The following is a 271720-nucleotide window of genomic DNA, read 5'->3' as shown; positions in this document are numbered from 1 at the left end:
GAACTCGTTTTGTTTAACCTTTTACTTACATCTTGTCTTCAAGCTGGCTTCAATAATGACTCTTTAAAATATTCTTCTAGTCTAATAGGAAGAGAGAGGCTTTATCACCTATCCTGTCTCTTCATCCTTCAACAAGAAACAAACAAACAAAAAAAATGTGTCAGTTCCTCTACTAAGCACTTTACATACAAAGGACCATTTAATCCGTGACACCCTCTGAGATAGGAAGTGCTATTATTGTCCTCATTGGGAGGCTCAGAAGGGTTATCAGTGTCCCTAGTAAGAATCAGGAAACCACACAACAATTTGAACAGGGAAAATTAAAAGAATTGTTAACCATAACGGGGATTAGCTATAAGGAAGTATAGAGAACTCCCGAGACTGTCCTATGGCTGAGGTAAAATGTTCTGTGTGATTAGTTGGTCAGTCGTATCTGACTCTTTGCGACCCCAAGGACTGTAGCCTGCCAGCCTCCTCTGTCCATGGGATTCTCCAGGCAAGAATACTGGAGTGGGTTGCCATGCTCTCCTCCAAGGGATCTTCCCAACCCAGGGATCAAACCCCAGTCTCCCACATTGCAGGTGGATTCTTTACCATCTGAGCTACCAAGGAAGCTCAAGAAATACTGGAGTGGGTAACCTATCCCTTCTCCAGGGGAACTTCTCAATCCAGGAATCCAACCGGGGTCTCCTGCATTGCAGGCATATTCTTTATCTATCTGAGCCACCAGGCAAACACAAGTATAAAACTTGGAAGATGGTTCCTCCCCAAGGAAAGGTTTAGTTGTGGCTCGACTGATCCCGTGAGGAAGTTCACTGTCCCTGGACCAGGGCTATTCCACACCTGCTGAGCAAGCAGGAATTACCGCTCCCAGTACAGGCAGCTGAGGCTGGCCAACAGGAACCATGGCTAGATCTGGCAAGCAGGAAACTCTCCTCTGGGTTGTTGGCAGGCTGGTGCTAAGAAGGGTAACCTCCGTGAATCGCTGGGAATTCACACTTAATACCATGGCTGGGGTGGGGTGGGGTGAGTGTCACGGAATGTCCTCCACATCCACTGCTGGCAGCGACAAGGTAAGAGCAAGAAGAATCTAAAAGAAAACACTTAATCATGAATAGAAGTCCCTCCTCCTGCAGTATTTCTCAGGCGCCCTCTCCTGTCAAACATAACCTGTCAATTCAAGAACCCAGATCTATTTGGCGCTTGAGAGGCAGTAAATTGATACCTGGCACAGCAGGAGAGAGACAGAGGATTTGCCCTCCAACAGTCAGAATTCAAAACCTATGATTCGCTACACTACACTGGAGCTGGGCATTCAGATGGGGTCAGCCAAGAGAAGCAAGCATGAGTGAAACGGGGGAGCAGGAGAAAGGTTTGGAGGTGGGGTGAACCCAATGCCTAGAGGGTCAGGGCATAGCTGAATGTGCGGAAGGTGGAGGGGTGAGCTGGGCTGGGCCATGCACTCTGGAGAAAGGGCCCCTTGGAGGCCTGTCCTGCACCCGCTGCACGATGTTGAGGACTAGGGTGCTTTGGGGTGGCAAACCGCGGGGGTTTTAGGACTTTGCGCCTGTGCCTTGCCTCTGGAAATTGCTTATTTAACCACCACAAAGCCAGGGGTGGCGGGGGACGGTCAGCGACAGACTCTCCTTAACCTTCCTGCCTTAAGCCACCGGTTCCGCTGAGGGTGACTTTGATGAGGGAGCGGGGAGCCCGCGAGTTACAAGATTGTGGGGTTGTTCAGGGGGGTCCAGAGGCGAGGAATCTGGAAGAAAAGCGAAAGGGTGCGGAGATAGGGCCTTCACGGTTTGGGCGGTATGCGAGAGACATTGGGGGGACAGGGTGCAGTGCTCAGAGGGGAGGAAGGGGAGGGCTGATGGGTGGTGGGGAGGTGGGCAGATCAAGGGCATCGCTCTCCGGCTGCGGGTCTGGACGAGCTGGGGTCTAGGGTGTGTGGGGGCTTGCGCTGGGAAGGAGCAGAGACAGTCCACACAGGTTCCTCCGATCAGCCGGGTCCTCAACGGGCAGTGGCAACGAGCCTGAGCCAGGGAGGTTGCAGAGGGCGTTGGGAGGAGGCACTGCGCAGATTCTACTTGCGCCCGGGTGTGGCAGAGACGCTTCTGAGGTCTGAGCGGTGAGTGCCCAGGACCTCTCTTTCTTTCCCTCTTCAAGTCCTGTCGCTTGGGCGAAGCTGTCCAAGTACCCACCCCCAACCCCCCGCCCAACAAAAACACGACAGACATGTACCCAAAGTAAAAGGCTTACTCATACCCCCAAACACACACTAGAGCTCACCAAAACAAATTAAACAAAAACATACTCTTAGGAATTTTCTTTTGGTTGTGCTAAGTATTTGAAAGAAAAGGCTTTGGAAGCAAATATTTTGGTGCCAATCTGGGTTAATCCAGAATTTATTTGCAGACTGTCTTAGTCAGTTGGTGCTGCTGTAATAGAATAGCATAGACTGGGGGACTTCTGAACAACAGAAATTTATTTATCACAGTTCTGAATGCTCAAGACTCTATGAAGATCCTTGTCTGATGAGCGCCCAGTTCCTAGACAAGGTGTCTGCTTGACAGTATCTTCACATGGTTTGAGGGGGCAAGGGAGCTCTCAGGGGCCTGTTTCATAAAAGCACTAATCCAGATTTCCCACCTCCTGATTGGATCACAGTGGGGTCAGGATTTCAACATAAGAGTGTTGGGAGTACACAAACATTCAATTTACATAATAACCTAAGAAAATTATTTGATTTTCCTAGGCATCAGTTTCCTCATCTATAGGAGAAAGGATACTACTTGTACCCATCTTAAATGGTTATTACAATAAATTGCCAGAACATACTTCAGTAAACAGCAGAAAGGAGAGTGGGAGTTAAATGTAGTGGGAATTCCTAATAATGTACTTTCACAGCCTTGAGAAATTTCACAGAAATTGCACCTGGAAAAGCAGCATATATTAAGAAACTGTGTTTTTCTTGAGAATAATCTCCTTGTTACAAACCCCAAGGCCAGACCCAGAAGGGAGTATGACTGGGATTATGAAATCATGTACCCTGGAACGCCGGGTCGGCGTCAGGAATGAATGCTGCCTACGCACTTGGTGATTGTCCCTAAGACTAGCTCAAAAGGGAATGGCCTGGGGTAAAAACAAGGAGATCTGGACTATGTCAGTGTAGTGTCTTGGGAAAGATAAGATCAAAAAAGTCTTGTAGTCTACAATCAGGAGTAACAGCTGGACTCAGAGTGGACTCTGCACCTCAGTCCTTTAGAGGCTGCAGGTCCCCTGACCCATTGCACCAGATTTCGTGTTCTGTCTTCATTCTAGTCGCTTGCTCCCAGATGATTAGGGCAACAGTTAATTGCTACAGGTAGTTCATTTATCTTAGTTTTCCTATATGAAATAAAAATTGCACAGAACAAAGTTAAAACAGGCAAGGAAGACTCTATGAAAAGTTACTGGAATAGGGATGTGAGGCCAGATCTCAATGTGAGCTTAACTCTGCTGAAAGGGTTGAAAAGGGCTGGAATGAAATAGTGGTAAAGGGCTTGAGGACTTCAGGGAGGAGATTTTCAAGAGAAAGTAGTTAGGCCATCTGTACCAACTGAAGCTGGCTCCCACCCTCTGGGAATAGGTGTGCTATCTTTCTTGACTGCACAGGTTCAATGCACAATACTGGATGCTTGGGGCTGGTGCACTGGGATGACCCAGAGGGATGGTATGGGGAGGGAGGAGGGTGGAGGGTTCAGGATGGGGAACACGTGTATACCTGTTGGAGATGCATGTTGGTATATGGCAAAACCAATACAATATTGTAAAGTTAAAAAATAAAATTAAAAAAAAGGATGACTCCTAGGTCCTTAAGAAAGACACTTTGGGGTTGTAAAATAGGAAAGAGTTTCATTTTTAAGAGTTACATATATCTTAAAGACACAGAAAGAATTCATAATTACAAGTTTTCTAAAGAAAATGCTTTTTTAAAAAAAAAAAGGAAGGTCAGGCTGTAGAACCAGGAGAGCCTGATTAAATATTAGTCAAGCTCACAGGCCACCTAATGCAAACACCTGACTCATTGGGAAAGACCCTGATGCTGGTAAAAATTGAAGGCAGAAGGAGAAGAGGGTGACAGAGGATGAGATGGTTGGATGGCATCACCAGTGCAACGGATATGAACTTGGGAAAACTCCAGAAGATGGTAAGGAACAGGGAAGCCTGGTGTGCTGCAGTCCATGGGGTCAGGAAGAGTCAGACATGACTTGGCTACTGAACAACAATAACAACAAGCTCACAGGCACACTGAGGCCATCTTGGTCACTTTATTTTATGCAGAGTGTGAAGAAGACTTTTATTTTTTAAAAATCTGTATTTTAGTGTAATTAAGAAAGATACTATGTTTCATTTAGAAGAGGAAATGAGATAAGATAGTTTAATGACTATCAAGACTGTATAAAATGTAATTGCTTAATTTTCAGTGATTTTTTTTTAAATAATTGTTCTTTTGGGCCCACACTTAGGTTGCATGAAAATTTTTCATACTCTTTGGTTTCATGCCCCTTCTACCTCCTCCCCCTTTCTCAATGCTCCAGGGTTGCATCCAAGTTTTTGGGAGCAGGAGCAAGAATGCATGCTGGAGTCCAGCTCCAGCAGCCAGGGAATCAGCCTGAAGGGGTGAGCGGTGTCGGTTGACAATGATGTAGTCTCTCACTCATGGTATGAAACTACATCAGTGGATGATGACATAGTCTCTGACTCATAATATGGAACTATGTGTTTATTTCAAGCTTCAGTTTCTCTTTTATACTTTGACAAAAGCATTAGGTCAGAGGTTTGACCTTTTTAGTTTCCCCCACACAGATTTACTGTACTTAACTTGTGATTACATTGTAACTCATGCTACATTCCTCAGTTTATTTCTTATTTTTCTAAATCCTGTTTGCCCCTAGCATCTTAAGATCACTATCTCCTAAAAAGGCTTCTAGCTATTCTTAATTATTCTTAAACCCTAAACTCAGCAATCATCTTTTGCCATAAATATTTCCCTCACAAACAAGTCTTAGATAACAATCCTTCCCATGGCCTCAAGCTGCGGCCTACATGCTCATCCTGGGACGTTCTTTGTAAAGATCCTTGAACAAATGTCAATAGTTATTTTATAGATTATTTTCTGGACACAACTGTAGAAGGCTTTGTGCTTTCTCATGCTTCTCTCAAGCACCTTAACATTCTTTCCAGCCAACTCAACTGAAGAAAGGAAAGAACAAGTCAGAATCACAAGGCCTAACTCTTTCATCCCAGGGCCGTGCCTGTGAGATGAGGAGAGGGGGTTGGGGCCGTGCCTCCATTTTGTCAGTAATGCCTAACACAGCTCCTGACAAATGCATTTAGTATTTAGGATGTCAAAAGCCCAAGAATAGTAGAAGTAAAACCATTGAATCACCAAAATCAGTCATCAACGAATTTGTAAAATTTATTGTGCACACACCAAAAAGACAGTTCATGAACAAGGAACACTCTATCCAAAACATGGAATGAATTGGAAGTATTGTTTTAAAGAAGCTTATATAGTGAGAGGGGCTTCCCAGGTAGTGCTAGCTGTAAAAAAAAAAAAAAAAAAAAAATACACTCACCTGCCAATGCAGGAAGATATAAGAGACTGCAGGTTCAATTCCTGGATCAGGAAGATCCCCTTGAGAAGGGCATAGCAACCCACTTCAGTATTCTTGCCTGGAGAATTCCATGGACAGAGGAGGCTTACAAGCTGTGGTCCACAGGGTCACACAGAGTTGGACACGACTGAAGTGACTGAGCACACACTCATGCATATAGTGAGAAGGCTTCCCAGGTGGCACACAATAAGGAATCTGCCTGCCAGTGCAGGAGAAGCAAGAGACATGGGTTCGATCCCCAGTTTGGGAAGATTCCCTGGAGTAGGAAATGGCAACCTGCTCTAGTATTCTGTAATGGAAAAATCCATGGACAGAGGAGCCTGGAAGGTTACAATCCATGGGGTCACAAAAAGTTGGACACAATTGAGCAACTGAGTACAGACACACAGGGAGTGAGAAGGCAGTAACTGATTACTTTTCACAGTGATTGGTTAGAATTTCCTAGAAAGATAGTGTGTGCATGCTCAGTCATGTCTGACTCTATGACCCTATTTATTGTAGCCCTTCAGGATCCTGTGGCCATGGGATTTTCCCAGCAAGAATATTGGAGTGGGTTGCCATAATGACACCTTGAGCTAACCAATGCATTTTTCTTATGGAAATGTTTGTCTTAAGCTATGTTAATGTGCTATGCATTTACCCTAGACTCTATCTTCAAGTTGGTTCCACCTAAAGGCTCAGATTTAGGCTCAGAACAGACTTGTTCTTGTATGGAAATACAGCTTTCTTCAAGATTCATGTCAATCATTTTATGGCCCAGGATGACTCACCTGGTGCCATTCTCTGAGTTTTGAGACATTTCCTTTCTTTAATTAGCAGACTGCTATTAGCTATATAACATCCAGCTAAAGACTAGCAGGGGGCACTCTTTCTGCCCCCTTCTGATGTTTATGTCAGAAGCTTTCTCTATCTCTTTTATACTTTAATAAAACTTAATTACACAAAAGCTATGAGTGATCAAGCCTTGTCTCTGGCACTGGAGTGAATTTTTCTCCTCCAGAGGCCAAGAATCCCAGCATCTTTCACAGTTCAGCAACAGAGGTTAGAAATCATTACAAGCAATTTTTCTGACCACAACAGAATGAAACTAGAAATTGACTACTGGGAAAATGGAAAAAACACACAAAGACTAAACAATATGCTACTAAAAAAAAAAACCCAGTGGATCAATGAATAAATCAAAGAAGAAATCAGAAGATATCTCAAGTCAAGTGAAAATAAAAACAACTTTCAAAGTTTCTATGGGAAGCAGGAAAAGCAATTCTTAGAGGGAAGTTTATAGCAACATAGGCATACCTCAAGAAATAAGAAAACTTCCAGATAATTAACTGAAATTTCCATCTAAAAAAATTAGAAAGATAAGGACAAAGCAGAAAGCAAAAGGAAGGAAAAATAAAGATCATCAAGGAAATAAATAAAATATTGTTGTTGTTCAATCACTAAGTCCTGTCTGACTCTTTGTGACCCCATGCACTGCAGCATGCAAGGTTCCAGCCTTCTTCATTATTTCCTAGAGTTCGTTCAGATTCATGTTCGAGTCAGTGATGCTAGCTAACCATCTCATCCTCTGCCACCCCCTTCTCCTTTTGCCTTCAATCTTTCCCAGCATCAGGATCTTCTCCAGTGAGTCAGTTCTTCACATCAGGTGGTGCATCAACTGTTAGAGCTTCAGCTTCAGCATCAGTCCTTCCAATGTATATTCAGGGTTGATTTCCTTTAGGATTGACTGGATGTCCCTGGACTCCAAGGGACTCTCAAGAGTCTTCCCCAGCACCACAATTCAAAGCATCAATTATTTGGCACTCAACCTTCTTTATGGTCCAAAACTCACAACCATACGTGACTACTGGAAAAAAACAGAGCTTTGACTATATGGAATTTTGTTAGCAAAGTGATGTCTCTGCTTTTTAATACATTGTATAGGTCTATCATAGCTTTGCTGATAAGGAACAAGCATCTTTTAATTTCACAGCTATAGTCACAGTCCCCTGTAGCTCAGTCGATAAAGAGTCCGCCTGCAATGCAGGAGACAGGTTGGATCCCTGGGCCAAGAAGATCCCTTGGAGAAGGAAATGGCAACCCACTCCAGTATTCTTGCCTGGAAAATCCCACGGACAAAGGAGCTTGGCAGGCTACAGTCCATGAGATCGCAAGAGTCGGACACAACTTAGCGACTAAACCACCACCACTAGAGTAATTTTGGAGCTCAAGAAAATAAAATCTGTCACTGCTTCCACTTTTCCTCCCTTCTATTTGCCATGAAGTTATGGGACCAGATGCTCTGATCTTAGTTGTTTGAATGTTGAGTTTTAAGCCAGTTTTTTTTTCACTTTCCTCTTTCACCCTATCAAGAGACTCTTTAGTTCTTCTTCAGTTTCTGCCATTGGAGAGGTATCATCTGCATATCTGAGGTTGTTGATATTTCTCCCAGCAATCTTGATTCCAGCTTGTGACTCATCCAGCCTGGTGTTTTGCATGATGTACTCTACACATAAGTTAAATAAGCAGAGTAACAATATACAACCTTGAAAGTGAAAGTCACTCAGTCGTGTCCGACTCTTCGCAATCCCACGGACTAGACAGTCCATGGAATTCTCCAGGCCACAGTAGTGGAGTGGGTAGCCTTTCCCTTGTCCAGAGGATCTTCCCAACCCAGGGATCAAAACCGGGTCTCCTGCATTGCAGGTGGATTCTTTACCAACTGAGCTATCAGGGACGTATTCCTTTCCCAATTTGGAACCAGTCCATTGTTCCATGTCCAGTTCTAATTGTTGGTTCTTGACCCACATACAAGTTTCTCAGGAGACAGATAACCATCTCTTTAAGAAGTTTCCACAATTTGTTGTGATCCACATGGTCAAAGGCTTTAGGGAAGTCAATGAATAGAAATAGATGTTTTTCTAGAATTCCCTTGCTTTCTTTATGATCCAACGAATGTTGGTAATTTGATCTCTAGTTCCTCTGCCTTTTTAAAATCCAGCTTGCATATCTGACAATTCTCTGTTCTTATATTGATGAAGCCTAACTTGAAGGATTTTGAGTATACCTTGCTAGCATGTGAAATAACAATGGTACAGTAGTTTGAACATTCTTTGGCTTTGCCCTTCTTTGGGATTGGAATGAAAACTGACCTTTTCCAGTCCTGTGGCCACTGCTGAATTTTAAAAATTGCTGACATATTGAGTAATAAAATAGAGATGAAGAAAATAATAGAAAAGACCAGCAAAACCAAGAGCTTTTTTGTTGAGAATATAAAAAAAATTAATACCTTTAATTTGGTTCATCAAATTAAAGGTTCATCAAGGTAAAGAGTAGACCAAATAAACAAAATAAGGAATTAAAATCACTGCCAACACTGTTAAAATAGAAACCATCATAAAAGAATATTATGAACAGTTTTACACCAAAAAATTGGGTACCCTAATAAAACTGGATAAATTCCTAGAAACATATGGCCTTCCAAAATGAACCAAGAAGAAATAGACTATCTGAATGAACAGATAACAATTCATGAAATTGAACTTATAATTAATCAAAATACTCCCAGAAAACAGAAGTACAGGACCATATAGTTTCACAGAGGATATCTACCAAACATAGAAAGAAGAGCAAAGACCTATTCTTCTCAAACTATTCTGAAAATTGAAGAGAAGCAACACTCACAAATTCATTCTACAAAACCACCATTACCCTGTGCTAAAACCAGACCAAGATACTCAAAAAAGAAAATTATAGATCATTATCTCTAATAAACATACATTCAAAATTCTCAACAAAATATAACAAAGCCAAGTTAAACAATATGCAAAAAGGATCATACAACATGATCATGTGAGATTTATTCCATGGATGCAAGAATACTTCAATATCCACAAATAAATCAACGTGATACATCATATTAACAAAGGAAGGATAAGTAATCACATGATTATCTCAATAGATTCAGAAAAAGCATTTGACAAAGTTCAACATCCATTCATGTTAAAAACTTTCATCAGAGTGGGTGTAGAGGAAACATATCTCAATATCATGAAAGCCATTTATGACAAACCCATAGCCTACATAATATACAATGGTTAGAAGATGATCCCTCTAAAATCTGAATAAGAAAAGGATGTCTACTTTTATCACATGTATTAAACAAATTATAAAGATCCCCACAATAATAATCAGAGAGGAAAAAGAAATAAAGGGTAACCAAATTGGAAGGAGAAAAGTATAACTCTCACTATTGGTAGATGATATGACACTGGGGCTTCCCCAGTGGCTCAGCAGTAAAGAGTCAGCCTTCAATGCAGGAGATGTAGGTTCGTTCCCTGGGTCAGAAAGGTCCACTGGAGAAGGGAATGGCAGCCCACTCCAGGATTCTTGCTTGGAGAATCCCATAGATACAGGAGCCTGGCAGGCTACAGTCCACAGGGTTTCAAAGAGTTAGACACAACTGAAGCAACTGAGTATGCACATATGCTACTGTATACATAGAAAACCCAAACTTCTCCACCAAATACCTGTCAGAACTAATATATGAATTGAATAAAGTTGCAGGATACAAGGTTAACACAGAAATCTGTCACTTTTTGATACAGTAATAATAAACTATCAGAAAGAGAATACAAGAAAAAATAACATTTGAAGTAGTATCAAATACAAAAAAATATCTAGGAATAAACATAACCAAGAAAATGAAAGATGTATATTCTAAAAACTATGAAACAATGATGAAAGAAATTAAATATGACACAAAGAAATGGAAAGGTAACCTATGTTCATGGATTGGAAGAATTAATATCTTTAAAATCTGGATTGCTCAAAGCAATCTACAAATTTAATGGAGTCTATCAACTTACTCCTGGCATTTTTCACTGGAACTGAAACAAATGATACAAAAATTTATAAGGAACTTAAAATGACCTGACAAGCCAAAGCAATCTTGAGAAAAAAAACCCACAAAGCTGGAGGAATTATACTCCTTGACTTCATACTATGCTATTATACAAAGCTACAGTTATCTAAAAAAAAAAAAAAAAAAAAGTATGGTACTTGCACAAAAAAAACAGACACATAGATTAATGGAACAAAATAGAGCCCAGAAATAATCCCATATACATATGGTTAATTAATCTATGACAACTGAAGCAAAAATATATGGGGAAAGTGGTGCTTTCTTCTATAAGTGGTGCTGGGAAAACTGGACACATTTATGTAAAGGATATGAAATTAGAACATTTCTTACATCCTATAAAAATTAACTCAAATGTGTATTAAAGACCTAAATTTATGACCCAAAACCATACAACTCCTACAAGAAAACATAGGCAGGACTTTCTTTGCCATAGTCCCAGCACTATTTTTGTGGATTTGTCTCCTCAGGTAAAGGGAAAAAAGCAAAATATATAAATTGAACCTAATTAAACTTAAAAAAAAAATTGCACAGCAAAGGAAACCATCAACAAAATTTAAAAATAATGTACTGAATGGGAAAAATGTTTTTAAATCATATGAGTGATAATTGGTTAATATTCAAACTATTTAAATAACTCCTACAACTTAATGGGCTTCCCTGGTGGCTCAGTTGGTAAAGAAGCCTCCTGCAATGTGGGAGACCTGGGTTCGATTCCTGGCTTGGGAAGATCCCCTGGAGAAGGGAAGGGCTACCCACTCCAGTATTCTGGCCTGGAGAATTCCATGGACTGCATGATGCATGGGGTCACAAACAGTCGGACACGACTGAGCAAATTTCATTCATTTCATTTCATAGAACTTAATAACTGAAAAATATTCAACTAGATAAAAAAAGGCACAAGACCTAAATAGACATTTTTACAAAACAGATAGACAGATCACCATCGAACACATTAAAAAATGCTTAACATCAAATGCAAATCAAAACCACAGTGAGATATCACGTTGCACATGTCAGAATGACTCTCATCAAAAAATCTAGAAATAATACATGTTGGTGAGGGTGTGCATAAAAGAGAATTGTAAGTACATTATTGGTGAGAATATAAATTGGTACTACCACTATAGGACACAGTACAGAGGTTCTCAACAAAACTAAAAATAAAATTATCATTAGTTCAGTTCAGTTGCTCAGTTGTGTCCAACTCTTTGCAACCACATGAACTGCAGCACACCAGGCTTCCCTGTCCATCACCAACTCCCAGAGCTTGCTCAAACTCATGTCCATTGAGTCATTGATGCCATTCAACCATCTCATCCTCTGTCATCCCCTTCACCTCCTGCCTTCAATCTTCCCCAGCATCAGAGTCTTTTCCAATGAGTCAGTTCTTCACATCAGGTGGCCAAAGTATTGGAGTTTCAGCTTCAGCATCAGTCCTTCCAACAAATATTCAGGACTGGTTTCCTTTAGGTTTGATCTCCTTACAGTCCAAGGGACTCTCAAGAGTCTTATCCAACACCACAGTTCAAAACCATCAATTCTTCAGTGCTCAGCTTTCTTTATAGTCCAACTCTCACATCCATACATGACTACTGGAAAAACCATAACTTTGACTAGACGCATCTTTGCCGGCAAACAAACGTCTCTGCTTTTTAATATGCTCTCTAGGTTGGTCACAGCTTTTCTTCCAAGGAGCAAGCTTCTTTTAATTTCATGGTTGCAGTCACCATCTGCAGTGATTTTGGAGCCCCCCAAAATAAAGTCTATCATTGTTTTCAGTTTCCCCATCTATCTGCCATGAAGCAATGGGACCAGATGCCGTGGTCTTCGTTTTTTTGAATGTTGAGTTTTAAGCCAGCTTTTTTACTTTCCTCTTTCACTTTCATCAAGAGGTTCTTTAGTTCTTCTTCACTTTCTGCCATAAAGGCGGTATTATCTACATATCTGAGGTTATTGATATTTCTCCCAGAAATCTTGATTCCAGCTTGCGCTTCATCCAGTCCAGCATTTCGCATGATGTACTCTGCATATAAGTTAAATAAACAGGGCAACAATATACAGCCTTGACGCACTCCTTTCCCAATTTGGAACAAGTCTGTTGCTTCATATCTGTTTCTAACTGTTGCTTCTTTACCTTCAGACAGATTTCTGAGGAGGTAGGTCAGGTGGTCTGGTATTCCCATCTCTTGAAGAATTTTCAACAGTTTGTTGTGATCTGCACAGTCAAAGGCTTTGGCGTAATCAATAAAGTAGAAGTAGATGTTTTTCTGGCATTCAAATACCATATGATTCAGCAATTCCTTTCCTGGTATGGAGCTGAAGAAAATGAAAACACTAATTTTGAAAAGATACATGCAATTTAATTATAAACATAATTTACAATTACTAAGATATGGAAGCAACCTATTAATAAGTGCTCATTGGCAGATGAATGGATAAAGAAGCTGCAATACATATGTATATATACATATGTATATGTATATATACACACAATGAAATATTACTCAGCATAGACAAGAATGAAATCTTGCCATTTGTAACAATATGGATGCACCTTGAGGGTATTATGCTACATGAAATACATTTGACACAGAAAGACAAATACTTTACTTATTTGTGGAATGTAAAAAAAGAAAGCACATGAACAAACATAACTGAACAGAAACAGAATCATAGATACAGAGAAAAAACAGGTAGTTGCCAGAGTGGAGGTGATGGGAAGCAGGAGAGAATAGTTAAGAGAGATTAAGAAGTACAAACTTTCAGTTACAAAATAAATGAGTCATGGGAATGAAATATACAGTGTGGGAAATATAGTCAATAACTAGTTAATATCTTTATACGGTGACATATGATAACTAGACTTATCATGGTGATCATTTTGAAATGTATAGAAATATCAAATCCCTATGTTGTGTGTCAAGAGATAACATAGTTTTGTATGACACTTATACTTTAAAATCAAACTTACAGAAAAAGAGATAAGATTTGTGGTTACCAGAGACAGATGATGTGGGGAGGGGGAACTGGGAGGTAGTCAAAAGGTACAACGTTCCAATTATAAGATAATAAGTACTAGGGATGTAAAGTATAACATGATTAATATACTTAACACTGCTGTATGTTATATACGAAAAAGAAAATTCAGAGTTCCCTTCACAAGAAAAAAAATTTTCTTTTTCTTTTCTTTTGTATCTATATGAGATGATGGATAGTCACTAAATTTATTGTGGTGATAGTTTTATGATGTCTAAGTAAAACTATAATTATGTACACTGCCGGGAGCCGGCATATTGCATATTGAGTGAGGATCTGTAATAGCTCAACTGGAATTCTATCACTGCCTGGAGCCAGCGTGAGGCACTCCGCCCATGACAAAGGTCATGAGGAAGGAGGCTCGGCATACGCAAAGGCGGGATCGAGCCTCAGGAGTCCCCCTGGAAATTCTCGAGCATCTACCCCCAAAACCAGAGTCTGCCTACTTTCTGCTTTGTGCTTTCACCTACACCTCTGACTTTACGGGGGGCTGTCTCCCACTACCTCTCTCTGAAAAAAGAGTTAGCTTACAGCTCCAGTTAATAATTCCTGGGTGTGACAGTGTTTAACCTACAAACTCCTTTGGAAATCCTCTAGCCTGCCTGAATAGGTTTGTCTGGCCACATGTGATTGCTCACAGCCTCCCAACTGTGAGAGGCACGAGATGCTTTAAACCTTCTAAAAACAGGTTCCTTAGAAAAGTTAGAAAATTATTAGTATAAGTATAATGGGCTGATTAGAAATCATATTGGTGAAGGGTTTTTCATTTGTTGAGCCAATGTTTACTGCTAAGTCTCCACATCCCCTGCCCTTATACACATTAATGAATATATAGAAGACATAAGTATTAACCTTTGATATTAATCACGTTAGACCTTAGGCTAAGTAAATTCTTTCCTTAACTAAAACCCACTACACCCTCACCCTATAGGAATGTAACTTTATTTGGGTGGCGTCTGTTTTAAGAATAATCACCCCTGGAGAAATAAGTGTCCTGGTTGACTGACCGCTGTCACAAGGAGAGGGTCGTAAATTGTCAGCAGGCCCCCTGGCCAGAAGATGATGTAACACCCCTAAGACCTCTGTATACATTTGTATGAAGCACCTGACTTTGATAAAAGTCAGGACTGCTGACCCCGCGTGACTTTTGCATAACATCTCAGTGTATAAAAGTAGACCATGGAAAATAAAGAATTGGGATCAGTTCCTCGAAAGACTGGTCTCCCCATGTCTCTCTCTCTCTCACTCTGGTTGAGTCTCCATCTGGAGCGCGGAACCCACCATGCTTACTAATTATGCCTGGGCTTCTAAGATCCGACCGGGGAGGCCTCAGCGTCTCCTCTCCTTCGGGAGAACGGAAGGACGCCTGCGGCCTACGTAAGTGGTGCAAGCTTCTTGTCTTGAAGTTTTATTGGTCCCCCGCGTAAACCAAGCTACTCAGCCTCTTTTCTCCACTGAATTTTCCTCACTGAGCTATCCTTATTCTATTCCTTAATTAACGTTTAATTAAGCAGTTGTTCCCCGACCCTCGCCTAGCCGTCTCTCCTTCGAATACCCTGGATCAGCTGGGGCTGGACCCCGGCAGTACACCTTAAAGTTATACAGTGCTATATGTCAATTATAAATTTTATTATCAATAAAACTGGGTAGGGGAAGAATAGTTCTGCTTCAGCATACTAAAATCATTAAGTGCTTCTCTGCCTACATGATACAATATCAGACACAGCAACTATCTTTTTCCATCCCTTACCTCCATTTCCTAAATGTAAAGCTGGACCTAGGCAAAGTTTTTAATAACTCTGGCTTTCATCTTAATTTTACTTTGCCAGGCTAACACAGTCTCACAGAAGTTCCCATTGTATGTCAGGCTGCAAAGTAGGAAGCTTACCTTACAATGGAAAGGTAGCATGGAATGGAAAATAGCATGGTTGATTACTCTGTAGGAATAAAAGTCAAAAATAGATAAGAAATGTATGATAGAGCAGATGTGAAGAATAGATGTATTGAGAAATAATTACCTCAATTACCTGTAATTGAAAATAATTACCTGGTGCTAGTCAAGCGCTTTTACTATGCCTATAACACATGCACATGTGTGCTAAATGCACACAGCAACTTGCTCTGCTTGAAGCAGGGACACTGAACTTCAGCCAGTGATCTATTCTAAAGGATGTGGACACAAGAGCTTTAATGGGAATGTGGGTTTGAGGCACATTCTCAACCATAACATGGTCGTTCCCCACTCCTTTCTCATATTACTCTTGAGAAAATAACTATTCAAATAGAATCAAAAAGGAATGGACATAGAATCTATAACTAAGTGTTGAGTTTTCAAAAGAATAAACATTACAAGCACAAATCATCTAGAATGTATATGTTCAAGAGGGCTTATCACAAGCAGAATACTCAGGTTAAATGATTCCACATCATCTCAAGGAAATTTAAGTGACCAAGTAATTTTTTTAATACACAAGTAAGATGATTCTAATTCTGCAACATGGACGATTATGTACTCTGAAAAGTGTTCCTAGTAATATAAAACTGAGAGTTGGTAAAAATTAAAATAAATACATCTTTAATGCAATAACTAAAACAAAAGTGATGTAACTCTCTCAATAACAACAAAAAGAAAACAGGAAAACAAAAGGAAAAATGAAAGAGTGGCTGAAAGAGTGAGCAGTAAGAAAATGCAAATCCTGGAAGCAAATTACTTTGCCAGCACTGGGATCGGGGATGAAGTTCTGGACACACTTCAGGGTTGAGACTGCTATATAGAGGGGGACTTCATAGTGGGTGGTCAGTAGCATCCTCTGATTCCAAACAGGAGCAAGCACAGATCTTCTCTGAAAGCATCCCTAATTTAGGCTTGGAGTAAGGAGAAAGCCACAGGAGACAGATACAAGAAAGGAACAGAGAAAGGTCTATGCTGAGAGGCCATATATTTTCATATATCCCAGAAGACTCTAAAGAAGAAACTGCAGCAGAGAACTCTAAAGCCAAGAAAGATATTCTGCCTACCTACATCCTACATAGGAAACATCCCTAAAACTACAAGAAAATTAACCTCATTTAAAGATGAGTGACTGAACCTCACAGAAAAATATCAAGTAAAAGAGATAAGAGAAAAACCTAGTTTATACTGAAAGAAAGAACAGTGGAGATATATGACTACTGTTGTTGTTGTTGCTAAGTCACTTCAGTTGTGTCCGACTCTGTGTGACCCCATGGATGGCAGCCCACCAGGCTCCCCCGTTCCTGGGATCCTCCAGGCAAGAACACCGGAGTGGGTTGCCATTTCCTTCTCCAATGCATGAAAGTGAAGAGTGAAAGTGAAGTCACTCAGTTGTGTCCGACTTAGTGACCCCATGGACTGCAGCCTACCAGGCGCCTCTGTCCATGGGATTTTCCAGGCAAGAGCACTGGAGTTAGGTTATTTCATCTGCTATTAGCAGATGAAAATTATTACCTAATATTTCATTATAAGCTTTAAAATTAAGAAGAGTATAGACACTACGTAAGAAAATTCTGAATCAAGATTGAAAGGACTAGTTTTGATTTACATTTCCCTACTAATTAGCAATGTTGGGCATCCTTTCATGTGCTTTTTGGCCATCTGTATGTTTTCAAGCACACAAGATGATTGCTTTTTGGCAGGAAAGCTATGACTAACCTAGACAGTACGTTAAAAAGCAAAGACATCACTCTGCCAACAAAGGTCCGTATAGTTAAGGCTATGTCTTTCCAATAGTCATGTACAGATGTGAACGCTGGACAATAAAGAAGGCAGAGCACCGAAGAACTGGTGCTTTCAAACTGTGGTGCTGGAAAAGATTCTTGAGAGTCCCTTGGAAGGCAAGGAGATCAAACCAGTCAATCTTAAAGGAAATCTACCCTGAATGATCTTTGGAAGGACTTGTGCTGAAGCTGAAGCTCCAATATTTTGGCCATCTGATGTGAACAGCTGACTCCTTGGAAAAGACCCTAATGCTGGGGAAGATTGAAGGCAGAAGGTTCAGAAGAGGGCAACAGAGGATGAGATGGTTGGATGGCATCATTGATTAAATGGACATGAATTTGAGCAAACTCAGGGAGATGGTGAGGGATAGGGAAGCCTGGCATGCTGCAGTCCATGGGGTCATAAAAAGTCAGATATGACTTGGTGACTGAACAACAACATGTCTTCCATGTCTATTTAGATCTTCTGACCATTTCTGATTGAGTGTTCTTTTTATATTGAGCTGCATGAATTGTTTGTATACATTTGGAAATTAATCCCGTATCAATCGCTTTGTTTGCAAATATTTTTTTTCCCATTCTTTCAGTTGTCTTTTCATTTTGTCAGACAGAGAAAGACAAATACTTGGAATCTAAAAAGATGATACAAATGAACTTATTTACAAAACAGAAACAGACTCACAGACTTTGGAAACATACTTATGGTTACTAAAGAAGAAAGATAGTAGGGAGGGATAAATTAGTTTGGGATTGACATATACACACTACTGTATATAAAATAGATAAACAAAGACCTACAATACAGCACAGGGAACTCTACTCCATATTCTGTAATAACTAATATGGGAAAGGGATCTGAAAAAGAATAGATATATGTATATGTATAACTGAATCACTTTGCTGTACACGCGAAACTAATACATTGTAAATCAACTATACCCCAATATAAAATAAAACTTTTTAAAAAAGAAAAAAATATGAGGAAGGAAAAAAAAAAAAGAAAGGGCTGAAAAATTAGATAAACTAGATGTGGGGAGAAAGCAAATTAGCCAAGATGGCATGTCCAGATTCTCTTGCCCCATGTTTTGTAAATAATGACCAACAGCTGAGATCGTTTGTAGTACTGCACAAGCACGTCACAAGGTGCTCACTTGGTCAAGGGTTGTGTGCAGTATGTATATGTGAGCACCACCTAAAGAAGTGGTAGCATTATTGCTGTGTCACAGCTGTGCCCTTTGGGTCAGCCACAAAAGGAGAGAATATAGCTGTCTACTGCTCTGGCTGCTGCATCAGCTGGGAGAGAATACTGTTATGGCTGCTGTGCCAAGCAGGAGAGACGCTGCGCTGTGTTAGGTTATGCTATAGCTGCTGCTACAGCTGCAGCATCAGCCAGGAGAGAATAAATGTGTCTACAGCTGCTACTATGGCTCCTTGAGTTTTCTTCCAGCCTCTTACTTTGTGCCTTGCCTACCCTGGGTTCTGTGAACAGTGTGGACAGTGAGATACAGCAAGACAACTGGGCTCTGAGCACAATCAGCAGTATAATTGGCATAGTTGGCAGGATACCCACTTGGTAGAGGAGCCTGAGGCTCCACAAAAGAAGAGGCAGCAGGATTCCCAGCAAGTAGAGGAGCTAGCAGAGAAGGCAATAGCACCCCACTCCAGTACTCTTGCCTGGAAAATCCCATGGACGGAGGATCCTGGTAGGCTGCAGTCCATGGGGTCGCTAAGAGTCTGACACGACTGAGAGACTTCACTTTCACTTTTCACTTTTATGCGTTGGAGAAGGAAATGGCAACCCACTCCAGTGTTCTTGCCTGGAGAATCCCAGGGACGGGGGAGCCTAGTGGGCTGCCTTCTATGAGGTGGCACAGAGTCAGACACGACTGAAGCGACTTAGCAGCAGCAGCAGCAGCAGAGGAGCTTGAGGCTCCACAGAAGAAGAGGTGGCAGGATCCCCAGCAGGTAAACGAATATGAGGCTGCACTGGCTGGAAGAAGCCAGTGGCCACCACATACCATGTGATACACTGTGGATGAACCTCCCATGTCGGTAGGTGCCCAATATGCTACTGGAGAAGAACAGGGAAATAGCTCCAGAATAAATGAAGAGGCTGAGGCAAAGTGGAAACCATGCCCAGTTGTGGATGTGTCGGGTGGTGAAAGTAAAGTCTGATGCTGTAAGAACAATATTGCATACGAACCTGGAATGTTAGGTCCACAAATCAAGGTAATATGAAAGTGGTCAAACAGGAGATGGCAAGAGTGAACATTGACATTTTAGTAATCAGTGAACTAAAGTGGACCAGAACGGGTGAATTTAATTCAAATGACCATTATATCTACTACCGTGGGTGAGAATTCCTTAGAAGAAATGGAGTAGACCTCATAATTAATGAAAGATTCCAAAATGCAGTACTTGGGTGCAATCTAAAAAAGGATGGAATGACCTCTGTTCTTTTCTAAGGCAAACCATTCACTATCACAGTAATCCAAGTCTATGCCCCAACCACAAATGTTGGAGAAGTTGAAATTGAACAGTTCTATGAGGACCTATAAGACATTCTAGAACCAACACTGAAAAAGATGTCCTTTTCATCAAAGGTGACTGGAATGCAAAAGTCGGAATTTAAGAGATACCTGGAGTAAAAGAAAGTTTGGCCTTGGAATGCAAAATGAAGCAGGGCAAAGGTTAACAGAGTTTTATCAAGAGAACACACTGGTCATAGCAAACACCTTCTTCCAACAACATGAGAGACAACTCTACACATGGACATCACCACATGGTCAATACCAAAATCAGATTGATATATTCCTTGCAACAGAAGATGGAGAAGCTCTATACAGTCAGCAAAAACAAGACCAGGAGCTGACTGTGGCTCAGATCATGAACTCCTTGTTGAAAAATTCAGACTTAAATTGAAGAAAGTAGGGAAAACCCCTAGGCCATTCAGGTATGATCAAAATTAAATTCTTTATGATTACACAGTGGATGTGACAAATAGATTCAAGGGATTATATCTGAAGGAAAGAGTGCCTGAAGAACTATGGACAGAGGTTCATAACATTGTACAGAAGCTGTGATTAAAACCATCCCCAAGAAAAAGAAATGAAACAAGGCAAAATGTTTGTCTGAGGAGGCCTTACAAATAGCTGAGAAAAGAGAAGTGAAAGGCAAAGGAGAAAAGGAAAGATATACCCATCTGAATGCAGAGGTCCAAAGAATAGCAAGGAGAGATAAGAAAGCCTTCCTCAGTGGTCAGAGCAGAGGAAAAACAATAGAATGGGAAAGACTACAGATCTCTTCAAGAAGGTTAGAGATACCAAGGGAAAATTTCATGCAAAGATGGGCATAATAAAGGACAGAAACAGTATGAACCTAACAGAAGCAGAAGATATTAAGAAAAGATGGCAAGAATACAAAGAACTATACAAAAAAGATCTTTATCACCCAGATAACCACGATGGTGTAATCACCCAACTAGAGCCACTCTTGGAATGCAAAGTCAAGTGGACCTTAGGAAGTATCACTACAAAGAAACCTAGCGGAGGTGATGGAATTCCAGTTGAGCTATTTCAAGTCCTAAAAGATGATGCTGTGAAAGCACTGCACTCAATATGCCAGCAAATTTGGAAAACTCAGCAGTGGCCACAGGACTGGAAAAGGTCAGTTTTCAATCCAATGCCAAAGAATGTTCAGACTACCACACAATTGCACTCATCTCACACACTAGCAGAGCAATTCTCAAAATTCTCCAAGCTAGGCTTCAACAGTATGTGAACCATGAACTTCCAGATGTTCAAGCTGGAATTGGAAAAGGTAGAGGAACCAGAGATCAAATTGTCAACATCCGTTGGATCATAGAAAAGGAAAGAGAATTCCAGGAAAACATCTACTTCTGCCTCATTGACTATGCTAAAGCCTTTGACTGTGTGGATCACAACCAACTGTGGAAAATTCTTAAAGAGATGGGAGGGGGTGGTCCCAAGATAGTAGAGGAATAGGACGGGGAGAGCACTTTCATCAAAAGATCATTTGGATACTGAGCAACTTCCACAAAACAACTTCTGAACCCTGGCAGAGGACACCAGGCACTCAGAAAGACAGCCCATTCTCTTGGAAAGGAGGTAGGACAAAATATAAAAGAGAGACAAAAGAGTTAAGGATGGAAACCTGTCCTGGGGAGGGAGTTGTGTAGGAGGAGAAGTTTACAAACAGTGGGAAACTCTCTCACAGATGGGTCTGTGGGGAGTTTTGAAATCTCAGAGGGCAACATAACTGGGAGGAAAAAGAAAACCCACAGAATAGGCACCTAACCACAACTGCCCATGGAGAAGTAGCCCAGATGCTCACATCCACCACCTGCAAGCAGAGGCTGGACAGGGAGGCACAGGGTGGCATCATCGGTCCTTAGGGTAAGGACAGGGCCTGAATGCCCTGAGGTCAATCTGAGGGAGCTAACGTGAGATAGCACCCAAACTGTGGGGTTACCAGAGAGGAGAAAAAAGAGAGAGAGAGAGAGAACTTTCCCGTGAAAGGCTGTAACGTCAGCCTGGCCCCCCTCATAGAACAAAGGATTGAGCGAACACCAAAGCAGTGCTGGTCACTGCATACAGGCCACTCCCCCCACCAGAGTCAGAGAGGCAGGCGAGCAATAGCCAGAGCTGGAAGGCAAGGCGCTGCTCCAATTTAGACCCAAGACTGGCATCCTTCACCAAACTGTGAGCAGGCTCCCTGTTGCTAACCACATCTTCCAGGGATCCTGGACAGTTGACATCTGCCAGGAAGGTCACAGCCTGAGAGCAGCTCCCCAGAGGAGACACACGACACACCTGAGATGGTGCTCTTGTGGTGCACCCAGGAAACTCAGCACCTGGGACCGGGGAGGTGAATAAGATGCACGGCCCACCTGGGACAGTGTGCTCACCAAGCACCTGGTCGTCTGAGTTGTTCAGACCTGGAAAGGGCACAAAACACGTGCCCAACCGAGTCTGTGCCCTTGTGGAGTACCCGAGAACCTGAACCTGAGCAGCTTAGGCCTGGGAAGTGCACAAAACACAGGGCCTGCTTTGGAACTTATTTTTAAAGCAAATTTATGTAAAATATATAAATATTTTATATAAAGGACAGAAATGGTATGGACCTAACAGAAGCAGGACACATATTAATCAAACTAATGAAGATCAAACACAAAGAACAAATGTTAAAAGCAGCAAGGGAAAAGCAACAAATAACACACAAGAGGATCCCCATAAGGATAATAGCTGATCTTTCAATAGAAACTCTTCAGGCCAGAAGGAAATAGCAGGACATATTTAAAGTGAAGAAAGAGGAAAATCTACAACCAAGATTACTATACCCAGCAAGGATCATGTTCAAATATGAAGGAGAAATCAAAAGCTTTACAGACAAGCAAAAGCTGAGAGAATTCAGCACCACCAAATCAGCTCTTCAACAAATGCTAAAGGATCTTCTCTAGATAGGAAACACAGAAAAGGTTGATAAACTCAAACCCAAAACAACAAGTAAATGGCAATGGGATCATACTTATCAATAATTACCTTAAAGGTAAATGGGTTGAATGCCCCAACCAAAAGACAAAGACTGGCTGAATGGCTACAAAAACAAGACCCCTATATATGCTGTCTACAAGACACCCACCTCAAACCAAGGGATGCATACAGACTGAAAATGAAGGGCTGGAAAGAGATATTTCATGCAAATGGAGACCAAAAGGAAGAAGGAGTAGCAATAATGATATCAGAGAAAATAGACTTTGAAATAAAGGCCATGAAAAGAGACAAAGAAGGACACTACATAATGATCAAAGGATCAATCCAAGAAGAAGATATAACAATTATAAATATACATGCACCCAACATAGGAGCACCTCAATACATAAGGCAAATGCTAACAAGTATGAAAGGGGAAATTAATAGTAACACAATAGTAGTGGGAGACTTTAATACCTCACTTACACCTATGGATAGATCAACTAAACAGAAAATTAGCAAGGAAACACAAACTTTAAATGATACAATGAACCAGTTGGACCTGATTGATATCTATAGGACATTTCACCCCAAAACAATGAATTTCACCTTTTTCTCAAGTGCACCCTGAACATTCTCCAGGATAGATCACATCCTGGGCCATAAATCTAGCTTTAGGAAATTCAAAAAAATTAAAATCATTTCAAGCATCTTTTCTGATCATAATGCAGTAAGATTAGATGTCAACTAGAGGGGAAAAAAACTATTAAAAATGCAAACATATGGAGGCTAAATGACATGCTTCTGAATAACCAAAAAATCATGGAAGAAATCAAAAAGGAAATCAAAATATGCATAGAAACAAATGAAAATGAAAACATGACAACCCAAAACCTATGGGATTCAGTAAAAGCAGTGCTAAGAGGAAGGTTCATAGCATTACAAACTTACCTCAAAAAAGAAGAGAAAAAAATAGATAAATAACCTAACTTTATACCTAAAGCAACTAGAAAAAGAAGAAATGAAGAACTCCAGAGTTAGGAGAAGGAAAGAAATCATAAAAATTAGGACAGAAATAAATGAAAAAGAAGCAAAGGAGACTATAGCAAAAATCAACAAAACTTAAAGCTGGTTCTTTGAGAAGCTAAATAAAGTAGACAAACCATTAGGCAGACTCATCAATTAAAAAAAGGGAGAAGAATCACATCAACAAAATTAGAAATGAAAATGGAGAAATCACAACAGACAACACAGAAATACAAAGGGTCATAAAAGACTACTATCAGCAATTATATGCCAATAAAATGGACAACTTGGAAGAAATGCATGAATTCTTAGAAAAGTATAATCTTCCAAAACTGAGCCAGGAAGAAATAGAAAATCTTAACAGACCCATCACAAGCATAGAAATAGAAACTGTAATCAAAAATCTTCCAACAAAATCCAAGGACCACATGGCTTCACAGGTGAATTCTACCAAAAATTTAGAGAAGAGCTAACACCTATTCTACTCAAACTCTTCCAGAAAATTTCAGAGGGGGGTAAACTCCCAAACTCATTCTATGAGGCCACCATCCCTCATACCAAAACCAGACAAAGATGCCATGAAAAAAGAAAACTACAGGCCAATATCACTGATAAATATAGATGCAAAAGTCCTCAATAAAATTCTAGCAAACAGAATCCAACAACATATTAAAAAGATCATACATCATGACCAAGTGGGTTTTATCCCAGGGATGCAAGGATTCTTCAATATTCACAAATCAATCAATGTGATACACCTCATTAACAAATTAAAGGATAAAAACCAAATGATTATCTCAATAGATGCAGAGAAAGCCTTTGACAAAATTGAACACCCATTTATGATAAAACTCTCCAGAAAGCAGGCACAGAAGGAACATACCTCAACATAATAAAAGCCATAGATGAAAAACCCACAGCAAACATTATCCTCAATGGTGAAAAATTGAAAGCATTTCCAATAAAGTCAGGAACAAGACAAGGGTGTCCACTCTCACCACTACTATTCAACATAGTTTTGAAAGTTTTAGCCACAGCAATCAGAGAACAAAAAGAAATAAAAGGAATCCAGATTGGAAAAGAAGTAAAACTCTCACTGTTTGCAGATGACATGATCCTCTACATAGAAAACCTTAAAGATACCACCAGAAAATTACTAGAGCTAATCAATGAATATAGTAAAGTTGCAGGATATAAAATCAACACACAGAAATCCCTTGCCTTTCTATACACTAACAATGAGAAAACAGAAAGAGAAATTAAAGAAACAATCCCATTCACCAATGTGATGAAAAGAATAAAATACTTAGGAATAAATCTACCTAAAGAAACAAAGACCTATAGATAGAAAACTATAAAACACTGATGAAAGAAATCAAAGGTGACACAAATAGATGGAGAAATATACCATGTTCATGGATCAGAAGAATCAATATAGTGAAAAATGAGTATACTGCCCAAAGCAATCTATAGATTCAATGCAACCCCTATCAAGCTACTAATGGCATTTTTCACAGAACTAGAACAAATAATTTCACAATTTGTATGGAAATACAAAAAAAAAAAATCTCGAATAGCCATGGCAATCTTGAGAAAGAAGAATGGAACTGGAAGAATCAACCTGCCTGACCTCAGACTATATTACAAAGCTACAGTTATCAAGACAGTATGGTACTGGCACAAAGACAGAATTATAGATCAGTGGAACAAAATAGAAAGCCCAGAGATAAATCCACGCACCTATGGACACCTTAACTTTGACAAAGGAGGCAAAAATACACAATGGAGAAAAGAGAATCTCTTTAACAAGTGGTGTTGGGAAATCTCGTCAACCACCTGAGAAAGAATGAAACTAGAACACTTTCTAACACCATACACAAAAGTAAACTCAAAATGGATTAAAGCTTAAAGTAAGACCAGAAACTACAAAACTCCTAGAGGAAAACATAGGCAAAACACTCTCTGACATAAATCACAGCAAGATCCTCTATGACCCACCTCCCTGAGTAATGGAAATAAAAGCAAAAATAAATGGGACCTAATTAAACTTAAAAGCTTTTGCACAATGAAGGAAACTATAAGCAAGATGAAAAGACAGCCTTCAGAATGGGAGAAAATAATATCAAACAAAGCAACTGACAAAGAATTAATCTCAAAAATATACAAACAGTTCAGGCAGCTCAATACCAGAAAAATAAATGACCCAATCAAAAATGGGCCAAAGAAAAAAACAGACATTCACCCAAAGAAGACATACAGATGGCTAACAAACACATAAAAGATGCTCAACATCACTCATTATCAGAGAAATGTAAATCAAAACCACAGTGAGGTACCATCTCACACCAGTCAGAATGGCTGCTATCCAAAAGTCTACAAACAATAAATGCTGGAGAGGGTGCAGACAAAAGGGAACCCTCTTACACTGTTGGTGGGAATGCAAACTAGTACAGCCACTATGGAGAACAGTGTGGAAGTCCTTAAAAAGTTGAAAATAGATCTGCCATACAACCCAGCAATGCCACTGCTGCACATGCACACTGAGGAAACCAGAATTGAAAGAGACACGTACACCCCAGTGTTCATCGCAGCACTGTTCACAATAGCTAGGACATGGAAGCAACCTAGATGTTCATTGGCAGACAAATGGATAAGGAAGTTGTGGTGGAAGGTGTCCAGTTGTGGTACATATACATAATGGAATATTCAGTTCAGTTCAGTCACTCAGTTGTGTCCGACTCTTTGCAACCCCATGAATCGCAGCACGCCAGGCCTCCCTGTCCATCACCAACTCCTGGAGTTCACTCAAACTCATGTCCATCAACTCGGTGATGCCACCCAGCCATCTCATCCTCTGTTGTCCCCTTCTCCTCCTGCCCCCAATCCCTCCCAGCATCAGGGTCTTTTCCAATGAGTCAACTCTTCACATGAGGTGGCCAAAGTATTGGAGTTTCAGCTTTAGCATCAGCCCTTCCAATAAACACCCAGGACTGATCTCCTTTAGGCTGGACTGGTTGGACTTCCTTGCAGTCCAAAGGAGCAGAATCAAGGGATCCTTACCTACTACATTCCCAGCAAGGACAATATGTGGGGAAAGGTGATTGCTGAAATCATGCCTTTTTAATGTTACATATTAAGAAAGCACTAATGATGGGAGAAGTATTTGGATAATCAGGCATGTACAATGGAATTCTGGCATTGTAGGAGAAGCAGAGAGGTTACTTTCAAATACCCCTAGATATTTGAAATTTGAAATGCTCCCTAAATCCTGTTAGTCCTGTTAGTCTAGGTCCATCAGGAGAATAAGGACAGAAAACTGCCTTCTTTTAGTTTCTCAATTATCTGTTTGTGCATTTTTTCATCTCCCTCTTCTGTACCTTTTGTCTTCCACCATTAACTTGGCAGTGGTTGAAAGAAGTGGAGAGGCTCATGTGGGTTGGAGGCTGGAAGGGAGGACTGCAGTGGTAACTGCACTTTTTGTTGTTGTTGTTGTTAAAAGTGTTGGGAATTTTGGAGGAAGCTAAAGATAAATTCAGTTTAGAAGACTATTCCATCAGTCAGATAACACTGGAACAAGTCCTCCCAACCTTTGCTAACCTACAGAATACACTTATTTTTAAAAGGTATCATGTGATTCAGTTCCAACCAGAGGTCATTATGTCTTCTTTAGACTACTCTATACTGTATCTGGATACATGGAGAGGCATTCCTATGTGTGTTTCTTAGTGTAAATATGTTTATGTAATAAAAAGCCCCCAAAAGAAAACACATGTCCCTTCTTTGTAGATTTACGTGGGCAGCCTGTGTATCCAGCATGTGGAAATCTAAAGACATTTGGTGAAATTTTTGTTTTCTCTCCTGGAAATATGAAAGAGCAGCATTTATCAGTGCAGGGCCAAGAACCTATTCCTGAGTATTCTGATTGTTTGAACAGAAACATCCAGAAATGATGAAACTAGGACAGCTTGAAGTGCTAGAGGTTTATGTTCTTACTAACAAAATATTTAAAAAACTGAGGTATTGATAAAAGGAGGATAAAGACTAGAGCAAATCATCTTTCCCACAAGTACACACACAGAGATATGTACATAAACATACATAAACACACACACACACACACACACCAATTGTTTACCAAAAATAATCTCATTAAAATAAATACCCAAAGTTTAAGGACTTCCCTGCGGCTCAGTAGTAGAAAATCCTCTCCTGCAGTGCAGGAGATGCAGGTTCAATCACTGGGTCAGGAAGATCCTCTGGAGAACAAAATGGCAGCCCACTCCAGTATCCTTGCCTGGGAAATTCCATGGACAGAGGAGCCAAGCAGGCTACAGTCCATTGGGTGGTAAAGTCGGACACGACTTAGTGGCTAAACCACCACAACCACCAACGTTTAAGGGGCAAATTGGGTTATTATTTCTAAAACTTAAGCCCAGATTCTACATTCATAAGAAAATCTTTTTACCAAGCACATTTGAAATTCAAGGATAGAAATAGTCTTTAAAAATAGTGTATTTTCTTTTCTATCCTTGCCTCACCTCTGACTAAGAAGGAATGAAGGAGAAATGAAGTGGAACAAGAAACAGGGAGCTCTTTTCATTCTTGTTTGGGCAGATGGAGTTCTTCCTTAAGCAGCATGAGAAATCTAAACACCTCCAGAATCATGGAGGTAAGCAGACAAGTAGGATGAGCCTTGTTGAATGGCAAAAATGTAAATAGTCCATGAAGCTGCTATTTTGGGATGGTTCCAGGTTTTTACATCCTCAGTTGGATATTGTGAGTAATAAAGTGATATCCAGAAGCTATTTTCTATTCTATTGTTTTGTTTTGTTTTTAGCTGTAATATAACTTCCTCTGGGTTCCATTACCATACCTGCCACAGATATTTGACAAATGATTTCAGTAATTGCAAATTTTGTCTCCCAGGTTGATCATCTTCAAAAAGGGGAGACAACTCATTTTATGAAGCTCACTCTTGTATCCAACCTCCCATCTGGCTTCGCTAATGACCCATTTTAACATTCCTTTAGCCTGGTTGTCTTTTTCACTGTCCCTCTCTCTCTCTTCATTTTCCAGCAAGCACCTTAACAACGAGGATTATCTATACAGAAGAAAAGAGAATGCTGAGGGAAAATTCTCAAGGCCAAAACAAACTTGGAAGAAGGATCCTCCCTAAGGCTGGGATTCAGATCTTCTTGCAGAAGGTTTAATTGTGGTTCATTTCATCGTGGGGAAATTCACTGTCCCTGGACCAGACCTGTCCCATACCTGCTGAGCAAGCAGGAATTATTCCTCTGTGCAGGCTGCCTTCCCTCGTAGCTCAGACAGTAAAGCATCTGCCTACAATGCAAAAGACCCGGGTTCAATCCCTAGGTCGGGAAGATCCTCTGGAGAAGGAAATGGCAACCCACTCCAGTACTCTTGCCTGGAAATTCCCAAGGACGGAGGAGCGTGGTAGGCTACAGTCCATGGGGCCGCAAAGAGTCGGACACGACTGAGCGACGTCACTCACTCACAGGCTGCCTATGCTAACCAACAATGGTTGGATCTGGCAAGCAGGAAACTCTTCTCTAGGGTTGTCGACAGGGTAGTGCTAAGAAGTGGTCACCTCCGTGAATCACTGGAAATTCACACTTAATGGCGGGGGAGGGGGGAGGGGGGAGGGGGGAGGGGGGAGGGGGGGAGGGGGAGGGGGGAGGGGGGGGGGGGGGGGGGGGGGGGGGGGGGAGGGGGGGGAGGGGGGGAGGGGGGAGGGGGGGCGGCGGGGCGGGAGTGGGGAGCCGCGGGGAGAAGGGGCGGCCAGTGTCACAAAAATGTGCTCCACATCTACTGCTGGCAGCAGCAAGGTAAGAGCAAAAGAATCTAAAGCACTCTTAACGAGTGCACTCTTAACGAGTGCTCCTTGTCCTGCAGTGTTCCCCCAGCGCCCTCTCCTGACAAAGATTAATCTGTCAGTCAGTTCAAGAACAAAAGTCTATTTGGCCCCTTGAGAGGCAACAAATTGATACTTGGCTTTCCTGGTGGCTCCGATGGTAAAGACTCTGCTTACAATGCAGGAGACCTAGGTTCGATCCGTGGCACGGGAAGATGCCCTGGAGAAGGGAATGGCAACCGACTCCATTATTTTTGCCTGGAGAAATCCATGGACAGAGGAGCCTGGAGGGCTACAATCCATGGATTCGCGAAGAGTCGGACACGACTGAACGACTAACACTTTCACAAAGCAGTGGAGAGAGGATTTGCCCTCAGACAGTCAGAATTCAAAACCTGTGATTCACTAAGTTACATTGGAATTGGGCAATCGGGTGGGGTCTGCCAAGAGGAGCAAGCATCAACGAAACTGGGGAGCAGGAGAAAGGTTTGCTGGTGGGTGAACCGGAAACCTGGTGGGATAGGGCAGAGCGCCACCTGCTGACGGGTGGTAGGGTTAGGGTAGGGGTAGGCTGATCAGGCTGGAGAAAAGGGCTGCGTGCCTTACGCCCGCGAGACGATGGGGTGGGGGGAAGCTTTTGTGTGGTCAGCCTCTGGGGGGTTGCAGGGCCCTGTACCTGCACCTTACCTCTGGAAGTTGTCTGTTTAACCTCCACAGACTCTCTCCTTAAACATCCTGAGATGACCTTGACATATAAAAGAGGGGGGCCCGCGAGTTGTGGAGGATTGTGGGGTCGTCCAGTAGCGTCCATTGGCGAGGAACCTGGAGAGCAAGCGACAGGGCGCCAAGGTAGGGCCTTGAGGACAGCGTGGTTGATGGGGTGAAGTAGGCTGAAAAGGGAGGAAGGAGAGGGTTGACTGGTGCTGAGGAGATAGGAAGAGCAGGCGTGGGCGCTGGGCTGGTTGAGGCTAGCGTGAGACCGGGATGGGTGTGCGCTTGCGCGGGGAAGGGGCGGAGGCGGTGCCGCTTTGCTGAAAGCGGCGCATGCACGCGCGGCAGGTGCCTCAAACCTGCGGGGGCGGGGGAAGAGGGCCGGTTGCTTGAGAGGAGGGCGTTGGGCGGAGCAACTTCTGAGGTAAAGGTGGAGGTGGTGGCGGTTGAGAGGCTTGAACGGTGAGTGTCAGAACCTCCCAGACCTTGGTCTTTCTTCCCAAGTTCCCCTGCTCAGGGGAATGCTCCCAAGACTCCCCGAGGGGCCGACCCCATTGCCAGCACTCAGAACTTCCACCCTGAAAGTGCATTCTCCCCCTTACCCCCATGTCCCCCCTCAAAAAAAAAAAAGAAAAACAAAAGCCGTCCACAACTCTCTCTGCTCCCCTCCAAAACAAAACTAAACCAGAAAAACAACTCCTAAATAGCCCATGTGTATTACTTTTTATATATTATATAAGAATTATATATATAATTAAGAATTATACAATATGTATTGTATTATATTAAATATGGAGAAGGCAATGGCAAACCCACTCCAGTACTCTTGCCTGGGAAATCCCATGGACGGAGGAGCCTGGTGGGCTGCAGTCCATGGGGTCGCGAAGAGTCGGACACGACTGAGCAACCTCACTTTCACTTTTCACTTTCATGCACTGGAGAAGGAAATGGCAACCCACTCCAGTATGCTTGCCTGGAGAATCCCAGGGAGGGGAGCCTAGTGGACCGCCATCTATGGGCTCACACAGAGTCGGACACGACTGACGTGACTTAGCAGTATATTAAATATATGTATATATTATACATATATATATATTATATGCTGGTCCAGTGTCATATTGCCTCCTCGTTCTGTGTTGACCCTTCTACCGTGAGGTATTGCTGTTACTCTTAGTTCAACTTTGTATGATTTCACATATATTTTTCTCTGCCTATGATTCTAATACATTCAGTACTATGTAAATTGATCATATATAGCCTTTATTATGTTGAGTTACATTCCTACTGTACCCAATTTGTTGAGAGTTTTTATAGTGAGAGAAGAATTTTGCAATGCCTTTTCTGCATCCATTGAGAATTTTGTCTTTCAGCCTATTAATAGTGTCACTTTTATTGATTTCCACATATTAAACCATTCTTGCATCCAGGGATAAATCTCAGTTGATCTTAGTCTGTAATCCTTTTAATATGCTATTCAGTTTGTTTTGCTAGTATTCAGTTGAAACTATTTGCATCTATAATTATCAGAGATGTTAACCTCTGGTTTCTTTTCTTGTAGTGTATCTATCAGTCTTTGATGTCCTTGTAAAAGGAGTTTAGGCATGTTCCCTCCTCTTTTTGGAAGACTTTGAAAATGATTGCTGTTAATTCTTCTTTAAATGTGTGGTGGCTGAAGGAGCTTGGTAGAATTCACCAGTGAAACCACATGATCTTGGACATTTTTGTTGTTTGGGAAATTTTTTTTTAATACTAATCTAATCTCCTTATTCATGGGAAATATATGGGGAAACAGTGGAAACAGTGTCAGACTTTATTTTTGGGGGCTCCAAAATCACTGCAGATGGTGACTGCAGCCATGAAATTAAAAGACGCTTACTCCTTGGAAGGAAAGTTATGACCAACCTAGATAGCATATTGAAAAGTAGAGACATTACTTTGCCAACAAAGGTCCATTTAGGTTTTTCCTGTGGTCATGTATGGATGTGAGAGTTGGACTGTGAAGAAGGCTGAGGGCCAAAGAATTGATGCTTTTGAACTGTGGTGTTGGAGAAGACTCCTGAGAGTCCCTTGGACTGCAAGGAGATCCAACCAGTCCATTCTGAAGGAGATCAGCCCTAGGATTTCTTTGGAAGGAATGATGCTAAAGCTGAAACTCCAGTACTTTGGCCACCTCATGCGAAGAGTTGACTCATTGGAAAAGACTCTGATGCTGGGAGGGATTGGGGGCAGGAGGAGAAGGGGATGACAGAGGATGAGATGGCTGAATGGCATCACTGACTCGATGGACATGAGTCTGAGTGAACTCCAGGAGTTGATGATGGACAGGGAGGCCTGGCATGCTACGATTCATGGGGTCACAAAGAGTCGGACACAACTGAGCGACTGAACTGAACTGAATCTCCTTATTCATTATTGATTTATACAAATTTTCTCTTTCTTTGTAGTTCCATTTTAGTAGGTTGCATGTTTCTAGAAACTTACCAATTTCTTCTAGGTTCATGGTATTCCCTTATCCTTTGTGTTACTGTGGTGTCAATTGTAAAGTCACCTATTTCGTTTTTTATTTAGTTTTCAGTCTTCTTTCCTTTTATTAGTGTAATAAAGCTTTGTCAGTTTATCTTTTTTTTTTAAAGTTCTTAATTTTGTTAACCTTTTCTGTGGTATTCATGGACCCTATTTCATTTATTTCTGCTTTTGACCTTTGTTATTTCCTTCCTTTTTCTAACTTTGGGCTTAGTTTGCTCTTTTTCTAATTTCTTGAGGTTTAAAGTTAGGTTGTCTGTTTGAGATCTTTTCTCTCAGTTTTTACATTGATATTATAACCTTCTCTGTTAGAACTGCTTTGGCTGCATCCCATAAGTTTTGATATGTTGTGTTTCCTTTTTTGTTTGTTTCAAGATATATTTTGAATTCCCTCTCTTCTTTGATTCATTGAATGTTCAGAAGTGTATTGTTTAATTATCACACATTTGTAAATTTTTCAGTTTACTTTCTCAGGGTATATGCCCAGTAGTGGGATTGCTGGGTCATATGGTAGCTTTTTGTTTTTTAAGGAATTTCCATACTGTTCTTCATAGTGGCTGTATCAATTAAATTCCCACCAACAGTGCGAGAGGGTTGCCTTGTCTCCATATCTTCTCCAGCATTTATTGTTTGTAGATTTTTTTGATGATGGTCATTCTGACTGGTGTGAAGTGATGCCTTACTGTATTTTGATTTGCATTTCTCTGCTTCCCTGGTGGCTCAGATGGTAAAGAATCCGCCTGCAATGTGGGAGACCTGGGTTCAATTCCCGGGTTGGGAAGATCCCCTGGAGGAGGGCATGGCAACCCACTCCAGTATTCTTGCCTGGATAATCTGCCTGGACAGAGTAACCTGGCAGGCTACAGTTCATGGGGTCGCAAAGAGTTGGACATGACTGAGCGACTGCACACACATGCACAATAATAAGTGAAACTGAGCATCTTTTCATGTGTTTATTGGCCATCTGTATGTCTTCACTGGAGAAATATCTATTTAGGATTTAGGTCTTCTGCCATTTTTTGATTGGGCTGTTTGTTTTTCTGATATTGAGCTCTGTGGTGAAATTAATAGATACTTACTCCTTGAAAGGAAAGTTATGACCAACCTAGACAGCATATTAAAAAGCAGACACATTACTTTGCCAACAAAGGTCCATCTAGTCAAGGCTATGGTTTTTCCAGTAGTCATGTATGGACGTGAGAGTTGGACTATAAAGAAAGCTGAGCGCTGAAGAATTGATGCTTTTGAACTGTGGTGTTGGAGAAGACTCTTGAGAGTCCCTTGGACTGCAAGGAGATCCAGCCAGTCCATCCTAATGGAGATCAGTCCTAGGTGTTCACTGGAAGGACTGATGTTGAAGCTGAAATTCCAATACTTTGGCCATCTGATGCGAAGAGACCCTGATACTGGGAAAGATTGAGGGCAGGAAGAGAAGGGGACGACAGAGGATGAGATGGTTGGATGGCATCACTGACTCAATGGACATGAATTTGGATAAACTCCGGGAGTTGGTGATGGACAGGGAAGCCTGGCATGCTGTGGTTCATGGGGTCACAGAGTCGGACACGACTGAGCAACTGAACTGAACTGAACTGAAGCTGCCTATATATTTTGGAGATTAGTCCTTTGTCAGTTATTTTGTTGTAATTATTTTCCCCCATTCTAAGGGTTATCTTTTAATCTTGTTTATTCTTTCCTTTTCTATGCAAAAGCTTTTAAGTTTAATTAGATCCCATTTTTTTATTTTTGTTTTTATTTCCATTACTCTAGAATGTGGGTCATAGAGGATCTTGCTGGATTTATGTCAAGAGTGTACTGACTTGTTTTCCTCTAAAAGCTTCATAGTTTCTGGTCTTAGGAGAAGGAGAGAAGAGTCCTCAGTCGTGTCCGACTCTTTGGGACCCCATGGACAGTAGCCCACCAGGCTCCATCATCCATGGGATTTTCCAGGCAAGAATACTGGAATGGGCTGCCATTTCCTTCTCCAGGGAATCTTCCCAACCCAGGGATCGAACCTGGGTCTCCTGCATTGCAAACAGATGCTTTTACCGTCTGAGCCACCAGGGAAGCCCTCTGGTCTTACATTTAAGTCTTTATTCCATTTTGAGTTTATTTTTGCATTTGGTGCTAGAAAGTGTTTGAGTTTCATTCTTTGTTCTTTTGCTTTGAATGAAAAGTGTTCTTTTCATTCAGAAGTGTCCAGTTTTCCCAGCACGACTTATTGAAGAGGCTGTCTTTTCTCCATTGTGTATTCTTGCCTCCTTTGTCAAAGATAAGGTATCCATAGGTGTGTGGGCTTGTCTCTGGCTTCCTATCTTGTTCCATTGGTCTATATTTCTGTTTTTTGTGCCAGAACCATACTGTCTTGATGACTTTAACTTTGGAGTATAGTCTGAAATCAGAAAGGTTGATTCTTCCAGCTTCATTTTTCTTTCTCAAGGTTGCTTTGGATAGTCAGTGTTTTTTGTGTGAACATACAAATTGTGTGTTTTTGTTCTGGTTCTGTGAAAAATACCATTGTTAGTTTGAAAGGGATTGCACTGAATGTGTAGATTGTTTTGGGTAGTATGGTCATTTTCACAATATTCTTTCAATCCAAGAACATGGTATATCTCTCAATCTGTTTGTGTCGTCTTTGATTTATTTCTAGTGTCTTATAGTTTTCTGCATACAGATCTTTTGTCTCTTTAGGTAGATTCATTTCTAGATATTTTATTTATTTATTTATTTTTTTGCAGTGGTGAATGGGATTGTTTTCTTAATTTCACTTTCTGATTTTTTTTGTTGTTAATGTATAGAAATACAAGTGATTTCTGTGTATTAATTTTATATCCTGAAGCTTTACAATATTTATTCATTGATTAGTCATAGTAATTTTCTGGTGGCATCTTTAGGGTTTTCTATGTATAGTATGTCATCTGTAAACAGTGAAAGTTTTACTTATTTTCTAGTTTGGATTCTTTAAATTTCTTTTTCTTCTCTTACTGCTATGGCTAGGACATCCAAAAATATATTAAATAATTGTGGCAAGAGTGGGCACCCCTATCTCATTCCTAATATTAGGGGAAACACCTTCAGTTTTTCACCACTGAGAATAATGTTTGCTGTGGGTTTGTCATATATGGCTTTTATTATGTTGGGGTATGTTCCTTCTATGCCTGCTTTCTGGAGAGTTTTTATAAATAGGTGTTGAATTTTGTCAAAAGCTTTCTCTGCATCTATTGAGATGATCATATGGTTTTTATCTTTCAATTTGTTAATATAGTATATCACATTGACTAATTTGCATATATTGGAACAATCCTTGCATCCTTGGGTTAAAGCCTACTTGATAATGATGTATGGTCCTATTAACGTGTTGGATTCTGTTTGCTAGAATTTTGTCAAGGATTTTTTCATCTATATTCATTAATGATATTGGCCTGTAATTTTCTTTTTTGATAGTACGTTGTCTGGTTTTGGTATCAGAATGATGGTGGCCACCTAGAATGAGTTTGGGAGTTTTCCTTCCTCTGAAATTTTCTGAAAGTTTGAGCAGGATAGGTGTTACCTCTTCAGTACACTTTTTTTTTTTTTTAAACTTTACAAAATTGTATTAGTTTTGCCAAATATCAAAATGAATCTGCCACAGGTAGAATTTGCATGTGAAGCCATCTGGCCATGGGCTTTTGTTTGTTGGAAGATTATTATTTTTTTAATCACAGTTTCAAATTTCCTGCTTGTGGTTGGTGTTAATGGCTTTTATTTCTTACTGGTTCTATTTTGGAAGGCTGTACTTGTCTTAGAATTTGTCCATTTCTTCGAGGTTGTCCATTTTATTGGCATACAGTTGCTCATAGTAGTCTTTTATGATCCTCTGTATTTCTGCATTTTCTGTTGTAAATTTTCCTTTCTCATTTTTAATTTTATTGATTTGCTTCATCTCCCTTGTTTTCTGGATGTTCTGGCTAATGGTTTGTCAATTTTGTTTATCTTATCAAAGAACCAGCTTTAGTTTTATGGTTTTTGCTCTTGTCTCTTTCATGTCTTTTTCACTTATTAACTGCTCTGATCTTTATGATTTCCTCCTACTAACTTTGTGGGGGTTTTGTTCTCTTTTAGTTGCTTTAGGTGTAGAGTTAGGTTGTTTATTTGATGTCTCTTTGTTTCTGAGATAGGCAGGTATTACCATAAACTACCCTCTTAGTACTACTTCTGTTGCATTTCATAGGTTTTGTATTGTGTTTTCATTGTCATTTGCTTTTAGGTATTTCTTGTTTTCTTCTTTAGTTTCTTTAGTGAACTTTGGGTTGATGAGAAGCATACTGTTTGGCCTCCATGTGTTTGTGTTTTGTACAGTTTTTTCCCCTGTAGTAGACATCTAATCTTACAATGCTGTGGTTAGAAAAGATGCTTGAAATAATCTCTTTTTTTTTAAATTTATCAAGGCTTGATTTGTGACCCAAGATGTGATCTGTCCTGGAGAATGTTCCATGTGCACTTATGGAGAAAGTGAAATCTATTGTTTTTGGATGAAATGCCCTGTAGATAGGGAGAAGGCAATGGCAACCCACTCCAGTACTCTTGCCTGGAAAATTGCATGGATGGAGGAGCCTGGTAGGGTACAGTCCATGGGGTTGTGAAGAGTAGGACACGACTGAGTGACTTCACTTTCACTTTTCACTTTCATGCATTGGAGAAGGAAATGGCAACCACTCCAGTGTTCTTGCCTGGAGAATCCCAGGGACGGGGGAGCCTGGTGGGCTGCCATCTATGGGGTCGCAGAGAGTCAGACACGACTGAAGCAACTTAGCAGCAGCTGCAGCCCTGTAGATATCAGTTAGGTCAAACTGGTCGAATGTATGATTTAAAGATTGTGTTTCCTTATTAATTTTCTATCTGAATGATTTGTCCTTTAGTTAAGGGGTATTAAAGTCTCCTACCCCTTAACCAATGGAAAAATCATTCAGATAGAAAATTAATAAGGAAACACGCTGGACTGTGAAGAAGGCTGAGCGCCGAAGAATTGATGCTTTTGAACTGTGGTGATGGAGAAGACTCTTGAGAGTCCCTTGGACTGCAAGGAGATCCAACCAGTCCATTCTGAAGGAGATCAGCCCTGGGATTTCTTTGGAGGGAATGATGCTAAAGCTGAAACTCCAGTACTTTGGCCACCTCATACGAAGAGTTGACTCATTGGAAAAGACTCTGATGCTGGGAGGGATTGGGGGCAGGAGGAGAAGGGGACAACAGAGGATGAGATGGCTGGATGGCATCACTGACTCGATGGACGTGAGTCTGGGTGAACTCCGGGAGTTGATGATGGACAGGAAGGCCTGGCGTGCTGTGATTCATGGGGTTGCAAAGAGTCGGACATGACTGAGCGACTGAACTGAACTGAACTGAAAATCACGGCAGATGGTGATTGAAGCCATGAAATTAAAAGACGCTTACTCCTTGGAAGGAAAGTTATGACCAACCTAGATAGTATATTCAAAAGCAGAGAGATTACTTTGCCAACAAAGGTCCATCTAGTCAAGACTATGGTTTTACCAGTAGTCATGTATGGATGTGAGAGTTGGATTGTGAAGAAAGCTGAGCACTGAAGAATTGATGCTTTTGAACTGTGATTTTGGACACTTGAGAGTCCCTTGGACTGCAAGGAGATCCAACCAGTCCATTCTAAAGAAGATCAGTCCTGGGTGTTCTTTGGAAGGAATGATGCTAAAGCTGAAACTCCAGTACTTTGGCCACCTCATGCAAAGAGTTGACTCATTGGAAAAGACTCTGATGCTGGGAGGGATTGGGGGCAGGAGGAGAAGGGGACAACAGAGGATGAGATGGCTGGATGGCATCACTGACTCGATGGACGTGAGTCTGAGTGAACTCTGGGAGTTGGTGATGGACAGGGGGGCCTGGCGTGCTGCGATTCATGGGGTTGCAAAGAGTCGGACAGGTCTGAGCCACTGAACTGAACTGAACTGAAAGGCCAGTTCTTGGGCAAGATACATTGTTGCACAAGGCTTAAGAAAAGCATCAGGAAGAATGCTCACCTCCTTCTTAAAGAGCCCTAAGCTTTAATTCCCTCAGAACATCTCTTACATAGAGTGGAAGAGGATTACATACATTGGACCAGTTCTTGAATGTTTTTCATAGGCCATATAGCATCTCTGTAAGGTAAGTAGAACTATGCCCATTTTTTTAAAAAATGAGGAAATAATGTTGAGCAGAGAACAAATAACCTTAAATAATCCTGTTACCTTAAGATGGATGCTGTGGGAGTGGGTCTTGTAAGACCTTTCTTATTACTAGTAACCAACGGAAAAAGTATATAAGGCCTAGATAAGACTAGCATGGTGGGCACTCTCCATACCCCTTCTGATGTCTGTGTCAGAAGCTTTCTCTGTCCCTTTTTCACTGTAATAAAACTTCTGCCACACAAGATCAGGCCTCGTCTCTGGCCCCTAAAGGAAATCAAACCTGAATTTTCACTGGAAGGACTGATGCTGAAGCTGAAGCTCCAATACCTTGGCCACCTGATGTGAAGAGCTGACTCATTGGAAAAGCCCCTGATACTGGGAAAGATTGAGGGCAGGAGATGAAGGAGGCGACAGAAGATGAGATGAATGAACGGTATCTCCAACTCAGTGGACATGAGTGTGAGGAACCCCTGGGAGACAGTGAAGGGCCGGAAAACCTGGCATGCTGCAGTCCATGGGGTTGCAAAGAACTGGACGCAACTTAGCAACTGAACAGCAAAAACCTTGTGGTGTGCAGAATTCTGCTGAAAAATCAGCTGATAACCTTATGGGATTTCCCTTGTGTGTTACTTGTTGCTTTCCGCTTGTTGCTTTTAATATTTTTTCATTGTATTTAATTTTTGTCAATTTGATTAGTATATGTCTTGGCATTTTCCTCCTTGGGTTTATCCTGTTTGGGACTCTCTGCACTTTATGGACTTGGGTGATGTTTCCTTTCCCATGCTATGGAAGATTCCAGTCCTTATATCTTTAAATTTTTGCTTAGGCCCTTTCTCTCTCTCTTCAACTTTTGGGACCCTTATAATGCAAGCGTCCCAAATGTTTAACATTGGGACTAATGTTGTGTTAATGTTGCCACAGAAGTTTCTTAAACTGTCCTCAGTTCTTTAATTCTTTTGTTTTATTCTGTTCTGTGGCAATGATTGCCACCATTCTGTCTTCAAGCCAACTTATCTGTTCTGTCTCGTTTCCTACTATTGACTCCTTTTAGTGTGTTTCATTTTAGCTTTGTATTCTCCAACTCTTTTTGTTGTTGTTGTTGTTGTTCTTTGTTTCTTTTAGCTGTTTGTTAAGATTTCTTGTATCTTTTTGGTCTGCTCCTCAATTCTTTTTCTGAGATTTTGGGTCATCTTTACTATCATTACTATGAGTTATTTTTTGGGTAGATTCTAGCCTATCTTCTCTTCACTTAGTTGTTCTTTTGGAGTTTTATTAATATCTTCTTCCTCCATCTACAACATATTCTTCTGCTACATCATTTTGTCTAACTTTCTGTGTTTGCAGTCTTCATTCCACCAAGTGCAAGATTGCAGTTACTCTTCTGTTGTCTCCCCTCTGTTGTGTGAGATTGGTCTGAGAATCTTGTGCAGGCTTCCTGGTGGGAGGGACTGGTTCCTGCCCACTGGCGGATAGAGCTGGGTCTTGTCCTTCCAGTGGACAGGGCTGTATTAGGGGTTTGTTTAGAGGTGACTCTCGCCTTGGGAAGACTTTAGGCAGCCTGTCTCCTGATTAGTGGGGCTGTGTTCCCACCCTATTGTTGTTGGCCTGAGACATCCCAGAGGCTGTATCTTGGTGTCCATGTGGTGGCCTACAAGAGAGCTCACACCAGTGAGTATGGCCTGGAGCCTCTGCCACCAGTGTCCTCGTTTCCTCAGGGAGCCACAGCTGTCCTCTGCCTCCCCAGGAGACCCTGTAAGAGCAGCATGTTGGTCTGCAGCAGGTTCCTATGAAGTTACTACTTTTTCCTTGGGTCCTGGCATACATACCTAAGACCCTGTGTGTGCTCTCCAAGAGTGGAGTTTCTGCTTCTCACAGTCCTGTGGAGTTCCCCCAATCATGCCCCACTGTTCTTCAAAGTCAGATGTTCTGGGGACTTCTGAAACCAGACCCTCAGTCTAGGGAGCCTCATATGGGGTTCTGTCTCAATCTTGTGAGACAGTCTCTGTAATATATTTTCCAGTTTGTGGGTTGCCCATCTGGGTGGTATGGGATTTTATTGTGAATGCATGCTTCATGTTGTCTTGTTGTGGCTTCTTTGTTTTTGGATGTAGAGTATCTTTTTTGGTAGGTTCTAGTCATTTTTGTTGATCATTGTTCAGCAGTTAAGTATGATTTAGGTGTTTTCATGAGAGGAAGCAAACTCATGTCCTTCGACTCTGGCATCCTGTTTTCAGCTTCCTAAGTATATTATTCTTCGATGCTAGTGTAGTGAGATTTGTTTCCTTAACTTCCTTTTTGGATGGCTTGTTATTAGTCTGTAGGAACATATCTGATTTTGTATGTTTATTTTTGTGTTCTGCAGCATTCCTGGATTCCTATAATTACTTTTATTAGTTTCATTGATCCAAAGGGTTTTTTGTGTGGAATCCTTTGGGTTTTCTCTGTATAAGATCATGCTATCAATGAATACAGACTGTTTCACTTCTTCCCTTATGATTTGGATATGTTTCATAATTGTCCTGGCTAAAACATCCATTACTGTGTTGAATAGAAGTGGCAATAATGGGTATCCTTGTCTTGCTCTAGATTTTAAGAGAAAACACTTTCAGTTTTTCAGTGTTAAGTATGATGTCAGTTGTGGACATTTCATATATGCCTTTATTATGTTAAAGTACCTTGTTTGTGTACATAATTTGTTGAGTGTTTCTATTATTGGAGAGTGTTGAATTTTGTTACTCTTTCTGTGTTGAGATTATTATATGATTTTTATCTTTTATTTTAGTAATTAGTGTATTACATTTATTGATTTGCATATACTGAACCATCCTTACCTTCCAAGGATAAATCCCCTTGATCATGATCAGTGGGGCTTTAATTATGCTATTGGATTTGGTTTGCTCAAGTGTTTTGAGGAGTTTTGCATCTTTATTTATCAGGAATATCTGCATGTAGTATTCTCATAGTGTCCTTGTGTGGCTTTGATATCAGCATAATTCTGGCCTCCTAAAATGAATTTGGACATGTTCCCCTACCCTTCTATTTTTTGAAAAGTTTGAGAAAGATTGGTGTTAGTAGAATTTACTTGTGAAGCCATCTGGTCTTGGAAAGTAGCATAAGAATATCAGATCCTCTTTGCTTATGCCATCTTGAAAAATGGAACCACATTTGTTTAGCTACTTCTTTGTTTTCTGACCACATTAGAACATTATTAGATATTAAGGAAATTATTGAACAGAAAAATAAAAGCAATTTAATTTTCTTTATTTCAAACACAAAATCATTTTTGCTATCAAACTTTGAGACTGATTAAGGAGAAAACTAGGAGAAAGAAGTAATACTGTTATTCGCTTGATGTTCACATTATTAGGTAACTTAACATTAAAAAAAACTTTTTGTCCATTGCTGGAATCGAACATACACTTTTTGTAGAAGAATGAATTTATTGACACTCAACCAGTTTGCAGTGCTCCTCTGGAAAAATTTTACCTTAAAGGTACGTAAAGGTATCCTTGGAAAATGTTCATAAATGCCCATGTGGTGCAGTTTGTATTTTGGGTGTAGGTGGGGGTGGGTTTATATACATGCACACACTTGAAAAATCAATTCCAGAGCTGAAAGTAGCTCTTCCAAATGTATGAAACTTCATTAATCAATAGTATAGTCTGACCTATAAGAAAACTGGTTAGGGGAGTTGGAGGGGTGATATGGAACTTTAGCTGTTTCAGGGTGAAATTGGCAGAAACTTAATATCATAGAACTATCTATTTGCTTTGAATGTGTACTCTTAAGTTAATTAACACAATGTTTTTGTTCCTCTTCTAGAGGAGGCAGTTCTTTAATTTAATATTGGAAGTCCTAACTGCATTGGTGTTTCCAATGATGCTTTTGCTCTTACGTGCTGTTATTCATATAACTGTTGCTGGACCTTACACTTTTACTTCTCAACCCATCAGTACTCTGCCTTCATTCCTCCAAAATGATGAAAGATGGGAATTGATTTATGTGCCTTCTAATATTGATGTGGTAAAAGAAATCACTGAGAATGTGAAGAGGAATCTAAACATCAGTATAAAAGGTTAGAAATTAAAGTTTTCTGTAAAGCTTATCATTAACGTTTTTGATGGAGCTGAAATAGTATAGGGAAAAGAATAAGAATAAAGTTGGATGAATCACACTGCCCAATTTTAACATTTCTCTCTGGCTGCTTTCAAGATATTTTCTGTCTTTATTTTTCAAAAGTTTGATTATGACGTGTCTGTGGATTTCTTTGGAGAAGGCAATGGCACCCCACTCCAGTACTCTTGCCTGAAAAATCTCATGGATGGAGGAGCCTGGTAGGCTGTGGTCCATGGGGTCACTAAGAGTCGGACACGACTGAGAGACTTCACTTTCACTTTTCACTTTTATGCATTGGAGAAGGAAATGGCAACCCACTCCAGTGTTCTTGCCTGGAGGATCCCAGGGATGGGGGAGCCTGGTGGGCTGCCATCTATGGGGTCGCAGAGAGTCAGACACGACTGAAGCGACAGCAGCAGCAGCAGTGGATTTCTTTTGGCGTTTTTCTTTGGGGTTCACTGAGCATTTTGAATCTATAAGTTGCACAAAGTTGGGGGACTTTACAATAATTATTTTTAGAATTGTTTTTTAACATGGCCGTCTTTCTTCTCCTCTAAGACTATGATGATACATTTTGTATTGTCCCACAGGTTGTTAAGGCTCTGTTCAACTTTTGTCTAATCTTTTTTTTCCTCTCTTGTTCAGATTAGAAAATTTCTATCTTGAATGACTCCTTCCTGTATTATAACTGTACAGGTGTTGAGCCAATCAAATGAGTTATGTTTTTTAAAGCACAAAGTGATCACCTCCTGATTTGTTTCTTTTAATTAAGTAACCTTTTTCAGATATAATGCACATTCCATACTTTCACCCATTTGAAGTGTGTAATTCAGTGGCTTCAATATATTCACAGAGGTGTGCAGCCACTGCCACAATTAATTTTAAAGCATTTTTATCACCAAAAATAAATTCCAAAATCTTTAGTCATAGCCCCACAATTATCCATCCCTATCAAGATAAGAAAAACAGTAATCTCTTTTACCTCTACAGATCTGCCTATTATAAATCCTTTATATAAATAAATGGTTTACATATGAACCTTTAACATAAATTGTTTACATATAAACCTTTTATATCAACTTTATAAAATGCAATATGTGGTCTTTCACAACTCTCTTCTTATACTTAAAATGTTTTCAGGGTTAACCCATGTTGTTGCATGCATCAGTTCTTTATTCCTTTTCATTGTCAGATAATATTCCATTGTATGGATACACTGCATTTAATTGGTACAATATATCTTTCATCAGTTGAAGGACATTTGAGTTGTTTCTACCTTTTGGCTACTATAAATAATACTGCTACAAACATTCATCTATAGGTTTTATGTAGACATATGTTTTCATTTCTGTTGGTTATATACCAAGAGGGGAATAAATGTGTCATATGTTTACTCTATTTTTAACTTTTCAAGGAAATGCCAGACTGTTATCTAAAGTCATTATACCATTTTACATTCTGATTAGCAGTGAATGAAGGTTCCACATCCTCTCCAGCACTTGTTATCTTCTGTCTTTTTGATTATAGTCATCTCAGTGGATGTAAAGTGATTTCATTGTGATTTCAATTTGCATTTCTCTCACCACTAGTGACTTATCTTTATATGTGCTTTATAATGATTATTTAAAATTGCAATAAAATTTTATAAAAGTTTTTATCAAAATAATTTGAACCCCAAATATCCATTAAGTTGTTGTGATACCAGTATTTAAGAAACAGTGTTTTCAAATTTGCATATTTGGATAGAAGGTTTTTGTCCATGTAAACTAATATATTTTCTCTCAGAAGGGATTATCATATGTTTTTATTTAAGTGAACAATTTTACTTCTCTGTAGTTCAAGGCTTTTCTTCAGAAATTGAGTTTGAGAAGTACGTTAAGTATGACTATCGAGCTCATAAAGTGCTGGCTGCCATTGTTTTTGACTGTGACTTCAAAAATAGGCATGATCCATTGCCACTTCAGGTGAGAAAGTTGTATTTAAAGTTTTCTAAATAAATAGTTTTCTTGGAATTGGATTTTTAGTTTCTATGATTTTAATGAATTTTTGTATTATCTACCCTATTTTATCAGTGAAGAAACTAATTTTCCCAAGATCAAACTACTTGTATAAAATAAAGCAAGAATATGAATCCAGATTTGAGTAGCTTTAAGGATGTCTGTGTTTGTAGCTTTTGAAATATGCTAATAAGGGAAGAATTGTATCTTTCATGCACAGGACTTCTGATTCATGGGACACTTGGACTACTCATACAGTGCTTCTAGTTTTGCAAAAGGTAGTGAAACACAAGCATGGATAGAGCCCTTTCTTTGAATGAGACATAGAATTTAAGTCCTTTCATAAATCTCTAGAGAAAACGCTAAGGCTTACCCACATTGATCCAGATTAGATGATAGCATAACCCAAGAGAAGGAAAGAAAAAGATAGTGCTTTGAACTTGGTGCCTCCTTGGCAGATCTTATAAACATTGTCTCCTGGTGGTGATGAAAATAGAGGGCAATCTATAACATCTCCACATGGAGCCAAATTCTATATTTAGAAAACAGATGCTTGTCAGCAGAAGGCAAGATTAATAAAACCACTAGTAGGACAATATATATTCTTTCTGTGTGTCCCATCCTTCCATGACTTTTCTTTTGTGCCAACTTCTATTTACTAAGTCAAAATTATCCATGTACTGATATAGGTTTAGGCTCAACAATATACATTGGCTCAAAGTGTCTTCAGTTCTATTTTAAGTTTCAGTCTTTGCTGAATAATAAGGCTTCCCTGGTGGCTCAGACAGTAAAGCGTCTGCCTGCAGTGCAGGAGACCTGGGTTCGATCCCTTGGTTGGAAAGATCCCCTGGAGAAGGAAATGACAACCCACTCCAGTACTCTTGCCTGGAAAATCCCATGGACGGAGGAGCCTGGTAGGCTACAGTCCATGGGATCGCAAAGAGTCGGTCAAGACTGAGCGACTTCACTTTCACTTTCTTTTCACATATAACACTGTTAAATTTAGGATATGCATTGTGTATATTGCATATGAATTGTGTATTTGAAATGTGTATATGGCAAAATGATTACCACAGCAAGATTAGCTGATATATTCCTCACCTCACAGAATTACCAGTTTTGTGTGTGGTTAGAATATTTAAGATGAGTAAGTTCTGAGGATCTAATAATGTATTGCATTCTGCTTGGTCTATTTTGATGATTTTTCTAAAACCTTTTGATCTCTATTGATGATTTTATGTATAGCATAGACCATCTAATATCTACCAGCTGTCCTACATCTTAGGTGACTTTCTCTTTTTTAATTTTATTTATTATTACTATTTTGACTATGCTGAGTCTTCATTACGGCATGAGGGCTCTTCCTTGCATTGTGAAGGCTTCTCTAGTTGTGGTATGTAGCCTGTGGGCTTAGTTGCCCTGCAGCATATAGGATCTTAGTTCCCTGACCAGGAATCAAACCCACATCCCCTGAATTGGAAGGTGGATTCTTTACCACTGGACCACCAGGGAAGTCCCTTATGTGACTTTCTTGACAGATCTTTTGTTCATTTACAAGGATCCACAAGGATCAAACTAAATCTCAGATATGATCAATCATGTCACTGTCCTGATTAAAAGACTTTGGTGACTTCCAGTGTCCAGAGTCCTTTGCACAAATATATGGCTATCAATATCCTAGTACTTGGCTATCTCTGATATTCCTTACCAAACTTTTTATGTTCCAACAGTACTTAACTTCCAGAAATTACCTGGAAACACTGTATTGCTTTTTGTTTCTGGGTCTTTGGTCACATTTTCTCTGCTGTGCAAATGCTACTGTGAATTCCCATTCAAACTCGCATTCAGCTTCCACACCTATCCCTTTCTTTTCTGTCTTCATCACAACCTGCACATATTTCTGTTAGTCAGAATTCATATGGGAACAGACACTACTGAATGCATTTCAACAAAAGGGTTTTTATATAAGGAAATATTTACACATTCACATTCTAGATTTTAGTCACTCTTGACAAACACTTCAGAGGATTTAGCTTACCTGTTTAGATGAACCATATCCTTCTTGAGCCTTTAGCTATCAGGTCATAGTTGCTGCAAATGGTCTTAACTGTTTTCTATGGAAAAGTAAGCACCAAGAGGTGCCCCCATGTACCTCACTGTTTTCATTATGTAAAGTGAAAGTGAAGTCGGTCAGTCATGACCGACTCTTTGCAATCCCACGGACTGTAGTCTACCAGGCTTCTCTGTCCATTGGATATTCCAGGCAAGAGTACTGGAGTGGGTTGCCATTTCCTTCTCCAGGGGATCTTCCTGACCCAGGGGTCGAACCCAGGTCTCCTGCATTGCAGGCAGACGCTTTACTCTCTGAGCCACCAGGGAACAACAGCAACCTTAATCATGATTAATTGGTTCCTCTCATATCGTAATTTATTTGCCAGTGTACCAGTGTGAGTAGCTCAGTAATACTAGGTGATAATCATACAGCTATTTGGTGGAAGCTTTACTGTATCTCCTCTTAAAAGTCTGCTACCCCAGAAAACAAGGCCTTTAATGCAGCAGATCTTGAGCTTGTAAGGATGGGATGTATAAATTCCACAAGTAGGCCTCTGGGAGTGATTAGAAGGGCCAGTTCTACTTCCAAGCCTTGGGTCCCCTGCCCTTATGTTTTACCAAGAACATAGAGCCATATACCAATTATTGTTACCTAGGCCACATCCTATAGAACAGTGTCCCAGATTAACAGAGTGTTATCCTTATCTGAAATTTAATAGGCATTTTCAGTTTCTTCTCTCAGGTCTGCTACTTCTGAGTCATAATGGCATATGGTAAGAACTATAAATCCAGTGGTTCGGGTGCCCATTATTGTATCTCCTTAACTATAAAACAGGTCCCCTGCTGGAGGCATATTGTGTGCCTTTACCCCTATTGCAGACCCATTTCTTTTTCTGGACTCCACTGAAAATTTTTACATCATAAATAGATCTGACCAGTTCTCTCAAATGTGGTATATGCCATCACCAAAATTTTGAAAAACAGGCTCATCAAAAAAAAAAGGCCCACCTCTTTTTGCAGTGTTTCTTTTGAGTGGTTAGGAGTACAGTGTACAGCAAACTACTCTTTGAGGATATATCCTGGCATACCTCAGAGACCATTGGACCCATAAAAAGCTCACCAGTTAGCAAGGTCCTAAATCTTTATAGGCTTTATCTCCCAACCTGTGGTAAGCAAATATCTTACTAGGGCATTTAGAATGCTTGTCACTTCCTGTTTATCTGGTCTAAATGTAAATGCAAATTCACAGGACTTAAAATATATAGAACCATTTTGTAAATAACAAAGTCGGAAGACATATATAAAACATATAAAACTACAGTAATCATTGAAGTGTAATACTGGCATATGATCAACAAATATATCTATGACACAGAACAGAAAGCCCATAGTCATTTGGGACTTCATTGTGGTTTTGTGGCTAGGACTCTATGATCCCAGTGCAAGGGCCTGGGTTCAATCCTTGGTCATGGAACTATGTCGTACATACCACAGCTAAGAGATCACATGCTGCAACTGAATATCCTGCATGCAGCAGCTAAAGATTCCACATGCCACAGCTAAAGATTCCTCATTTCACTAAAAGATCCTGCAGGCCACAACTGAAGGATAACACATACCACGACAAAGATCGAAGATACCGCATGCCATAACTAGGCCTGGTGCAGCCTAATTCATTCATTCATTCATTTTTAAAAATAGAAATACAAAGGCACCAAAGAAATCTTATGGGGAAAAAAAGATGTTTCAATAAATAGTGCTGTAATGATTGGATGTATATATGGAAAAAATGAACCTTGAACTGACCTCCTACTACACACAAAAAATTAGCTCATGAATTTTAGATTTAAATGTCAAAGCTAAACCCAGTGCTTTTAGAGTAAAGCAAAGACAAGTATCATCTTTAGTTGGGAGTAGCAGAAGTTTTTCAGATCACAGAAAGAGATAACCATTAAAGAAAAAATTAATAGATTAACTTTTATCAAACTTTTAGAAACTTAACATCAAAAGACACTGTTGACTTCTGGTCTGGACAAGATGGTGGGGACTCAGTTCTCTCTGTCATTCCTCACTAAGCACAGCTGGATGTAATGCAAAGGCAAAGCAAAACTCTGAAAAGTGATAAGAATGCTGCAAGTTGTTTTAAGACCTCATGCCTAGAGGAGCAGCACAAGGGCACACATCTTAATGTATCACAGCCAACGGATGACAGCCAAGACCCAGCATTATCTGACCTCCAACCTAGCAATAGAAGGCAGCAAGTAGGCTCATGCCATTCCACATCAAATGGAAGCATTTCTAACATTAGACAGTTCTGACATATCTAGCATGAGGAATGGATAGGGAGCCCTGATAACAATTAGTGGCCAGGAAAAACACTCTCCTTCCTTACCAAGCCCTTCCCCTGCTAATATATACTGAAACACATGAGCAAGAGGTACTCAGCCACAAGTATCCCAGTCTAGAAGCCTCTTCATCACCTCTAGCCTAAGACATCCCTTGATGCAAGACTCTGGAGTGGGTGGGACAGTGGAACCATCAAGAGGGTCCCAGCTACAAAAAAGTGGCAATGTCTATGGGCCACAGACTCTCTTTTCCTGTTCAGATACATGAGGCAGTCAAGGAACAGTGGTAGGGAAACTCCACTGCAAAAAGTCCCACATTCAGAAAGAATTGTCTGTCCCATACAAGCAGGTCCCTGCCACATGTGCCCAACCAGGAAAGCCTCTTCCTTCTTGTGGGCTGAATATCCTGTCTTATATAGGGAGCCCCCAAAGCAAAACAGGCAGAATTGGCATGAGGAACTCAGTCACAGAAGAGATCTAGCCTGGGAAGGTCTTTATGCCTTGTGCCTTCTCTGCCCCTAGAAGGAAAACTTGTGTTCCTTTAGGCAGAAATAACAGGAACCAGTGTGAGCCCCAATGAAACCACATTAACTGTGAGACCAAAGTTAATACTTAAAGAGCTCTGGAAATTAAATTGTCATTGAAATTAAGCCATTGCTGCATAAAATAGGCTTACTGCCTAATATAATAAAGTATTTAAATAGGATCCAGAGTCTCCTAAAATAATAGACAAAATTAACAAAATAAAATATAAAATCATCTGTCAAACCAAGAACCAATTTACTGATATGAGAACTGAGATGAATTAGAGGTTAGAATTATCTGAGAAAGATTTTAAAGCAACCATCATAAAACATGTTTCAACAGCAATTAAAAACTGTTTTGAAACTAATGAAACTATAGGAAATATAAGCAGAGAAATAAAAATTATAAACAAGAAGTTATAAACATTAAATTCAGTAACAAATAACAACCTAGTGGGAAAAAGTTGGCTTAAAGCTCAACATTCAGAAAACGAAGATCATGGCATCCAGTCCCAAAACTTCATGGCAAATAGATGGGGAAACAGTGGCAGACTTTATTTTGGGGGGCTCCAAAATCACTGCAGATGGTGACTGCAGCCATGAAATTAAAAGACGCTTACTCCTTGGAAGGAAAGTTATGACCAACCTAGATAGCATATTGAAAAGCAGAGATATTACTTTGCCAACAAGGGCCCATCTAGTCAAGGCTATGGTTTTTCCAGTAGTCATGTATGGATGTGAGAGTTGGACTATAAAGAAAGCTGACTGCTGAAGAATTGATGCTTTTGAACTGTGGTGTTGGAGAAGACTCTTGAGAGTCCCTTGGACTGCAAGCAGATCCAACCAGTCCATCCTAAAGGAAATCAGTTCTGAGTATTCATTGGAAGGACTGATGTTGAAGCTAAAAACTCCAATACTTTGGCCATCTGATGTGAAGAGCTGACTCATTGGAAAGATTCCCAGTATCAGGAGGATGAGAAGGCAGGAGGAGAAGGGGATAACAGAGGATGAGATGGTTGGATGGCATCACCAACTCAATGGACATGAGCTTGAGTAAACTTCGGGAATTGGTGATGGACAGGGAAGCCCGGTGTGCTGCAGTCCATGGGGTCGCTAAGAGTCGGACACGACTGAGAGACTGAATTGAACTGAACTGAACAGGGATGGGCTTAATAATAGAGTAGACAGAGGAGAGGATATAACACTGAGGAATAAATTTATCCAAGGAAGTGCAAAGAATATACACTGAAAACTAGAAAACATTGCTGAAAGAAATTAAGACCAAAATAAATGGAAAGACAGCCCTAGTTCATGGGTGTGCACTTGCATGCTAAATTGCTTCAGTCATGTCCGATTCTTTGCGACGCTATGCACCGTAGCCCACTAGGCTCCTAGGCTCCTCTGTCCATGCAGTTCTCCAGGCAAGAGTACTGGAGCGGGTTGCTGTGCCCTCCTCCAGGGGATCTTCCCAACCCAGGGATCAAACCTGCATCTCTTACGTCTCCTGCATTGTCTGGCAGATTCTTTATCACTAGTAACATCTGGGAAGCCCAAAGTTCGTGGGTAGGAAGACCTAATTTGTTAAATCATACTACTGATAGCTACCTAGATTCATCACAATCCTTATCAAAATTCCAGTGCCCTTTTTTATTGAGATATTTTTATTTACAATAGTAGTTTTAGGTATACAACATGGAGTTTCAAAATTTTTATAGATTATACACCATTTAAAGTTATAAAATTTGTTTATATTCCCTGTGCTGTAAAATATGTCCTTGTAGCTCATTATTTTAAAACTAATAGTTTGTATTCCTTAATTCTTACCCCTATATGCCCCTCCCTCTTTCCCTCTCTCCCACTGATAATTACTAGTTTGTTCTCTGTATCTGTGAGTCTGTGTCTGCTTTCTTATAGTCATTTGCTTTGTTTTTAGATCCCACAGTTGAGTGATAGCAAGCAGTATTTGTCTTTCTCTGTCTTTTCTCTAAGCAACATGTCCATCTATGATGTTGCAAATGTCAAATTTTCATTCTTTTGTGGCTTAGTAATATTCCCGTGTATGATATCTTCTTTATCTATTTAACTGTGGATAGACATTAATGTTGCTTCCACGTTGGCTATTGTAAATAATACGGCTGTGAAAACTGGGCACATGTATATTTTTAAAATGAGTATTTTGCTCTTTGAAAAATACTCAGGAATAGAACTGCTGGATCATATGGTAGCCCTATTTTAATTTTTTAAGGAATCTCCATACTGTTTTCCATGGTGGTGTTGGTGGTATTCAGTCACTCTGTCCTGTTCAGCTCTTTGCACCTCCATAGACTGCAGCATGCCAGACTTCCCTGTCCTTCACTGTCTCCCAGAGTTTGTTCTAACTCATGTCCACTGAGTCAATGATGCCATCCAACCATCTCATTCCCTGTCACCCTCTTCTCCTCCTGCCCTCAGTCTTTCCCAGGAACAGGATCTTTTCCAATGAATCAGCTCTTCACATCACATGACCAAAGTATTGGCGCTTCAGCTTCAGCATCAGTCTTTCCAGTGAATATTCAGGGTTGATTTCCTTTAGGATTGGCTGGTTTGATCTCCTTGCTGTTCAACGGACTTTTGAGAGTCTTCTCCAATACCACAGTTCAAAAGCATCAATTCTTTGGCACTCAGCTTTCTTTATGTTCCAGCTCTCACATCCATACGTGACTACAGGAAATACCATAGCTTTGACTCTGCAGAACTTTGTTGGCAAAGTGATGTCTCTGCTTTTTAATATGGAGTATAGGTTAACTGGTTCCAAATAGGAAAAGGAGTACGTCAAGGCTGTATATTGTCACCCTGCTTATTTAACTTAAATGCAGAGTACATCATGAGAAACGCTGGACTGGAAGAAACACAAGCTGGAATCAAGATTGCCGGGAGAAATATCAATCACCTCAGATATGCAGATGACACCACCCTTATGGCAGAAAGTGAAGAGGAACTAAAAAGCCTCTTGATGAAAGTGAAAGTGGAGAGTGAAAAAGTTGGCTTAAAGCTCAACATTCAGAAAACGAAGATCATGGCATCTGGTCCCACCACTTCATGGGAAATAGATGGGGAAACAGTGGAAACAGTGTCAGACTTTATTTTTGGGGGCTCCAAAATCACTGCAGATGGTGACTGCAGCCATGAAATTAAAAGAGGCTTACTCCTTGGAAGAAAAGTTATGACCAACCTAGATAGCATATTGAAAAGCAGAGACATTACTTTGCCAACAAAGGTCCATCTAGTCAAGGCTATGGTTTTCCCTGTGGTCATGTATGGATGTGAGAGTTGGACTGTGAAGAAGGCTGAGCACTGAAGAATTGATGCTTTTGAACTGTGGTGTTGGAGAAGACTCTTGAGCGTCCCTTGGACTGCAAGGAGATCCAACCCAGTCCATTCTGAAGGAGATCAGCCCTGGGATTTCTTTGGGAGGACTAATGCTAAAGCTGAAGCTCCAGTACTTTGGCCACCTCATGCGAAGAGTTGACTCATTGGAAAAGACTCTGATGCTGGGAGGGATTGGGGGCAGGAGGAGAAGGGGACGACAGAGGATGAGATGGCTGGATGGCATGACTGACTCGATGGACGTGGGTCTGAGTGAACTCCGGGAGATGGTGAGGACAGGCATGCTGTGATTCATGGGGTCACAAAGAGTCGGACACGACTGAGCGACTGAACTGAACTGAACTGATAGGTTTGTCACAGCTGTAAGTCCAAGGAGCAAGTGTCTTTTAATTTCATGGCTGCAGTTACCATCTGCAGTGATTTTGGAGCCCAAGAAAATAAAGTCTGTCACCATTTCCATTTTTTTCCCCCTATTTGTCATGAATGATGGGACCAGATGCCATGATCTTAGTTTTTTGAATGTTGAGTTTTAAGCCAATTTTTCAGCTTTTTAATCTCAACTAATGCAGAAAAAGTTTTGAGAAAATTCAGCACCCATTTATAATAAAATTAATGAGCTCTATTACAGTCATACTATGGAATATTACTCTATTTCTGCATGCTCAGTCATGTCTGACTCCTTGTGATCCGGTGGACTGTAGCCTGCCAGGCTCCTCTACCCATGGGATTCTCCAGGCAGAATACTGGAGTGAATTCAACCCTGTGATGGAACCCAAATCTCCTGCAACCCCTGAATTGGCAGGTGTATTCTTTACCACTGAGCATCAGGGAAGCCCCCTATGGAATACTGCTCAGTGATAAAAAAGAATTAACTACTGAAAATAGCAATTACATTAATGAATTTCAAAACATACGGAGTAAAAGAAGCCTTCTATGAAAGAGTACAATTCTATATTTAATTCTATTTATATGAAATTTTATATTGGCCAGAATTAATCTGTGGTGAAATTAGAAAAATTACATCTCTGACTGTGGTCAGGATCAATGGGGAAAGGGCATTACAAAAACTTTCTGGAATGAGGGTAATGTTTATCTTGATAGTAGTTGAGTTAGAATAGCTATGCATTTTTAAAACTTACATCAGATCAGATCAGATGTCACTCAGTCGTGTCCGACTCTGCCACCCCATGAATCGCAGCACGCCAGGCCTCCCTGTCCATCACCAACTCCCGGAGTTCACTCAGACTCACGTCCATCGAGTTCGTGATGCCATCCAGCCATCTCATCCTCTGTCATCCCCTCTCCTCCTGCCCCCAATCCCTCCCAGCATCAGAGTCTTTTCCATGTACAGTTAAGATTTGTACATTTTATTGTGTGTAAATTTTACCTCAAATAAAAACTATAGGCAAATATTAAAATCTAGTAAATGGTGAACTTTTGGTGAAACTGTGCTGAAGTCTAACTTTCTTTGCAGTGCATCCAAAACTTAAGTATATTGATAGATAAAGTATATAGATATTACATATATACAAGTTTATATAGATATATATATTTAAGCTTACATGATGTATAATATAAATTATATATGCACACCTAATTTTGCCTTTTTTATGAAAAAGGTAGCATACTTGTCAGTAATTTTTTTCTTTTTGAACCATAAATCCATTCTTCTACTTTGTTTTTTGATGCTACAGCTACATTTCCACTTTTTCAGCCAGCTATCAGACTCAGCTAATAAAAGGCACTAGAGGCAGACTAGAAGCAAGAGTTGGAGAAAAAGAAGTAACTTTAACTTTCTGTTGGCTTTCTGGCTGCTTGTAGTTGCTGTGAATGACAGCCCAGCAATATCTCTTCTTTTTTGTCAGTAGCATTTTCTTTCTCATAGTGGCAGATAAATGCAGTTTGAAGATTGCTCAACACTTTTCAACATCAGCTTTATCATGCCCTCTCAAAGATATCCAGCACTAGGCAACTGGAGCTCCTTTTCAGAAGTCAAGGTCCCCATCCAAAGTCCCCTCTTTCAGGCTCTGTAACCTAGTACTAGCTGACTTATGCCCCTGCTCAGAGGCTTGATTTTTCATCCTCACATGACCTTTCATTTAAGTTTACAAATTTTACTAATTGCAAACCCTTGTTTTTGTTTCCTTAGTCCTAGGGCCAATGACTGCTTCCTGCTGTCTCTATCTGATACCTTAAAGCTCTCCTATCCATTAGGTTATCTAGTATGGATAGTATAACCTATCCATTAGGTTATCTAGTTTCTATTCTCTGACTATACCTCGAGCAGATACAGAACTCTGTATTGTGTAATTTATGCAGTCTTTTATGTATGAGCAGTTAGGTTGATTCCAATATGCTGTATTTCCATGACAAATAATGTTACAACAAACAACCGTGTGCATGTGGGTTTTTTTCCCATACTGTTTGAGGTTTATATTCCAAGTCTGTTATTGAAAGTATGATGGCTGAATTAAACAATGCATGCATATATAGTTTTGTGGAACATTGTCAGATTCTGCATTATTATTGTGCCATTTTGCATACTACAAGCAGTGTATTAAAGTGCCTGTTGACTGCCTTGCCAACACAGTATGTTAACACAGTATGTTTTGACTTTTCCAGTGTGACAGGTAAGAAAGATATCAATGTAGTTTTAATTTGTACTTATTCCATTCTATGACATTGAGAAGGTTTTTATATGTTTGTGGGCCATGTGTATATCTTCTTTTTGTGAACTGTCTGCATTGGGAGAGAACTTAAAATATAAATATGATTGGATTATATTTGTTGTGCTTGGAGTCACTGTCACTTGCAGGCATTCAGAATCACTTTCATATCAGATGAGTCTCAATTTCAAATCACATGGTTTCCTATGTGGATTTAACTTTGCTTTATTTTCTAATATTTGCTTTTCAGTTTAGTTTGGTTTTTAAATATAGTTTGTTTTCTGCTGCTACTTCTAGGTAAAATACCATCTGCGTTTTGCTGCTATACAGAAGACTATCATATGGCCAGACGAGACGGGCTGGAAAACAACCTTACTTTTCCCTAATCAGCCCTCTGTAGGACCCAGGAATCCAGGTCATCAGGATGGAGGAGGTCCTGGTGAGCAGATCCTTATGCATATGCGTACTTAATTTTTATTACACTTGCATAATAATATATATGTTATTTATATTGTGTATATATATGTGTGTGTATGTGTATACATATATATATACATATATGTATTTATACAGATATATGAAATAAATCACTTTATTCTTAACTTGTAATTTTTAAATTAAATGCATATTATATAAAAACTACTAAATCTTATACATTTGGTAAACTAACATATATATAGAGAGAGAGAGAGAGAATATATTATATATATATATACATATATATATATATATAATGCTTTGTTGTTATTTAATCGCTAATTCATGTCAGAATCTTTTGTGACCCTATGGACAGTAGCCTGCAAGGCTCCTCTGTCCAGGGGATTTTCCAGGCAAGAATACTGGAGTAGGATGCCATTTCCTTCTCCAGAGGAACTTCCCAACCCAGGAATTGAACCCATGTCTCCTTTGGCAGGTGGATTCTTTATCACTGAGCCACCAGGGAAACTCTTTCAATTCTTATACCAATACGCTTATCTTTATTTAGTTGTGGTTTAGTGTTCTGCTTTCCAAATACATATATTTCAATTTGTTGGTATTGTTTGAATATTCATGTCTATGTATAATTCTATTGATTTGATCTAAAACTTTAAAAATTGTGATGACAATTTTTAATTCAAATTTTCATATTACATATTTTCTTGAAAAGCCCTTAATGTGTAATATGAGTTTACCAACTATACTTGAGATTTTTATGCAAAGTGAAAGTGAAAGTCGCTCAATCATGTCCGACTCTTTGTGACCCCATGGACTATACAGCCGTGGAATTCTCCAGGCCAGGATTCTGAAGTGGTGGCTGTTCCCTTCTCCAGGGGATCTTCCCAACACAGGAATCAAACCCAGGTCTTCCACACTGCAGGCAGATTCTATACCAGCTGAACTACCAGGGAAACCCAAGAATACTGGACTGGGTAGCCAGTGCCTTCTCCAGCAGATATTCCTGACCCAGGAATCGAACCAGGGTCTTCTGCATTGCAGGTGGATTCTTTACCAGCTGAGCTACCAGGGAAGCCCTTGAGCTTTTAATATTTAGCAGATATTCAGCAGAAGGAAAAAACCTATGTACATTTTAGCATAAGCAACAAAAATTGGAAACATCATAACCAGTAAGAGAATAGATGAACATATTAGACAGTCATTAAAAATAATATTTATGTAGTCTGTTAAGAAAGAATTTAAGCTGAGTCTACAAGTAACTGTATGAATTAGCTAGATGGAGATAAATGAGTACTATTCCACATAGTGCAAGTAAGATCATGAACACATCAAGATAGGATGCCACATTCAGGGGACTACATGGCATTTTGTTTGTTTTCTTTTTTATAGCTAGAATAGAGACTTATACAGGAGGCTATTCAAGGTGAAGCTAAGAGGCAAATAGATCATTAAGTACCTAATGTGTAAAGTGAAGGAATATGAAATCTCTTCCTGGAAGTTATGAGAGACAAAATCATAGCAATATTTAGTATGAATAGGAGAAATGATATGGTAGTGGATGTATCTCTTCAAGTAATGACACTCTCCGAGTAATGACACTCATGTTCATCTTTGGTATTTGTTTAGATCTGAACTCAAACTTTTGTTTCTATTGATGAATAAAGAAGACTGACCTATATTTCACAATTTATATAATTGATTGCAGTGTTTCAGAGAATGGCCCTTATTTTGCATTGGACATCTGAATTTTGTTTTATTTCACTTCTTGATTTTGAGTGTTATATTACTTGACACCAGGCAGTATGCCCTTGGGTTTCCTTAATACCATACTATTAGTGGGAAAATGTTATGAGAAGAAGGGTGGATGAAGCATGTTTGGTAACATTTAAATTAAGGAAGAGTAAATAAAAGACAAGGATCAGAGATTAAGAAGGATTGACAAGTAGGTGAGTAGAATATTAAGACAGCTACTGCTTCATGCTAATTCACTTAAGTTATATCTGACTCTTTGAGACTATATGGACTGCAAACTATCAGGCTCCTCTGTCCATAGGATTCTGCAGGCAGGAATACTGGAGTGGGTTGCCATGGCCTCCTCGGGGGCACCTTCCTTGGATAGGTACTAAATATATCAAAGAAGGAATGAGAAACCTCAATGCTTGATATTTCAATTTTATAACCACAAAAGAATCTCTTGAAGCCTAAAAACAGTAATTCCTTCATAAAAAAGAGTTTCTATTAAAAAAAAAAAACTATAGAACATTGATGAAGGAAATTAAAGATGACTCAAAGAAAGGGAAAGATGGTCCATGCTGCTGAATTAGCAAGTTAATATTGCTAAGATGGCCATACTGAAAGCCATCTACAGATTTAATACAATCTCATCCAAAATACCCATGGCATTTTTCACAGAACTAGAGCAAACAATCCTAAAATTTATATGGAACCAGAAGACTCCAAATTGCAGAAGCAAGCTTGATAAAAAAGAACAAAGCTGAAGCTCTCATATTCCCTGACTTCAGACTACACTACAAATATCCAGTAATCAAAACAGAATGATGCAGCACAAAAACAGATACATAGGCCAGTGGAACAGAGTAGAGATCCCAGAAATAAATCCACAGACCTATAGTCAGTTTATATAGGTAAGAATATACAATGAAGAAAAAACAGTCTTTTCAGTAAGTTACACTGAAAAAAAAAATGGGCGGTTACATGTAAAGCAATGAGATTAGAACATTGCCTCATAATGCCATGTACTAAAATAAACTTGAAAAAGACTAAGGACTAAATATAAAACTTGATACTGTGGAACTCCTAGAAGAGAACATAGGCAGGACATTCTTTGATGGAAATTGTAGCAAAGTCTTTTCTATCTGTCTCCTAAGACAAAAGTAAAAATTAAGAATTAAGCTTAAAAGCTTTTGCACAACAAACATCAACAAAATTCCATTTCTCATATGGAATGAGAAAAAATATTTGCAAATGGTATGGGAGACAAGGGGTTAATATCCAAAATACACTGACAGCTTATACAACTCAATATCAAAAAAACTAACAACCCAATCAAAAAATGGGCAGAAGACCTGAATACACATTTTTTCCAAAGAAGACGTATGGATGGCCAACAGACACATGGCAAGGTGCTCAGTATCACTAATTATTAGAAAAATGTAAATCAGATGAGTTAACACTTCATTTATATCAGAATGGCTGTCATCAAAAGTCTACAAATAACGAATGTTGACCAGAATATAGAGAAAAGAGGATGTCTTGTACACTATGAGTGGGAATAGAAAAGAGTATGGATACTTAAAAAACTACAATTAGAACTACTATATGATCCAGTAGTTCCATTCCTCAATATACCTCAAAGAAAATGAAAACCCTGAAATGAAAATGAGTTCCATCCTCAAAGAAAATGAAAACCCTGACTAGAAAAGATCAGATCAGATCAGTCCCTCAGTCGTGTCCGATTCTATGCGACCCCATGAATCGCAGCACGCCAGGCCTCCCTGTCCATCACCAACTCCCGGAGCTCACCCAGACCCACGTCCATCGAGTCAGTGATGCCATCCAGCCATCTCATCCTCTGTCATCCCCTTCTCCTCCTGCCCCCAGTCCCTCCCAGCTGATGCTGGGACTCTGATGAGTCTTCCAATGAGTCAAGTCTTCGCATGAGGTGGCCAAAGTACTGGAGTTTCAGCTTTAGCATCATTCCTTCCAAAGAAATCCCAGGGCTGATCTCCTTCAGAATGGACTGGGTTGGAACTCCTTGCAGTCCAAGGGACTCTCAAGAGTCTTCTCCAACACCACAGTTCAAAAGCATCAATTCTTCAGCGCTCAGCCTTCTTCACAGTCCAACTCTCACATCCATACATGACCACAGGAAAAACCAGAGCCTTGACTAGACGGAACTTTGTTGGCAAAGTAATGTCTCTGCTTTTGAACATGCTATCTAGGTTGGTTATAACTTTCCTTCCAAGGAGTAAGCGTCTTTTAATTTCATGGCTGCAGTCACCATCTGCAGTGATTTTGGAGCCCAGAATAATAAAGTCTGACACTGTTTCCACTGTTTCCCCATCTATTTCCCATGAAGTGGTGGGACCAGATGCCATGATCTTCGTTTTCTGAATGTTGAGCTTTAAGCCAACTTTTCACTCTCCACTTTCACTTTCACTTTCATCAAGAGGCTTTTTAGTTCCTCTTCACTTTCTGCCATAAGGGTGGTGTCATCTGCATATCTGAGGTTATTGATATTTCTCCCAGCAATCTTGATTCCAGCTTGTGTTTCTTCGAGTCCAGCATTTCTCATGATGTACTCTGCATACAAGTTAAATAAACAGGGTGACAATATACAGCCTTGACGAACTCCTTTTCCTATTTGCAACCAGTCTGTTGTTCCATGTCCAGTTCTAACTGTTGCTTCTTGACCTGCATACAAATTTCTCAAGAGGCAGATCAGGTGGTCTGGTATTCCCATCTCTTTCAGAATTTTCCACAGTTGATTGTGATCCACACAGTCAAAGGCTTTGGCATAGTCAATAAAGCAGAAATAGGTGCTTTTCTGGAACTCTCTTGCTTTTTCCATGATCCAGCGGATGTTGGCAATTTGATCTCTGGTTCCTCTGCCTTTTCTAAAACCAGCTTGAACTAGCTTGAACATCAGGAAGTTCACGGTTCCCATATTGCTGAAGCCTGGCTTGGAGAATTGTGAGCATGACTTTACTAGCGTGTGAGATGAGTGCAATTGTGTGGTAGTTTGAGCATTCTTTGGCATTGCCTTTCTTTGGGATTGGAATGAAAACTGACCTTTTCCAGTCCTGTGGCCACTGCTGAGTTTTCCAAATTTGCTGACATATTGAGTGCAGCACTTTCACAGCATCATCTTTCAGGATTTAGAATAGCTCAACTGGAATTCCATCACCTTCACTAGCTTTGTTCATAGTGATGCTTTCTAAGGCCCACTTGACTTCACATTCCAGAATGTCTGGCTCTAGGTCAGTGATCACACCATGTGATTATCTAGGTCGTGAAGATCTTTTTTGTACAGTTCTCTGTGTATTCTTGCCATCTCTTCTTAATATCTTCTGCTTCTGTTAGGTCCATACCATTTCTGTCCTTTATCGAGCTCATCTTTGCATGAAATGTTCCTTTGGTATCTCTGATTTTCTTGAAGAGATCCCTAGTCTTTCCCATTCTGTTGTTTTCCTCTATTTCTTTGCATTGATCACTGAAGAAGGCTTTGTTATCTCTCCTTGCTATTCTTTGGAACTCTGCATTCAGATGTTTTTATCTTTCCTTTTCTCCTTTGCTTTTCACTTCTCTTCTTTTCACAGCTATTTGTAAGGCCTCCCCAGACAGCCATTTTGCTTTTCTTTTCTATGGGAATGGTCTTGATCCCTGTCTCCTGTACAATGTCATGAACCTCATTCCATAGTTCATCAGGCACTCTATCTATCAGATCTAGGCCCTTAAATCTATTTCTCACTTCCACTGTATAATAAGAGATTTGATTTAGGTCATACCTGAACGGTCTAGTGGTTTTCCCTACTTTCTTCAATTTCAGTATGAATTTGGCAATAAGGAGTTCATGGTCTGAGCCACAGTCAGCTCCTGGTCTTGTTTTTGCTGACTGTATAGAGCTTCTCCATCTTTGGCTGCAAAGAATATAATCCATCTGATTTCGGTGTTGACCATCTGGTGATGTCCATGTATAGAGTCTTCTCTTGTGTTGTTGGAAGAGGGTGTTTGTTATGACCAGTGCATTTTCTTGGCAAAACTCTATTAGTCTTTGCCCTGCTTCATTCCATATTCCAAGGCCAAATTTGCCTGTTACTCCACGTGTTTCTTGACTTCCTACTTTTGCATTCCAGATACAATATATACATATATGTTTTGCTGTGCTTAGCCGCTCAATTGTGTCTGACTCTTTGCAACCCTATAGACTGTAGCCTGCCAGGCTCCTCTATCCTTGGGGATTCTCCAGGGGAGAATACTGCATTGGGTTGCCATGCCCTCCTCCAGGAGATCTTCCCATCCCAGGGATCAAACCCAGGTCTCTTGCAATACAGGTGGATTCTTTACCATCTGAGCCATCAGGAAAGCCCAAGAATATTGGAGTGGGTAGCCTATCCCTTCTCCAGGGGATCTTCCTGACCCAGATATTGAACTGGGTTCTCCTGCATTTCTGGTGGATTCTTTACCAGTTGAGCTTCTAGGGAAGCCCATGTACATATATAATGGGATAATATAAAATAGATATATAATGAAATATTACTCAGTCATAAAAAAGAACAGAATTCTGCCATTTGCTGCAATGTGAATAAACCTAAAAAATATTATGCTTAGTGAAATATCAGGCAGAAAAAGACAAATACTTGGTGATATCACTTATATGTGGAATCTAAAAAATAAAATTTACATACATGACAAACTAAAAAGACCAACTGATATAGAAAAGAAAACTAGTAGTTAGTTACCGGAGGGGAGAGGAAATTAAGATAGGATATGGGATTAAGAGATACAAGCTACAATGTACAAAATATATGAGTGACAAGGATATATTAATTGTACAACATAAGGAATTATAGCCATCACTTTTTTATAGCTATCATTTTTGATATCTTTTTTAATTGAGGTGTATTTGATTTATAATGTTGTGCTAATTTCTGGTATATAGCAAAGTGAACTCAACATATTTCACATATATATACATTATTTTTTTAAATATTATTTTCCATTATGACTTATCCCAGGAAATTGGATGTAGTTCCTTGAGCTATGGGTCCCCTGGTGGCTCCAACAGTAAAGAGTCTGCTTGCAATGCAGGAGACCCAGATTCAATCCCTGGGTCGGGAAGATCCCCTGGAAAAGGAAATGGCAACCTACTCCAGTACTATTGCCTGGAAAATCCCATGGACGGAGGAGCCTGGAAGGCTGCAGTCCATGAGATTGCAAAGAGTCGGACACGACAGTGACTTCACTTTTTTCTTTTCTTGTGCTATACAGTTGGACCTTATTGTTTATCCTTTCTTAATGTAATAATTTGCACCTAATAACCCCAAATTCCCAGTCCATCGTTCTCCCTCTCCTCCACCCCCTTGGCAACCACGAATCTGGTTTCTATGTTTGTGAATCTGCTTCTGTTTTGTAGATAGGTTCATTTTTGCCGTATTTTTTATTCCACACAGAAGTGATATATGGTATTTATCTTCCTTTTTCTGACTTACTTCACTTAGTATGATAATCTCTAGTTGCATCTGTGGTGCTCCAAATGGCATTATTTATGGCTGTGTAGTATTCTACTGTGTACATGTATGATATCTTGTATATACCTTCATCTGTTGATGAACATTTTGGCTGTTTCCACATTTTGGCTATTGTGAACACTGCTGCTATGAATCTAAGGATTCGTGTATCATTTTGAATTACAGTTTTGTCCAGGTATATGCTCAGGAGTACTACTTTTTAGTTTTCTGGGGAACCTCCATACTGCTTTCCATAGTGGCTATTTTGTAATAACTTTTAATGGAATATAACCTATAAAAATACCAAATCACTATTTTGTACACCTAAATCAAATATATCTCAATTCAAAAAGAAAATTTAAAAACAACAATCCTTCCACATGACAGAGTTTCAAATAACACAAAATTTATTTAAATATTTATTTTAAAACTTAAAACTATTCAGAAGTTCTTTGTATATTCTAGATATATTTATTGCTGGTACCAAATGTTATAAGTGTATTTTTCCAATTTGTGATCCTATTGTCCTTTATTGAAAGAAATATTTAATTTGATATATAATTCATCAGTTTTGTCACGTGGCTCTTCTTCTGAGGTCATTTGAGGAGCCCATCCTTGCTCCTAAGTTCAAAAATATTTTCCTAATATTTTTTATTTTTCCTTCTACAATTTGAATGTTAATCCATGCTGCTGCTACTGCTGCTAAGTCGCTTCAGTGGTGTCCGACTCTGTGCGACCCCATAGACGGCAGCCCACCAGGCTCCCCTGTCCCTGGGATTCTCCAGGCAAGAACACTGGAGTGGGTTGCCATTTCCTTCTCCAATGCATGAAAGTGAAAAGTGAAAGTGAAGTCGCTCAGTCATGTCCAACTCTTAGCGACCCCATGGACTGCAGCCTACCAGGCTCCTCCATCCATGGATTAATCCATGAGGAGTTCACATTTGTATGTGGTTTTGGCTAAGTGTTAAACATTATTTTTCTCCATGTGGAGTAAAGCATTTTCCCCAAAACTACTTAAAGTAATCTGTCCTGAAATTCTCTCTTTATTCCCTTTTAGTCTGTGTATTCTTATATATCAATTACATTATCTTATCAGTACAATATCATATTACTATTAAAATGTTTACCATTACTTAATACCAACTGAGATAGACTTCAAGAAAACCCAGATTATGAAATTAAGAAGACATGACTTTTAAGTGGCTGTATAACTATTGTCACTGAAATAAAAGAAAATAAACATACAGTGATAGGAAAAATAAATTTCAGCAGAGAAATATAAACAATAAAAAAGGAATAAAACACCAATTCTAAAATTGGAAAATACAAGACAAATTTAATATCTAAATGAAGATGACAGAAGAAAAAGTGAACTAGAAACAATAAAATATATAAGTGTTCTGTAAAACAAACAAAAAAAAAATTTAAAGTGGTGGTTCACTGAGATATGGGAAAATCCTAAATATTTTACATCTGTATAATTAAAGTATACATTCTGTATAATTAAAGTCCTTCAGAAATAAGAGAGAAGAGGGCAGAAAAAAATATGTGTAGCAAAATGGTGGGAAACAGGTCAGTACTCCCCCAGTTGCTGCTTTTAGCCCCTTCTTGGCTGGGCAAGAAGCAGACACTGTGGGTGAACCAAATACAGAGGTGCAGCCAAAACCAAAGCAGAGCCCTAGAGGCTGTGTGACTGAGGAAGAACTGAAATCTTTCCTTCAAGCTGCAAAAACCATAGATTAATCCCACACAGGGGGCTTGATAAACTTAGTGCCTAGAGAACATTTTAATGGAAAATTGCTCCTGCAACTGAGCCAGGTCTACCTTTAGCAGCTGTGGACTTGTGGCCACGTACACAGGGTAGGGAATGGGATGGGCCATGTCAAAGTTTGAGCTGACTCCACACTACCCATAGTGGGTCCAGTGACCTAACTAGAGGTCTTGGAGGATCTCCTGGGGAGGTGGGAGTTGGCTGTAGTTCACCGTGGGGACAAGGACACTGATAACAGAGGCCCCAGGGATTTTTATTGTTGTTGTTCCTGTTTTTTTTTTTTTTGTTTGTTTGTTTTAATTTTCATTTATTCTATTTTTATTCTCTTCGGGGAATATCTTTTTGGTTTTATGCTGGGTTTTTTTTTTTTTTTTCCTGTTTTGTTGTTATTTGTTTTGTTTTATTTTTTGTTTTGGTTTTTGTTTGGTTTGTTGTTTTCTTGTTTTTTTAATTTGTTTTGTTTTATTTTTTCTATTTGTTTTGATTTTTGTTTGTCTGTTTTCTTTATTCTGTTTTTGGACAGGCCACATGGCTTGCCAGGATCTTGGATCCTTGGCTGGGGGTTGAACCCAGACTCCCCACAGTGGGAGTGCTGAGTCCTCGCTGCTGGACCGCCAGGGAATTCCCAACCCCAGGGAGTTTTCCTGAAGGAAGAAAAAAAGAAGCAGATGGGACTCACACCCCTGGGTGGAAGCTGAAGGAGAGAAGTTGTCATATCCAGGGAAGCCCCCTCACTGTTCCTCAAGATCAGATGAAATAGGAGAGCTTTGAGGGCTATAAGAGAGGAGTGCAGCAGCTGGTCTGTGGCAAGCAGGGGAGAGCAAGATTTACAGGATGGTCCATGCTTCAATCTTAGATGGTGTCTACCAGTGCTGGCAGGGACTGGATGCTAAAGCATGGGGTTTGGAGAGTGCAACTAAGGAGAAGACTTCTGTCAGCTGCATGGAGACAACCTCAAGGGACAGAATTGAGGAGCTCTGCAGCCTGATTGCTCCTGAAGGAAACATTGTCTCCCCTCGAAGTGAGGCACCCTGAGTGGTACACAAAGGGTGGGGCCACCATCAAGGCCTCTGTACCCACACACCAGCCCCTTCCTCCACAGGAGCTGAGAGGTGGCTCTCGCCAAAGTGAGCTCACATGCCCCAGTTGTTGCCACCTCTTTCTCCCTCCCACCTAAGCAATCAAACATGCCCCAGTCAGTTGCTGCCCTCACCCCCATTTCATCTGAACAGGGAGCAGATGCCTGAGGGTGGCCCACATGCAAATTTTGTGGCTAAACTTAAGCTGAGTCTCAGAGGTTGTGTGAATAAGGAAGAACTGAAATTGCTTCTTGCAGCTGCACAAGGTGTGGGTTAAATCCCTGTGATGGACTTAGTAAACCCAGCACCTGTGGAACATCTAAATGGACAGTGACTGAGATAGGTTTGACTTTAGCAGCTGTGGACTTTGTGGACACAAACATGCAGAAGTTGGGCCACGTCAGAATCTGAGCTCCCCACCACAGTGCCCACAGGAGGTCTCATGACCTATCTGGAGGTCTTGGAGGGCCTCTTGAGGAGGTGGCGGTTGACTGTGGTTCACAAGGATGGCAATGACACTGATAGCAGAGGCCACAGGGAATTGTAATGTTATTTTTTTTTTGTTTTAAACATATTTTGTATTTTTCTTTTTTGTTTTACTTTTTTTGTTTTTCTGTTTTTTGTTTTTGTGTATTATTATCTTTGCTTTTCAGGGGCTTTGTCTTGTTTTTATTCTTTGTTTTGGTTTGGAATTTTTTTCTTTGGTTTTTTTCTTTCTTTTTTTTTTTTTTTTGGTTTTGTTTTTATGGTTTGTCTTGGTTTTGTCTGTCTGTTCATTTATCATTTGTTTCTTTTCTTTTCTTGCCCATGCCACATAACTTGTGGGTTTTGGTTTCCCAGCCAGGGGTGGAACCTGAGCTCTTACTGTGGGAGCACCAAGTCCTACCTACTGGACCACCAGAGAATTTCCAGTCCCAAAATATTAATCAGCATGAGCTTTGCCAGAGTTCCCCATCTTGGCATCAATATCGAACCCCACCCAACAGCCTGCAAGCTCCAGTGCTGGAATGACTTAGGCCAAACAACCAGAAAAACAGGAACACAGCCCCACCTATTAGTAGACAGGGGCCTAAAGTTGAACTAACCTCACAGACACCCCAAAACATGCCCATTGACACAGCCCTGCCTACCAGAAGGACAAGACTCATCTCCCTCCCACCAGAAAGGCTGCGCAAGCCCCTAGATTGAACCTTCCCACCAAGGGGCAGGCACCAGAAGCAAGAGGAAGTACAGTCCTGCAGCCTTCAGAGTGGGGACCACAAACACAGACAAAATGAGATAACAGGAATATGTTACAGAAAAGAGAAACGTAAAACCCTACAAGACCAGCTAAATAAAGAGGAGATAGGCAATCTACCTGAAAAATATCAGAGCAATGATAGTAAAGATGATGCAAGATCTTGGGAAAATAAAGGTACAGATAGAGAAAGTACAAGAAATAACAAAGATCTAGAAGAACTAAAGAACGGATGAACAGTGATGATGAACAATCTAATAACTGAAATGAAAAAGACAGTGGAAGGAATAAAGAACAGAATAGCTGAGGCAGTAGAATGGATAAGTGAGCTGGAAGACAGAATGGTGGAAATCACTGCTGCAGAACAGAATAAAGAAAAAAGAATGAAAAGAAATGCAGACAGTCTTAAGAGACCTTTGGGACAACATTAAACCCATCTGCAGTCAAATTATAGTGATCCCAGAAGAAGAAATAAAGAGACTGATAAAATACTTGAAGAGATTGTAGTAAAAAAAAAATTCCCTATCATGGGAAAGGAAATAGTCACCTGAATCTGGGAAGTGCAGAGGGTGTTTTTCTCCCAAAAATAACATGTTAAGGTTTGAGAGAAAAATTAGGAGGATACAGCTAAAGCAAAGCAATGCTTAGAAATAACCCTATAATGTTTATATGTTGATACGAGAAAAACTGAAAAGTATAAAATTAATTATCTGATTTCCAACCTTAAAAAATTAGTAACTACTAGACATAAAATGCAGTATGCAACTACAGCTGCTGCTGCTGCTAAGTCGCTTCAGTTGTATCTGACTCTGTGTGACCCCAAAGACAGCAGCCCACCAGGCTTCCCCGTCCCTGGGATTCTCCAGGCAAGAACACTGGAGTGCGTTGCCATTTCTTTCTCCAATGCATGAAAGTGAAAAGTGAAAGTGAAGTCACTTAGTCGTGTCCGACTCTAGGGACCCCATGGACTGCAGCCCACCAGGCTCCTCCGTCCATGGGCTTTTCCAGGCAAAAGTACTGGACTGGGATGCCAATAGCAGAAGGCATATGCAAGCAGCTTCTTATATCAAGGGCATCACAGAACAGGCAGGGCAGGCCAGGCTTGTGCCCCATAGCCTGGGGTGCTGCTTCAGCAATGAGAACCATAGCTCCGTTTCCAAAAGGTTCCATACTTGCGGGAGTGACTGTGGAAGCGCTAAACCAAGTGTCTTGGACTTGAGGATGTTTCTGAGGAGAAATCTCAGCATGAATTCAGAAGAAAGGGAGATGCTTTGAGTGGGATGTGAATATATTGTGGAAAAGAAGCCAATTCTGACTCCATGTCAGAAAGTGTTTCTTTGACTTGCTTTTCATTGCTTTTGTTATTATAATCATACAGAATGCTCTGCCTCGGAGAATCCTACCCACCTGCCTGACTGTTAAACTAAAGTGCCTTTGTTCAGAACTCTGTCCACATGTAGATGGCAGGAAGAAATTAACACATCCCCTGCCTGAGGCTTGCCATTCTAGGAGATGTTTGCAAGATTAATGGCCTTTTTACTTTGCTTCCTCACCTCCCCGCTCCACCACCCCCACCCCACCCCCCACCCCACCCCCGATCTCTAACCTATAAAAGAACCTGGCATCCAGACCCAGATAATATGGTTATTTTGAGACATTAGCCTTCCATTTTCTTGGTCAGCTGGCTCCCTGATTAAAGTCTTATGCTTGCCTTAGATTGATTACCTTCTAAGATACTGTAGTAGAAGGATGTGTGCTTATCTTCTCCTACAAGAATACCAAAATCACAAGTGAAGTCATTCAGTCATGTCCGACTCTTTGCGACTCCATGGACTGTAGCCCACCAGGCTCCTCCATCCATGGAATTTTCTAGGCAAGAGTACTGGAGTGGGTTGCCATTTCCTTCTCCAACCAAAATCACAACTAGTTACTAAACAACCATCAACAGGAGAATGTTGAATCCTAGCAGAAAAAGATAGCCCACATCCAAGGGCAAAGGAGAAACTCCAAGAAGACAGTAGGAGGGGTGCAATCATGTTTAAAATCAAATTTCAGACCCGCCAGATGCTGAGGGGATGCAAAAAAAAAAAAAAAAATTGTGCACACCAGGACCCAGGGAAAGGAACAGTGAGCTCAACAAGGGACTGAGCCAGACTTACCTTTGGGTGTCTGAGTGTCTCCTGCAGAGGCACGAGTCAGCAGTGACCTACCACGGGGACAGAGGCTCTGGCTGCATCAGACCTGGGTGGCGCAGTGTGAGGCCATAAGTCCTCTTGGAGGAGGTCACCATTAGCTCTACTGTAGAGCCACTGAGCAGATGACCCATGAACTGGAGAACGATTATACCAAACAAGTTCTTGCACTGTTGCAAAAGTTCTAGGGCCCACAAGAGATTTCCTAACCTGGGAAATCCAGGAAAGAGACTGAAAACCCCCGGGGAATTTGACTTTGAAAGCCAGTGGTATTTGATTGCAGAACTTCCACAGGACTGGGGGAAAAGACTTGGAGGGCACAAACAAAACCTTGTGCCCACCAAGACCCAGGGGAAAGGAGCAGTGGCCCCACAAGAGACTGAGCCAGACTTGCCTGTGAGTGTCCTTGAGTCTCCGGCGGAGGCGTGAGTCAACAGTGGCCTGCTGCGGGGTCAGGGGCACTGAGTGCAACACTCCTGAGAAGCCCCGTATGCTCCGTAAGTCCTTTTGAAGGAGGTCACCATTACCCCTACCACAGTTTGGCCTCTGGCCAAACTAAAGGGAGGGAACACAGACCCACCTATCAGCAGAAACTGGGATTAAAGATTTCCTCAGCATGGCCTTGCCCACCAGAGCAAGACCAAATTTTTCCCACAGCCAGTCCCTCCTATCAGGGAAGGTTCCACAAGCCTCTTATCCTAATACATCAGAGGGCACACAAAATGAAAACCACAGTCCCAGGAAACTAAACAAATGATCACATGGATCACAGCCTTGTCTAACTCGATGAAATTATGAGCCATGCCATGTAGAGTCCCCCAAAACGGACAGATATGGTGGAGAATTCTGACAAAACATGGTCCACTGGAGAAGGGAATGGCAAACCACTTCAGCATGCTTGCCTTGAGAACCCCATGAACAATATGAAAAGGCAAAAAGATGGGACACTGAAAGATGAACTCCCCAGGTCGGTAGGTGCCTAATATGCTCCTGGACAAGAGCAGAGAAATAGCTCCAGAAGAAATGAAGAGGTTGAGCCAAAGCAGAAACAGCGCCCACTTGGGTGTGTCTGGTGGTGAAAGTAAAGTTTGATGCTGTAAATAATATCGCATAGGAACCTGCGATAGAATATTAAGTCCATGAATCAAGGTAAATTGGAGTGGTCAAACAGGAGATGGCAGGAGTGAACATCAATATTTTAGAAATCAGTGAACTAAAATGGAACAAAAGGGTCGAATTTAATTCAGATGGCCATTATATCTACTACTGTGAGCAAGAATCCCTTAGAAGAAGAAATGAAGTAGCCCTTATAGTCAACAAAAGAGTCCAAAATGCAGTGCTTGGGTGCAGTCTCAAAAACAACAGAATGATCTCTGTTCGTTTCCAAGGCAAACCATTCAATATCGCAGTAATCCAAGTATATGCCCCAACCAGTAATACTAAAGAAGCTGAAGTTGAATGGTTGTAAGAAGACCTACAAGACCTTCTAAAACTAACACCAAAAAAGGATGTATTTTTCATCTTAGGGGATTGGAATGCAAAAGTATGGAAGGCAAGAGTTACCTGGAGTAACAGGCAAGTTTAGCCTTGGAGTACAAAATGAAGCAGGGAAAACCAAGAAAATGCACTAGTCATAGCAAACACCCTCCTGCAACAACACAAGAGATGACTCTACACATGGACATCACCAGATGGTCAATACCAAACTCAGATTGATTATATTTCTTGCAGCAAAGATGAAGAAGCTCTATACGGTCAGCAAAAACAAGACTGGGAGCTGACTGTGACCCAGATCATGAACTCCTTATTGCAAAATTCAGACTTTTGCAAAATTGAAGAAAGTAGGAAAAACCAGTAGACCATCCAGCTGTGACCTAAATCAAATCCCTTATATTATGACAGTGGAAGTGACAAATAGTTTCAAGGGATTAGATCTGATAGAGTGCCTGAAGAATTAAGGACAGAGTTTCGTGATATAGTACAGGAGGCAGTGATCAAGACCATCCCCAAGAAAAAGAAGTACAAAAAGGCAAAATGGTTGTCTGAGGAGGCCTTACAAATAGCTGAGAAAACAAGAGACGCTAAAGGCAAAGGAGAAAAGGAAAGATACACCCATTTGAACGCAGAGTTCCAAAGAAAGCAAGGAAAGATTAAAAAAAAAAAAAAAAAAAAAGCCTTCCTCAGTAATCAATGCAGACAAATAGAGGAAAACAATAGAATGAGAAAGACTAGAGATCTCTTCAAGAAAATTAGAGACACTAAGAGAACATTTCATGCAAAGATGGACACAATAAAGGACAGAAATTGTAGGGGCCTAACAGAAGCAGAAGATATTAAGAAAAGGTGGCAAGAACACACAGAAGAACTATTCAAAAAAGATCTTAATGACCTAGATAGCCACAATGGTGTGATCACTCACCTAGAGCCCATCTTGGAGTGTGAAGTCAAGTGGGCCTTAGGAAGCATCACTACGAACCAAGTTAGTGGAGGTGATGGAATTCCAGCTGAGCTATTTTGACTCCTAAAAGACGATGCTGTTACAGTGCTGCGCTTAATATGTCAGCAAATTTGGAAAACTCAGCAGTGGCCACAGGACTGGAAAAGGTCAGTTTTCATTCCAATCCCAAAGAAAGGCAATGCCAAAGAATGCTCAAACTACCACACAATTGCACTCATTTCAAATGCTGGCAAAGTAATGCTCAAAATTCTCCAAGCTAGAGATCAAATTGCCAACATCTTTTGGATCATAGAAAAAGCAAGAGAATTCCAGAAAAACATCTACTTATTGACTATGCTAAAGCTTTTGACTGTGTGCATCACAATAAATTGTGGAAAATTCTTGAAGAGATTGTTATACCAGACCACCTTATCTGCCTCCTGTGAAACCTGTATGCAAGTCAAGAAGCAGCATTTAGAATCGGACATGGAACTACAGACTGGTTCCAAATTGGAAAAGGAGTACATCAAAGCTGTATACTGTCACCCTGCTTATTTAACTTATGTGCAGAGTACATCATGCAAAATTCCAGGCTGGATGAAGCACAAGCTAGAATCAAGATTGCTGGGAGAAATACCAGTAACTTTAGCCTTATGGCAGAAAGTGAAGAGGAACTAAAGAACTTCTTGATGAATGTGAAAGTGCAGAGTGAAAAAGCTGGCTAAAAACTCAACATTTTAAAAACTAAGATCGTGGCATCTGGTTCCATCACTTCATTGTATATAGATGGGGAAACAATGGAAACAGTGACAGACTTTATTTTCTTGGGCTCCGAAATCACTGAAAATGGTGACTGCAGCCATGAAATTAAAAGACACTTCTTGAAAGAAAAGCTATGACCAACCTAGACAGCTTATTAAAAAACAGAGACATCACTTTGCTGACTAAAGTCCATCTAGTCAAAGCTATGGCTTTTCCAGTAGTCATGTATGGATCTGAGAGTTGGACCATAAAGGTAACTGAGCACCAAAGAATTGATGCTTTTGAGCTATGGTGCTGGAGAAGACTTTTGAGAATCCCTTGGACTGGAAGGAGATCCAACCAGTCTATCCTAAATGAAATCAACCCTGAATGTTCATGGGAAGTGATGTGGAAGCTGAAGCTCCAGTACTTTGGCCACCTGATGCAAAGAGCTGACTCATTTGAAAAGACCCTGATGCTGGGAAAGATTGAAGGCAGGTGGAGAAGGGAACAACAGAGGACAAGATGGTTGGATGGCATTACCAAATCATTGGGCATGAGTTTGAGCAAGCTCTGGGAGATGGTTAAGGACAGGAAAGCCTGGCATGCTGCAATCTATGGTGTCACAAAGAGTCGGACGTGACTGAGCGACTGAACAACTACAAAATACATAGAATAGATAAACAACAAGAGTTTACTGTATATGGAATTATATTCAATTTCTTATACTAACCTCTAGTCGAATATAATCTGAAAAAATGTACCTGAGTTACTACGCTGTACACTTGATGCTATCACATTATTGTAAATCAACTATACTTCAGTTTTTAAAAAAGCAGTTTGAGTCTATCCCAAGTGTAATTATTTTTTGTTAGTCTCACCTACTTTACCAATGCATAAGGCTCTAGATTTGTAAGTTAAAAGCACATTCCAAGTAGAAAAAATAAGTAAAAGAAAAGCAAGTTACTTCCTAAACTGCCTTTTAGCTTTATGGATAACTTGGTTTCAGTGAAACAATTTTCCTTGGGGTCCAAACTGTATTACTCACTATATATATCTGTCACTCTGACTTTCACATCTTATTTTACATTTCCAAGTCTTCATCTCACCAGTGTTTAATCAAAGTTGCATTTTTTGTAAATATGAATTACGTTTACCAAGTCTACCACTTTTATTAAATATATTTAATTTTTAGAAGATGTGAATTAGATTCATTTGAAGAAGTAATGCTTGTTTCTGTGTGAGAACTATAATAGGTTCTCAGAGCTATTATGTTCAGTTGGCCCTGATGCAACACTAAGTTTAGGTTCTATATGTGATAAGCTATGACTGACTTGAATTACCTTGCTTTTTGCATGTGTCTGATTAGATGTTCCTTAGCATGTTTTACTTGATGATGTTTATTTTATCCTATAGGGTACATCAGAGAAGGATTCCTGGCTATACAGCATGCCTTAGATAAGGCCATCATTCTATATCATGAGAGCAGGGCTACACAGTTGTTTGACGATATCAGCATCTTTGTACAGAGATTTCCATATCCAGCTTATCCTGATGATGGATTACTTTTGCTCACTGGTAGTTTCCTTCCTCTGATGTTCATACTCATGTTCTCTCCATCTGTACTTTCCATCATTCGATCTATTGTATGGGAAAAGGAAAAAAGATTGAAGGTAATCCAAATTATTTTCTTACAAAGTTTCTTTAAAGGATTTTTAAGCATGTAGAGTTCTGTTACACAGAGGGTTGGATTATTTCTGCATGTTCAGCATTGTGGATGGTTGTTGCATCCCATAGAAGCAAATTATATCCCAGTAACAACAACTACAGAGCAGGAAGAGTGAATACCAAGCTAGCTGATTTCCAGAAGCAAAGTGTGTGAAGCAGCAGAAAGGTAAAAGTAAAACCTGATGGCAAGAAGGGACACGGTAAAAGTTCACTAGAGGAATTTGATGTTAGAATTTGAAATTAGAGTAACAATTTCAAACAACTCAGGTCCTAGCTAATCTAATATGAAGCCTCACACTATAGGCCTATTTACCTTCATATATGTTCCCCTAGCTAACATGTCTGATTTTCAATAAAGGATTGTAAGCCACACCAAAAATTAAGAAAAAAATGTTTCAAAGAGACAAATCTGTAATCAAACCAGACTCAGATAAATCGAAGTTGTTAGAAACACCAGACAAGTTTTAAATTCAGTTCAGTCACTCAGTCGTGTTAGACTCCTTGTGACCCCATGGACTGCAGCACGCCAGACTCCCCTGTCTATCACCAACTCCCGGAGTTTACTCAAACTCATCAAGTCAGTGATGCCATCCAACCATCTCATCCCTTTTGCCATTCTCCTCCCACCGTCAATCTTTCACAGCATCAGGGAGCTATCCGGTGAGGCAGTTCTTTGCATCAGGTGGCCAAAAGTATTGGAGTTTCAGCTTCAGCATCAGTCCTTCCAACGAATATTCAGGACTGATTTTCTTTAGGATGGACTGGTTGGATTTCCTTGCAGTCCAAGGGACTCTCAAGAGTCTTCTCCAACACCACAGTTTAAAAGCATCAATTCTTTGGCGCTCAGCTTTCTTTATACTCCAACTCTCACATCCATACGTGACTACTGGAAAAACCATAGCTTTGACTAGACAGACCTTGTTGGCAATGTAATGTCTCTGCTTTTTAATATGCTGTCTAGGTTGGTCATAACTTTCCTTCCAAAGAGTAAGATCTTTTAATTTCATGGCTGCAATCACCATCGGAAGCAATTTTGGAGCCCCAAAAAATAAAGTCAGCCACTGTTTCCACTGTTTCCCCATCTGTTTGCCATGAAGTGATGGGAATGAATGCCATGATCTTAGTTTTTTTAATATTGAGTTTTAAGCCAACTTTTTCACTCTCCTCTTTCACTTTCATCAAGACGCTCTTTAGTCCCTCTTCACTTTCTGCCATAAGGGTGGTGTCATCTGCATATCTGAGATTATTTATTTTTCTCCCAGCAATCTTGATTCCAGCTTGTGTTTCATCCAGCCCAGCGTTTCTCATGATGTCCTCTGCAGATAAGTTAAATAAGCAGGGTGACAATATACAGCCTTGACGTACTCCTTTTCCTATTTGGAACCAGTCTGTTGTTCCATGTCCAGTTCTAACTGTTGCTTCCTGACCTGCATATAGATTTCTCAAGAGGCAGGTCAGGTGGTCTGGTATTCCCATCTCTCAGAATTTTCCACTCTTCTCCAGTAGCATATTGAGCACCTACCAACCTGGGGAGTTCATCTTTCAGTGTCCTATCTTTTTGCCTTTTCAAAGGGTTCATGGGGTTCTCAAGTCAAGAATACTGAAATGGCTTGCCATTCCCTTCTCTAGTAGACACTTTTTGTCAAAACTCTCCACCATGACCTTTCCATCTTGGGTGGCCCTACATGGCATGGCTCATAGTTTCATTGAGTTAGACAAGACTATGGTCCATGTGATCAGTTTGATTAGTTTTCTGTGATTGTGGTTTTCATTTTCTCTGCCCTTTGATGGATAAATGTAAGAGGCTTATGGAAACGTCCTGATGGGAGAGACTGACTGAGTGGGAAACTGGGTCTTGTTCTGATGGGTGGGGCAATACTCAGTAAATCTTTAGTCCAATTTCCTGTTGATGGCTGGGGCTGTGTTCCCTCCCTGTTGTTTGGCCTGAGGCCAAACTATGGTGAAGGTAATGAAGATAATTGAAAGACCTCCTTCAAAAGGTCCTGTGCACCACTGGGGCATTCAATGCCTCCGGCCCTGCCGCAGTCCACCGCTGACCCATGCTTCACAGTTTAAATTACTGTGATTAATAATTTAAGGCACTAAAGGAAAAGGTAGAGGTGTCCAGGATCCTTAAGACCATCCCTATTTTCTGAAATTCACTTGAAGGATTCATGGGACTCAGCATGTAGATATGCTAACAGCTAAGGTTTATTTTAATGGTAGAGTAAGTGTAGGTGATAGCTGAATCATAAGAGAAAATGACACAGGCAAATACTAGAGGAATTAACCTGCAGGCTTCCACAAGTAATTTCACAAGAGGTCACACAGGGCATACTCTTGCACCAGTGATGAAAATCCAGCAACATATTTGTGATGTTCTTGTCCAGAGAAATCCATTAGAGACATAGCATCCAAGGTTTTGATTGGCATGCTGGTTATATTTTATAAACACCTTTGGCCTACCACATACCAAAATTCCAAACTCCTAGACAGCAGGTATCAAGCATACACCATATTATTTGTCCAAATGGTTTAGGCATGGTCAGCCACACTTATCATTTAGAAAATGTTTTATATCAGTGAAGGGAGTGGTTTATCAGCCAAATTTCTATATACCAACCAAAGGCCAATCTTGCAAACAGCCTTCTTTAAAAATAGTAGTGTCAAGATTTCTCTTTTCAGCACGACAGATAACATGCAGGATCAGATAGGTAATGCTATCAGAAACAGCTGAGCACTGAAAAATTGATGCTTTTGAACTGTGGTGTTGGAGAAGACTCTTGAGAGTCCCTTGGACTGCAAGGAGATCCAACCAGTCCATCCTAAAGGAAATCAGTCCTGAATGTTCATTGGAAGGACTGATGTTGAACCTGAAAGTCCAGTACTTTGGCCACCTGATGCAAAGAACTCACTCATTTGAAAAGACCCTAATGCTGGGAAAGATTGAAGGTGGGAGAAGGGGACGACAGAGGATGGCATCACCAACTCAATGGACATGAGTTTGAGTCAACTCTGGAAGTTGGTGATGGACAGGGAGGCCTGGTATGCTGCAGTCCATGGGGTCACAAAGAGTAGGACATGACTGAGCAACTGAACTGAACTGAACTGATCAGAAACAGCAAGCTATAAGAAGTCAAATGGAATTGCTAGAAATTAAAAAAAGCATACTGACAAAAATGAAGAATGCCTTTGACAGACTCATAAGTAGACTTGACCTTCATGAGGAAAAAATCAAAAATTGAATACAAGAAAGTTGAAATTACACAAACTTAAGTGCAAAAAGAAAACACTATGTAAAGATCCAGAAGAAAACACTGAAAAGCTATAGGACACTGTCAATGATATAGCATGTATATAATTGGAATTCAAAAAGAAGATGTGAAAATAGAGTTAAAGAAATAATTGCAGAGACTTTTACAAAATTAATGGTAGACATCAAACCACAGTTCCAAAAAGCTCAGAGACAAACTAGAGGGAAGGAAAAGACTCATTGCCTACAAAGAACAAATATAAGAAGTACTGCTGACTTCTAATCTACAATTGAATTTTTTAAAAAAGAAAGAAACCATAACACATTTAAGGATGTGGATATAATGGAAAAGAGATCTTAATCTCGATATTTCAAAGTTTAATTTTAAATGCTCTCCACTTTGGTTTAATACTAGGTGTAATGTTGACAAAAGATTTCTGAACTCAAGAGAAAAATATTTGAATGTCAGTACTGCCCTTACTAACTGCATGTGTAATCAACACACATGACTTTCTGAGCCTTGATTTTTTTCACTCATAAAATGAAGATATTATCCATTTAAATATGTTTTTATGAGAATTTAGTTTTTAAATGTATGTGAAAATGTTATGACTTGCTGATATATTTAATATTTGATTTGTTTTGAATTTCTTACAGGAGTACCAGCTTACAATTGGACTTAAAAGTTGGATGATCTGGGCTGCGTATTTCTTCACATTCTTCTTTTTTTATATCTTTATTGTCTCTATGATATGTGTGTTACTCTTTGCCAAGGCAAGTGTTAGTTTCATGCTGCCCAATAGAAATGAGTCATACATGTACTATTAGGATTTTAGTAGCTATAGAAATTTTAAAAAGGAAAAGGTGAAATTATTTTAATAATGTATATTATTTAGCCAATATACACAAAATATTATTTCAGTATGCAACCCATTTTAAAATTGAGATATTTTACATTCTTTTCTGTACTAAAACTTATACCTCCAGGGTATGTTTCATATTTAGAGCACATCTCAATTTGTACACTGTATTTTCATTAGAAATACTTCATCTGTATTTGACGCTGCTTTATCTTTTGAGTTTAAGTTAAAAATAACTAAAATTCAATGACAATAAAAAGTCAGCTCCTCAGTCACACTAGCTACATTTCAAGTGCTTAATGTTTCAAGTGTTTAATAGCTACATGCCGTATATGGCTGTTACATCTAACATTTTAGTTCCAGTGGGTTGCAACCGGCTGCAACTCTCCTTTGAGAAGGACAAAGCAATCATAGTATGGACTGATCAGTCTCAGGTTTTCAAAAGAATGAAAAATGGCTTTTATGGAAATTCAGAGACTTCCAAATCTCTGAGAAAAACATTAATCCTTCTGTAAGAAATAAGTTAATTAGTTAACTTGGCATCTCGTTGAGTTTCAGTCACTGGGCAGTGTGATCTGTTTCTTTAGGGCCATAGTTTTCTCCCTTTTCCCTTGTGCTTATATGGTACTACTTATTGCATATTTTACATGATGTCATAATTGTTTTATTGTAGATTTTCAATGATCCAGTCTTCTACTACAGTGACTATAGTTTAATTTTTGTCTTTCTTATGTGTTATGCCATTGCTTCAATATTCTTTGGCTTTATGGTTAGCACATTCTTCAATAAAGGTGAGTCTAAGACTTCTCCTGTAATAGAATTACCATTTTAATTGACCAAAATAAGGCCATATTTGGGAGCTCCATGTAGCTATCTCACACACAGTCTTGGCATACATTCTAACATAGAAGATGAATTGCACATGAAATGATTCGACAAGAGGTAGAGGCTGCACGGCACCCCACTCCAGTACTCTTGCCTGGAGAATCCCAGGGACGGGGGAGCCTGGTGGGCTGCCGTCTATGGGGTCGCACAGAGTCAGACACGACTGAAGCGACTTAGCAGCAGCAGCAGAGGGTGCACTGAAATTTAATCCTGCCCAATGCATGTATAAAAACAGTATATAAAATAAGATTGTTACCAGATGGAACTTAGGATGAATTAAACAGTGCTTCCTGCAGAAGTTGATTTCAAATCACTTCCAAAAGCAAATCAAGGGAAGGAGGTATTCATTCTTTCATTTATTCAGCATGTCCTTTGTGTACTTACCATGTGGTAAGACACTGTATCACATACATAGACAAAGAAAAATTGACTGTTTGTGAAAGCCCACATGAGAAAGATATATATCATCAGATAACCCCAGATTGGCCTACTACAGATCTTATAGAAATAATTTTCTATTGACAATTTTTAATAACTTCTCCCCAAATTAAGGAATATTTCTTTTTTATACCACACCTATTAAGCATTATTCCTCCTGTATTTTCTGTATTGAACAAATATAGTCCCTATTAAATAATTTTAGTATATAAATATATTTTTGCAGTAAGACTTTTAAGTATCAAAGTATAACCTTTAATCACCTCAGCTCAGTTCAGTTGCTCAGTCATGTCCAACTCTTTGCAGGCCTGTGGACTGCAGCACGCCAGGCCTCCCTGTCCATCACCAACTCCCGGAGTTTACCCAAACTCATGTCCATTGAGTTGGTGATGCCATCCAACCATCTCAACCTCTATCATCCCCTGTTTTCTCCTGCTTTCAATCTTTCCCAGCATCAAGGTCTTTTCAAATGAATCAGCTCTTTGCATCAGGTGGTCACAGTTCAAAAGCATCAATTTTTCGGCACTCAGCTTTCTTTATACTTCAACTCTGACATCCATATGTGACTACTGGAAAAATCATAGCCTTGACTAGACAGACCTTTGTTGGCAAAGTAATGTCTCTGCTTTTGAATATGCTGTCTGGGTTGGTCATAACTTTCCTTCCAAGGAATAAGCCTCTTTTAAGTTCATGGCTGAAGTCACCATCTGCAGTGATTTTGGAGCTCAAAAAAATAAAGTCTGCCCGTGGTTCCCCATCTATTTGCCATGAAGTGATGGGACCAGATGCCATGGTTTTAGTTTTCTGAATGTTGAGCTTTAAGCCAACTTTTTCACTCTCCTCTTTCACTTTCATCAAGAGCCTCTTCCGTTCTTCACTTTCTGCCATAAGGGTGGTATCATCTGCATATCTGAGGTTATTAATATTTCTCCCAGCAATCTTGATTCCAGCTTGTGCTTCATCCAGCCCAGCATTTCTCATGATGTACTCTGCAGATAAGTTATATAAGCAGGGTGACAATATACAACCCTGACGTACTCTTTTTCCTGTTAGGAACCAGTCTGTTATTCCATGTCCAGTTCTAACTGTTGCTTCCTGACCTGCTGCTGCTGCTGCTGCTAAGTCGCTTCAGGCATGTCCGACTCTGTGCGACCCCATAGACGGCAGCCCACCAGACTCCCCCGTCCCTGGGATTCTCCAGGCAAGAACACTGCAGTGGGTTGCCATTTCCTTCTCCAATGCATGAAAGTGAAAAGTGAAAGTGAAGTTGCTCAGTCAGGTCTGACTCTTAGCGACCCCGTGGACTGCAGCCTACCAGGCCCCTCCGTCCATGGGATTTTCCAGGCAAGAGTACTGGAGTGGGGTGCCATTGCCTTCCTGACCTGAATATTATCACAAATATCAACTGATTGGTTTTCACAATTCACAATTAGTATTTGGAATTGTGCTGAAAGGAATTAACATAGCAGGCCTGAAACTCATTTCCTTAGAAAGCCTTCCTACAAAGGTTCGCCTTTGCTTGGCATCTAAGAACTTAAATTTTTAGAAGATTCTCCCCATTCTCTAAATAGTAAGAGTGGCTCATGGTTCCTAAAGTGCTTGTGCAAGCAGTTTTTATACTAATCACAGGCTTTCTTTCTGGGAGTCTTAAGTCTTGATATATGTTACGTACACCTGTGTGACAAGCTCCCCCCAAAAACCTTAGTCCCTCAATCTCTAATGAATATCTGGCCAACAGTATTTTATATATGTTGTCACAATTCCTTGCTAGAGGAATCAAGTATAACCTGTGTGATTTCACTGAGAGAGAACTCTTGTAAACCTGTGCCTGTTTTCATCTGCACTTTGCCCCATGCTCCTTTTCCCTTCAATGATTGGGCTTTGTATCTGTACATTGTTATTATAGCATCATTATTTATTCACCATAACTCTTGAGTATGACTATATGCTATATCCTTGAATTGTCCTAGAAAGTGACTTAATCCAGAGGTGGTCTTGAGGACCTAAATAAAACAATTAACAAAATTGTGGATAAAGAAAAGTAGTATGTTGAGCTAAAACAGAAAGTGATGTGTTGAAAATCAAAATAAGATTGTCAGATAAGAGTCATTTATAAATTATTATATTATATATATAATATATAAATTATAAATATTATAAGTATTTATAAAAACTTAAGAAAAAGGACTTTTACTTCTGGTGGTATAATAGACTAAATAATTAGAATGACTCTTCTATCTAGAACAATTAAAATATTAGTTAATATTTTTAAACTTATTTTTCAGTTCAGTTCAGTTGCTCAGTCATGTCCAACTCTTTGTGACCCCATGGACTGCAGCACACCAGGCTTCCCTGTCCATCACCAACTCCCAGAGTTGACTCAAACTCATGTCCATTGAGTCGATGATGCCATCCTCTGTCGTCCCCTTCTCCTCTTACCTTCAGTCTTTCCCAGCATCAGGGTCTTTTCAAATGAGTCAGTTCTTCGCATCAGGTGGCCAAAGTATTGGAGTTTCAGCTTCAGTCTTTCCCATGAATATTCAGAACTGATTTCCTTTAGGATTAACTGGTTTGACTGTGCTTTATTGACAGCCCCAAAGCCTTTGACTGTGTGGATCACACCAAACTCTGGTAAATTCTTAAAGAGATGGGACTAACAGACCACCTTACCTGCCTCTTGAGAAATCTGCATGCAGGTCAAGAAGCAACAGTTAGAACTGGACATGGAACAACAGACTGGTTCCAGATGGGGAAAGGAGTACATCAAGGCTGTATATTGCCACCCTACTTAGTTAACTTATATGCAGAATGCATCATGCAAAATGCCAGGCTGGATGAAGCACAAACTAAAATCAAGATTGCCAGGAGAAATATCAATAACCTCAGATACGCAGATGACACCACCTTTATGGCAGACAGTGAAGAAGTACTAAAGAGCCTCTTGTTGAAAGTGAAAGAGGAGAGTGAAAAAACTGACTTAAAACTGAACATTCAGAAAACTAAGATTATGGCATCTGGTCCCATCACTTCATGGTAAACAGATGGAGAAACAATGGAAACAGTGACAGATTTTATTTTGGGGGGCTCCAAAATCACTGCAGATGGTGACTGCCATCATGAAATTGAAAGATACTTGCTCTTTGGAAGAAAAGCTATGACAAACCTAGACAGCATATTAAAAAGCAGAGACATTACTTTGACAACAAATGTCCATCTCATCAAGGCTATGGTTTTTCCAGTAGTCATGTATGAATGTGAGAGTTGGACTGTAAAGAAAGCTGAACACCGAAGAGTTGATGCTTCTCGACTGTGGTGTTGGATAAGACTCTTGAGAGTCCCTTGGACTGCAAGGAGATCAAACTTATTTTTAATTCAGCTCAAATTCTCCTCAAAAGTAAAAATCTCAGCTATCACAATGAACAAGAATAAAAAGTCCCTGAAAGTTATAAAGAAGAAAGGCTGCTTAGAAACCTTGAAACTTGAGGAATTGACTTGACCTTTACTTCCTTGGGATTTCTTACTGCTACTCATATATCTTTGAAAAAGCACTTCAGAAGTGTCTAGTCTATAACTAACAACATACAAAAAGTTCCAAACAAAGCCTGTTTTCCCACACCAAAAGACTAGGAAGTTGGTGCCCTAACAATAGAAAAGATTTTGGCAATACTTGCCCTATTCCAGCCCAACACTAAGTGAAAAACCACTGCACCTCTATATTCATGGCTGAGTCAGAGTCAAGAAAGAAGTTGATCCTCCATCTCAATCCCATCTTGCCAAAGTCAGGCACTATTCAATTAATAATTCCCTTGCCAGTTTACTGTTGTTAGTGTCCAGTAGTGAATTGAATCTCCATCCACATACAGTATCAATAATACTTAACAGGTAGTACAAATCAGTCATAATAAGCATCCTTGCCATCAGCTAATCTTCCACATCTACCCAACAGCAATAAGAAACTGAACAAGTGTGCAAAACTAGTCAGCACTCCTTCCACATCTCCCATCATGTAGCATCAGTGAAGCCCAGTAGAGAGCTAAGCTTCCTCCATCAGAGGTTAAAAGGTGATATGAGTCAGTGCCCCACTTTCATAAAGGTGTTAGCAAGGCCAGAGAGAGGTCTGAACTTCCACCTCATCTGTCTGCAGTGAGGCAGTGTGTATCAGTGCCGTGCCCAGGAAAGTGTCAGCAGGGAAGAGAAACAGCCACATCCATCTGACCTTTGTGTGCTGCCGGTTTTTTTGTTTTGTTTTGTTTTGTTTTTTTTTAATTTTTTTTTTTAATTTTATTTTATTTTTAAACTTTACATAACTGTATTAGATTTGCCAAATATCAAAATGAATCCGCCACAGGTTTACATGTGTTCCCCATCCTGAACCCTCCTCCCTCCTCCCTCCCCATTCCATCCCTCTGGGTCGTCCCAGTGCACCAGCCCCAAGCATCCAGTATCGTGCATCGAACCTGGACTGGCAACTCATTTCATACATGATATTTTACATGTTTCAATGCCATTCTCCCAAATCTTCCCACCCTCTCCCTCTCCCACAGAGTCCATAAGACTGTTCTATACATCAGTGTCTCTTTTGCTGTCTCGTACACAGGGTTATTGTTACCATCTTTCTAAATTCCATATATATGCGTTAGTATACTGTATTGGTGTTTTTCTTTCTGGCTTACTTCACTCTGTATAATAGGCTCCAGTTTCATCCACCTCATTAGAACTGATTCAAATGTATTCTTTTTAATGGCTGAATAATACTCCATTGTGTATATGTACCACAGCTTGCTTATCCATTCATCTGCTGATGGACATCTAGGTTGCTTCCATGTCCTGGCTATTATAAACAGTGCTGCGATGAACATTGGGGTACTCGTGTCTCTTTCCCTTCTGGTTTCCTCAGTGTGTATGCCCAGCAGTGGGATTGCTGGATCATAAGGCATGTCTATTTCCAGTTTTTTAAGGAATCTCCATACTGTTCTCCATAGTGGCTGTACTAGTTTGCATTCCCACCAACAGTGTAAGAGGGTTCCCTTTTCTCCACACCCTCTCCAGCATTTATTACTTGTAGACTTTTGGATTGCAGCCATTCTGACTGGTGTGAAATGGTACCTCATAGTGGTTTTGATTTGCATTTCTCTGATAATGAGTGATGTTGAGCATCTTTTCATGTGTTTGTTAGCCATCTGTATGTCTTCTTTGGAGAAATGTCTATTTAGTTCTTTGGCCCATTTTTTGATTGGGTCATTTATTTTTCTGGAGTTGAGCTGTAGGAGTTGCTTGTATATTCTCGAGATTAGTTGTTTGTCAGTTGCTTCATTTGCTATTATCTTCTCCCATTCTGAAGGCTGTCTTTTCACCTTGCTAATAGTTTCCTTTGATGTGCAGAAGCTTTTAAGTTTAATTAGGTCCCATTTGTTTATTTTTGCTTTTATTTCCAATATTCTGGGAGGTGGGTCATAGAGGATCCTGCTGTGATGTATGTCAGAGAGTGTTTTGCCTATGTTCTCCTCTAGGAGTTTTATAGTTTCTGGTCTTACGTTTAGATCTTTAATCCATTTTGAGTTTATTTTTGTGTATGGTGTTAGAAAGTGTTCTAGTTTCATTCTTTTACAAGTGGTTGACCAGAGTTCCCAGCACCACTTGTTAAAGAGATTGTCTTTAATCCATTGTATATGCTGCCGGTTTTTTAAAAAAGATTAGGATTCATAGTCTCATTTTACCTAAAATGCTTAGGACATGATAGAAAATCACTCATACAAAGAACCAGGAAAATCACAGTATTAATGAGAAATGACATTCATGGCAAAAGACACAGCACTAAGGTGAAGCAGGTATTATAATTGTAGGCAAGCAATATAAGCAGCCATCACAAAAATGGCTTCAGCAAGAAATTACAAAAACAAATGGGAAAATAGAAATCTCAGCAAAGAAATAGAAATTATTTAAAAAACAAATGGATATCATAGAAAAATATAATAGCAAGTTTAAAGCTTAAGTAGAATAAAGATAAGATAGAATAAGTTAAATTGAAGACAGATTCAGTAGAATCACATTCTGAATAAAGAGAAAATACACTGAAAAATATATAGAATCTCAAGGACATGTAGGACAATAACCACATATCTAACACTTATTTGTATAAATGGAGTTTCAAAAGAAGAGTAGGAAAAATGTGGGACTGAAAAAGTTTTCAAAATAAAAAAGTATTCAAAGAAATAATGGCTGAAATTTTATCAAGTCTGGTGAAAGACAGACATATACTGTCTCAAGGACCTGGGTAATGCCAAATTGGATAAACTTGAAGAAATTCATGCCAAGACACATCATAATTAAACTTCTGAAAACTAACGACCATGAAAAAAAAAACCTAACAAGCAGACAGAAAAAATAATACATTATTTATAGAAGAATGTCAATTTGAATAACCACATTTCTCATCTAAACTAGAAGGAAGCAGCAAGTTTTTCCAAGTGCTGAAGAAAAGAAATGCCAACCGTGAACTCTATCCAGGAAAACTATCCTCCAGGAATAAATAGGAAATAAATCCTTAGAAGGAGGAAGACAAAGATTTATTGTTTACAAAATTACCATTAAAGAATGGCTAAAGGAAGTTTCCTGAGCAGAAAGAAGGTAACAGAAATCTCTGAACTCCACAAAGAACATGGAAATGGGTAAAAATAGGCATAAGTATAATATACTGTTCTACTTCTCCAGTGTTTATTAGATCAAATTTGATAGATGAAGCAAAATTATAACATTATCCATCCAATCTGGTGTTCAATTTAAGTAAAGAAAATAGTTAAAGACAGTTAAAAGAGTTTTAAAGTGAATAGCCCTGCTTATTTAACTTATGTGCAGGGTATATCATGTGAAATGCCAGGCTGGATGAAGCACAAGCTGGAATCAAGATTTTCAGGAGAAATATCAATAACCTCACATATGCAGATGACACCACCCTTATGGCAGAAAGTGAAGAACTAAGGAGCCTTTTGATGAAGGTGGAAAAGGAGAGTGAAAAAGCGGGCTTAAAACTCAACATTCAAAAAGTGAAGATAATGGCATCCAGTCCCATCACTTCATGGCAAATAGATGGGGAAACAATGGAAACAGTGACAGACTTTATTTTTCGGGGCTCCAAAATCACTGCAGATAGTGACTGCAGCCATGAAATTAAAAGAGGCTTGCTCTTTGGAAGTAAAGCTATGACCAACCTAGAGAGCATATTAAAAAGCAGAGACATTACTTTCCTGACAAAGGTCCATCTAGTCAAGGCTATGGTTTTTCCAGTAGTCACATATGGTTGTGAGAGTTGGAGTATAAAGAAAGCTGAGGGCCGAAGAATTGATGCTTTTGAACTGTAGTGTTGGAGAAGAACCTTGAGAGTCGCTTGGACTGCAAAGAAATCAAACCAGTCAATCCTAAAGGAAATCATTCCTGAATATTCATTGGAAGGACTGATTCTGAAGCTGAAACTCCAATACTTTGGCCACCTGATGCAAGAACTGACTCATTTGAAAAGATCCTGATGCTGGGAAAGATTGAAGGTGGGAGGAGCAGGGCAGGACAGAGGAGAAGATGGTTGGATGGCATCACCGTCTCAATGGACATGAGTCTGAGCAAGCTCCAGGAGTTGGTGATGGACAGAGAAGCCTAGCATGCTGCAGTCCATGGGGTCACAAAGAGTCATATACGAGTGAGCAACTGAACTGAACTGAGTGTAGAGAAGCCTAAGTGGAAGTAGGAGTTATGTAACTTAGAATGGTAAAATGCAGAATTTGGAGTTCTGTGAAGGAATGCTGGCAGCCACCAGGAGCTGGAAGAGATAAGGAGTGCCATCTTCCCTAGAGTCTTAAGAATGTGTGTAGTCCTGCTGACACCATGCTCTTCTGCATATCTGCATTCCTGGCCTTTATTACTAGGTCTCTATTGAGGGCCTTTGGCTGAGGTCTTTGCAGATACCTCTACAGAGACTTCTTTGATGTGTGAAATCTTGAAGACACTTTTATTCACTCTGACTTAGCACTCAGAACTTTTCTACTCCTAGTCTTCCAGTAGCCTTTCATAAGTCCATAAAACTTAAGAAGCCTTTTGTTCAGGGCTCCCTCAACAGTTAGTTGAATAAGCCCCCTCCCCTACCACATCTGTGATGATGCATGTGATTCTGAACCACTGTTTCAATCCATGGAGAAAATGGAATGAGAAAGTTTGTGCTTTCTCCAGTTTTAGGTTTTTGCATATACTATTGCAGTAAGTGATTAAAGGCTAAACTGTTTGGTTTCTTGCTTTAATTGACTCCTACTCCTACACCTGGTATTCACTGACTAGCCACAGGTAAGTAGATGAGAGCAATTTTGTTTTACTGCATTAGCCCCTCTTCCAAGCTATTTCAGCTCAGTGACATGAGAGATAACCTCAGCCCATGACTTGTCCCTGAAGGAGGGCTAGGGTAAGAGAAAGTGGGACAAACATGTTACATTCCTGGCCATTTCCTGTTACCTGAAGAACTAGTTTCTCTCTTGCAACACATGGAGTGCTGAAAGAACTGGAACAGAACAGAAGCCTGAAGCAGTTAGAAATAAAGAAAAAAGATTAGCAGTTTCCTGTGATCCACATGACTCTCTGAGAGTTAGAGAACGCATAGAACTGAACGTACAGAACTGAAGGCACAGGCTCCTCCCCAAGAAGGGCAAGAGGAATTGAGAATAGCTACAATTCCTCTGCCTTTCAGTACAGTCCCTGAGGGGCTTGTTTCCACCCATACAAGGAGCACTGCAGAAGTTGACACAGTCCTGGTGAACAGGGCAGCTAAGAACAAAGGAATTGGGGCAGGCAGCATCCTACAACCAGAACAGATCTGCAAGACTTAGGGAAGGTGTAGAACTGAGGGTTTTTCTCCAGGAGGAAGAGAATCTAGTGAATTGTGGCTCCAACATCCCTAGCCTTCCAGGGCACAGTGCAAGGCTCTGGTTTCTGTCTTGCTTCATGTGGAGCACTGACTAAACTGTCATAGACAGTAGAGGCAGTGAAAGAATATGAGCTACTTAAGGGAAATATATATATACACTGGACATGGGGCAGCTAACAACAAATGCCCAGAATCCAACTGGATTGAATGGTAGTCTTTCACAGTCAGAGCAGGTCCTTAAAGACAGAGAAGTAGCAGTTTCTTAAAATGTGCATACACTAATGGAAAGCAACAAAGAACAGGAAGAACCATGAAAACATGACAAAGTAACACACAAACTCACATGAGAGACACACACACAAATAAATATTTAGTAACCTACCATGAAAAAGTGTCCTAACTGCCTGGGGTGAAACTCAAAATAGTTATTTTAAACTCAGTAAGTTACAAAAGGATGAAAATATAAATTAATTCAGGAAAATTATACATAAACTGAGAATGCCAACAGGAATGGATTTTTAAGAAGAGCCAAACAGAAATTTTTAGTCAAAGAGTTTAATAATTGAACTGAAATGTTTGCTAAGATGATTCAAAAACCGGGTTTATCAAGCAGAAGAAATTATCAGCAAATTTCAATATAGGACATTTGAAATTATCAAGTTAGAAGTTCAAAAAGAAAAAAAGTGAAAGTCTAAGAGATTAAAGGGCACATAAAAATGAATATATATATATATAATGAGAACCTCAGAAGGACAAAAGAAGGAAATAGAAAATTTATTGAATGAAATGCGGTAACAATTTCTCTGATCTAGAGAGGTAAGTGAACATCCAGACTCATGAATCCTCAAAATAAACACCAGACATGATGAACCAAAAGAAGTCTACATTGTCTCAATGTCTCAGTTATAATCAAATGGTCAGAACTAAAAGAAAAACATACAATTTTGAAAGCAGGAAGAGAAAAATGAATGATCATGTCTATGGAACTCCTTGTAAACAGAAACCATGAAAGCCAGGAAGGAATGAGATGATATATTTGAAGTGCTAAAAGAAAACTGCCAACTAAGGATGCTATCCTAAGCAAAACTGTACTTTAAAACTGAAGCAATAGACAAAATTGGAGGGAATTTATCACCACTATATCTGTATTATAAGAAATTCTACAGGATCTTTAAGTTGAAACAGAAGGATGATAAAGAACAGTGCGAAGCCTGTGAAAGCACAGACTCACTGATAAAGGCAAATGTCTAGACAGATACAGTATTGTAATATTGTAATGATAGTAAAGAAATCCTTTTTAATTGTACTGTAAAAGTTAAAGTATTAAGAATAAAAATTTTAAAATTCTTGATATATAACTATAAAAGATGGAATTAACAAACTTTGAGAGGGGAGAATTGAAAGTATAGACTTACGCACTTGAAATTGTTATTGGTGTAAATGAGATAGTTATAAGATAATGCTAAGTAAAATCTAAAATATGTATGTACAAAAAAGAGAGACAAAGCATCTCACTAAAAAAGATCAACAAATCACAAAGGAAGATAAAAAGAGAGTAAAAGACACAAAGCATGACAGATCAGACAGAAACAAGTAGCAAGATGGAAATAGTAGTCCTTGTCTGTCCATAATAACTAAACCATAAATGGATTAAACATGCCAATCAGAAACCAAAGAATGGACACACACGAAAAAAAAAAGATACAATGATTTATTGTCTACCAAGACTTACTTTAGAATCAAAGGCACACTTAGGTTCACAATGAAGGGATGCAAATATACATTCCATAAAAAATATTGACAAAAAAGTAGAGATGGTAGCTACACTTAGAACATAAAAATAGATTTTTAAGTCAAAAATTCACAAGGAACAAAGAAGGACATTACATGATGACAAAAAGTTCAATGCATCAAGAAGATATAACTATTATATATGCACCAACCATCAGAATACCTAAGTATATAAAGCATATATTGAAATACCTGAAGGGAGAAATAGCAATACAGTTGGAGGAGGAAACTTAAATATCCCCACTTTCAAAAATGGATAGATCATCTAGAGAGAAAAATCAGTAAGGAAACAAGATTTGAGCACCATTGACCAAATGAACATAACAGACATAAACAGTACATTTCACCCAATAACAGAATATAGCCTTCTGAAGTGTACATGGAGTATAGTCCAGGGCCTAACACATTAGGTCAGAAAACAAGTCATTAAAAACTTAAGAAGATTGAAATTCCAATTACTTTTCAATCACAATGGAATAAAACTAAAAAAAAAAAAAAAGATGGAAAAACTTAAAATGTGTGAATTTTAAAAAACACAGCCAGCTTTTGGTCAAAGAAGGAGTTGAAACAAGAAAATATCTTCAGGAAAATGAAAACAAATAGAATCATACCAAAACTTTTAGGATGCAGGAAAAGCAGGACTGAGAGAAAGTTTATAACAATAAACATTCATTTTAAAAGATAAGAAAGGTCAAACAGATAACCTAATTTTACACATAGTATTTGGAATTTCTAGTCAAACAAATGGACAAGAAAAAGAAGTAAAAGATATCCAGATAAAAAGTAAAAATATCTATGTTTGCTGATTATATAATCTTATATGTGGAAAATCCTAAAGACTCCACACACACACAGTTGCTCCTAATAAATTCATTGTCAAGCAGAGAGCCTACACAGACATTTCTCCAAAGAAGACAGACAGATGGCTAATAAACACATGAAAATATGCTCAATATCACTCAGTATAAGAGAAATACAAACCAAAATCACAATGAAGTATCATCTCACACCAATCAGAATGGCTGTCATCAAAAAGTCAACAATAAATGCTGAGAGGATGTAGAGAAAAGGGAACCCTATTAAAGTGTTGGTGGGAATGCAAATTGATATAACCACTATGGAGAACAGTATGGAGATGCCTTTAAAATCTAGGAATAAAACTACCATATAACACAGAAGTCCCACTACTAGGCATATACCCTGAGGAAGCTAGAATTTGGAAGACACATGTATCCCTCCAAAAGTCACTGTGGACAGTGACTGCAGTCATGAAATTAAAAGATGCTTGCTCCTTGGAAGAAAAGCTATGAAAAACCTAGACAGCATATTAAAAAGCAGAGACATCACTTTGCCAACAAAGTTCCAAATAGCCAAAGCTATGGGTTTTCCAATAGTCAGGCACAGATGTGAGAGTTGGACCATAATGCTGGCTGAGCACCAAAGGATTGATGCTTTCAAACTGTGTTGCTGGAGAAAACTCTTGAGAGTCCCTTGGACAGCATGGAGATCAAACAAGTCAATCCTAAAGAAAGTTAACCCTGGATATTCATTAGAATTGATGCTGAAGCTGAAGCTCCAATACTTTGGTCACTTGTTCTTAAGAGCCGACTCATTGGAAAAGACCCTGATGCTGGGACAGATTGAGGGCAGGAGAAGAAGTGAGCAATAGAGGATGAGATTGTTGGATGGCATCATCGACTCAATGGAAATGAGTTTGAGCAAACTCTGGGAGATAGTGAAGGACATGGAAGCCTGTGGGGTCACAAAGAGTTGGACACAAGTGAGTGAACAACAACAAAACCTCAGTGTTCATTGCAGCACTATTTACAACAGCTAGGACATGGAAGCAACCTAGATGTCCATCAGCAGATGAATGGATAAAGAAGTTGTGGTATATATACACAATGGAATATTACTCAGCTATAAAAAGGAACACATTTGAGGCAGTTCTAATGAGGTGGATGAACCTAGAGCCTGTTATACAGAGGCAAGTAAGTCAGAAAAAGAAAGACAAATACCATATGTTAACACATATCTGTGGAATCCAGAAAGATGTACTAAGGACCCTATGTGCAGGGCAGCAAAGGAGACACAGGCATAAAGAACAGACTTTTGGATTCAGTGGGAGGAGTAGGTGGGATGATTTGAGAGAATAGCATTAAAACATATTCATTACCGTATGTAAAATAAACACTGGGAGTTTGATGTATGACAGAGGGTGACCAAAGCTAGTGCTCTGTGACAACCTGGAGGGATGGATTAAGGAGGGAGGTGGGTACAGAATGGAGGGGACAAATGTATGCCTATGGCTGATTCATATTAATGTAAGGCAAAAGCCATCACAGGATTGTAAATAACTATCCTCTGATTTAAATAAATTTTAAAAAATAAATTCACTAAAGTAACTGATATGAAAATCAATTATATTTTTATATATTAACAATGAACTACTCAAAAAAGAAATTAAGGAAATCTTCCCTCTTATAATAGCATCAAAAAGAATAAAATAAACCAAGGAGGTGAAAGACTTGTTCACTTGAAACATTGACCAGAAATTAAAGCAAATACAAATAAAGGGAAAGATACCCTGTGCTTAGGATTGAAAGTCTTCGTGCTTTTTCTTTGTCTTGTGTTTTCTTTAATATTTTAATTTTATTAGTGTATAGTTTATTTGCAATATTGTGTTTCAGGTGTACAGCAAAGTAATTGTTATGCATATTAATATATGTATACCCACTCTCTGTAAGATTCTTTTCTCAGGTTATCACAGAATATTGAATAGAGTTCCCTGTGCTATACAATACATCCTTGTTGGTTATCTATCTTGTGTATAGACTGTGTGTTTGTTCATCCCAAATTCCTGATTTATGCCTCACCCTAACCTTCTCCCTTGGTAGCCATAGCTTCATATTCTAACTCTGTAAGTCACTTCTGCTTTGCAAGTAACTTCGTCAGTCCCATTTTTCTAAGTTCCACATGTGTTTATTTTCCCTACTATTTTTCAATTCTCTATTTTATTTATTTCTGCCATAATCTTTATTATTAACATTTCATTCTTTATTCTAGCTTTCTATTTTTTATTGATAGTTTCCAATTTTGTTTGTTTGTTTTTGTCAAGTTTCTTAAGTTGTGAAGTTAATCTATTGATTGGCGATCCTACCTCTTTTTCACAGTAAGCAGTTATAGCTATAATTTTGCCCTTTAGTACTGCTTTTAATTCATTTAATGTTATGTTTTCATTTTCATTCATCTCTATATACCTTTTAATTTCTCTCGCTATTTCTTTTTTATCCATTGGTTGTTTAGGAGTGTACTGTTTAACTTCCACAAAATTGTAAACTTTTCAATTTTATTTTCAGTATTCTAGTCCTGTTGTAGTTGAAGAAGATTGTTTATATGATATTTATCTTAACTCAAAAGTTTTGTGATTAGATTTGTGGCCTAACATATGCTCTATCCTGAAGACTGTCCTGTGTGCACTTGGCTAAAAGAAGCACTATTGTATTCCTTGGGAGCCTATAGTAAAGAGTACATTTTCTTGCCTTTTTCCCATTTTTGAAAACAGTCAACATTCCTTGGCTTATGAACTCTTTTGGTAATTGCATCATTCCAATTCAACTTTGATCATCACATAATCTTCTCTGACTCAGATTCTCCTGCATTCATCTTTTTAAGTTAAGGTATAGTTGATACAGTAATACTAGCTTTAATAATTGTACATGAATTTACCTTTACTGGAGATCTTTGGTTGTTCATATAGTCTCAACTATATTTCTTTCAACCTGAAAGACTCCAGAACAGGTAATTTTTCTTTATTTGTTACTCATTTCTCCTTCATCTTAAAAGAACAGTTTGACGCATTAAGAATTCTTGGTTTTTACTGATTTTTTTCCTTGAGAAATCTGAATATATTCACCCACAGCCTCCCGACATTCAAACTTTCTGCTTAGAAATTCTTCCATATGACAATCTTTGCATATGCTCCTCTTTTGCTCCTTTCCAAACTCTTTGTCTTTAGATTTTAACAATTTGATTATGATGTGCTCAGTGTCAGTATTCAGAATGTCATGCTGTTTAGAGTTTGCTGGTCCCATCACTTCATGGGAAATAAATGGGGAAACAGTGGAAACAGTGACTGACTTTATTTTGGGGGGCTCCAAAATCACTGCAGATGGTGATTGCAGCCATGAAATTAAAAGATGCTTATTCCTTGGAAGGAAAGTTATGACCAACCTAGGTAGCATATTAAGAAGTAGAGACATTACTTTGCCAACAAAGGTCCATCTAGTCAAGGCTATGGTTTTTCCAGTGGTCATGTATGGATATGAGGGTTGGACTGTGAAGAAAGCTGAGTGCCAAAGAATTGATTCTTTTAAACTGTGGTGTTGGAGAAGACTCTTGAGAGTCCCTTGGACTGCAAGGAGATCCAACCAGTCCATTCTAAAGGAGATCAGCCCTGGGATTTCTTTGGAAGGAATGATGCTAAAGCTGAAACTCCACTACTTTGGCCACCTCCTGCGAAGAGTTGACTCATTGAAAAAGACCCTAATGCTGGGAGGGATTGGGGGCAGGAGGAGAAGGGGACGACAGAGGATGAGATGGCTGGATGGCATCACCAACTGGATAGGCATGAGTTTGAGTGCACTCTGGGAGTTGGTGATGGACAGGGAGGCCTGGCATGCTGCGATTCATGAGGTCGCAAAGAGACACGACTGAGCGACTGAACAGAACTGAACTGAAGCTTCTTGATAAGCTTCTTGAATCATTCTATTTGTGTTTTCATCAAGTTTGGGAAAATTTCATCCACTGTTGCTTCATATAATTTCTCTTTTATTCTGTCTTCTCTTTCTTGTACTCTGGCAGTGCTTATGTTGGTCCACTTAATGTTATCCCACAGATCCCTACACTGTTTGCTTTTCTTCAATCTTATTACTTTATATTACTCATAACTGAACTTTTCAATTGTATCGTCTTAAAGTTCACTGAGTCTCCTGCCTGTGAAAATTCAATTCTGAAACACTCTACTGAATATTCATTGCTTTTATTGTATTATTCAGCTTCAGAATTTCTTTATTCCTTCCTATGTTTTTCACCTCTTTATTGATATTTTGTTTTGTTCATACATCATTTTCTTGAGTTTATCCTCATCTTTCTTTAGCTGTGTGAGCATCTTAGAACATTTGTCTAAATCTGTTGATCTAGAAAGTCCACCATCTGGTCTTTCTCAGGGATAACTGCTGTTGTTATCCTCCTGTTATCTTCCTGTTATCCTCACTTGTTTCTCTGTATTCCTTGTCAATTTTTTCAAAACTTGACATTTAAATTTAAATTTCATAATGTGGCAATCTGGAATTCAGATTCAATTATCACAACTGTTAGGTTGGCTATTACCAAGATTACAAAATATAGCATGTGTTGGTGAGGATGTGGAGAATAAAGAACCTTTATATCAGATCAGATCAGATCAGTCACTCAGTCGTGTCCGACTCTTTGCGACCCCATGAATCGCAGCACGCCAGGCCTCCCTGTCCATCACCAACTCCCGGAGTTCACTCAGACTCACGTCCATCGAGTCAGTGATGCCATCCAGCCATCTCATCCTCTGTCGTCCCCTTCTCCTCTTGCCCCCAATCCCTCCCAGCATCAGAGTCTTTTCCAATGAGTCAACTCTTCGCATGATGTAGCCAAAGTAGTGGAGTTTCAGCTTTAGCATCATTCCTTCCAAAGAAATCCCAGGGCTGATCTCGTTCAGAATGGACTGGTTGGATCTCCTTGCAGTCCAAGGGACTCACAAGAGTCTTCTCCAACACCACAGTTCAAAAGCATCAATTCTTCAGTGCTCAGCCTTCTTCACAGTCCAACTCTCACATCCATACATCACCACACGAAAAACCATAGCCTTGACTAGACGAACCTTTGTTGGCAAAGTAATGTCTCTGCTTTTCAATATGCTATCTAGGTTGGTCATAACTTTCCTTCCAAGGAGTAAGCGTCTTTTAATTTCATGGCTGCAATCACCATCTGCAGTGATTTTGGAGTCCACTGTTTCTCCATCTATTTCCCATGAAGTGGTGGGACCGGATGCCATGATCTTCGTTTTCTGAATGTTGAGCTTTAAGCCAACTTTTCACTTTCCACTTTCACTTTCATCAAGAGGCTTTTTAGTTCCTCTCCACTTTCTGCCATAAGGGTGGTGTCATCTGCATATCTGAGGTTATTGATATTTCTCCCGGCAATCTTGATTCCAGCTTGTGTTTCTTCCAGTCCAGCGTTTCTCATGATGTACTCTACATATAAGTTAAATAAACAGGGTGACAATATACAGCCTTGACGAACTCCTTTTCCTATTTGGAACCAGTCTGTTTTTCCATGTCCAGTTCTAACTGTTGCTTCCTGACCTGCATATAGGTTTCTCAAGAGGCAGATCAGGTGGTCTGCTATTCCCATCTCTTTCAGAATTTTCCACAGTTTATTGTGATCCACACAGTCAAAGGCTTTGGCATAGTCAATAAAGCAGAAATAGACGTTTTTCTGGAACTCTCTTGCTTTTTCTATGATCCAGCGGATGTTGGCAATTTGATCTCTGGTTCCTCTGCCTTTTCTAAAACCAGCTTGAACATCAGGAAGTTCACGGTTCACATATTGCTGAACAATTGGTGAAATATACATTGTTTCAGCCACTCTGTAGTACAGTTTTGAGGTTCCTCAAAAAATTAAAAATAGAGTTACCATAAGATACAGCAATCCCACTTCTAGATATACATCCAAAGGAATTGAAATTACTTCTCAAAGAGATATCTGTACCCCATTACAGCGTTATTTAAAATAATCAAGACATGGAAGCAACCTAGTTATACCTCAAATACCCTGGATTTTTATTTATTTTAAACTTTTTTTGGTGTTGAGGTATAGCTGATTAACAGGCTTCCCTGGTGACTCAGATGGTAAATAATCTGCCTGCAATGCAGGAGACGCAAGAGACTCGGGTTCAATCGCTGGGTTGGGAAGATGCTCCTGAAGAAGGAAATGGCAAACTTCAGTATTCTTGCCTGGAGAATTCCATGGACAAAGGAGCCTGGTGGGCTACGATTAATCCATGGGGTTGCAAAGAGTCAGACATGACTGAGTGACTAATATTTTCATAGCTGATTCCTTTTCCATTGGTCTATATTTCTGTTTTTGTGGCAGTATCATACTGTTTTGATGACTATAGCTTTGTAATATAATATGAAGTCAGGGATCCTGATTCTTCCAGCTCTGTTTTCTCTCTCGAGATTGCTTTCACTACATGCAGGCTTTTGTTTCTCCATACAAAGTTTTGGATTTTTTGTTCCAATTCTGTGAAAAATGCCATTGGTAATTTGATAGAGATTGCATTCAGTCTTTAGATTTCCTTGTTTAACTATGTTGATGCTTCCAATCCATTACCATGGCATGTTTTTCATTTGTTTCCATCTTCTTTGGTTGCTTTCATCAGCATCTTGTAGTTTTCAGAGTACAGGTGTTTTGTTTCCTTAGGTAGGCTTATTCCTAGGTATGTTACTCTTTTTGATACAGTGGTAAATGAAATTGCTTCTTGAATTTCTCTTTATGATCTTCTGTTGTTAGTGTGTAGAAATGCAATAGATTTCTCTGTTAATTTTGTTACCTGCAACTTTACCAAATTCACTGATGAGCCCTAGTGGTTTTCTGGTAGCATCTTTAGGATCTTCTATTTATAGTATCATGTCATCTGAAAACAATGAAAGTTTAACTTCTTCTTTTCCAATTTTTATTCCCTTTATTTCTTTTTCTTCTCTGATTGCTATAGCAAAATTATGTTGAATAAAATTGGTGAGAGTGGATATCCTTGTCATGTTCATGATCTTGGAAAAAAATATTCTCAGCTTCTCACCATTGTGTAGGATGTTTGCCAGAGGTTTGTCATAAATGGTCATTACAATGTTTAGTTAGGTTCCCTTTATGCTGCTTTTAGAGTTTTTACCATAAATAGGTGCTTTGTTGTTCAGTCACTCAGTCATGTCTGAATTTTTTGCAACCCCATAGACCAGCATGCCAGGTTTCCCCTGTCCTTAAACATCTCCTGTAGTTTGCTCAAACTCATGTCCATTGAGTTGGTGATGCTGTCCAAGAATCTTGTCCTCTGTTGTTCCCTTCTCCTCATGCCTTCAGCTTTTCCCAGCATCAGGGTCTTTTCCAATGAGTCAGCTCTTCAGATAAGGTTGCTGAAGTATTGGAGCTTCAGCTTCAGCATCAGTCCTTTTTTACTCTCCCCTTCCACCTTCACCAAGAGGCTCATTCTGCCATAAGGGTGGTGTCATCTGCATATCTCATGTTGTTGATCAAATAAGATAAATAAGAAGGGTGACAATATAATTGTAACCTTTTCACTTTACAGGGTACTTACCAGGACTTTTGCCTCAAAGGAGGGGTGTGCAGAAGCAAGGGGGCACATGCACCTAAAAGGAGTCCAGTGTTTTGCCTGTGTGGGCACCTGCCACTCTGCTCAGATGCAGCTGATAATCACATCTCTTCCCCGGTCGTGACTGCCCTAGATCTAGTGCCACACTATGTGTGCTGTGAGTGCGGCCAAAGAGTTTTTTCAGCTTGGACAAGGGCACACAGGCAATTGTGGGAAGCCCAGCATCCTTGCTGGTGTCAGAAGTCTGGGTTGCTTCTAGGACATCACTTGAGAAGGTGACAAAAATGGCCACCACCCACCTGGGCTCATCCCTGGGACTGGGTCATCTCTGCATCCCAAGTTTGAGCTTTTAATCCTGACCACCCTAGCTTCAGTGCCACACTGCAGTGTGGAGTGAGCAGTGCTAGTGTTTTTGCTTGGCTTGGGCTGGGGAGTGTAAGGAGGTGGTCTCAGGAAACCCCGCAGCTGCTAGAAAAGATCTTTCTCAGCCTGGCCTGGAGCAAGCGAGCACCTGAACATTCCTCACAAGTGGAGTCTAGGCATCTCCAACCTTCTTTTCTGCCTCCATGGTTCTCCAACCAGCCAACGGGCTTGTCTCCTCCATATAGGACCCGTGAGCTGGGACACCCAGTCTGTGGCTCAACCTGCTCAGTCCCCATGGCAAATGTCTACCCATGCAATCTCTGATTCCCCTCCCAAGGACACAGGTTCCACAACCTGATTGTTTTTCTTCCCATCCTATCATATTCTATGAGTATCTTTCTTAGAATTTTGATTTTACATTAATCTTTCTATCTGTTTGCAATTAGTTTTCAGTGAGAATTATTCTACATGTGTATGTATTTTTTTATGTGTTCATGAAGGGAGGTGAGCACCACATCCTCTTACTCCACCTTCTTGATCTCCTGTCTCAATGATAATCTTAACAAAAATTCTTTTTCTAGCTTACAGGAGCCTGTATTTACGGACCTAATCATATCCAACTCTCAATAATTAACTATTTATTTAACTGTTCTCTTTTGACTATCATGATTTAGATTGAAAGCATGTGTTAAAAACTTCATCCATGGCTTATTATTCTAACCATAATTTGAAACTCTAGAAACACTAAGATATTAAACTTATATTAATGCTAATGATGTGCATTTATAATTCTCCAAACCAAGTAATAATGAATAAGTAAGTTTTAGAAATGAGAAAGGAACAAATGTAAGGGTGATTCTTTGTTTAAATGACTGCACATTTTTATCATATGTGGTAAATATCCTATACATTGTCATCCTATACATTAATTCATTCATTTAATAAATATTTACTGAACATATATTGTGTTCCAGACATCGATGATATGAGGGTGAAAAAGATAAATTCTCTTCCCTCATAGAGTTTACATTCTTATCCTTTAGTGTATTCTTATGAACTTATTTATAGTTTATTTATCATTCATTATTTTGTATATTGCTTTAAACTGACCTTATAATTTCCTTCTTATTTGCAGCCCGTTTGGCTGCTTCTGCTGGAAGCTTTATATATTTTGTCAGCTTCTTTCCATTTAATTCCATTGCTCAACACTATGGACGGATAAACCTCACCGTGAAGGTAGCTGCCTGTCTCAGCCCAAATATTGCTTTGGCACTGGGAATTAAACTCCTTGTCAAGTTTGAAACAAAACGTAAGTGTTTGCCTTGCAAATTTTGCCTTTTCTATTTGATTCCTAGAAATGTAGAAAGAGACAGTGTGGGTGGGACTGTGACTAAAGAGGTAAGAACATACTATAAAAATTATTTATTTCCGGATTTGTTTTTTTTATTATGAAGGCATTTGTGTGAACTAACCTTCTATTCTACAACTTTGCTTATTTATCTAATAATATATGTTAAACCTCTTCCCACACAGAGATAGACTCTTTTCTTTTACAAAGCTGTTTAGTATTCCATTACAAAAAGGTATTATAATTAATTAACCATTCTTTATCAATGTATGCTTAAGAATTTTCCAACTTTTTGCTACTGCCCTTAATAGTATTCATATATTTTCTCATATGGTGTGAATCAGATCAGATCAGATCAGCTCAGTCGCTCAGTCGTGTCCGACTCTTTGCGAACCCGTGAATCTCAGCATGCCAGGCCTCCCTGTCCATCACCAACTCCCGGAGTTCACTGAGACTAATGTCCATCGAGTCAGTGATGCCATCCAGCCATCTCATCCTCTGTCGTCCCCTTCTCCTCCTGCCCCCAATCCCTCCCAGCATCAGAGTCTTTTCCAATGAATCAACTCTTCGCATGAGGTGGCCAAAGTTTATGATAATCTTCAAAAAGAGTAGATCAATTTATTGTCCCACCAGTAACACATGAGTTTTTCTACATCTGTTCCAATAATACATTATGCTGCTGCTGCTGCTGCTGCTGCTGCTAAGTCACTTCAGTCATATCCGACTCTGTGCGACCCCATAGATGGCAGCCCACCAGGCTCCGCCACCCCTGGGATTCTCCAGGCAAGAACACTGGAGTGGGTTGCCATTTCCTTCTCCAATGCATGAAAGTGAAAAGTGAAAGTGAAGTCGCTCAGTCGTGTCCAACTCTTAGCGACCCCATGGACTGCAGCCTTCCAGGTTCCTCCGCCCATGGGATTTTGCAGGCAAGAGTACTGGAGTGCAGTGCCATTGCCTTCTCCAATACATTATACTACTCTGATGTAAAAAGCAAATATAAGGTCTTTATTTCCTGTAACTAATTTTCCTCCAAACTCAGCACTACTGTGCTAAAGAAAATAAATATGTCTAATTTAGTGATTTACTCAGGTTCTTCTGAATGAGCAAGAAGAGATAAGAAAGCCTTCTTCAGCGATCAATGCAAAGAAATAGAGGGAAACAACAGAATGGGAAAGACTAGGGATCTCTTCAAGAAAATCAGAGATACCAAAAGAACATTTCATGCAAAGATGAGCTCGATAAAGGACAGAAATGGTATGGACCTAACAGAAGCAGAAGATATTAAGAAGAGATGGCACGAATACACAGAAGAACTGTACAAAAAAGAGCTTCATGACCCAGATAATCATGATGGTGTGATCACTGACCTAGAGCCAGACATCCTGGAATGTGAAGTCAAGTGGGCCTTAGGAAGCATCACTACGAACAAAGCTAGTGGAGGTGATGGAATTCCAGTTGAGCTATTCCAAATCCTGAAAGATGATGCTGTGAAAGTGCTGCACTCAATCTGCCAGCAAATTTGGAAAACTCAGCAGTGGCCACAGGACTGGAAAATGTCAGTTTTCATTCCAATCCCAAAGAAAGGCAATGCCAAAGAATGCTCAAACTACCACACAATTGCACTCATCTCACATGCTAGTAAAGTAATGCTTAAAATTCTCCAAGCCAGGCTTCAGCAATATGTGAACCATGAACTTCCTGATGTTCAAGCTGGTTTTAGAAAAGGCAGAGGAAGCAGAGATCAAATTGCCAACATCCACTGGATCATAGAAAAAGCAAGAGAGTTCCAGAAAAGCATCTATTTCTGCTTTATTGACTATGCCAAAGCCTTTGACTCTGTGGATCACAATAAACTGTGGAAAATTCTGAAAGAGATGGGAATACCAGACCACCTGACCTGCCTCATGAGAAATTTGTATGCAGGTCAGGAAGCAACAGTTAGAACTGGACATGGAACAAGAGACTGGTTCCAAATAGGAAAAGGAGTTCATCAAGGCTGTATATTGTCACCCTGTTTATTTAACTTATATGTAGAGTACATCATGAGAAATGCTGGACTGGAAGAAACACAAGCTGGAATCAAGATTGCTGGGAGAAATATCAATAACCTCAGATATGCAGATGACACCACCCTTATGGCAGAAAGTGAAGAGGAACTCAAAAGCCTCTTGATGAAAGTGAAAGTGGAAAGTGAAAAGTTGGCTTAAAGCTCAACATTCAGAAAACAAAGATCATGGCATCCGGTCCCACCACTTCATGGGAAATAGATGGGGAAACAGTGGAAACAGTGTCAGACTTTATTTTTCTGGGCTCCAAAATCACTGCAGATGGTGACTGCAGCCATGAAATTAAAAGACGCTAACTCCTTGGAAGGAAAGTTGTGACCAACCTAATTAGCATATTCAAAAGCAGAGACATTACTTTGCCAACAAAGGTTCATCTAGTCAAGGCTATGGTTTTTCCTGTGGTCATGTATGGATGTGAGAGTTGGACTGTGAAGAAGGCTGAGCGCCGAAGAATTGATGCTTTTGAACTGTGGTGTTGGAGAAGACTCTTGAGAGTCCCTTGGACTGCAAGGAGACCCAACCAAGTCCATTCTACAGGAGATCAGCCCTGGGATTTCTTTGGAAGGAATGATGCTAAAGCTGAAACTCCAGTACTTTGGCCACATCATGCGAAGAGTTGACTCATTGGAAAAGACTCTGATGCTGGGAGGGATTGAGGGCAGGAGGAGAAGGGGACAACAGTGGATGAGATGGCTGGATGGCATCACTGACTCAATGGGTGTGAGTCTCATTGAACTCCGGGAGTTGGTGATGGACAGGGAGGCCTGGCGTGCTGCGATTCATGGGGTCGCAAAGAGTCGGACACGACTGAGCAACTGATCTGATCAGATCTGATCTTCTGAATGAGTCAGTTTTTCAGACGTCTCTTTCCTTCTCATATTCTTCAAAATAGTATGGGTGAGTTTGGAAATTTATGAGATCTCTTATGATGGAGGGACATGGTGGCCTCAAATGCATGTGGTATCTTCTGGATCTTGTATATCTACAGTAGAGTACCTAGCCTGAGCTGCTTTATGGACTCTTACAAACTGAAGTGTGACTCTATGTTTGACCTGCATCTGTTAGAAACATGGTTCTGGCTAGTAGATCTAGCCTTAAAAGTCCTCATTCAATTCTCTGCCTTCCTCTGGCTCTCTCTGAGACTCTTTGGCCTTTATAAACACTTGGAAAGTTATACAAGCTCTGAATGTGGCTTTTAAGGTATGAGGGGTCAGTAACAGCACTTCGGGTTTATTTATCTAGCTGCCTTACTCTGCCAATAACAATGCCACCAATCATGCAATGTTGGATATTCTACATGATTCCACCTGAATATTTCACCAGGGTTTCCCTGAAATAGGAAAACCAAGGACCCATGTACCTGTCCTCTGTACCTTATTTTCCTTCTTTTCTTATGTGAAGTGAGGGGCTGCCTTTCCTACTTGTCTTCATTTTTAGAAGGGACATCCTTTTCAAATGGACATTTGCATTGCTGCTCCCCAGGACACAAAATGCCAGAACATTAGAAGATAAGGAGAAATGGAGTGTAAATTGGGGAGTATTTCAAAATTTTATATCCTTTACACCATGGAATTACTTTATCTTTTATGCTAAGTAAAAAATAGCATCTAAATCTATCAATTTTAAGAAGAAAAGGAAGGCTTTCTTGCTACATAAAAGTATTTGAATTGTCTAAATGTTGTAAGTTGTTGTTCAGTCGCTCAGTCGTGTCTGACTCTTTGCAGTCTGCACCAGGTTTCTTTGTCCTTCATTATCTCCCAGAGTTTGCTCAAACTCATGTCCATTCAGTCGGCTATGCCATCCAACCATCTCATCCTCTGTCACCCCCTTCTCCTCCTGACCTCAATCTTTCCCAGCATCAGGGTCTTTTCCAATGAGTCCATTCTTTATAGCAGGTGGCCAAAGTATTGCAGCTTCAGCATCAGTCCTTCCAATGAATATTCAAGGTTGATTTCCTTTAGGATTGACTGGTTTGATCTCCTTGCTGTCCATGGGACTCTCCAGAGTCTTTTCCAGCACCACAGTTCAAAAGCATCAATTCTTCAGTGCTCAGCTATCTTTGTGGTTCAACTCTCACATCCATACATGACTGCTGGAAAAACCATGGCTTTGACTACACAGACCTTTGTCCGCAAAGTGATGTCTCTGCTTTTTAATATGCTGCCTAGGTTTGTCATAGCTTTTCTTCCAAGGAGCAAGCATCTTTTAATTTCATGGTTACAGTTATCCACAATGTAAATAACTATCCTTAGACTGTGATTCATTTAACTTGTGTTCATGGTATCTTTTTTCCAAAAAAATACTATAATGTAATCAGGCTTGTCAGTCTTTTCCTTTAATTTGTACGCTTGTGTCATCTTCAAGAAATCCTTCAATACCCAGAGTCATAAAGATAATCCTATATTTTCTTCTAAATTTTATATTTTTTAATTTTTACATCTGGATTTTCAATAAGCATAGAGTTGCTATATCTAATTTTATTTATTTTTCACATGAAAATCAAGCTTTTACAATAATTTATTGGAATGTCTATTGTCCTCTATTGCTTTTTCATTTCACCTACTTCACATCACATTTCAATACATGCATGGATCTGGTTCTAGTGATATTAATAGTTTCCATTCTTTTTTAGTCTCTTTTTGTGTCAATACCATGGTGGTTTTACTCATTATAGCTTTATAATAAGTCTTAATATCTGTTGGTCTTGTCTTCATACCTTGTTGCTCTTCAGTCATTCTTTTCACTTTGCTTACCTCTTGAACTTTAGGATAACTTTGCCAAATTCTATGAAAAATCTTGTTAATCTTTAGTGGGAATTTCATTGCATTTATTGATTAATGAGGATTGAAGATAGTTTTCTCATCTGTGAACAATAGTCTAATCCAAATGAATAGCCAATCATAGGAATATATATAAGATTTCTTTGTGGATACTTACATCATTCTTACTTTATATATGAAGCATTAGAAAATTTACTAGGTTTGATTAATGAATTTTTATTGGCTTAATCTGCAACAGAATTAAAACTAAAACAGTTTTAGTTTTCTGAGTTACTTTTGTGAAGTTATTTTATTAATCATTTGCTTTTTATTTTTTTGTATTACTTTTGTTCTTCAGGAACTCCTATTTTATTTTCAGTAGCAGAATTTCTCAAGTTATGATAGACTTCCTGAAGTTTGTATTGTGCATTCTTTTTTTTTCTCTACATTTTCTAATGTACTGTTCATTGCCTCTGAGATGGCTTTCATTTTGATAATCACCTTTAATTGACCAAATCCTTTTTTCTCAGGCTAGTACCTCTGCTTATATAGCTTTCTCAAAGACACAATGTTTATGAACATTCTTCTCATAGTGCTGAGCTATAGGAGAAGGGCTAAAGTTGAAGGCAGGATGGGTTTCATGGGCCACTGTGTTTAATATCTTTCTTATTTGCATTAGGAGTTCAGCGCAAGCCCTGATGCTTTTTCAGTTGTGCTACTTGTCATCTTTTGGTGACATGTTTTTCCCTTTCCATTAGTACTGTCAGCAAAACTTCTTTTTCTCTTCTACTTGGTAATCATCCTTCTCTAGTTATATTAAATGTTTTTCCAAATGTGTATATACTAATGGTTATTTCAGTGGGAACTTAACATTAGAGGAAAAGTAGAGGGATAGTTTCTAATAGGTCTTTTTTTTTTTCTTGGCTTTTTGTTACTCTTCATTTTTGTTTTTCAGTCATTGACTTTATCTCAATCATTCCTATTATTTTTGTAGATTTTCAAGGGAGGAGGAAAGAAATCAATGTTATTACATATTCCATCATTTTCTTGGATGAACTAATTACTAAGGGTATCAACATATAGATAATTCACCTTAGTAAATTTAGATTATCAACTGTTTTTTTGTTTTGTTTTGTGTTTTGCTGTTTCAATCACAGAGCTGTCATCTATGGTATATATCTCCTTTTATTTCAGAAACTGGTGTTAACTGGAATAAGATTTGGACACCAGCCACCCTTGAGGATAACCTCACCTTTGGCCATATGATGGGAATGCTTGTAATCGATGCTTTCTTATATGGCCTTGTGACCTGGTACATAGAAGCTGTCTTTCCAGGGCAATATGGCATACCTCAACCATGGTACTTTTTTCTTATGGTGAGTTCTAATGCTTCTATTGTTGTGAAAACCATAGTCCTTATGAGCAAGGGCATGTACAGAATCATTTGCATACCATCCATACTGAAATACTAGCCATTTCTTGATATAATTTAAAGACCTTCCACATATGCAGATGAACAGTATGAATAAGATACTGAAACTCTGTACATTAAAACACTGTGAGTAATGTAGCCCTTCTTCAGTCAAGTAGTACATAATGGATTAATTTGGAGTATAAAGAAATGTAAAAGTGTAAAAATGTAAAAGTGTAAAATTGTAAAAATGTAAAAAATGTAAAAGTGTCTGTAAACTATCTTCCCTGTTAAGTTCATATGTGACAGTTTCTTAGATCCTGATGAGTGGAGGGTTCAGTTCAGTTCAGTTGCTCAGTCCAACTGTGTGACCCCATGGACTGCAGGTCACGAGGCTTCCCTGTCCATCACCAACTCCCAGAACTTGGTCAAACTCATGTCCACTGAGTCAGTGATACCATCCATCTCATCCTCTGTCATTCCCTTCTCCTCCTGCCTTCAGTCTTTCCCAGCATCAAGGTCTCTTCTAATGAGTCAGTTCTTTGCATCAGGTGGCCAAAATATTGGAGTTTCAGCTTCAACATCAGTCCTTCCAATGACTATTCAGGACTGATTTCCTTTAGGATTGACTGGTTGGATCTCCTTGCAGTCCAAGGGACTCTCAAGAGTCTTCTCCAACACCACAGTTCAAAACCATCAATTCTTCGGCGCTTTCTTTATAGTCCAACTCTCACATCCATACATGATTACTGGAAAAACCATAGCTTTGACTAGATGGACCTTTGTCAGCTAAGTAATGTCTCTTCTTTTTAATATGCTGTCTCAGTTTGTCATAGCTTTTCTTCCAAGGAATATCTTTTAATTTCATGGCTGCAGTCACCATCAGCAGTGGTTTTGGAGCCCAGGAGTGTGATGTCTGTCTCTATTTCCCAGTTCACGTACCTCTGAAGCCTAACTTGAAGGATTTTGAGCTTAATGTTGCTAGTATGTGAAATGAGAACAATTGTATGGTAGTTTGAACTTTCTTTAGCATTGTCAGAGGTACGTGAACTGAGAACTTCCAGATATATAAGCTGAGTTTAGAAAAGGCAGAGGAACCAGAGATCAAATTGCCAACATACACTGGATCACTGAAGAAAGCAAGGGAGTTCCAGAAAAATATCTACTTCTGCTTCATTGACTATGCTAAAGCCTTTGAGTGTGTGAATCACAAAAAAACTGTGGAAAATTCTTAAAGAGATAGGAGTGCAATACCACCTTACCTGTCTCCTGAAAAACCTGTATGCAGATCAAGAAGCAGCATTTAGAACCAGACATGGAACAACTGACTGGTTCAAAATTGGGAAAGGAGTATGACAAGGCCGTATATTGTTGCCCTGCTTATTTAACTAATATGCACAATGCATCATGCAAAATGGAAGACTGGATGAATCACAAGATGGAATAAAGATTACAGGGAAAATATCAACAAACTCAGATATGAAGATGATACTGCTCTAATAGCAGAAGGTGAAGAGAACTAAAGAGCCTCTTGATGAGGGTGAAAGAGTAGAGTTAAAAAGTGGCTTAACACTCAACATTCAAAAAACTAAGATCATAGCATCTGGTCCCATCACTTCATGGCAAATAGAAGGGGGGAAATGGAAGCAGTGACAGATTTTTATTTTCTTGGGCTCCAAAATCACTGATGACTGCAGCCATGAAATTAAAAGATGCTTTCTCTTTGGAGGGAAAGCATAGTTAGCATATTAAAAGCAGAGACATCATTTTGCTGAGGTCTGTATAGTCAAAGATCCATGTAGTCAAAGATATCATTTTTCCAGTAGTCATGTACACATGTGAGGATTGGACCATAAAGAAGGCTGAGCATTGGAGAATCAATGCTTTCAAACTGTGGTGCTGGAGAAGACTCTTGAGAGTCCCTTGGACTGCAAGGAGATCAAACCAGTCAATCTTAAAGGAAATCAATACTGAATATTCATTGAAGGGACTCTTGCTGAAGCTTAAGCTGCAATACTTTGCCACCTGGTACAAAGAGCCAACTTACTGGAAAAAACCCTGATGCTGGGAAAGATTGAAGGCAAAAGGAGAAGGAGGTGGCCAAGGATGAGATGGTTAGATAACATCACTGACTCTATGGACATGAATTTCAGCAAACTCCAGGAGATAGTGAAGGACAGAGGAGCCTGGCATGCTACAGTCCATGGTGTCGCAAAGAGTCAGACTCAACTTAGTGACCAAACAACAACAAAATAACCCCTGAAAGTATGTAGCAGATTTCCTGTATCTCAGAAAGTAAACCAAGCTAAAGTGTTTTTAATTTTTTAGTGCCTCATTTTTTTCACATTTAGTGTTTTAATTTAGGTGAAATTCATATAACTTAAAATTAAAAGTGAACAGGTGATGACATTTTATACATTTACAATATACATGCACATGCATATGTGGCATGCTCAGTTGCTCAGTCGTGTCCAACTCTTTACAACCCAGAGGAGTATAGCCGGCCAGGGACAGAATCCTGGATGGTACCCCTCTGTCCATGAGATTCTACAGGCAAGAATACTGGAGTGGCTTTCCAGTTCCTCCTCCAGGGGATCTTCCTGGAGGTAAAACCCACGTCTTCTGTGTCTCCTGCATTGGCAGCTGGATTCTTTATCACTGAGCCACCCAGGAAACCCCATACATGCACAAATCTAGTTCCAAAATCTTTTCATCACCCAAAAATAAAATTCTATACTCATTAAGAAGTCATATCCCGTTTTCCCCTATCCCAAGTCCCTAGTAATTACTAATCAGCTTTCTTTTTCAATGGATTTACCAATTCTGGATGTTTCATAGAAATAGTCAGTCAATATGTGATCATTTGTGTCTGACTTCTTTTGCTTAGCATGTTTTTGAGGTTTATCCATGTTATAGTATGTATCAGTACTTCAATCTTTTTGATTGCTGAATAATATTCTATTGTATATACACAGAGGCTAAGCATTTCCTTTATCTAGTCATTCTTAGTTGGATGTTCAGGACATCCTATGACTATTGAGTAGTGATGCTATGAATATTTACGTATAAGTGTTTGTTTGAATACCTGTTTCAGGTCTTCTGGAACTATATCTATGAGTGGAATTTGGGACTGTACCTAAGCATGGTAATTTTGTGTTTAATGTTTTCTGTTTGGTGGTTTTTGGTAATTCTATGTTTAATGAAACCACTGAACTGTTTCTTTTTTTCTTTCTTTTATTTTATCCTTGAGGATATAAGGTATATCTTGTTTTGACTTGCATTTCCCTAATGACCAATCATGCTGAGGTCTTTTAATGTACTTATTGACCATTTGTATATATTATTTAGAAAAATGTCTATGCAAGTTCTGTGCCGATTTTAAAATTGGATTGTTTGTCTTTTTATATATTCTGGACACTAGACTCTTATCAGATACATGGTTTGCAAATATTTTCTTCCATTCTGTGGGTTGTCTTTTCACTATCTTGACAGTGCCTTTTCATGCATAAAAGCTTTACATGTTGATTAATCCAATTTACCAATTTTTATTTTGTTACTGTGAATTTGGTGTCATATCTTAGTAACCATTGTCAAATATAAAGTCTTGACAATGACAAATATAAAGTGTCTATTTTTTCTTCTAAGAGTTTGGTGATTTTTATCACTTATATTTAGATCATTGGTCAATTTTTATTTAATTTCTGTGTAGTGTGAGGTAGGGATCCAACTTCAGTCTTTTGCATGTGGATATCCTGTTCTCTTCACAACACTATTTGAAAAGACTATTCTTCCCCTATTAAATGGCCTTAGCACACTTGATGGAAAAGATTGATCACAGATGTACTAGTTTATTTCTGGACCTTTAATTTTATTCCTTTGGCCTATATATGTATCCTTATAACAGTACCATACTGATTTGATTATTGTATATTTATAGTAAATTTTGAAATTTGGAAGTGTGAATACTCCAACATAGTTCTTCTTTACCAACATTGTTTTGGCTGTTAGAGGCCTCTTGCAAGTCCATATGAACTTAATGCTCAATTTTTGTATTTCTCCAAGAATGTTCATCTAAATTTTTATAAGAATTACATTGAATTTGTTGATTGTTTTAACTAATATTGCCATATTAAAAATATTATTTGTATGTCTTATTTAAATTCTTTCAGCAAAGTTTTACAGTTTTTTGTGTACAAGTCTTTCACTTTTTGTTAACTTTATTCCCAAGTATTTTACTCTTTTGGATTCTATTGTAACTGGAATTGTTAGTTTTCTTTTTGTATTGCTTGTTGCATGTATATAAAACTACAGCTGATTTTTGCATATTGTTCTTATACCTTGCACCTTTGCTGAATTTGTTTATCTCTACTAGTTTGGGTGTGTATTCTTTGGGGTTTTTTTAAGAAGTAGGATCATGTCATCTTCCTTTCCAATTTGAGTGCCTTTTATTTCTTTTTTGCCTCATTGTTCTGACTGAATCTTCCAGTACAGTGGTGAGTAGCAAAAGTGAAAGTAGGCCTCCTTATCTTGTTCCTGATATTAGGGGAAATTTCACCATTGAATATGATGTTATCTATGGATTTTTTAAATAAAACTTCATATCATTATGATATATTTAAATTTTTTTATTTTATTTATTTTTAATATAAATTTATTTATTTTAATTGGAGGCTAATTACTTTACAATATTGTAGTGGTTTTGCCATACATTGACATGAATCCGCCATGGGTGTACATGTGTTCCCCATCCTGAACCCCTCCTCCCACCTCCCTCACCATCCCATCCCTCTGGGTCATCCCAGTGCACCAGCCCCGAGGACCCTGTATCATGCATCGAACCTGGACTGGCGATTCATTTCACATATGATAATGTACATGTTTCAATGCCATTCTCCCAAATCATCCCACCCTCACCCTCTCTCACAGAGTCCAAAAGACTGTTCTATACCTCTGTGTCTCTTTTGCTATCTCACATACAGGGTTATTGTTAACATTGTTCTAAATTTCATATATATGCGTTATTATACTGTATTGGTGTTTTTCTGGCTTACTTCACTCTGTATAATAGACTTCAGTTTCATCCACCTCATTAGAACTGATTCAAATGTATTCTTTTTGATGGCTGAGTAATATTCCATTGTGTATATGTACCATAGCTTTCTTATCTATTCGTCTGCTGATGGCCATCTAGGTTGCTTCCATGTCCTGGCTATTATAAACAGTGCTGCAATGAACATTGGGGTACATGTATCTCTTTCAATTCTGGTTTCCTTGGTGTGTATGCCCAGCAGTGGGGTTGCTGGGTCATATGGCAGTTCTATTTCCAGTTTTTTAGGGAATCTCCACACTGTTCTCCATAGCGGCTGTACTAGTTTACATTCCCACCAACAGTGTAAGAGGGTTCCCTTTTCTCCACACCCCCTCCAGCATTTATTACTTGTAGACTTTTGGATAGCAGCCATTCTGACTGGCGTGAAATGGTACCTCATTGTGGTTTTGATTTGCATTTCTCTGATAATGAGTGATGTTGAGCATCTTTTCATGTGTTTGTTAGCCATCTGTATGTCTTCTTTGGAGAAATGTCTATTTAGTTCTTTGGCCCATTTTTTGATTGGGTCATTTATTTTTCTGAAATTGAGCTGCAGGAGTTGCTTGTATATTTTTGAGATTGATTGTTTGTCAGTTGCTTCATTTGATATTACTTTCTCCCATTCTGAAGAATGTCTTTTCACCTTGCTTATAGTTTCCTTTGTTGTGCAAAAGCTTTTAAGTTTAATTAGGTCCTATTTGTTTATTTTTGCTTTTATTTCCAATATCTGGGAGCTGGGTCATAGAGGATCCTGCTGTGATTTATGTCAGAGAGTGTTTTGCCTATGATTTCCTCTAGGAGTTTTATAGTTTCTGGTCTTAAATGTTTAGATCTTTAATCCATTTTGAGTTTATTTTTGTGTATGGTATTAGAAAGTGTTCTAGTTTCATTCTTTTACAAGTGGTTGACCAGTTTTTCCAGCACCACTTGTTAAAGAGATTGCCTTTTCTCCATTGTATATTCTTGCCTCCTTTGTCGAAGATACGGTGCCCATAGGTGCGTGGATTTATCTCTGGGCTTTCTATTTTGTTCCATAAGAAGTAAAACTCTCACTGCTTGCTGATGATGTGATCCTCTACATAGAAAACCCTAAAGACTCCACCAGAAAATTACGAGAGCTAATCAATGAATATAGTAAAGTTACAGGATATAAAATCAACACATAGAAATCCCTTGCATTCTTATATACTAACAATGAGAAAACAGAAAGAGAAATTAAGGAAACAATTCCATTCACCATTGCAACGAAAAGAATAAAATACTTAGGAATATATCAACCTAAAGACACAAAAGACCTATATATAGAAAACTATAAAACACTGGTGAAAGAAATCAAAGAGGACACAAATAGATGGAGAAATTGCCATCTTCATGGATCAGAAGAATCAATATAGTGAAAATGAGTATACTACACAAAGCTATCTATAGATTCAATCTATAGATTCAATGCAATCCCTATCAAGCTACCAACAGTATTTTTCACAGGGCTAGAACAAATAATTTCACAATTTGTATGGAAATACAAAAAACCTCGAATAGCCAAAACAATCTTGAGAAAGAAGAAAGGAACTGGAGGAATCAACCTGCCTGACTTCAGGCTCTACTACAAAGCCACAGTCATCAAGACAATATGGTACTGGCACAAAGACAGAAATATAGATTAATGATATCATTTTGTTATCATTTATCATTTTGATATAGTTTTCTTCTTTATCTTGAAACACTTTGTCAAAGGCTTTATTTCCATCAGTTGAGATGACCACGTGTGTTTCTTCCATTTGTTCTATTAATGTGATATATTACACTGATTGACTTTCTTTTGTTGAAACACCCCTGCATTCCTGGGATAAATCACACTTACCATGATGTAGAATTCTTTTGATATGCTTATTAGATTCAGTTTGCTAGTAGGTGATTTTTGCATCTATAGTCATAAGAGATATTGGATTATAGTTACTTTCTTTGTAATCTCTTTATCTGGATTTGCTGTCAGGATAACACTGACCTTATAAGAATGAATTATGGAATGTTCCCTCCTTGTATACTTTTTGGAAGAGTTGGAGAAGGACTGCTGTTAACTCTTATTTAAATGTTCAGTAGAACTCACCAGCGAAGTCTCCTGATCCTGGACTTTTCTTCACTTCACTTATTTTTTGACAATGATTCAATTGATTTACTTGTTATGAGACTGTTCAGATAGAATGCTTCATTTCTTAATGCTTACTTTGGTAATTTCACTTTGGCTTTCTTTGTAGCACTCGTACTGGTTCAGCAAACCAAGAATTAAAATTAAAAAAGAAGAAATGAATGCCTCTGTGATAACTCAAAACAAGTATTTTGAGGCTGAACCTACTGGTTTGGTGGCAGGTATCAAGATCAAACATTTGTACAAGGTATTGTTTCAAAAGTCTCTTTTTCTTACAAAGACTGAATACTACATACTACTATTAGGATTGTTTGTAACTAGCTATTCCAAGAAATCAAATGAGATACTTAATAAAGAATCATAGTTAATATAGTTCTCATCTGAAGCATTCATGGAACATATTAATATATATTCTGTGTGTGATCTTATTTGCTCTACCCATTGTGCTTATTTTTAATCTCCTCTAATGGATTTGGCAGCAAGTGATATTTGAATTTTGTAATAAAATTCTCTGAAGAAAATAAACTTTATAATGCAATAAGAACATTTGGGTGTGTGGTTGGAGAGGATAACATCAAAGGTAGTTAAAGCAAAACCTCTCTGAAGGGATAACCTTTGAACTAGAGAATGAGAAGAATCAATTATTTGAAAAGCTAAAGGAAAAACACTCATGTTAGAAAATCACAAATTTGAAAACCCTGAGGTGAGAAAGACTTTCATGTTGAAAGATTGCTGCTACGAGCTGTTAGCTATGCCAGGATTTGTGACTTCCAGAGAGAGGATTTTGATCTGCGGCTAGAGATGAGGCTCAATCACTAGGAGCTTTTGTGTAGCAAAGGTTTATTAAAGTATAAAAAGGATAGTAAAACCTTCCAACATAGACATCAGAAGGGGACAGAAAGAGTGCCCCCTTGCTAGTTTTTAGCAAGGAGTTATATATCTGTTAGCAAGCTGCTAATTAGATAAAAGAAACACCTCAAAACTGAGAGAGCTGTACCTGGCCCCTCTCCCACAGCATGCATTTTGAGATAGCATTGGCACAAGGTGAGTCATCCCAGCCATAAAACAATCGACATGAATCTTGAAGAAAGGCAGATTTCCAAGCAAATACATAGTTTCATTAACAGAGCTTAAGAGAACATTTCCATGTGTAAGACATACTGGTTTGTAGAGCCATTAGCAGTTCAAGGTTTGAGAAAAAGGTTAGTCTTACAGAAATGGATTTGAAGAAAGGCAGATTCCAAGGGAAATACATAGTTTCATCAAGATAGCTTAAGAAAAACATTTCCATAAGAAAAACACATTGGTTAGCTCAAGGTTTGAGAAAAGTTAAGCTCAAGTGGAACCAGGAGTTGTCGTGACAGCATAGGATTAGGAAAAAAATGTCTGCCACTTGCAGTTTATTTCCTCCTGCCTCTTGGGGACCCCTAGTCTTCCTACCTGTTACCCTGTCAATGTGTTTGAGGAACAGAAAAAAAAAAAAAAACAATATTTGGAGGCAAAAGAATGTTAGTAAATGGCTTCATTGGGAAGCCATTATTTGGCTAGAGGAATGTGTGTGTGTGTGTGTGTGTGTGTGTGTGTATAGATAGATAGATAGATAGATAGATCATTTTTGACTACATTGTGGGAAATGGAATGTTGGAAATTGAGGAGTTAAGGAGGAGAAGTGTAGGAAACAAAGAACAATGGTACCTTGCTTCAGAAGTAATGATAATTGAACAAAGGTCATAGCAATACCTATTAAAAGAAATGGACAAATCCAAGATATTTTCCACAGAATGGAGAATATTGGGGAATAAGTGGGCACTGAAAGAAAAGAAGGAAACTGGATAACAAGCTATTAATGGAGCGATTAAATGTTAAATAACATAGACCTTTGCTGTTCTTACCAAGTTATACTAGATTTTCTTAAATGTTTCTCCATTTGCAGTATTTTCTGAGATCAGTTTCTGGAAGCTTTAAGTGGTTGTTTTTTGTTTTGCTTTTTTCATTTTTCTTTTCTTTTTTTCAGTTCTGAACTCCTTTTTTTATTATTATTTTTTAGCTGAAGGATAATTGCTTACAGAATTTTGTAGTTCTCTATCAAACCTCAACATGAAACATGTTTTTTTAATTTTTACCAGAATTTCTTGTTCCACTGTGGAGTGGGTCTATGGAGCTCTTCATGCTTACTTCCCAGAAATGAATCTTTTTATTGTCTTTTTTAATGGATTCAATTTTCTTAAATTTTGTTTAGAGTGTTTTTAATGAGGATTTTTATGATAGATATTGTTCTCTTTTCATTTGTTGTAAGGTATTTCTCTCATTTTGATACCAGGATAATGATAGCTTCATATAGTGAGTTGGGAAGTATTTCCTCCTTTTCAATTTTCCAGAAGAGATTTTGTACATGTATTATTTTGTATCTAATTACTTGGGGAATTTTCCTGAGATCTTTTTTGTAATTTATTTCTAACTTAACTCTGATTATGGTCAAAGAAAGACACTTTGTATGACTTCAATTCTTATAAATGTGTTGATTCTTACTTGTTTCAGTCAATCATTTGTCTAAATAAATTTTTTAAGTACTTGAAAATAATGTGTAATCTGCTCCTGTTAAGTGAATTAATACAAAAATGTCAATTAAGACAAGTTAGTTGTTAGCTCTTCAAGTATTCTATATCCTTACTGATTCTACATATTCTAACAATTATTGAGAGCAAAGTATCAAAGTCTTTGAAAATAACTGCATTTTTCTATTTCTGTTTGTAGTTCTATTGATTGTTGCCTCATGTATTTTGAATTTGGTTATTGGGTATATAAACATTTAGTAATATTATGTCCTCTTGAAAGGCTGATCTCATTATGATTATAAAATGACATTCTTATCTTTGGCAATATTTTTTCTCTCTTAAATCTACTCTAATTGTTTATGTAACCACACCACTTACCTTTTATTATTATTATTGAATTCTGTTTTACTATAACACTAAGACTTTCAGGTTATTGGTTTTAATTTTCAAATCAAAATATTTTCTGAACATTTGTATAATTTATTGTATTTGAATAGAACATCAACTAGGCAATATCCATGTGTTTCTAAAACCACATTTTTGAGGTTTGATTAACATCCAAAAAGCTAATTATCCTACTTAAATGTCACCTGATTAATATACATGTATACTATGGGAGCTTCCCAGGTGACATTAGAGGTAAAGAACCCACCTGCCAATGCAGGAGACATGAGATGCACATTTGATCCTTGGCTTGGGACGATCCCCTTGAGGAGGGCGTGGCAACTCACTCCAGTATTCTTGCCTGGAAAACCCTATGGACAGAGGAGCCTAGCTGCTGCAGTCCATGGGGTCACAAAGAGTCAGACACGACCGAAGTGACTTAGCACACATGTATAAATGTACATGTCAGTTCAGTTCAGTTCAGTCACTCAGTCTTGTCCAACTCTTTGCAACCCCATGGACTGCAGCACACCAGGCTTCCCTGTCCATCACAAACTCCCGGAGCTTGCTAAAACTCATGTCCATCAAGTCAGTGATGCTATCCAACCATCTCATCCTATGTCTCTTCTTTTTAATACGCTGTCTAGATTGGTCACAGCTTTTCTTCCAAGGAGCAAGTTTCGTTTAATTTCATGTCTTCGGTCACCATCTGCAGTGACTTTGGAGCCCCCAAAAATAAAGTTTGTCACTGTTTCCATTGTTTCCCCATCTATTTGCCATGAAGTGATGGGACCGGATGCCATGATCTTCATTTTTTAAATGTTGAGTTTTAAGCCAGATTTTTCACTCACCTCTTTCACTTTAATAAAGAGGCTTTTTAGTTTCTCTTCACTTTATGCCATAAAAGAGCTGTCATCTACATATCTGAGGTATTGATATTTCTCCTTGTAATCTTGATTCCAGTTTGTGCTTCATCCATCCTGACATTTCACATGATGTACTCTTCATATAAGTTAAATCAGCAGGGTGTCAATATACAGTCTTGACGTACTCCTTTCCCAATTTGGAACCAGTTGATTGTTCCATGTCCGGTTCTAACTGTTGCTTCTTGACCTACATACAGGTTTCTCAGGAGGAAGGTAAGGTGGTCTGGTATTCCCATCTGTTGAAGAATTTTCCACATTTTGTTTTGATCTACACAGTCAAAGGCTTTGGCATAATCAATAAAGCAGGAGTAGATGTTTTTCTGGTATTCTCTAGGTTTTTCAATGATCCAGTGGATGTTGGAAATTTGATCTCTAGTTCCTCTGCCTTTTGGTAATGCTAGCATGTGAGATGAATGCAACTGTGTGATCATTTGAACATTCTTTGGCATTGCCTTTCTTTGGGATTGAAATGAAAACTGATCTTTTCCAGTCCTGTGACCACTGCTGAGTTTTGCAAATCTGCTGACATATGGAGTGCAGCACTCTCACAGCATCATCTTTTAGGATTTGAAATCCTAAAACAACAATCCTTCCAATGAATATTCAGAGTTGACTTCCTTTAGAATTGACTGATTTGATCTCCTTGCTGTCCAAGGGACTCTCAAGAACTTTCTCCAGCACCACAGTTCAAAAGCATCAATTCTTCAGTGCTCAGCCTTCTTTGTGATTCAACTCTCACATCCATATATGACTACTGGAAAAACCATAGCTTTGACTATACAAGACTTTGTGGCAAAGTGATGTCTCTGCTGTTTATTATGCTGTCTAGATTTCTCATAGCTTTTCTTTCAAGAAGCAAGCATCTTTTAGTTTTGTGGCTGCAGTCACTGTCCGCAGGGATTTTGAAGCCCAAGAAAATAAAGTCTTTCACTGTTTCCACTTCTATTTGCCATGAAATGATGGGACTGGATGCCATGATCTTAGTTTTTTGAATGTTGAGTCTTTAGCAGATTTTTCACTCTCATCTTTCACCTTCACCAAGAGGCTCTAGTTCCTCTTCATTTTCTGCCATTAGTGTGGTATTATCTGCATATCTGAGGTTGTTGATATTTCTCCAGTGGTCTTGACTCCAGCTTGTGTTTCATCCAGTCCAGCATTTCACATGATGTATCCTGCATATAAGTTAAATAAGCAAAGTGACAATATACAGCTTTGATGTACTCCTTTCCCAATTGTGATCAGTCCATTGTTCCACGTCCAGTTGTAACTGTTGCTTCTTGACCTTGATACAGGTTTCTCAGGAGACAGGTAAGGTGATCTGGTAGTCCCATCTCTTGAAGAATTTTCCAAAGTTTGTTGTGATCGACACAGTCAAAGGCTTTAGTGTAGTCAATGAAGCAGAAGTAGATGTTTTTCTGTAATTCTCTTGTTTCTTCTATAATCCAGTGGATGTTGACAATTTGATCTCTGGCTCCTCTGCCTTTTCTAAACCCAGCTTGTGCATCAGGAAGTTCTCAGTTCATATACTTTTGAAGCCTAGCTTGAAGGATTTTGAGCATTATCTTGCTATCATGTGAAATGAGTGCAATTGTGTGGTAGTTTGAACTTTCTTTGACATTTCCCTTTTTTGGGATTGGAATGAAAACCAACCTTTTCCAGTCCTGTGGCCACTTCTGAGTTTTCCAAATTTGCTGGCATATTGAAGGCAGCACTTTCACAGCATCATCTTTTAGGATTTGAAATAGCTCAACTGGAATTCCATCACCTCTACTATCTTTGTTCATAGTGATGCTTCCTAAGGCCCTCTTAACTTTTCACTCCAAGATGTCTGGCTCTAGGTGAGTGATCACACCATCATGGTTATATGGGTCATTAAGATGTTTTTTGTATAGTTCTGTATATTCTTGCCACCTCTTAATATCTTCTGCTTCTGTTAGGTCCATACCATTTCTGTCCTTTATTGTGCCCATCTGTGCATGAAATGTTCCCTTGGTATCTCTAATTTTCTTGAATTGGAGGATAATTGCTCTACAATATTGTGTTGGCTTTTGCCATACATCAATCTCTTCTATGTGGATATTTTTCAGGAGTAAATACTGTAGTACTACGCAGTCTATGGTTGGTTGAATCAGTTGATGTGCAGGAAGCACAGATATGGAAGACCAACTATAAATTATATGTTAATTAACCCCCATGTTGTTCAAAAGTCAACTATAGTAGGAATTTTCAAAAGACCCTTCTGAAAGTTTGTCAAGCATGTTTTATAAAGGATCAAATAAATATTTTAGGCTCCATGATCCACATAGAGTGTCTGTCACATATTCTGTTTTATATTTTTTACCAAGTCTTTAAAAGTATAAAAAACTGTTCCTAGTTTGTTTGTTTGTTTGTTTGTTTTTGCCATACAAAAGCAGATAATGGACCATATTTGAGCTGCTGTTTGGAATCTTAAGAATTTCTGGACATGCTTTTGAAGTGAAGTGAAAGTCGTTCAGTCATGTCCAACTCTTTGTGACCCCATGGACTATACAGTCCATGGAATTCTCCAAGCCAGAATACTGGAGTGGGTAGCCTTTCCCCTCTCCAGGGGATCTTCCCAACTTAGGGATCAAACCCAGGTCTTCCACATTGCAGACAGATTCTTTACCAGCTGAGCCATCAGGTTTTTATCAATAAATAAACTTCTGGCTGAAATCATGGCATCAACTTTTCCAATCATTGGTGGCAGTTTCTGTGAGCTTTCCTAGATCCTGCTACAGTTTATTAAACCCATAATTACAATATGATGTTCTTTATACATAAAGTATAAAAAAGTCTCCATTTTCCTTACCAAGTGTAAATAGATATACATACCACCAAGACTTCATATTTATTTTGGCTAGTATACAAACTCAATGCACCTACATGTATTGTTCCTTGTTCACAGTATCATCTTCTTTATACAATATGAGTTTGATGATATGATGTTTCTTCTAAGGATAGGATATAAGTGTCTTTCATAAGTGATAAGTGACAAATATCAAGTTATTCTTTTCTTTATTCCACAGGAATTAGGTGACAAAGTAGTAATAAACAATATGTCTTTGAATTTATATAAAGGGCAGATCACTATTCTCCTAGGACAAAATGGGGCAGGAAAAACCACAGCCTTGTCTATTCTCACAGGTATGTATTTGGCTCTATCCAAAGCAGCAGTCAGGTTCCTTCTAAACTATAAATCAATCAACAACTTTTAGTGTTAAAGTATGTTGTCATTTCAGTGTTGTAGTTATTATTACAGTTTCAATTATTTAAAACCAAGATGCTCACATGATATAATACATTAATTTAATCAATTAAAAATGTGCCGGCTCTTTTTCTAGGAATAGATATAACAGTGGTGATTTCAAAGTTGTTACATTCAGTTTTATACTCTGGTAGAGATACAGACAAAAATGTGAAACATAAAACACACCATAAATGAAAAGGAAGATGTAGAATCCAAAAGAATGACACCTAACCTGTTTTGGGCATGATGAATGGGGTAGTGACATCAATATGAGGCAAATAAGAGATATAAAGAGCTATGAAGAAAAGGAAAGAAGAACATTATATAAGCAAAGACTAGAAAACTGAAGAGCAGGGAACAGACATATGACTAGACTAGGAAAGGAATGTAAATAATGGCAAAAGATGAAGATGGATGAATAATCAAAAGGTCAAATCATAAAAGAATTGGGGGAAGCCATCCATTAAAGTTTAGAATTTATTCTGAGAGCAATGAAAGGTCATGAAAGGATATTTTATGAAGGTTTATACTTTAGAAATATTGTATTCACTAAAAAGAAAGAATGGATAAAGAATACTAGGGACCATTAGAACAGTGAACTCTATGTTGAGCATAAGTCCTAGAGGCTAAAGCAGGGGTTGAGCCTAGTACTCAAGATAAAAACAGCCTCTGTTTGTTACAAAAGTGATGTCAGAACTAACAAGAGGGGCAGACACTACTCATAGTCTCTGCTGTTTTGCGTATTTGAACTGACTCCCTCTATGTCTGTTAAAACTTTTCTTAAAAGAATGACTGCCTAGCTAACACAAGGTCATGATTCAAGTTATCATTACCTTCATGATAATATTAATATATGTATAATATATATAGTTAATATGCTTTACATAATTTGTCCTGGAATACACACCATGCTTTATTTTTCTTTTTTTATGGTTAGAACATTTTCTTTACAAAATATTATTTTAGTTTCAGTCATATGACATAGTGATTCAGTGTTTTTATACATTATGAAGTGGTCATCACAATAATTCTAGTAACCTCAGATTACCATACAGTTATTGCAGTATTGCTGATTATATTCCTTACGCTTTACACTTAGCTTCATACCCTCTAATGGATCCTATTGTTACAAATGGAAAGATAGGTATAAATATAGATACATGTATCACATCTTATCTATTCATCTCTCAGTGGCTATGTGCTTCCATATCTTGTGTGTGCTAGTCACTCAGTCTTGTCCAACTCTTTGTGACTCCATAGACTGTAGTCCAACAGACTCCTGTTGTCCATGGGATTCTCCAGGCAAGAATACTGGAGTGGGTTGCCATTCCCTTCTCTAGGGGATCTTCCTGACCCAGGGATCAAACCCTGGTCTCCTGCATTACAGGCAGATTCCTTACCATCAGAGCTACCAGGGAAGCTTCCATATATTAGATATTGTAATTAGGATTCCACATTTTCTCTGCCAAGGGCATGGATTCAGTCCCTGGTTGGAGAATTAAGATCCTGCAAGCTGCAAGGTGTGGCCCAAAAAATGCTACAGTGAACATGGGGAAGCATATATATCTTTGGATTTAGTGTTTTCATTTTCTTTGGATAAATGTGCAGAGGTAGAATCACTGGATTATATAATAGTTCTGTTTTTAATTTTTTGAGAAACCACCATATTGTTTCATAGTGGTTGTACCAATTATATTCTGCCAACAATGTGTAAGTTTTTCCTTTTCTACATCTTCACCAAAACTTATTTTTTCTCTTTTATTTCTTCTGACAGAAGTGAGGTTCCATGCTTTACATGTTACTTAAGAACACTTGTCATACACTTTCCCATCTACACTGGGAATGCCTAATGTAGGCATCACAGTTCAGTTCTTGTTATGAATAGGATTTCAATAGGTATCCTATTCATACACAAGATGCAGATCAAAAGCAACCGTCCAGTGAAAACATGGCAGAGGAGGTAGCTCCAACCTTCAGTCCCTTCACAAACTAAACTGATGAAGAAATACAGAATGTCAACACCAATTTTGGCAGAGCTCTGGAAGCAGGCGAAGCCTTATAGCAATAAAGCAATACCAAATAAAGAAAAAGGTAAATTGGATGATAGGTGAGAGTGACTCAGCAATTTTGGAAGCCTCAGGCCCTGTTCATCTCAGAGACACTGGGATGACAAAAACATACAGGGATGAAATACCTTTCTGAGAATTCTAGAAACCAGTTTGGAAGCTACAGCACACAAACGACTACTTAGTGAGTACCATAAAGCATATGAAGTTTGTGTCATTTTCTCACCTATTCTGTCCCTCCAAATGGTACGGCAGAGTCAGAAGGAATCTTCACAATGCCTAAATTTTACCTTGGGACAAAAGGGGAAAGCTAGGATTTCCATTTAGTGATCTTGCTTGTCTGGGGCTGCCTTTGAGATTGGTTTCTATCTTGCCTAATGGAGTATTGTGGGAGAGGCAGTGTGGTATGGATGCAGTTTGGAATCCACAGGAAAAAAACAGGCCAGCTTGAGGCACTTTAAAGTGCTTAAAAGCCACAGAAAATTTGCAGTTCTGCAGACAGGGAGCAAGATAGGACAGGAAAAGAAATACAATAGAAACTGAAACCAAAAACTCCAAGCTGCTTAAGAAAATTAATACAGTTAGAAACAGATACTGATGGCTGCAATCACCGTCCACAGTGATTTCGGAGCCCAAGGAAAAAAATCTGTCGTTGCTTCCACTTTTCCCCCTTCTATTTGCCATGAAGTGATGGGACCGGATGTCATCATCTTGGTTTTTGAATGTTGAGTTTCAGTCCCGCTTTTTTCACTCTCCTCTTTCACCCTCATCAAGAGGCTCTTTAGTTCCTCTTCACTTGCTACCATTAGTGTGATATCATCTTCATATCTGATGTTGATATTTCTCCCAGCAATCTTGATTCTAGCTTATGATTCATCCAGCCCAGCATTTCTCATGATGTGCTCTGCATATAAAAGTTAAACAAGCAGGATGACGATATACAGCCTTGTCGTACTCCTTTCCCAATTTTGAGCCAGTCAGTTGCTCCATGTTTGATTCAAACTGTTGCTTCTTGACCTGCATACAGGTTTCTCAGGAGACAGGTAAGATGGTCTGGTATTCCTATCTGTTTAAGAATTTTCCACAGTTTGTCATGATCCACACACTCAAAGGCTTTAGCATAGTCAATGAAGCAGAAGTAGATGTTTTTCTGGAATTCCCTTGCTTTCTTTAGGATCCAACAAATGTTGGCAATTTGACCTCTGCTTCCTCTGCCTTTTCTAAACCCAGCTTGTACATCTGGAATTTTTTTATTCATATACTGCTGAAGCCTAGCTTGACAGATGTTGAGCATTACCTTATTAGGATGTGAGATGAGCACAATTGTATGGTAATTTGAACAATCTTTGGCATTGCCTTTCTTTGGGATTGGAATGAAAACTGACTTTTTTCAGTCCTGAGGCCACTTCTGAGTTTCCCAGACTTGCTGATACATTGAGTGCAGCATCTTTTAGGATTTTAAATAGCTCAGGTGGAATTCTGTCACCTCTACTAGCTTTGTTCACAGTAATGCTTTCTAAGGCCCACTTGAATTCACACTCCAGAATGCCCGGCTCTAAGTGAGAGACTACACCCTCATGGTTATCCATTAGGACCTTTTTTACATAGTACTTCTGTGTATTTTTGCCACCCCTTCTTAATCTTGTCTGTTTCTGTTAGGTCCTTACTGTTTCTGTCCTTTACTGTGCCCATCCTTACATGAAATGTCCTTTTGATATTTCCAATTTTCTTGAAGATAACTCTAGTCTTTCCCATTCTATCATTTTCTTCTATTTCTTTGCACTGTTCACTTAAGAAGGCCTTCTTATCTTTCCTTGCTATTCTTTGGAACTCTGCTTTCAGTTGGGTATATCTTTCCCTTTCTCCCTTGCCTTTTGCTTCCTTCTTTCCTTAGCTAGTCTTTTGGACTCTGTGGGAGAGGGGGAGGGTGGGATGATTTGGGAGAATGGCACTGAAACATGTATATTATCATGTGTGAAATGGATCACCAGTCCAGGTTCAATGCATGGGACAGGGTGCTCGGGGCTGGTGCACTGGGATGACCCAGAAGGGTGGGATGGGGATGGAGGTGGGAGGGGGGGTCAGGATGAGGAACACATGTACACCCATGGCTGATTCATGCAATGCATGGCAAAACTACTACAATATTGTAAAGTAATTAGCCTCCAATTAAAATTTATATTTAAAAATTAATTAATTAATTAAAAACTAAAACCAGCAAAAAATAAATAATGTTTAAAAATAAATAAAACATGATATTGTGCTAAATGCAAATAAATAAGTAAATAAATCCCCCCCCCCCCAAAAAAAAAAAAGAAAAGAAAAGCCTCTTCAGACAACCAGCTTCACATTTTGCATTTCTTTTTCTTTGGGATGGTTTTGGTCACTGTCTCCTGTACAATGTTACTAACCTCCATCCATAGTTCTTTAGGCACTCTGTCTACAAGGTCTAATCCCTTGAATCTATTCATCATCTACACTGTATGTGGGGGTTTAATTTAGGCCTAATTATCTTCTTGATTTCTTCAATTTAAGCCCTGAATTTTGCAATAAGGAACTCATGATCTGAGCCACAGTCAGCTCCAGGTCTTGTTGCTGATGGTATAGAGCATTTCTTACTTCCACTGCAGAGAACGTAATCAGTCTGTTTTGGTATTGATCATCTGGTGATGTCCATGTGTACAGTTGTCTCTTGGATTGCTGGAAGAGGGTGTTTGCTATGACCAGTGTGTTCTTTTGACAAAACTGTTAGCCTTTGCTCTGCTTCATTTTGTACTACAAAGCCAAACTTGTCTATTATACCGGGTATCTCTTGACTTCCACTTTTGCATTCCAATCCCCTATGATGACAAGGACATCTTTTTGTTCTAGAAGATGTTGTAGGTCTTCATAGAGCAGGTCAACATCAGCTTTTTCTGCATCAGTGTTTTGGGAATAGACTTCGAGTACTGTGATGTTGAATGGTTTGCCTTAGAACAATCCGAGTTCATTCTGTCATTTTAAAGGTTGCACCCAGGTATTGTATTTTGAACACTTTTGTTGACTGTGAGGGCTACTCCATTTCTTCTAAGCGATTCTTGCACACTGTTCAGTTCAGTTCAGTCGCTCAGTTGTGTCCGACTCTTTGTGACCCCATGAATCACAGCATGCCAGGCCTCCCTGTCCATCACCAACTCCTGGAGTTCACCCAAACTCATGTGCATCGAGTCGGTGATTCCATCCAGCCATCTCATCCTCTGTCGTCCCCTTCTCCTCCTGCCCTCAATCCCTCCCAGCATCAGGGTCTTTTCCAATGAGTCAACTCTTCGCATGAGGTATTGGAGTTTCAGTCTCAGCATCAGTCCTTCCAATGAACACCGAGGACTGGTCTCCTTTAGGATAGACTGGTTGGATCTCCCTGCAGTCCAAGGAACTCTCAAGAGTCTTCTCCAACACCACAGTTCAAAAGCATCAATTCTTCAGCCCTCAGCCTTCTCCACAGTCCAACTCCCACATCTATACATGACCACTGGAAAAACCATAGCCTTGACTAGATGGACCTTTGTTAGCAAAGTAATATCTCTGCTTTTTAATATGCTATCTAGATTGGCCATAACTTTCCTTCCGAGGAGTAAGCGTCTTTTAATTTCATGGCTGCAATCACCATCTGCAGTGATTTTGGAGCCCCCAGAAATAAAGTCTGACACTGTTTTCACTGTTTCCCCATCTATTTCCCATGAAATGATGGGACTAGATGCCATGATCTTAGTTTTTTTAATGTTGAGCGCAATGTAGTAAATAAAATAGTCATCTGAATTAAATTTGCCCATTCCCATCCATTTTAGTTCACTGATTCCGGAGATGTGGATGTTTACTCTTGCCATCTCCTGCTTGACCTTGTCCAATTTACTTTGATTCATGGACCTAACATTCTAGTTTCCTGTGCAATACTGTTCTTCACAGGATCAGACTTTGCTTTCACCACCAGACACATCTACAACTTAGCATCATTTCTGCTTTGGCATATCCACTTCATTCTCTCTGGAGCTATTAGTAATTGCCCTCTGCCCTTCCCTGGGAGCATATTGGACACCTTCAAACCTGGGGAGAGAGGGATAAGGGGATCATCTTCCAGTGTCATATCTTTTTGCCATTTTACACTGTTCTTGGGGTTCTCCCGGCAAGAATACTGGAGTGGGTTACCATTTCCTCCTCCAGTTGACCACATTTTGTCAGAACTCTTCACTATGACCTGTCTGTCATGGGTAGCCCTGCATGGCATGACTCATAGCTTCATTGAGCTACACAAGCCCCTTCACCACAAGAAGGCTGTGATCCAAGTGCTGTGTACTGCTAACCTAAAGAAATGAAAAGGACTTATGAGAGAACACTGTGAACAATCATATGCTAACAGGTTAAATAATCAAAATAAAATGGACAAATTCCTAGAAACATATGAATTACCTAAACAGATTCATGAAGAAATAGAAAATGGAACAAAACTATAACAAGTAGAGCACTTGAGTCAGTAATAAAAAGCCTTCTGTATTTATTTGCTAGGGCTACCATAAAAAAATACCACAGATGGGGTGAATTTAAAAACAGAAATTTATTTTTCCTCACAGTTCTAGAGGCTGGAAGTCCAAGTTTAAGGTATTAACAGGTTTGATTTCTTTTTCTTTTTCCTTTTCTTTTTTTTTTTTCCTGAGGCTTTTTCCTTGGCTTATAGGAGGCCATCTTCTCCTGAGTCTTCACGTGGTCTTCCTTTTGTTCACAGTTGTGTCCTAATTCTTATTATAAGGATACCAGTCATATTGGATTAGAGCCCACCGATATAACTTCATTTTATCTTAACTACCTCTTTAAAGGCCCTATATTGAAATATGCATTCTGAGGTACTAGGGGTTAAGACTTTAACAGATGAATTTGTAGGGATACAATTTCACCTACAACACCTCCCAGCAAAGAAAAGTCCAATTCAATGACTGCACTGTTGAATTCTACCAAACATTTAAAGGATTAATATCAAGCTTTCTCAAACTTCCAAGAATAATAGAAGAGGAACACTTTCTATTCTATTTGGCCACCATTTCTGTCCTATGAGGCCAATTACCCTCCAGTCAAAGCCAGATAAAGACCTCACAGGAAAAGAAAGTACAGATAAATATTCCTTCTGAATATAGTTTTTTTAAAAATCATCAACAATATACAAGAGCACATTAAAAGGATATAAATCACGATCAAGTGGATTTTTCCCAAGAATGCAGCAATGTTTCAACATAAGAAAGTCAGTCAGTGTGATCACTACTGTATGTTAATAATACAACAAAACCTACATGGCCATCTTAAGTATGCAAGAAAAAACATTTGATCAAATCAACAAAATTTCTTGTCAAAAACAAAACAAAACATTCAGAAAATGGAGTAGAAGGAATTTCCTCGACATAATATCTATTAAAAAACACAACTAAAGTTATACGCAATGGTGAAAGTCTGAAATCAGCTTTCCTCTTAATATTACAAACTAAGCAAGGATATCTTCTGTCCCCACTACTACTCAACATTGTATGGAAATTTCTAAGCAATTAGGCAAGAAAAAGAGAAAAGCTATCCAAATTGGAAAATTAAACTAAATTATCCCTATTCACAGATAGCATGATACTGTATATGGAAAGCCCAAAGAATCCACAAAAGTCTACTAGAGCTAATAAATGAATTTTGTAAAGTTACAGGTTATAAGATTAACACAAAAAACTATTTCTATATACCATAAGTGAACAATTTGAAATGGAAAATATAGCATCCAAAAGGATAGAATACATAGTAATAAATTTAACCAAGAAAATGAAAGACTTGTACACACAAATGACAAAATAATCAGTTCAGTTCAGTTCAGTCGCTCAGTCATGTCCGACTCTTTGCAACCCTGTGGACTGCCACGTGCCAGGCTTCCCTGTCCATCAACTCCCAGAGCTTGCTCAAATTCGTGTCCATTGAGTCAGTGATGCCACCCAACCATATCATCCTCTATTGTCCCCTTCTCCTCCTGCCTTCAATATTTTCCAGCATCAGGGTCTTTTCCAATGAGTCAGTTTGCATCAGGTGGCCAAATTATTGAAGCTTCAACTTCAGCATCAGTCCTTCCAATAAATATACAAGATTGATTTCTTTGTGGATTGACTGGTTTGATCTCTTTGCAGTCCAAGGGACTCTCAAGAGTCTTCTCCAACACTACTCTGCACCTCAAAATATTACTGAAAGAAAAAAAGTTAAGACCTAAGTTAATGGAAATATTTCATATGTTCATGGATCAGAACATTTAAAATTGTCAATATTACCAAAAGCAATCTAACAATTCAACAAGTCTTTATAAAAATTCCAACTGCCTTTTTTGCAGAATTGGAAAAACTGATCCTACAATTTATATGGAATTACAAAGGTCACCAAAAAAATCTTTAAAAATAAGAATAAACTTGATGTCAAAATTCCAGATTATAAAACTCTGAAGCTACATTAATCACAAAAGTCAAAACAATGTGTTGCTGGCCAAAGGATAAACAAATAGACCAATGAAATAAAATTGAGAGACCAGAAATAAACCCATACATCTATGACCAATTTATTTTTTCAATTCTAAAGACTTGATTTATTTCTAGATTTTCTTTGAGACATTGACATTAATTTAGTGAATCCCTTGTGTTTTCTCATACAAATACAATTTTGCTAAAAGGAACACATTCTTTTTTTCTGGGTTTATTGGGATATACCTGACATATAACATTGTGTAAGTTTAAGGTATACAACATGTTGATTTGATATACTTTTATATTGTAAAATCATTACCATTGTAGCATCAGCTAACACCTCCATCACATGCTATAATTACCTTTTATGAGCTGGGAACATTTAAGATCTACTGTATAGCAGCTTTCCAGTATGTAATACAGTATTGTTAACCATATTACAATTCTGTGTATTAGATCCCCACAATTTATTCACCTTCTGACTTGAAGTTTGTATCCTTTGACATCTCCCCCTCTTTCCTATAGGAGAATTTACAAGGTCTCCCTTGTCACTGCCGCCTTGGGGAAAGGGTGTTGCTGGCAAACAGCTGTTCCCTGTACCCACTCTTAATGTCTCCAGACTTGTTTTCTGCTCACCTGGCGTACTGGAACTTCTCCTTTGGAAACTTAAGCTTTCATAAAGGCTCTCTCTTTTGTGGGTTACTGCCTAAGTCAGGGTTTTCTAGATGCTACCAGATGCCAGCCAATAGGGGTTGAAGGAGTTTTCACCACCACTATGGAGATCTGACTCAATACTGACTCAAATCTGACTGCCTTTTACCTGATATCCAGGTGGGCAAGACTCCTCCCATATCCCTTGGCACATGGTGCTGGATGCCGTAGCTCCCACAGAGGCATGTTTTTTCCCCATATTTTAAAGGTTTTATTTTGTATTGGGGTATAACCGATGAACAGTGTTGTGATAGTTTCAGGTGAACTGTGAGGGGACTCAGCCACACATACACATTTTCACTCACCCCAAACTCGCCTCCCAACCAGGCTGCCATATCATATTGAGCAGAGTTCCATGTGCTATAGGGTAGGTCCTTGTTGGTTATCCACTTTAAATATAGCAGTGTGTACAGGCAACCGTTAAGTTCATTCTCTAAGTCTTTGAGTCCACAGATGGACTTTTGTTCATGGATAAATGCCAATCTTGTTATTGTGGAGTATGTGTGTCCTCAGTCGTGTCTGATGTTTGTGATGCCATGGACTGTAGCCCACCAGGCTCCTCTGTCCATGGGATTTTCCAGGAAACAATACAGGAGTGAGTTGCCCTTTCCTACTCCAGGGGATCTTCCCAACTCAGGGATCAAACCTGTGTCTCTTGTGTCTCCTCCACTAGCAAGCAGACTCTACCACTGCACCACCTGGGAAGCCCTACTGTTGAGTAGGAGGATAAAAATGAGAGATATCTTATGTCACTATGATGCTGACATCATTCCACCTATCCTTTTTTAAAGGCTGGATAATATTCTATTGTGTGTATATACCACATTTTCTGTATCCACTCATCTGTAGGTGGATATTTAGGTTCTGAATCTTGGCTATTATACATAATACTGCAATGAATATAGCAGTGAAATATCTAATCTAAGAATCTCTTCAATATTCTAATCTTAGTGCTTTTTGATAAATAGAAGTGAGACTGCTGGGTAATATGGTAGTTCTATTTTTAAATCTTTGAGGAATTTTCATATTATTTTCCACAGTGGCTACACCATTTTACATTTTCACCAATAGTGTACAATGGTTCAAATTACTTCACATCCTCCCTAACACTTGCTATACTTTGTTTCAACAATGGCCATCCTAACAGATGTGAGATGCTATCATATTGTGGTTTTGATTTACAATTCCCCAATGATTAGTGATGCTGAGCATCTTTTCATATACCTATTGTCCATTTACATATCTTCTTTGAAGAAACATCTGTTCACTTACTTTGACTGTTTTTTAAAATGATGATGCTGTTAAAGTGCTGCACTCAATATGCCAGCAAATTTGGAAAACTCAGCAGTGCCCACAGGACTGGAAAAGGTCAGTTTTCGTTCCAGTCCCAAAGAAAGGCAATGCCAAAGAATGTTCAAAGTAAAGAAAGTGAAAGAAGTGAAGTCACTCAGTCGTGTCCAACTCTTTGCGACCCAATGGACTCCTCCATCCATGGGATTTTCCAGGCAAGGGTATTGGAGTGGGTTACCATTTCCTTCTCCAGGGGATCCCCATGACCCAGGGATCAAACCCAAGTCTCCCACATTGCAGGCAGACACTTTACCATCTAAGCCACTAGGAAAGCCCCCAAAATGTTCAAACTATTGCACAACTGCACTCATCTCACATGCTAGCAAAGCAATGTTCAAAATTCTCCAAGCCAGGCTTCAACAGTACATGAACTGTGAGCTTCCATATGTCCAAGCTGGACTTAGAAAAAGCAAAGGAACCAGAGATCAAATTGCCAACATCTGCTGGATCATATAAAAAGCAAGAGAATTCCAGTAAAACATCTGCTTCTGCTTCACTGAGTACACTAAAGCCATTGACATTCCACAACAAACTATGGAAAATTCTTAAAGAGATGGGACTACCAGACCACCTTACCTGCCTCCTGAGAAAGCTGTATCCAGGTCAAGAAGCAACAATTCGAACCGGGCACGGAACAACTGACTGGTTCCAAATTGGGAAAGGAGTACGTCGTGACTGTATACTGACACCCTGCTTATTTAACTTATATGTAGAGTACATCATGAGAAATGCTGGGCTGGATGAAGCACAAGCTGGAATCAAGACTGCCAGGAGAAATATCAATAACCTCAGATATGCAGATGACACCACCCTTATGGCAGAAAGAGAAGAGGAATTAAGGAGCCGCTTGATGAAGGTGAAAGAGGAGAGTGAAAAAACTGGCTTAAAACTCAACATTCAAATAACTAAGGTTGTTATAGAAACCGTGGTGAAGGAAAGAGACAAGTGGCACTCAAAGATGCAGAACAGCAGGGTTTTTTCAGCACCAGTGCCAGCTCTGAGGAGTCGCCTCCAAAGGCTGAGCACCCAGGCTTTGTTCTGGGTATCTTTTATACACCATAAGCTTCCCACTCAAACAGCTCAGATCCCTCCCCTCCCCAGGTAGTCCAAGTTCCCACGGATATAACAAGCAAGCTGTTAACATGAAATAATGGAAGGAAAAGCAAAAGGTTGTTACTTTAATTGGGGGCTTTATCTAGCTCCCATCTCATCCCCATCTCTTGATGTTTAGGGTGCATCTGCAGCCATCAGAGAACATCATCTTCTGGCACTTGCTGGTATCCCTTGAAAAGCAGCAACTGGGTGGCCATCCTCTGTTCGACAACTGTCTCTATGAAACCTGTTACAACATTGATTAGGAGGGGTATGAAGCAGGGAATAAGCAGACATCCAGCGAGTATGACTACGACCATCCCAATCATTTTTTTAAACTAACCTAGCCAAGAGAACCGTCCTCCAAAGAGGCCATTGACTCTGAGGGCTCTAATTTTTCCCTTCCAGTAATTTTCCCTTCCCATGGACAGGGAGGCCTGGCGTGCTGCGGTTCATGGGGTCACAAAGAGTTGGACACAACTGAGCTACTGAACTGAGTGCATAGGGAAGCTGAACTATAACATGCGGCCAGTTGGTATATAGAGTAAGTGAATCCTCGGACCCATTTCCCTTATTGGTAGAAAGATTCCATAGATTCAGAACAATCATCCTGACTCTCAGACGAGGAGGGGATTTTACAACTTAACAGAACTATAAGGCAAAAATATGCTGCTTTCATATTTAAGCTGATTGCAGTAGAAGGAGACTCCAAAAAACAAGAACTATGAAGAAGTAGGCAAAGCAGAGGGAAAGTTTTAGGATACAGGTCCACTCTTGGGAATAAAGCCCTATTCTGAATAAGATGAATAGGGGGAGTCCCAGTCCAATTAATAACCAATATGGCCTTTTGTCCATCTTGTTGGTTCCTCAAACCTGCGTTGACTGACCAGCTTCTGATGTGACCAGAGCAGGGCTTCAGGGTGGTTGTTTCCTTCTTTGCAAGGTCAGGCACAGGGATTGTTCTGGACTGAGGGTCATTTCCCACTTCTATCAACTATCAGACGGACTTGCAGGTTTGACTCTGGAGTAATGGATCCAAGTTGTCTATTCCTGCCACCTTGAGAGCAGTGGGAGTAGTTAAGATTACAGAATAGGGCCCTTTCCACATGGGTTTTAAAGGCTCTTTTTACCCATTCTTGATCCTCTGGTTGGTGGGGATGTACTGTTATGCCTAAGGATATGGGTATTCTATCAACTGTACATTCATGTATTTGAGAGATTGGGTGTCCTAACCCTTGTAGCTGTCTATATAAGTCCAAGTTCCCCAGTTCTCTGGTGTACCCCCTTAAGTTGACTAGCGAGAGTGGTCATCCATACAGGATTTCAAATGGTGAAAACCCTATCCCTGCCCGGGCTGAACACCTGACCTTTAAAAGGGCCACAGGTAACATGTCTACTGTAAGCTGGTCAACCTGTCAACATGTAACCTGGTCTCCTGGCAGTTTTGCTAGGGTTTGTTTGAGAGTTTGATTCATGCTTTCCACTTTCCCTGAGCTCTGGGGATGGTAGGCAGTATGCAATTTCCACTGGATTTTCAAAGCCTTTGCCACCTGTTGTACTGTCTCAGCTACAAATGCCCGTCCATTGTCCAACCCTGTGGTCAGAGACATTCCATACCTGAGGACAATGTCTTTCAAGAGTGCCTTGGATACTTCTCTTGCTTTTTCAGTTCGGGTAGGAAAGGCTTTCCACCCAGCCTGAAAAGGTGCAGATAAAAACTAAAAAGTATCTAAATCCTCGACTTCGGGTGATCTCAGTGAAATCTACTTCCATATCCTCAAAGGGGAAGAGTCCACAATGTTGTGTCCCTGCTGGCCTACCAGGCCCCCGGCAGGCATTATTTTGTAAGTAGCTTACACATTGCTGGGAGACGGAAGAACAAGAGTGTGGGGAGGCAAGCAATGAGATAGTACCCGCCTTGCAAAGTCTCTAAGGTGGTCTTGCCCATATGAGTCAGTTTACGTCACTGGTGGACCAGCTTGTAGGCTAGCTGTTCTGGAACATAGACTTGGTGGTCCTGTGTGACCCACCATTCTGTCTTGGCCTTGGTTCCCCCTTCCTTTTTTATCCATTTTTCCTCCTTAGGAGAGTACCCAGGGGCAACTCATATCTTCGGGGCTAGCAGGACTTTCTGTTTGTCTGGCTGCTGTCCCCAGGCAGCCTCCTTGGTGGCTGCATCAGCGTGGCGGTTCCCTTTGGCCACTGGGTCACCTCCCTTCTGGTGGCCTTTGCAATGGACAACTGCCACTTCTTTTGGTTCCCATACTACTTCCAGAAGTTTCAGGATTTTTGGTTTGGTTTTTAATGCTTTTTCCTTCTGCTGTAAGGAGTCCTCTTTCCTTGTGTAAGGCTCCGTGGACATGTAGAGTAACAAAAGCATACCACAAGTCAGTATAGATGTTAACTCACTGGTCTCGGCTGAGTTCCAGTGCCCTGATTAATGCCCATAACTCCACTCTCTGCACTGACCATCCTTGAGGAAGCACCTCTGCTTCTCCCACTTCAGAATCAGACACCTCAGCATACCCAGCCATCCTCTTCCCATTTTCCATGAAGCTGTTACCATCAGTATATAGGACCAGGTCTGTGTTGTTGAGTGGCTTGTCAGTCAGATCTGGTCTAGTAAAAAATGCTTCATCTAGTATTTCCAAGCAGTCGTGGTCCAAGGGCCCTTCTTCATCTGGTAGGAAGGTAGCTGTGTTTAGAGTCCGTACAACTTGCAGTTTTAACCGTGAGTTTTCATGTAGTAACCCTTGATATTGAGTTATCTGTGCATGCATGAGCCGATGGTGGCCTCAGCTATGTCCATCAGGATTACAACTGAGTGTGGGACCTTAACATTTAGGTTTTGCCCCAACGTTAATCTGTCAACCTCCCTCACTAGCAAGGTAGTGGCTGCTAGTGCTTGGAGGCAGGGTGGCCCAGCCACAACCGAATTGATCTGTTTAGACAAGTAGGCCACCAGCCTTTGCCAAGGTCCAAATTCTTGGGTCAAGATTCCCAAGGCCATTTTGTTCTTGTCATGAACAGAGATTGAACTCTCTGGTTACATCAGGAAGCTTTAGGGCTGGGACCTCGGAGATTTTTGCCTTAACTGTTTGATATGCCACCTCTTGGCTTGGTCCCCATTCAAGGGAAACCTTTTCCTCCCCTTTCAGAGCCTGATATAGCCACCTGGCCAGGCCTGAAAATTCAGGAATCCATATCCTACAGAATCCTGCTGCTCCCAGGAACTCACGGACCTTCTGGTGAGTGGTAAAGGTAGGGATGGCACAAACTGCTTCTTTCCTTTCAGTTTTGAGCTTCGCCAGCCCCACATGATGTTGAAACCTAGATATTTGACTCGTCTTTTACAGATTTGTGCCTTTTTATTTGATACCTGGTACCCAGCTTCCATGAACAAGGAAAGGGGGGCCTTTGTTCCTTCTAAGCATCAAGCTTGTGTTGCACTGGCCAGCAGAAGGCCATCGACATATTGCAGCAGGACACAGTGTAATTTATCCAAGTCGGCAGCCAAAGCTCCACTGAAGACAGTAGGGGAGTTCTTGAGCCCCTGAGGAAGCCTCGTCCAAGTGAGCTGTTCCTTGTTTCCTGTGTGTGGTTTTTTCCCATTCAAAGGCAAATAGTGGTTGGCTGACAGGTGCAACTCAGAGGCAGAAGAAGGCATCTTTCAAGTCCAAGCAAGTAAACCATTCGGCTGTGGAAGGGATCAGTCCTAGCAGAGTGTACGGATTAGACACTGCCAGGTGCAGACTAGTTGTTGCCTTGTTTACAGCTCTTAAGTCCTGAACCAGATGGTAGTCATGCGTCCCTGTCTTCTTCACAGGTAGTAATGGGGTGTTCCAGTGTGACTGGCATTTCATCTGAAGTCCGTGTTGGTGTAGTCTGTCTCAATGAGCCTGGATTCCCAATCAGGACTCCCAGGGCGTTGGATACTGTCACAGTTTTACAGGCTGAGCTCCCAGTTTCCGATAAATCAGGATGGGAGCATAGTGTTTTGCCAGACCTAGAGGATTTTTCTTGGCCCAAACTAGTGGGTACTCAGTCTCTAATTCAGGAGGAATGGTCCTTTCTCCTGGAGGGGAAGAATACAGGTGCCGTTCTTCTCTCCTTACAGCGAGAGTCATAATCAAGGAGGAGGGCAGGCCTGCTAGCTTTAGCTGAGTTGACTTGTTAACAGAAAAGGAAATCTGGGCCCCCATCTTAGCAAGCAGGTCTCTTCCCATCAAGGGAACAGGGCAGTTGGGCAGGTCGCCCAGTTGACATTGTCGAGGACTGCAAAACGGCCTGTGGGTCTGGACACCTGTGGCCGCAATGAAGGTAGTTTCTTTTCCCAGGAAGGGGCCTATCTACTGGGTGACCATGGAATGCTCAGTGCCTGTATCCACCATAAAGTCCATTGGATGGCCCCCTACTTTAATTTTGATCATGGGCTCTTGGGGGCCTAGTTGAAGAGAGCCCAGTCCTCCGTACTTGGATTCTGCTCCAGCTAGCCCAGTCAGATTAGTGCTGGGTGGCTCAGGTTGATATTGGCTTGGGGGGCCGGCAGCTTTGGTTTTCTTTTCAGGGCAACTGGGACACTTATTTTTCCAGTGTCCCTTTTCCTTGGAATAGGCACACTGATCTCGGCTGAGGGGAACTCTCTTTTTCGGATCTGGACCTCTTGCCTTATGGGGTGGTCCTGCCAGGGGGTGCAGGCTTTGACAGGGCACCTGCCAAGAGTGTGGCTTCTTGCTTCATCTTCTTTTCTGCTTCTCAGCATGCTGTTTGGTCACAATTGACAAAGACTTTGATGACTATTTCTAGCAGTTCTGTGGCATTTTTACCTGCAAACCCTTCTAACTCTGTAATTCTTTTCATATGTCCGATTGAGCCTGTCCCACAAAGACTGCATTTATCATCCACCACTGATTTTCAGAGGCTTCAGGAACAAAGGGGTGAAGACCCAAAAGGCCTCACACAAGCCTTTCGTAGAAAATGACTGGGCTTTCATCTGGCTTTTGCAGCACTTCAATGATCTTAGCCATGTTAGTAGGCTTCTTAGCCCCAGCTTTTACCCCCTGTAGGAGGGCCTGTCGATACCTCTCCAGCTGGTTTCTTACCCTCTAAGTGTTGGGATACCAGTGAGGCTCTTCCTTCAGGAAGTTCTCTGGAGCCCAGTTGTCCCTGTCTAATTGACCTCCTGAGGCACTGGTCTGGAGCCATTTTCTGACTCGTTGGTGCTCTCTGTATTGAATAGGGTGAGGAGAAGCTGCTGGCAGTCTACACAGGTTGGGCAGTGGGTCTGGAAGATGGGTTCTAAGAGATCAACCATCGCTTGGGGCATTTCAGAGTACAAGGGGGTGTGATGTTTCCATTTAAGGAGATCAGTCATGGAAAAAATATATATTTTTTTGGTATTAAAAGATGGGTCCTCCCTCTTGTAGGGCCCATCGGCAGCAAAGCACTGCAGCCCTTAAGTCTCTCATAAGGACATTTGTAGCGCTGCTGAGGTAGACTGGAGGCATCTACCCATTGGTTTTGGGGTGGCATGCCATGGGGACACAATAGCTTCAGGAGCATCAGGAGGAAGAGGTGAAACAGAAGGCAGTGGACTGTCTGGTAAATGCAGATCTGCTGCTCTCGGCAAGGGAGCCATGAGGATTTAAGGTGGGGTCATTGGAGGCATTTCTTCAGCCTCACCCTGGAGGATAGGTGGTTCCCTCTTGGTGCAAGGTCCTTTGCTTTGGTTGAGCTACTAGGACCTTACACTGTCTCTGACCTGTGGGATAGAACTGAACCCAAAGGGACTTTAACTGGGCAATATCCCAACATTGATTGATATATGGGAATTGGTCCAGGTGGCCAGGGTCTACCATTATGACTATGCACTGCTCAGACTATGGGCACATCTAAGGTCCCTCCTGAGGGCCATACAACCCCAAAGGAGGGCCACTCCAGGGTACAAAGTGTGTGCAGTTTTTCAGGACTCAATTTTACACCATAATAAATAATAATTTATTATTATTTATAATAATATATCCCCAGAGAAAAGTGAAAGTGAAGGTCACTCCATCGTGTCCAACTCTCTGTGACCCTATGGACTATACTGTCTATGGAATTCTCCAGGCCAGAATACTGGAGTGAGTAGCCTTTCCCTTCTCCAGGAGATCTTCTCAACCCAGGGATCGAAGCTGGGTCTTCCATATTGCAGGTGGATTCTTTACCAGCTGAGCCACAAGGGAAGTCCAAGAATACTGGAGTGGGTGGCCTATCCCTTCTCCAGTGGATCTTCCCTACCCAGGAATTGAACAGGGGTCTCCTGCATTGCAGGTGGATTCTTTACCAGCTGAGCTATGAGGAAAGCCCCAACAATCCTTTCTTTAAATTCTTCACCATATATTCTAAGACAGTGGGTTTAGAAGTCAGGTTGCCCATTATGTGAAAGTTCCCACCCTGAGGCAGTGTTGGGCAACAAAACAAAGGGAGACACTCACTTTCGCCCACCTGGCTGCTCCCCTTACGGAGATTTAGGCACCTCTTAGCACTGGCAGGTCGGTATAAACACCAGACCCGGACCAGCCTCACAGGGAGGGATTAAATCCCCCAGAGGCTGGCACTGCCCTGAGCCATATGAGATCACCATGGAAACGCAGGTTAGGATCCACTCAGGCTCCGTAGTTGGAAGATGGTCGAGAGCTGGCTCTCAGCTCAGTCACTCTCCCACACACACCAGAATTGACAGACCACGCAAGGGAACAAACCCTATTCTGAGTGACTCTCCTGTCACTGGGAGGTGATCAGGCCCCCCTTCCACCATACGGTGAGTCCTGACTCTGTCAAATTTCCCCGGGACACTCACTCGTCTGACGTGCTGTCCTGGAACCCGCTTCTGCTCTCCTGAGTCAGTTCAGGAAGCGGCATGGGCCGAGGCTGGCGCATTTCAAGTGAGTCGGGATCTGGCAAATGGCCTGGGCAGCATCTATTCGTCTGTCACCAGGCGGCAGCCCCAGCTTTCTCCAGTTCCCCGACAATGGTAGTGCAAGGGGCAACTCAGTTGTCGGCTTCCCGGCCAATGCACCAGAAAGTGTTATAGAAACTGTGGCGATGGAAGAGACAAGCGGCACTCAAAGATGCAGAGCAGCAAGGTTTATTCAGCACTGGTGCAGGCTCAGTGGAGTCACCTCCAGAAGCTGAGTGCCCTGGCTTTGTTCTGAGTATCTTTTATACAGGGTAAATTTCCCTCTCAAATAGCTCAGATCCCTCTCCTCCCCAGGTAGTCCAAGTTCCCATGGATGTAAAGGGCAGGCAAGATCACAGAAGTGGAAGCAGTGATTGATGAGCAGCAGCTGTTAACACAAAGTAACAGAAGGGAAAGCAAAAGGTTGTTACTATAATTGTGGACTTTGATCTCGCTCCCATTTCAAGATCATGGCATCCAGTCCCATCACTTCATGGCAAATAGATGGGGAAACAATGGGAACAGTCACAGACTTTATTTTGTTGGGCTCCAAAATCACTGCAGATGGTAACTGCAACCATGAAATTAAAGATGCTTGCTCCTTGGAAGAAAAACTACAACAAACCTAGACAACATTTTAAAAAGCAGAGATATTACTTTGCCAACAAAGGTTTGTATAGTCAAACTATGATTTTTCCAGTAGTCATGTATAGATGTGAGAGTTGGACCATGAAAAAGACTTGAGTGTGGAAGAATTGATGCTTTGAACTGTGGTGTTTGAGAAGACTCTTGAGAGTCCCTTGGACTGCAAAGAGATCAAACCAGTCAATCTTAAAGGAAATCAGTCCTGAATATTCAATGGAAAGATTGATGCTGAAGCTGAAATTCCAATACTTTGGCCACCTGATGCGAAGAACTGACTCATTGGAAAAGACCCTGATGCTGGGAAAGATTGAAGGTGAGAGAAGAGGGGACGACAGAGGATGAGATGGTTAGATGGCATCACTGACTTGATGGACATGAATTTGAGCAAGCTCTGGGAGTTGGTGATGGACAAGGAAGCCTGGCATGCTGCAGTCCATGGGGTCATAAAGAGTCAGACATGACTGAGCGACTGAACTGAACTGCTTGTGTAACATGACAGTTTGTGTTCTGCTTTTTAGAACATAATTTCACATTAAAATTCTCTAATACGCTATAGTCCATGTTCTTGTCTTTTCCAAAGTGACATGGTATTTCTAATTGTTATATAATGTTCCTTTTAATAGCCATATGGTAATATGCTGTAATTAACATAGTCATTTTCTTTTCTTTTTTTGAGTCTTCAGTCAAATAGCCTTATTTAGATGTCTTTGAATATAATTTTCCATTTTGGAGCACATATTTTTAATCATCCAAATAGATTAAGAAAAATCATTGAGCATCCATTTATGATATAGACTCAACAAAGTGGGTAAGAGGGAAATGACCTCAACATAATAAAATCCACATATTGCAAGCCTACACGTCATATCATCATCACCAGTGAAAAGCTGAATGTTTTTCTTTTAATGTCAGGAACAAGACAAGGATACCCACTTTGCCACTCTTATTCAGCACAATACTGGAAATGCTACCTACAGCAATTAGGCAAGAAAAAGAAATTTAAAAGCATCCAAATCATGAAAGAAAACGTAAATTTGTCACTATTTGCAGACAACAGGGTTATATATATAAAACTCTAAAGACATCTAAAAAAATTATTAGTACTGATAAACAAATTTAGTTAAGTTTTAAGATACAAAATCAATGTATAAAAATCTTTTCTGGAACTTTACTGGTGGTCCAGTGACTACGATCCACACTCCCAATGCAAGGAGCCTGGATTTGATCCCTTGTTGAGGAACTAGAGCCCACATGCTGCAATTAAGAATTTGCATGCAACAATGAAGACCTGGCACAGTCAAATAAATAATTTTTTTAAATCTGTTCTGTTTCTATATACTAATAACAGACTATCAGAAAGGGGAATGTAGAAAAAAGACAATTACATCAAAAAGAATAAAATACTTTTGGAATACATTTAACAAAGAAGTTAGAACACCTGTACAATGAAAAGTATGAGACATGATTAAAAGAGATTGAAGAAGACACAAATAAATGAAAGATATTTCATGCTCATGGATTGGAAGAATTAATACCATTAAAATGACCATATTAACGAAAGCAATCTACAGGTTAACTGCAATTTTATCAAAACTCCAGTGACACTTTTAACAGCAACAAAACAATCCTAAAAATTGTATGGAACCACAAAAGATCGCAAATATCCAAAGAGTCTTGAGAAAGAACAAAGCTGGAGACATCAAGCTTCCTGATTTCAAACAATATTACAAAAATGTAGTCATCAAATCAGGATGGTATTGTCATAGAAATGGACACATAAATCAATGGAACAGAATAGGGAGCCCATAAATAAGCCCACATTTATATGTCCAACTAGTTATTTATGACAAAGGAGCCAACAATAAACTAAGAAGAAAGCACAATCTCTTCAATAAATCGTGTTGGAAAAACTGGACAGCCACATGCAAAAGAATGAAAAAACCACTATTTTACATCATACACTAAAATCAACTCAAAATCATTTAAGACATGAACATAAGACCTGAAACCATAAAACTCCAGAAGATAGAAGAGGCAGCAAGTTTCTTGACATTAGTCTTGGCTATAATTTCTCTATTTGACTCCAAAAGCAAAGGCAACAAAATCAAAAATAAGTGTATCTATGTCAAACTAAAAAACTTTCGCATAGTAAAGTGAAAAGGAACCTACCAAATGAAAATATTTGCAAATTGTATTTCTGACAAAGTTAATATCCAAAATATATGAAGAATTCCTATAACTCATTAGCAAAAAAAAGCAGTTAAAAATGGACAGAGGATCTAAAGAGACATTTTTTCATAAAGACATACAGATGGCCAACACGTACATGAAAATATGCTCAACATCACTTGTCATCAGGGAAATGCAAACCAAAACCACAATGACATAACTTTACATCTGTTGCTGCTGTTGCTGCTAAGTCGCTTCATTCGTGTCCGACTCTGTGCGACGCTACAGACGGCAACCCATCAGGCTCCCCCGTCCATGGGATTTTCCAGGCAAGAGTACTGAAGTGGGGTGCCATTGCCTTCTCCGTTACATCTATTAGAATGGCTACTATTAAAAATACAAGAAATAACAAGTATTGCTAGAGATGTGGAGAAAAAGGAACCTTCAGGAAATGTAAATTGCTGTAGCCACTATGGAAAATAGTATGGAGGATCCTCATAAAATAAAAATAGAACAACCATATCACTCAGCCATTCCAATTTTCATATATGTCTGAAGGAAATGAAAACACTAACTCAGAAAAATGCACACCCCCACATCAACGTTTGTTGTAGCATTATTTACAATAGCCAAGACATAGATGAAAAACCTACATATTCTTTGATGGATGATTAGATAAGGAAAATGTGGAGTTGATCTTCCTACCAACTTGGATAATTCATCTTGGAATTATCATATGAATGCAAAATTTCTGTCCTATTTAAGCTTTTTTTATGTCTCATGTCTCAATTGCTTAGTCATGTCTGACTCTTTGTGACCCCATGGACTGTAGCGCACCAGGCTCCTCTGCCCATAGAATTTTCCAGGCAAGAATGCTGGAGTGGTGTGCCATTTCCTACTCCAGGGGATCTTCCTGAGCCAGGCATCAAACCCATGTCTCTCGTGTCTCCTGCATTAGCAGGCAGATTCTTTACCACTTGTGCCACCTGGGAAGCCTTTAAAATTCTTTGCAGCCTCTTTTATAAAGCAAGTTAGCCTTTACCCTAATTTACTGTCTGGTCCTCTGACCAGCCGCATCACCAGCATCACCTGGGAATGTGTTCAAAGTGCAAATAGATGAATGAAGTAGTATATTATACAGTGAAATATTATTCAGATATAAAAAAGGAAAAAAATCTGACCATTTGTGATAGCATGGATGGACCTCAAGGGCATTATACTAAGCAAAATAAAGAGATAAAGACAAATGCTACATAGTCTCACTTTTATGTGGAATCTTAAAAAAATAAAACAACTTAAGCCACTCATAAATACAGAAAACATATTGGTAGTTCTCAGAGACAGGGATGGGGACTAGGCTGAACAGATGAAAGGGGTCAAAAGGTACAAACTTCCAGTTATAACCTGAACAAGTCATGGGATTGTAATGTGTAACATGATGACTACAGTTACTGTACTGTAAACCTGAAGGTTGCTAGCAGGGTAAACCTTTAAGTTCTAACAATAAGAAAAAAATTGTATCTGTATGGTGCTGGATGCTAACTCTAGTTAACTCTAGTTTTTTTCTTCATCATTTCACACTATATGCAAATGTCAAATCACGTTGTACACTTGAAATTACTATATGTCAATATCTCAATAAAAAAGAATATATTCTTGAATAGGATCAGCAATTCAAGTGTTTTAAATGGTTTTATAGTTTCATTTTTTACCTATTATCAAATAATTTCCCAGAAGACCTGAATTGATTGTTATTAATATTTAAATTTCCTCAGGACAAAAGTTACATATTCCAGATCTTATGTTTTCCTTAGCATCTACACAGTACCTAATATGGTTCACATATATAGTAATTGACTGATTGCAATGCAAATACATTGAAATATAGCAAATTATTTAAATGTTTTTATTACCAATATAACCCAATCCATTGTAGAAAATTAATATATTTAAGCAAAAATGAAAATAAAAAGAAATTTAAGACAGCTAATCCTGCCACTGAGGTGTAACTATTGATACTTTCCTGTAACTATTCTTTTACAAGAGACAGTGTTAATTCTTTTGAGTAATTCACAAATAGACTGAATTTGAGATGCTAACTTGCAACATCTTATGCTTTCACCAAAGTTCAGTTCTGTCATGTCTTTGGCTTCTTTGTAGGTCATTACCCTCCTACCAGAGGAGAGGTTTTTATTGATGGATATGACATCACAAAGAATATAACTGAAATTCGAGAAAATCTGGGCTTTTGCCCACAGGGCGACTTATTGTTTAATGACTTGACACTATCAGAACACCTTTTCTTCTACTCTATGGTGAGTCAAATTTTTAAAAATTATACAGTAAATTTACCTTTTTAAATATACAGATCTGTGAATTTTAACTCATTTAACCATCAGCACAACCACGATACAAGAAGTTTCATCACCCCAAAACACTCCCTTACACTGTTCCTTTGTAGTCATCCCTCTCACACTCCCCCCGCCCCCCACCTGCCGATAACTACTGGGAAAATCTACTGGTCTATTCTTTATCACTGTTGTTTTGTCATGTTGAGAATACTATATAAATGGAACAAATAGTACATAACCTTTAGAGATTATCTACTTACACAGAGCATAGTGCCTTTGGGATCTTTTCTATGCTGTTGCGTGATCAGCAGTGTGTTTCTTTTAATTCCTTAGTAATATTTCATGTTTGAAGGTAACACAGTATACCAACTGAAGGACACTGGGTTGTCTCCAAGCATAATGAATATAAATAAATGTGTTCTGAGTTTCATGTACAAACATAGGCTTTATTTCTCTCAGACTAGGATTACTGCATCATATTTTAAGTGTTTAACTTTATAAGAACCTGCTAAACTTCTCTCCAGACTGGCTGTACCATTTTGCCCTCCAACCAGCAAAGAGAATTTCAGTTGCTCCACATAATTGCCAGAATTTGATATTAATACTTTTTAAAAATTAACCATCCTAATAGATGTGTAGTTTAATTGTGGTTTAAATTGTCATTTCATGGATAGCTAATGATACTGATCATTTTCCTGTGCTTAGTTGCATTTTTACAGTCTTTTTGATAACATATTTGTTCAGACCCTCTACAATGGCACCCCACTCCAGTACTCTTGCTTGGAAAATCCATGGATGGAAGAGCCTGGTAGGCTGCAGTCCATGGGGTCGCTAGGAGTCGGACATGACTGAGTGACTTCACTTTCACTTTTCACTTTCACGCATTGGAGAAGGAAATGGCAACCCACTCCAGTATTCTTGCCTGGAGAATCCCAGGGACAGGGGAGCCTGGTGGGCTGCCGTCTATGGGGTCACACAGAGTTGGACACGACTGAAGTGACTTAGCAGTAGCAGCAGTACCCTCTTTTAAAAATATGAGTTGTTTCCTTATTATTGAATTGTTGAGAATTCTTTATATATTCTGGATAAATGTCTTTGATGGATATTCTTTGCAAATGTCTTTCTCAAACTGTAACTAGTCTTTTCATTTCTTGACAATGTCTTTGGCAGAGAAGAAGATTTTAAATATTAAAATCAAATTTATCATATTTTTCTTAATGTTCCTGCCCTTCCTGTCTTTTCTGGAACTCTGTGCCTGACCCCAAAACATGATTTTATTTTATATTTTCTTCTAAACTTTTGTAATTTTACATATTACACATATCTATGATCCATTTTGAGTTACTCTTTGTATAAAGATGTAAAGTTTAGATCTATATTAATTTTTGCCTGTAGATGACTAATTGTTCTAACAGCATTTTTTGAAAATACTACTCTTTCATCTTTCAATTGCCTTTTGTGCATTTGTCAAAAGTCAAGTGGTCATACTTCTGTTGGTTTATATCTGAACTCTTTTCTGTCCCATTGACTTATATGTATATCTCTTTACAAAAAGTCTCAATATAGATATTGCTATTCATCCAACTATATTCTTCTCCAAAAGCATTTTATCTATTAAACTGTTTGGCCTTTCCTGAAAATCTTTTGTATTATATTTTATATATCTACAAAAATTTGCTGTGATTCTTATCAATATTACATTAAATCTGCATATCACTTTGGAGAGAATTAACATTGTTATTATGCTGAGATTTCAAATACTTAAACAGAGTATCTCTTTTCATTAAATTAGATCTTTGATTTTTCCTGCTGCTGCTGCTGCTAAGTCACTTCAGTCGTGTCCGACTCTGTGCAACCCCATAGATGGCAGCCCACCAGGCTACCCTGTCCCTGGGATTCTCCAGGCAAGAGCACTGGAGTGGGTTGCCATTTCCTCCTCCAATGCATGAAAGTGAAAAGTGAAAGTGAAGACGCTGAGTCGTATCTGACTCTTAGTGACCCCATGGACTGCAGCCTACCAGGCTCCTCCATCCATAGGATTTTCCAGGCAAGAGTACTGAAGTGGGTTGCCATTGCCTTCTCCATTGATTTTTCCTAGTGTAGTATAATTGCTTTACAATATTACCTTAGTTTCTGCTGTACAATGAAGTGAATCAGCTCTATGTATACATATCCCTTCCCTCTGAACCTCCCTTCCACCTCCCTGTCCCATCCCTCTAGGTCATCACAGAGCACCAAGCTAAGCTGCATGTGCAATACAGCAGCTTCCCACTAGCTATCTGTTTTATGCATAATAGTGTATATATGTTATCACCATTTTTAGGTTTCATTATACAGATCCCATTGGAGAAGGAAATGGCAACCCACTCTAGTATTCTCGCCTGGAAAATCTCATGGACAGAGGAGCCTGCTGGGCTACAGTCCATGGGTCTGCAAATAGTAGAACACAACATAGTGACTGAGCACATACAGATCCAGTACCTATTTAAATGTGTGTGTGTGTATTTCATTTCATGATTTGGAACTTTAAGGAATTTTTATTTCTAGTTGTTTATTAATTGCACATAGAAAAATGATTGATATTTGTGTGTTGACCTATTATCCTCTGACCCTGCTAAGCTCACTTGTTAGGTTTAGGAGTGTTTTGTAGATTGCTTGGTTTTATACATAAACAATCAGGTCATCAGAGAATATGGACGGTTTCTTTTATGAGTGTCAATTTATGCCCTTTATTTCTTTTTCTTAACATGTTTCATTGGTTAGGGACAGTATGATACTGAATATGATCATTGAGAATGGACATTCTTGACTTGTTCCTGATCTCATAGGGAAAGCATTTGGTCTTTCTTCATTAAGATTTTTTTTACATATATATAATCTTTATCACCTTGAAGAAATTGTTTCTATTTTGATTTTGCAGAGAGTTTTTATTGTTTGATCAGAGTCTCTCCCTGCATCTATTAATGAGTATGTGGTTTTTCTTCTTTTAGACTATTTTTACACATGGTGGATTGATTGATTTTCAAATATTGAGCCAGCCTTACATTCATAGGATAAAGTTCACTTGGTTGTGGATTTTTTTAATATATAATTCAATTGGATTGATAATATTTTGTTCAGAACTAGGTTTGTGAGGGATGTTCACCTATAGTACCCTCTTTTTTTATTTTCCTTTGTCTGTTTTGGTATCAGAGTAGTACTGGCTTCGTAAAATGAATTGAGAAGTGTTCCTTTCCCTTCTATTATATGGAAGAAATTATGTAGAATTTTTTATTTTTATTTAATTAAATAATTAATTTTAATTTATTTATTCTTTAAATGTTAGGTAAAGTTTAGTAGTAAAATCATCTGAACCTGAAGATTTACTTTTTGATGTTTTTTTTAATATAAATTTATTTATTTTAATTGGAGGCTAATTACTTTACAATATTGTATTGGTTTTGCCATATATTGACATGAATCCTCTATGGGTGTACAAGTGTTCCCCAACCTGAACCCCCCTCCCCATACCATCCTTCTGGGTCATCCCAGTGCACCAGCCCCAAGCATCCTGTATCCTGCATCGAACCTGCACTGGCGATTCATTTCTTATATGATATTATACATGTTTCAATGCCATTCTCCCAAATCATCCCACCCTCGCCCTCTCCCACAGAGTCAAAAACACTGTTCTATACATCTGTGTCTCTTTTGCTGTCTCACATACAGGGTTATTGTTACCATCTTTCTAAATTCCATATATATGCATTATTATACTGTATTGGTGTTTTTCTTTCTGGCTTACTTCACTCTGTATAATAGGCTCCAGTTTCATCCACCTCATTAGAACTGATTCAAATGTATTCTTTTTAATGGCTGAGTAGTACTCCATTGTGTATATGTACCACAGCTTTCTTATCCATTCGTCTACTGATGGACATCTAGGTTGCTTCCATGTCTTGGCTATTATAAACAGTGCTGCGATGAACATTGGGGTACACGTGTTTCTTTCAATTCTGGTTTTCTTGGTGTGTATGTCCAGAATTGGGATTGCTGGGTCATATGGAAGTTCTATTTCCAGTTTTTTAAGGAATCTCCACACTGTTCTCCATAGTGGCTGTACTAGTTTGCATTCCCACTGACAGTGTAAGAGGGTTCCCTTTTCTCCACACCCTCTCCAGCATTTATTACTTGTAGACTTTTGGATAGCAGCCATTCTGACTGGCATGAAATGGTATCTCATTGTGGTTTTGATTTGCATTTCTCTGATAATGAGTGATGTTGAGCATCTTTTCACGTGTTTGTTAGCCAACTGTATGTCTTCTTTGCAGAAATGTCTGTTTAGTCCTTTGGCCCATTTTTTGATTGGGTCGTTTATTTTTCTGGAATTGAGCTGCAGGAGTTGCTTGTATATTTTTGAGATTAGTTGTTTGTCAGTTGCTTCATTTGCTATTATTTTCTCCCATTCTGAAGGCTGTCCTTTCACCTTGCTTATAGTTTCCTTTGTTGTGCAGAAGCTTTTAATTTTAATTAGGTCCCATTTGTTTATTTTTGCTTTTATTTCCAATATTCTGGGAGGTGGGTCATAGGGGAACCTGCTGTGATTTATGTCAGAGGGTGTTTTGCCTGTTCTCCTCTATCAAACTATAGATTCAATTATGTTTAAGAACTAATCAGTGATCCAACCCTAACACTTTCGGGTCTATATCCAAAGGATACAAAATCAGGATGTTGAAGACATACCTGCACTCTTATTCATGATAACCAAGATAGCAACAACCGAAATGTCCATCAGCGGATAAATGGATAGAGAAAATGTGATGTATCTACATGTGATGGTTATTTAGTCGCTAAGTCATGTCCGACTCTTGCGATCCCATGGACTGTAGCCCGCCAAGCTCGTCTGTTCATGGGATTCTCCAAGCAAGAATACTGGAGTGGGTAGCCATTTCCTTCTCCAGAGGATCTTCTCGACCCAGGAATTGAACCCGGGTCTCCTGCATTGCAGGCATATTCTTTATCGACTCAGCTATGAGGGAAGACAGCCTTTTAAAAAAAGAAGAAAGTCCTGAAATTTGTGACAACATGAATTAACCTAAAGGACATTATGCTAAGTAAAATAAGCTAGATACAAGATGACAAATACTGCATGATCTCACTTATACATGGGATCTAAAGTAGTCAAACTCATAGGAGCAGAGAATAGAATGGTAATTACCAGGGGCTGAGGATGGAGAGGCAGTGCAGAGATGTTGGTCAATTGATTGAACAAAGTATTAGTTAAGGACAAAGAATAATTTCTGGAGATCTAATGCACAGCAATGAGACTATAGTTAACAATACTGTGTTGTATACTGAAATTTTCTAAGAGGTTTGATCTTAACTGTTTCTCACTACAGGGAGAAGAAAGGAAGAAAATGGAAATTATGTGAGGTGATGGATGTGTTAATTATTAGCTTGATTGTGGTGATAATTTCTACATAATATACATGTAAAATTATACACCTTAAATGCTTACAGATTTAACTTATCAATTGTATCTCCATAAAACTGGGGAAAAACAAATTTAATCTACTTAATATTTACAGGAATATTCAGAGGTTATCTATTTCAAATTAGGCAAGCTATGGTACTTTGTGATTTTTGAGAAATTGTTGTATTTCTTCTAAATTGAAATCTTACGAACATTTGCAGAATCCCTTATTACCCTTTTAATGTCTCTCTTCTTCCTGATATTGACAGGTTGTAATTCTCTTTTAGTCTGTAATTCTAATTAAAATTTTATTCCTTTTTAACTTTTCAAAGAATCTGCTTTTATTTTATTCTTCTTTCTTACATTTTGCTTTTTATTTCATTTATTAATGTTTATATATTTACTATATTCACACTTCAACTTCATTTGGGGTTTTTACTCTCCTTTTTTTATATCAGTGCATAGGTATTAATAATTGATTTGAGAATTATTACATGCTTAATAATGTAAGCATTTATTCCTGTGATTTTTTCCTTCAAGCTCTCCTTTAGCTACATCCCACAAAATTTGATATGATTTGTTATATTTTCACTTACAGTAAATTCAAAATATTTTCTGTGTTTCTTGAGACTTCTATGGCATAGATCATTTATATGCATATATACATAATATCAAGTGATGAAAAGTTGTTGTATTTTCTTCCTGTTATTTTAGTTTCATTCTCTTCTGGTCAGAGATTGTACTTTTTGTAGTTTCAAATGTTTTTAAATTGCTATATTTTTATGACCCAAGAAAAGATCTATCTTGGGGACTGTCATGTGTACTTGAGAAGAATATTTTCTGCTATTTGGTTGAAATTCCCTATAAACATAAATTAGATTCAGTAACTTGAGATTAACATTGAGTAACAATGGAAACACTGACAGATTTCATTTACTTGGGCTCCAAAATCACTGCAGATGATGACTGCAGCCATGAAAATAAAAAAATAAGATTACTTCTTGGAAGAAAATTTTGACAAACCTAGAGAGCATATTAAAAAGCAAAGACATCACTTTGCCAACAAAGGTCCATATAGTCAAAGCTATGGTTTTTCCAGTAGTCATGTATGAATATGAGAGTTGATGCTTTCAAAATCACTTTCAAAAAGCGGTGTTGGAGAAGACTCTTGAGAGTCCCTTGGACTTCAAGGAGATCAAACCAGTCAATCCTAAAAGAAACGTATCCTGAATATTCATTGGAAGGACTGAAGCTGAAGCTCCAATACTTTGGCCACCTGATGCAAAGAGCTGACTCACTGCTGCACCCAAAAAGCTAGATCACTAGATCCAAATCCTCTGGGGCCCCTAGCTTGAGAAGTCAAGGTTTTTCCTGTCTGATAATAAGGTAAAAGCAAAAGCTGTGCTATTATTTGACCTTTATTAATTCGCACAGTTTTAGTAGGCAGCGAGATCAAAACTTTAATTTCCCCAGTATAATCAGAATGTACTACACCAGGCACCACCGAAATTCCTTGAAAAGAAAGCGGGCTACGCCCCAGCACAAGTCCTACAATCCCCTCAGGTAGGGGGCCAGCCACTCCCGTTGCAATCAGAGTAACCGGCACGTCAGGGGTTAATATCGTTGCAGTGATGGAACTGAGGTCCAGTCCTGCACTACCTGGGGTTGATTGGCACGGCTTGTTGTCCCTCCTTGGCAGGACATTGCCGGCACAACTGCCCAATTTGGCCACAAGAGAAACATTTTTTATTTGTATAATCATTTCAATTACGATTAATCTTTTTCTTTTTTTTTTTAGCCTGGGTGAGGCCCCCCTGAGGGGGTTTTCTCCAAGGAGCAGCTCTGTATATTGTGCTGCTGCAGCTAAGTCGCTTTAGTCGTGTCTGACTCTGTGCGACCCCATAGACGGCAGCCCGCCAGGCTCCTCTGTCCATGGGATTCTCCAGGCAAGAACACTGGAGTGGGTTGCCATTTCCTCCTCCAATGCATGAAAGTGAAAAGTCAAAGAGAAGTCGCTCAGTCGTGTGCGACTCTTAGCGACCCCATGGACTGCAGCCTACCAGGCTCCTCCATCCATGGAATTTTCCAGGCAAGAGTACTGGAGTGGGGTGCCATTGCCTTCTCCAGTATATTGTGCATGCGTCTGCTTTAAAAGCTCCTTTGTTTAAAAAAAAAAAAAAAAAACTCTTTATCTTTCTAAGCCTTAGGCAATGCTCTGGGAGGCTTTGGAGGCAAAGTGGGGAACTCCTGGGCCCTGGGAGGCACAAGCGGAGGTGGCGGTGGTCGCCTTAAATAAGAAAGTGGTGGATAAGGTTTGTGCAGAGGGGGAGGGGGCTCGCCAGGTCACCCGGCTGAAGCTTCCTGTAAGCCCTCTCCTTCCTTGGGAGGTAGAGCACAGTCTCCCTCCTTTACTTCGTCAATGGCAGAAAACATGATCTGCACAGAAGGTGGAGACCCACCACCATCCACCGCTATGGTCTCCCCCATAGGCTATCTAACAGCCTCGTGACGAGGGTCCAGGACATTTCTAATCATATTCCACAGAGCAAAAGCATCTACAGGAACCTTTTCTGGCCCATGCAAAGTATAAAACAAACGTAGAAATTTAGACAGTCTTCCTGTGCTTACTTTAACGCATCTATGGGCTAACATATGAAGTAATATTTCAATAAACATTTGTCTATTCTTAGATGCAGAGAAACACATTCTTCTAGAGAATATTCTTACTGATTCTGTACCCTCCTCACCCTGCCTAAACTGCAGAGGGGTGCCGGCCACCCACAAGTACAATCCTAACCATCCCGTGTTACATTCCCAGGTTACTTACTCTTCAGTGTCCCCTGTTCTGGGAGCCACTTGCCGGAGTCCAACTCCAGCAACCAGGGATTCAACCTGAAGAGGTGAATGGTGTCGGCGATGAGACAGCCTCTCATTTTTCTATGGACTGCCTGTTTATTCCAAGTTTAAGATTCTCTTTTATACTTTTACAAAAACATTAGGCCAGAGGTTTGACATTTTCAGTTCCCCCTCTCCCAGATTTATCATCTCCATAAACCACTGTTGCTCTTCAAAGAGTTCCTGCTTCAGTGATTCTCTGGGAATCAGCCTTATCATCTATTATCTACCTCCTCTAATGTGTCCACTGGAGAAGGGAATGGCAAACCACTTCAGTATTCTTACCTTGAGAACCCTATGAACAGTATGAAAAGGCAAAATGATAGGATACTGAAAGAGGAACTCCCCAGGTCAGTAGGTGCCCAATATGCTACTGGAGATCAGTGGAGAAATAACTCCAGAAAGAATGAAGGGATGAAAAAAAAAAGAATGAAGGGATGGAGCCAAAGGAAAAACAATACCCAGCTGTGGATGTGACTGGTGATAGAAGCAAGGTCCGGTGCTGTAAAGAGCAATGTTTCATAGGAACCTGGAATGTCAGGTCCATGAATCAAGGCCATTCTGAAGGAGATCAGCCCTGGGATTTCTTTGGAAGGAATGATGCTAAAGCTGAAACTCCAGTACTTTGGCCACCTCATGCGAAGAGTTGACTCACTGGAAAAGACTCTGATGCTGGGAGGGATTGGGGGCAGGAGGAGAAGGGGACAACAGAGGATGAGATGGCTGGATGGCATGACTGACTCGATGGACGTGAGTTTGAGTGAACTCCGGGAGTTGGTGATGGACAGGGAGGCCTGGTGTGCTGCGCTTCATGGGGCTGCTAAGAGTCGGACACGACTGCACGACTGAACTGAACTGAACTGAACTCTAATGTGTCCTATAGTTAACTTGTGATTACATTGTAACTCATGCTACATTCCTCAGTTTACTACTTATCTTCCTAAATCCTGTTTGCCCCTAACATCCTGAGCTCACTATCTCTTAAATAGGCTTCTAGCTATAGTGTCTCTAAAAATTCTTAACTTCTATAAGCTATAGTAAAATATGCTAACTTTACAACATTCCTTAAATCTTTAACTTCTAACTATTTTAATTATTTCTAAGCACTAAATTCAGTAAACTCCTTTGCCATAAACATTCTCCTCACAAATAGGCTTCAGATACAGTCCCTCCCATGGCCTCAAGCTACAGCCTATGTGCTCATCCTGGAACATTCTTTTGTAAAAGTCCTTGAGCAAATGTCAATGATTAACTTTATGAATTATTTTCTGAGCACAACTGCAGAAGGCTTTGTGCCTTCTCATGCTCCTCTCAAGAACAATAAGCACCTTAATATTCCTTTTCAGTCAACTCAGACAAGGAGAGGAAAAGACAAGTCAGAATTACAAGGCCTAACTCCTTTCATCCCAGGATCCGTGCCTGCGGAATGAGGAGAGGGGGCTGGGGACCGTGTCTCCATTTTGTCAGTAATGCCTAACGCGGCTCCCGACAGTCTCCCCTATTTATAAAGGTTAGAACTCAAGTATCCCCTCTACCCATCACCATACTGAGGTGGACCCCCAAGGAACACCTGGAGGGGCCTAGGCCTACCACTCCTTCTCTATCCCATTTTTGACATGTGTCCATCCCCTCACTTTCAGTCCATATGTGTCTCTAGATCTGAAGTGAGTTTCTTATATGCAGCATATATGTGGGTCCTGTTTTGTATCAGTTAAGCCACCTATGTGCTTTGTTTGGAGCATTTAGTCTGTTCACATTTAAGCTAATTATTGCTATGTCTGTTCCTATTGCCATTTTGTTAATTGTTTCAAATTTGTTTTTCTTGTTCTTTTCTCCCCTTCTTTTGTTCTCTTCTCTTGTGATTTGATGACTGCCTATAGTGTATGTTTGGATTCCTTTTACTCTTTTGTGTGTATATCTATTACAGATTTTTGTTTTGTTGTTACCATGAGATTTTTGTATAGCAGTGTGTCTATAGACGTGTATATGTATACACACGTCTTCCCTTGTGGCTCAGTTTGTAAAGAATCCATCAGCAATGTGTGGAGACCTGGGTTCAATCCCTGGGTTGGGAAGATCCCCTGGAGAAGGGAAAGGCTACCTACTCCCGTATTCTGGCCTGAAGAATACCATGGACTGTATAGTCCATGGGGATCACAAAAAGTCAGACACGGCTGAGCCACTTTCACTTTCACTTCACTTCATATATATGTATACGTGTGTGTGTGTGTATATTAGTGTGTATATATAATATATATATATTATATATATGTATATATATATATATACATATATATATATATATATATCGTTTAGTCACTAAGTTGTGTCCGACCCTTGCGACCCCATGGACTGTATCCCACCAGGCTCCTCTGTCCATGGGATTTCCCAGGCAAGAATACTGGAGTGGGTTGCCATTTCCTTCTCCAAACAAATACACAGGCCATTATAAAGGGTCGTAAGTTTCATTTAAAAAAGATTCTTAATTGAAAACAGTGCCAGCATGTGCGTGTGTCTGTGTGTGCCTGTGAGAGAGAGGTACCAACTTTGGATGGCTAGAAGAGGTTTCTCTGAGAAGATGACATTTAATATGAGACCTGAAGCAGCTGGACGAGGGCTGCACGGGCCCTGGGGCTAGAGAGGGAATGCACAAGGAGCATTCAGAGTCAAAAGAAGGCCTGGGTGATATGGGGTAGTGAGTGAGCAAGAAAGGGGTGAGAAGTAGGTGGAAGAGGCCCACAGAATATATATATATATATATATATATATATATATATGTATATATATACATACACACACACTTGTTGTAGGTGTCTGCTCTCTTCATTTCAAATGCATTTTAGATACCCTGCATTTGTACTCTTGTCACCTCATGATTACTGTTTTTGATATTATATTTTGCATCTGTTTCATGTATCCCTTAACTGCTTATTGTGAATATAAATGATTTTACTACTTTTGCCTTTTAGCCTCCCTGTTAGCTTTGTGTATGGATGATTTCCTACTTTTAGTGTATGTTTGCCTTTACCAGTGAGCTTTTCCATTCATAATTTTCTTGTTTCTAGTTGTGGTCTCTTCTTTTCTGCCTAGAGAATAACCTTTAATGTTTCTTGTAAAGCTGATTTAGTGATGCTGAATTGTTTTAGCTTTTCCTTGTCTGTAAAGCATTTGATTTCACCATCAAATCTGAATGAGAGTCTTCCTGAGTAGAATATTCTGGATTGTAGGTTTTTCACTTTGAGTATGTCATGCCATTCCCTTCTAGCCTGCAAAGTTTATGCTAAAAAATCAGTTGATAGCCTTATGGGAGTTCCCTTGTATGTTATTTATTTCTTTTCTCTTGTTGCTTTTAATATTCTCTCTTTATTTTCCACTCTTGGCAGTTTGCTTACTATGTGTCTTGGTGTGTTCCTCTGCAGGTTAAACCTGTATGGGACTCTCTGGTCTTTTTGAAGTTGGGTAACTGTTTTCTTGCCCAGTTGGGCAACTTTTCAGCTATTACTTCTTCAGATATTTTCTCAGGTCCTTTCTCTCTCTCTTCTCCTTCTGAGACCCCTATAATATGAATATTATCACTCTTGGTGTTGTCCCAGAGATCTCTTAAGCTGTCTTCATTTCTTTTCACTTTTTTTTCTTTTTCTGTTCAGCCATAGTGATTTCCACTACTCTGTCTTCCAGCTCAGTTATCCATTCTTCCTCAGTCTACTATTGATCCTTCTAGTGTACTTTTCATTTCAGTTATTGTATTCTTCAATTCTATTTCATTGTTCTTTATATTTTCTAATTCTTTGTTTAAAAAAACTAATTTCTCACTCTGTGCATGCATTCTCCACCTGAGTTCTTGGATCATCTTTACAATCAATACTCTGAACTCTTTCCCAAGTAGATTGCCTATATCCCTGTCACTTAGTTTTTCTTCTGAGTTTTTGTATTGTTCCTAATCTGAAACATATTTCTCTTTCACCTAATTTTGTCAAAATTGCTATTTGTAGTTTATGTATGTGGAAGATTAGTTATGTTTCTCAACCTTGCTGGCCTTCTGTCCCAGCACTGCACTTTTCAAGGGCCAGGGGCCAGCTGTCCCAAGGGTAGTGCCTGGCCTGCATTCACAGATTAATTTTGTAGACTTCAAGACCATAATTTTCTTGCTTCTGGTGTCTGCCTCCTGGTAGGTGAGACTGGTCCAGAGGCTTGTGCAGACTACCTGGTGGGAGGGGCTCTTGCCTGCCCACTGATGGGTGGAGCTGAGTCTTGGCCCTCTGCTGGGCAGAACTGTCCAAGTGCTTGTTTATATTTGTCTGTATGCTCAGAGAGTCTTTAGGCAGCCTGTCTGCTGATGAATGGGAATATAGCCCCAATGGCTTAGTTGTTGAGACTGAGGCATTTTAGCACTGGAGCCTTGACTGTTGGGTGAGGCCAGGTCTTGGTACTAATGACCCAAGCAAGATGTCAGCCTCCAAGAGAATTCATGCAGAAGAATACTCTCCCCTATATGTACTCTTGCCTGGAAAATCCCATGGATGGAGGAGCCTGGTAGGCTGCAGTCCATGGGGTCGCTAAGAGTCGGACACAACTGAGCGAATTCACTTTCATTTTTCATTTTCATGCATTAGAGAAGGAAATTGCAACCCACTCCAGTACTCTTGCCTGGAGAATCCCAGGGATGGGGGAGCCTGGTGGGCTTCCGTCTATGGGGTTGCACAGAGTCGGACACAACTGAAGCGACTTAGCAGCAGCATATGTCCATAACCAGTGTCTATGTCCCCAGAGTGAGCCATGTCCAACCCCTGCTTCCCCAGGAGACCTTGCAAAGACTAGAAGGTAGGTGTGGCCCAAGCTCTTATGAAATTACTGCTTTTGTCCTTGTTCCTGGTGCATGTGAGTTTTTTTGTATGCCCTTTAAGAGTAAAGTCTCTTTCCCCCTATCCTGTGGAGCTCTTGCAGTCAAAGCCTGCCAGCCTTCAAAGTCAACTGCTCTGCGGGCTCCTCTTCCCTATGCCAGATCCCCTGGCTGGGGGGCTTGACATGGGGTTCTGAACTCTCAGTTCTGTGGAAGAACCTCTGTAATACAATTTTCTCCAGTCTTTGGGTTGCTCACTGAGGGATACGGGGTTTGATTATATTGCAAGACCACCCCTCATACCTGTTTCACTGTGTTTCTTTCTTTATGTCTTTAGTTGTAAAAGATCTTTTCTGGTAGGTTTCAAACTTTTTCTTTTTTTTAATATAAATTTATTTATTTTAATTGGAGGCTAATTACTTTACAATATTGTATTGGTTTTGCCATGCATCAACATTAATCCACCACGGGTGTACACATGTTCCCCATCCTGAACTCCCCTCCCACCTCCCTCCCCATACCCTCCCTCTGGGTCATCCCAGTGCACCAGCCCCAAGCATCCTGTATCATGCATCGAACCTGGACTGGCGATTCGTTTCATATATGATATTATACATGTTTCAATGCCATTCTCCCAAATCATCCCCCCCCCCCCCACAGAGTCCAAAAGACTGTTCTATACATCTGTGTCTCTTTTGCTGTCTCACATACAGGGTTATCATTACCATCATTCTAAATTCCATATATATGTGTTAGTATACTGTATTGGTGTTTTTCTTTCTGGCTTACTTCACTCTGTATAATAGGCTCCAGTTTCATCCACCTCATTAGAACTGATTCAAATATATTCTTTTAAATGGCTGAGTAATACTCCATTGTGTATATGTACCACAGCTTTCTTATCCATTCATCTGCTGTTGTACATCTAGGTTGCTTCCATGTCCTGGCTATTATGAACAGTGCTGAGATGAACACTGGGGTACACGTGTCTCTTTCAATTCTGGTTTCCTCGGTGTGTATGCCCAACATTGGGGTTGCTGGGTCATAAGGCAGTTTTCAGCAATGATTGTTCTGCACATTGTTGTGATTTTGGTGTGCTCATGAGAGGAGGTGAGCTTAGGATCCTTCTATTTCACCATCTTAACCTACTTTAGGTTAAATCTGGAGCCAGAGTCCAGCAGCAGGGACTTCAGCAAGGACGGCAAAGCCAGGAAGCCATCACAGCATGACTGGCAGGAAGGTCGGCTCCCAGCTGCTCTCTCTGATGATACTTTCTATGTTAATCCCAACATCTGTGCCACCTAATCACTAGTGTCTGTTGACTATATTTTCCTATATGAGTTGAGACTTTTGTGATTCTTTGTGTGCCAGTTAATTTTTATTTTTATCCTTGATATTTAAACAATGCTTCATGAGACTCTCCATCTTATTTATATGTTCTCTGTGGGTTGTGGGTCCAGTGTCAGGTGTAAAGTCTTTGCAGTACTAGTCCAGTCTCTCTGTGTATATGTTATCATATGGTAAAGAACCTGCATGCCAACGCGGGAGACATAAAGAGATGCAGATTGAATCCCTAGGTCAGGAAGATTCTCTGGAGGAGGGCATGGCAACCAGAATTCTTGCCTGGAAAATCCCTTGGGCAGAGGAACATGGCAGGCTACAATCCATAGTGTCACAGAGTCAAACACGACTGAAGCGACTTAGCCCTCACCTATGCACATACTAATGAGATCCATATGTGCAAACAATGAGATAAACACAAGAGTTCATAAACAACTTTATGGTATCACTTTCTTGTTCCTCTCTGTTATTATCTCCCAAGCATTCTGGTTCCCTATGATTCCAATTTTTAGTCCTCCTTCCAGAAATCACCCACATTCATGACTGAGCCACAACCAAGTGGCAGGAATACAGAGTGGTAAAAAGCAATTGAGTTTGGTTATGTCTTTTTAAAAGCATAAATCCATTGAATTGAGACGTTTCCCCTCCTCAGAGGAAAAACTGGGATTGCCCCTTCTACAGTTTCTCAGAGCTTTAGGGATTTTCCCTTTTCCACTCTTCAAGCCAAAACTAGGAAGTTTTTCCTTAATCTTATTCTGTCTGCTCTGCAGTGCTCAGTTGAATGCTTTGGATTGCTTTTCAGTTCAGACTATGGGATACATTGGAGAAGGAAATGGCAACCCACTCCAGTGTTCTTGCCTGGAGAATCCCAGGGACGGCAGAGCCTGGTGGGCTGCTGTCTATGGGGTCGCACAGAGTCCGACACAACTGAAGTGACTTAGCAGCAGCAGCAGCATGGGATACATAGGAGAAGGCAATGGCACCCCACTCCAGTACTCTTGTCTGGAAAATCCCATGGACAGAGGTGCCTCGTAGGCTGCAGTCCATGGGGTCACGAAGAGTCAGACATGACGGAGCGACTTCACTTTCACTTTTCACTTTCATGCATTGGAGAAGGAAATGGCAGCCCACTCCAGTGTTCTTGCCTGGAGAATCCCAGGGACAGAGGAGCCTGGTGGGCTGCTGTCTATGGGGTCGCACAGAGTCGGACACAACTGAAGCGACTTAGCAGCAGCAGCAGCAGCATGGGATACATAAGTGAAAATGGTAAACTCAACCATTTAAAGTTCTGTGGCACTTTAAATTATGGTGTTCTTCCTGTTCCAACTGCTGCTGTTTACCTTTTAGTAGTTTTACAGGTTTAATAATTGAGTTCAGTAGGAGATAAGGGGTGTGTGTGCTTCTTTCATCATATCTGGAAGCTAGAGGTGTGTTTCTTTTTTCCCTCTGTTCATGAGCTTCAGATGTGTCTATTAATTATGAAAAAAAATTTTTTAATTTAGGAACTCTACTTTAGACATAAAGGGAGGCAATGGGAAGAAAACACTATATAGCTAATGTCAGAACAGAACTAGTATAAAATGTTTTATGGATACAGTTACAAGAAACTTTATTTATCTGTATAGATATATAAGAAAACTTAAGATCTAAGAAATTTCTAAGGATAAGGCTAAATGCATAGTGTAAATTCTGGCTCCTCTTTCTAGGTAAAAAATATACATCAAAAGATGTCTCCTAATGAAATTAACCGTATACTGTCTACTTTTGACCTGCTAGAAAAACGTGATACATTTTCAAAGTCACTGAGTGGAGGAACGAAGCGCAAACTCTCCATCATTATAGCACTTTTAGGGGGCTCCAAGGTATTAAGGAAGAAAGAATGGGGGAGGGCAGGGAGAAGGGACACTAAAAATGGATTTCTGACAACCGGTCTGGAAAGCTGACAAAAACCTGAGAGTTGATATGAATCTTAAAGGAACATTGGCAATACTGATCAGAGGAAATCGGCAGTATTGGCTCAATTGTTTAGTTTGGGGTTGCTTTTACTACTATATTTAGTCCAGACTTTATCTTCACTTAAAAGTGTTCCCTTTAAATAGTAAATTATCCCATGTGTACTATGGCATCAATTTTCAATGGTTATGAAATTGTTCTTCTGGCTTTTAGGTAGTGATACTTGATGAACCATCATCTGGAATGGACCCAGTCTCAAGGAGAGCCACCTGGGACATCCTTCAGCAATTTAAACATGATCGTACAATCTTACTGACCACTCACTACATGGATGAAGCTGACATCCTGGGTGACCGAATTGCCATCATGGTCAAGGGGACCCTGCAGTGCTGTGGCTCTTCAAGCTTCCTGAAAAAAACATATGGTTTCTGTCCCTTTGATTATTCTTAGGATACTGATTCCTTAAAAATATTCCTCTATTGAGATTTTAATGATATTTTGTCTAAACACCAAAAACTTCAATGACTTCTTCTGTCTTATTAATTAGGTGGCAACTATTCTAATTAGTTTTTCCGGCCATTTACAATATACATATTCCTTATACATTCTTACTTTTCCCTCAAATACATAGCTTTAGACTCAGGAAATGCTTTTATCAACCTATAAAGGCCATGCTTATTTCTCCCATTTTGCATTTTCTAACAGTTTTCTTTGTCTTTGAAATGCAACTGTGTGCTCAGATGTATTTATTTTATTGAGTGATTGGTTGAGGAGAGAAATTAGAGCAATCAATTCTTTATGAGCCTCATTTCTCATTTGCCAAACTGATATCAAATCCCCAGTGTGACAAGATAACTCTGGATGTAGTGTAGAGTGAAAGAATCAAGTCAGTGTAATAATACAGTCCTTGACTTTGATAAAACTTTTTTAGGAGGTAAAATTGATAATGAAGGCTAAAATTACAGTCCTAGGGTGTAGGGTATAATTGTAGGGTATAAATGTAAATGAAAAAAATTAAGGATGAATTCCTTCTTCATTTATTCACTATTTTAATTCATTTAACTAACCTTAACTATTTCCTCTACACTGGTTACTATGGTATCCACTTTATGCAGCATATTTAATACTCAAAACAACAACTTCATTTTATAGATAGTCATAGTTATATATCCATTTAGTTCAAAGTTTATGATCACCTTATAGGTTTGAGTTCAATAAGGATTTCTATATCTAGGGGCTTCCCTGGTGGCTCAGATGGTAAAGAATCTACCTGCCAATTCAGGAGACCCAGGTTCAGTCCCTGGGTCGGGAAGATCCCTGGAGAAGGAAACAGCAATCCACTCCAGTATTCTTGCCTGGAGAATTCCATGGATAGAGGAGCCTGGCAGGATACAGTTAATGGGGTCACAAAGAAACAGACACAACTGAGCAAATAACACTAGGGACCTTTATCACAAGTTGGGGAAGCGAAGATACCTAATACTAGATTTATGCCATTTGAATTGGGGATGCCTGAGTTAAGATCCACATGATTTAAACAGTATGCTTTTGATAATTTATAATGCTTTCTAATAGCATTCACTAATTGTCCCGCTACTGCTGCTGCTAAGTCGCTTCAGTCGTGTCCGACTCTGCGCAACCCCATAGACGGCAGCCCACCAGGCTCCCCGTCCCTGGGATTCTCCAGGCAAGAACACTGGAGTGGGCTGCCATTTCCTTCTCCAATGCATGAAAGTGAAAAGTGAAAGTGAAGTCGCTCAGTCATGTCCAACTCTTAGCGCCCCCATGGACTGCAGCCTACCAGGCTCCTCCGTCCATAGGATTTTCCAGGCAAGAGTACTGGAGTGGGGTGCCATTGCCTTCTCCCACTAATTGTCCTAGTTATTGTAAAATAATACATAGTATGTAACTAGATATTTTAAAGATATAGTACTTTGAGACATTCAGGTCCCTTCTTATAGTTAGTGAAGTGAAATGAAGTGAAAGTCATTCAGTCATGTCCAACTCTTTGTGACCCCGTGCACTATACTGTCCATGGAATTCTCCAAGCTAGAATACTGGAATGGGTAACCTTTCCCTTCTCCAGAAGATCTTCCCAATCCAGGGATCAAACCCAGGTCTCCCGCAGGTCTCTCGCATTGTAGGTGGATTCTTTACCAGCTGAGTCACAAGGGAAGCCCGAGAATACTGGCGTGGGTAGCCAATCCCTTCTCCAGCAGATCTTCCTGACCCAGGAAATGAACCAGGGAATCCTGCATTGCAGGTGGATTCTTTACCAACTGAGCTACCAGGGAAGCCCCTTCTTATAGTTGCTAAGCCTTAAATAAACTTAAACTGAACCTACATTTAACTCAAAAGCCTAAAATTTGTGTTCAGTCTTTGATAGAATAGGAAATTCCATCAAAAATCAGCGTTCAGCTCTCACTAATTACCTTACATCTCTTCAAAAGAAGACATTTTCTGTTGATTCAGGTCCTAAGAGGACAAGACAATTGAGAAATTTGCTGTGTCATGATTCCTGAGAAGTGAAAAATAATATTATTTACATATTATTTTTGTAATAGTTTTGGCTTCTAAAGCTAGTAAATAATGGATAAGTCCCTTCATTCTCTGAGGTTGCCTCATTTGTACAATGAAATCATAAATAGTGTCTTTCCTACTATAAGCTAGATAAATAAGTCAGATTTCATCTAAGAGATCTATGCTGAAAAGTGTTACTTTTTTAAAATCTTAATAAGAAATATAAATGCAAATACAATGACCATTTGAAATGCATATATTTATTTTTTTATTCTAAATGCAACCTTTCATCTGTTTTATTTTTTTAACTTTTTATTTTGTATTGGGGTATACTTGATTAACAATGTTGTGATGGTTTCAGGTGAACAGAGAAGGGACTCAGCCATACATGTATCCATTCTCCCCAGACTCCTTTCCCATTGAACAGAGTTGCATGTGTTAAACAGTAGGTCCTTGTTGGTTATCCATTTTAAATATAGCAGTGTGTACATGTCCATCCCAAACTCCCTAACTGTCCCTTCCCCTTAACAATCATAGGTTCATTCTCTAAGTCTGTGTGTCTCTGTTTTGTAAGTAAGTTCATTTGTATCATGAAATGCACACATACAAAAGTGATGGTATTTTCCTCAAATTCCAAAAAATAGTTTCTCTATAAAGGCAAAGCACTAATTAAGAATAATAGTTCTCTGATTTTTTAAGGTCTTCTCAGGCTTTCCATGGATCTCTGTCTACAATTTAACAACATTCCTTCAATGTCTCATATCTTCCTCTCTGCTTTATTTTTTATAATACCATATATATTTCAACTTAGCCCTCTTAATTATTATGTCTCCTTTGACTAGAAAGTAGCTCTTAGGAAGGCAGGAATTTTTACCTGTTTTGTTCACTGCTCTATCCCCAGGTTCAAGATTAGTGCTTAATACATGATGGACAGTCAGTGATAATAAAAGAATATTTATCAAGATAACAGTTTTAAAACTAAGTAGCCACATAACAGGGGCCTTTCTTCATATATCTACTATATCTGGTTGTATACACTAGATTATTATTATTCACTGAGAAAGTGATTGAAATTATAGAGGAAGTTGCTGTTTATTCAGTGTCTTAGTTCTTAGAATAACATTTAGAAGTTTTAGGTGTGAGGCTCCTCAGAGTCCTAACAGAATATCTGTGACATACCATGTCTTCTTCCTTGTGGACCTAGGTAACTGAATCATGGAGAGCAAAATTTGCTCTTTAAAGGAGATGAAAAGTATAAAACTACTTCATTTGGTCTTCTAAATGGTTTCTCTCAGGTGCTGGATATCACATAGTCATGGAGAGGGAACCACATTGTGATCTTGGAAAGATCTGTGCAATTATTGAGTCTCATATTCCAGATGCCATTTTGGAGAGCTATCTTGCAGCTGAATTATCATTTATCCTACCCAAAGAACATGCACACAGGTATAGTTTCAGAGAGTCCTAGATGAATGGTTTGGGTGATCAGAAATCATTTTAATTTTTAGGGTTAAGTAAGTTTAGTGAATCAGGCTAGAGTTCATGGAGTTGCAAAGAGTCCAACATGACTTAGTGTCTACACAACAACAAAAGCTTCCTCAGTAGTATTTTACTAACAAACCAAGTATCCAGTTTATAGCTGTCACTTGCCAACTACAGTTGAGTTCACAGCTGAAGATTTCTCTCACTGTACCAAAGATTGCCTTGTAAGTTCAGGTTCATTCAAGACATTAATATTTTTCTTTCCATTTTTCTTTTGTGGGGGGCAGAGTGGAAAGAAGATTTACAACCTAGTATTTATAACTTCCTGGTTAATAAGTGATAACTAATGGTATGGTCCTTATGCTATATAAATTTTATGTGTGGTGAATAAAGTCTAGGGAAATATTAAGGTGATGAAAAAAAGCTGCTTAAACAGCAACTCTTGGAGCAATGGTGACAATAACACAGAAAAAACTAGGAATTTGATCTCAGTAGTTAGCCAAATTAATTATAGAGACACACTGATGCTAATTCTACTTGGGATTCCCATCTGTGTGTCTCTCCTCTATAATTAATTTGGCTAACTACTGAGAAATGAACAACTAGTCACACAGATTAATATCAACATATATGATGTGGGTTTCTGGGCCATGGACAGTGAGTTTATCTAACGTAGCATAAAATATGTATCATGAAGTTAGGAAAGACTATGTTTGTTCACAATAAAGTTTTTTTTTAACAAGATAATTGTAGACCAACCATTGAAAGAGAAAAAACTACCAGAATTAGATCTCAATAACCTGTGTAATTGACAGAATAGGTCACTATAGTAGGAAATGAATAAAAATGACAAGGAGTCACATGACAAATCATCATAGGAAGCAGGGTCAGACTGAACTGAGAGGCAAGAATAGAACTGATATTATCCAGCTTGGAAGCTGGATAAAGTTAGATGGAAATAGAATTTAACTAAAATACTGAGGAAATTTAGCAGATGGAGAGTGTTTAGTCCACCACCTCCGAGGCTGATCCTTTATATTCTTCATAGTCCTTCACTGGGAATGAGAGTGTTTAAGAAGTGGATGGGTTTCTGGAGATCTTTTGAACCTAAAGAAAATGAAAGTGAAGTCATGTCTGACTCTTTGCAACCCCATGGATTGTAGCCTACGAGATTCCTCCATCCATAGGATTTTTCAGGCAAGAATACTGGAGTGGGTTGCCATTTCCTTCTCCAGGAGATCTTCCCAACCTAGGGATTGAACCCAGGTCTCCCACATTGTAGGCAGACGCTTTACCATCTGAGCCACCAGAGAAGTCTTTGAACCTAAAACAGTGTTCATTCTTCCTTGGTAATATTGTTCTTTAGGATCCTTGATATAACTACTCCACAAGTTGCAAAGCTTCCATACAATTCACCTACCTGTTTGATTAAATCTTTCTTTCTTGATACCCAGTTAGTACTTCAGTAACTACATTTTTTGTCATTTAGTGACCTACACCACCTGTAATTTGAACTCTTTTCCCATTTGATGCAGGAACCACATGTGAATAAATTAACTTTTATCAACTAGCTATAGTCCTTAATAATTATAGAAAATAAGTTGATAATATTTTTAAAAGGACAAAAGAATTTATGTCAAAGATCAAGTTTTAGTGGGGAGAAATTTGGTAAAGTAAATATCTCTTTGTTATTTCCATTTGTTTCATAATAAGCATTACAGAATAAAGAGCTACTAAATATCTTTCCCATGGCCAACCAAAAATTATTACGGAACAAAACAATATTGAAAACACATCTAAAAACAAAAAGCTCTAATATCTTAATTTTAAAATGGGCAAAGGATTTGAATAAACATTTATCCAAGGGAAATGTACAATCTGCCAATAAGCACATGAAAAGATGCTTGACATAACTACCCATTAGGGAAAGGCAAATAAAAAACAAAACAAAACAAAAAAACACAAATATTGGTAGTGATGTGGAAAATTGGAAACTCGTGTGTTGCTATTAGGTATATAAAATGGTATGTCTGCTATGGAAAACAGTATACCAGTTCCTCAAAAAGTTAAACATAGACTTACAAATATTGGTAGTGATGTGGAAAATTGGAAACTCGTGTGTTGCTATTAGGTATATAAAATGGTATGTCTGCTATGGAAAACAGTATACCAGTTCCTCAAAAAGTTAAACATAGACTTACCATGTGATCACAGCAATTCCATTTCTAGCATGTACCCACAATATTTGAAAGCAGGAACTCAAGCAGACATTTGTACACCAATGTTCACAGCATTATTCACAAAATCCAAAAAGTAGAAATAACCCACATGCCCACTTATGAATGAATGGATAAGCAGCATGTTATATCTTCATACAACAAGTATTCAGCCTTAAAAAGAAATTAAATTCTGATACATGCTACACATGGATGAACCTAGAAAAAAATTATGCTAAGTGAAATAAGCCAGACACAGAAAGACAAATAGTGTATGATTCTAACTTATGTGAGGCACATAAAATAGGCAAATTAATAGAGACAGAAAATAAAGTGAAGTTGAGAAAATGGAGGAAGGGGTGTATTTTAGGATTATAACATAGTTCTGGAAATGCATGGTGGTGCTGATTGTGCAACACTGTGAGTGTATTTAATGCTGCTTGGATTTAAACTTAAATGAATTTAACACAAAATGGTGAAATGGTAAATTTAATGTTTTATACATTTTACCACATTAAAAAATTAAAAAAAAAACAGGGAAAAATATAATTGGACATAAAGTTATATATTAATTGGGAAAAAAGTAAGTGCTCATTTTTTTTTTCCTGATTCCATTTAATAGGAACTGTGCTAGTATTTTCTAGACTTGCACTAGTATTTTCCTTTCCTCTTCCTTCTCTCTTTCCAGGTTCGAAGCTCTGTTTAATGATCTGGAAATGAAAAAAGGAGAGCTGGGCATTGCCAACTTCGGTGCTTCAATCACTACCATGGAAGAAGTCTTCCTTAAGTGAGTGACAATGACCTTAAAAAAACTTAACAAACTTCCACCTCTAAAATCTTGCATCAGTTTGACAGCAAACCCCACCCAGCTGGCACTGGAATAAAGTCATTGCAGTTATGGCTTTATATATATATATATAATGCTATTGCATTTCTGTATTTTCAGGTGAGCCTATATGAAGATGTTGAGCTTGGGCCCTGCTGTTTGTGGTAAAAGATTTAGGAGTTAGTCAAGAAAAAAAGAGTCTTCCACTACAGCTCAGTCAGTAAAGCATCTGGCACACAATACAGTGGTCTGCTGGTAATGCAGAAGTCCACCCATAATGCAGGAGACCTGGGTTGATTCTGAGCAGGGATGATCCCCTGGAGAAGGAAATGGCAATCCACTCCAGCATTCTTGCCTCGGAAATACCATGGACAGAGGAACCTGGTGGGCTACAGTCCATGGGGTCACAATAGTCAGACACAACATCACAAATAAACCACCCCCACCAAGAAAAATAAAGGATTAATATGACTATGTCATCATAGGAAAAGTTCTAGTTTTAACTTTAAATTACTTTAAAATTAACTAGAAATGACTTTAAAATTTTGACCTAAGCATGTTTCTGTTGGGGAGGGGAAGAAATTTTCCTCTACCTTTCTAAGTGCTTCTGACTGGTCTAAGAATTAACTTGATATGCGATAGAGCAGGAGAAAATCAAAAAAAAGTTTAATAATATATATACATGGAAGAGACCCAAGAGCACTAAGTAACTAACTAAAATGGCTGAAACCCTCACCTTAAATACCATCTTCAGCTCAAGACAAAAGATGTTGGAAGTAGAGGTTTTGGAATTCAAAAGGAACGAGGACAATTCAAATGGAGCTGAAAAAAGCCAATGTTTGGTAAAAATACATTTGCTGGACCAGGCAGAAACTATGGGACACAGAACAGACTCTACTCTATAGTCTCTGCCTGAGTTTCCTCCACACAGCTAACCTATATTCTTTGCAGGTACCTCTCATAATAGCTCTATTCCTAAAAAAGGCCCTTTTTCAAAATATTTCAGGTAGCTTAGATGGAAGTAAAAAGAAAGACTTCCTGAGTTTTTTAGGCTCGATTGTTTTCAGCTTGCCCACATGGAAAGAGACATTTTGGGGTGGCAAAATTTCCTCCCCTACGTTTCTATAATTTATTTAATCTGTACGCAGTTTGTTTCTTGCACGGTGCAGAAGTGCAAAATAAAAATGCTCAGAGAATTCAGGCTGTTACCCAGCAAAGTCAGTGGTTGCCAATCAAAGGTTTTACAAAACACCCTTTTTTTGATAGGGTAATGACATAATTACATCTACGTTTCATTCTCTCAGACTCAGGGATTTAAAATTGTCAGTGTCTCAGAGCTGACTTAAGGTAAATAAGTTCACAGAAGACTAATATATATAAATTAAAGGCTGTTTCATTAATTTATAATGAACCATAATAAGACTGATTTATAATGATTATGGCCTCTTTGCCTTTTAATGTCGTCTTGTGTGTCTCTAGGCAAGCTGCATAGGGAGCAAAATGATAATAAGAAAGTTATTTTGTAAGCCCAATTAGATCAAGCATCATAAGGGCAAAGACCATGTATGTTTTGTTCACTAACTATTCCTGGGGCCCCAAACAATACCTGCCACAGAATTTGATACTGCTCTTGAATGAATAAATGAATTAATTAATGTCATTTAAAACCATTATCTCCACAATACATGCTCTACTACCTTCTGAGAATTCCAAATTAAAACCTTGGACCATGACACCTAGGTTGTCTCTTCTATGGGTTAACATCATAGTCTGTTACAGAGTCTCCTTTCCAACCTTTTTATTTTCATTTTTTTATTGTACTAAAATATACATGCATTTCACATTTTGAATACTTTTACATATACAGTTCAGTGGTATTTCACATTATTGGGCAACCATCACCAGTATTCATCACCATAACCCTTTTCATCTTATAAAACTGAATATCTGTACCTATGAAACAATAACTCTCCATTCTTTCCTACCCCTACCCTGGAAACAACCATTATACTGTCTGCCTTCATGATTTTTACTACTCTAAGTGGAACCATGCAGTATTTTTTATTTTCTCACTGGTTTATTTCACTTGGCTTAATGTCCTCAAGGTTTATACATGATGTAGCATATTGAAGAATGTCCTTCCTTTTGGAAATTGAATAGAATCCCATTGTATTATATACCACACTTTGCTCATCCATTCATTGGTCAGTGGATGCTTATGTTGCTTCCAAATTTGAGGTATTATGAATAAATGCTGCTTTGAATGTCATATAAAATCATCTTTGAGACCCTGCTTCCAATTCCTTTTGGAATATGCCCAGAAGCGGAAATGCTGGATCATACAGTAATTCAATTTTTTCCACAGTGAGGAGAAAAGTTATTTCTTTTGATACAATAAAATTTAAATAAATCAGTTCAGTTCAGTTCAGTCACTCAGTTGTGTGTGACTCTTTGCAACCCCATGGAATGCAGCATGCCAGGCTTCCCTGTCCATCACCAACTCCCAGAGTTTGGTCAAACTCATGTCCTAAGGACATGCCTAAGATGGCATCCAGTCAGTCATGCAATCCAACCATCTCATCCTCTGTTGTCCGCTTCTCCTCCTGCCTTCAATCTTTCCCAGCGTCAGGGTTTTTTCCAATGAGTCAGTTCTTCGCATCACGTGGCCAAAGTATTGGAGTGTCAGCATCAGTCCTTCCAATGAATAATCAGGACTGATTTCCTTTAGGATTAACTGGATTGATCTCCATGAAGTCCAAGAACTCTCAAGAGTCTTCTCCAACACCACAGTTCAAAAGCATCAATTCTTCACCTCTCAGCTTTCTTTATGGTCCAACTCTCACATCCATACATGACTACTGGAAAAACTATATCCTTGACTAGACAGACCTTTATTGGCAAAGTAATGTCTCTGCTTTTTAATATGCTGTTTAGGTTGGTCATAACTTTTCTTCCAAGGAGCAAGCATCTTTTAATTTCATGGCTGCAGTCAACATCTGCAGTGATTTTGGAGCCCAACAAAACAAAGTCTGTCACTGTTTCCACTGTTTCCCCATCTATTTGCCATGAAGTGATGGGACCAGGTTCCATGATCTTTGTTTTTTGGGTGTTGAGTTTTAAGCCAGCTTTTTTACTCTCTTCTTTCACTTTCATCACCAGACTCTTCAGTTCCTCTTCACTTTCTGCCATTAGGGTGGTGTTATCTGCATATCTGAGGTTACTGATATTTCTCCTGGCAATCTTGATTCCAGCTTGTGCTTCATCCAGCCCAGTATTTTGCATGATGTACTCTGCATATAAGTTAAATAAATAAGGTGACAATATTCAAAAAAATAGGGGGAAATTGTGTTAATAACTTGGATGATATTATGTTATATAAGGAGTTCAGTTCAGCTCACTTCTGTTGCTCATTCATGTCTGACTCTTTGTGACCCCATGGACTGCAGTACACCAGGCTTCCCTGTCCATCATGAACTCCTGGAGCTTACTCAAACTCATGTCCATTGAGTCGATGATGCTCTCCAACCATCTTATCCTCTGTTGTCCCCTTTTAATCCTGCCTTCAATCTTTCCCAGCATCGGGGTCTTTTCAAATGAGTCAGTTCTTCCCATCAGGTGGCCAAAGTATTGGAGTTTCAGCTTCAGAAGTAGATGTTTTTCTGGAACTCTCTTGCTTCTTCCACTGAAGAACATACATCCAATGTATGTTGGCAATTTGATCTCTGGTTCCTCTGCCTTTTCTAAATCCAGCTTGAGCATTTAGAAGTTCAAGGTTCAAGTACTGTTGAAGCCTGGCTTGGAGAATTCTGAGTATTACTTTGCTAGTGTGTGAGATGAGCGCAATTGTGCAGTAGTTTGAGAATTCTTTGAGCTTGGAATGAAAACTGACCTTTTCCAGCTCTGTGGCCACTGCTGAGTTTTGCAAATTTGCTGGCATATTGAGTGCAGCACTTTCACAGCATCATGTTTTAGGATTTGAAATAGCTCAATTGGAATTTCATCACCATTAGCTTTGTTTGTAGTAATTTTTCCTAAGGCCCACTTGACTTTGCACTCCAGGATGTCTGGCTCTAGGTGACTGATCACACCATCGTGATTATCTGGGTCGTGAAGGTCTTTTTTGTACAGTTCTGTGTATTCTTGCCATCTCTTCTTAATATCTTCTATTTGTTAGGTCCATACAATTTCTGTGCTTTATCGAGCCCATCTTTGCATGAAATGTTCCCTTGGTATCTCTAATTTTCTTGAAGAGATCTCTAGTCTTTCCCATTCTGTTGTTTTCCTCTATTTCTTTGCATTGATCTCTTCCTTGCTATTCTTTAGAACTCTGCATTCAGATGTTTATATCCTTTCTTTTCTCCTTTGCTTTTCGCTTCTCTTCTTTCACAGCTATTTGTAAGGCCTCCCCAGACAGCCATTTTGCTTTTTTGCATTTCTTTTTCTTGAGAATGGTCTTGATCCCTGTCTCCTGTACAATGTCACAAACCTCCGTGCATAGTTCATCAGGCACTCTGTCTGTCATCTATAGTCCTTTAAATCTATTTCTCACTTCCACTGTATAATCATAAGGGATTTGATTTAGGTCATACCTGAATGGTCTAGTGGTTTTCCCTACTTTTCTTCAATTTAAGTCTGAATTTGGCAATAAGGAGTTCATGATCTGAGCCACAGTCAGCTCTCAGTCTTGTTTTTGCTGACTACATAGAGCTTCTCCATCTTTGACTGCAAAGAATATAATCAATCTGATTTCGGTGTTGACCATCTGGTGATGTCCATGTGTAGAGTCTTTTCTTGTGTTGTTGGAAGAGGGTGTTTGCTATGACCAGTGTGTTCTCTTGGCAGAACTCTATTAGCCTTTGCTCTGCTTCATTGCATACTCCAAGGCCAAATTTGCCTGTTACTCCAGGTGTTTCTTGATCTCTTACTTTTGCATTCCACTCCCCTATAATGAAAAGGACATCTTTCTTGGGTGTTAGTTCTAAAAGGTCTTGTAGGTCTTCATAGAACCATTCAACTTCAGCTTCTTCAGCATTACTGGTTGGGGCATAGGCTTGGATTACCGTGAAATTGGTTTGCCTTGGAAACGAACAGAAATCATTCTGTCGTTTTTGAGATTGCATCCAAGTACTGCATTTTGAACTCTTGTTGACCATGATGGCTACTCCATTTCTTCTAAGGGATTCCTGCCCACAGTAGTAGATATAATGGTCATCTGAGTTAAATTCGCCCATTCCAGTCCATTTTAGTTCACTGATTCCTAGAATGTCGACATTCACTTTTGCCATCTCCTGTTTGACCACTTCCAATTTGCCTCGATTCGTGGACCTAACATTCCAGGTTCCTATGCAATATTGTTCTTTACAGCATCAGACCTTGCTTCTATCACCAGTCACATCCACAGCTGGTATTGTTTTTGCTTTGGCCACATCCCTTCATTCTTTCTGGAGTTATTTCTCCAATGATCTCCAGTAGCATTTGGGCACTTACTGACCCAAATAACAATGTTGTGATAGTTTCAGGTGAACAATGAAGGGATTTAGTCACACATATACATGTATCCATTCTACCCCAAAGCCCCCTTCTATCTAGGCTACCAATAACATTGAGCAGAGTTCCATATGTTATAAAATAGTTCCTTGTTGGTTATCCATTTTTAAATATAGCAGTGTGTACATGACCATCTCAAAGTCCTTAATTGTCCCTTCCCCCCAGCAACCATAAGTTTGTTTTCTAATTTATGAGACTCTTTCTGCTTTGTAAGTACATTTATTTGTATCATTTCATTTTAGATTCCACATATAAGGTGTGTCATACAATATTTCTCCTTCTCTATCTGACTTACTTCACTCAGTATGACACTTTCTAGGTCCATCCATGTTGCTTCAAATGCATTATTTCACTCTTCTTAATGGCTGAGTAGTATTCCGTTGTATAGGTGAAAGGTTGTTGCTGACCCACAAAAAGATGCCAGAATTCTTGGCCTCCGGAGAAGAATTCAATCCTGGGCCAGAGACAAGTCTTGATCACTCAGAGCTTTTGTGTAATAAAGTTTTAATAAAGTATAAAGGAGATAGAGAAAGCTTCTGCCATAGGCATCAGAAGGGGGCAGAAAGAGTACCCCCCTGCTAGTTTTTAGCTGGATGTTATATAGTCACTCAGTTCAGTTCAGTTCAGTTCAGTCGCTCAAAGAGTTCGTGTCTGACTCTTTGTGACGCCATGAATCGCAGCACGCCAGGCCTCCCTGTCCATCACCAACTCCCGGAGTTTACAACTCGTGTTTATCCGGTCGGTGATGCCATCCAGCCATCTCATCCTCTTGTCCCCTTCTCCTCCTGCCCCCAGTCCCTCCCAGCATCAGGGTCTTTTCCAATAAGTCAACTCTTCTCATGAGGTGGCCAAAGTATTGGAGTTTCAGCTTTAGCATCAGTCCTTCCAATGAACACCCAGAACTGATCTCCTTTAGAATGGACTGGTTGGATCTCCTTGCAGTCCAAGGACTCGCAAGAGTCTTCTCCAACACCACAGTTCAAAAGCATCAATTCTTTGGTGCTAAGCTTTCTTCACAGTCCAACTCTCCCATACATACATGACCACTGGAAAAACCATAGCTTTGACTAGACGGACCTTTGTTGGCAAAGTAATGTCTCTGCTTTTCAATATGCTATCTAGATTGGTCATAACTTTCCTTCCAAGGAGTAAGCATCTTTTAATTTCATGGCTGCAATCACCATCTGCAGTGATTTTGGAGCCCAAAAAAATAAAGTCTGACACTGTTTCCACTGTTTCCCCATCTATTTCCCATGAAATGATGGGACCAGATGCCATGATCTTAGTTTTCTGAATGTTGAGCTTTAAGCCAACTTTTTCACTCTCCTCTTTCACTTTCATCAAGAGGCTTTTTAGTTCCTTTTCACTATATAGTCTCTGCTGCTGCTGCTGCTGCTGCTGCTAAGTCGCTTCAGTCGTGGCTGACTCTGTGCGACCCCATAGACGGCAGCCCACCAGGCTTCCCCGTCCCTGGGATTCTCCAGGCAAGAACACTGGAGTGGGCTGCCATTTCCTTCTCCAATGCATGGAAATGAAAAGTGAAAGTGAAGTCTCTCAGTCGTGTCCAACTCGTCGCGACCCCATGGACTGCAGCCCACCAGGCTCCTCCGTCCATGGGATTTTCCAGACAAAAGTACTGGAGTGGGGTGCCATTGTTTTCTCCGCTAGCAGTCTGTTCATGAAAGAAAAGAATGTCTTAAAACTCAGAATGGCACCAGGCCCCTCATGTATAAGATGTATTTTGGGAAAATCCTGGCACCAGATGAGTCATCCCAGGCGGTAAAATGATTGACTTGAATCTTGTAGAAGGGCAGATCATCATACAAATAGTTTCATTTACATAGATTAAGGGCACAATGTCTGAGTATAACATAATATTTTGTCAAGTCAGTTCTGAGCCATTAGGCAGAACCCACTTGAAGACAGAGTCTGGGATAATGCATAGAACATTAACATAGCTTAAGACAAACTTTTCTTTTCTTTTTTTTTTTTTTAAATAGTACCTTTGGTTTTATTTTTTTATTTTTTTACTTTACAATATTGTATTGGTTTTGCCAAACATCAACATGAATCCTCCACGGGTGTACACGTGTTCCCAATCCTGAACCCCCCTCCCACCTCCCTCCCCATACCATCCCTCTGGGTCACCCCAGTGCACCAGCCCCAAGCTTCCTGTATCCTGCATCAAACCTGGACTGGCGATTTGTTTCTTATATGATATTATACATGTTTTAATGCCCTTCTCCCAAATCATTCCCCCACTCCCTCTCCCGCAGAGTCCAAAAGACTGTTCTATACATCTATGTCTTTTTTGCTGTCTTGCAAAAATAACAGGGTTATCGTTACCGTCTTTCTAAATTCCATATATATGCGAAAACATATATATACCAATACAGTATACTGTATTGGTGTTTTTCTTTCTGGCTTACTTCACTCTGTATAATAGGCTCCAGTTTCATCCACCTCATTAGAACTGATTCAAATGTATTCTTTTTAATGGCTGAGTAATACTCCATTGTGTATATGTACCACAGCTTTCTTACCCATTCATCTGCTGATGGACATCTAGGTTGCTTCCAAGGACAAATATTTCCATAAGAGGAATGCATTGGTTAACTCAAGGTTTGAGAATAGTTAACTTCAGGTGGAACCAGGTGTCATTATGGCAACACAGTATTTTAAGAGAAACCTCTTTTAAAAAGAAAAAAAAATTTTGTATAGAGAAGGGGAAAAAAAAAATATATATATATATATATATCTCACTAGTTTGTTTCCTCCTGCCGCTTAAGAGAGATAAAAAATGTCTGACACTTGCAGCCTATTTCCTCCGTTTGGAGACCCCTGGCCTTCCTGCCTGTTACCCTCTCATATATGTACCATATCCTCTTTAGCCATTTCTCATTCAATGGACATTTAGTTTACTTTCATGTCTTGGCTGTTGTAAAGAGTGCTTCAGTGAACATTGGGGTGAATGTATCTTTTCAAATCATGTTATTCTCTGGATATATGCCCAGGAATGAGATTGTAGGGTCATATGGTAGTTTTTTTTTTTTTTTAAGGAACCCCATGCTGTTCTCCATAGTGACTCTACCAATTTACATTCCCACAAACAGTGTAGAAAGGTTTCTTTCTCTCCACACCCTCTCCAGCATTTATTGTTTGTGGATTTTTTGATGATAGTCATTCTGACTGATGTGAGGTGATATCTCATTGTAGTTTTGATTGGCATTTCTCTAATAATTAGCAGTGTTGACCATCTTTTTTTGTACCTACGGGCCATCTGTATGTCTTTTTTGAAGAAAAGCCTATTTAATTCTTCTGCCCATTTTTTGAGTGGGTTGTTTGTTTTTACACTGTTCATGAGCTGTTTGCAAATTTTGGAGACTAATCCTTTGTCAGTCACATCATTTGCAAATATTTTCTCCCAATCTGTGGGTTGTCTTTTCATTTTGTTTATTGTTTCCTTCGCTGTGCAAAAACTTTTGAGTTTAAATGGGTCCAATTTATTTATTTTGTTTTTATTTCCATTATTATAGGAGCTGTATTTTAAAAAACTGTTCCTGTGGTTTATGTCAGTGAATGTTCACCTATGTTTTCCTCTAGGAGTTTTATAGTGTCTGGTCTCATATTTAGGTTTTTAATCCATTTTATTTTTGTGTCTGGAGTTAAATAATGATCTATTTTCATTTTTTACATGTGGCTGTCCAGTTTTTCCAGCAACATTGAAGAGACTGTCTTTCCAACATTGTGCAATCTTGCTTCCTTTGTAATAGATTAATTGGCCATCAGTGCATGGGCTTATTTCTGGATTTTCTATCCTATTCCATTGATCTATTTTCTATTTTTGTGCCAGTATCATACTGTTTAGATGACTGTAGCTTTGTGGTATAGTCTGAAGTCAAGGAGCCTGATTCCTCCAGCTTTTTTTCTTTTTTAAGATTGATTTGGCTATATGAGAGTTCCAGAAAAATATCTACTTCTGCCTTATTGACTACACCAAAGTGGCTTAAAACTCAGCATTCAGAAAACTAAGATCATGGCATCTGGTCCCATCACTTCATGGGAAATAGATGGCGAAACAGTGAAAACAGTGTCAGACTTTATTTTGTTGGGCTCCAAAATCACTGCAGATGGTGATTGCAGCCATGAAATTAAAAGATGCTTACTCCTTGGAAGAAAAGTGTTGACCAACCTAGACAGCATATTAAAAAGCAGACACATTACTTTGCTGACAAAGGTCTCTCTAGTCAAAGCTATGGTTTTTCCAGTAGTCATGTATGGATGTGAGAGCTGGACTGTAAAGAAACCTGAGCACCGAAGAATTGATGCTTTTGAACTGTGGTGTTAGAGAAGACTCTTGAGAGACCCTTGGACTGCAAGGAGATCCAACCAGTCCATCCATAAGGAAATCAGTCCTGAATATTCATTGGAAGGACTGATGCTGAAGCTGAAACTCCAATACTTGGCCCACCTGCTAGGAAGAACTAACTCATTTGAAAAGACCCTGATGCTGGGAAAGATTGAAGGCAGGAGAAGAAGGGGACGACAGAGGATGATATGGTTGGATGGCAGCACTGACTCAATGGACATGAGTTTGAGTAAACTCCAGGAGTTCATTACGGACAGGGAGGCCTGGCCTGCTCCACTCCATGGGGTCACAAAGAGTCAGACACGACTGAGTACTGAACTGTGAGCTTGGCTATATGGGGACTTCTGTGTCTCGATACAAATTTTGAGATTTTTTGTTGTTGTTGTTCTAGTTCTGTGAAAAATGCCATAGTAATTTGATGGGGATTGTACTGAATTTGTAGATTGCCTTGGATAATATAGTTTTTGACAATATTGATTCTTCCAATCCACAAACATGGTATATCTTTTCATATGCTTATATCTCCTTCAATTTCTTTCATCAGCATCTTATAGTTTTGGAGTCACAGGTCTTTGTTTTGTCTCCTTAGGTATATTTATTCCTAGATATTTTATTCTTTTTTATCTTTGCCCATTTTTGAGTCAGATTCTTTTTTGTCATTGAGTTTTAGAATTTATATATATTAGTCTGGTGCAAATGTAATTTGGTTTCAGACCATGAATTTTAAATTGTTATAACTAGGCTCAAACACATCTTTATAAATCAAAATAGGAACCATTACAGTCAACACACTTTTGCCGGTGAGAAATAAGTTTGTTTATTCCTGTAGCATAAAAATCCACGCTTCGGGATTCAGTAACCTCTTGGAAAGAATTTTCCTCATCCTGCTTGTTTTGAAAGTGTTTTCTCTGCAAAAAGTTGTTGAGGTGCTTGAAAAAGTGCTAGTCAGTTGGCAAGAGGTCAGGTGAATATGGCAGATGAGGCAAAACTTTGTAGCCCAATTCGTTCAACTTTTGAAGTGTTGGTCGTGCAATGTGCTGTTGGGCATTGCCATGGAGAAGAATTAAGATCCCTTCTGTTGACCAATGCCGGTGGTAGGCATTGCAGTTTCAGTGCATCACATCAATTTGCTGAGTATACTTCTCAGATGTAATGGTTTCATCAAAATTCAGAAAGCTGTAGTGGATCAGATGGGCAGCAGGCCACCAAACAGTGAACATGACCTTTTTTTGGTGCAAGTTTTCTTTGGGAAGAAACTTTGGAGCTTCTTCTTGGTCCAGTCCCTGAGTTGGTCATCACTGACTGTCTTACACAATCCACTTTTTGTTGCACATCACAATCTGATCAAGAAATGTTCATTGCTATTGCATAGATTAAGAGAAGACAACACTTCAACAATTTTTTTTTTTTTTTTTTTGGTCAGCACATGAGGCATTCCACTTATTAAGCTTTTTCCCTTTCCAATTTGCTTCAAATACCGAATGACTGTAGAATGGTCAATGTTGAGTTCTTGGGCAACTTTTTATGTAGGTGTAAGAGGCTCAGCTTCAATGATGGCTCTCAATTTGTTGTTGTCAACTTCTGATGGCTGGCCACTATGCTTCTCATCTTCAAGGCTCTCATCTCCTTTGCGAGACTCCTTGAACCACAACTGCACTGTACATTCATTAGCACTTAGTGGGTCAAATGCACTGTTGATGTTGTGAGTTGTCTCTGCTGCTTTTATGACCCATTTTCAACTCAAATAAAAAAGCTCTTGAATTTACTTTTTGTCTAACATCACTTCCATAGTCCCAAATAAATATAAAATAAGCAGTAAGGAATAAGTCATTAGCAAAACAGCATATAGTGAGAAACATGCATTAAAATGATGTGCAATATAATCACATTTATTTAGAATGTATTCTAATATCAAACAGCAAATTTCAACAATGCAAAACTACAATTACTTTTTCACCACCCTAATATATTCTTGACATTAATTCTTTACTAGACTTTTGACTGGCAGATACTTTCTCCTATTCTATAAATTGCATTTTCACTCTGTGGAGATTGTCTTTGATGCATGAAAGTTTTTCATTTTTGTGAAGTACAATTTGCTTATTTTGCCTTTTGTTACTTATCCCTTTGGTATCATTAACAAATACATTGTTGTGAATCTTTTGTCCTATGTTTTCTTCTAAGGGTTTTATAGTTTTTGGTCTTTGACCCATTTTGAATGGTGTTAAGTAAGGGTCCAAATACCTATATCTCCCTCTCTTTTGGACCTCCTTCCATCTAGGTCACCACAGTGCATTAAGTAGAGTTCCCTGTGCTATACAGTATAGAACATGATGTTTTGATATGTGTATACATTGTGAAATAGTAACCACAATAAAGCTAATTAACATATCCATCACTTCACACAGTTACCATTTTCTTTTTTGGTGATGAGAACACTTGAGATCTACTATTCTACATCATTTCAAATTTACAATACATTATTATTAATTATAGTCACCATACTACACTTGTGAAAAACTGTAGAACTTACTTAACACCATTCAAACTGGATCAGAGACCTAAATATAAGAACTAAAACTATAGGTTGTGTTTTTACTCTGTGGATATTGTCTTTTGATGCATGAAAGTTTTTAATTTTCATGAAGTACAATTTGCCTATTTTGCCTTTTGCTACTTATGTATATGTATAATCTATTCATTTTGCTATACAGTAGAAACTAGCACAACATTGTAAAGCTACTATGAAAGTGAAAGTCGCTCAGTCATGTCTGAATCTTTGCAACCCCATAAACTACACAGTCCATGGAATTCTCTAGGCCAGAATACTGGAATGGGTAGCCTTTCCCTTCTTTAGGGGAATCTTCCCAACCCAGGGGTCGAACCCAGGTCTCCCTCATTGCAGGTGGATTCTTTACAAGCTGAGCTACAAAGCTAATATACTCAAGTAAAAATTTTTTGAAAATCATATTCTATACCCTTAATATTTATAATTTTCACTTGTCAATCACACTTAAATTGGAAAATAAATGAAGATAAATAGAAAGTAAATGGCAGATGTTAGATATAAACTCAAATATATCACTAATTACACTACATGTAAATAGACTAAAAACAATTCATATGCTTGTAAGAGAGTATGTCTATGTGTGTGGGAAAATTTTTCATCAGGGTTATCTCTAGGTATTGGAACTATTTTCCTTCCTTTTTTTTGTATTTTGTAGTGTTTTCCTAATGGAAATTATTACCAATAAATAAAATATGAAGAATAAAAATTTTAGAAAAATGACAGAGAATTTTTTTCCTTAGATTATAATTACTTGTGTATATTTTTTCATTCTTCTTAAGCATCCATACCAAAAGACAAAGCTTTGGACATAGGCACTAAATGGAAAATGTAAGGATTTTTTTTAAAAAAACCTACTATCCAAAGTCCCTATCATTTCATAACATAAAGAACACCTTAACATCCAAAGGAGAGTTATTATCTTTGACTTAAGATAAGTGCTTTTACTTGAATAAATTCAGCTTAATGAAACACAATATGTTATAATTGTTTTTCTCATCTTACCACAGAATGGTAGAAACTTTGCCATGAATTGGCATCAGTCCTCTGACTGGTTTGTTGAGAGCCAATATTATCATACTTGGGCTTCCCTGGTGGCTCAAATGGTAAAGAATCTGCCTGCAATGTGGGAGACAAGGGTTCAATCCCTGGGTCAGGAAGCTCCCCTGAAGAAGGGAATGGAAACCCACACCAGCATTCTTGCCTGGAAAACCCCATGGACAGAGGAGACTAGAGGGCTACTGTCCATGGGGTCACTTAGAACTGGACAGGACTGAGTGACTAATACTTCCACTTTCACATTATCATACTGCTTTTATACAATATACTTAACAATCAGTAAGAAAGATCAAAGAGTCCTCCAAATTTGGAAATTTGTTTGCTATTTGACAAATAAAATAGATTGAAGGTATAGTCAAAGTAAAATATTTTGTGCTTTTTGTGTGTATATGTGTGTATTTAGGGTCAATAAGCTGGCAGATTCTGAGATGGAGATTCAATCTATCCAGTCTTCTCTTTTGATGACCCAAAGAGGACAAAACAGGGATCAGAGTAGGAGAGTATTCAGAAATCATGAAGGACCAGTTATTCCCAGATTAAATGAAATTGCTAACATTAAATTTAATACTGGGGTGAGTATATTCATTAAGAATGTAAAACTAGTATATTTGGCTTGGGTGTATATACCACCTGAACCTAAAAGATGTTTGGAGTATGACCATAGGAGAGTCAAGGAGATAAGGAATAGTCTGTACTACAACTCCATTAACTTCCTGATGCAGGAGAAATGGGCTTTAAATAAAGACCACAGCTATGTCACTTTCACCATTGTTATTTCTCAGAATCACTGAGAGGTTCTCCTAATTTTCTAATAAATTTTCCCTTTATTTGGTTCTAACAAGATCCAAGATTTACTTTTAGAAGATACTGGTTGATCAGATTAGGGGCATTTTCTCACTATGAACCATTGTTAGTATACTAAATAAAGTAAAAGACAGTAGTTGTATGCAAGTTTTATGGGGATAGTTCCCTTAAAAAAGAGAGATGGAAAGATTATGGTTTGATGTTAAATTAAATAAATAAATATAATTTTTTCCAATCAGAAATAATACAAATATATTAATGAATAAAATCACCTTGACAAGATTTTCAGTGTAGTTAGGTAAGAAACCAGATGTTAAAAACTTTTCCATACCATTTTGTTTTCTTTGGTTAAATTCAAGAATATATTTGTATAATATGTGTTTATCTTTTGCTATAAAAATTTTAAGCATTGAATTTCAATTTGAATGTCTTCCTTGGATCACGAGTAATTCTGATGCTATATTCTTCTCCTCTTTTTAGTTTCCACTTTACCGCCAGCAATTTCATTCCATGTTTTTGAAGAGAGCACTATTCAATTGGCGCAGTTGGAAGTTGACATTGCTACATATATCAATAATTTTGTTTGTCACTACTTACCTTTTAACAACTCTAAACTTGTATTATATTATGCCTGCCAGAGAAATGGACTTAAGTCAATATGGTCAAACAATTGTGCCTTACTCAATTTCTGGGAATTCTGTTTTGGCTCTAAATATCATAAGTAACCTTGAGATTTTTTTAAAGCTTAAGAATCAAGAACTTCAGGAAGTACAAGGTAAGACCTGTAGGAAAAAAGAGACCGCTGCTATATGAACACCTACATGTATCACTAGCAAAGAAAGAAGTTAACTATGCTATCTAGCTACCCATTTCTTTCTTTTCCTACTAACTACCAGTATCTTCAGTTCAGTTCAGTTCAGTTCAGTCGCTCAATTGTGTCCGACTCTTTGTGACCCCATGAATCGTAGCACGCCAGGCCTCCCTCCATCACCAACTCCCAGAATTTACTCAAACTCTTTTCCATCGAGTCGTTGATGCCATCCAGCCATCTCATCCTCTGTCGTCCCCTTCTCCTCCTGCCCCCAATCCCTCCCAGCATCAGGGTCTTTTCAAATAAGTCAGCTCTTTGCATCAGGTGGCCAAAGTATTGGAGTTTCAGCTTCAACATCAGTCCTTCCAATGAACACCCAGGACTGATCTTTAGGATGGACTGGTTGGATCTCCTTGCAGTCCAAGGGACTCTCAGGAGTCTTCTCCAACACCACAGTTCAAAAGCATCAATTCTTTGGCACTCAGCTTTCTTCACAGTCCAACTCTCACATCCATACATGACCACTGGAAAAACCATAGCCTTGACTAGATGGACCTTTGTTGGCAAAGTTATGTCTCTGCTTTTTATTTAATTTTTTTTCTAGTTTCTAATGTGTTTTATTTTCATGCTTTGCAGTAATACATTCATGCTCAATTTATACCAGAGTTAGTCACAGAATTCTTTATAAAGATAAAGCCAAGTTATATTTAATCTTATCTTTTAAGCTGTATCAGCACGACATTCTGTAAAACTGGAAGTTACTAATGCAGTGTACCAATAAAATATGGACAAGAGATATTTTAAGTCTCTAGTGGAAGAAAAGATTACTTCATTAACCATACACATATATTTTGATATATTCAGCTTGTATAGATCTATATTATCTGATTGATGTATGCTATCTAGGTTGGTCATAACTTTCCTTCCAAGGAGTAAGCATCTTTTAATTTCATGGCTGCAATCACCATCTGCAGTGATTTTGGAGCCCCAAAAAATAAAGTCCGACACTGTTTCCACTGTTTTCCCATCTATTTTCCATGAAGTGATGGGACCAGATGCCATGATCTTCGTTTTCTGAATGTTGAGCTTTAAGCCAACTTTTTCACTCTCCTCTTTCACTTTCATCAAGAGGCTTTTTAGTTCCTCTTCACTTTCTGCCATGAGGGTGGTGTCTTAGAGGCAGCTAAACCAAAAATCAAAAATGTACACTTTACAGCAGCTGGGCACAAAAGTTGATCATTAATGGAAGCATTCTGGCTGAAGTGGTCTTTCAGCTAATTGTATCACCTTTCAAAGGATATCACTTTAAGGAAAAACCAGGATGCCACAGGGCAATGTGGCCACTGTGACTTCATCCCTTGTTTGTCAGGTAACCATAATGGGCCATTTTTAAACAATATGCTATGAGCCAGCCCCTTGTGAACCCTAACACAAACCTGCATCTCTTGCATCTCCTACAGTGACAGGAAATTTTTTTTTTTTAACCACAAGACCACCTGGGAAGCCCAGAAATTAGGCCAAAACCTAGTGGATGGAGAATTTTGAATACTTTGTATGATTGAATGAGTCCATTCTTCCACAAAAGCAACAGAAATACTTGGAAAATAATTCTTAAAAATCAACCAACTTACAATACTGGAAATTAAGCAAAAGCATAGAACAAGCTAAAAAGTGTCTATTTTAAAAACTACTGAATCTCTATTTAAAAAAAAAATAGTAAAATCTGTGACACTTTAACTATTCCTAGCTATGGATTTTCTAGCAGTTACGTACTGATGTAAGAATTAGACCACAAAGAAGACTGAGCACTGAAGAATTGATGCTTTCGAACTATGGTGCTGGATAAGCCTCTTGAGAGTCCACTGGACAGCAGCAAGGAGATCAAACCAGTCAGTCCTAAAAGAAATCAACCCTGAATATTCATTGGAAGGACTGATGTTGAAGCTGAAGCTCCAATACTTTGGCCACCTGATGTGTAGAGCCGACTCACTAGAAAAGACCCTGAGGCTGGGAAAGACTGAGGGAAAGAGGAGATGAGGGCAACAGATGATAAGATGCTTGGATGGCATCATTCACTCAATGGACATGAGTTTGAGCAAACTCTGGAAAATAATTAAGGACAGGAAATCCTGGCATGCTGCAGTTCATGGGGTTGCAAAGGGTCGGACACAACTTAGTGACTGAATAACAACAGTTCCTATGGTTCTCCGTCCCCTCAGTGGTGTGGTATCCATGAAAGCCAGAACCTCACAGTTGATGGAAAGAACTGATCTCTTCAGAGCCCTGTTAAAAGTCCCATTTATGAGGATTGTCAATACTTTGACTGAAATAGAAGCTCAAAAACTCTATTCCCAAGGCATTATTCCTACTGAATTTAAATTAGGGCTCAACTCTTTAGGAAAAATCCCTAACCCCAGGGAATTATTTAAAGCAATAGAAATCCGCTGGTAATAGCACCACAGGTAGCTAAGGCTGTGCTTTCAGTTGGGTCAAATAAGAGCTTACCCAGAAAGCAATTTTAAAGGAATACCTGGAGAGCTAGATGACCATAGTGGACTTTAAAGTCCTGATATTCCTGCAGACCTAGAAAGCTCAGAATGGTAGTATGTATGGCCAGAAATAACCTAGGAAATGAGAAGAATCCAGTCACTTACTTCTAGTTGATGTTGAGGCCCTACACACGCAAGCAATGAAAGTTGAGGCGGACTTGTAAGCTGCCTGAAATTTGAAGGTGTGCCTTTGTTCAAAGATCTCCTTGGCCAAGGGTGGTAGATTTACTGGCTCTAGATATTTAAAAGAATCTTTTAGCTAGTTGCTAAATTATATTGATTTAAGACTGACCCCTAGAAGACAGGCTTAAAGGCCAGAATTTTTTTTAAGTTCATCAGAGAAATAAGTGGCTTCATACTGTAGAGAATACAGAATCTACAGAACTGTCCACAGAAGTCATTAAGCAAATGAGTAGCAGCAACAACAACAAAATTAACAGTAACAACACACAGGGAAGTTCAGATACCAGAGTTGATACACTATCCTATATGCCCAGTTTTCAACAACAACAGAATGAGAAGAGAAAGAGTAATGGGCTGAATTGTGTCCCTTCAAAATTCATATGCTAAGCCCTACCTCCAATATCTCAAAATGTGACTGCGTTTGGATATTAGATCTTTAAAAAAGTAATTAATTTAAAAGTCTTCAAGAGTGGTTCCAATGTGCAGATGAGGTTAGAACCATAGAATCAGAGGAACTCCAGGCTCAGGGATGCCAGGCACAGATGTGGGAGGAAATAAGGGGCTCCTCTAAAAATAGGGAGATTGAGAAAAAGGTGGGCTTCTGGTTCAAGATTGCAAAGTAGAAGGATGTGAACTCATCTCCTCCTTTAAGAGGACCAGAATCATAACTAGTCGTTGAACAATCATTGACAGGAGGGCATGGGAACCACCAGAAAAAGTCACCCATGTCCAAAGACAAGAAGCCACGAGATAGTAGGAGGAGCACAATCACAATAAAATCAATCCCATACCTGCCAGGTGGGTGACCCACAAACTGGAGAACAATAATCCCAAAGAAGTTTTCCCACTGTTGCAAAGGTTCTGAGCCCCACATCAGCCTTCACAACCTGGGAATCTGACAAAGGAACTGGGAATCAACAGGGAATTTGACCTTGAAGGCCAGAAGAATTTGGTTATAGGACTTCCACAGGACTGGAAGAAATAGAGACTTCACTCTTGGAGGGAAAAAACAATCTTGCTGTAACCAAGACCCAGGGAAAAGGAGCAGTGACCCCACAAGAGACTGACCCAGACCTACCTGCTAGTGTTGGAGGTTCTCCTGTGGAGGCATGGGTCAGCAAGTTCTCACCACAAGGACAGAGACATTGGCAACAGCAGTCCTTTAAGGTCCTGCTTGGTATAAGAACTCCTGGAGATCACCATTAACCCTACCATAGAGCCCATAGACCCCCAGGGCTGGGTCACCCCAGGTCAAACATCAAACAGAAAAGGAATACAACCACACCCATCAGCAGGTAATTGTGTTAAAGCTTTATTGAGCAACACCCACCAGAGCAACACCCAGTTTTTCCTACCACCAGTTTCTCCCATCAAGAAGCTTACACAAGCCTCTTAGCCTCATCCACCAAAGGGCAGACAGAAGAAGCCAGAAGAACCACAATTTCACAGTGTTAGAACAAAAACCACATTACAGAAGGTTAATCAGGATGAAAAAGCAGAGAGTTATGTCCCAAATGAAGGGATAAGATAAAACCCCAGAACAACAATTAAATGAAGTGGAGATAAGCAACCTTACAGGAAAAGAATTCAGAATCGTGATAGTGAAGATGATCCAGGACCTCAGAAACAGAATGGAGAAGATGCAAGAAATGTTTACCAAAGGCCTTCAAGAACTAAAGAACAAACAAATAGAGATGAACAATACACTAGAAGGAATCAATAGCAGAATAACTGAGGCAGAAGAATGAAGTGACCTGGAGGACAGAATGGTAGAAAACACTGCCACGGAACAGAATATTTGGGGTGCGGGGGTGGGGGGGGATGAAGAGAAATGAAGACAGCATATGAGATGACTGGGACAACATTAAATGCACCAACAATCACATTATAGGGGTCCTAGAAGGAGAAGAGAGAGAGAAAGGACTTGAGAAAATATTTGAAGGCATAGTAGCGGAACACTTTCCTAACATGGGAAAGGAAATAGTTAACCAAGTCCAGGAAGTGCAGAGAGTCCCAGGCAAGATAAAACCATGGAGGGAAACACTGACACATAGTAGTCAAACTGACAAAATATAAATACAAAGATAATATATTAAAAGCAATAAGGGAAAAATGATAAATAGCATACAATGGAACTCCCATAGCTGATTTCTCAACAGAATCTCTACAAGCCAGAAGTGAATGACATGATACATAAAATGATGAAAGGGAAGAAGCTACAATCAACAATTTTCTACCCAGCAAAACTTGTTGAGATTTGATGGAGAAATCAAAAGCTTTCCAGACAAGCAAAAGTTAAGAGAATTCAGCATCACCAAACCTGTTTTACAGCAAATGCTAAAGGGAACTTCTCAAGGCAGAAAACACAAGAGTAGGGAAAAACTTACACAAAATAAACTCAAAACAATTAAGAAAAGTGTAATAGGATGATACTTATCGATAATTAGGGCTTCCAATGTCATGCTAGTTGTAAAGAACCCGCCTGCCACTGCAGGAGGCATAAGAGATATGGATTTGATCCCTGGGTCAGGAAGATCCCCTGGAGTAGGAAATGGCAACCCACTCCAGTGTTCTTGTCTGAAGAATCCCATGGACAGGGGAGCCTGGTGGGCTGCAGTCCATGGGGTTGCTAAGAGTTGGACACAATGAGCAGCTTAGCACATACCACATCACTCTACTTAACCCCCCAAATTGTATATAATTATTCTATATCTTTAGGTTAATCATGTTCCCATTATGGCTTGCAATATAATTATCTTTTATTTTTTAGTCTGGCTATTGACTGTGAAAGCTGATAAACATCTTTTATTATTGTGATTATGTCACTATTAATATTATTCACTTAATACAATTGTATCATGATTGGTCAATAGAAAATAATAGAATTGTATATCACCAAAAAAAACTTTAATAGAAAAATCTGTAATCACTTTTTAAAATCCAGATGCATAGCAGAATTACCTTGGAATTTTTTTGAAAAACACAAATGTCCAGATATTGCTTTTGTCTCCAAAGATCCTGATGTGTTTCTAATGAGCAGCCATGTATAACAAAAACTGGACTATATGATTATCTTTTACTTTCATCTAGCTTGTTCCACTTTTTCTATTTCATATTCAGTGCTCCCGTTTCATTTCATTTATGTTTTCCAATTTCTTGATCTCTTGTCTCTTTTTTTGATGTCCTTTCTTATGCCTTTATCAAGCATAGTAGAAAGCTTTTGCATACTTGTATATATATATATACACACACACACACACACACACATCCATGGGAGTTTCCAGGCAGGAGTACCAGAGTGGGGTGCCATTGCCTTCTCCGATATATATATATATTATGTATAATATAATATATGTATTTTATAAAACATGAATTTCTTCCTAGCTAAAAAATTTAACATTTTGGTTCCACTTGTTTGCCTTACTATGAATAGAAAGGTAGATTTCTAATTTAAAAAAAATAGATACACAACTAGCAATGAATGTTTACTGTATAGCACAAGCAGCTGTAGTCAATATCTTGTAATAACCTATAATGGAAATAATATGAAAAATAAATGTGTATATATTAAAGAAAAAAAAAAGAAGTAATTAATTTAAACTGAAATTATTAGAGCAGACCTTTATCCAGTGACTGGTCTCCTTTTAAGAGGCTGAAATTAAACTCAATCTTAGCCAAAGGCTGAGAACCAATAAGGACACGGGTATACATACATAGAGGAAAGACCATGTGAAAGCACAAGGACAAGAAAGCCATTTATGACCCCAGGGGAGAGATCGCAGAAGAAACTCACCCTGCCAGCACCTTGGTCTTGGACTTCTAGCCTCTAGAACTGTAAAAAAACACATTTCTAAGTCACCCAGGCTATGGTACTTTATTTTGACAGTCCCAGAAAACTAAAATAGAAACAGAAGAGTGTACCCATATGCCGGGGGAAAGAGAGCCAGTGGATAATGTACTTGAGGAAAGGCAAATGTTGAACTTAGTATACAGAGACAATTTGTTGTGCAGTCAGTCATGTCTAACTCTTTGAGACCCCATGGACTGCAGCACACCAGGCTTCCCTGACATTCACTATCTCCGAGAGTTTGCTCAAACTCATGTCCATTGAGTTGATGATGCCATCCAACCATCTCATCCTCTGTCATCCCCTTCTTCTCCTGCCCTCAATCCTTCCCAGTATCAGGGTCTGTTCCAAAGAGTCGGCTGTCACATCAGGTGGCTGAAGTGTTGGCGCTTGAGCTTCAGCATTAGTCCTCCCAATGAATATTCAGAATTGATTTCCTTTAGGACTGACTGGTTTGATCTTGCTGTCCAAGGGATTCCCAAGAGTCTTCTCCAGGACCACATTTTGAAAGCATCAAGACTATAAATCAGCTATTACAAATATTTTCAACAAACTAAAGGAAATATGTTTAAAAAATAAAGGAATGTATGGCAACTTCATCTCTCCATAAAGAGAATTTTAATGAAGAAATATAAATAAAAATTTCAAATGGAAATTCTGTAGTTGGAAAACATAACTGAAATGAAAATTTCACCAGAGGGACCCAATGATAGATTTGAATTGGCAGAAAAATGAATTGCTAAATTGAAGATAGTTAATAAAGGTGATCCAATCTGTGAAACAGAAAGATGGGAAGGAACAGCTTCTGAGACATGGAACAACATCAAGCATGCCAACACAGGCATAATGGGAGAACCAGGAGGCAAAGAGACTGATAAAAGGGCAGAAAAGTATTTGAGGAAATAATGACTGAAGACTTCCCAAATATGGAAGACTTTCCCAAATATTAATGGAAAACATTAATCTTCACCTCCAAGACATTTAATGAATTCTAAGTATGGTAAACTGAAAAATAATCACACCTAACACAATATAATTTAACTGGTAAAAGTCAAAAGGAAATCTTGAAAGCAAAGGAGGAAAATAATATTAACTAAAAAAAGGTCATTAAAAAGAAAATTTTTTAATTTTGATATATTCACATGATGACATATCATATAGTAATAAAAAAACATAAAATTTACCCAAAACAGCATGAATGAATATTAGAAATAGAGTGTTGAATTGGAAAAAAATAATAAAAAGACTACTTAAAATTTTATATTCTTTTCAGAAGGCTCAAAACCAAATACCACTAAACAACATATTGCAGTGGAAGTAGGAGGTGCTCTGTACAGTCAGCAATAAGACCTAGAGCTGACTGTGGCTCAGACCATGAGCTTCTTACTACAAAATCCAGACTTAAATTGAAGAAGGTAGGAAAAACCACTAAGTCATTCAGGCATGACCTAAATCAAATTCATTGTGATTACACAGTGGAAGTGAATTCGATTTAAGGGATTAGATTTGGTAGACAGAGTGCCTGAAGAACTATGGATGAAGGTTCATAACATTGTACATGAGGCAGTGATCAAAACCATCCCAAAGGAAAAGAAATGCAAGAAGTCAAAATGGTTGATTGAGGAGGCTTTACAAATAGCCAAGGAAAGGAAAGAAGAGAAGTGAAAGGCAAGGGAGAATGGGAAAAATAACCCAACTGAATGAAGAGTTCCAGAGAATAGGAAGGAGAGATAAAAAGTTTTTCTTAAATGAACAATGCAAAGAAATGAAGGAAAACAACAGAATGGGAAAGACTATAGATCTCTTCAAGAAAATTGGAGATATCAAGGGAATATTTCTTGCAAAGATGGGCATGATAAAGGACAGAAATGGTAAGAATCCAACAGAAGCAGAAGAGATTAAAAAGAGGTGGCAAGAATACACAAAAGAACTATACAAATAAATTTTTGATATAAAAAAAAAGAACTATACAAAAAATATCTTAATGACCCAGATAACCACGATGGTGTGGGTACTCCCCTAGAGCCAGATATCTTGGAATGTAAAGTCAAGTGGGCCTTAGGAAGAATTACTACAAACAAAGTTAGTGGAGGTGATGGAATTCCAGCTGAGCTATTTCAAATCCTAAAAGATGATGCTGTTGAAATGCTACACTCAATATGTCAGCAAATTTAGAAAAATCAGCAGTGGCCACAGGACTGGAAACCATCAGCTTTCATTCCAATCCCAAAGAAGAACAATGTCAAAGAATGCTCAAACTACCACAAAATTGCACTCATCTCACATGAGACCAAGGTAATGCTCAAAATCCTTTAAGCTGGGCTTCAGCAGTACATGAACCAAGAACTTCCAGGTGAACAAGCTGGGTTTAGAAATGGCAGAGAAACCAGAGATCAAATTGCCAACATTCATTCCATCAGAGAGAAAGCAAGAGAATTCTAGAAAAACATCAACTTCTGGTTCATTGACTATGCTAAAGCCTTTGACTGTGGATCACAACAAACTTTGGAAAATTCTTAAAGAGACTGGAGTGCCAGACCACCTTACCTGTCTCCTAAGAAACCTGTATGCAGGTCAAGAAGTAACAGTTAGAACCAGACATAGAACAACTGACTGGTTCACACTGGGAAAGGAGTATGTTAGGGCTGTATACTGTCACCCTGCTTATTTACTTCTATACAGAAAACACCATGTGAAATGCCAAGCTGGCTGAATCACAAGCTGGAATCAGGATTGCTAGGAGAAAAATCAACAACCTCAGATATGTAGATGATACCACTCTATGGTAGAAATTGAGAGGAGCTAAAGAACCTCTTGAGGAGAGTAAAAGAGAAGAGTGAAAAAAACTGGTTTGAATTCAACATTCAAAAAAATATGATCATGGCATCTCTCTCATCACTTCACAGCAAATAGGATAAGTGAAATAGTAAAACAGAAAACAGAAAAAGTGGAAGAAGTGACATATTTTATTTTCTTGGGCTCCAAAGTCACTGTGGATGGTGACTGCAGCCTTGAAATTAAAAGACATTTGCTCCTTGGAAGGAAAGCTATGATAAACCTAGACAGCATATTAAAAAGCAGTGACATCACTTTGTTGACAATGGTCCATATATTATTGATACCAACAACTGGTACACTATAAAATATATATTTAACACAAAATGCATACTTGCATAATAGAAGAACAAAAAGGAGATAAAACATATAGAAAACACAAAGCAAAATGTCAGTTATAAATACTAGAATATCAGTAATTATATTAAATATAAATGCATTAAACAATCCAATCAGAAGGTTTTTCAGACTGGAATTTTTAAAATCTAACTTAGATGAAAGATTAAAGGGGTGGGGTGAGGACATGGATTACCAAAACTCACAACAGCATCAAAAAGAATAATGTACATACAAAAAAATGTAAGAAGAGGTGCAAGACTTGTACACTGAAAGTTATAAATACTGAGGAAAATTAAAGTTCTAGATACATGAAGAGATATTCCATATCATGGATTGGAATACTGAATATCATTAAGATAGAAAATTTCCCCAAATGGATCTATACAGTCAACGCAGTTCCTATCCAAATTTCAGCAGACATTTTTGCTGAAATGGACAAGTCAATCCTCAAATGTATGAGGAAATGTAAATGACCTAGAAGAACCAAAATAATTTTGGAAAAAAAAAAACAACAACAACTATGTTTGTTTTAGACAAAATAGAGCAAGAAATTCTTAGTAGTTTACTGTTTTTTCAAGTTGTAAACTTATAGTAGGGATTACTGATGGTGCAGAATTCCTGAGGAGATTTGAAGTAGTCATTGTGGGAATTGGAAAGGGAAGAGACAATGGGGAAAAGTTTTGGTCTTTCCACTTTGACATAAGTAGTAGGAGACTTATTACATACTGACTAATCAATTTATTTCTTTATTCTAGGTAATGTGATAAAACACATAAAGGAAAGTAAAGAGTATCGTGACTTCTCCCTGACTGCATTTTCCATTGAGGTTGAGAAAAACAACACAGTATTTACTATTTTTTTCAATAATGAGGCGTACCATTCAGCTGCAACATCCCTAGCGGTGTTTGACAATGTTCTTTTCATGTCACTTTCTGGCCCCAATGCTTCCATTAAAGTCTCCAACAAGCCTCAACCTCTCCCTCATTATGGTTCTAACATAGTGTATGTATGATTGACTTTCCTTTTACTGGAATTGAGCCTTGATATATACCCTTGTTAAGTGGCAATGTACATATGAAAATAACTACTGAAATTTGCATTTTATACTTTCATTATTTATTCCATTTTTTATTTCATTTTCTGTAGGCCTACAAATGGATCACAAGTAGTATTATGTTTGGCTTTTGGCCTGGCTGTTGTGATTAGTAGTTTTTGCCTTCAGACAGTGACTGAGAGAGCTACTAATGCAAAGCACATCCAGTTTGTGAGTGGAGTCTATTTACTGGCTTATTGGCTCTCTGCTTTGCTCTGGGATCTCATCTACTTCTCCATTGCCTGCTGCTTCCTACTGGTGAGTGTTAGCTGAATTTGTACAAAGGCTCATTTTTTTTTATGTCTCCCACAGGAAATTTCTATTCAATTAATTGTATCCTGAAATAAAACTTAAAGAAATTTGAAACTACTTTGGCCTATTATGCCAGATAATATATTGTGAAAACCTTATTATGGAAATGTACTACCTCATGTTCTTTCAATTGGAAAAAAATAGTTTTCTTTGAAAACTCTCTCTTGAATTGGCTTCCCATGTAATTGCTCAGCATAATGCCCAAGGCCCAAAACTAAAGGGAAAAGAGCTATTACTTGTAACTTGTCCCTCACTAATCATACAGATAAGTCACTGCCACTAATTCCCAATGCTGAGTTCTCTGGACTGTAGCACACAATTTAGAATCATGACTTAAGCGAGGGTTTCTGTTACTCTTCACAGTCTCCCATTCATGCCGCAAATCCAAAATGGCTAGATCTGCAAAGCAGAACTAACTTTGACTCAGACACCCAATTTTAGATATTGAGACTAAAGAGCAAGCATGTAAGGATGTTACAGTGTCCTTTGATGTAATGATTTTCTCATTAGTGAACTTGGCAATGTCTTTTACTTTGTATGCATATCTGAAGGTGAGGTAGATGTGAAGTTGTATAGGTACTAAAGGGATAGACACATGAGTAAAGGAGGTAAGGTTTTTTTATGTACCAAAGTTATAAAAGAAAGTGAAAGTGTTAGTCACTCAGTTGTGTCTGACTCTTTCCGACCCCATGGACTGTAGCTCACCAGGCTCCTCTGTCCATGGAATTCTGCAGACAAGATACTGGAGTGGATTGCCATTTTCTCCTCCAGGAGATCTTCCCTACCCAAGGATTGAACCTCGGCCTCTTGCACTGCAGGCAGAAGGTTTACTATCTGAGCCACCATAGCGAGTGGCTACAAGAGGTATGGTGGGCTTAAATATGAGTAAGACAATGTTTCAGCCCTCAAATAGTTCACTGTTCAGCAATGGACATATAAAATAGGTGGCTAATTCTACTATAAAAGATGAGCTACCAAGTCCTAATTCAAACTATACATGCCATGGAAAGGTAAAATTAGTTTTTTGAGGAAAAAGAAGAAACTTTTGATCAGTTTAGAGCCCTAGGCTTAGGTATGAAGGAGAGCTGCATCCCACCAGGTATAACAGCTCCTCAGCAGGGACCAGAGGCTGAAACAGTTGAGGCATAGATGGTAATGGTGAGCAAATAGCATGTACAGTGATGCCCCAATGTTGAAAGAGCAGAGCAGCACTTTCTTGTCACAGCATAAGACTCTGGCCGGTGTTCTCAGTGCCAGTTTCTTCTCACAGCTAACTAGCCAACTAGCGTAACTAGGGAAGACCACCATCCTTTTTGAGGGCCACAATTCTCATCTTTTGCCACAAGAATAGGGGAGTTGATCTAAGCACAATCTCTTTACTATCACCCCTCTATGTAATGCAGTATTGAAATCAACAAGAAAAAACCCCTGCATCTTTTCATCTCCAGCCAAGGATCCATTCTTTCTCTGATTCTTTAAACTTGACTGGCACACCCAGCTGTCATTTCCTGGTTAACAGATCTATAAATAAGACCATCCATTATTTATACTTATAGCAATATTGCCATTTATGGCTCATGAGAAGTTATTTGCCATATGTTTGTGTGTGTGTGTGTGTGTGTGTGTGTCTTATGTCATTCAGAAACATTCAAATCTGAAGTGATTTTAATTCACCATATTTACAGTCAAGGAAATTAAGATTCACAGATCTAATTTACTTACCCAATTTCACCCAGCTAGTACAATTAAAGAACCCTGGGTAGCCTTAGTTCAATGTATTGTAATTTATATATTCAAAGTCATCCTGAATAATGTACTTTAAACTTATTTCTACTCTCATATTTGCAGTTCTCTCTGTCTTAGCATCATACTTCACTTTATATCTTCTGTATCCTTTTGCCTGGTAGTGCTTGTTCTCTATGTGTGTGTGTGTGTGTGTATGTGTGTGTGTGTGTGTGTGTGTCTTTCTCTCTCATCTTCTCTTTCTGTCTTGCTCTCTCCCTCCCGAAATTCCCTTTCATGGTTCTCAGATGAAGTTCTCCATGGGTTCTCAGCTTTGCTTATTTATCTAACTTGGCTATCCCTTTGTTGTTTTAAATGAGATGCTCCCTCACTCTGCTCTGGTTCTGTAAAGTGCCACCAGCTGGATTTGTCCTTGGACCCAACAAAAGGAGGCAAGATCCTATAATTAAACAATATTAAGTATCTTAGGGCTTCCCTTGTGGCTCAGCTGGTAAAGAATCCACCTGCAATGCAGGAGCTCTGGGTTCAATCCCTAGGTTGGGAAGACCCCCTGGAAAAGGGAAAGGCTACCCTCTCCAGTATTCTGGCCTGGAGAATTCCATGGACTGTATAATCCATCAGGTCGCAAAGAGTCAGACACATGACTGAGCGACTTTCACTTTCACTCTCACTTTGTATTCTTTACGATATTCCATTGGTGTGTCTATAATACGCCACTACAAATCTGTTTTAATTATGGTAGTTTTATAATATATTTAATTATTTTTATGGATTGACCTTCCTCACTTCCCTCATTAATCTTCTTCTGCAGAATTTCCCGGCTATCTTGATATGTTTTGTTTGTTTACATGTAATCTGTAAAATCAGCTTATCTAATTTTTTAAAATCCTGTTGCTATTTTTACATAATTTGGGGAGAATTTGCTTTCTTACTATGTTGGGTCAGATTCTATCTAAAAATAGGGTGTGTCTTCATATTTCCAAGTAGAAATTTAAATTTTCTTTGAAATAGTTCTAATTTAAGATGTAACCCCACTCCAGTACTCTTGCCTTGAAAATCCCATGGACGGAGGAGCCTGGTAGGCTACAGTCCATGGGGTCGCTAAGAGTCGGACACGACCGAGAACTTCACTTTCACTTTTCACTTTTATGCATTGGAGAAGGAAATGGCAACCCACTCCAGTGTTCTTGCCTGGAGAATCCCAGGAATGGGGAGCCTGGTGGGCTGCGGTCTATGGGGTTGCACAGAGTCAGACACGACTGAAGAAACTTAGCAGCAGCAGCAGCAAGCATTATAAGCCTTGGAATGAAGCTGCTTGTAGGTTACCTGTGGTTTCCTGCTGAATATACTCTTTTTACTTCTCTTACTTGGATTAGGAGAAAACCAACTATAGTTAAAGCTGGTTTTCACCCAAGATTGCTGATCCTCTTCATATATTTTCTTTAAACATTATTAAGTATAAACAACTTCCAAGAGCATCACAGTGTTGTAATGTGGCTATTCCTAGTCAATTCTTTCTGTTTACTAGTGGCCCTGCTAAATAATTTTGTAATTGCTTAAAAGGGCCAAACTTGCTATCTTTAGAGAAATTATAGTTATCAATGATTACCATATAGGTTATTAGAAAATTATCTTCTTTAATAACTCTAGAGGTTCCCATCTTCCTAATCTGCCCACTCTAAATTTATGCTTCCCTGTCTGATTCTCAAATGGAATGAGAACTGATTGAAAGAGGATGTCCTTGAGTTCCCGAGATAGACGTAAAGGAGACAGTCTAAATGTGAGGTGTGATGCAAGAAGATTGCATAATACTACAGCAGCCGCAGAGAAAATCTTTTTTAATATATTTATATATTATGATTGTAATGTAATATGTTATACATGTTTTTATATATGTATACAACAGCTTTTCTACTACACTTGATAAAGGCTGAGAAAGAACATCAAAAAAAAAAAGAGAGAGATGGAGAAACTGGAGTACATAAACCAAATGAAATGGGAGCACTGAATATGAAATAGAGAAAGTAAAACAAACTAGATAAAAGTAAAAGATCATCATATAGTCCAGTTGGTTTTAAATATGACTGCTCATTAGATATATTTCTGGAGTTCTGGAGAAAAAAAGCAATACCTGAGTATTTGTATTTTTCAAAAAATTTAAAGATAATTCTGATTTGCATCTGGATTTAAAAAAGTAATTACAGGTTTTTCTAGTAGATCCTAGTTTTGGTGATACAGAGTTCTATTATTTTTCTGTTGACCATTCATACAATGGTATTAAGTGAGTAATAGTTACATAATCACAATAGTAAAAGAGGTTTATCAGTTTCCACAATCAATAGCCAGACAAAAAATAAAAGATAATTACAATTGCAAGCCATAATGGGAACATGATTAACTTAACAATATAAAATAGTTACATACAATTTGGGAGGGGGAGGCGTCAAGCAGAGTGATGTGGTAGGGTGAGAGTGCATACATGCACATGTTTTCATCCCGAGAAAATCTTTAGAGAAATCATCCATGCACTAGATCACTTTTTTTTTCTGGGAAAATTCAGAGTTGGACTTACTGTAGACACAGTTAATTTAATTTTAATCATGAGAGTGCTACAAAGTGGTGCTCTTCCAAAGGGGGGGAAAAAAAAGGAAATATAGTCATTCTGTTCATGAAAGTCCTCTATTGAAAAAGAGATTGCTCACCTCAGGCTTATTTTTAATGGGTGAAATTATTTAAGTAATGAATCTATGCACTAATGAAGGCAGTGCTTGCTGTTTTCTAAGTTTTCTGGCTTGGCAGCTTGTTATACAGTGTCCCTCACCTTGCTCTTTACCTCTGCACTCTGTCTCAGGGAGTGTTCATATACTGCGGACTAGATGCCTTTGTTGCAGATTTCCATTTTCTGGACACAATGATGATCTTTATGCTGTACGGTTGGTCTGTTGTTCCTCTCATGTATCTTGGAAGCCTCCTGTTTTCTAGTAGTACTACTGCCTACATCAAGCTCACCCTCTTCAACTACTTTTCAACTGTTTTCAGTATCGTCATTCACATCATAATGAAATTCTATGGTAAGGACTTCACACAATTTTTCCTTTCTCCAGGAAATGCATTAAATAAATGATGATGAAAGAGCTGGAGGATAAAAATATTAATTGCTAAACACTTACTTTCCAGGAATCTGAAAACTTGTGCTCTTTGGAGTCAGCAAATACTTATTGAACATATATGTGAGAAACAGAGGTTGAGAGAGAGGGGAAGGGAAAGAGAAAGTGGGCAAAAGGACGAGACAGACACTAAGCCCTCTGAAGGCGATGGATTCAGTATCATTCTAGCCTCATGACAAAAATAAAAGAAGATTAAAAGATTACAGCACACCTGTGCCAAATTTTATGTCCTTTGAAAGATCACCGCGCACACACCATGCTCTTGAGACTTGATCCTTCAGTTTTAACATCTTAAGAGCACTTTGGAGCAAGGTGGTGAGACTGGAGAGTGGAAGGAGCTATGGTATAACTCCTCCTAATTTAATGAAGCACATAATCTTGAACCACCTAATGAGTGTTTTTCAGAAGGAAACAATTAAATAGGCAACAAATGTAGTCATCATTAAGCCAGTTTCTCTGATTTCAAAAGAGTATCAGGAGTAGGTTCTCCCTTTTTGGATTATGAAATTTAAAGACATGCTGCTGCTCACGGTGACTATCACCAATAAGATTTGTTTTGTTTGCTTCTAGAATATCCCTTTGTTGAATTTCTCTATAAACATGAATTTTGAACTATATTAATCAATTCAGCCCTCCCTGCTAATATGGGTTTTACAAATTCCAGTTTCTAATAATGAAGACTCTTCTCCTGGAGTATGATTTTATGGACTGTCCCTGTTACTTATTGTGGTAATGGTTCCTACCTTGCTTCTAATAGTTAAGTTCTGCCACCTGACTTCTACTTTGTAGAATTCCATTATTCCCAAAGGTGTCAGGGAACCACATTCTATTGCAACATACTGTATCGTTATATTCACCCTACAGAGGACTGTAAGCACAGAGCTCTTCAAGAATGTATTTCTCATATTCACTTTTTATTGAAATATAACTTGCATTCAGAAAAGTGCAGAGACCATAAATGTACAGCTTGATAATTTTCACAAAGTGAACATACTAGTGAAACTTTCCTCTGTCCAGTCAGGGCTTGCTACGGGCCTTGCTTAGGCCAACTAAGAGCCAGAGAGCAAAGAAGTCCTTTGATTTATTCTACACAGATAATCCTCCCAGGGCAGAAAGTACAGTGGAGAAGAGTAGAGTATTGGTTCAAAGTGAAAAATAAAAGAAATGTGACAAAGAGGCTATTGAACTTGGCAATGAGAAATTCAGTGGAGACTGCCATGTCCAGAAGGATGGAGGATTCTGGAAGGCAAATTGCCCTCCTACTCAAAATAACAATGTATGTTGGACAAAAAATTATTCAAACTTTTTAATGCATCATTGATCTCTCAAGAAATTTCAGGACACAGAGGCCAACAACAAAGTAATATTCACAATCCCATGATTTTCCATTTTTCAGGCTGCACAGGGAACAAAGAGAAAGTTTAAGGCCAAGCCAAGGTAGGGATTTTAATAGCAGACCCACCCATAAAGACGGTGGAAGACAGACCCTAGGGAAATACTGTTAGCCAAAGTCTACTTTTAAAATCTGTAACTGACAAATCCATACTACAAACTATGAAGATGAAGAAGCTTCATGACTTAGTAACTAGTGTTTTCTCAAAGATGATCTGCTAGACTGGTAATCCTCTGATCATCTTAGGAAAGTTTGTTGTTATGGGAGGGTCACTGCTTTCTAACTGAAAGCTAATCTATCATCTTTTTAATCATAGATAATGACATTCCTGATTTCACAAAAACCTTAATGAATAATGTATTGATGGTGCTTCCTAGTTACAACTTTGCAATGAGTATCAGCAAATTCTTTGATGACTATGAGGTAAAAAAACTTTGTGCCAAGCAATTTCAAAACATCTATGTGGACTGCAGTGATTCATGTGAGTATATGCAGTTCCCCCAAGTCCTTAAAAATCTTTCTAGATTTCCACATTCAAGCCTGGATTGTGGAAGATTAAAGAGAAACCTGTCCTTCTTTCAACAGAGACAGTAAGACTTGCTGATTTGAGTTCTTTTCTGTACCAAAGTTATTTTCACTGTGTGTGGGGGTGGCGGGGTGGGAAATGAAGCCTCCAAATAAAATCCACAATAAATTTCATGAAGCCATCGCCAGATGTAACTTAGAATGAGTTACTACTCACCCATGATGTGAAAGTAGCTTTACATATATTATCTTGAATCTTCTCAGTACCCTACAAGTTAACTAGTATTATCCCAATTTTATAATGAGGAAACTGAGTGCTTTACTTAAACTGAAGATTAAATAGTTCCTTGGGACTCTAGGTTTTAAGTATCAAGATAAAGGTAAATGCACAGCCAGATCAAAATCAGGAAAAAATAATTATATTTTTATAATAAAAATTATAAAAATTTTATTTTAAAAAATGAAAAAATTATATTAAATTTTCCATATTTTGGGCTGATTTCATATTTCAGATTGATTATAAGAACTGACAAATAATGAGTCCATTTACCATTTACTCTAAAAATTGAGAAGTAATTAGCATATTTCCTGTTTTTAAGTTTGTTTACTGTGTGTGTGTGCAGTTTGTTCTGGAACCAAATAACTTATATGCAGCCACAAAAAGGGAAATGTATACCTGTGGCGGATTCATTTTGATATTTGGCAAAACTAATACAGTTATGTAAAGTTTAAAAATAAAATAAAATTAAAAAAAAAAAGAACAAAAAAAAGGGAAATGTAATGGTATTTGACTAAATCAGTGCAAGGTTAAATATAATTATTAAAATCACTGTGGACAGTGACTGCAGTCATGAAATTAAAAGATGCTTGCTCCTTGGAAGGAAAGCTATGGCAAACCTAGACAGTGTATTAAAAAGTAGAGACATCACTTTGCCAACAAAGGTCTGTAGGGTCAAAACTATGGTTTTTCCAGTAATCATATATAGATGTGAGAGTTGGACCATAAAGAAGGCTGAGGGCCAAAGAACTGATGTTTTCGAATTGTGGCACTAGAGAATACTCTTGACAGTCTCTTGGACTGCAAGGAGATCAAACCAGTCACTCCTAAAGGAAATCAACCCTGAATATTCATCAGAAGGACTGATGCTGAAGCTCAACACTCCAACGCTTTGTCATCTAATGCGAGGGGCCAACTCATTAGAAAAGACCCTGATGCCAGGAAAGATTGAGAGCAGGAGGAGAAAGGGACAATAGAGGATAAGATGGTTGGATGACATCATTGACTCAATGAACATGAGTTTGAGCAAACTCCAGGAGATAGTGAAAGACAGAAGCCTGGCATGCTCTAGTCCAGGGAGTCACAAAGAGTCAGACTTGACTTAGCTACTGAACAACAACAACAAAGACAAATTGATTATATTTTCTTACAATTTCTGAATAACAAAAATTATGTCACATTTTAGTTTGTTTCATATTTGCACTGTAAATTTGTCTCTCTGCTTTTTAAAAACAGCTCTATTGAGCTATTATTTACTTACCAGTCATCAGATTTTGTTAATTTCATATTCATTGCTTTTAAAAAGTTCATAAAGTTGTGCAATCATTACCACAGTCTAATATTAGAATATTTCCATCATCTGAAAAAGATCCCTCATGCCTATTTACAGTCAAGCCTCATTTCCATGTCCAACCCAACATCCACTAATAAACCTACTGCTGGAAAATATCTGGTATTTCTGAATATTTCATATATTTATATCATTATATATTAATTTATATCATTAGAATTATTTTGTGTCTTTGTTCTTTCATTTATGATACTGTTTTTGAGGTTTATCCAGGTTATAGCATATTTCAGTATTCTTTATTGTTGCTGAATAGTATTCCATTGCATTGATATACCACATTTATTTATCTGTTCATTAGTTGATGGATATTTGTTTCAACATAAGTTGTTAATGGTGTCTTTTGAAGCTTAAAAGTTTTAAATGTTGATGGAATCCAGTTTATCAACATTTTCTTCTATCGATGGTGTTTTTTTATATCATATTTTAAAAGTCTGCCTAAACCAGGGTCAAGAAGATTTTCTCCATGCCTTCTACATGACTATGTCTATATTCAGGTTACAACATGATTTTTCCCAGGACAGTTTGTCAAAAAGGATATCATTTCCCCATCAAATTAACACTTTTATTAAAAATGAATTCACCTGAGTTATTTCTGGAGTATAAATTCTGTTCCCTTGATTGGTATTTCTATCCTATACCAGTACCACACTATTCTGGTTACTTTTGCATTTTAGTAAGTTTTAAATTGAGAAATATAATCCTCCATCCTTGGTCTTTTTTAAATTTAACCATTTATTTTGTCTGCATTGAGTCTTAGTTGTGGCATGTGGGATCCTCTGTTGCAGTGTGCAGGGTCTTTGGTGTGGAGCACAGGCTTCTCTCTAGTTGAGGCACGTAGGCTTAGTTGCTCCATGGCAGGTGGGATCTTAGCTCCCCAACCATGATCAAACCCATGTCCCTTGCTTTGGAAGGTGGACTCAACCACTAGACCACCAGGGAAGTCCCCATCCTTGACCTCTTTAACACTGTTTTGGCTCTTGTGGATCCTATGGGTTTCTCTACAAATTTTTGGTATTGGCATGTCATTTACTGGGGGAAAAAAACTCCTGGAATTTGAATAGATATTGCATTGATACTACTAATCAATCTGGGAAAATGAGTCATCTTAAAAATATTGAGCTGTACAATCCATGAAAAGGAATGACTGTCTGTTTATTTAGATCTTTCATTTCCCTCAGCAATGTTGTATAGCTTTCAGTTTACAGATCTTGCATTTCTCTGCTAAATTTATTTCTAAGATGTTTTTGCTACTATTGAAAATGAGATATGTTAATTTTATTCTGTTCATTGCTAAGGTATAGAAATCCAGTGACTTTTTGTATATTATATACTATGAACTTATATGATTTTTTGATCTTCTATCCTATGAACTTAACTCATTTATTCATTCCAATAGTTTTTATGTGGATTTCTTAAGATTTCCTATTTGCAATATTATGTTGTTTGTGAATTCTCTTCTTTTCAAAATCAAGATTTCTTTTTTTCTTAAACATATTTTTAAATTTTATTTTATTTTTTAACTTTAAAATATTGTATTGGTTTTGCCATATATCAACATGAATCCGCCACAGGTATATGCATGCTCCCCATCCTGAACCCTCATCCCTCCTCCCTCCGCGTACCATCCCTCTGGGTCATCCCAGTGCACCAGCCCCAAGCATCCAGTATCGTGCATCAAACCTGGACTGGCGACTCGTTTCATATATGTTATTATACACGCTTCAATGCCATTCTCCCAAATCATCCCACCCTCTCCCTCTCCCACAGAGTCCAAAAGACTGTTCTATGTACAAACAACTCCTACAGCTCAATTCCAGAAAAATAAATGACCCAATCAAAAAATGGGCCAAAGAACTAAATAGACATTTCTCCAAAGAAGACATACAGATGGCTAACAAACACATGAAAAGATGCTCAACATCACTCATTATCAGAGAAATGCAGATCAAAACCACTATGAGGTACCATTTCACGCCAGTCAGAATGGCTGCGATCCAAAAGTCTACAAGCAATAAATGTTGGAGAGGGTGTGGAGAAAAGGGAACCCTCTTACACTGTTGGTGGGAATGCAAACTAGTACAGCCACTATGGAGAACAGTGTGGAGATTCCTTAAAAAACTGGGAATAGAACTGCCTTATGACCCAGCAATCCCACTGCTGGGCATACACACTGAAGAAACCAGAATTGAAAGAGACACATGTACCCCAATGTTCATCGCAGCACTGTTTATAATAGCCAGGATATGGAAGCAACCTGGATGTCCATCAGCAGATGAATGGATAAGAAAGCTGTGGTACATATACACAATGGAGTATTACTCAGCCATTAAAAAGAATACATTTGAATCAGTTCTAATGAGGTGGATGAAACTGGAGCCTATTATACAGAGTGAAGTAAGCCAGAAAGAAAAACACCAATACAGTATACTAACACATATATATAGAATTTAGAAAGATGGTAACAATAACCCTGTATCAGTTCAGTTCAGTCACTCAGTCATGTCCAACTCTTTGCGACCCCATGAATTGCAGCACACCAGGCCTCCCTGTCCATTGCCTACTCCTGGAGTTCACCCAGACTCACATCCACTGAGTCAGTGATGCCATCCAGCCGTCTCATCCTCTGTAGTCCCCTTCTCCTCCTGCCCCCAATCCCTCCCAGCATCAGAGTCTTTTCCAATGAGTCAACTCTTCTCATGATGTGGCCAAAATACTGGAGTTTCAGCTTTAGCATCGTTCCTTCCAAAGAAATCCCAGAGCTGACCTCCTTCAGAATGGACTGGTTGGATCTCCTTGCAGTCCAAGGGACCCTCAAGAGTCTTCTCCAACACCACAGTTCAAAAGCATCAATTCTTCGGTGCTTGGCCTTCTTCACAGTCCAACTCTCACATCCGTACATGACCACAGGAAAAACCATAGCCTTGACTAGACGGAACTTTGTTGGCAAAGTAATGTCTCTGCTTTTGAATATGCTATCTAAGTTGGTCTTAACTTTCCTTCCAAGGAGTAAGCGTCTTTTAATTTCATGGCTGCAGTCACCATCTGCAGTGATTTTGGAGCCCAGAAAAATAAAGTCTGACACTGTTTCCACTGTTTCCCCATCTATTTCCCTTGAAGTGATGGGACCAGATGCCATGATCTTTGTTTTCTGAATATTGAGCTTTAAGCCAACTTTTTCACTCTCCACTTTCACTTTCATCAAGAGGCTTTGAGTTCCTCTTCACTTTCTGCCATAAGGGTGGTGTCATCTGCATATCTGAGGTTATTGATATTTCTCCCAGCAATCTTGATTCCGGTTTGTGTTTCTTCCAGTCCAGCGTTTCTCATGATGTATTCTGCATATAAGTTAAATAAGCAGGGTGACAATATACAGCCTTAACGTTACTCCTTTTCCTATTTGGAACCAGTCTGTTGTTCCATGTCCAGTTCTAAATGTTGCTTCCTGACCTGCATATAGATTTCTCAAGAGGCAGATCAGATGGTCTGGTATTCCCATCTCTTTCAGAATTTTCCAGTTTATTGTGATCCACACAGTCAAAGGCTTTGGCATAGTCAATAAAGCAGAAATAGATGTTTTTCTGGAACTCTCTTGCTTTTTCCAGGATTCAGCAGATGTTGGCAATTTGATCTCTGGTTCCTCTGCCTTTTCTAAAACCAGCTTGAACATCAGGAAGCTCACGGTTCACGTATTGCTGAAGCCTGGCTTGGAGAATTTTGAGCATTACTTTACTAGCGTGTGAGATGAGTGCAAGTGTGCGGTAGTTTGAGCATTCTTTGGCATTGCCTTTCTTTGGGATTGAAATGAAAACTGACCTTTTCCAGTCCTGTGGCCACTGCTGAGTTTTCCAAATTTGCTGGCATATTGAGTGCAGCACTTTCACAGCATCATCTTTCAGGATTTGGAATAGCTCAACTGGAATTCCATCACCTCCACTAGCTTTGTTCGTAGTGATGCTTTCTAAGGCCCACTTGACTTCACATTCCAGGATGTCTGGCTCTAGGTCAGTGATCACACCATCGTGATTATCTGGGTCGTGAAGATCTTTTTTGTACAGTTCTTTTGTGTATTCTTGCCACCTCTTCTTAATATCTTCTGCTTCTGTTAGGTCCATACCATTTCTGTCCTTTATCGAGCCCATCTTTGCATAAAATGTTCCTTTGGTATCTCTAATTTTCTTGAAGAGATCCCTAGTCTTTCCCATTCTGTTGTTTTCCTCTATTTCTTTGCATTGATCGCTGAAGAAGGCTTTCTTATCTCTTCTTGCTATTCTTTGGAACTCTGCATTCAGATGCTTATATCTTTCCTTTTCTCCTTTGCTTTTTGCTTCTCTTCTTTTCACAGCTATTTGTAAGGCCTCCTCAGACAGCCATTTTGCTTTTTTGCATAACCCTGTATACAAGACAGCAAAAGAGACACTGATGTATAGAACAGTCTTTTTTTCTTAAACATTTTTATTTCATTTCACTGACTAGAATTTCCAGTACTGTACTGAATAGTAGCCATGGCAGTAAACACTTTTGCTTGTTCCCAGTCTTAAGAGGAAGCTATTCAGTTATTCTCCCTTAAATATGATTTTTAGCTATGAGTGTTTTTATAGTTCCTCTTTATTGATTTGAGGAAGTTCCATTCTATTCCAAGTTCATTGACAATTTTGGTAATGAATGAGATTAAATTTTTTTTCTGTGCCTTTGAGATCATGTGGGGATTTTGTCATTTATTCTTTTAATATGGTGTATTAAGTTTATTTTCTGATGTTAAACTATACTGGTTAAGAGGAGTCATGTTAATCTGATTTTGATTTCTTTGCAGATAGCCTCTTTATTACTCTAAAAACTTCTGTCTTCCAAAAATTGTTATCCTTAGTGTTGTGAAATTTTTCCATGAGCTGTCTAGACTTAGATTTTTCTCCTCTATATTCTGTTTATCATTTGACAGCAATTTCAACCCAAAGGCTCTTGTCTTCATTTAGTGGCAGGAAAACATCTATAATTTCACTTATTATCACTTTCCCTGATCCCTTTTGTAGTCTCTTTCTTGAACTCTTACTCTATGACTGCTGTACTTCCTACACTTGTCTATGGAAGAAGATAGACAAGGTCCCTGGTTTCATGGAGTTTATAATGTGAGTTGTGGCAAGTGGGAAAAAATTTTGAAAGTAAGTAAATAGACACAATAGTTACAGTTTGAAGTAAGACAGTAAGAGAAATAAATGAGGTAATTAGTAACTTACATCACTTCAGATAGACTACTTAATGGAGGTCATTACTGCAGAGTGTGATTAGATGACTAAAAGAATGAGATTGATCTAACCAGTGAAGAATGAGAGGAATAATATTTCACATAGATGGAAGACCAAGAGAAAAGCCTCAAATCAGGGAAGGATCTTATATATTTAAAGAATAGAATGGAGGCTTGTTTGGAGCATACGAGTCCTAAGTCACTTCAGTTCTGTCCAACTCTTTGCGACCCCATGGACTGTAGCTTGGGGTCCTATGTCCATAGGATTCTCCAGGTAAGAATACTGTAGTGGGTTGATATAGATATATATCAAGATATATATATATATATAATTAAGTTATTTATATGTAATTTAATATTTTGGTTTAAGGTTTAAGTTTTCTACTTTGTTAATTTCAGATATTCTGTTTATAATTTGCTTTTGCTTTACTTAGTCTTATTGCATATAGTCACAGTATTTGGCATTTAACTATACTGGAGCTATTTATTAAGGTTTTCTTTATGACCATAAACATGGTGATCTCATTATTGTTGTTCGTTAGTCACTAAGTCCTGTCTGACTCTTTTATGATCCCATGGACTGTAGCCCTCCACACTCCTCTGTCCATGGTGTTACCCAGGTAAGAATAATGGAGTGAGTTGCCATTTCCTTCTGCAGGGGATCTTCCTGATCCAGGGACTGAACCTGTGTTTCTTGCTTTAGCAATCAGATTCTTTACCACTGAGCCACCAAGGAAGCCCTCGTTGTAATTGGTGTTGTTGATCTCTCACTAATTTACTATTATGTTTATATAAAAGCAGTATAGTAAGAGGATGGCCTGGAGTCAGGTGGCCTGAGTTGAATCCTGGCTCTGCAACTTCTTGGCTCTACACCTCAGTAATTTCACTGTTGAACATGATGCTTGAATATTTGTTATGTTCCTTTTTTAGGTTAGAGTGCTATGTATGAGGCATTTTATTTTAAATATGTTTTTTGACTATATGAGATCACCATGTGGCTTTGGCCATTAGTGTATCAATGTGGTGGTGGTGGTGGTGGTGGTGATTTAGTGGCTAAGTCATGTCCAACTCATGCGACCCCATGAACTGTAGCCCGCCAGGCTCCTCTGTCCATGGGATTCTCCAGGCAAGAATACTGGAGTGGGTTGCCATTTCCTTCTCCAGGGGATCTTCCCAACCTAGGAATCAAACCTGGGTCTTCTGCATCACAGGCAGATTCTTAACCGACTAAGCTTTGAGGGAAGCCATACAACTATATTAAGATATTTTTAAAATATTAAACACTTTGCATTCCTTAAATAAACACAATTGTGTATCTATCTATTCCGTTTGTTAATATTTCATATGAGTTTTTTAATCTTTATTTTACAAAATTAAAAACATAAATAATATTTACAAGCATCTTAAGTACCAGCTTATAATACTTGACAGTTTTTAATCATTTCAAATTGAGTTTTCCATAAGCTTTTATTTTTTTTCATAAGTTTTAAAAATGCAAGGTTATTCATCACTGAAGTAGATGAATAGTCCCATGAGTTTTTTAATCCGTGTTTATGAGAAAGATTGACCTCCTATATTGTTTTTTCATACTGTGCATGTTTGCACTGTATATAGAGTTTATACTAGTAACAGATAGTGAACTGTGGAGTATTTTCTAGTTTTTTTATTCAGCAGACTAGCTTATGTAAAACATCTCTTTACTCAATATTTAGTAAAATTTACTTTTAAAACAAGACTTAATATTTTCTTGATAGGTGCCTTCTCAGGTATTGGTTTAATTCCTTAAGATTTGAAATGTAAATATTTGTAACATAATGGCTTATAAGACATATAGAGATAGAAGTAAATGGACAATCAGATTAAAAGGGAACCCTCAAATATGCCAAGGCATATATGGAATTTTGATGTATAAAGGAGATGGCATCATATATTATTGGGCAAAAATACACCATTTAATAAATGCTAGTAAGTGTATTGGATAAGGCAATGGCACCCCACTCCAGTACTCTTGCCTGGAAAATCCCATGGACAGAGGAGCCTGGTAGGCTGCAGTCCATGGGGTCGCTAAGAGTCGGATACGACTGAGCGACTTCACTTTCACTTTTCACTTTCATGCATTGGAGAAGGAAATGGCAACCCTCTCCAGTGTTCTTGCCTGGAGAATCCCAGGGACGGGGGAGCCTGGTGGGCTGCCGTCTGTGGGGTCACATAGAGTCGGACACGACTGAAGTGACTTAGCAGCAGCAGCAGCAGTAAGTGTATTTCCAGAAAAGGGAAAAACAGGTGGATCCATATTCTGTACAGTTCAGTTCAGTTCAATGCAGTAGCTCAGTCATGTCCAACTCTTTGTGACCCCATGGTTTGCAGCACACCAGGCTTTGCTTACTCAAACTCAAATCCATCAAGTTGGTGATACCATCCAACCAACTCATCCTCCATTATCCTCCTGCCTTCAATCTTTCCCAGCCTCAGGGTCTTTTCCAATGAGTCGGTTCAATGCATCAGGTGGCCAAAGTATTGGAGTTTCAGCTTCGGCATCAGTCCTTCTGATGAATATTCAGGACTGATTTCCTTCAGGATTGACTGGTTGGATCTCCTTGCAGTCCAAGGGACTCTCAAGAGTCTTCTCCAACACCACAGTTCAAAAGCATCAATTCTTCGGCGCTCAGCTTTCTTTATAGTCCAACTCTCACATCCATACATGACCACTGGAAAAACCATAGCTTTGACTAGATGGAACTTTGTTGGCAAAGTAATGTGTCTGCTTTTCAATATGCTCTCTAGGTTTATCACAGCTTTTCTTCCAAGGAGCAATCGTCTTTTAATTTCATGGCTGCAGTCACCATCTGCAGTGATTTTGAGCCCAACAAAATAAAGTCTGACACTGTTTCCACTGTTTCCCCATCTATGTGCCATGAAATGATGGGACCAAATGCCATGATCTTAGATTTTTGAATGTTGAGTCTTAAGCCAACTTTTTCACTCTCCTCTTTGACTTTCAACAAGAGGCTCTTTAGTTCTTCACTTTCTGCCACAGGGATGGTGTCATCTGCGTATCTGAAATTATTGATATTTCTCCCAGCAATCTTGATTGCAGCTTGTGTTTCATCCAGCCCAGCATTTCTCATGATGTACTCTGAATATAAGTTAAACAAGTAGGGTGACAATATACAGCCTTGACATACTCCTTTCCCAATTTGGAACCAATCTGTTGTTCTATGTCCAGTTCTAACTGTTGCTTCTTGACCTGCATACTGGTTTCTCAGGAGGCAGGTAAGGTGGTCTGGTATTCCAATCTCTTTAAGAATTTTCCAGAGTTTCTTGTGATCCACACAGTCAAGGGCTTTGGTGTAGTCAATAAAGCAGAAGTAGATATTTTTCTGGAATTCACTTGCTTTTTCGATGATCCAATGGTTGTTGTCAATTTGATCTCTGGTTCCTCTGCCTTTTCTAAATCCAACTTGAACATCTGGAAGTTCACAGTTCATGAACTGTTGAAGCCTGTACAGACACACACAAAAAAAACTAAGTGGAAATAGAGAGGGTAAAGTTCAAGAATTTTATAAGAAAATATGTTAAAATAGTTTTATGACATCAAGTACAAAATAAGAAAATAAGTACAAAAATCCCTGAATTATAAAGAAAGGATTTATAAATTTGACTACATTAAAATTTAAAACTGTTAATTTAAAGGCATTCTAAAGAAATAAAAGCCTCAGAAGCAAATATATTTGTTAACACACATATATATAACACATATATAGTGAACAAAGCATTACTATCTGGAATAAGAATGATAAATTAAGACAAATTATGCTATCTAGAATAAAATGGGAGAATAAAGACATGAAGAAGAATTTCACAGAAATAAAAAAAGAATAAAATATGGTCCAAAAATGGCGTATATGGAGTTATCATAAACCTCATTAGTGATCAAAGAACTACGAACTTGGACCACAATGAACTATCACTAAACAAAAATTTTAAAGTCTGAGGTCGAGAAGCATTACAATGTAGAGAAATGGAAATAAATATGCACATATTGTGAGTGAAAATAATTTACTACTTTGAAAAATGAGTTAGCACTAACCAAGCTTGACATGCCAATTACCAATATTTTTAATCCAAGATGGAAAACCTTAATAAATGTTTTCTTCAGCAATATCTGTAATTTCAAAAAGAAATGGAAATAGCTTATGTCTATTAACAGCAGAATGTAATGATAAATTAAGGCTTTTCTCCCTACATAATGGAGTATCATAGAGGAGTGGAAATGTACGAACTTCAGCTGCAAACAACAATATGAATAAATCTTAGAAACACAATGAATATTTTGTAAACCTTGCTGTGATGACTACAAACAACATGATGCTATTTTTATAAACCTCAGAAACAGACTATTACCAACAACATAATATTTATAGAAATGCATGTCTCTGGAAAATCTCCAAAGAAATAAAAGACAATTATATCTGGAATATAGATAGTAGGGGTAAAATCAAGGAGAACATAGTTAGAAGGAAGCTATTAATAATGTTTTGGTTACTTTGTTAAGTGGGAGGTTCCTGAGAGCTCATTTTATGTTACATTTTTAAATAATTTTCAAGTATGAACACTGAGATAAAGTAATATTTGAAATTCTTTATATATATGGCATGAACTATTTAAAACTCTACAGATAAAATACTAGAATATTTAGAAACTTTAGCTAGATTGCTGAATTAAAACCAAAAATCAGTATATAAAAATAACTTGAAACTGAAAGTGACAGAGTAGGTATCTCCAAGGATCTGTCCCTCCCTTGAAACAAGGATTAAGGTGGCAAAAACTGTCAGAATCAATTCTCTGGAACTCTGAAATTTAATCAAAAACTTACAAAAAGCAGGGAAGTAGAAAATGAAGAAAGAAGCTGCTCAATTTTGCCAAGAAAGCAATGTAGAATTTTAACTTACCTGCTTACCTTCCCATTTTCCAGCCAGGCAGCAGTAACTGTGATGATAGTAATCTGCATTCCTGGTGTGTTTTCTTACACCAGAAGGGGCAAAGAACAATTCCTGTTCTCAAAGAATTATGGTTATGTTTTTAGATCCATCTGGCAATGACCCAGTGGATCAGTTCAGGAGGTGCACTGTTTAGCTCTTCTTGGAACTTTCTGAGGGCTGGAGCAACCTCCTGGGCAGTGTTGTCAAAAACATTTAAAGGGATATGCTAACCACAGCCACCTAAGGCAAGTGACAAGAAACGGAAAGCAAGTGGCAAGAAAGAAAAGCCTAAGAAGTTAAGAGGCTGGGGAAAGTGACTTGAGTGTGAGGGGATTAATCAATTACAAAAACTCCCATTTGCAATGGATAATTCAGAGTGCCACATGCAGATTCCAGGCTGAAACCTGATAAGACTTTATGAATAAACTCTCTGATCTTTAGGCCCTGCATAAGCAAGATGTGTGGACTAAATAAAAATTGTACATGGACTGGTTAACCATTTTAAGAGAGCCCCAACTCACAGCTAATCTAAAAAGGATAGGAAAAGTTTGGTTTGTGTGTGTGTGTTTTTTGCTCCAAACATTTAAGGATATTTCCATCAAATCGCAGCTAATAGCTAAGTTAGCAGAACAGAAACTAAAAATAACAAAATACAGTCATTACAAAAACAGTTTACAAAAGTTACTAAACAAATAAGTACAACCCACAAAAATCAAAAACAACAGAATTCTTGGCAATTAAATAAAACAAAATAAAGGTATTTACGGTATGTTTAGCTATTGTTGTAGGTCATGCCTACTGTCCTTAAAGTCCTTCAGAGTGATAAGACATTTTCTTCTATAAGTGGGAAAAGAGTATTGATGGCAACACTTGTGAGGAAGAAAAGAACAAAGTTTAGATGTAAATAGGTAATAATTGATATTTCCTGATTTTACTACACAGAAAATTAGCTAACACAAACATCTAAATTCTGGATATGTAAATAGGAGGCATCTTTGAGATGTGAAGATAATACAATCACTCTTTTTTTAATAAGAATTGCATTTTCTGTGCCAGTATGCACAAATACTATTTTTGTTGTAAGAAAATATACATAACATAAAGTTTACATTTTAAAGTATACATTTCAGTGGTACTGAGTACATTCATAATGTGCAATCATCATCACCATCTAGATCCATGATAATTCTGTTTACAACGACTCAGCTTTTGAAACTCACTGAGTATGTAGTAATGTTGTTGCCTATCAAAACCAGTTTAAAAAAAAAGAAAAAAAGCGTTTGCAGGGGAACTGTTATAATAATCATAAATATCAGTGAAGATTAAATAAGAGAGACAAATAAAATGTTAAGACAATTGCTTATTTTTCATAGCTACACTTCTCTAATTCTAACTTAACATTCATTTTATCCTATATTTCTTAATATTTGGTGTCATCCTAGACTTTGTATAAGTTTTTAAAGTAAGGCTATCTCTTTTATCACCCTTAGTTAAGAAGAACAATGTCTACAGCTTTGGAGAACATGGGATTGCAAACTTTTTGATTTCATCAGCTGCCTTGGGCTTAATTTTTCTGCTTTTACTTTTTTGTCTGGAAAGTACATTCTGGAAACTGAAAAACTTTATCTTTCATAAAATTGTATTTAATGTCTATAAGATATTTATGAACAACAAGAAGGTGAGTAACTAATGCAGACTCTAGATGCAACTCAAAGAAAGCTCAGCATTAGGTCAGAATGTATAAATTAACATATTCCTACCTTTATTACTTAATAAAGAAGATATCATTCAATTATACCAAGATCTAACTGGGACTAATTTGAATCACAGGTCTTTCATCTTAGTTTGAATTTTCAGTTCTGAATTTTGAATCCTCTGCCTATAAGAAAATAATCCATAATAATGAACTGACTATGATAGAGCTGCCTTGTGCCTGTACAGGTTTTGAGGTGTATTTGGTTGTAATTATAGAACTGACTTCTTTAAAGCTGTATAGAATTATAGAATTTCATGGTCTCTACCAGTCAGGATTTTTTCCTATTGCCTAGGATTAAACATATAAATATTGTGTTGAGATTTTTTTTCCTTCCCTTTCTTAGTTTCAAACTTTAACATTCTTAGGCTGAGATGGGTCTCTACCAGTCAGATTATTAACTATTGCTTTACAAAGGTTTCACAGTTCACACAATCTCAGAGTTTTGCCTTAGGATTTTTTATTTTAGTTGTTCATTCATCCAGTAATTGAACCCTCACTGATCTACACTAGAATAGAACCAAAAATAAATAAATATATCTTTTAAAAAAAAGAATATAGGAATATATGGAAGAAATGAACAAGGAGGGTTTATTCCATGAATTAGTTTAATATTTGAAAATAAATCAGTGTTACAATATTGATCATCTCAAGAAGAAATGGAGAAGGCAATGGCAACCCACTTCAGTACCCTTGCCTAGAAAATCCCATGGACGGAGGAGCCTGGTAGGCTGCAGTCCATGGGGTCGCTAAGAGTTGGACACGACTGAGCAACTTCACTTTCACTTTTCACTTTCATGCATTGGAGAAGGAAATGGCAACCCACTCCAGTGTTCTTGCCTGGAGAATCCCAGGGATGGGGGAGCCTGGTGGGCTGCTGTCTATGGGTCGCACAGAGTTGCGTTTATATGTAAAGCCTACAATAAACATAAAGTGAAGAACTCCCTCTAAGATTGAAAATTGGGCAAGAATATTCACTCTTACCACTTGCATTCTATCAATTTTGAGATTGGAAAAGAAAAAAGCAATTAAAGCAGCTCTCTTCTCACTCTTTTGATTAGCATGTTTACTGAATTAGCATGTGAACTGAATATATCCTCCTGCTCCATTCCTCAACCATTACCATTAAATGAGTACTTGAATTAAACATGAGCAGTTCAAAACAACAAAATTTTGCTTAAGCAGTAACAAATTAGTATTCACAAAACACACCATGTTGTTTCATTCTCACACAACTTTCATTAAGCTCCCACTGTTAATGGCAACCTTTCTTCCATCCCCACCCTACCTTCATTCTCTCAATATATTTTTGTTTATTCTCCAATATATTTTCTCTTTATTCTCTCAATATATTTTCGTTAAACTCAGCTCAAACTTCACCAATAAGGGGCCCTAATCAAAAAAAGGAGCTCATTCTTCTCTCTTAAACCTAATGCTCTCATGAATATATTTTGGATGTAACAAATCACACTAGGTAATAAGCAAGCATCATTGTCGCTTTTGTTCTCCACAAAATGTCCAGGTCACTGGCAAGGACATACTGCTTACTCATACTTGTAAGAAAATTTGTTCATGACTACAATTTAAAAAATAAGCAAGTTATGGGAATTCCCTGGCAGTCTAGTGGTTAAGACTCCAGGCTTTCACTGAAGGGAACACAGGTTCAGTCCCTAGTTGGAGAACTAAGATCCTGCATGCCACATGCCCAAGAAAAAAGAAAAAAATAAGCAAGTCAGGAATACATTTGCGCATAAGAGTTCAGGAAGTCGGTGCTGTGCTTAGTCACTCAGTCGTGTACAACTCTTTGTGACCCTGTGGACTGTAGCTTGCCAGGTCCTTTGTCCATGGCAATTCTCCAGGCAATAAGACTGGAATGGGTTGCCATGCCCTCCTCAGGAAATTGGTAGAGAAGCTCATTAATAGAAATTACTCAAATATTTTGTGACATCTTTGAAATTACTCCCTCAGGTCAGCTTTCAAAAAGCCACCCAGTTTAAGCCAAAATGTCTAACGTTTATTCAAATCTGTGATCTTTGTCTTGAAAATATAGGCTACAGATTCCATCCACCTAATCAAGGAATATGGGGATAAAGATGTAATAAATGAAAGAAAGAGAGTCCAGAAACTGTTACCTAGGTTAATGGCTGCCCCTTTGCTTTTCAACGAGCTTACAAAGGTAAAGTCATTCAATGTCCAACCTTGCACTAAGATTTAGCCCACCTTCTCTGATGCAAATTTGTTGGTAGTATTACTAATTCATTGGAGTTCTATGGAATCTATGTATGTTTTGGTAAAATAGAGGACTGAAAGGGGAAAGGCTCTTCTGAAACTGTCCATACGTAACAGTCCACAGGGTCTGAAGTTATGGTTATGGTTGACCCATTATCACTCCTTCAGTACATTGTGGTTCTCTTTTAATTTTCTCAGATTTACTACAAGTGTCCAGTTGTAAAGGCTGTGAGAAATATCTCCCTTTTAGTCCCAAAGTATGAGTGCTTTGGATTACTTGGATTAAATGGAGCCGGAAAAACCACTACATTCAAAATGTTGACTGGAGAGGAGATCACAACCTCTGGAGTTGTGTTAATTGATGGCATTAACATCACTGAAAATATCAGAAAGGTATTTCTAGACCTAATCACTGAGTTCGAGCCCTAAGGTAACCAGAGAAATGGGTGGAGGGCATGGAAAAAAGCATTGAGAGAGAGATATATATATAGCATTGAGATATATATATATATATAAATGTATATATATACATTCTTTTCTCAAATGTAACAGACTGCAGGGACAGTAATAGTCATGATAACATCTTGAGTTTGGGAAAAGGCAAATACTCTTTCTGGCTGAAAAAAATCTGATTACCTGTAAATGGATCAAATGAAAAACAGGAAGAATGGTTATTTCACATAACCTGCTCTTACATAATTGGAGTTTGATATAAAACAATGATTTTTAAAAGGGATTATGAACAATACTGGAGAAGGCAATGGCACCCCACTCAAGTACTCTTGCCTAGAAAATCCCATGGGTGGAGGAGCCTGGTAGGCTGCAGTCCATGGGGGCGCTAGGAGTCGGACAGGACTGAGCGACTTCACTTTCACTCTTCACTTTCATGCATTGGAGGAGGAAATGGCAACCCACTCCAGTGTTCTTGCCTGGAGAATCCCAGGGATGGGGGAGCCTGGTGGGCTGCCGTCTCTGGGGTCACACAGAGTCGGACACAACTGAGGCGATTTAGCAGCAGTCGCATGAAAGATACTGAGAAAGTAAAATTTGTCAAGGTTTGGGCTCCATTTGAATGTGGGTTATAAGAAAAGAAATATCTTGAGCCAATGAATGAGTGAAAGTTCCATTTTTCCAGATAGTAAAGACAAGAGATGAGTATATTTGGAGAAGAATATGTTGAATGTTAGATGTTTATGACACATTTAAATGGGAAAATATCCAATAGACAGTTGGAATCTATGATAGTGAATTGATACGGAGATATAAATCTCTCAGAATTCATCAAAGTACAAGTGAAATTTAAACTGTGAGAGTGAGACAGTCTATTTAGAGTATGTATAATAATGAGGAGAAAGATATGGGCTGAATCCTGAGGATCAACAACATTTCTACGACATGGAGTGAGAGAGAGAATAATTGGAGAAAAAGTTGAGGAAGATTAGTGAGTTAGGAAGAAAATCTGGATACATATTTTTTAATTGGGATATAGTCACTTTACAATGTAGTGTTAGTTTCTGCCGTACAACAAAGTGAATCAGCTATATGCGTACATGTATTCCATCCCTCTTAGACCTCTCTCCAACCCATCCCACCCATCTAGGTCATCACAGAACACTGAGCTGAGCTCCCTGTGCTACAGAGCAGGTTCCCGATAGTTATTTATTTAACACATGATAGTGTATATATTTCAATCCTAATTTCCCAGTTCATTTCACTCTCCTCCCCCCACTCTGTGAATGTCTGGTTCTAGGTAAATGACAGCATCATCATGGTTATCTGGGTCATTAAGACCTTTTTTGTGTAGTCCTTCTGTGTATTCTTACCACCTCTTCTTAATCTCTTCTGCTTCTGTTAGTTCCTTACTGTTTCTGTCCTTTATCGAGCCCATCTTTGCATGAAATGTTCCCTTAGTATCTCTAATTTTCTTGAAGAGATCACTAGTCTTTCCCATTCTATTGTTTTCCTCTATTTCTTTGCACTGTTCGCTTAAGAAGGCTTTCTTGTCTCTCCTTGCTATTCTTTCACACTCTGCATTCAGATGCACATATCTTTCCTTTTCTCCTTTGCCTTTTGCTTCTCTTCTTTTTTTTTTTTTTTTTTTTTTGGTGGTTGTTTTAATATTGTTTATTAGCACAGTAACAAATGCAGACTTGAGTAGTCCACAACATAGAACCAATCCACTGAGCAACCTACTCCACGCCTGACAGTTAACAGCTTAAGGTATTTTACTACAGGTTTTCAAAAGTCCTGATTCAAACCTCTCTCTCTTCACAATAAAGTAGATTGGCATATAAAATAAAATACATAACTACTCATTTTCTATATTGGTGTCCTATAGCCACGTGTCCATTTTATATATGAGATGACAGTCTCTAAAAGCTGTTAAATATCAATGTTCCCTTTCAAGGAGGGAAAACAAATTCCAATTTTTCAAAACAAAAAAGTGTGTAGTCTTGGAAGGACTTTACATAAATGGCCATGTGTAACCTGTACGAAATTAAGCTGTTTTAAATTCATAGTCTACAAGCAACTGAACCCAAATGTCTATTCTTCTCTGTACTGCATTTCAGCTAATATTGCAGAACTAATGACGGTTTTTAAAAGTTGCTATTACCAATTCTGTCTACTGTAGCAAGATACCTTAAGTTACAACAAAATCTTAAGAAATAAGACTGAATAATATGTTATAGAAATACCCTACTCTTTACCAATTCCCACCCTCCCCCCCACCCCTTCAAAATCATAAGCAGCTCTCTCTGTGACAGACAAATAATGTAAAGAACTGTGAAAACCCAGTTTATGTAGCGTATCTCTTGGTCCACTGTCTGGCCATTCTGTCATGCTCTGCTCTGTTGGTCATATACTGAGTGGCAATACTTCCCACCAAGGGGTCGGCAGGATTACAGTCTGTGAGAAGTGAGCAGATAGAAAGAAGGACTTTAGAAATGGTTAGTGCTGGGCTCCAATTATCTTTCAAAATGTCCAAGCAAATAACTCCTTGACTGTTAATATTACAGTGATAGATTCTTGTCCGAAATGTAACCTTTGGAGGCTTGAAGGGGTACTCCGGTGTGAAGGTGATATGGAGGAAGAACACGCCGCCCTCGTACATGGAGCCCGGGGGCCCGAGGATGGTGGACCTCCACTCGTAGATGTTGTCGCCTTTGGGGCCACCAGCGCTGCAGTTGGGCGGAGGGTCTAGAGTGATGTCCGCCAGCTCCTTCTGAATCCTCTTGGCGCTGGTGGAGAGTAGTTTGGAGTTTTTGCTCATGCTGACTTTGCTCTCCTTCTTCTTGGGGGTGTTTGCTTCTTTCTCAGTTTGCTGGTTGGAGGACGAAGACGAGGAGGAGCTGGTGCTGGCCCTCGAATCGTCATCCGACATAGCGAACCCCCCGCCCCACCCCGCAAACAGCCCCTCTCTTTGTGTCTGGCTGCTCCGTGCCGCCGCGGCGGCTGCTGCTGCGGCTGCGGCTGGGCCTGGCCACTCGTGTCTCTCTCTCGCCGGGAGAGAAGCGGAAGTGCAGCAGCAGCAACTATTAAAACCTGCTTCTCTTCTTTTCACAGATTTTTCTAAGGCATCCTCAGCCAACCATTGTGCCTTCTTGCATTTCTTTTTCTTAGAGATGGTTTTGGTTAACACCTCGTATACAATATTATAAACCTCCGTCCATAGTTCTTTAGGCACTCTGTTTATCAGATCTAATCCCTTGAATGTTTTTGTCACTTCCACAGTGTACTCATAAGAGATTTGATTTATGTCATACCTAAATGACCTAGTGGTTTTCCCTACTTTCTTCAATGTAAGCCTGAATTTTGCAATAAAGAGCTCATTATCTTAGACCATGGTCAGCTTCCGGTCTTGTTATGGCTGACCATGGAAAACTTCTGCATCGTCCGTGGCAAAGAATATAATCAATCTGATTTTTGTATTGGCCATCTGATGTCCATGTGTAGAGTCATCTCTTACGTAGTTGTAAGTGGGTATTTTCTATGATGAGGGTGTTCTCTTGGCAAAACTCTTTAGCCTTTGGTCTGCTTCATTTTGTACTCCAAGGCCAAACTTGCCTGTTACTCCAGGTGTCTCTTGACTTCCTATTTTTGCATTCCAGTCCCCTATGATGAAAAGGACATCTTTTTGCTGTTAGTTCTAGAAGGTCTTGTAGATCTTCATAGAACTGTTCAAGTTCAACTTCTTTGATATTAGTGGTGGGGCATAGACTTGGATTACTGTGATGTTGAATGGTTTGCCTTGGAAATTAACCAAGATCATTCTGTCCTTTTTTGAGATGGCACCCAAACACTGTGTTTTGGACTCTTTTGTTGACTATGAGGGCTACTCCATTTCTTCTAAGGGATTCTTGCCTACAGTAGTAGATATAATGGTCATCTGAATTAAATTCACCCATTCCCATCCATTTTAGTTCACTGATTTCTAAAATGTCAATGTTCACACTTGCCATCTCTGGCTTGACCACATCCAATTTACTTTCATTCATGGACCTAAGATTCCAGGCTTCTATGCAATACAGTTCTTTACAGCATTGTATTTACCTTTACCACCAGATGTATCTAAAACTGGGTATCATTTCCTCTTTGGTTCAAAGCCTTTTTATTCTCTTTGGAGATATTTCTCAGTTCTTCCCCAGTAACATATTGGACACCTACTGATCTGCGGGCTCATCTTTCAGTGTCCTATCTTTTTGGCTTTTCACACTGTTCATGGGGTTCTCAAGGCAAGAATGCTGAAGGGATTTGCAAATCCCTTCTCCAGTCGCCCACATTTTGTCAGAACTCTCCACCATAACCTTTCCATCTTGAGTGGCCTTGCACAGTATGGCTCATAGTTTCATTGAGTTACACATTAAGTTATTTCACCTGTTCTGGCTCCAGCATAGTGCATTGCTCAGTCGTGTCTACTCTTTGTGATCCCATGGACTGTAGCCTGCCAGACACCTCTGTCCATGGGATTTTACAGGCAAAACTACTGGAGTGGGGTCCCATTCCCTTCTCCAGGTGATCTTCCTGACCCAGGGATCAAACCAGAATCACCCAAGTCCCTCATGTCTCCTGCATTGGCAGGTGGATTCTTTACCACTAGCACTACCTGGGAAGCTCCAGGAGAATGCTGGAACCCACCAAAAAATATACCCGACATCCAAAGACAAAGAAGAGGCCACAGCAGGTTGGTAGGAGAGGCACAATCATGATAAAAGTCAAATCCCATACCCACTTGGTGGGTGACCCACAAACCAGAGAACATTAATACAAAAGAAGTTCTCCCACTGTTGTGAAGTTTCTGAACCCTACATCAGGCTTCCCAGCCTGGGGCTTTGACAAAGGGACTGGGAATCCCATGGAATCTGACTATGAAGGTCAGTGGGATTTGATTATAGGACTTCCATTGGACTGGGGGAAATAAGACTCCAGTCTTAAATGAAGAGCACAGATATAATCTTGCATGCACCAAGACCCAGAGGAAAGGAGCAGTGACCCCACAAGTGACTCCACTAAAACAAAACCACCTGGTAGTGTTGAAGGGTCTCCTGTGGAGGCATGGGTCAGCAGGGGCTCACCACAGGGACAGGCACACTGGCGGCAGCAGTCTAGAAAGGTCGCCTTGGCATAAACCCTCTTGGAGGTCACCATTAACCTGACCATAGAGCCCTAGACCCAAGGGCTGGGTCACCTCAGGCCAAAAAACTACCAGGGAGGGAAAACAACCCCACCCATCAGCAGATAATTAAATTAAAGCTTCACTTGCCAAGGCCCTGCTCACCAGAGCAAGACCAGTTTTTACCACTGCCAGTCCCTCCCATCAGGAAGCTTACACAACTCTCTTAGCCTCCTCCATCAGAGGGCAGACAGAAGAAGCAGAAGAGCCATCATCCCAGAGAGGGTAGAACAAAAACCAAATTACAGAAAGTTAATCTGGATGAAAAAGCAGAAAGTTATAGCCCAGATGAAGGGACAAGATAAAATCCAATAAAAATAAATAAATGAAGAGAAGATAGGCAATCTTCGAGAAAAAATTCAGAATAACGGTATTGCAGATGATCCAGATCACAGGAAAACAATGGAGAAGATGCAAGAAATGTTTACCAAAGACCTACATGGACTAAAGAACAAACAGAGATGAATAATACACTCAAAGGAATCAATAACTCAATAACTAAGGCAGAAGAATGGACAAATGACCTGGAGGACAGAATGGTGGAAATCAATTCTGCAGAACAGAAATTTTTTAAGTGAAGAGAAGTGAAGACAGTCTAAGAGACTTCTGGAACAACATTAAATGCACCAACATTGGCATTATAGAAGTCCCAGAAGGAAAAGAGAGAGAGAAAGGACCTGAGAAAATATTTTAAGAGATAATAATAGCTGAAAACTTCCCTAACATGGGAAAGGAAATAGTCAACTAAGTCCGGGAAACACAGAGAGTCCCAGGAAAGATAAATCCAAGGAGGACCATACCGAGACACATGGTAATCAAACTGACAAAAATTAGGGACAAAGATAAAATATTGAAAGCAACAACAAATAACATACAAGGGAACTCCCATCAGATTACAAGCTAATTTCTAGACAGAGACTCTACAAGCCAGAAGGAAATGGCATGATATATTTAAACTGATGAATGGGAAGAACCAACAACCAAGAATACTCTACCCAACAAGACTCTTATTCAGATTTGATGGAGAGATCAACAGCTTTCCAGACAAACAAAAGTTAAGAGAATTCGGCACCACAATGAGAAAGATTGAAGGCAGGGGGAGAAGGGGACGACAGAGGATGAGATGGTTAGATAGCATCACTAACTCGATGGACAAAAGTTTGAGCAAGCTCTGGGAGTTGGTGATGGACAGGAAAGCCTGGCATGCTGCTGTCCATGGAGTCGCAAAGAGTCGGACATGACTGAGGGACTGAACTGAACTGAAACCAGCTTTACAACCAATGCTAAAGGAACTTCTCTAGGCAGGAAACAAAAGAAGGAAAAGATCTACAGAAAATAAATCCAAAACAATTAAGAAAACAGTAATAGGGTCATACGTATGGATAATTACCTTAAATGTAAATGGATTAGATGCACCAACCAAAAGACATAGACGGGCTGTGTGCATGAAAACATGTGCATGTATGCATTTCCACTTACCACATCACTGCTTGACACCCCCCCCCACATTGTATGTAATTATTTTATATTGTTAGGTTAATCATGTTCCCATTGTGGTTTGCAATTGTAATTGTCTTTTATTTTTCATCTGGCTGTTGATTGTGAAAACTGATAAACATTTTTTACTATTGTGATTATGCAACTATTACTCACTTACCATTGTATCATGATTGGTCAATAAAGAAAAATAGAATTTTATATAAACCAAAAACTACAATTTAATAGAAAAACCTATAATCAACCTATAATCTTGAAATCCAAATGCATATCAAAATTATCTTGGAATTTTTTGAAAAATACAAAAATTTTTCTCCAAATCTTCAGATATGTTTCTAATTAGTAGCCGTGTTTAAAAACAACTGGACTATATGATGATCTTTTACTTTTATCTAGTTTGTTTCACTTTTTCTATTTCATATTCTGTTTCATTTAGTTTGTTTCCCAATTTCTTTATCTCTTCTCTCTTTTTTTTTAATGTTCTTTCTCAAACCTTTACCAAGTGTAGTATAAAAGCTTTTGTTTACATATATATAAACAGTATGTATAATATACATATATTTCAGAAAACTTACGAATTTTTGACTAAAAAATTTGGACATTTGACTTCACTTGTTTGACTTAGTATAAATAGAATGCTAGATTTCTAGTTTAAAAAACAGATAAGCAACAAGCAACAAACATTTACTGTATAGCACAGGGAAACATAGTCAACATCTTGTAGTAGCCTATAATGGAGAAAATCTGGAAAATAATAAATGTTATATGTCTGGCTGAATCACCTTGCTGTGTACTTGAAGCACTGTAAGTCAACTATACTTCAATTAAATATGTATATTAAAGAAAAATAAAGATTGGAGAGAGAAAAAACAACCAGGAAAAATTGTGAAAATTACAAAAACTATGTTGCAACATGGAAATATGATTGTGATAAAAATCTTAAATGAAAAAAAATTATATCTCCTGGTAAATTAGCAAAATTAGAGAATTTTGCCCCAAACCTAATCTGATATCTTTACCTCTTGTGACAAAACAACTTAATTTTAATGGGAATCTTCCCCTTTACAGAAAATATTAAGTCCTAACTCTCTCCCTGGACAGAGATAATAAAAGCCTTCTAGAATTTTTTTTTTAAGTGTCAGAAGTGGTTTGCAAAGTTTCATACTGAAGATTTCTGATGGACAATGGTCCATAGTCGGGTAGGACAGTTGAAGTTGATAGAGATCAAATCAAGACAATGGCACCCCACTCCAGTACTCTTGCCTGGGAAATCCCATGGACGGAGGAGCCTGGTAGGCTGCAGTCCATGGGGTCGCTAAGAGTCGGACACGACTGAGCGACTTCACTTTCACTTTTCACTTGCATGCATTGGAGAAGGAAATGGCAACCTACTCCAGTGTTCTTGCCTGGAGAATGAATCCCAGGGACGGGCGAGCCTGGTGAGCTGCTGTCTATAGGGTCGCACAGAGTCCGACACGACTGACTCGACTTAGCAGCAGTAGCAGCAGCAATGTTGTACCATGAGGGATACAGCCAACATACTCAAAATAACCAAATTAAGTGTTCAAAATCATTTCCACCAGCTTGGTTATATTAATTGCTTTGATGTTTGGGTTACATGTAAGTTAAGCAAAAAAAAAAAAAAAAAAAAACTCCTTGACCATACTTCTGCATGTGATTCTGTACCAAAATGTAATGAAGACGTTTTGCTTTTAAAACAAATTGTGACAGATGATGAAAAGTGGATACTGTACAACAATGTGGAATAGAAGAGATCTGAAGCAAGTGAAATAAACCACCACCAACCTCACCAAAGGCTGGTCTTGGTAAAGAAGGCGATGTGTATATGGTGGGATTGGAACAGAGTCCTCTATTATGAGCTCCTTTTGGAAAACCAAGTGATTAATTCCAAAAAAATAGTTTTCTCAATTAGACCAGCTGAAGGCAGAACTCCATGAAAGGCATCCAGAATTAGGCGACAGAAAATGCATAACCTTCCATCAGGATAATGCAAGACCACATGTTTCTTTGATAACCAGGCAAAAACTAGTGGTTACAGCTTGGCTGGGAAGTTCTGATTCACCCATGGTATTCACCAGACTTTGCACCTTCATATTTTCATTTATTTCAGTTTTTACAAAATTCTCTTAATGGAAAAAATTTCAATTCCCTGGGAGACTATAAAAGGCACCTAGAAACATTCTTTGCTCAGAAAAATAAAAGTTTTGGGAAGGTGGAATTATGAAGTTGCTTGAAGAGGTAGTGGAACAAATTGGTGACTACATTGTTCAATAAAGTTCTTGGTAAAAATGAAAAATATGTCTTTTATTTTTACTTAAAAAAAAGAAGGAACTTTCTGGCCAACCCAATATATGAACTGTTTAATTCTCTTCTTTTAGTCTAAGACAGACCATGTCAGTAAAAAATAAATACAAACAAAAAATACATAAGCAACTTAGTCAATAGTCAATATGGTAAACATGATTGATACATATCAAATTCTATATCTCTCAAAAATAATTAGTTTATGAGTATGAATATTTTTATGCCATACATTTGAAAAACAGTATTTCCAAGTATAAAAATATATATTCTCTGATTACAATTGAATAAAAAATAAAAATTGAAAAAAATGAATAAAAAATAATCTTATATATATGCATTTCAATTTTAAAAAAGAATAAAAATAAACAGCTTATAAACACCTATCTCAGAAAAAAATTAATGGGAGGAAAGCATATAAAAGTATAAATGCAGACAAGTATATAAATTAATATATAAAAATATAGAGCCAACTAACCAAGAAATCAAAACAACTAGAACTTCGTAAAAATAAAGAAATGGATGAACTTATTAAAAAAGAGAGGGAACACAAATACATTGAAAATAAATTATAAGAAACACAAAGTACTTGATTCAAATCCATGCAAATAAAATTTAAATCTTCAATAAAACTAATTTTCTAGTTACATACAAATTATTAAAACTGACCTCAGAAGAAATAGAATAGAAAAAGCCGAAACAATCATAATTTCTGAGAAAGGTTCAAAGATTTATTCTTCAATGAAGTAAAGTAAAATAAGATTCTTTTATGGCTAAAGTAATATTCCATTGTATAGCTATACCACACCCTCTTTATCCATTCATCTAGCAACAGACAGGTTGTTTCTATGTCTTGGCTAGTGTAAATAATGCTGCATTGAATGTAGGGGTGCAGATATCTTTTTGAGTTAGGGAGGATTTTCATTTCCTTCCTTCATTTTTTTCCTACCCAGAAGTGGAAATGCTGAATAATATGATACTTCTATTTTTTAATCTCCATGCTGTTTTCAATAGTGGCTACATCAATTTACATTTCACCAACATGCACAAGAGTTCCCTTTTCTCCACATCCTCACCAGCATTTGTTATCTCTTATCTTTTGGATAATAGCCATTTTAATAGGTGTGAGGTGAAAGCTCATTGTGGTTTTAATTTGCATTTCCCTAAATGATTAATGATGTTGAGAACCTTTTCAGGTACCTGTTGGCCTTCTGTACATCTCCTTCAGAAAAATGTCTATTCAGGTCCTATGCCCATTTTTTTAATCAGATTGTTTGTCTTTTTGATGTTGAGTTGTATGAATTCTTTTATATGTTGGATATTAACCCCTTATCAGGTATATAATTAGCAAATATTTTCTTCCATTTGGTAGGTTGCCCTTTCATTTTATTGATGGTTTCCTTTGTTGTACAGAAGCTTTTTATTTCAATATAGCTAAACTTATTTATTCTTGTATTTATATATATTGAGTTGGTCAAAAAGTTTGTTTGGGTTTTCCTGTAAGATGGTATGGAAAAACCTGAATGAACATTTTTGCCAACTCAATATATAAGGATATGTGTTAGTCGCTCAGTCATGTCTGACTCTTTGTGACCCCATGGATAGTAGCCCACCAGGCTTCTTTGTCTATGGAATTCTACAGGCAAGAACACTGGAGTGGGTAGCCATTTCCTTCTCCATAGGATCTTCCTAACCCAGGGATTGAACCTGGATCTCCCACATTGCAGGCAGATTCTTTACCATCTGAGCCACCAGGGAAGCCCATAGAAGATATATATAATGTATATGATAATTTTCATCTGTGGGATAGTTGGCTTAGTAGAAGTTACTGGCTACTACTGGAAGTGAAATTCTATACATTATTTTAATAGATTTAATAAAATGGCTCTTTCCTAGTGATATCTGAATATGCAATTTCATCTAACCAAGAGTTATCTTGGGTGCATCGCAGTGCACAATAGGTATGTACTGAAAATTCCAGTGAGGGATATTAGTATTCCATTTTACTACAGTGGGTTCCAGGTGTAAAGTTTCTTTAGACTGAAAAAGAAATAATTCTTATTCAGAACTCTATGGGTATCACATGTTCTTGCTAGCATGGGCTAGAAACTTCAGGTTTTCTCTCTCATCCGTGTTACTGTATGTTCAATGGAATAGTCGACTTAGGTTTACTGCTTATGAATTACCCTCTTGATTCAGATTAGGTCAAGAATTGGCTATTGTCCTCAATCTGACCCCATGCTGGGCCACATGACAGGCCAGGAAGTGCTGATCATGTACGCCAGGCTGCGGGGTGTTCCTGAGCCAGACATTGGCATGTATGTGGAAACCTTTTTGTATTCAATGCACATGGAAACCCATGCTGACAAGCTGGTCTGTACATACAGGTGAGACATTATGTTGCTTATTTATTAAGCTGCCTACTGCCCATCTGTATTTCTGCTGTTTAGAATGAATGCCTGTACACTCAACCTGACAACTCTGTCACACGGAAACAAATAGCCATCAGGGTTCAGATATCAGAAATAAGGCAGATCACATTTGTATGAAGTTAACCTTTTGCAGACATGATCTGTAGCCTTTGCATTTCAAAAAGAACACATTCATTCCTGTATCCCTATGGTTATTTATCTTCTTAAAACAAAAATATTTTACCAATAATGATGCTAAAAAGCATACCCCCCCCAAAGTCATTTCAATGAAAATGAGTTGGTGTATACACAGCATTGTGGATATATGAGCTAATTCTGTTGAATTAATGATAACCTTATTTCTTCTTTCTCCTCCACTTTCTCTCTCCTTCTTTGACAATAAAGTGGAGGAAACAAAAGTAAATTGAATACTGCTATTGCCCTAATGGGAAAGTCCTCAGTTGTTTTCCTGGATGAACCATCTACTGGCATGGACCCAGTAGCCAGGCGCCATATGTGGGACACAGTTACAGGGATATGTAATAGTGGCAAAGCTATCGTCATATCTTCCCACAGGTATGACCCATTAGGAGACATGGGTGAGCATTAGAAGTGTATAAGAGAGAATTAGTTTGAGTCAGGGATATGTCAGTGAACTTGTCTAAGTACGTGAAGTACATAAGAGGGACTGTGAGCAAATGCTGATTCCTGGGTAAAATCTAGAATACTCAGTTAAGTTCTGAAATGTAGTTCCTTATATAATAATTGCACAAAACATACACATTTATTACTGCATTAAAAGCAATAACTGCCTACCAAAAATTTTAGGTTATGACTGGAATTCAACTGGTAAAATATTATTTAAATAATAAAAATTTGTATTTAACTGATAGCAAATTTTATCTGTGATAGTATTTAATTTTATCTAACTGATAAGACTTGGTAAAAGGTAGGAAGTCAGGGAAGTGTTTCTCTTGTGAATTTAGAAATCAACTGCTTTGAATTTTTAAATCTCCTCTTTCCAAATATTGTCTTAGTCATGATCACTTGCAATATAAAGCCTTCTTACTATAAGTGTTACGTTATAATCATAGCTCTGTTTTGAAATATAGAGTTTTGCTTCTGAGAGGGAGTCTCTTCATCCATATATCTTTTGTGCCTCTAGCATGGAAGAATGTGAGGCACTTTGTACCAGGCTGGCCATCATGGTAAAGGGGAAGTTCAAGTGCCTAGGCAGCCCACGTCACCTCAAGAACAAGTTTGGTAATATATATACTCTGACAGCAAAGATTAACATTGATGATAATGAAGATAAACTAGAGGAGTTCAAGGAATTCATTGAGACAAATTTCCCAGGTAATGTAAATAGGGCTTACTTGTGAAAATTGTTTTAAGTCACATATGTTGTTCTGCTGCATGTACTCAATAACTTTTTTCCATGAGTAATTAATGTTTATTGAGCTTTTATATTAGGCTCCTTTAGAAATAATTTTTCTACAAATTTACCCCTGATTATGCTAAGAAGCTTTCTCAAAATAGCAGAGGTTCTCACCAGTCTCTTGTAGGAATTAACCAGTAAGATACATCCATTCAAGTTTATTCATTTAGAGTTAAATTATTGAAGTTAAGGCTCTATTTTTTATCCTTGATGATTTTTAAGGTTTCCCTTCTTTTTGAGCATCTTTCCTCTGCCATTCCCTGATTACTGAGTCAGGCAATGTTTATGAAATGCAAATCCCCTTTTCTTCTTTCAAGGAAATGAACTGGATGTTTGACATAAAAATTTATTCAGCTTTTGTATGCTAATTTCAGCAAGTGCCTCTCTGTGCCCATGATAAACAAATTTACAGCCAGCTTCTATTTATTTGTACTCTCACTACTTTATTTGTAGTCTTTTAACTTGAATGATCACTCTATCAACAGTGTGGTAGCCAGATGGTTAGGATGCATGTTTAAAAGCATGGAGTCTATAACAATGATAAAGCAATAAATGGTATTGGCCTGCACTAAGGAAGTGACAGTAAGCATGGAGAGAAAGAAATTATAGGAAATGAACATATATATATATATATATATAGAGAGAGAGAGAGAGAGAAAGAAAGAGAGAAGAGAAGGCAATGGCATCCCACTCCAGTACTCTTGCCTGGAAAATCCCATGGACGGAGGAGCCTGGTAGGCTGCAGTCCATGGGGTCACTAAGAGTCAGACACGACTGAGCGACTTCACTTTCACTTTTCACTTTCATGCATTGGAGAAGGAAATGGCAACCCACTCCAGTGTTCTTGCCTGGAGAATCCCAGGGACGGGGGAGCCTGGTGGGCTGCCGTCTATGGGGTCGCACAGAGTCGGACACGATTGAAGCGACTTAGCAGCATATATATATATATATATATATATAGAGAGAGAGAGAGAGAGAGAGAGAGAGGCAGGTGGGGTGGGGGGGGCGGGGAATGATCAATTAGACAGGAAGAACCATAATGTAGGAAAGATCATTAATTTAGTATTAATTATATTAAAATATTCTAATAAATATGTCCATCAGGCCAGCTGGATATTCATTTAGCCATTCATTCATATGGAAAGATTTGTGGAGCACTCTTTGTATGCAGTGTTGCAGGTAATTAACCACACAGAAGCATATACACTATGAGCCATTCCAATATTCTATTTAACTTGAAGGTGAGAGAGGACACAAAAAACTGAGGCCAAACTTGTCTTAAAGGAGGTGATGAACACAATAGCTTGGATGTGAAACTACATATGGAAAGTTACTGAATTGGCAATCTTTCCCCATGCTATCCTTGAGCAAATTAGCTATTTCAAATAAAACTTTCTCATTTAAAGATAACAAAATAGAAAGGATGGTCCCTTTATGTATGGGACCTATGCATAAAGATTATCCAGAAAAGAAAAAAGAAAGAACTATAACATGTGAAAGGCAACTTAAATATACATTTCAGCCTAAAATTATCTCTAGGAATTAGAAGATTATTTCAATTAAGTGCTTCCCTTTAGTGGCAAAGAATTTAAGTCATCATCTATTTTTTTAAAAGGCCACAGAGAAAATAGTTCCTCTTTCTACAGCATGACAGATTATTCTCTCAGAAATGTACCACTATTAAAATAAAAATACATATTGGAAAACAAAGTAAATATGCTTTTAATTATTTGCTTAGACTCAAAAAAAAAAAAAAAGGGAGGAAAAAAATTCAAAGAACCAAAACAGAACAGAAAAAAATTATCAAGCTAAAACCTGATAGAGACAATAATAAAATGCAAAAATTGGTTTTCCCTGAAACAAATTCCAATACCAGTACTGATATAACTTTGGACCCACTGCAGCGTGAGAAGCTTAATCTAAGATTCCCACTAAGCAAGGACCTTCAAAAATGAACAAATGCTTTAGTTGCCAGCCCAGAATGTAAGAAGGTTAAAAACTGACATTCTGTCCTAATAACAAGTAAAAAGCTGAACAAACTGAAAAATCAACAGATCTTCTAGGATCTGAAAAAGAAGTAAGACCAAACCACTGCAGCCAATATTGGACAGATAGGCAAATACAGGAAATCACGGATTACCAGATCAGAGAATGTCTAACAGAAACTCCAAAGGCAACCAGTGCCAAGGCGGGAAAATCTGAATTGCAATTGAATTGCTGAAAGTACTGTGTGGACATCCCTAAAGGGTAACCACTCCAGAGGGGCCAGTTATGGAGGTTTCCTACAGATTGTGATATTTACCTCCAGGATCTTGACAAGGTTCTAGGGTATTATCAGAGCCTAAATGACCTCAGAGAGGTTCCAGCCAACTCTTAGCCATCGTGCTCCACAAAAGAGAGGAGAAAGAACTGAAAAACACTTGTAAAGTTCCCAGTGCAGAGGCACGGGCTCACTAAATTCAGATATACACAGCCTATAGCACACTTCCTCTCCCCAACAACTCGTCACCAGATTTGTTGTTGTTGTTTAAGCACTAAGTTGTGTCCAACTCTTTGCAAACCCATGGACTGTAGCTTGTCATACTTCTCTGTCTATGGGATTCCCCAAGCAAGAATACTGGAGTGGATTGCCGTTTCCTTCTCCAGGGGATCTTCCTGACCCAGGGATAGAACCCATGTCTGCTGCTTTGGCATGCAGATTTTTTACCACGAAGCCATCAGGGAAGCCTTCATCACCACATTACAAAACGCCTATTTATAGCCATCCTCCTTCCCAGGAAGTCTGGCTATCAAAAAAAAAAAAATTTACAAAGCACACCAAAAAATCAGAAAACACAATTTGAAGACATAGAGCAAAGTTAGAACCAGATATGACAAGGATGTTTGAATTGTCAGTCCTGAAATTGAAAACAACTATAATTGATATTCCAACGGCTATAATGGACAAAGTAGACAGCATTCAGGAACAAATGAGCAATGTAGGCAGACAAGTGAAAATCCTAGAAGGACCAAGAAGAAATGCTGCTGCTGCTGCTGCTGCTGCTGCTGGGTCGCTTCAGTCATGTCCAACTCTTAGCGACCCCATGGACTGCAGCCTACCAGGCTCTGCCACCCATGGGATTTTCCAGACAAGAGTACTGGAGTGGGGTGCCATTGCCTTCTCTGAGAAGAAATGCTAGAGATCAAAAATCTAACAAAAATGAAGAATACCTTTGATGGATTTCAGTAGACTGGACACAGCTGAGGAAAGAACCACTGAGCTAGAAGACAAAACATGGTCCACTGTAGAAGGAAAGGGCAAACCACTTCTTGCCTTATATTCTTGCCTTGAGAACTCCATGAACAGTATGAAAAGGCAAAAAGTTAGGACACTGAAAGATGAGTTACCTCGGTTGGTAGGTGCCCAATATGCTCCAGGAGATCAGTGGAGAAATAACCCCAGAAAGAATGAAGACATGAAGCCAAAGCAAAAGCAATACCCAGTTGTGGATGTGACTGGTGATGGAACAGTAATGCTGTAACAAGCAATACTGCATAGGAACCTGGAAAGTTAGGTCCATGACAGAGGATGAGATGGTTGGATGGCATCACCGACTCAATGGACATGAGTTTGAGTAAGCTCCAGGAGTTGGTGATGGACAGGGAAGCCTGGCAGGCTGCAGTCCATGGGGTTACAAAGAGTCATACATGACTGAGCGACTGAAGTGAACTGAACTGAACTGAGAAGACATATCAATAGAACACACAAAAATAAAAAACACAGAAAACAAAGACTGGGGTGGGAGGTAAAATATCCAAAGACTGTAGAACAGTTTCAAAAAGTGTAACATATACATAATGTCGGGCATTCCAGATAAAAGAAAAAGAGGCAGAAAAAAGTATTTGAAACAATGACTGAGAATCTCCTCCAAATTAATGTTAACACCAACCACAAATCCAGAAAGCTCAGAGAATACCAATAGGATAAATGCAAAAAATAAATAATTAACTATGCTTAGGGATATCATTTTTCAACTTCATAAAATCAGAGAAAAAATATTGAAAGAAGCCAGAGGTGAAAGATATCTTAAGCTATAGAGAAATAAAAAACCACACCCAACTTCTCTTCATGCAAGCAAGAAAAGAATAGAGTGAAATATTTTAAGTCTTGAGAGAATAAAACCACCAACTTAGAATTCTGTACCCAAAGGAATTACTCTTCAATGTGAAGGAGAAATAAAGACTGTCAGGCAAAAAAATTTAGGAAATTTCTTGCCAGTAGACCTGCTTTGTGAGATATGTTAGAAGAAATTCTTTAAAGAGAAGGAAAATGATGCAGGTATAAACTTAAATCTGTGTAAGTAAAGAAAAGCACCAAAGAAGGAACAAGTGAAGATAAAAGTTAAAACTTTTATTTTTCTTATTTTTAATCAACCTAAACAATCAAAAGTTTACTTAAAATAATAATAATGTCATTAAAATGACAAAACAGCATTTTCTACTGTCTTCCCAACAAAGGATACCAATTTTGACAGTTACCTATATGAAAGAGTGCCTCTGTAGAAGTCAGAGAGTCCAGCAGAGAAGTTCCAGTATACCAATGAGTAAAAAAATCCAAGATTAACCGGACATTGATGAGGGTAAGAGGAACAGTTCTATTTTACCCGTGTCACTTCAATCACAAGATGGCACAGCTCAGTGCCAAAAGGAAACTTCTTGGTCTACAATTTCTTCCATGAGGGAAACTAAGAGCATTTAAGTGAACATCTGGCTTCCCAAGTTGTGTGGAATATTGCCAAAAACAAAAACAAAACAAAACAAAACACATTTATTTCTTGCCCCATTCAGAGCACTGAATATGCTGCATGACTGGGTACAGGAACAAACTGAAAGAATAGCAGCCAAGGGTCTCAGATGGTATCAAGGTGATTCAGATCTTACAGACCACTTGTAGATCTTATCAGAGAGCCAGCCCATGAGTTTCTGGGGACACCTCATCTTCAGGCCCCTCCCCAATAGCATAGAAGTACCAATGCTCCACCTCACCTACACGCAACCCATATTCTAGGCTGACTCTTTGTGTACAACCCAAGAGTGTTAAGAGTGAGCCTCTGAAGACAGCTGGTAGGCCAGCTGTCTGTCTGACAGAAAGGTGGCCCAAATCTGCAGGATGGGTGAAAGCACGCAAACCTGAGCATCAAACTCTCACTCTATAGAAAGCAGATGGCACACTGTCATTACCCAGCCTGGCACAGCAGGACTGACAGGAGGCAGTGAGTTTTAAGAATTCACCTCAAAGAGGGAACAAGAAGTTTGGAAAAAGCATACTCAAAAGATCTGAGAAAATCTCAATCTTCCTAACTGGGTTGATGGGAGGCATTTCCCTCCTGAAGGCAGTTAGAAAAGAATGAAGATGGTGACTGTTCCTTCAAATGTAAGGTCTGAAGTTAAAAACTTATTCTATGCAACTGGAGATATTATGTTCTAAGATTTCAAGCTATACTACAAAGCTACAGTAGTCAAAACAGTATAGAACTGACACAAAAACATATAGATCAATAGGACAGAATAGAAAGCCCAGAAATGAAACCAAACTTATGTGGGCAATTAATTTATGACAAAGGAGCAAGAATAGACCATGGGGGAAAGACAGCATCTTCAACAAACAGCGTTGGGAAGACTAGACAGCTAAGTGTAAAAGAATCAAGCTAGACTACATTCTCACACCATATACAAAAACATATAATCAATATGGATTAAAGACAAATATAAGACTAGAAACAATAAAACTTCCAGAAGAAAACATAGACAGTACACTTTTGACATCAGTCTTAGCAATATTTGGAGAGGGGGGCGGGAATCTTAATCTCCTCAGTTAAGTAAAACAAAAGCAAAAAAAACAACCAAATAGGACTATATCAAACTAAAAAGCATTTGCTCAGCAAAGAAAATGATCAAAAAACAAAAAGTCTGCCTACTGAATGGGAAAAGATATTTGTCAACAAGGTGTTATTATCCAACATATACAAAGAACTCATACAACACAACATCAAAAAACCCCAAAACAACTTCATTAAAACATGGCAAAGGACCACAGTAGACTTTTTTTTCAAAGAAGACATACAGATGGCCAACAGGGATATGAAAAGAAGTTCGTCACTAACCATAAAGAAAATATACATCAAAATGGCAATGAGCTATCACTTCACACCTGTCAGAATGACTATTATCCAAAAGACAACAAATAACAAGTGTTGGTGAGGATGTGAAGAAAAGGGCACCCTTATGCTCTGTTTATAGAGATATAAATTTGTACAGCCACTATGGAAAACAGTACTGAGATTCCTCAAAAACTTAAAAATAGAATTATCATATAATCCAGCAATTCCACTACTGGGTATTTATCCTAAGAAAACAAAAACACTGATTTGAAAAGATATATGCACCCACATGTTCATTGCAGCATGGCTTACAATAAACAAGATATAGAACAAACCCAAGTGCCCACTGATAGATGAATGGGTAAAGAAGATATGGAAGGACATACCTGGTGGTCTCGTGGTTAAAAATCTGCCTACTATTGCAGGGGACACGGGTTTGATCCCTGTGGATCAGAGAGATTCCACAAGCCATGTGGTATAGAGAGAGTCCACATGTCATGGGGCAACTAAGCCCATTGCCACAACTGCTAGACTCACGTGGTGCAACTACTGAAGCCCACCCACCTAGGGCCCGTGCTGCATAATAAGAGAAGCCAGCACAGTGAGAAGGCTGTGCACTACAGTGAAGAGTAGCACCTACTTGCTGCAACTAGAGCAAACAAAGCAACAAAGACCCAGCACAGCCAAGAGTCAATAAATTTTTTTAAAAGAAGATATGAACCGGAATATTACTCATCCACAAGAAAGAATGGAATTTTGCCATTTGTGACAACATGAATGAAAATATGCAAAGCGAAATATCAGACAAAGACAAATACTGTATGATTTTACTTATACATGGAAACTAAAACACAACATCAATGAATAAGCATAACAAAAGAGTCATCGATATAGAGAACAAACAGGCAGTTTCCAGAGAAGAGAAGGGTGGGAGAAGGAGAATAATGTGTGAGGGAGATTAAAAAGCACCAACTTTCAGTTACAAATAAATGAGTAAGGAGCATAAAATAAAATGTATAATGTATGGAATATAGTCAATAATTATGTAGTATCTTTGTAAGATGAAACTAGACTTATCATGGTGATCATTTTGAATGCATAGGAATAGTGAAACTTCATGGTGGCTGAGTGGTAAAGAATCTGCCTACAATGCAGGAAACTCAGGTTCACTCCCTGGGCCAGGAAGATCCCCTGGAGAAGGAAATGGAAATGCACTTCATTATTCTTGCCTGAGATATCCCATGGACAGAGGAACCTGGTGGCCACAGTCCATGGGGTCACAAAAAATAAGACACAACTTCACGAATAAACAACAACATGTTGTGTGACAGGAACTAACATGGTGTTGTAGGTCAGTTACACTTCAAAAGCAAACTCATAGAAAATGAGATCAGATTTATGGTTACCAGGGGTAGTAGGGTGAGGGGAGGGAATTAAATCAAAATAGTCAAAAGGCACACATTTCCAGTTGTAAGATAAACAAATACAATACTAGAGTTGTAATGTACAATATGATAAAGATAATTAACACTGCTGTACGTTGTATATAGAATAGAGAAGACTCTATTCTTCTCTTGAAGAAAATTAGAAGTGCCAAGGGAACATTTCATGCAAAGATAGGCACAATAAAGGACAGAAATGGTATGGACCTAACAGAGGCAGAACATATTAAGAAGAGGTGGCAGGAATACACAGAACTATACAAAAAAGATATTAATGACCCAGATAACCATGATGGTGTCATCACTCACCTAGAGCCAGACATCCTGGAGTGTGAAGTCAAGCGGCCTTAGGAAGCATCACTATGAACAAATCTAGTGGAGATGATGGAATTCCAGTTGAGCTATTTCAAATTCTAAAAGAGGATGCTGTGAAAGTGCTGCACTCAATATGCCAGCAAATTTGGAAAACTGAGCAGTGGCCACAGAACTGGAAAATGTCCGTTTTCATTTCAATCCCAAAGAAAGGCAGTGCCAAAGAATGTTCAAACTACCATACAATTTGACTCATTTCACATGCTAGCAAAGTAATGCTCAAAATCCTTCAAGCTAGGCTTCAACAGTATGTGAAATGAGAACTTCCAGATGTTCAAGCTAGATTTAGAAAAGGCAGAAGAACCAGAGATGAAATTGCCAACATCCATTGGATCATAGAAAAAGCTAGAAAATTCCAGAAAAACATCTTCTTCTGCTTCATTAACTATGCTAAAACCTTTGACTGTGTAGATCACCACAAACTGTGGAAAATTCTTAAAGAGATGGGAATACCAGACCACCTTACCTGCCTCCTGCAAAACCTGTATGCAGGTCAAGAAGCAACAGTTAAAACCAGAGATGGAACAATGGACTGGTTCAAAATTGAGAAAGGAGTACATCAAGGCTGTATATTGTCACCCTGCTTATTTAACTTCTATGCAGAGTACATCATACGAAATGCCAGGTGAATGAAGCACAAGCTGGAATCAACAATGCAGGGAGAAATATCAATAACCTTAGATACAAAGCTAGCACCACCCTTATGGCACAGAATGAAGAGGAACTAAAGAGCTTCTTGATGAGGGTGAAAGAGGAGAGTGAAAAAGTTGGCTTAAAACTCAGCATTCCAAAAACCAAGATCGAGAACAAGATGGCAGAGGAGTAGGTGGACGTGGAGTACATCTGTCTCTATGAATACATAAGAAATACACCTTCAGACACAAAAGTGGATGCAGAACACCAGCGAGAGCAGACAGGAGTACCTAACCAGAGGAAAAGAATATGTGCTGCTGCTGCTAAGTCGCTTCAGTCATGTCCAACTCTGTGCTACCCCATAGACAGCAGCCCACCAGGCTCCCCCTTCCCTGGGATTCTCCAGGCAAGAACACTGGAGCAGGTTGCCATTTCCTTCTCCAATGCATGAAAGTGAAAAGTGAAAGTGAAGTCACTCAGTCGTGTCCGACTCTTCGCAACCCCATGGACTGCAGCCTACCAGGCTCCTCCGTCCATGGGATTTTCCAGGCAAGAGTACTGGAGTGGGGTACCATGGCCTTCTCCGAAAGAATATATACAGCCACACAAAACTCAATAGGATGAGGAAACTAGGGGGAGAAACAGGAGTGTTAATAGGACTGGACCTGCCCTTGGCGGGTGGTGGAACTGAAGCAGGGATCTGATCCCCACATCAGGGCAATTGTCTGAGTCAGAGGAGAAACATTTAAGGATGAGAGTGAAACAGCTTATCTGTGGCAGCCTAAATGCAATGAGAATCAGACAGTCCTTGCCACAGCCGTAAATACCCAGGACAGGGACAAGGGTCCCCTGGAAGGTGCAGCAGCTGGGAGCTAGTTTGGGGAGTGTGGAGCAATCCCAGGGCAAGGACTGCTGTTGACCCTGAGAGACGTATCGAGGAGAGGTGAGGGAGGAGATTGTGGTGGGAAATGGCTGTGGAGGAAAGCCAGGCAGCCATGGAAGCAAGGCGATACTGCTGAGTCACGTGTAGTGGGTGGAGCCATCACCATATCCTCTCTCTCCCCACATGCCAGCATCTGCAGCTGAACAGTAGAGAGGCTGGCCCATCAAATGCCTGATACACTGAACTACAGATCAGGACCCCACCCAGGGTGCTCCTTTAAGTGACTAATGCGCCAAACTACAGAGTAGGGCTCCACCCAAGGTGCCCTGTTAAGTGCCTGACATGCCATCTACAGAGTAGGACCCCAGTCAAGAGGGCCCCTCTATGTGCCTGATGCACTGAACAACAGAGAAGGACCCCAGGCAAGGGAGCCCTCTAAGTGCCTGAATGGGTGGAACTGTGGACAAAGACTGGCCAAAGAGGCTTTCTGATCACCAGCTACCAGAGGCTAGAAAAAAGACTCTGATAGTGCCTTAATTCCTGCCACAGAGGCATCCGCGTCCCTGCACACTTGGCGCCACCAGGATCCCCACAAGCCAAGAAGGTGCACCACCTTCAAGCTCAACTCTCACTGGGACAGAGCTGCCACAGGCAAAAAAAGTCTTGTGTCTGTGAGCACAGGGTCACTTCAGTAGTGTCCAACTCTTTGCAACCCTGTAGACTGTGGCCTGCCAGGCTTCTCTGTCAGGGAGCGGGGTTCTCCAGACAAGAATACTGGAGCGTATTGGCCAATACTGTTTGCCATACCCTTCTAGAGTGCCACATTTCCTGCTTCCCTAGCTGCTAAGTCCCCTGAGTACTGGGTGCTGCCAGAACCCCTGCAACCCAAGCAGCTGCACTACCTCCACACCTGGGCCTCACAGGGGCAAACCCAAGTCCTCCAGGGCAGCCTCAGGAGCAAACCCCAGTGGACGACCCACATGCAGAGGTGGAAATAAAACCACAAGTGAAACCCAGGGGCAGTGTGGCTAATGAAGAGGACCCAAAACCTCCCCACCAGCTGTACAAGCTGCAGATTAAATCCACACAATCAACTAGGCAGACTCTGTGTCTATGGAATGTATAAAAGGTCATTGAGAGCTCCCACAAAAGAAAACACACTAGTTCTGATAGCTGTGGACATTGGAAGCAAGAAAACATAAGAGAAGGATCAGATTAAAGTCTGAGATGCCCCCACCAGAGGTCCAGAGATCAGCACAGTGTTGGAGGGCCTCCTAGGGAGGTGAGGTGGACTGTGACTCCCAGCAAGGGAAAGGACTTTGACAGCAGTGACTCAAGAAAAACATTTACTATTCTTATGTTTTGACTTGCTCTGTAGTCTTTTGGCTTTTTTTTTTTTTTTTTGCTTTTTTTTCCCTCCCCCAACCCAACCCTTTGTAGTTGTCAATTTTATTGGCACTATGAAATCTAATTAAGCTTTTGAGCTTTTTTTTTTACCCCTCAGTCACACTTTTTATTGCTGTTATAAACCTCTGCCTCTATGTTGGGCTTTTGCAGTTCTGTGGAGTTTTCCTTTTTCTATTTTTTTAATTTTAATTTTTAACCTATTGTTATTTTTTCTACATTTATTCCTTTGGCTGCTTTTCCTACTGTTCATCTCCCCTTGCAGTTAATCTTTAATGTGTATAAATCTTCTTTATCTACCTCTATTTAACTTTGCATATCTATTTTTTTTTCCTTTCTTTACTTTCCTCTCAACATTTTGTTAGTTTTATTTCCATTGCTTTATTTCCCAATTGGTCCCTTGCTTTAGTTTTTTCTTTTTTTTCTTTTTTTTTCTTTTTTTTTTTTTTTCCAGTTTGTGCTTTAGTTAGTTTTGTTCTGGTAGATATAATTTTTGTTTTCCTTTGTTCACCAGGTCAATCTATTGTACTTTATTTTTGATGGGCTGTTTTGATTTTGCTTATGGGTGTATATGTATACGTGTATATTCAGTCACACTTTTTATTGTTGCTATAAACCTCTGCCTCTACGTTGAGCTTTTGCAGCTCTGTGGAGTTTTCCTTTTTTTTTTTTTTTCTTTTTTCTTCTTCCATTTTATTTTTCTTTTCTCTTTTTTAGAATTTTTATTTTTATTTTTTTAGAAGAGCTTATTATATTTTTTCTACATTTATTCCTTTGTTTGGCTTTCCTACTGTTCTTTTCCCCTTGCACTTAATCTTTGATGTATATAAATCTTCTTCATCTACTCTATTTAACTTTGCATGCCTATTCTTTCTTTCTTTTCTTTCTTTCCTTTCCTCTCAACATGTTTGCTAGTTTTGTTTTCATTGCTTTATTTCCCACTGGGCACATTGCTTTAGTTTTGGTTTCCAGTTTGTGCTTTAGTTAGTTCTGTTCTTAACTGGTAAATATAATTTTTGATTTACTTTGCTGGGTCAATCTACTGTACTTTATTTTTGTTGGACTGTTTTCACTTCGTTCATGGGTGTATATGTATATGTGCATATTCCATTATTTTTATTATTATTTGCCTGTTTTTGTAACTGCCATTTGTCGGGGGTTCATCTTTGGTTTCTCGTTTTTGGATATTTGTTTTAATCTCATTTAATGCCATAACAAACCACATCTTCGTTCCTGACCAGAGATCAAATCCTGAGCCTTTGGAGTAGGAGCCCTGACTCCAAGACCCTAGACTACCAGAAAACTAACCCTAGGGAGTATCAAATAGTTAGAACTCACACAAAGGAAACCACTTGAATACAAGACCCAGCATCACCCAACCACCAGTAGCACCCTGTGCAGGATGCCTCATCTAAACAACAAACAACAAAAATACAAACCAAATCATCAGCAGACAGGATTACCACCTCACTCAGCCTTGTCCATCAGAGGAAAAACAAACAAAAAAACAAAAACTCAGCACAAATCTCACCCTATACGAAGCTTACACAAACACTGGACCAAACTTAGGAAGGCAGAAACCAAAAGAAAGAATGAATTCAACCTTGAAGCCTGGGGGAAGGAGACCTCAAACACAATAAGTTTTTAAAAAATGAAAAGGGAGAGAAATGCTACACAAATGAAGGAACAAACTAGAAATACAGATGTCCAAATAAATAAAGAGGAAATAGGCAAACTGCCTGAAAAAGAATACAGAATAATGATAGTAAAGATGATCAAAAACCTTGAAAACAAAATGGAGAAAATGCAAGAATCAATTAACAAAGACCTAGAAGAATTAAAGAATAAACATACAGAGATTAAAAAACACAACTACTGAAATTAAAAATACTCTAGAAGGAATCAATAGCAGAATATCAGAAGCAGAAGAACGAATCAATGAGCTGGAAGATAAAATGTTGGAAATAACTTCTGAAGAGCAGAATAAAGTAAAAAGAATGAAAAGAACTGAAGACAGTCTCAGAGACCTCTGGGACAATATCAAATGCACCAACATTTGAATTATAGGGGTTCCAGAAGAAGAGAAAAAGAAAGGATATGAGAAATTTTTTATTTTTTTTATTTTTTTTTAATTTTATTTTATTTTTAAACTTTACATAATTGTATTAGTTTTGCCAAATATCAAAATGAATCCACCACAGGTATACATGTGTTCCCCATCCTGAACCCTCCACCCTCCTCCCTCCCCATACCATCCCTCTGGGTCATCCCAGTGCACTAGCCCCAAGCATCCAGTATCGTGCATCGAACCTGGACTGGCGACTCATTTCATACATGATATTTTACATGTTTCAATGCCATTCTCCCAAATCTTCCCACCCTCTCCCTCTTAAAGAGATTATAGTTGAAAAATTCCCCAACATGGAAAAGGAAATAATCAAGTCCAAGAGGCACAAAGAGTGCCATACAGAGTAAACACAAGGATAAACATGCCAAGACATGCACTAATCAAACTAACAAAGACTAAACACAAAGAAAAAATATTAAAAGCATCAAGGGAGAAGCAACAAGTAACTCACAAGGGAAACACCATATGCTTAACAGCTGATCTTTCAGCAGAAACTCTACAGGCCAGAAGGGAATGGTAGGATAAATTTAAAGCACTGAAAGGGAAAAATCTACAACCAAGATTACTGTATGCAACAAGGATCTCATTCAAAATTGATGGAAAAATAAAAAGCTTTTCAGATAAGCAAAAGTTAACAGAATTCAGTACCACCAAACCAGCTTTACAACAAATGTTAAAGGGACTTATATAGTCAAGAAATACAAGAGAAGAAAAAAGATCTACAAAATCAACCTCAAAGAACTGAGAAAATGGCAATAGGAACATATATATCAATAATTACTTTAAATGTAAATGGACTAAATGCTCCAACCAAAAGACACAGACAGGCTGAATAGATACAAAAACAAGACCCATATATATGTTGTTTACAAGAAACCCACTTCAGACCTAAAGACACATATAGACTAAAAGTTAGAGGATGGAAAAATATATTCAATGCAAATGGAAAGCAAAAGAAAACTGGAATAGCAATCCTCATCAGACAAAATAGACCTTAAAATAAAGATTACAAGAGATAGGGAAGGGCACTACATAATGATCAAGGGATCAATACAATACGAAGACATAACAAAGGTAAATAAATATGCACCCAACATAGTAGCACCTCAATATATAAGACAAACAATCAGATCAGATCAGTCACTCAGTCGTGTCCGACTGCAACCCCATGAATTGCAGCACACCAGGCCTCCCTGTCCATCACCAACTCCCGGAGTTCACTGAGACTCACATCCATCAAGTCAGTGATGCCATCCTTAACGGACATAAAAGAAGAAATTGACAGTAACACAATAATAGTAGGAGACTTTAATACCCTATTCACACCAATGGATAGATCATCAAATCAGAAAATTAGTAAGAAAACACGAGTCTTAAATGACATATTAGATGAGATGGATCTCATTGATATCTTCAGGACATTCCATTCAAATGCAGAAGAATGCACCTTCTTCTCACGTGCACATTGAACATTCTCCAGGATAGACCACATCTTGGGTCACAAATCAAACCTCAGTAAATTTAAGAAAACTGAAATTGTATCAAGCATCTTCTCTGACCACAACGCTATGAGACTAGATATCAATTACAAGGAAAAAAAAAACTGTAAGAAACACAAAGACATGGAGATTAAACAACACGTTTCTAAATAACCAACAGGTTACTGAAGAAATCAAAAGGGAAATCAAAAAATTTCTAGAAACAAACGACAATGAAAATACAACAACTCAAAACCCATGGGATGCAGCAAAAGCAGTTCTAAGAGGGAAGTTTATAGCAATACAATCCTACCTCAAGAAGCAAGAAAAACATTGACTAGACAACATAACTTTACACCTGGAAACTTTACAACTGGAAAAAGAAGAACAAAAAAAAAAATAGTAGAAGGAAAGAAATCATAACATACTAGAAGAAATAAATGAAAAAGAAATGAAAGAAGCAATAGTAAAGATTAATAAAACTAAAAGCTGGTTCTTTGAGAAGATAAACAAAATTGACAAGCCTTAGGCCAGACTTATCAAGAAAAAAAAAGAGAGAATCAAACCAACAAAATTAGAAATGAAAGAGGAGAGGTTACAACAGACAAGGCAGAAATACAAAGGATTATAAGAGATTATTATGAACAACTATATGGCAATAAAATGGATAACCTGGAAAAAATGGACAGATTCTTAGAAAAGTTCAATTTTCCAAGACTGAGCCAGGAAGAAATAGAAATTATGAACAACCCATTGCTGCTGCTGCTGCTGCTAAGTCGCTTCAGTCGTGTCTGACTCTGGGCGACCCCATAGATGGCAGCCCACTAGGCTCCTCTGTCCCTGGGATTCTCCAGGCAAGAATACTGGAGTGGGTTGCCATTTCCTTCTCCAATGCATGAAAGTGAGAAGTGAAAGTGAAGTCACTCAGTCGTGCCCAACTCTTAGCGATCCCATGGACTGGAGCCTATCAGGCTCCTCCGTCCATGGGATTTTCCAGGCAAGAACAACCCATTACAAGCACTGAAACTGAAGCTGCGATCAAAAATCTCCCAAAAAACAAAAGCCCAGGACCAGATGGCTTCACAGGAGAATTCTCTCAAACATTAGAGACGAGCCAATGCCTATCCTTCTAAAAAATTGCAGAGGAAGGAACACTTCCAAACTCATTCTACAAGGCCACCATCACCCTTATACCAAAACCAGACAAAAACAACACAAAAAGAGAAAACTACAGGCCAATATCACTGACGAACATAGATGCAAAAATCCTCAACAGAATTTTAGCAAACAGAATTCACCAACACATCAAAAAGCTCATATACTATGATCAAGTTGGGTTTATTTTAAGAATGCAAGTATTCTTCAATATATTCAAATCAATGTGACACACTATATTAACAAACTGAAATATAAAAACCATATGATAATCTCAATAGATGCAGAAAAAGCCTTTGACAAAATTCAGCACCCATTTATGATTAAAACTCTTCAAAAAATGGGCACAGAAGGAACCTACCTCAATATAGTAAAGGCCATATATGATAAGCCTACAGAAAACCTTATTCTCAAAGATAAAAAACTGAAAGCATTACCCCTAAGATCAGGAACAAGAGAAGGGTGTTCACTTTCACCAATATTATTCAACATAGTTCTGGAAGTCCTAGCTACAGCTATCAGAAAAGAAAAAGAAATAAAAGGAATCCAGATCAGAAAAGAACTAGAGCTCTCACTGTTTGCAAATGACATGATACTGTACATAGAAAATCCTAAAGATAGTATCAGAAAATTACTACAGCTAATCAGTGAATTTAGCAAAGTTGCAGGATACAAAATCAATACACAGAAATCACTTGCATTTCTATATACTAACAATGAAAAATCAGAAAGAGAAATTAAGAAATCAATCCCATTCATCATTGCAACAAAAAGAATTAAATAGGAATAAACTTACTTAAGGAGACAAAAGAACTATACACAGAAAATTATAAGACACTAATGAAAGAAATCAAAGATGACATAAACAGATGGAGAGATATTCCATGTTCCTGGGTAGGAAGAATCAATATTGTGAAAATGACTATACTATCAAATGCAGTCTACAGATTCAATGCGATCCCTATCAAATTACCAATGGCATTTTTCACAGAAGTAGAACAAGAAAATTTCACAATTCATATGGAAACACAAAAGACCCTGAAAAGCCAAAGCAGTCCTGAGAAAGAATGGAGCTTAGAGGAATCAACCTTCCTGACTTCAGATTATACTACAAAGCTACACTCATCAAGACAGTATGGTACTGACACAAAAACAGAAATATAGACCAATGGAACAAGATAGAAACCCCAGAAATAAACCCATGCACCCATGGGTACCTTATTTTTGACAAAGGAGGAAAAAACATACAATGGAGTAAAGACAGCCTCTTCAACAAATCGTGCTGGGAAAACTGGACAGCTACGTGTAAAAGAACGAAATTGGAACACTTCCTAACACCATACACAAAGATAAACTCAAAATGGATTAAAGACCTAAGTGTAAGACTAGAAACTATAAAACTCTTAGAAGAAAATATAGGCAGAACACTCGATGACATAAATCAAAGCAAGATCTTCTATGACCCACCTCCTAGAGTAATGGAAATAAAAACAAAAGTAAACTAGTGGAACCTGATTAAACTTAAAAGTTTTTGCACAGCAAAGGAAACTATAAGCAAGGTGAAAAGACAACCCTCAGAATGAGAGGAAATGATAGCAAATGAAACAACTAACAAAGGATTAATTTCCAAAATATACAAGCAGCTCATACAACTCAATACCAGAAAAATAAATAACCCAATCAAAAAGTGGGGAAAAGACTTAAATGGACATTTCTCTGAATAAGACATACAGATGGCTAACAAACACATGAAAAGATGCTCAACATCATTCATTATTAGAGAAATGCAAGTCAAAACTACAATGAGATACCATCTCACACCAGTCAGAATGACCATCATCAAAAAGTCTACAAACAATAAATGCTGGAGAGGGTGTGGAGAAAAGGGAATGCTCTTGCACTGTTGGTAGGAATAAAATTCATATAGCCACTATGGAAGACAGTATGGAGGTTCCTTTAAAAACTAGGAATAAAACCACCATATGACCCAGCAATCCCACTCTTAGGCATATACCCTGAGGAAATTGGAAAAGACACACATCCCTGTAGTGCTATTGCAGCACTATCTACAATAGCTAGAACGTGGAAGCAATCTAGATGTCCATCAACAGATGAATGGATAAAGAAGTTATGGTACATATACACAAAAGAGTATTACTCAGCCATAAAAGGGAATGCATTTGAGTCAGTTCTGATGAAGTGGATCAACCTTGAACCTATTATACAGATGGAAGTGAGTCAGAAAGAGAAAGATAAATATTGTATTCTAATGCATATATATGTAATACAGAAAAATGGGACTGAAGAATTTATTTACAGGGCAGCAATGGAGAAACAGACATAGACAACAGACTTATGGACATGGGGAGAGGGGAGGAGATGGTGAGATGTATGGAAAGAGTAACATGGAAATTTATATTATGATATGTAAAATAGATAGTCAATGGGAATTTGCTTTATGGCTGAGGAAACTCAAACAGGGGCTCTGTATCAATCTAGAGGGGTGGGATGGGAAGCAAGATGGGAGGGAGGTTCAAAAGGGAGTGGATATATGTATACCTATAGTTGATTCATGTCGAGGTTTGACAGAAAACAACAAAATTCTGTAAAGCAATTATCCTTCAATAAAAAAATAAATTTAAAAACAAAAACAAGATCATGGCATCCAGTCCCATCACTTCATGGCAAATAGATGGGGAAACAATGAAAACAGTGACAGACTTTATTTTGGGGGGCTCCAAAATCACTGCAGATGGTGACTGCAACCATGAAATTAAAAGACGCTTGCTCCTTGGAAGAAAAGCTATGACAAACTTAGACAGCATATTAAAAAGCAAAGACATCACTTTGCCAACGAACATGCATATAGTCAAAGCTATGGTGTTTTCTGTAGTCATGTATGGATGTGAAAGTGGACCACAAAGAAGGCTAGAGCACTGAAGAACTGATGCTTTTGAATTGTGGTGCTAGAGAAGACTCTTGAGAGTCCCTTGGGCAGCAAAGAGATTAAACCAGTCAATATTCAGGTATCCAACCCTGAATATTCATTGGAAGGACTGCTGCTGAAGCTGAAGCTCCAATACTTTGGCCACCTGATGCGAAGAGCCAACTCACTGGAAAAGACCCTGATGCTGGGAAAGATTGAAGGCAGGAGGAGGAGGAGATGACAGAGGATGAGATGGTTGGATGGCATCATTTACTCAACGGACATCAGTTTGAGCAAACTCCAGGAGATAGTGAAGGAGAGGGAAGCCTGGCATGCTGCAGTCCACGGGCTCACAAAGAGTCGGACATGACTGAGCAACTGAATGACAACTCTGTGAAAAACTCTATCAAGTGAATGAAAAGACAAGCAACAGACTGTGAGAAAATATTTTCAAAAGATATATTTGATAAAGGACTGTTTTCCAAAAAAAACATGCAAAGAACTCTTAAAACTCAACAATGAGAAAACAAGCAACCTGATTTTAATATGGACCAAAGACATTAACAGACAAAAATGATATACAGATGGAAAATAAGCACATGAAAGATGCTCCACATTATGTCATCAGGGAAATGCAAACTAAACCTACAATGAGATACTGCTGCTGCTGCTAAGTTGCTTCAGTCGTGTCCGACTCTGTGCGACCCCATAGACGGCGGCCCACCAGGCTCCCCCATCCCTGGGATTCTCCAGGCAAGAATACTGGAGTGGGTTGCCATTTCCTCCTCCAATGCCTGAATGTGAAAAGTGAAAGTGAAGTCGCTCAGTCCTGTCCGACTCTTAGCGACCCCATGGACGGCAGCCTACCAGGCTCCTCCGTCAATGAGATACTACTACACACCTATTAAAATGATTGAAACACAGAACAATGACAACATGAAATGCTGGTAAGGACTTGGGCAACCAGAACCCTCATTCACTGCTGGTATAAATGCAAAATGGTACAGCCACTTTGGAAGACAGTTTGATAGCTTATTACAAAAGTAATAATAATAATATACCTGTGGTGGATTCATTTTGATATTTGGCAAAACTAATACAATATTGTAAAGTTTAAAAATAAAATAAAATAAAAAGTAAACATACTCCTACCATACTATCTAACAATCATGCTTCTTAAAATTTACCCAGTGGAATTGAAAGTTTATGTCGACACAAAACCTGCACATAGATGTTTACAGCTGTGTTATTCATGCTTGCCAAAACTTGGAAGCAACCAAGTGTCTTTCAGTAGGTCACTGGATAAACTAGTTTGTCTAGGCAATGTAATGTTGTTGCTTAGTCATTAAGTTATGTCCAACTCTTTTGCAACCCCATGAACTGTAATCCACCAGGCTCCTCTGTCCATGGGATTTCCCAGGCAAGAATACTGAAGAGGGTTGCCATTTCTTTCTCCAAGGGATCTTCCTGACCCAGGGTTCAAACCTGCGTCTCCTGCATTGGCAGGTGAATTCTTTACCATGGAGCCACCAGGGAAGCCCAATGGAATGTTACCCAGTGCTAAAAATGAATAAGCTATGAAGTTGTAAAAAGACATGGAGGAAACTTAAATGTATATTACTAAGTGAAAGAAACAAATCTGAAAAATCTGCATACAGTATGATTCCAACTTATGTGACATTCTTTAAAAGGAATAACAATGGAGATGGTAAAAACATCAAGGGTTGTCAGGGCTTAGAGAGTACGGAAGGATGCATAAGCAGAGCAGAGGGGATTTTTAGAGTAGTGAAACTACTGTTTGATATTATAATGGTAGATAAATAGCATTATTAATTTATCTAAATTGATAGAAGGTAGAACACCAAGAGTAAACTCTAATTTAAGCTATGGACTCTGAGTGACAATGATATGTCATTGTAGGTTCATCAACTGTAACAATGTATCAGAATGTTGCTAATGGGGGAGGTTATGCATGTGTGGAGCCAGGAATAAACAGAAAATCTCTGTTCCTTCCATTCAGTCTTACTATAAACCTAAAACTGCTTTTTAAAAATCTATGAACATTTTTAATGAACAAATCTTTTCGGCCTCAGACTAGTAGTATCTATGAGCATTTATAGAAATTAATATAAACCCTATTATAATAAAAGTATCGCAATTTAGAACCTTAATATTCTCAAAGGTTAAAATCACTCTTTGCAAAATCACACTCAAAAGCCTAAAATCACAGAAAGGAAGGTCGTAATGAAAGAGTTAAGCAGACAACAAACATTAATTTTAGACTTCAAAGAACATCAGATATTTAAGGTAATGGTATGCAGTATAAAATAAACATGGAAGTTCCACTTCCAGAATGGCAATATAAAGTCTCTGCTGACCTGTTTCTCAGCATAACAGGTGAAATTTATTTTAGAAACAACCATAATAAGTCTCTGGAAATAATCCTAAGGACATACAGTAACTGAAGAAACATGTATTCAGGAAAATCTATTAAAACATCAACGCCAAAGAATGCTCAAACTACTGCACAATTGCACTCATCTCACATGCTAGTAAAGTAATGCTCAAAATTCTCCAAGCCAGGCTTCAGCAATACGTGAACCGTGAACTTCCTGATGTTCAAGCTGGTTTTAGAAAAGACAGAGAAATCAGAGATCAAATTGCCAACATCCACTGGATCCTGGAAAAAGCAAGAGAGTTCCAGAAAAACATCTATTTCTGCTTTATTGACTATGTCAAAGCCTTTGACTGTGTGGATCACAATCAACTGTGGAAAACTTTGAAAGAGATGGGAATACCAGACCACCTGACCTGCCTCTTGAGAAATCTGTATGCAGGTCAGGAAGCAACATTTAAAACTGGACATGGAACAACAGACTTGTTCCAAATAGGAAGAGGAGTACGTCAAGGCTGTATACTGTCACTGTGCTTATTTAACTTATATGCAGAGTACATCATGAGAAACGCTGGGCTGGAAGAAGCACAAGCTGGAATCAGGATTGCCAGGAGAAATATCAATAACCTCAGATATGCAGATGACACCACCCTTATGGCAGAAAGTGAAGAGGAACTCAAAAGCCTCTTGATGAAGGTGAAAGAGGAGAGTGAAAAAGTTGGCTTAAAGCTCAACATTCAGAAAATGAAGATCATGGCATCCGGTCCCATCATTTCATGGGAAATAGATGGGTAAACAGTGGAAACAGTGTCAGACTTTATTTTTTGGGGCTCCAAAATCACTACAGATGGTGACTGCAGCCATGAAATTAAAAGACGCTTACTCCTTGGAAGGAAAGTTATGACCAACCTAGATAGAATATTCAAAAGCAGAGACATTACTTTGCCAACAAAGGTCCGTCTAGTCAAGGCTATGGTTTTCCCAGTGGTCATGTATGGATGTGAGAGTTGGACTGTAAAGAAGGCTGAGTGCCAAAGAATTGATGTTTTTGAACTGTGGTGTTGGAGAAGACTCTTGAGAGTCCCTTGGACTGCAAGGAGATCCAACCAGTCCATTCTGAAGGAGATCAGCCCTGGGATTTCTTTGGAAGGAATGATGCTAAAGCTGAAACTCCAGTACTTTGGCCACCTCATGTGAAGAGTTGACTCATTGGAAAAGACTCTGATGCTGGGAGGGATTGGGGGCAGGAGGAGAAGGGGACGACAGAGGATGAGATGGCTGGATGGCATCACTGACTTGATGGCCGTGAGTCTGAGTGAACTCCAGGAGTTGGTGATGGACAGGGAGGCCTGGCGTGCTGCAATTCGTGGGGTCTCAAAGAGTCAGACACGACTGAGCGACTGAACTGAACTGAACTGAAAACAGCAAGATCCTCTGATGTGTGAAATACAATTTGCTTCTTCACAACTCTTCCCAGCCCAATTCAATGAAAACTCCACTGCAAGTAGGTGCAACCAAGAACAGAGGGCTTCCTCTTCTATCAGCTTCAAGTTGACCACTATGGTATCTTCCTGGGAGGAGCAAGATGTCAACATTTCTCATTCTGCCCCCATCTACCTGTGGCAGAGGCTAATTTTCAGGCAATTACAAGCCAAGAGATCAGGGACTCCCTTTTCTATTTAGCCCTCCTTTATGGGACAGAGACTCTATCTCATCCATGCTGTGCTGAGAATATGGGGCTTCAAATTACCCATGACCTGACTCATTTTCAGATCAGAGCTTCTGCAGCATGAGAACAACCTGCTGATACCACCTTCTTCCCAGCTCCTCAAGCAGGGATGTCACTCAGAAGTGGACTACTATCCTACTTCTCAGTTCCAGAGCCATGGCTCAGAGATTTTTCCCATGAGAAAGCAAACCATAAAACAAAGAGCTCTGAAGCTCTTTCCCAAGACTGACTTTATTTGAAAGAGAATGTGGGGAAATTTAAGCTCAAAGGTGCTCTCAAAAGCAATGACAGTTTTAGTGGAAAGCAATTAAGAGGAGAATAGAAGCCTTATTAATAAGTGTAAACTAAATCAGATCAGCTAGTTTACCAGAGAAAACCAGGTAATTTACCACTAAGAATAGTGCTCCTGGGATCAGAGCAAACTGCAAACATTTGATTCAAAAACTATCCCTGAAAAGAACTTAAATGAAATTGAAACTATCTGTGGGACAATCTATGCCCTAGGATACTGATGAAAACAAGAGAGCTAGCAATTTTTACCAGAAGAATTTAGCACTGGGCTATACTCAGGGCAAGTGACAAGGAGAGCCCTGCTAAAGAAATTGTCATCCTCGGGTGACCGTGCACACGCCTGAAGCAGTGCCCTCTAGGGAGCAACATCAGAGGTTTTATACCACAGAGGGGAGGGCAAATAGACTTCGCTAAAATACTGCAGCCAGTCGAAAACTAAATGAAAAATCAAGCCACAAGTTTTAAATTACCAGTTGATAGCTCAGTTGGTAAAGAATCCGCCTGCAGTGCAGGAGACCCCGGTTCGATTCCTCGGTTGGAAAGTTCCGCTGGAGAAGGGATAGGCTACCCACTCCAGTATTCTTGGGCTTCCCTTATGGCTCAACTGGTAAAAAATCCACCAGTAATGTGGGAGACCTGGGTTCGATCCCTGGTTTGGGAAGATCCCCTGGAAAACGGAAAGGCTACCCACTCCAGTATTCTGGCCTGGAGAATGCCATGGACTGTATAGTCCATTGGGTCGCAAAGAGTCGGACATGACTGAGTGACTTTCACTTCACTTCACAACATACTAATCATATGCCCAGTTTTCCAGGAACTAATGTATAGCACATGAAACTCTGCTCAATGTTATGTGGCAGCCTGGATGGAAGGGTAGTTTGGGGATGGAGCGGGGGTGGGGGAATGGATACATATATATATACAGCTGAGTCCCTTCATTGTTCACCGGAAACTATCACAACACTGTTATTTGGCTATACGCCCCCAAAAAATAAAAAGTTTTTAAAAATGTCCAGTTTTCAACAAAAACTTATGAGACATGCAAAAAACAAAATGTGACCCATACCAGGAAAAGGAGATGGCAGGAAGCTAGCAATGGAATCTGAATGCAACCGGATTTCAGTCTTAGGAAAGACTACAAACATATAGTAAATATATTCAATAGGCAAAGTTAATGCTTCAGGAAGTAAAGGAAGATATACTGAAAAATCTCAACAAATAAAAGATACCACCAAAGAGTTAAAAATTATTTTTAATGAACCAAAAGCATATTCAGTTATGGAAACATACAATAAAATGAAAATTTTGCCAGTAGAGATCAACAATAGATTTGAACTAGCAGAATTAGCAAAATTGAAGATAGATCAATAGAGATAATGTGATCCAAAGAACAAAAGAAAAAAGTAAGAAGAAAATTAACAGAGCCTCAAAAACCTGTAGGGAACCATTAAGTACATCTATATATGCAAAATGGGAGCACCAAAAGAAAAGGAAAGGGCAAAAGATATATTCCAAAAACTAGCCCCTGAAGACTTCTCGAATTTAATGAAAAACATTAATGTCTAGATCTGAGATGTTCAATAAATATAAATATAAAGAGATAAATAACCAGAGAACTACACACAGAAACATCAGGGTAAAAAATGCTAGAAGCCAAAGGGAAGAATCTTGAAACCAATAAAATAACTTTGCATGAAATAAAAGAGAAAATCAAAAATTAGCAAAAAGTGACATCAGGGAAGATAACAGAGTAGAAAGCTCCAGGAATATATCTCTTCACCTAGACAATAATTAGTCTGGCAGAAATTGTCTGATGTAATTATTCTGGAACTCTAATGTCTATTTGAAAATTTGCAGGTTCCGGGGAAAGTATGACCCTAGAAATTAATTGTGATTAATTTCAATCACTTTATTACAGTGCAGTAGGGCTACCCATCTTCTAATTTCCGGCCCCATGAAAGTGTTCCTATAGTAGCTTGAAGAATAATAGTAGGCAATAAGGACCTTGCCCTCCAAATATCAAGGCTCTGTATTCTGATTACAGATTAATCCTTTGAATCAAGGACCTAAAGACACAAAGGCAGGTCACCATTAATGCAACCACCATCAGCTGAAAGAGTGTGCAGGGAATTTAAAAAGAATGTACTTTTCTTCATTTTTCCCTTTCCTGCCTTTCAGAAGTGAGACATGTAGGGATTATGATATTCAAAACTCACAATATATGCAAAAAAAATTTAGAACGTCACTGCCTATGCCAGAGAAAGATGTAGGCACAAAAAGAATACATCTGAGGAGATCTCACACTTAAACCTCAAGCTTATCTCCAGCACAGAGACACCCTCCAACAATGTTAAGCTTTTTTAAACAGCAAACACTGGAGAAAAGGGAGAATCTGATTCCCAGAGTTATCATATTAAGATTCAAGTGTTTACTTTCACACAGAAAAATCACAAAACAAAGTAATAGGAAAGTTTGGCTCACTTAAAAGAAAAAATAATCAAACCATCTCTGAAGAACAGATGGAAGGCTTACTAAACAAGGACTCAAGTGTCTTGAAAACGCTCAAAGAGCTAAAGGAAGACATTGACAAATTTAAGAAAACAGTGTATGAATGAAATTGGAAACTCAATAAAAAAGATAGAAAGTATTAAAAGAAGTCAAAAGAAATTCTAAGATGAAAAGTACAATTACTGAAAAGAAAAATACACTACATGGATTCAAAGACATATTTGAACATAGAGAAAAATCAGCAAGCTTGAAGATAGCACAGTTGAAATTGTCAAGTCTGAGGAACAGAAAGAAAAAGGGTTTAAGAAGATTGAACAGAGCCTAACAGACCTGTTGAACAATATCAAAATCAACATATGCAGTTTGGGAGTCCCAGAGGAAAAGTGAGAGAAGGAAAAGGGGAAAAATAACATTTGAAGATACAATGGCTGAAAACTCATATTTGATGTAAGCTTTGAATCTACAAATCTAAAATCATTGTTTCAAATAGGATTAACTCAGAGAGATCCACACCAAGATACATTACCATCAAATTGTCAACAGTCAAAAAGAGAGTTTTGTTTATACATCCATCAAAATGACTTAATAATCTTTGCCCTTTTTTCTATTAGTGTGGTGAATTACATTGGTTGAGTTTTTAATGTAGGCCAACATTGTATTCCTGGAATAACTCTCACTTGGTTGTAATGTATTCCCTTTTTTATGTAATGTTAGATTCAATTTACTAGTATTTGCTAAGTGTATTTTCTGCTATGCTTAGAAGATATGCTGGTCTAGAATTTTCTTTTCTTGTAATTCGTGGTGTCTAATTTTAGCATTAAGGTTATACTGTCTCATAAAATGAACTGTGAAGGATACTCTCTCTTTTTCTACTTCTAAGGTACATAGTAAGAATGAGTTCATATGTTCACTAAAAAATATGTACAAGACTGTTTATTAATGCACTACACATAATGGCTAAAACTTCCATCCATCAATGGAATCGATAAATAAATTATGGCATATTCATAATATGATGGAATATGATTCAGTGGAATCATATTCTACTGAAGTGGAATACTGTACGTATACATTGGAATAGTATTCAACAATGAGAATGCACAAACTGCAACTACATAGCATACAACCCAAACACAATACGGAAAGAGAAGTAAAGCCACACACAAAAGATGCAATGAACTTTGTGAAAATTCATTGAGCAGTATAATTATGATTTACTTTTTTAATCAGAGGAAAATTGCTTTACAATGTTGCGTTGGCTTCTGCTGTACAACAGTGCAAATCAGTCCTTACTATATATGTGTATCACCTCCCTCTTGAGCCTCCCTCCACCCCTCATCTCACACTTTTAGGTCATAACAGAGGGCCAGGCTGGGCTCCCTGTGTTATACAGCAACTTCTCACCAGATATCTCTTTTAGGCATGGTACTATATATATGTCAATACTACTTTCTCCATTCATCCCACTCTTTCCTTCCCACCATGGTGTCCACAGTCTGTTCTCTGTATCTCCATCTCCATTCTTTCTCTGCAAATAGGTTCATCGATACCATTTTTCTAGATTCCACATGTATGCATTAATATACAGCGTTTATTTTTCTGTTTGTGACTTACTTCACTCTATATAACAGGCTCTAGGTTCATCCACCTCTCTAGAACTGATTCAAATTCATTCCCTTTATAGCTGAGTAATATTCCATTGTGTGTGTGTGTGTGTATATATATATATATATACACACACACCACATCTTCTTTATCCATTTATCTGTTGATGGACATCTAGGATGTTTCCATGTCCTAGCTATTGTAAATAGTGCTGCTATGAACATTAGGTTACATGTGTCTTTTCAATTATGGTTTTATTTGTTTGCTGTATGTGTGACACTTCAGAATTTTCTTTAGAAATAAACAAAGCAGATTTGAAAAAAAGGCAAACAAAATGCTCAGATACAAAAATTATAATAACTGAAATTAAAACCAAATGATCAGTTTTGAATTTTCCCAAATTTCTTAACAAAATGGAAGAAATAGAATGATACAAGCAAAAATTCATGAAAACATTTTTAACAAAAACTAGGTGGCAGAGTATTTCCCCAAGAACCCAGAATACAAACAGGCCAAAATCTCTGAGAGCAATAACATGTGCAATCAGCGGTTATGCTGCACATAGCCAGAGAAAGAGTTAATTTTGTTATTCCTAACAGCTAGGGAAAACAGAAATTTATAAGTTTCAGAGAGGGAAGTTTTCAATATTGAAAAAACAACCAAAACAAGCAGGAAACATATAAAAAGGTGTTCAGAATCATTAGGCATCTGGTAAATGCAAATTTAAATTGGCACACACATCAAAATGGCTAAAATTTTTTAATTGACCATACCAAGAGTTGGTACAGAGAAGAAAAAAGGAGAGTCTCATACATGGCTGGGGGGAACATAAGATACTTGAAAAACTTTGTCAATGTCCACTAATGTTAATGATACTCAAACCTCTGTCCCTCAGGAAAATGATTTCATATAAGTACCAGGAGGTAGGTAGAGAATGTTCAAAATAAAGTTGAATGTAATAGCCCCAAAGCAGAAGCTGTGTTAGTTACCTCTCAACTTAGCGACTAAACAGCAATAGCAGCAGCTGCAAATTACCGAAACTTAACTTAGTGATCTAAGATTTTAGTGACCTAAAACAACAATAAACACTTATCACATTTATATGGGTTAGAAATTGAGAAGAGGCTTAGGTGGGTTATTCTGGCTTCAATATTTTGGCCTCCTGATGTGAAGAGCTGACTCATTAGAGAAGCCCCTGATGCTGGGAAAGATTGAAGGCAGGAGGAAAAGTGGACAACAGAGGATGAGATGTTTGGGTGGCATCACTGACTCAATGGACATGAGTTTGAGCAAGCTCCAGGAAATGGTGAAGGACAGGGAAGTCTGGCATGCTGCAGTCCATGGGGTCACAGAGAGTGACTGAACAACAACAACAAAGTCTCTCAGTCATGTCCGACTCTTTGCGACCCCGTGGACTGTGGCCCGCCAGTCTCCTCTGCCCATGGGATTCTCCAGGCAAGAACACTGGAGTGGGTTGCCATTTCCTTCTCCATGGACATGTTTGTTAACTTTATTATAATTCACTAAACTGTACATTTATTTCCATATACTTTTATATGCTTGGTATAGTTTACAGTTTTTAAAGTTTAAAAAAATTTTCCTTATTCACGGAGGTTATGCAGAGATTTATTAAAAAAGAAAATCCCTTATTATAATTGACATAGAGATTATTTATTTAAAATATCTTAATCCCAACTTATTCCATTTTCAGTAGTCTTCAACAGTGTAACAATAAATACAAATACATCCTATTTTAGGAGTAGCTATAGTATTACTACCTCAATTTCATTTCTGCAGTGAATGCCTTCACATTTGTTTTATATAGACATGAATTTCCTCTTTCCTTTAGGATGAAGATTGCCTACTCATAAGAGTACTATACAGATCCTACACTACACACACACACACCACACACAAATACCACACACACACACAGATACACACAACAGGAAAAAGAAACCATACCCAATTTTTATGAACATAGTTTCAGGACAACGTTTAGAAACTAGTCCTATAGAACATTAGAGTTCATTTAATTCTGCTTTGGCAAAGAGCATGTGAGTTATTTTTTCCATGTCTAAAAGTGATTATCTTACCCTCTGCAATTTTCACAAACTGTGAGCAATAAGACCATATTTCATGTGGAAGTAAATCTATTGAAATACTTAACAGTCATATGTAGTAAAAATGGAATTATGTCATCTTTGTTTTAACTGCATATAGTATTTCTCTATTGGTGGGATAACTGGAAAGGGAATTATTGGGGAATTTTGTAAACAGGGCCTTCTCTAGTACTCACCTGTCAAATCTTTCCTTTCTTAGGTAACATCATAAACCAGGATCATCATGGAATTATTGGCTACTACATTCCCAGCAAGGGAATTTGTTGGGGAAAGGTGATTGTTGAAATCATACATTTCTAACATTATGTGTTAATGGAGACTAATGGGAAGCACAGAGATTCAAGCATGTGGAATGGGAACAGGATATTTGCAGAGGAGGAGAACTTTTAAGTTACATTCCACAGGCCCCTGTAGTTTGATTGATACTTCTGACCCTACCTCTAATATTCCATACCTATCAAGAGAATTGGAGAAGGCAATGGCACCCCACTCAAGTACTCTTGCCTGGAAAATCCCATGGACGGAGGAGCCTGGTAGGCTGCAGTCCATGGGGTCACTAAGAGTCGGACACAACTGAGCGACTTCACTTTCACTTTTCACTTTCATGCACTGGAGAAGGAAATGGCAACCCACTCCAGTGTTCTTGCCTGGAGAATCCCAGGGATGGTGGAGCCTGATGGGTTGCTGTCATGGGGTCGCACAGAGTCGGACACGACTGAAACGACTTAGCAGCAGCAGCAGCAGCAAGAGAACAGAAATAAAGAACTGTCTCCTCTTCTCTGTTTTTCATGTTTTCCTTCTTCTAACTTCCCCCTTCCATATCTTTTTGTTCCTAAGCATAAACCTGGCAGGAATTGGGAAGTGATTGGGTGGGGAAAAGGTTCGTCTGAGAATACAGCAATGGTAACACCATGATTTTCTTTTTTTTTTTTTTTTCTGTTAAAGGTGTTTCATATTATGGAGGAAGCTAAAACACTATTCAATCTAGTAGACTACTTCATCAGTCAGATAACATTGGAACAAATCTTCCTGACTTTTGCTAATATTGATAAGGCCAAGAAATAAAGCTGCTATGAGATTCATTTCTGATGTCTAAAGCTCAGCTTCTCTGTACACCAGTGCCAAATTGAATCTTGGAGACAGACTTTTGGGTGAAGTAGAAAAGGATAGTTTTATTGCCTTGCCAGGTAAAGGGGGCCACAGCAAGCTAATGCCCTCAAATGTCCCAACTTGAAGAAGATAATAAGTTTTATAGTAATTGATCCATACATGGACAGTCTTCTGATGGATTAGTGGTAAGGTAAGTAGGAGTCAGCATCATCAACCTTCAGCTCCAACTGGTCTGAGGTTCTACATGCTTGTGAGCAGCATACTGTCATTAACTGTTAACTTTTCCCACCTGGAGGAGGCAAAGATATCCTTGTGTGTATCCACTTATGGGGAAACAGGACCCTGCCCCAAGGCTACCCTTGACTGTTGTTCCCTGGTCTCACAAGCCCCCTCCCTTCCCCAATTAACAACTGCTTGAATCTGCCCACTGGAACTCAGGGAAGGTCACAGAGGCTGAATGAAGGCTGTTTCCTGTCAAAGAAATGGGGGACACACAAAATCTTTGTTCTCAGGAGACCCACAGGGCCTTGCTCAGCATCATTCCCAACCAGTGACTACTATGCCTTTCTGGCTGCTGCCTACAACTAGATACAGAGAAGCATCTCTCTCCCTCTCTGTGTCTTTCTCAACCTCACTCTCCCTCCCCTCCCCTCTCTCCTCTCCTCTTTTCTTTCTTTCTCCCCTCTCCTTCTCCTCCTTCTTCTCTCTCTTCTCCTTCTCATTCCCCTCTTCTTCTCTCTCCCTCTGTGTCTCTGTCTGTCTCTGTGTGTGTGTCTATCACTCTGTGTGTGTGTGTACACAAACTGAAACCCCAAAGAAGAAAGATTGCAACCTTTGATGATTAGAGTAAGTGACCTATTGTCAAGAACTGAACTACGAAGGGTCTGAGATTTTACCCTACTTGTAAATTGTCAAGTTAGCTTACCACAGTTCCATGAATACTGGCAGAAGACACTGGAATCCTAGATCAAGGACACAAGACTTGAGACTTCCCTGGTGGTACAGTGGATAAGAATATATCTGCCAATGCAGGATATATTGGACAGGTTCGATCCCTGGGCCGGGAAGATTCCACATGCCGCACAGCAACTAAGCCTGTGTACCACAACTATTGATCCTGCACTCTAGAGCCTGCAAACCACTACTACTGAGCCTACATGCTGCAACGACTGAAGCCTGTGTGCCTAGAGCCTCTACTCCACAAGAGAAGCCACCACAATGAGAAGCCCTCATACTGCAACCAAGAGCAATCCCCACTCACAACTAGAGAAAGCCCACACATAGCAACAAAGACCCTATGCAGTCAAAAAAAAAAAAAAAAAAAGACACTAGATTTTGTTATTCACAGCAGTAACAGTAGGCAGAGATCATAATTTGTGTCAGCTCCCCAATCCTACCTGTTTATTCAGAGGGTTGTGTTACAGGAGAGGAACCCTGAGCTTCTGGAACTCAAATCTTCATAATAGGCAGTTAGTAAACCTGCCAACATGTGCTCTGGAAGTAAACATTTTATTACACTGAACATTAAGTAAACCTTTCCGCTAGTCCAGAGGGAGATGTTGTCTCTTGTCAAAAGCCACTTGCTCTATAATCATCCTTGCAAAATCCTTGCAAAACAAAAAGGCAGTTAATACATTTTCTTGAAAATCATACAGAAACGCAAAAGACCCATGAAAAATTGTCTCCCAATAATATCTCCCATCTTGACTTCTGGCATATTCCCCCTTGAGTATACTACCTCATCAGCTACTCTGGTTAATCTGAGATTTGGACCAAATTTATTTGGTTCAAATTTATTTAATTCGCTTCATACAATTTTTAAGACTATTATCATTAGAACTTTAAGCAACATGATGAGGCTAAACTACAGTATTTGACCTTAACCATGCCTCCCGGGTCTCAGACCCAACTAGCTAAACAAATCCTATAAACCAATTTAGTTAACCTTAGAAAATCAAGTGGCTTTCTCACATTTCTGTATTCACCATTTAACTTGTACTGAGGCACTGATTCATGAATAGCACAATGTAATAGTAATTACATTGACTCCATGCTGGCCTGCAAAAAGAAAATCTAGGGAAGTTCTACCACTCTAAACCACCTTGGTCATGAGATTCTGATTTAACTGCCTTCCTAAATGCCTGCTCTCTTATGACCATCTCAAAGGAGCAAGGCAATGTTTTTTGAAGGGAAACAAGTTGATGGCTCGATTCATACCCAATTATGTGGGTACAACTGGTACCCCTGGAAAGTTTTTCAATTGTTCATGCCTCCCAGTGGGACCCATCTCAGTCAGACATCACACAGGTTCACAGTGCCTCAAACATATCCTTCTGGCCAGTTTATAAACATTAAGATCCTCAGTTTGGTATAAATAATTGAATCTAGCCTTTGGCTTTTGAGAGACTATTTGAGGAATATGAATGCAACCCTTTCACTTGTCTATACCAACAACAGAGGCATTTAGCTGCCCCCATTGAAAGATAGAACAATGGCTACAAAAGAAGGGATGAGTAAGACGTGGGTATTGACAAGTGTACTACATGGGAAGTGGAGCCCTCCACTGGTATTTCCAGTACGCTTATCATTAATGTTAAAGAGTTACTGTTGTTCAGTTGCTCAGTCATGTCCAGCTCTTTGTGACCCCATGGACTGCAGCATGCCTGGCTTCCCTGTCCTTCACTATCTCCTGGAGTTTGCTCAAACTCATGTCCATTGAGTAAATGATGCCACCAAACCATCTCATCCTCTGTTATCTTCTTCTCATGCCGTCAATCTTTCCCAGCATCAAGGTCTTTTCCAATGAGCTCTTTGCATCAGGTGGCCAAAGAATTGGAACTTCACCTTCAGCATCAGCCCTTCCAATAAATATTCAGGGTTGATTACCTGAATATTGACTGCTTTAATCTCCTTGCTGCCCTAGGGACTCTCAAGAGTCTTCTCTAGCACCACAATTCAAAAGCATCAGTTCTTCAGTGCTCTAGCCTTCTTCATGGTCCAGCTCTCACATCCATGCTGCTGCTGCTGCTAAGTTGCTTCAGTCGTGTCCGACTCTGTGTGACCCATAGACAGCAGCCCACAAGGCTCCCCCATCCCTGGGATTCTCCAGGCAAGAACACTGGAGTGGGTTGCCATTTCCTTCTCCAATGCGTGAAAGTGAAGTCGCTGAGTCCTGTCCGACTCTTAATGACCCCATGGACTGCAGCCCACCAGGCTCCTCCGTCCATGAGATTTTCCAGGCAAGAGTGCTGGAGTGGGGATGACTACCAAAAAAACCATAACTTTAACTATATGGACCTTTGTTGGCAAAGTGATGTCTCTGCTTTTTACTATTCTGTGCAAGTTTGTCATAGCTTTCTTCCAAGGAGCAAGCGTCTTTTAATCTCATAGTTGCAGTCACCATCTGCAGTCATTCTGGAAGCCAAGAAAGTAAAGTATGTCACTGTTTACATTGTTTCCCCATCTATTTGCCATGAAGTGATGGGACTGGATGCCATGATCTTGGTTTTTTGAATGCTGAGTTTTAAGCCAGCTTTTCACTCTCCTCTTTCACCCTCATCAAGAGGCTCTTTAGTTCCTCTTTACTTTGTGCCATAAGGGTGGTGTTAGCTACATATCTAAGGTTATTGATATTTCTCCCAGCAATCTTGATTCCAGCTTGTGCTTCCTGGAAAAAAATCCACCTGGCATTTCATATGATGTACTCTGCATATAAGTTAAATAGGCAGGGTTACAATATACAGCCTTCACATACTCCTTTCCCAATTTGGAACCAGTCTGTTGTTCCATGTCTGGTTCTAACTGTTGCTTCTTGACCTGCATACAGGTTTTGCAGGAGGCAGGTAAGGTGGTTTGGTAGTCCCATCTCTTTAAGAATTTTCCACAGTTTGTTGTGATCCACACACTCAAAGGCTTTAGTGTAGTCAGTGAAGCAGATGTTTTTTCTGGAATTCTCTTGCTTTCTCTATGACCCAACAACTGTTGGCAATTTCATCTCTGGTTCCTCTGCCTTTTCTAAATCCAGCTTATACATCTGGAAGTTCTCAGTTCACAGACTGCTGAAGCCTAGCTTGAAGGATTTTGAGAATTACTTTGCTAGCATGTGAAATGAGCACATTTGTGCAGTAGTTTGAACTTTCCTTGGCATTGCCCTTCTTTAGGATTTGAATGAAAACTTATCTTGTCCAGTCCTGTAGTCACTGCTGAGTTTTCCAAATTTGCTGGCATATTGAGTGCAGCACTTTAATAGCATCATTGTTTAGGGCTCGAAATAACTCAGCTGGAGTTCCATCACCTCCACTAGCTTTGTTCATGGTAGTACTTACTAAGGCCCACCTGACTTCACACTCCAGGATGTCTGGCTCTTGGTTAGTGACCACACCATCATGGTTATCTGGGTCAATAAGACTTCTTTGTACAGTTCTTCTGTGTATTCCTATGGTTTTTCCAGTAGTCACATATGGATGAAAGAGTTTGACTATAAAGAAAGCTGAGAGCCTAAGAATTGATGCTTCTGAACTGTGGTGTTGGAGAAGACTCTTGAGAGTCCCTTGGACTGCAAGGAGATCAAACTAGTCCATCCTAAAGGAAATCAGTCCTGAATATTCATTGGAAGGACTGATGCTGAAACTGAAGCTCCAATACTTTGGCCACGTGATGAGAACTGACTCACTGGAAAAGACTCCGATGCTTGGAAAAATTGAAGGCAGGAGGAGAAGGGGATGACAAAGGATGTGATGGTTGGATGGCATCATCAACTCAATGGACGTGAGTCTGAGCAAGCTCTGGGAGTTGGTGATAAATAGGGAAGCCTGGCATGCTGCAATCCATGGGGTCGCAAAGAGTCAGACACGACTGAACTGAACTCTGTATTCCTACCACTATTCTTGCCTTGTTAAGAATGGTGATTAAATTGTGATCAGAGCCATCTGATAAAAGATGTAAGACTTTTAAAAGATGATAGTCAAGTTTAGTATGCATGGAACAGTTTGGGAGAATTACATCATAGCATTTTCCTTCACAAGGCATACTCCACCAGTGGTTCTGAATGCCAAAGATCATTAATGTCCTCCTTTCCCTCAGTCTCTTCAGGGTCTAAGATGTTCCTTTCCAAGGTTCCTGGCTGTTGGTCTCCCTCCACTACCACAAAGTTGGTGTGTGTCATTCCGGTAACTATAACTTCACCTTCATTTCATTCATCTCCTATTCACAGTCAGACTTCTCATGTGGAAGGGACAGGTACAAGAAGGACAAGTTTTTAAATAAGACTTAAAAGAGAAGCCTAAAGAGACTTAAAGATTAAATGTAATATGCTATTCTGGTTGGGATCCTGGAACAGAAAAACATTAGGTAAACACTTAGGAAATCTGAACAAAATATGAACTTTAGCTAATGCAATAACATTGCATTCACTAATTGTGAAAAAGGTACCACACTACTGTAACATGTTAATGATAGAGGAAATTGGATATGAAGTATATGAGGACTCTTTTTACTATTTTTCTATGAAACTGTAACTATTCTTTAAAAGAGGTTTTTATTTGATAGATCATAGACCAAAGTATAAAACCCAAAACTGTAAGACGTGTAGAGAAAACAGGGGAAAATTTTTATGGCCTTGTCTTAGCCAAAGATTTCTTAGCTATGACAAAAACCATAACCCATGAAAGAAAAAAACTGATAAATTGGACTTCAACAAAATTAAATTTTATGCTGTTAATAAACATTGTTAAGGAAATGAAAATACAAGCCACTGACTGGGAGAAAATATTTGCATGGCGTGAAAATATATCCAACAAGGTATTTGTATCTAGTATGCTATGGTCTGAATGTGTTCACCCAAAATTTGTTTGCTGAAGGCTAACAAGGTGAGATGATAGAAGGATGGGCATTTGGGAAGTGATTAGATCATGAGGGTGAGGACTTCATGAACGGGATAAGTGTTCTTACAAAAGAGACTCCAGACTTCCCTGGTGATAAGTGTATAAGTACTATGGATAAGTGGTAAGTGGATCAGTTCAGTTGCTCAGTCGTGTCCGACTCTTTGAGACCCCACAAATCATAGCACGCCAGGCCTCCCTGTCCATCACCAACTCCCAGAATTCATTCAAACTCATGTCCTTCAAGACAGCGATGCCATCCAACCATCTCATCCTCTGTCGTCCCCTTCTCCTCCTGCCCCCAATCCCTCCCAGCATCAGAGTCTTTTCCAATGAGTCAACTCTTCGCATGAGGTAGCCAAAGTATTGGAGTTTCAGCTTCAGCATCAGTCCTTCCAATGAACACCCAGGACTGAATTCCTTTAGGATAGACTGGCTGGATCTCCTTGCAGTCCAAGGGACTATCAAGAGTCTTCTCCAACACCACAGTCCAGAAGCATCAATCCTTCGGCGCTCAGCCTTCTTCACAGTCCAACTCTCACATCCATACAACACCACTGGAAAAACCATAGCCTTGACTAGATGGATCTTTGTTGGCAAAGTAATGTCTCAGCTTTTGAATATGCTATCTATTCAATATTGAATATGCTATCTTGGAAGGAAAGGTCATAACTTTCCTTCCAAGGAGTAAGCATCTTTGAATTTCATGGCTGCAATCACCATCTGCAGTGATTTTGGAGCCCAGAAAAATAAAGTCTGACACTGTTTCCACTGTTTCCCATCTATTTGCCATGAAGTGATTGGAACCAGATGCCATGATCTTAGTTTTCTGAATGTTGAGCTTTAAGCCAACTTTTTCACTCTCCTCTTTCACTTTCATTAACAGGCTTTTTAGTTACTCTTCACTTTCTGCCATAAGGGTGGTGTCATCTGCATATCTGAGGTTAGTGATATTTCTCCTGGCAATCTTGATTCCAGCTTGTGCTTGATTCCAGCTTGTGCTTCTTCCAACCCAGTGTTTCTCATTATGTACTCTGCATATAAGTTAAATAAGCAGGGTGACAATATACAGCCTTGACGTACTCCTTTTCCTATTTGGAACCACTCTGTTGTTCCATGTCCAGTTCTAACTGTTGCTCCCTGACCTGCATATAGGTTTCTCAAGAGGCAGGTCAGGTGGTCTGGTATTCCCGTATCTTTCAGAATTTTCCACAGTTTATTGTGATCCACACAGTCAAAGGCTTTGGCATAGTCAATAAAGCAGAAATAGATGTTTTTCTGGAACTCTCTTGGTTGACTCTTAAAAGCTTCTTAAAGAGTCTTAAAGGCTTAGAAGTTTCACTCTTCTACTGAGTGAAATAAGCCAGACTCCAAAGGCAACTAATTATGTTTGCATGACATTCTAGAAAAAGCAAAACTTAAGAGACAGAAAACAGATCAGTGATTGCTAGGATCTAGAAATAGGGGAACGGGTTGACTACAATGTACCAGCATGTAAGGATTTTGGGGGTAATACCATTGTTCTATATATTGATTGCATACACTTCTCAAAACTTGACAGTGTGTAAGTTATACATCAGTTTTCTCAAATCCTAAAAATAAAAGACTACTTCTGAAAACTGTAAGTAAATATGTCCAAGAAAAAAACTAGAAAACTTGAACTGATGCATAACTACATACTTTTACAAAATGGAAATGTTAATCAAAAGTCATCCACTCCATTCCCCCCAAAAAATACGCAGGTGAGTTTTAACTATTTGCAAAGAATCTCTATTTATTACAAAGTTCTCCAGAAAATATAAAAAGTGCAAAATTTGTCAAAATAATTTTATTAAAGCAAATAACTTTGATACCAAAACTAGATAAGAATAATCTATCTAATTTATGAGCAGAGATTTGGACAGATGGTTTTCTAAGCCTTCTATGCAACTATAATTTGGCTTTTCACTATCGCACTTTGGGGTTAGTTTCACTTTTTCTGGTATACTGAATCTTCCAACTGAAAACCCATTTCTTGGTTTTTAATCCTCATTTTGCTGGAGTAAAACCACAAGTAACTTCCTGGGCAAGAGGAAAAAGTAAAGTTTCTGAGTAATTGCCTGGCTGAAAATGTTTTTTTTATTCACACTGTAGATAGAAAATCTCCTTTGAATAGCATATTTACTCAGAACATTGAAGATATTGTTCCACTGTTTCCTAGCATCCAGGGTTGCTGACCAGCATTATTTTGTAGGTAAATGGTTTCCACTTGAAATATGAACAAACCCACCTCTCCCCTCCTCACAAGATCTTTTTCTGTTTATCATTGGGGTTCATACATTTTACAAAGAGGAGTCTTGAAAAGACTCACACACTCCAGGGTTCATATCAGCTTATTTACAACACCCAAGATAAGTAAGAAATCTAAGTGTCCCCCTGCTGGAAAAATGGTAAAGAAGATGTGTATATACATACATGTGTATATACACAATGGAATACTATTCATTAAAAAAATAATGAAATTTTGCCATTTGCAGCAATATGGATGGACCCAGTGGGTATCACGCTTAGTGAAACAAGTCAGACAGACAACAGAAATACTTTATATGTGGAATCTAAAAAATAAAACAAATGAGTGACTATAACAAAACAGAAATAGACTTACAAATATAGAGACCAAACCAGTTCTTGCCACTGGGAGAGGGAAGGAGGAAGAGAAAGACAGAGGACAGAATTAAGAGGTACAAACTACTATGTATAAAATAAATAGCTACCAGGAACTGTTGTACTGCGCAGAGAACATAGCCAATATTTTATAATCATTTTAAATGGAGTACCACCTATAAAATTTTTGAATCACTATGTTGTACACTTCAAACAAACTAAAGTTGTAAATAAACTATACCTCAATAAAAATAAATTTTAACATCTCCAAATCTCACCCATCTCCAAACCCCAGCCTTCACCAAGATTCCACCGAGAAAACTAATGCCCAGATCTAGTGTATGCCCTGCTGCATGCATGCTAGGCAGTTGATATGTTTTCATTTGTCCAACACGTCCACCTGCTTTCTGACTTCCAATCTTTAATAGCTCTTGTCTATTCATGACTGCAGCCTTTTCTTCTCTTTTCAGTTCAGTTCAGTTCAGTCGCTCAGTCGTGTCCAGCTCTCTGTGACCCCATGAACTGCAGCATGCAGTTTGGCGGAGCCTGAGGGGATTGATGGAGTTCTTTGAGGGCTGACTGCGCATGGGAGATTTGGGAGGCTGGGTTGGGGCACGGCGGGTCAGGAATGTCGCCACTGTTCCGAAGTGGTGGTGGTCGAGGTTGTGGGGTCGAGGGAGGAGCGAGCACCTCGCCTCATTCTCTGAACGAAGCAACCGTGGCGGTCGTAGCCGCTTCCAGAAGTCAGGTGAATGTCCTGGGATTCCTTTCTGCAGCTTCTTCTCATCCATCCATCCTGTTCTCCCCTACTCACTGCACACAGAGCTCTCAGCCCCACCTTACTAAAGTTTTCCCTGGCTTGGTAACAGTTCTGGAAATCTAGATTGGTTTCTGAAATGCTGGGGAAAATGTGAAATGACTTTTTCCCCTTTTACCCAGGACAGAAGTCACTTCGTATCGTATAACTTGATTTCTGCATGACATTATCCCATGTGTCTACTGTTTTGGTTAATATAGTTTATGCATGCAGTAACTCCAAAATAATTAATTTTAAATAGCATGTAATAATAGTAATAAAGGGAGTTTTTTTAATGCTTTAAGGAAGGCTTGTCAGATTTTTCCCCCCAGTGTTTTAGACACTTTTTGAAAACCGACATTTTTATTGAAGGACATATATTTTTATTAGTTTCTGAACCCATCATCTCCTTAAAGGTCACAAGGAGATTAAAACATCTGTTTGAGAGACCCTACTGTCTCCCTTAGGACGTAG

General features: G+C 38.9%; 2 protein-coding genes across 2 annotated transcripts; one reads left to right on the top strand and one right to left on the bottom strand.

Annotated features, from left to right (window-relative positions):
• The first annotated feature begins 42518 nt into the window (after positions 1 to 42518).
• On the top strand, positions 42519 to 261883 carry LOC102404003 (phospholipid-transporting ATPase ABCA3). Its single transcript, XM_044935836.2, has 30 exons — positions 42519 to 42633; positions 42963 to 43215; positions 45093 to 45220; positions 56504 to 56645; positions 74765 to 75021; positions 78987 to 79097; positions 79863 to 79980; positions 101126 to 101299; positions 107358 to 107539; positions 114919 to 115056; positions 121722 to 121868; positions 145605 to 145733; positions 162004 to 162159; positions 162464 to 162674; positions 166066 to 166216; positions 169157 to 169255; positions 183239 to 183407; positions 184120 to 184414; positions 194959 to 195205; positions 195350 to 195554; positions 200203 to 200422; positions 202228 to 202392; positions 215776 to 215963; positions 218089 to 218214; positions 218466 to 218660; positions 229957 to 230144; positions 230574 to 230744; positions 231334 to 231524; positions 261018 to 261091; positions 261764 to 261883. The coding sequence occupies exons 1-30, from the start codon at positions 42574 to 42576 to the stop codon at positions 261881 to 261883; spliced, it is 5010 nt and encodes a 1669-aa protein (XP_044791771.2). The 5' UTR covers positions 42519 to 42573.
• Positions 220377 to 221802, bottom strand: LOC102403685 (ubiquitin-conjugating enzyme E2 E1). Its single transcript, XM_044935703.1, has one exon. The coding sequence runs from the start codon at positions 221647 to 221649 to the stop codon at positions 221065 to 221067; it is 585 nt and encodes a 194-aa protein (XP_044791638.1). The 5' UTR covers positions 221650 to 221802; the 3' UTR covers positions 220377 to 221064.
• Positions 261884 to 271720: the final 9837 nt, after the last annotated feature.

Source organism: Bubalus bubalis, chromosome 24, assembly GCF_019923935.1.
Source record: "Bubalus bubalis isolate 160015118507 breed Murrah chromosome 24, NDDB_SH_1, whole genome shotgun sequence".
Taxonomy (NCBI): Eukaryota; Metazoa; Chordata; class Mammalia; order Artiodactyla; family Bovidae; genus Bubalus; species Bubalus bubalis.
This window is presented reverse-complemented; position numbering and strand designations above follow the sequence as displayed.

Bases quoted from the DNA above. Each gene is read 5' to 3' on its own strand.
- LOC102404003 (XM_044935836.2), top strand. From the start codon at position 42,574: ATGAATTTATTGACACTCAACCAGTTTGCAGTGCTCCTCTGGAAAAAT. The intron at 79,981-101,125 runs GTGAGTCTAAGA...TCTTATTTGCAG, and splicing joins TAGCACATTCTTCAATAAAG to CCCGTTTGGCTGCTTCTGCT. The intron at 230,145-230,573 runs GTGAGACATTAT...TTGACAATAAAG, and splicing joins AAGCTGGTCTGTACATACAG to TGGAGGAAACAAAAGTAAAT.
- LOC102403685 (XM_044935703.1), bottom strand. From the start codon at position 221,649: ATGTCGGATGACGATTCGAGGGCCAGCACCAGCTCCTCCTCGTCTTCG.